Below are 261,199 nucleotides of genomic sequence, written 5' to 3' on the forward strand. Positions count from 1 at the left end.
TTACAGAGCATAGATGCTCTTTCTATTATGTTGAATGGTGCCTCTGGAAGGCTGGTTTGGACAGTAATTTTGTGGAGCAAAAGGTGCTCTGTCTCCTTGTAATGTAAAACAAATTGGGAGATCCATCTCCTTGATTATGGAGTGTATGGAGCAGTAATGTTTGTAAATTGGGAGCTTGAAGCCCAGACTGTTAACTGGCACTTTGTTGATTACTAACGAGCTAGTTCTGTAACTGAAATTTTGTTTTCAATAAGCAAAGTGTTTGTAAAATTTAACAGCTGAAAAGAAACCAAAAATAGCAGAGAATAGAAATACAGCTCTAATTTTAAAGTTTTAAATTAATCTTCTGATTGTCGTATATGGACCCATTCTTGCCCGCACCTTCTTTCACCTCAGTAATCCATGAAATCTCGGTAACAACAACAAAAGCAATAATAATAATAATAATCATCATCATCATCATCATCATCAATCCGTGTCCGGTCAGCATTTCCAAAATATAGCAACTCCAATGGCCTTGTTGTTCGCCTCGATCAGGTCCTGTGTAGTGCAGGGATGTTCTAGTAGGGGACAGATGAGCAGGTGGTTACACCACACTCGCAGGATGCGTCTCCATCAGCTGGAAGTATGGCCCATTTTTGCATGTTGGTCTTGCAAAGAGGTACGCCCACCCTAAAATGATTAAGTGATCTCCAAATAGGGTAGGGCAGGTCATTTCCTGGAGCTAGCTCTTCCTTTGCAGGAGTATCAGGCGGCAACATGCTCTTTTACCTGGTGATGCGGTTAGGCTCAGGTGTTCCTACCAGTGGTTGAGTCCCACTAATTGCTTTTACGGTTTTCGGAGACGGCGAGGGGCTGAAATTTTGTCCCGCAGGAGTTATTTTATGTGCCAGTAAATCAACCGGGCTGAGCCAGTATCGAACCTGCCAAGTTGGGGTGAGAAGCCAACACCTCAACCGTCTGAGCCACACAGCCGGACTACTACTACAGGAATCTCTGGACTTTGGGACGAACAGACCATATCCCTGGCGGAACAACGAGAACTGAGAACGTGTACATACAATGTGGAACATAAATACGACAAAGATCTACTCAATCACCACGACAGATTTTCATAAGTTTTTCAATAACAAGTCTAAGGGGTTCATTATGTTTCAAGAATGAACAAGGCAAACTCATCATGCACCAGGCTCAGTACTTCCAAAAGCTTTTAAATTGCGATCACACGCTCCTGACAGTGAACAAATCAGAGAGTTGAAAAACAACAAGGCTCCTGGGAACTCTTTTAGTGTTCAGAGTGAAAACAGCTGGAAAGACTCTTCACCCACATATGGAAAACAGAAGAGATCCCAAAGGATTGGAAAAATGTACTCATTGATTCCCTGAACAAGAAAGGAGATCAAAAGGATGTCGATGATTACATAGGAATATGTCTTTTCCGAACTGCATACAAGTTATTGTGTAAAGCACTTCGGCGTCGAGTGGAGGTCCACCTAGACAAACAGCTGGGAGAATACGAAGCAGGTTTTAGGAAAGGGTGGTCTTGTGCGGAATAACTTTGTGTCCTTGAATCGCTTATCAGAATTAGGGTAATGAGACAGAGATGATTGATCATGACTTTCAAGGATACCAAGAAAGGGTATGATTCAGTGAATCGCGAGACACTTACAAGCATTCTCAGGGAATTCGGAGTCGTCGATATGTTGCTAGCGCTAATAAAACAGACTCTCACTGACACAGAATCTGAGTTAAGTTGCTTGGCGAGCTGACGGAACCGTTTGAGATAAGAACAGGCCTGTGGCAGGAGGATAGACTTTCTCCACTCCTGTTCAATTGTGTTTTAAAAATTTGTCCGAAAGTGATCTTCAATATAGTGTGAGAGTAGGATGCACATCACCTTTACGCTGATGACGATGTGCTCCTGGAAGACAGCAGTAGAACAGGAGGACTAAATGAATGTGCTTTCGAAAGTCCGAGAAGATGGGTTCGGAGAAGACAGAATCCACTCATAGCACTAAGTTATGGGATTGTCCGGGGGACCATGAAGTGTAAATACCTTGGCCAGACAATTACTCCGAATGACAATGAAAATGAAGCACTGGGGGAGAAAGCGAGGAACATGGAATTGGCATTTAAAATGAGCCATGATAGTTACAAACCCAAATCCGTTTACCGCAAGGCTAAAGTAGACGTACTGTGACATGTGTCCTTGTCTTCCTTGGGCTAAGTAAAGTGTCGGATCTCTTCCATTTTCCCGCTGTGATAAGTGTTAATAGACGATGGTTGCCAATAATCAGCATAGCTATGAAGCGAAGTTCAACACAGTGCTGCACCCTGAAATATGGACTAATATGAAAAAACTGATTGTTAGTGACTGCTAATTAGTAAACATATCACAAAACTTAAACTCTAGTTTATAAAAAAAAAAAAAAATATATTGTAGCTACAAAGAAATCCTAGTCGTCGCTGAAAAATTGCGTAATATAATGATGTATGTATGTTGAACATTTGCCAGCGGTAACTGAAGAAGGAAATGGGATGATTCCGAGTTTGTTTGTCCCGTTTCTCTACGGGGTCGGGTATGAGGCGAGGTGAGTCTGTCGCGGCGGATTTTTATGACCGGATCCCCTTCCTGACGTCAACCTCATTACAGCAGTTAATGAGATGAAATGAAAGAAATGAAATGGCGTATGGCTTTTAGTGCCGGGAGTGTCCGAGGACATGTTCGGCTCGCCAGGTGCAGGTCTTTTGATTTGAGTCCCGTAGGCGACCTGCGCGTCATGAGGAGGATGAAATGATGATGAAGACGGCACATACACCCAGTGCCCGTGCCAGCGAAATTAACCAACGATGGTTAAAATTCCCGACCCTGCCGGGAATCGAACCCGGGACCCCTCTGACCAAAGGCCAGCACGCTATGGAGCCGGACATATGAAATGAATAACGTATATGATATTAGGAAGGGAGAGGGTGAAACCCGTTGCCGGCACATACCACCAAGGTTTAACGTCCTCATCCGACGGACGAATCACCATCAAGAACGTCATACGCCCTCAGTTCATATGCCGAGTGCGGAGTGGTTCGAAATTGAAAATCAGGCTTTTGGAACGAAATCTAGAGATTATAAATTGTATTCCAGCACCTCCCCTGCCCTGCCACGGGACTCGAACCGTTTAGAGTTGAACGCTTCAGCAGGCGGCCATTGCACATGTGCCGAATGGCTCGGGTACACTTTACACAGTTAAGGTAAAACAAATGAAATGTTCACCTCGTGAGCAAGGACAGCAGCTACAATAATCGCACCGCTTTGCATATACCGATACGCAAAACATTCAAACCTCTTAACATTTTCACTGATCCAAATAAATATTAATTTTGACAAATGATGTTTAAACATTTTTCAGTCTATTATTTTTGGAATGAAAACCATCGTGTTTAAAAGAAATAATAAAGAACGCATTTGAGGGTTAAATCCCCGGCAGTTACGGAGGCGGAGTGGTAACAAACAAACGATTAGATATCACGATGCGTCACTCCGGTAAGTGACATATCGTCGTGTACGTCCTCCACGGCCACGGTCTTTGTCAGAGTGCTTCCGACCGCCGATCAGGTAAGACCAACAACTGCAGTTATGGCATTGCACAAACATACTATTCAGAAAACAAGTGATGACTTTCTACGATCACGTCGGGATTTTAATATTCTTGTTTACATTCAACTTTAAAATTGAATAATATGGATGTAATTTTTTTTAAAAATAATATTTTGTCTAAACAGAGCTTGTATCTCCAGAATTGTGGATTTTTTTAAAAAAGAGATTAGGCCCATTTTCAAAATATTCCAGTTGCAACTTTAAAAAAAATTGGTGACATGGTTTCGTGTTAAAGGACCTAGTGAGTTGGTTGCGACATCAGCTTGCATTCGAGAAATAGTGTGTTCGAATCCTAACATTCTGTCCTACGAAATCCTCACCTGAGCCAGTGCGACGTCGAATACGTGGTGTCGTGCCGAAAGCGACGAGTGTTGACAATCAGGTTTTCATTTTAATGAGCTATATCATCATCCTAGATAAGGTAAGCTAAATCAGAACCAGAAAATGTTAGAAAAAGGGGCAAACATTTATAGCACTGGTTACCAGCTGGGGAATGAAACTGTTCTTTGTTCAGTTCAAATAGCGAACTACTATAATCGCAAGGCGGACACATTGAACTAGTCGTCGGAAATGTAGCCTATAAAGCCTTTACGGAGAACAATTCTGTGAAACGTTTATACATAATACTTAATAAGTACATTTCTATGATAGAAGTTTAAATAAAACATGCATACATTACATCTAAAACCAACAGAAAAACTCGTCGTTGAAAACTAAATCAGTGTGATGTATGATATTCTTTCCCCAGGGTCATACATGGCTCTAAAGGTTTTCATTTCTCGTTTCACTTTTTTTAAAACTGTAGTTTTTATTATGAATTTTGAATTCATGACAATTTCCCTTTGAAATGATGTTAAAATCTCAACTGCAAGTATATTTTAATTAACCTTCTCTAAAACAATACGATCATATCGTCGTTCCGCCTAGAAACCCCGCTGTGTGACAATATTTCAGCTTAGAACTCTGACCACAAAGGCCCTGTTATCTAAGATTCAGTATTATCAACGAACTTTCTTTCTAAATGATACATTTATTTATTTATTTATTTATTTATTTATTTATTTATTTATTTATTTATTTATTTATTTATAAAATGGCGAAGTTAGGGCTCTTGGTCCTCTGTTACAGTTAACCAAATACAATTTTTAGATTATACAGCTTAATTTAAAATATTATGGTAATCAATTACAGTTAATGATATAAGACGAATGAATCAGATAAGCAGTAACAATAATACAGTTAATTAAAATTACTATGGGTGGAAAGAAATAATAGGATAAATAGGGAATAGGCAATAACATAAAAGTATCAAATTAATAACTAAAGAATGTTAATTACTAGCTTAGAGTAAAAGTAATTCTCATATGAGGTAAAATGAAATGAACTGAGTATTACAATGTCACTATCTGAGTTCACTAAAAACCATGTTACTATGTTATCTATCTGTAGCAACAGTGCAGAGTCTTCAATGAGAAGAGTGAAAACGTAAGTGGGACACATACTTAAAATTCAATACGTAATTGTTGGTTTCATTGACACTTACATTCATTGAAGTCAACTGTATGTACTCTCGTGGAATTTATGGTTGGCTGTTTTAAATCGTGCTAGACGAGCAAGAGTTTTTAATATCTACCGGGATCGTATTCCATAACCTCGAAGTAGTTATTATTATTAAGTGTATGGAATGTACATAATGGACAAGTACATACAATATTATACAAAAGAAAAACCTGCAAAGAATACATGGTACTAAGTAAGGAACAATTTCACATGGATATCTAAAATATTTATCCACTGCACTAGTGACAATGAGATATCAGCAAAGTCTCGAAGTAGTGACTAGGAATGAATGGTTGCAGGTATTTGATGCGGTGCTATTCCAAGTAGTGATCCGGAACCAGTATTTAATTTCGTGGAATGAAGAAAGAAGCCTAAAATTGGATGATAGACATGTGGGAAAACTGGTAGACGTGGCTCGTTTAAACGTAACCTTCCGTAGTATGGTGTTACATACGGGTCCGTATTTCTCCCCTCAACATTGTATTCCGAGACGGAACGGTGATGCACTGAAGGTGTGACTTAAACAATCTTCCCTCGTAAATTAATTTTTTAACACATAAGGAGCATTTCTCGGCTATTTTTAAATGTAAGAACTTGGACTTCCTTTATATTGCTGTTGTGCATATGCCGAAATGGTATTTTGGTGTTTTTATCAGCCAATATCATACCGAAAAACAGACTTTTAGAATATATCACATACATCTTTTTGAATAAATAATTGCATGCAAACCAATATACTGTATTATGCGTGTATCTGTCAACGTTTTAACTCAACAACATACAACTTTTTGGTTGAAGAATGCGCCTAGGAATTTAAATTTCTGTTTTACAGCTTTGATTAAACATGCTCGAGTTAGGTATTTAAAAAGTTTGTTGCAATCAAAATTTAGCAATTTAGATTTGACTCGCGAATTTTAGCGTGCCATAGACTTTTACAAGGACGGAGAGTTTGCACAAACGCTTCGTGTTATGATGTTTCTTTTCATTTTTCACATTTACTCGTGGAATCGCTGTTCACTAGCTAACTACAGCACTCTCCGTCCTCTTATGAAGAAGAAAGGGGTTCGTCTTTCTCGAGATATATACAACTTGATTACTAGGATTAATTTCAAGAATCATATATCTGTGTTTAAGAGGAACGAGAGGTGGTTGCCTGTCGTAAGAGGCGACTAAAAGGGACCCCAGGGGCTCTTAACTAGGGAGCGCGGGTTGGTGACCACGGGGCTCTTAGCTGAGTCCTGGCATTGTTTCCACTTACTTGTGCCAGGCTCCTCACTATCCGACCTTCCTTGATCAACTCTTGCTCTTTTCCGACACCGACGGTATTAGAGCGCTCGAATTCTAGGGAGTCTCATGCCCTTCGTGGCCGTTGTCTTCATTTCTCGAAGTGACGGATCCCTCTCTGATTAGTGTTGTTGCACTTCGCCTTAAAACAGTAATGGGGCCGATGGCCTAAATGTTAGGCCCCTTTAACCTTTAAGCACACGCGCGGGGTCTTAAACACTCCAGCATTTAAAACATATTTCAAACATTGTGATAGTGATTTGAATTGCTAATTTCTATCACTACTTTATTACACAATTGATCAATGGACATCAGTACGAAGCATAATTTGATATACGCCCTTTTCCAGACGGATTTTCCTAAATTTATAGCCTACTAATTACAGAAAAATAACTGCTAAATTATTTGAGAACATCGTCTATTTTGTTTATGTTAATCAAAAGGAGTAATAAGTCATGAAAACTGTAAAGTTTCAAAACACACTTACTCGAGAAAATGTTTAGAAATAACAGCACAAAATGTGGCTTGTAAAATTCCTTCAACACAGAGAAAATAGTGAGTGATACAAGGAATGGAATGCAAAATATAAGGTTAATTGTCTGAAACACGTAGTATCAATCAGCTGTTGCACACACATAATTCACTAGGAAGTTGCGAGGGAAGTGGGAGGGGCGCACCCTTCGCAATAAGTGAAGCTCTGTTCCACAGCCAAGCATCATGAGGAGTACTCGCCTCACAGTAGCGAGATGCATGGAAACTATGTTTCTTGCCCTAGTTCTTACATTTCCTGGCGTGGGATTCTTTTTCCAAACGGTGCCATCCTTTCCTTTGTAAATGTCTAATCTATGTGCTAACGGCAAATCGTCATGTGAGTCACTTTGACCCCCCTGTTCAGTTTCCGAGTTTGCTCACTCTCATTTAAATTACCCTCTCCACCGTCGCTGAAGTCACTATCAAGAGAATCTTCATCACTGTCAACGGAATCAAATAAACATCTTATTCTGCCCTCTTCGGTGGTGAAATTATCCATTTTCTTGCGAGATGAGTTTCTCCCTATGAGAAACACAAAATGAAAATGGAAACTCATATAATATGCGTAAGCTGTGTTGAAACGAATAAGGGCAATATCTCGACAATACACTGAAACAAAGAAGGTGTCACGCAAGCACACGCGCGGGGTGTATTTCACCCCAGTCCAACTTTGAACGTGTACCCTCCTTGAGTACTGCGCGGGAACTGCCTGCACTTGGCAGAGCGTTTGGAAGGGGAGGTGCTAGAAAGAAACCTAAAAGAAGAAACAACTGAAAAACAAAATGCGCACAGCGTCAAAGTATCTGCCTCTGCTGGGCTGGATTTCACCCCGCCGCGTGTGTTTGAGGATTAAACAACAAGCAAAACAGTAATCACCACCACGTTCAGTATAGATTATTACGCCTTCAGTCTGCAAGCCTATGTCCTCTGTTTACAAGCTCTGTGACCTCGTTTAATTCCACACCTTGTAGCATTAAAACTGAGTCCAACCATCACCGCATTCTCCTTGCTGTACTTCTCTTACCCTCTATGCCTGAGTACATTATCCTCCATTCCTCTCACATGACCCCAATTCGAGTGGCCTCCTATCATTGTTCCCACCTTTCTACCAGCAATCACTGTTATTACTTCCATGTCTGATACTTCTAACTTAGGAATAAGATGTTGTAAGTCCACTCAGTCAAGTCTCTCAGAAAATTAATCGCCATCGATGATGTACATTTAGGACTGTCGCCCAGGCAGCTTTACTTGGTTTGTTCTTTTCAAAGAACTTCCAAATTTTTCGAACATTTTCCTTGATAAATTATTCCAACCTCTTACTCCTTTTCCTATAAATGAATATTTGCCCCAATCCGTTCTCTTGAATTCAAACGTTATCTTATATTATGATCTTTCCTACTTTTAAAAGCTCCACTGAAGCTTACTCTTCTACTTACGTCATTCGACGCCACCTCTCCACTGATAGCTCGAAACATAGCACTTAGTAGAGCATCTCGTCTCCTTACTTCCGAGTCTTCCCAGCCCAAAGTTTGCAACATTTTCGTAACACTACACCTTTGTCGGAAACAAATACAGTAGAGACAGGGCGCTACACTCAGCGAGATATCGAGGGACAGCTATTAGAGCTCTCTCTAGCGGAGGGACTTGAGAACTACTTATTCTGTCATAAGAGCGCGTGTATTTGTGTGTGAAATTTTTGGTGTTATTTATGCGTTTTCAGTGAGTTGATATAATTAAATAGTAGCGTGTGTCATTTCTTGATATCTCCTCTCAACATGAGGGAAAAAGTATGTGCTGTGTTTGGCTGCAGTAATTACGAAATAGAGAAAAATGCGCGGTCTTTCTTCCGTTTCCCTCGTGACAAGAACATGTAATATTGTGTTTGCATATATATTCTTCCGGTGACAAAGAGATTTTTATAGTACTTCATAATCTTCTGACCTGCTCGACCCATATTTTAACTGGCTTAAAATATAATAAGCATATTTTATTCTATAGTGCAGCAGTTAACCTTCAATACCGATGTGTTGTTGTAGGTGTGATCTGTGGGTTTTGAAATGTCACAGAAGTGATTTGGATAAGGTGTACAAGAAAGAAGGGACGTTACGCTTATATAAGAATTATAAGATCTGTTCAGATCATTTCCAGGCCAGCGACTTTAAAAATCCTGAACAAAATATGGGTGACTTAAGAAATGTACACATTTTGTTGAGGCAATATGATGATGAAAATTTGCTTTACCCTAATGTAATAGCAAGTATTGCTTATAGGAAAGTTTTAAATGTTTTTAAGGTTAATATTTTCTTTCTCTTAGCAGGCTTCATGTTAAGAGGAAAATCGTCCAGCTTTTAAATGTTAATTCATTGCATCATGTGTGTAAGGAATTTGCCGATATTTTCATTGACAAGTGTCTTAATGTGATGATAAAATGTTTTTTAAATGAGAAAAAAGACAAATCTAACCGTAAAAGTTCAGGCAGGTAGGACAAAGCAAAAAAGTAATGCATAAATGAAAGGTCAAGCAATTTCACAGCAGTCCATTTCACATCCTGTTTATACGTCTAATTTCAGTCTTTGAATAATAACCTTTTAAATGATTCTTCATTCATTTATCCAGAATTGCTTTAGCAACTTAGAAGTTAATATCTCAATAACACTTTCTTTCTAGACGTAATTTATTTATCCATTTTCGCATATGCATTTCCATTGATATTTGAATTTAGCGCTACTTTTCAGGTGAAGTCACTAGGAGCACCACCGTCGAATTGTGTCCCATTTTAAGAAGGCTAAATCTGTAAGTGTCTCGTATAGACCTCGTGCGCATGGATGTTGCTGCGCTCTGGCGGCAAGTTGCTCGAATAGTTCATGTGACTTGCTCTCGTCAGTGAAGTGAAGCAACGCGATTATCAAGCTGCGTTTGTTGAACGAAATCAAGTTTGAGATGGAAGAAAGTTCTACGAAGAGTAGAACAAACTGTTCGGTTGTTGGATGTAACTACTCCTACAGAAATTGTCCGCCTGGGACGAAATTCTTCGTATTCCCTAATAATAAGCATCACATTCATAGAAGGAACGCTTGGATTGTGGCTTTAAAACGGGACACGAGTGATGGTAAACCATGGCATCCTACAAATAATTCACGTGTTTGTAGTCGGCATTTTATAAACGGAACACCGACAAGAGATCCTGACAGTCCCGGTTACATACCGAGGCTCTACATGAAGCCATATTTATCGGAACAGCATCAACAAGGTGAGGGCGCTAGAGTAACTGCGATATACAAGAGGCTAAAAATGAGACATGAAAATGAGAGGGGTGAAGGAAGTATGATTGAACATGGATCATTCAGTGACGCGAGCACACAGACAGATGTTGTGACCGTATATAGTGACAAGACTGATGTGAATATATTGTTTTCTTCTTTGAGAAATAATTGCGAAGCAGAAGTTCAGACAAAGCTGCCTATTCCTCGTGTGAACAAACAAACAATGACTGACACTTGTTTAGAACAAGACTGGATTCTGGAGGTCAAATGGACTGTATCGCGATTGACATGTCGAAAGCATTTGATAGGGTGGATCATGGGAGACTACTGGCAAAAATGAGTGCAATTGGACTAGACAAAAGAGTGACTGAATGGGTTGCTATATTTCTAGAAAATAGATCTCAGAGAGTTAGAGTAGGTGAAGCTTTGTCTGACCCTGTAATAGTTGAGAGGGGAGTTCTTCAGGGCAGTGTTATCGGACCTTTATGTTTTCTTATATATATAAATGATTTGAGTAAAGGAGTGGAATCGGAGATAAGGCTTTTTGCGGATGATGTTATTCTCTATAGAGTGATAAATAAGTTACAAGATTGTGAGCAACTGCAACGTGACCTCGAAAATATTGTGAGATGGACAGCAGGCAATGGTATGTTGATAAACGGGGCTAAAAGTCAGGTTGTGAGTTTCACAAATAGGAAAAGTCCTCTCAGTTTTAATTACTGCATTGATGGGGTGAAAGTTCCTTTTGGGGATCATTGTAAGTATCTAGGTGTTAATATAAGGGAAGATCTTCACTGGGGTAATCACATAAATGGGATTGTAAATAAAGGGTACCGATCTCTGCACATGGTTATGAGGGTGTTTAGGGGTTGTAGTAAGGATGTAAAGGAGAGTGCATATAAGTCTCTGGTAAGACCCCAACTAGAGTATGGTTCCAGTGTATGGGACCCTCACCAGGATTACCTGATTCAAGAACTGGAAAAAATCCAAAGAAAAGCAGCTCGATTTGTTCTGGGTGATTTCCGACAAAAGAGTAGCGTTACTAAAATGTTGCAATGTTTGGGTTGGGAAGAATTGAGAGAAAGAAGAAGAGCTGCTCGACTAAGTGGTATGTTCCGAGCTGTCAGCGGAGAGATGGCGTGGATTGACATTAGTAGACGAATAGGTTTGAATGGCGTCTATAAAAGTAGGAAAGATCACAATATGAAGATAAAGTTGGAATTCAAGAGGACAAACTGGGGCAAATATTCATTTATAGGAAGGGGAGTTAGGGATTGGAATAACTTACCAAGGGAGATGTTCAATAAATTTCCAATTTCTTTGAAATCATTTCGGAAAAGGCTAGGAAAGCAACAGATAGGGAATCTGCCACCTGGGCGACTGCCCTAAATGCAGATCAGTATTGATTGATTGATTGATTGATTGATTGATTGATTGATTGATTGATTGAATGATTGATTGTGGTGTTAATGTAGACCTTGCGGATAAGACGCATTATTTTTGTGGATACCAGTCAGTGAAAGAAAACGAACCTCATGTTGCTGAAATAGCGGGTGTAAAGCTGGCAGTGTTTCGTATCTTGTTATCGCTGTTACTGTCTGTCCATCACAATTGTACACTTGACAAGGAAAATATGTTACTTCTCTTGTTAATGAAGTGCAAACTGGGTATTAGTTTTGCTGCTCTCGGCGTTATGTTTAACTGTCACAGAACTACGGCTTCTGCTGCCTTTAAATTTACACTTTATCATATTTATGAGAAGATAAAGGAACGGATTTTCTGGCCACAACGATCCACTATTAAATGTACTATGCCAAATTCCTTTAAAAGTCATTTTGAAAATTGCACTTGCATTATGGATTGTAGTGAAGTGTCCTGTGAAAGACCTCAAAGTGTTCGTCAAAGAATTTTAATGTTCTCTCATTATAAAAATTAATTCACTGTAAAATTTCTGGTTGCCATTACTCCGTCAAGTTATATTTCTTTTCTGTCTAAATGTTATGGTGGAAGAACGACTAACAGCTACATTACCGTACATTCCGGTATACGTAATCATATTCAACCAGGAGACCTTGTTATGTGTGATAAAGGGTTCCCACAGATAAAAACGTGCATTGATAATAAGAACGCAGTAATGGTAATGCCACAGTTTTCAGCTGAGGAAGTAGAAAAAACATACGATATAGCATCTGTCAGAATTCATGTTGAAAGAGCCATACACAGAATGGAGGTTTATAAAATATTGAGTAACCGAGTTAGCATGGATTTGGTACCTCATTTAGACAATATTGTTCATCTCATAGGTGTCTTAGTGAACTTCAGTCCTCCGATCATTAAAGCAGACGACTAGTACCTTTTAGGTAAGACATAAACTTAGACATGAATATACACTGACTGACAGAGCAAATGCAACACCAAGAAGGAGTGGTCAGAACTTTATGCCAATTGCAGGGTAGACTGACGTCACTGAGGTATGCTCATGATGTGAAATGCGCCGCTGTGCTGCGCACGTAGCGAACGATAAATGGGACACGGCGTTGGCGAATGGCCCACTTCGTACCGTGATTTCTCAGCCGACAGTCATTGTAGAACGAGGGGTATGGTGATCGGGCTGAGAAGGGCAGGTTGGTCGCTTCGTCAAATCGCAGCCGATACCCATAGGGATGTGTCCACGGTGCAGCGCCTGTGGCGAAGATGGTTGGTGCAGGGACATGTGGCACGTACGAGGGGTCCAGGCGCAGCCCGAGTGACGTCAGCACGCGAGGATCAGCGCATCCGCCGCCAAGCGGTGGCAGCCCCGCACGCCACGTCAACCGCCATTCTTCAGCATGTGCAAGACACCCTGGCTGTTCCAATATTGACCAGAACAATTTCCCGTCGATTGGTTGAAGAAGGCCTGCACTCCCGGCGTCCGCTCAGAAGACTACCATTGACTCCACAGCATAGACGTGCACGCCTGGCATGGTGACGGGCTAGAGCGACTTGGATGAGGGAATGGCGGAACGTCGTGTTCTCCGATGAGTCACGCTTCTGTTCTGTCAGTGGTAGTCACCGCAGACGAGTGTGGCGTCGGCGTGGAGAAAGGTCAAATCCGGCAGTAACTATGGAGCGCCCTACCGCTAGACAACGCGGCATCATGGTTTGGGGCGCTATTGCGTATGATTCCACGTCACCTCTAGTGCGTATTCAAGGCACGTTAAATGCCCACCGCTACGTGCAGCATATGCTGCGGCCGGTGGCACTCCCGTACCTTCAGGGGCTGCCCAATGCTCTGTTTCAGCAGGATAATGCCCGCCCACACACTGCTCGCATCTCCCAACAGGCTCTACGAGGTGTACAGATGCTTCCGTGGCCAGCGTACTCTCCGGATCTCTCACCAATCGAACACGTGTGGGATCTCATTGGACGCCGTTTGCAAACTCTGCCCCAGCCTCGTACGGACGACCAACTGTGGCAAATGGTTGACAGAGAATGGAGAACCATCCCTCAGGACACCATTCGCACTCTTATTGACTCTGTACCTCGACGTGTTTCTGCGTGCATCGCCGCTCGCGGTGATCCTACATCCTACTGAGTCGATGCCGTGCGCATTGTGTAACCTGCATATCGGTTTGAAATAAACATCAATTATTCGTCCATGCCGTCTCTGTTTTTTCCCCAACTTTCATCCCTTTCGAACCACTCCTTCTTGGTGTTGCATTTGCTCTGTCAGTCAGTGTATTTTCCCACCTGCAGCCGTTGAATACGTTCGTGTCTGCTTCCATTGTGGAGCAAAAGTTACACCAACCTCTCGGTAATAATTTACTGTGATTCAAGGATTGACATTACCAATGAGGACAAAGGTTCCGAGCACTACAACAAGTTACAGCAGTAATGAACAAAGCAAATGTAACACAAACGTCAAAAAGAAATACTGAGAACGTTAACACGAGGATGTGTTTGGGGACATGGAATAACCACTATTTGTTGCACTTCTTTCGTGAGGTTACTACATGTTGCCACCTTCCCCCCCCCCCCACTTTTATCTACGTTTTTAAAAGATTAGACAGAATCTGTTTCTTCTTTAACACTTCTTGGGCGAAAAACTTTCTTAAAATCGAATGCTTCATTATTATGTACCGGGCGAGTTGGCCGTGCGCTTAGGGCCGCGCAGCTGTGAACTTGCATCCGGGAGACAGTGGGTTCGAATCCCACTCTCGGCAGCCCTGAAAATGCTTTTCCGTGGTTTCCCATTTTCACACCAGGAAAATGTTGGGGCTGTACCTTAATTAACGCCACGGCCACTTCCTTCCCATTCCTAGGGCTTTTATGTCCTTCGTCGCCATAAGACCTATCTGTGTCGGCGCGACGTAAAATAAATAGCATTGTTATGTGCCCTGGACGCAATGGACGCAGAAGTCATGAAGCAGACCCAACAACAAACTTGCATGGCTACAAGTATTTGCCTGATGTGATTCATAGTTTGGAACAAGTTGATGAGTCTTAGGGAGGACTTTGATGGATTTGCTAAAGATAAATTCGAATTAAATTTGAAGAAACTCCCTTTACGAGTGCTGACAAGATATGCTCCATTGGTTTCTGTAGATGTCGAGTATACATAAGATCCTACCGAGCGCAAAAGCGCCAGCGACTTAGGCTGATGACACACGGAGCGGTTTTCGCCGAGTCGGCGCATGTTTCTATTGTATCAGATGGGATGAAACAGACAGAGCGGTGCTCGCCGACAGGCGGCAGATTTGCCGACTCGGCCTGTCGTTTAGCTGGCGGTGCAGCGAGCGTTTTGAAGACTTTGTGCGCGCTCTAGCGCCATAGATTTAATACATTCAGCTGAATCACGGCCGACTTGATGCTTCGTTCTAGTCGGGCGTGGCTGAATTTACGCGGCGATTGCATCATTGGTAGGTATTCTTGTATTAGATATCATGAAGTATCTTTGAAATTCAATAATATACACGTAAATGGACATATAGAGTAAGTAGACTTTTGGAATAAGAATAAGAACAATCCTTTATTTTTCGGTAATTTTAGCTAGCTTCCTCACCTAACGTCACGCTCACTAATGTGTTTTGTCCACTGCCTGCTCGATACACACCCGATGACTGCTTATAAGCAGTCATTTTAGATGCAGTTCGAGCAGGCAGTGGTTTCGTCACAGTCGGCAAAAACCGCTCTGTTTATCAATCACAGGCGGCGGCCGACGCGGCTGCCGACTCGGCAAAAACCGCTCCGTGTGTCATCAGCCTTACTGTAAAAAAAAACATTGAAATGTTGTGTGCAATCTAATAATACAAGTTTATTAACTATTCGAATCCAGTAAATGGGATAAGGGAAGTAAATTTAACTGGTTTAAACGTTAATAACGTGACTGATTTCATCAGCACCTTTTTGTATGCATTTTGCTATGTATTTTCAGAACTTTCTCCCCCTTTTCTGACAATACTTTCCACCTTAAAATCCTGCCCCTACTAATCAGGATACACTGAGTTCTACTGGATGTGTTACATCAGTTGGATCGATTATATGCCCGCTTTTTGTTTCTTAGTTCACATTTAACACTATATTCACCTTATTTGTTAATATATACTCCTGTATTGCTTCTGTTTGCATGCAGTATTTCCTTTGGTGGTTATCAAATCTATAATTATACATTATTCAAGAAAACATCTCTAGAATACAACATGTCTGACTCTGGGTTTCCGAAAATATTAGCCCCCATCTTAGATAGTAGTGTTGTCAGGCTTTATAAGCACTAAAACACGTACGGGTGAGGGTGCGAACTGTGTCGCGCATGAGGATTTGCTGCCGTTTTACGGCCGGATGCCGTTCGCGACGCCAACCCTATGTGGACGGATGCAATCACTATTGCGTGTTCTTGTGGTGGTTGTCTGCATCTGAGCAGGAGAGTGTTGGGACAAACACAAACACCCAGTCGCCGAGCCGGAAGAATTAATCAGACGCGACTAAAATCCCCTACCCGGGCGGGAATCGAACCCAAGGGCCTCGGGGCTGGTCATTCAGCCAAGGAGTTGGTCAGTACATTCATTTACTGTGGAAGGATTTTACGACTGACAAATCTTCAGTATTTTCAGGTAACATCGTGTTCTGCTGTCATGAATAATGTTTCAGTATTGTGAGAAAGATCACTCAGCAGCACTTTTACTATCTCTTTTCATCCAGGGTTTCGTTGCAGGACCCTATCAAACTTTTCCCTTCCCAGATGTTTGCTCAAGACTTCTTTCACAATCCTAAGGAAGGAGCACTTCTCTCCACATCTATTTACTGAAGTTGTCTTCAGGAATGTAAACTTTGATCGTACCGATGGGCATGACATGACTTTCTTGACTTCTCTTATACAGATAGCACCCTCATCGTGCATGGCCTAAAACAACAACAACTTCAGACAATAGATAAATTAATAAAAGCGACAATGAAATGTGATTGTACCGGTAGTCCACAACCACAAACAGGTAACAGGGAATTCCTTACTTCAAGCTTGGCAGAAGTTGGGACCTCCAGTGATCCACTGCTTCAGCCAGTAGAACTTGGAAGACTTTAATTTAGGCATTAATTAGGCCACTTTAAACAGCAATCCTCATCACTTCTTCAACACGATCTCAGGACAAAGCGTCTCACAATTTGCAGTGGGGTAAGGGTATATGGATGTGTTCGACGTTGATTGGTCCTCGCATATCATCTTAGGAGGTGGCTTCGTGGTCAAATTGTTCCTTGTTTGTCCTGAAGTAAATTCTCCAAGCGCTATTTTTGCATTCCCCTCATTGTTAGTGGGGAAAACAGAAACAAGAAAATAATTACTTCGAACACATCAGCTAGAATATAATGGAATGGAAGAAAATTGAATACTTCAAAAGACTGTGAAAAGGCATTAAATAACCAATTATATTCCAATTAAGCAGGAACCCCTGAAATGGGAATTCATAGGCGCAATACAACCAAGAAATTCATGCTAAATAAAAGCCTAAATTTCGTTATATAGGAATAAAAGAGATAAAATAGGCTAAATCTCATCCCTAGTTATCAGTCTGTATAGCCTCCGTAGCCCTCTATACTGTGTTTCACGAGGAGTCGTTTGTGATTTTCTACTTAGCAATGTCGTCTTCCTTTCTTGAGCCCTTGTAATTACTCGTGTTTCAACAGCATACACTCTTGTACAATCTAATCTTCATTTGGCAGCACCCCAGTCAGCTCATGGTCTGACACCGTGGTTAGCCGGTTTGGTGGAAAACATTAACCATCAGAATGTTGCCTCGCAAGGTAGGAGAGGTGGTGTCACTAGTTTGGGAGCCAAAAGTCTGGATTCGATTCCAAACCTCTCCGCACTGGTCCTATGGAGTGAGGGCATATGACGCTGCTGATGGCGATTTGTCCGTCGGATGGAGACGATAAGTCCTTGAACACACACCGTGGTATTATTCGACAGGAGTAGGCTATGTGCCGACACCGGGTTTCATCCTCTCCCTACCTCATTATAATCATCCTACCACATCTAGATGCGCAGGTCAGCCAAGGGCGTCAAATAGAGAGCTGCACCAGGTGAGCTGAACATGTCCTCGGACATTCCCGGCACTTTGTGTTCAGTCTTCCAACATTCGACTCCAAGTAGGCAACACCTCATCCTAGCTCATGTCCTCATCCCGAGGTGGTGCAGTTTATCTCAGGCACTACAACACGTAGCAGCCCTTCTGCCATTCTTAAAATATTTTCCATTGATATCTGTTCTGTAAAAATACGAAAGGTCATAACTCGAATAAAGACGCCGTAATGTTATTGTTTAAAGGTAAACCACTCAACATGGTGAACTCGAATGCTATTCGGAAGATTTCTGCATCAGCCGAGGACTACATGAAGTCCCTTCAAGCGTTCGCTCGGGAGCACAAGCAAGAATTACCACCATCTGGAGAGGTGAAAGACACCACAGGTAAGTGTAGGCACGTCTTGCTATATCAATAATTTTGGTCTTATAGAACCATAACACCATGGATATCTGTGGACGGACCTCTACACTGTTTGTTTCACCCGTGCACAAGCAGGATCGCTCGCTTGCTAGTTCAGTTTTGACATGTATAATATACATGGTCGGAATGAAAACCCCCTACTTTAACACGCATACGTTTTATCTTTTATATATTAGCCACGGTCCTCGCATTTTAAGCCTGGTAGGCACTTTTTACATTAGGAAAAGTTTTAAGTCTAGTAAAAGTCATGGAAACCATCTTCGTCACGTTAAGCTTAACGTCGCACCAGTCCTCAAAGATCTTTAAATATGCAGATGTCGAACGACTAATGTGACGTCACTTCTGTCACATATTTTGTCGCGTTATACGTCATGGCTTGCCGTGTCAAGAAAATAAGGTGAAATTCTTTACGTTTCGCAGAAAATATTATTCTCGTGGACACTCGAGATTTTCTTCTGATGACCGGGCGAGTTGGCCGTGCGCGTAGAGGCGCGCGGCTGTGAGCTTGCATCCGGGAGATAGTAGGTTCGAATCCCACTATCGGCAGCCCTGAAAATGGTTTTCCGTGGTTTCCCATTTTCACACCAGGCAAATGCTGGGGCTGTACCTTAATTAAGGCCACGGCCGCTTCCTTCCAATTCCTAGGCCTTTCATATCTCATCATCGCCATAAGACCTATCTGTGTCGGCGCGACGTAAAGCCCCTAGCAAAAAAAAAAAAAATCTGATGACGCAGAGCACAGTTCTTGACACGGCATAAGCCTATACAGTATCATGTCACGGGCCGTGAAAGCATCAATGGCAACATTAAAAAAAGCTGTCCTGAAAATCACACAAATTAAAAATAAAGTGGGAAATCCACGTTTAACTTACCATCTCTCTCAGCTTTCGAACGATGTGGCCCTCTGGAAAACGAGCAGTACACACAACAGCACTTGTTTTTCTTCGGCGTTGAATTTAGCCTGGCATTTTCCTTAGCAAAATGTTTCTTCGAGTTTCATCCACTGGAAAAGGGAATACCGGCACATATTTTCCTTTATAATCATTTCTTTTGCAGTCGGGAACACAAAAATACTATTAGGCATCTTCAGTATTCACTTAAGCAACCACAAAAGATAATTACAGATGAAGTTCAAAACAATCATCCCATTTGTTTTAAGAATCGCAAGAAGGCAGTCAATGAGGTAAAATTATATATTTACACAAATATACGTGAAAATATCACCGCTAACACTCCGCTCTATATTTCCCGCCCAACATCATCAGCTGATTTTGTTTTCCAAGTTGCTGTTGTACCTGGCGGCATGATGAAAGATCACGATGGGAATGGCTATATCACCAAGACCATGGGGTGATAATGGCAAGATTAATACGATGCGATCCAACTGGCGGTGGACAAAAGAGAGCGTCTTTTAAATGTTGTTCAACATTTTACAGCACAGTAAGCTGGCGATTTCAGGTAAAATTAAACTGATAATTATCTATTACTTTCGGAAAAAGATTACTCCAGATAACGTCGAGCAGCTGCCCGGCCTATAATTGCTCTAACAAGTTCCCTACGAGGTTGTAAATATCATCCCACAAGTGAGTATCTCTAATTAAAAATATATAATAATAATAATAATAATAATAATAATAATAATAATAATAATAATAATAATAATAAATTAATTATTTGCGTATGAACCCTGTTGGATCACGCATTACATTTATGATTCGCCTTTCTAACAGACCATATTGCTTTCATTCTTTCGCTGTGTGCCTGTTTTCTTTCTTCTGACCACTTAGTCCCCGATCTTTTAGGGACTTCATTCTCTGGCTTTACTACCCATCTATGTATCTTGTAACGGTAAATGTTTCTGTCCACTATTTCTGATGGTTCTATCTGGGCCTTTTCCAGATCATTTTTGACATCTTGTATCCATGGTACGTTCTTCAGTTTTTCGGTGTATGTCAAAATCTTGTGGGTTAGCCTTGAAGACGATAGTCTGTGAACGTGTCCATAGAATTTCAGTCTTCGTTTCCTGACGTCTGCGGCAAGGTTAGACAGTATTTCCGTAGCTTTGCGTGATTTGAGCCTATACCCTTCTTCCTTTTTATCTGGACCCAGAATTTTCCTCAAGATCTTCCTTTCCTCCTTCAAGATGTTTTCCAGATCACCTTTATTATTAAGAACCAAGATTTCACTTGCATACAGCACTTCAGGTTTAATCACCGTATTATAATGTTTGATTTTTGTATGTATGGACATGCACTTCTTGTTGTAGATGTCACGGGTTCTCCAATATGCTCTTTTGAGTTTTTGTAATCGAACTTTCTGTGCTTCCTTTTCCAACCCTGTTGGTTCTAGGATCTCACCGAGATATTTAAAGTATGGAACTAGTTTGATGTGTCCATATTTTGTTTGTAATTCCTGAATGTCGAATTTAGTGCAAATAAACTTGGTCTTCTCGAATGAGATTTTAAGTCCAGTTTTCTCAGCGCATTCCTTGAGGATTTCAATCTGTTTGATCGCTGAAATTTCACTGTCTGTTAGTATCGCTAGGTCGTCTGCGAAAGCTAAACAACTGACCTTAATGTCATCGTTCTTTCGGCCAAGTTGAATGGGTTTCCAGTGCTTCTGAACTTTTAATTCCTTCTCCCATTCCCGAATGACTTTGTCTAGAACAAGATTGAAAAGCAGTGGTGACAGTCCGTCACCCTGTCGCACGCCGGTCTTAATGGCAAAGGGCTCTGATACTTCACCCATGAATTTAACTTTTGACTTTGTGTTCGTGAGTGTTTCCTTGACGAGTCTTAATGTCTTTGGGTCAAGCCCTTGTTCTTCTAGAATGTTAAAGAGAGACTGTCGATCGACCGAATCGTACGCTTTCTTGAAGTCGACGAAACTACAAATAATCGGGGAGTTTCGGGTTGCTCTATATTTCAATATCGTCTTCAAGTTAAAAATTTGTTCAACACAGGACCGCCCAGATCGGAAACCGGCTTGATATTCTCCAATTTTGTTTTCAAGGTGTTCTTGTACTCTTTGAAGAAGACACGCGGAGAGAATCTTGTAGGTGACTTGAACGAAAGAAATCCCTCTGTAGTTATTTACATCGGTTTTGTCACCTTTCTTGTGTACCGGGTGGATAAGTGCACATTTCCATTCTTCAGGTAGCTTTTCTTTTTCCCAGATGTCCATGATTATTAGTGTGAGCTCCTCAAGCGTATTTGGGCCTATGTTCTTTAATAGTTCTGCAACTATGCCATCTTCTCCAGGCGCCCTGTTATTTTTGAGTCTGAAGACGTGTCTCTGGATTTCTTCTTTGGTAGGTGGTGGAGATTCAGGGTTTACGTGTACAGGAGTTTCTTTGGGCCATCGTAATGTTGGCTCCTGGCAATTCAGTAATTCAGAGAAATATCGAGCCAACTCCTTACAATTATCCTGGTTAGACAGCGCGAGTTTTCCGTCTTGTTTTCGGAAGCATAAATTCTGTGGGGTGTATCCACGGATTCTCCCTGCGAAAGTCCTGTAGAAGTCTCGCATATTGTGATCTTGGAAATCTTTTTCTATAGATTCCAGTTGGTCCTTCATGTATCTCCTCTTCGTTTGCCTGATTACTTTTGACGTTTCCTTCCTTGTCTGAAGATAGTGTTGTTGAGCCTCGAGTGACTTCTTACAGTTATATTTCTGAAAGGCTCTCTTCCGCTTTTCCAGTGCTTCTTCACATGCAGAGTCCCACCAAGGGTGTTTCGTATTCTTCTTCATTGGAATCGTCTCTTTAGCTCTTGTAATGATCTTGTCATGGAACTGTTGCCAGGTGTCCGCCTTTTCCTTTTCCCATTCTTCTTTTATGTTAGTTTCCTTTATCTTTTTCGTGTCGAACTTCTGAAGATGACATTTCTTATAGTGGATTCTTTTCGGGGTAAATTTCACTTTGATACGCACTAAATAATGGTCAGAATCAATATTCGCTCCTCTTCGAACTTGAACATCATGAATTTCTTTCTGTAAAGGATGTGTGATGGCTACATGGTCAATCTGATATTCTCCAAGAGATTGTAAAGGTGATCTCCAGGTCTTCTGTTTTCGAGGGTGCTTCCTCAGAGAGGTGGACATTACCTTCTAGTTGTTCTGTTGACAGAGCTCAATAAGTCTCATGCCATTCTTGCTGGTGAATTTATGAGCTGGATATTTGCCTACGGTCTTTTGGTATTCTTTTTCTCTACCAATCTGTGCATTGAAATCACCTAGCAATATCTTTGTATCTTCTCTGGGGACTGCTGCCAAGATTTTTTCGAGATTAGACCAGAATTGTTCTACTTTCTGCAAGTCCTTCTTATTTTCGATGTTCGTGGGGGCATGTACATTAATTATTGTGTATCTTTTGTTCACACATTGTACGCGCATCGTCATTACTCTATTACTTATGGGAGTGACTTCTTTGATCGAATCAACAATGCTTTTATGGACTACAAAAGCCATGCCCAAAAGAGGGGTGGCACCTCTTCCTATTCGTTTGTCTGTTTTACTTTTGAAAATACGATAATTACCATACTCTAGTGTGTTTTCATCCGTAAGGCGTGTTTCCTGAAGAGCTAGTATTTGTATCCTTTGTCGATCTAGTTCTGATGTTAAGGTGTGTAGTTTGCCTGGTTGTAGTAACGTGTTAATGTTGAAGGTCCCGATGTATGTAGGTTTCTTTGATGGTAGTTTGCCAGAGAACTCCGACTTTCTCTGTGATCGTGGTAGTCCAGGTCCCCCAGAATCCGAAGATCTGGTTGCCGTCCATTGACAGGTGGATTGGTTACCACCTGGGGTAATTCTGTAATTACTCTCACGAATCACAATTGCTTGTAATCAAGGATTAGTCCAGTGTTTCCACTGAGAGTTTAGGACCAGGGATTGCTAGTTCCTGGAACGTAATTTGTACAGCCGTACCTACTAGGTAAACAGACGCTGACCACTTTGCCGCTCGATCCAAGTCAGACGCGAAGTGGATTTCATTTTTGGTTCTTCCGCCCTCTCTGCCATTGAGACATAAGTCCTCTTCTGCCATCGAAGCCGTTGACCACAGTTCTATTCAGCTCAGTTGATCCGCGAGTGCTTATTTGACTAGGTCTTATTCGCACCTGCCCTGTATATCTACAGGAAACTTCCCCTATTAGCCATTGGGACGCGCCGTGTCGGGGTTGAGAGCCCCATCCCAGTGTTTCACGCAGGGTTATGCTTAGCTCGTACTTACACTGACTGACAGAGCAAATGCAACACCAAGAAGGAGTGGTTCGAAAGGGATGAAAGTTGGGGAAAAAACAGAGACGGCACGGACGAATAATTGATGTTTATTTCAAACCGATATGCAGGTTACACAATGCGCACGGCATCGACTCAGTAGGATGTAGGACCACCGCGAGCGGCGATGCACGCAGAAACACGTCGAGGTACAGAGTCAATAAGAGTGCGAATGGTGTCCTGAGGGATGGTTCTCCATTCTCTGTCAACCATTTGCCACAGTTGGTCGTCCGTACGAGGCTGGGGCAGAGTTTGCAAACGGCGTCCAATGAGATCCCACACGTGTTCGATTGGTGAGAGATCCGGAGAGTACGCTGGCCACGGAAGCATCTGTACACCTCGTAGAGCCTATTGGGAGATGCGAGCAGTGTGTGGGCGGGCATTATCCTGCTGAAACAGGGCATTGGGCAGCCCCTGAAGGTACGGGAGTGCCACCGGCCGCAGCACATGCTGCACGTAGCGGTGGGCATTTAACGTGCCTTGAATACGCACTAGAGGTGACGTGGAATCATACGCAATAGCGCCCCAAACCATGATGCCGCGTTGTCTAGCGGTAGGGCGCTCCACAGTTACTGCCGGATTTGACCTTTCTCCACGCCGACGCCACACTCGTCTGCGATGACTATCACTGACAGAACAGAAGCGTGACTCATCGGAGAACACGACGTTCCGCCATTCCCTCATCCAAGTCGCTCTAGCCCGGCACCATGCCAGGCGTGCACGTCTAAGCTGTGGAGTCAATGGTAGTCTTCTGAACGGACGCCGGGAGTGAGGCCTCCTTCAACCAATCGACGGGAAATTGTTCTGGTCGATATTGGAACAGCCAGGGTGTCTTGCACATGCTGAAGAATGGCGGTTGACGTGGCGTGCGGGGCTGCCACCGCTTGGCGGCGGATGCGCTGATCCTCGCGTGCTGACGTCACTCGGGCTGCGCCTGGACCCCTCGCACGTGCCACATGTCCCTGCGCCAACCATCTTCGCCACAGGCGCTGCACCGTGGACACATCCCTATGGGTATCGGCTGCGATTTGACGAAGCGACCAACCTGCCCTTCTCAGCCCGATCACCATACCCCTCGTAAAGTCGTCTGTCTGCTGGAAATGCCTCCGTTGACGGCGGCCTGGCATTCTTAGCTATACACGTGTCCTGTGGAACACGACAACACGTTCTACAATGACTGTCGGCTGAGAAATCACGGTACGAAGTGGGCCATTCGCCAACGCCGTGTCCCATTTATCGTTCGCTATGTGCGCAGCACAGCGGCGCATTTCACATCATGAGCATACCTCAGTGACGTCAGTCTACCCTACAATTGGCATAAAGTTCTGACCACTCCTTCTTGGTGTTGCATTTGCTCTGTCAGTCAGTGTAGTTCGGAACTAAACCCCCACGTGAACTGACCAGGTAATAATGTAGTATGCTATCCAGTACAGAAGTGTCGCATTGCCGGTCATAAAGATGGCTGACAATAGTGGCCGGCTGTGTGACCTAGGTAACGCCGACAATATAAAGAGTAGTGCATATCTTATTCGAGGTTTCTATGGAAATAATGACAAAGGAAACAAAAAGGGGGCAGTTAGGTCAAAAGTGCTATTCAGATATATGGAGTGCCCTCTAGATAGTGTTATCTATGAAATATTTGCCGCAATTACCAAGATGGCGGACATTTATGGCACAAAATTCATATTAAATATTACCCCAAAAACACTATTATACAAGAACAAAATCACAAGATAACACTTACACACTTTTAGCACCAAAAGTTAAACCACCATTATTCCTCGGAAGCCACAAACAAAGTACAGTTCTTCTGTATAAGCCGATACAAGACGCAGCACCATTATACATGACCTTACCCACTGGGCACGGAATAATAATAATAATAATAATAATAATAATAATAATAATAATAATAATAATAATAATAATAATAATAATAATAATAATAATAATAATAATAATAATAATAGGTTTATTGCAGCCAATGGCTAATAAATACATATACAGTTTAATTTTCTTCACTATAACTCAATGGCATTGTTGGATGCGCTTGAGAACGGTTGGCTGTTGAGAAAGCTCTTGCATTATTGTAGTGATAAAGTAGTGAAAACCTATTGAAATAGCTTAATTTTGTGTATATCTGATTCATTTAGTGCTGTTTATATAGTGGTGTTTAGTGCTTGTTGGTAGAAATTGGGAGTAGTAATAATTATTTAAATTTTGTAACAAGTAATTCAGTTGGTCTTCAGTAAATTACGTTTTCTAGGTTAAGTAGGCTAGCTAGGTGCACCTTGTTTCGAATTTAGGTTTAGGTAATACTTTAGGTGACAATATTAACTTTAAAAATATTTGTAAATATCTGTAGATTCGTTGGTTGTACTTACAAAGGCAGATTATCATAAGGAATAGTACCGTAACTTCTGCAGCAACTTCTCCGGTATTTCGTATAGATATACGTTCAAACTATCACGAAGGTAATAATTTACTACATTAAAAAACACGATACGCCTGTAAACTTCCATTTAAAAAGAAGTTAAAGAGATTACACGGTAATAATTAACAGTCGTATTGTTATTGATTATTGTCGCTCCTCATATTCAAATATTGCATTGTTGGCTACAGTCGTGAACAAAGGGTGTAGTGTAGTCAAGTAAATATAAATAAAAATCAGCTGACCTTGTATTCCATTCATTTGTACTTCTGAGTAGGTAGTTAGTATCCGTAATTTATATTTCGCTCCCTCGATCTTTCAGTATTTATGAGCGGTTAGCTAATAATAATAAAGTTCATATATCCCAGTAATTGCAGTTCAAGTCCCTGGAGTAGTAGTAGTAGTTTTGATAGAAATATTTGAGAAATTATTGTAGACAACCTCGTATTTTCCAGTAGGCCTAATTAAGGACACTTTTTTTTTTCTCCGTCCCGTGGAGTAGGGAAAATAATAGTAATCCACCAGCTGTAATAATCACATAACCACATTTCAGTAGAATTGTAGTGAAGATAAGGTATAATATATTAGATAGTATCTTGCCAGTTATATTCGTGTTTTTCTTCGTGTACAGCAATCCTTTTGATACTTAAGCATTTAACAAAACGCAGTGTAGTGTAGTGTAGATACATTGTAGTATAAATACAGCACATTTAGATAGTGCCGTATCTTGCGTGCTATATTCGTGTGTTATCTTTCGTGTATATCTATTAGACCGTAATACTAATAATAATTTGTCTAAGCATTTAGCTTCGTTGGTAATCTTTGAGTACAGTACCGGTAGTTCTTGCAAATTTCATTTCTGTTGTGCTTAGTAGTGACATACGGTACGGTACCGGTATCGTAATTAGGATACGTCTGAAAGTAGTTTAAAAATTACTGTAGTGTACTGTACAGTAGTATACGAGTAATATCCTATTAGAATATAGTGTGCTTATTTTATTATTGTAAAATATTTGTGTAGTACTGGTGTGGTAGAGATATCCGTAGAAACTCTTACTAAAATATTGTTGAAATTAGGATAGGCTTAATTGCAGTTTGGAATTGTGTAGTTCTTGTGTATTACTTTCGATATTCAGTAATTAACAGCAGCTTTTATCCTGTTAGGGGTTGTAGGATAAAAAAATTTAAAAAAATAATAGAGCACGACTAAGTAGTATTGTAGTGTAGTCGTATATTAATTACCTTATTGTTGTGTACTATCCCAGACAATATATCCCTCCATTCATTTATTTTTTTGCAAATAAGTTATTTTATTTTTTTAATTTAAAACTTTTTCCCCGTAAAGACTGGCTAAGGAGAGCGAGTGTACTTATTGTGGGTGTGGTGAGGCATTGAGGGGTATGAGGGAGGAGTTGGAAAGTTTGAGGGTGATAAATAGGATTCTCACAGAAGACGGGAAGGAAGATAGGACTCCCTCAAACAATGTACAGGTTACAGTAGGTGTACAAGAGGGAGGGGAAGGAAAGGGAGGAGTTGTAGAAGACAGGTGGTCTAATGTTCTAAGGGGAAGGAGATTGCAGGCTAAGGGCTCTATTCAGGATCAGAATTCAGGACAGGTGTCTGTGCAAAATCGGTACGAGTCACTCCAGGTAGAACAACAGAGGGAAGATGAGGGACAGGGAACTGTTGCTGAGATGCGTGGAAGTAGGAGGAAGGGAAAAGGTAGGAAAGGGAAATGTAGAGCAGAGGATAGGAAAAGACGGGTGGAACAGGGTCATGGGAAGGAGAAAAGGGAGGAGGAAGTAGCTTCTGCAGCTATCAGGAAAGATAGGGCTGACCAGGAGGGGAGGGGATCAAATGAGGTGGGTAGGGTTGAGGCTCTGGTCATGGGGGATTCCATCGTTAGACACGTGGGGAAAGTGTGTGGAGGAAAGGGAACCAGGGTAGAATGTTATCCAGGAATTAGGTTGAGGCAGATGTTGAGGAAAGTAGAAGAGAGGGAGGAGGGTAAGGAGAAGGTGGTAGTGTTTCACGTTGGTACCAACAACGTAAGGCAAGCTGATATAAGTACCAACATAGTTGGAGATGTGTGGGATCTGGTAAATGCAGCACGGGTGAAGTTTAAGAAAGAGGAGATTGTTATTAGTGGAATACTGTGTAGGAGCGATACTGACTGGAGGGTGATTGGGGATTTAAATGAGACTATGGAGTGGGTATGTGGGAAACTGGGAGTGAAATTTCTAGATCCTAATGGGTGGGTAGGAGAAAGGGATCTGCGCTCGGATGGCCTTCATTTAAACCGCAGTGGTACGTATAAGTTAGGAAATTTGTTTGGAAGGGTAATAGGGAGGTACATTCAGGGAAACGGGATGGCCTAGGGAGCGGTGATAAGGGAACAGGGAACTGGAAATCAAGTAGGGATGACATAAAATTGTTAGTGTTGAACTGTAGAAGTATTGTAAAGAAAGGAATAGAATTAAGTAATTTAATAGATATATATTTACCAGATATTGTAATAGGAGTTGAATCATGGCTGAGAAATGATATAATGGATGCAGAAATTTTCTCACGGCACTGGAGTGTGTATCGTAGAGATAGGATAGGAAAGGTGGGAGGGGGAGTTTTCATTCTGGTGAAAGAAGAATTTGTAAGCTACGAAAAAGTTAAAGATGAGACACATGAAATTTTAGGTGTAAGGCTCATTTCTAAAGATAATAGGCAACTTGATATATTTGGAGTGTACAGATCGGGAAAGGGTAGCACTGATGCGGATTCGGAATTATTTGATAGGATAGTCAGCTATGTGGGAAACGACATGGAAAGAAATGTGATTGTAGCAGGAGATCTGAATTAGCCAGATGTCAATTGGGAAGGAAATGCGAACGACAGGAAGCATGACCAACAAATGGCAAATAATTTAATATGGGAAGGACAGCTGATTCAGAAAGTGATGGAACCAACCAGAGGGAAAAATATTTTGGATGTGGTGCTGATAAAACCAGATGAGCTCTATAGGGAAACTGAAGTAATAGATGGTATTAGTGATCATGAAGCTGTTTTTGTGGTAGTTAAAAATAAATGTGATAGAAAGGAAGGTCTTAAAAGTAGGACTGTTAGGCAGTACCATATGGCTGATAAAGCAGGTATGAGGCAGTTTCTAAAAAGTAACTATGATCGGTTTAAAACAGTAAATAAAAATGTAAACAGACTCTGGGATGGGTTTAAAGAAATTGTTGAGGAATGCGAAAACAGGTTTGTACCTTTAAGGGTGGTAAGGAATGGTAAAGACCCACCTTATTATAACAGAGAAATAAAGAGACTAAGAAGGAGGTGCAGACTGGAAAGAAATAGAGTTAGAAATGGCTGTGGAAGTAAGGAGAAATTGAAGGACCTTACTAGAAAATTGAATCTAGCAAAGAAGGCAGCTAAGGATAACATGATGGCAAGCATAATTGGCAGTCATACAAATTTTAGTGAAAAATGGAAGGGTATGTATAGGTATTTTAAGGCAGAAACAGGTTTCAAGAAGGACATTCCAGGAATAATTAATGAACAAGGGGAGTGTGTATGTGAGGATCTTCAAAAGGCAGAAGTATTCAGTCAGCAGTATGTAAAGATTGATGGTTACAAGGATAATGTCGAGATAGAGGAAGAGACTAAGGCCAAAGAAGTAATAAAATTTATGTATGATAACAATGACATTTACAATAAGATACAAAAGTTGAAAACTAGAAAAGCGGCTGGAATTGATCAGATTTCTGGGGATATACTAAAGACAATGGGTTGGGATATAGTACCATATCTGAAGTACTTATTTGATTATTGTTTGGCCGAAGGAGCTATACCAGATGAATGGAGAGTTGCTATAGTAGCCCCTGTGTATAAAGGAAAGGGTGATAGACATGAAGCTGAAAATTACAGGCCAGTAAGTTTGACATGCATTGTATGTAAGCTTTGGGAAGGCATTCTTTCTGATTATATTAGACATGTTTGCGAAATTAATAACTGGTTCGATAGAAGGCAATTCGGTTTTAGGAAAGGTTATTCCACTGAAGCTCAACTTGTAGGATTCCAGCAAGATATAGCAGATATCTTGGATTCTGGAGGTCAAATGGACTGTATCGCGATTGACATGTCTAAAGCATTTGATAGGGTGGATCATGGGAGACTACTGGCAAAAATGAGTGAAATTGGACTAGACAAAAGAGTGACTGAATGGGTTGCTATATTTCAAGAAAATAGATCTCAGAGAGTTAGAGTAGGTGAAGCTTTGTCTGACCCTGTAATAGTTGAGGGGGGAGTTCCTCAGGGCAGTGTTATCGGACCTTTATGTTTTCTTATATATATAAATGATATGAGTAAAGGAATGGAATCGGAGGTAAGGCTTTTTGTAGATGATGTTATTCTCTATAGAGTGATAAATAAGTTACAAGATTGTGAGCAACTGCAACGTGACCTCGAAAATATTGTGAGATGGACAGCAGGCAATGGTATGTTGATAAACGGGGCTAAAAGTCAGGTTGTGAGTTTCACAAATAGGAAAAGTCCTCTCAGTTTTAATTACTGCGTTGATGGGGTGAAAGTTCCTTTTGGGGATCATTGTAAGTATCTAGGTGTTAATATAAGGAAAGATCTTCACTGGGGTAATCACATAAATGGGATTGTAAATAAAGGGTACCGATCTCTGCACATGGTTATGAGGGTGTTTAGGGGTTGTAGTAAGGATGTAAAGGAGAGTGCATATAAGTCTCTGGTAAGACCCCAACTAGAGTATGGTTCCAGTGTATGGGACCCTCACCAGGATTACCTGATTCAAGAACTGGAAAAAATCCAAAGAAAAGCAGCTCGATTTGTTCTGGGTGATTTCCGACAAAAGAGTAGCGTTACTAAAATGTTGCAATGTTTGGGTTGGGAAGAATTGAGAGAAAGAAGAAGAGCTGCTCGACTAAGTGGTATGTAATACCAATATAAATGGTCTGTTATTGGACATTATAAATTTTCCAGCTAGCTCATTCTTGGTTGCCAGCGTTTCGCCCTCGTGTGCTAGGGTGGGCTCATCAGTTGGTACCTAGCACACCTACCAATACGCTGGCTAGTGCATACCATGGAGGCCACTGCGTAGGCTAACTGGAGCCACCGGCAGTGCCAATGCACTAAGAGACTTTGTCTCATCACTAAAAATTGATGCCTGCTTGGCCATCAGATGATAATAGATGTTGATTCCCATAGGGAATCTGAAATATTTGTCCTGAATGAGCAAATTTATAATACCAATATAAATGGTCCGTTATTGGACATTATAAATTTTCCAGCTAGCTCATTCTTGGTTGCCAGCGTTTCGCCCTCGTGTGCTAGGGTGGGCTCATCAGTTGGTACCTAGCACACCTACCAATACGCTGGCTAGTGCATACCATGGAGGCCACTGCGTAGGCTAACTGGAGCCACCGGCAGTGCCAATGCACTAAGAGACTTTGTCTCATCACTAAAAATTGATGCCTGCTTGGCCATCAGATGATAATAGATGTTGATTCCCATAGGGAATCTGAAATATTTGTCCTGAATGAGCAAATTTATAATACCAGGCATCAATTTTTAGTGATGAGACAAAGTCTCTTAGTGCATTGGCACTGCCGGTGGCTCCAGTTAGCCTACGCAGTGGCCTCCATGGTATGCACTAGCCAGCGTATTGGTAGGTGTGCTAGGTACCAACTGATGAGCCCACCCTAGCACACGAGGGCGAAACGCTGGCAACCAAGAATGAGCTAGCTGGAAAATTTATAATGTCCAATAACGGACCATTTATATTGGTATTATAAATTTGCTCATTCAGGACAAATATTTCAGATTCCCTATGGGAATCAACATCTATTATCATCTGATGGCCAAGCAGGCATCAATTTTTAGTGATGAGACAAAGTCTCTTAGTGCATTGGCACTGCCGGTGGCTCCAGTTAGCCTACGCAGTGGCCTCCATGGTATGCACTAGCCAGCGTATTGGTAGGTGTGCTAGGTACCAACTGATGAGCCCACCCTAGCACACGAGGGCGAAACGCTGGCAACCAAGAATGAGCTAGCTGGAAAATTTATAATGTCCAATAACGGACCATTTATATTGGTATTATAAATTTGCTCATTCAGGACAAATATTTCAGATTCCCTATGGGAATCAACATCTATTATCATCTGATGGCCAAGCAGGCATCAATTTTTAGTGATGAGACAAAGTCTCTTAGTGCATTGGCACTGCCGGTGGCTCCAGTTAGCCTACGCAGTGGCCTCCATGGTATGCACTAGCCAGCGTATTGGTAGGTGTGCTAGGTACCAACTGATGAGCCCACCCTAGCACACGAGGGCGAAACGCTGGCAACCAAGAATGAGCTAGCTGGAAAATTTATAATGTCCAATAACGGACCATTTATATTGGTATTATAAATTTGCTCATTCAGGACAAATATTTCAGATTCCCTATGGGAATCAACATCTATTATCATCTGATGGCCAAGCAGGCATCAATTTTTAGTGATGAGACAAAGTCTCTTAGTGCATTGGCACTGCCGGTGGCTCCAGTTAGCCTACGCAGTGGCCTCCATGGTATGCACTAGCCAGCGTATTGGTAGGTGTGCTAGGTACCAACTGATGAGCCCACCCTAGCACACGAGGGCGAAACGCTGGCAACCAAGAATGAGCTAGCTGGAAAATTTATAATGTCCAATAACGGACCATTTATATTGGTATTATAAATTTGCTCATTCAGGACAAATATTTCAGATTCCCTATGGGAATCAACATCTATTATCATAAGTGGTATGTTCCGAGCTGTCAGCGGAGAGATGGCGTGGAATGACATTAGTAGACGAATAGGTTTGAATGGCGTCTATAAAAGTAGGAAAGATCACAATATGAAGATAAAGTTGGAATTCAAGAGGACAAACTGGGGCAAATATTCATTTATAGGAAGGGGAGTTAGGGATTGGAATAACTTACCAAGGGAGATGTTCAATAAATTCCAATTTCTTTGAAATCATTTCGGAAAAGGCTAGGAAAGCAACAGATAGGGAATCTGCCACCTGGGCGACTGCCCTAAATGCAGATCAGTATTGATTGATTGATTGATTGATTGATTGATTGATTGATTGTTCTTTTCAAGCAGGTGATGTGTCCCACATTGTTTACCACAAAGTTTACAAAAGCAGTTTAATTAATGTAAATGAAATGAAATGGGGTATGGCTTTCAGTGCTGGGAGTGTCCGAGGTATATATAGTACGCGAACCTTTTTTTGGTCCCTGAGCTCCCTAGTGCTGAATGGGAACTTGGAATCAAGAAAAGGTTTGCGTGCTATACATATCCCAGGATATGATACGCATCTGTAAAGAAATACGAATGTATTGCTTACCATGTAAACTCAGTTGTTGCTTTTCTTCCCCCTTTCATCCATTTCATACTTTATGCATAGCAATACAGAATTAAGTAACCTATAATATTACAGCCTTACAATTTTTAGGATTACGGTATTTAAGCGGCTATGGTTATTAGGGTAGTGATTTTCGAGAATTTTGAATGTCGAGTTAGCTATATTATGGTGATTCAGAAGTAGGCCTATGGTGTAATCATTTGAAATTGTAACTAGGAGAGATTGCCCAGAACATGAAATAAAGAATCATCAAGGTATTTTCTGTGTAGTGAGAGAGATCCTGCTAGCACTACATTAAGGAAGTTGGCTGTCACACACGGGAATCGAAACACAGATGGACAAATAGGATTTATTTCCCTTTGTAATGTTCAAATTATCGCAGCCATAGGCCTATTGATTGGCAGTTTAGTAAAATATCAGAGGCATTAGCCTAAACATATCTTTTGTGATCAACCTTGTGTGCCTGATGTCTAGAAATTGCTTGCTAGGCCATGTTACTCTAGGACAATTAGTAATGTGAATGTTATTGGTTTGTACGTCCCACTAACTACTTTTACGGTTTTCGGAGATGCCAAGGTGCCGGAATTTAGTCCCACAAGAGTTCATTCACGCACCAGTAAATCTACCAACATGAGGCTGACGTATTTGAGCACCTTCAAATACCACCAGACTGAGCCAGAATCGAACCTGCCAAGTTTTGGGATCAGAAGGCCAATGCCTCAACCATCTGAGCCACTCAGCCTGGCAAGACCGATCAATCAATCAATCAATCAATCAATCAATCAATCAATCAATCAATCAATCAATCAATCAATCAATCAATCAATCAATCAATCAATCAACCAATCAATCAATCAATCAATCAATCAATCTTCTGTCATTAAGTTAAGCATAGAATATACTGTAGACATTTAACATATCTGTTGTATGTTGACAATAATATGGTATCACAATTATCATTTAATGCCGAGTCTTACCTATTTTTCTTCTGCTAATTGTGCAGTACCTATTTTTAATTAGGCCTACATAAAAAATTGTGATGAAAGCAGTGTAGATCCTTCATTACAGCAGGCCTAAAAGGCCATGGAATTAAAATGGAGGCTAAGAATTCTTATAATAATGTATTAATAACAAGCTTAATTTAAATACACTAATCTTATGTCATAATTAATATGAGGAATATAGGCTAATCACATATAAGTTACTGGTACTGCAATTTTGTTTACATTTCCCAGATCACTGTTTTACATCTCACTAGCTGCTTTTACAGCGGAGGTGGCAGAATTTTAGCCTGCAGGATTCTTTTAAGTGCTAACAAATCTATGAACACAAGGTTAACGTATCTGAGCATGTTCAAATACCACCAGACTGATCTGAGATCGAATTTGCCAACTTAAACTCAAAAGCCAACCCTGTACCCTCCTGAATCACCCCCTTTTCATTTTAGTAGGCCTATATAATTTTCATTGCTGTTGCCAGTTCTTTTAGCCTATGTTACTAATGTTTTCAATCTAATTAAAAATATTTTTGCATGAAAATGTTGATCAGTTCACTGAAGTTATTAATGTGAATATGTGAACATTTTTCCTCCTCTGCGAACCATGTGACCTTGCCGCGGTTGGGAGGCTTGCGTGTCCCAATGATGCAGATAGCCGAGCCGCAGGTGCAACCATATCGGATGGGTATCTGTTGAGAGACCAGACTAACGAATGGTTCATCGAAAGGGGGGTAGCAGCCTTTCGGTAGTTGCAAGGGCGGCAGTCTAGATGATTGACTGATACGGCCTTGTAATAATACTCAACATGGCTTAGCTGTGTTGATACTGCTACACGGCTGAAAGCAACGGGAAACTACAGCCGTAACTAACTCCCGAGGACATGCAGCTCTCTCTGTATGAATGATGTACTGATGATGGCTTCCTCCCGGGTAAAATATTCCGGAGGTAAACTAGTCCCCCATTCGGATCTCCGGGTAGGGACTACACGAGAGGGGGCGATCACCAGGAAGGTGGATACTGACATTCTGCGAGTCGGAGCGTGGAATGTTAGAAGTTTGAATCGTTGTGGTAGGTTAGAGAATCTGAAAAGGGAGATGGATAGGCTAAAGTTAGATGTAGTTGGTATAAGTGAAGTACGTTGGCAGGAAGAACAAGATTTTTGGTCAGGCGACTACCGAATTATCAACACAAAATCAAACAGGGGAAATGCAGGAGTTGGTTTAATAATTAATAAGAAAATAGGGCAGCGGGTAAGCTACTACGACCAGCATAGTGAAAGAATTATTGTAGTCAAGATAGACACCAAACCAATGCCCACCACAATAGTGCAGGTCTATATGCCTACTAGTTCAGCGGATGATGAAGAAATCGAAAGAATATATGAGGAGATAGAAGATATAATACAATATGTAAAAGGTGATGAGAATCTAATTGTGATGGGAGACTGGAATGCAGTGGTAGGCCAAGGAAGAGAAGGTAGTACAGTAGGAGAATATGGATTGGGACAAAGGAACGAAAGAGGAACTCGGCTGGTTGAATTCTGCACTGATCCTAATTTAGTCCTTGCCAATACTTGGTTCAAACACCACAAACGACGGCTGTATACGTGGACGAGACCTGGAGACACTGGAAGGTATCAAATAGACTTCATTATGATTAGGCAGAGATTCAGAAACCAGGTGTTGGATTGCAAAACTTTCCCCGGAGCAGACGTGGACTCTGACCACAACTTGTTGGTCATGAAATGCCATCTGAAGATGAAGAAATTGAAGAAAGGAAAGAATGCAAAAAGATGGGATCTAGACAAGTTGAAAGAAAAGAGTGTGAGGGATTGTTTCAAAAAATATGTTGCACAAGGACTAAATGAAAAGGCTGAAGGAAACACTACAGAGGAAGAGTGGAGAGTCATGAAAAATGAAGTCAGTAGGGCTGCTGAAGAAATGTTAGGAAGGAAGAAAAGATCAACTAAGAATCAGTGGATAACTCAGGAGATACTAGACCTGACTGATGAACGACGAAAATACAAGAATGCTAGAAATGAAGAGGGCAGAAAAGAATACAGGCGATTAAAGAATCAAGTGGATAGAAAGTGCAAGGTAGCTAAGGAAGAATGGCTGAAGGAGAAGTGCAAGGATGTCGAAGGCTGTATGGTCCTGGGAAAGGTAGATGCTGCATACAGGAAAATCATGGAAACCTTTGGAGAAAGGAAATCTAGGTGTATGAATATTAAGAGCTCAGATGGAAAGCCACTTCTAGGGAAAGAAGACAAAGCAGAAAGATGGCTGGAGCATATCCAACAGTTGTATGAAGGTAAAGATGTAGATAATTTGGTTCTGGAACATGAATAGGCTGTTGATGCTGATGAAATGGGAGACCCAATTTTGAGGTCAGAGTTTGACAGAGCTGTGAGTGACCTAAATAGGAACAAGGCACCTGGAATTGATGATATTCCCTCTGAATTACTGACTGCCTTAGGAGAAACCAGCATGGTAAGGTTATTTCATTTAGTGTGCAAGATGTATGAGACAGGAGAAGTCCCATCCGATTTTCGGCAGAATGTTGTTATACCTATTCCTAAGAAAGCCGGTGCTGACAGGTGTGAAAACTACCGCACTCTTAGTTTAGTATCTCATGCCTGCAAAATTTTAACACGTATTATTTACAGAAGAATGGAAAAACAAGTTGAAGCTGAGTTGGGAGAAGATCAATTTGGCTTCAGAAGAAATGTAGGAACACGTGAAGCAATTCTGACTTTACGTCTGATCTTAGAGGATCGAATCAAGAAGGACAAGCCCACATATATGGCATTCGTAGATCTAGAAAAGGCATTCGATAATGTTGATTGGACCAAGCTATTTATGATTCTGAAGATGATAGGGATCAGATACCGAGAACGAAGAATTATCTACAATCTGTATAAATATCAGTCTGCAGTGATAAGAATCGAGGGCTTTGAAAAAGAAGCAGCAATCCAGAAAGGAGTGAGGCAAGGCTGCAGTTTGTTCCCTCTCCTTTTCAATGTTTACATAGAACAGGCAGTAAAAGAAATCAAGGAGAAATTTGGAAAGGGAATCACAGTCCAAGGAGAGGAAATCAAAACCTTGAGATTTGCCAATGATATTGTTATTTTATCTGAGACTCCAGAAGATCTCGAGAAGTTGCTGAATGGTATGGATGAAGTCTTGGGTAAGGAGTACAAGATGAAAATAAATAAGTCCAAAACAAAAGTAATGGAGTGCAGTCGAACGAAGGCAGGTGATGCAGGAAATATTAGATTAGGAAATGAAGTCTTAAAGGAAGTAGATGAATATTGTTACTTGGGTAGTAAAATAACTAACGATGGCAGAAGTAAGGAGGACATAAAATGCACACTAGCACAAGCAAGGAAGAGCTTTCCTAAGAAAAGAAATTTGCTCACTTCATTGATATAGGAATTAGAAAGATGTTTTTGAAGACTTTCGTGTGGAGCGCGGCATTGTATGGAAGTGAAACATGGACGATAACTAGCTCAGAAAGAAAGAGAATAGAAGCTTTTGAAATGTGGTGTTACAGAAGAATGCTGAAGGTGAGATGGATAGATCGAATCACGAATGAAGAGATACTGAATCGAATTGGTGAGAGGAGATCGATTTGGCTAAATTTGACGAGAAGAAGAGATAGAATGATAGGACACATCTTAAGACACCCAGGACTTGTTCAGTTGGTTTTGGAAGGAAGTGTAGGTGGTAAGAACGGTAGGGGTAGACCAAGGTATGAATATGACAAGCAGATTAGAGCAGATGTAGGATGCAATAGTTACGTAGAAATGAAAAGGTTAGCACAAGATAGGGTGGCATGGAGGGCTGCATCAAACCAGTCTATGGACTGATGACTCAAACAACAACATGTGAACATTTATTTCTAATTGCAGTCGTCTTCAAGTTCATAATGTGAGAACATTATTGCAACAAAGACTTTGAAACTCTAGGTATTTCATCTCAAACAAAAGCTAAGCTAACTGAATTGAGAAAATTTGCTATTCCATTCCATATTTCTTAAGGCAAGTGTCAACTTGTCCTCATTACTTACAATATTCCATAAATCCTTCACTGTTATTCATACAATTCATTTAACTGTATAATGATACATATAAAGATGTTTTTTTGTTACCAGGTTAGTATTAGGTGCTCTTAAATGCTATTGGAGTGAAAGAAAGACACAATCAGATTTACTATGAACACATTAAAACCGGTTGGATAATACTGAAACAACAGCTAACAGAGCTTCTGAATAAATGTCTTTGAGAAGGAAGTATGCTATGCAGATGTAGATATTCTGAACTGAAAATACTCTATAAAGGGAAGGGAGATGTAAATGATCCAAATTCTTATCACAGAATCACATTAGAAAGCAGACTATTAAAGATTTTAACAAAGCTAGTATCAAACAGGTTGGAAAAACTCTTAGCACATTGTATCCCTCAAGAACAATTTGGGTTCAGAACTGGAAGATCGACCGTTCATGCAGTGAAACTGAAGAAGCTCTGAGAGAGCTAAAAAGGAAGTTATATGCTATATTCATTGGCTTTTCGAAAGCCTTTGACACAGTCAATGGGAATATTGTATTGAATAAGTTAGAAAGTATCCTCGGAGACAACCACATCTTAAGACTCCTTAGAAGCATATTATCTGAAGACCATGTCAGTGTGTGTGTAATAATTCATCAGTGTCAGAGCCTGTATTGCAGACTGTGGATCACTCCATCAGTCAGTACACTATTGTTTAATATAGGAATACATGATGTAGTACAGGCCAGTGTCTCAGACCCTGTTAAATATCAACAAAAATAAGACTGTAGCTATTCTATTAGGAACGGAGGCAGAATTTCAAGCAGAGACATTTTCATGCATGATGACACAAAATCAACATAGTTAATAAATATAAATACTTGGGAATGACCTTGCAGATTTGAGGCAGAGGGGTACAAGCTGGTGCGTTCATGCCTCTTTTCGCCATACATGAGTTTCACTACAAAATTTGTCAAAATAAGAAGTGCTGGACTTAAATTCCAAGTGCAGATGGTGTAACAAGCTAAGTGATAAGTACCATGCCCTTCAGTGCAAGTCAAGGAGTTATCTTTAACTGAACTCAATAATGTACCATGCCCATTGTGCAAACCTCCCTCCTAGTTAAATATGTCAATGAGGTATTATTAACCTTTATTTATTTATATCTGCGGCCATTGGCTGCAATAAAGCTTATTAATTAAATGATACTAGATACAGGGTTGCCAAAACCAGGATATTGTTGCAATTTGAGATTTCAAAACCAAGACATAATTTACTTATTAGTACAGTTGATACGGTATAAGGAAGTATTAACCCTAAGAAAATTATGTTAATATGTTTGTATCAACTTCATTTAAAATAATGAGTATTACCAAACTGCATACTTACAATACAACTTCTCAGAGCTAAGAAGAAATGAAAGGAACTTGGTCTGATTTTTATTTCAACTGACATGTTCCATGTTTGTTGTACTTTTAGCATTGCATTTCCAGGCCATTGTACAGACATAAGAGAAAAAAACACTCACATTATTCCCAGGAACAGAGAAGTATTTTCCTACAATTTTGAGGACTGTTCCCAAGAAACACAATAATGGAAAGTAACTACCCATTTCTTGTTGGACTTGGTATTCTCAAATTTTTTAACCTTTGTGTCTGCCAAAAAAAAAATCCAAATTTACAAGCTGGTCAAAGAGAAGACCCTCATCCAATATGCTGCCTCAGCAGCTAAGTGGTAGTGTATCCAACTCCTGGCTGACATTCTTATTGGTGATCTCTGGTGGCACACTCAGTCTATCCGGTTAGTAAAAATCTGTTTTCTTTGGTAGAGAACAGCACAACTCAGTACATGAGGCCATTTCATAGTTTATCATCATCATCAATTTTATTAAACATATTGGGCTCTTTTTCTCCTGTATTTGTCCCATGTTCTTCATCTTCTTTCACCTGTGTATACCTCTCCCTCTTCTTGTACAGTATATTTATCTAGTTTTTCCTTTTCCACCGCTTCTCATCTCAAGAAACAAGAATTCTCGAAAATGAAAATCTTCAGAGAGAAGTGCTCATTCTTCACCCGTCCCAGTTCTTCCACATCCATTTCTTCTCAGCCCCTAACGAGCTTGTTTCTGCTCCCCAGCTGCATCAGGAGGACAGACTTGAGATGAATAATTTGTTGCTCCATATTCCAGATGTGCTGAAGGTGCGCTATGTGTTTGGTGTGATGGGCCTGCTGGGTATTGCCATCCTGTATGCTCTCAGAGTGAACCTCTCGGTGGCGATAGTGACCATGGTGAACATCACAGCTCTGAGCACAGGGCTGGAAGACCAGAGCAACAACTACTCTAACGTTGACATGTGTCCTGGAAAAGCGTCAGAGTCATCAACCAGATATGTAAGTACTTTAGCCATGCTTCCAATCTTCTGTGGATACGACTATGGAAAGAAGTAAGTCTAAGTAACCCCCCTCCCCCAGTGATAAGAGGTGTCTAAAAGGGGGGCCCTAAACTGTGGGTTGGCAACTACAAAATCCCTAGCTGAGTCTGACATTTCTTCTCCTTTCTGGTGCCAGTCAACTTTTGTTCTCTTCTGATCATGACATTATTGAGTTTGTGGTACCTAGTGAGTCCTTCAGTTTCATGCCCTTCCCTTCCTTTTTCCGATTCCTTGATTATTCGAAAGATTGTCTCTCTTCCTCATTCTCTTCTGATTAGTGTTAATAAAGGTTGGTTTCCAGTTGCACAATAATCACCACTACCAGCTCATCTCCCTCTTTTAATCATAACAGTGTTAGGTTCCGGAAGCTACTTCCTCCCATGCTAAATAGCATATCGATCAACGAGATTTCCTCAGCCTACTTACCTGCCACTAGGTTTTCTGCCTTTCCCAATGGATATTTATCTCTGATAGGTCCTTTGTAAATGGTCAGCGCCAGGTTTTGCATGGCTTTCCTCTTCCTCAGTGTCCACCTGAAGGCATCCACATCACTGTACTTTTGGGGATACTTTCGTATCCATCCATATTGCAGTCTTCTTTCAGTAATTATTTTGTCAATTTACGCAGACCACTTCATTCATAGTGTGGTTGTAATACCTTGTCTTTAGAATTCGTCTGAGGCACTGTTGATGAAAAGATATTGTGCTTGTGAGCTGCCTTTGCTCACGTCTTCAAGTTTAACATGCATTCTGAGCCATCCACACCATAATAGGTGTGTACAACTGTAACTTTACTGTTGTGGAAAGTGAAATTGATAGCCATATGCAGCTCATTTGTAGGAAGACTGTGATGGCTTTTCCATTATTCTGCTGTTGAATTCAGTATAGGCACCACACATACAATTTGAATGAGAAAAAAACATGGACAAATAGAACTAACAAAATGAAAAAAAGCTCAATTTCTAATCTGGTCAACGTATAATAAGAAATGCCTGTCAATTGACACTAAGATCCAATACTATAAAACTGTAACTCTCCTGGAAGCCACTTACATTTGTGAAATCCTGTTCCAAATTAAAACGGAAGGAGGAACTCCTCAAAACTGAAAGAAGAATTATCAGAACTTGCATAAATTAAAAAAGACCAGGTCGAAGGAGTCTGGAGAATCCTTTCTAATGAAACTATCTATCGAGAGATTTACCCAATCACCAGCACAATGAAGAACAAAAGAATCTCATATTTCCTTCAAATCATTTGATGCTGGAAATTGGCTGTTATGACAACTAGTGATTAGAAATCTTGGAAAGAAGACATTAGGACAATGTATCCACAAAATTCAGCAAGATCTCAAAGCAGCTGGACTCGAGGTAGCAGATGCAGGGAACAAAAATACAATTAACACCCTTTTTAAGACTCACAAATTTTCAGTAGAAATGACACACAGAAGGGCCAAAGCAATTTCAAACGACTTGAGGAAATAGACTGTCAGAACGAATGCAGTACAACCTTCAAAGAGAAAGTGAATGTGGAACGACTCAAGTGGTCCAATATGGTCAATAAAGTTAATAATAAAACGTAAACAAGCCTTCTCGGAAAGAATGAAAACCTCTTGGAAAAACAAGAAGAACCCACAGAAGAATTGATTGAGTAATTTTCTTAATGTCTTCCAATATTGGGAGAATTCGCTGTTGCTGCTGCTGCTGCTGCTACTACTACTACTACTACTGTAAGAAGTTCATTAGTGATTTGCAATGTATGCTATCAAGTACCTTTTTGAAGTTGGTGAAATTAAGGTACATTGGATGGTTAATTTTGACGCATTATTCAAATACCAAAAAATTGCTCTGAGCATGATGAAAGCCAGCCTGTTCCTCTCGTAGACAGTGGTCCGCTGAAGCTTGATTTTTTAGGAGAATGAAGTACAAGATTCTGCCTGGTACCTCACCAGTTTGTGGCAAGAGTCTGTACATGCTTCTGTGCTTCTCTTTCATTAGCTTAGACCATCAGTCTTTGAAGGGTCAGAATACTCATTTTATCTACAGAATAGGGGCTAACATTCCCATTATTTTGTCCCTGGAAACTACAGTCACCACCAGATGTGATTTAATTTCAATCATGTGAAGGTCTTGATAGCAACAGTCCCTGCACTGCCTTAACAAGTTGCCTCCACCTCTTCCAGTCTTTTGAGATACCTTAACAATTCAAGCTCATTTCACCATCACTGCTCTGGGCAGTGTTTCTTTCAGAAAAAAATCTGTGTGGGAGTACTTTTTAAATCTTACTGTGTGTGTGATGGAGGTGGGGGGAGATTGAGGAGGAAAAATCAGTAATTCGGCTACACAGGAAGAGACAATTTAAAATCTAACAATTACAATTGTAGGTTTTTTATTAATCTATCTGACCCACACTTGTGTTTGCCTACACGACACAGAATAACATGAATATGTCTTAATACAATATTTGCTACATGGTTACAACATAAAATAATAGCAATAAAATGAAAAAAATAAAATATGTATAATAACAAAGAAAACAACAATTACATAATTACCTGTAGGCAATCTCTTTCAATAGAAATCCTCATGCAATGATCCAGTGAACTACCTCCAAGTCAATTTCTCAGTGGAGTCAATAATCTATTCACAACATTGAGGGACCTTTCAACAGGGGCTGTTGATATTTGTACAGTCAATATTTTTACACTTGTATTTTCCATTTCCTCATAACCAAGACTGAAGAACAAATTTTAAAGCTAAAAATTTAAAAGATCTTGATCTATACCATGTAAATACATACTGGCGAAGTTCGTTAACATCTGACTGTTATGTGCTGAATTTGGAGAAATGTTTCAAAAAATGAACATGCTGAAATCCACAGCTTGCCTAACGTTTTGTCCATTTTATATATTACATTTTTTTTGTAAATTTAACTAGTGTCTGCAAACATATTTTGTAATCAGAGTCATCTATTTTTATTGTTCAGATGCGAGACAGCTTCTCTTTCAATTCATTGTATGTTGTGCAGTAAAATAACTATGTTCCTGTTTGTCTGCTTTCTGAACATCTTCAGATATTAATTTTGAGTCTGCAAATGTACTTGAAATTATTAACTTGGGCCGAACTGCCAACTGACAGTTCTTTTGCAAACATTTGCTTACATTAGAAACAGCTCCCAGTACCTCCACTAACAGGCAAAGTATTAACATGAAAGTAGACTTTTTCATTTCGAGAGGTACTCCTCCAGCCAATGAAGCTAGATCCTTATGGAAATGTTCACACGTCAACATGAATGATCCATAACGTTTCTTAATTACATTTATTGTGTTATAATGACTGAGACAGTGCACAACTGTTGCCTCTGGAATTATTAGTATCAGGTCTTGTAAAATTTTCTGAATGTAATGGAGAGCTGTTTCTTGTTTTGCAGACTGGTGGAAGAGCTTATAGATGTCTCTGACTTCATTAAAAAATATTTTCACATGGGGAAACTGATTCTTTGCACAATACATGAGCCATACAATGTATATAGAGAGCAGTCGTTCCTGCTTTTTCTGAAATCTTTTTGTGGACCCCTAAGATACAGACAGAAAATGAGACATCTGTGCAAGCATCAGAGTTTGCCTTTTTTTGTAGACTTAAAATGTGACAAGTTGCCACTTGTACACATTTGTTTAGTGCAGCATAAAAAAATTAAAACTATAACATACCCAGCTTACATGATGAGTTGCAAGGGTTTTCTGTTATCGTATTTTAAATCTTTGAAAAAAGTAAAGCCTGATAATCGTATTGAATACATTGATCCCAATAACACAAACTAATTTAGATGCAGAATGAAGAATTCATATCCATTTAGAAGAAACACAGTAGCAAACAATTATACACATACAAGAGACATTACTCCGATCTCTTTGTTGCTACAATGCTTGTTTTTAAGTTTTCATGAAATGGCATCAAACACTCAGCGAGCCGAAACGTTCCGAGCGGGAAACAGTTATACAGCGTCACCAACATTGAAGTCCAGCTCCATGGCTAAATGGTTAGCCTGCTGGTCTTTGGTCACAGGGGTCCCGGGTTCGATTCCTGGCAGGGTCGGGAATTTAAACCATAATGGGTTAATTTCCCTGGGACGGGGACTGAGTGTATGTGCCGTCTTCATCATCATATCATCCTCATCATGACGGGCAGGTCGCCTACGGGCGTCAAATCTAAAAGACCTACACCTGGCCTCTCTGGAGGCCACATGCCATTATTATTATCACCAACATTGAAGATCTCTATACTGAGTTTCTCATTCTTGTATATTTGTATGTTATATTTTCAGCTATAAAAGAACAATATATTAATTTATTGGTATATTGGTATACAATTTAATTACAGGGTAATTAGGTTTTCCTAGGGGGGGAGTTGTATTTTATACATTCCCCTGACTAATCTGACCCTGCCAGGAATCGAACTGGGACCCTTGTGACCAAAGGCCAGCATGCCAACCATTTAGCCATGAAGCCAGACAATTTCCCAGTAGACAGTGTCAATTTGACAATTTTTTTTTTTTTCCAGATTACATTTCAAAACATCCTCATATTGTTTTAGCTGACCCCCCCCCCCACAATTATGCAGGTCATTCTTTAGTTGGGAATACAGGATTTGCTTTGGGAGGCATGTTTCTGGCATGCAAACGAAGGTCCAGACCAGCGTGGTTGATTCTAGTGTTGGATTTCTCAAGGAGCTGTCTGTATAAAATTATACCATTCAGTATATTACATTCACGTACTTTAATAATAGTTTGTTTGACATTGAGTTTGCTGCTCTTTGCAGTTATACCAAATCCTAAGGAACTTTCACAGGGCCTTGTAACAGACCAGATTTTATAAACTTGGCAAAAATCTGTGTCAAAACCTGTTTTTACCTGAATTTTTCATCAAATGATTAAAAGCTCAGGCAAAATAGTTATGGTAAGTTTCCATTTTTAGACTTACATTATTTCTCTGTTACACTTCACAAATGACATCCAGGAAATCTATTTGATAGTTGTTCTACTTGATGTGGTGAATGCTACTTCATTCAGACTTGAGTATTTGCACGGTGCTTGAGAGAGTACGTTACCCTACACCCATCTCATAACTGACAGTGTCTTTTGTTTCTGTAGAGTGGAGAATTCCTATGGGATGAAGAACAGCAAGGCCTCATCCTGGCAGGCTTCTTCTACGGCTACGCTATAGGACAGCTACCGGGAGGCATGTTGGCCGAGCGCTACGGTGGCAAGCTGGTGTTTGGACTGGGGACCGTACTGACAGCTGCACTTACTGTCATTAGCCCATTCAGTCTGTGGGCTCACGAGATGCTCTTCTTCACCGTCCGTTTTCTCGAAGGTCTAGCTGAGGTACTTGCCTAACAAGTTTTATTCATTTTCTTATGAGTTCAAATTTTTCTACTATTTAAGAGTTTTGATTTAGCATTTGGTAGCAAAATTAATATAAAATAAGGATTTTGTTTAACATTAAATAAGGAAGCATAGCCTGGCAGGAGGATTTCAGCCAGCCAAAGTTTCACAGACTCAATTCATGTTTTTCATTTTAAAAGAAAGCAAAACATTAAAAGACATGGACAAACAAGAAAACACTTCAGGACGAGGACAATCCCCACATAATTACCTACTTTGGACCTATCCCTCATAAATTCCAGTTCTTCTACATCAGTTTCTTCTCGGCCTGTGTCAATCTCGTTTCTGATTCCCCAGCTTCATAAGGACGGCGGATAGCAACACTCATTGACAGATCTTCAGTTTAAACCTAAGTTTTCATATTATTATTATTATTTTTATTCTTCCTTTATTCATGGGGTCTCTTTAAAAAAGTTCCTTTTAGCATCGACCTCGAAGATCTTTTGCTACCATGTGTTTTCCTTCATCCCCACCTACTTATACCTGCTCCCTTCAAAATGTTGCAGATCCTCATTATTGGGTCTTCTCGGATGTTTCTTCTCTCTTCACCAGGTAATCCTAGTGTGGAGATTCTGATTCTTCTCAGCACCTCACATTCAAAGAGTATGTGTTAAGCTGATTCTTCTGCATTGTTGCATTTCCTACAGACATTGTCTCTTGTTACTGCAATTCTGTAAGGGTGCTTTTTAAGATGGCAGTGTCCAGTCAGCAGCCCTACTACCCTTCTTATATTTTCTCTGCTGAGTTTCAGCAGTTCCTTAGTATGCTTCTTGTGGGATCTTTATTAGTTCTTTCACAAGCCTGAACCTGGAGTATTTTTCCAGTTTTCCATTTGCTTCTTTTGTACCCATTTACCTATGTACAGTCAGACTTGTCCATAAGAGATCCCACATACTGGTTCTGGGCCCACAAAAGGTGTTTCTGACCCTTTTCTTGCCAGTTTATCTGCTTTTTCATTACCTTCTATGCCTGCATGCTCAGGTATCCATATTATTTTTGCAACATTGTACTCTGAGAGCTTCAGGAGAAGTGTATGACAACACCAAACAATTTTGGATGTAACCCGCACAGCTTCAAGTGCCTTAATGGCTGGTTGGCTATCTGTAAATATGAAAATATTCTTATCTCTGTAGTTCATTTTCAGATTTTCCTCAAGGCATATAATGATGGCTATCACTTCAGTTTGGAAAACTGTAGTGTGTCTGCCTAGACTCATTTGGATTGATCTCTCAGGTTTTTTCCCCGTTGATCCCTCCTCTTGTTCCCTTCTCAGTCCTTGAGCCATCAATATCTTCCCTACCAGTTTTCCATCTGTTAATGTCCCAGTCTTCCCTTTTAGTTACCTGGGACTCAAATGGTTTCTCAAAGATATACTTTGGAATCATATGATCAGCTGGCATGTGTCTGTTAATTTTACAGTGTCCAAGATTGGGCCTTCAAACCTTCCAGCATCAATTTTGCTACAATCGATATGAGCTCATTCCAGCTTGTCCCTCTATAAAGTTACTTAATGAAGGGAGATCTACTAAGGTATTCAGGCCTTCTGTCGGCATAGTTTTCATTGCCCCAGTTATGGCTATACATGCCATTCTCTGAAGGCTAATTTAGTTTGCTACTGACTTTTCCTCGACTTGCTTTCATCCCCCAAATGATTGCTGCAAAGGTCATCAGTGGTCTAATGATCATTGTGTATATCCACATCACCATTGCCAGCTTTAGACCCCATGTTGTCCCAACTACCCTCCTGAATGCATACAAAAGGCCCTTAGCTCGGGTTATGTTTCTTTCTATGTGTGGATTCCAGGTTAACTTTTTGTCTAATATTACACCTAAATGTAACACTTGTTTTTCCATATAGATTTCTTGCCCAAAGAACTTCAGTGTTCCTGTCCCCTCTAATTTCTTCTTGTGAAAGGGACCAGTGTTATCTTGCTCTGGTTGACTGTGAGTTGTTCTTCTTGACACTAGTTCTCCACAAGGTTAAATGATCTTTGCATGAGGTCTTGGATGACACTCATCACCTTACCTCTTCCCACAACAACTAGATCATCTGCATACCCTTGTGTGTAAAATCCCTGATCATTGAGGATGGCTATGATTTTGTTCATGGCAAGGTTAGACAGAAGAGGCGAAAGAACTCCTCCCTGCACACAATCTCGAATAGTTCTAACTGTTAGCGTCTCTTCAAACAGAGTTGCCTTTATTTTCCTCCCATCTAACATGGATCTAAGTCCATTTTACAGCAGTCTTCCTCACCCTACTCTCTTCAACAACTTTAATCATCGACTTGTAGGTTGTATTACTGAAGGCCCCTTGTATGTCTAGAAATGCCGCCAGAGCAATTTATTTGTATTCTAGGCTTTCCTCTAGTTTGCAAACCAAATGATGGAGTGCTGTCTCAGTGGATCTGCCAGGTCTGTATGCAAACTGATTTTCATGTAAGGGTGAGTTCAGTTGCACCGTTTTCTGGATATATTTATCCAGTACTGACTTTGCTACTGACTTTTCCTTGACTTGCTTTCATCCACCAAATGATTGCTGCATAGGTCATCAGTGGTCTAATGATTATTGTGTATATCCACAACACCATTGCCAGCTTCAGACCCCATGTTGTCCCAACTACCCTCTTGCATGCATACAATGATGTCCCAGTCTTCCTTTTTAGTTATCTGGGTCTCAAATGGTTTCTCAAAGATATACTTTGGAATCATATGATCACCTGGCATGTGTAAAACTTCCCCTGTTATTACTCTGTTAATTTTACAGTGTCCAAGATTGGGCCTTTGAACCTTACAGCATCGACATTTTAGTTGAGAATTGTAGTGTAGACACAGTATATTTAGATAGCACAGTATCTTACATGCTATATTTGTGTGTATCTATTAGAGCATAGTACTAATAACAATCTGTCTAAGCATTTAGCTTTGTTGATAATCTTTGAGTACAGTAGTTCGTGCAAATTTCAAACTTGCAGTTTTCATTTCTGTTTGTGCTTAGTAGTGACAAGTGGTACCGTTATGATACGTCTGAATGTAGTTTAAAATTATTGTAGTGTACTGTACAGCAGTATACAAGTATTATCTTATTAGAAATTAGCATGCTTATTTTATTATTGTAAAATATTTGTTTGATATAGTAGAGGTATCTGTAGAAACTCTTACTAAAATTCTGTTGTTGTGATTAGGATAGGCTTAACTGCAGCATAGAATTGTGTAATTCTTGTGTATTCCTTTTGGTATTCAGTAATTAACAGCAGTTTATATCTGTTAGGGTGTTGTAGGATAACAATAGAGTACGACTAACTAGTATTGTAGTGTAATAGTATATTAATTACCTTATTGTCGTGTAATCTTTGAGTACTATCCCACACAATATTTCTTTCTTGTCTTTTTTTTTTTTGCACAGAACAAGTTTTTTTCTTTTCTTTTTATTTTTTCCATAAAGAATGGCTAAGGAGTGCAAGTGTAGGAACTGTGGGTGTGGCGAGGCACTGAGGAGTATGAGGGAGGAGTTGGAGAGTTTGAGGGAGATAATTAGCTTTCTCACAGAAGACGGCAAGGAAGATAGGCCTCCCTTAAACAATGTATAGGTTACAGCAGGTTTAAAAGAGGGTAACTGTAGAAGACAGGTGGTCTAATGTTCTAATGGGAAGGACATTGCAGGCTAAGGGCTCTATTCAGGATCAGAATTCAAGACAGGTGTCTGTGAGAAATCGGTATGAGCCACTCCAGGTAGAACAACAGAGGGAAGATGAGGAACAGGGAACTGTTGCTGAGATGTGTGGAAGTAGGAGGAAGGGAAAAGGTACGAAAGGGAAATGTAGGGTAGAGGATAGGGAAAGACAGATGAAACAGGATCATGGGAGGGAGAAAAGGGAGGAGGAAGTAGCTTCTACAGCTATCAGGAAAGATAGGGCTGACCAGGAGGGGATGGGATCAAATGAGGTGGGTAGGGTTTAAGCTCTGGTCATGGGGGATTTATCATTAGACATGTGGGGAAAGTGTGTGGAGGAAAGGGAAACAGGGTAGAATGTTATCCAGGAATTAGGTTGAGGCAGATGTTGAGAAAAGTAGAAGAGAAAGAGGAGGGAAAGGAGATGGTGGTAGTGTTTCACGTTGGTACTAACAACGTAAGGCAACCTGGTATAAGTACCAACATAGTTGGGGATGTGTGGGATCTGGTAAATGCAGCATGGGTGAAGTTTAAGGAAGCGGAGATTGTTATCAGTGGAATACTGTGTAGGAGGGATACTGACTGGAGGGTGATTGGGGATTTAAATGAGACTATGGAGTGGGTATGTGGGAAACTGGGAGTGAAATTTCTAGATCCTAATGGGTGGGTAGGAGATAGGGATCTGCGCTCAGATGGCCTTCACTTAAACCGCAGTGGTACGTATAAATTAGGAAATTTGTTTGGAAGGGTAATAGGGAGGTACATTCAGGGAATCAGGGTTGTCTAGGGAGCACTGATAAGGGTACAGAGATCTGGAAGTCAAGTAGGGATGGCATAAAAATGTTAGTGTTGAACTGTAGAGGTATTGTAAAGAAAGGAATAGAATTAATTTAATAGATATATATTTACCAGATATTGTAATAGGAGTTGAATCACAGCTGAGAAATAATATAATGGATGCAGAAATTTTCTTATGGAACTGGAGCATGAATTGTAGAGATAGAATAGCAATGGTGGGAGGGGGAGTATTAATTCTGGTGAAAGAAGAATTTGTAAGCTACAAAAAAGTTAAAGATGACAAACATGAAATTCTAGGTGTAAGGCTCATTTCTAAAGATAATAGGCAACTTGATGTCTTTAGAGTGTACAGACCAGGAAAGAGTAGCGCTGACATGGATTCATAATTATTTGATAGGATGATCAGCTATGTGGGAAACTACATGGAAAGGAATGTGATTGTAGCGGGAGACCTGAATTTACTAAATGTCAATTGGGAAGGAAATGTGAACGACAGGAAGCATGACCAACAGATGGCAAATAAGCTAATATGGGAAGGACACCTGATTCAGAAAGTGACGGAACCAACTAGAGGGAAAAATATCCTGGACGTGGTGCTGATAAAACCAGATGAGCTCTATACAGAAACTGAAGTAATAGATGGTATTAGTGATCATGAAGCTGTTTTTGTCATAGTTAAAAATAAATGTGATAGAAAGGAAGGTCTTAAAAGTAGGACTATTAGGCTGATAAATCAGGCATGAGGGAGTTTTTAACACACTAATGACGGGCTGTGTTAATCAACGTAGTTTCGTATTGGTGCGCGGGCGACCGACTACCCCAGCGATAGTAGTGACAGTGAGGCTGATGGATGGAAAAATAAGGATGAAAACACAGTCCTAGGACCATTTACAAATTTTAGATGTATTTATATTTCACCGTACTTCTCATGCCAGGTGTGCTTATGTTGCCGGTCCACAGGAAAGAATGGAGTAGCGCGCGTCCCGACAACAATGTGTTAAAAAGTTAATATGATCGGTAAATAAGAATGTAAACAGACTCTGGGATGGGTTTAAAGCAATTGTTGAAGAATGTGAAAACAAGTTTGTACCTTTAAAGGTGGTAAGGAATGGTAAAGACCCACCTTATTATAATAGAGAAATAAAGAAACTAAGAAGGAGGTGCACATTAGAAAGAAATAGAGTTAGAAATGGCTGTGGAAGTAAGGAGAAATTGATGGAACTTATTACGAAATTGAATCTAGGAAAGACGTCAGGTAAGGATAACATGATGGCAAGCATAATTGGCAGTCATGCAAATTTTAGTGAAGAATGGAAGGGTAGGCCTATGTATAGGTACTATAAGGGAGAAACAGGTTCCAAGAAGGATATTCCGGGAAATGAACAAGGGGAGTGTGTATGTGAGGATCTTCAAAAAACAGAGTATTCAGTCAGCAGTATGTAAAGATTGTTGGTTACAAGGATAATGTCCAGATAGAGGAGGTGACTAATGCCAAAGAAGTATTAAAATTCACATATGATAACAGTGACATTTACAATAAGATACTGAAATTGAAAACTAGAAAAGCAGCTGGAATTGATAAGGTTTCGAGGGATATATTAAAGACAATGGGTTGGGATATAGTACCATATCTGAAGTACTTATTTGATTATTGTTTGGTTGAAGGAACTATACCAAATGAATGGAGAGTTGCTGTAGTAGCCCCTGTGTATAAAGGAAAGGGTGATAGACATAAAGCTGGAAATTACAGGCCAGTAAGTTTAACATGCATTGCATGTAAGCTTTGGGAAGGCATTCTTTCTGATTACATTAGACATGTTTGAAAAATTAATAACTGGTTTGATAGAAGACAGTTTGGGTTTAGGAAAGGTTGTTCCACTGAAGCTCAACTTGTAGGATTCCAGCAAGATATAGCAGATATCTTAGATTCAGGAGGCCAAATGGACTGTATCGCGATTGACCTGTCTAAAGCATTTGATAGGATGGATCATGGGAGACTACTGGCAGAAATGAGTGCAATTGGACTTGAAAAAGAGTGACTGAATGGGTGGCTATAATTCTAGAAAATAGATCTCAGAGAATTAGAGTAGGTGAAGCTTTATCTGACCCTGTAATAATTAAGAGGTGAATTCCTCAAGGTAGTATTATTGGACCTTTATGTTTTCTTATATTTATCAATGATATGAGTAAAAGACTGGAATCAGAGGTAAGTAAGGCTTTTTGCAGATGATGTTGCTCTGTATAGAGTAATAAATAAGTTACAAGATTGTGAGCAACTGCAAAATGACCTCGATAGTGTTGTGAGATGGACAGTAGTCAATGGTATGTTGATAAACGGGGTTAAAAGTCAGGTTGTGAGTTTCACAAATAGGAAAAGTCCTCTCAGTTTTAATTACTGCGTTGATGGAGTGAAAGTTTCATTTGGGGATCATTGTAAGTATCTGGGTGTTAATATAAGGAAAGATCTTCATTGGGGTAATCACATAAATGGGATTGTAAATAAAGGGTACTGATCTCTGCACATGATTATGAGGGTGTTTAGGGGTTGTAGTAAGGATGTAAAGGAGATGGCATATAAGTCTCTGGTAAGACCCCAACTAGTGTATGGTTCCAGTGTATCACTGTCGGCAGCCCTGAAAATGGTTTTCCGTGGTTTCCCATTTTCACACCAGGCAAATGCTGGGGCTGTACCTTAATTAACGCCACGACCGCTTCCTTCCCACTCCTAGCCCTTTCATATCCCATCGTCGCCATAAGACCTATCTGTATTGGTGCGACGTAAAGCAACTAGCAAAAAAAAAGTTCCAGTGTATTGGACCCCCCACCAGAATTACTTGATTCAAGAACTGGATGAAATCCAAAGAAAAGCAGCTTGATTTGTTCTGGATGATTTCTGACAAAAGAGTAGCATTACAAAAATTTTGCAAAGTTTGGGCTGGGAAGAACTGGGAGAGAGAAGACAAGTTGCTCGACTAAGTGGTATGTTACATGTTATAAACCTCATTTTTGGTCCGTATTGAAAATTCACAGTTCAAAAATAATGAAGGTGTTCATTAACCCACCTATTCAATATTTTATTTCCAGTTATAGTGGTTACATAAACACAATAACACTTATTTGAGACATGTTACGCCCTCAATTTAGGGCATCTTCAGCCTAACATAATCTTCAAAAGTACATATAATATCACAAACAGAAGCTGAAAGATTAGCTAGTTATTAAAATTTGGTACATATAACAAGCTAATCTTTTAGTTTGCATTTGTAATATTATATGTAATTTTGAAGATTATGTTAGGCTTAAGATGGCCTGAAGTGAGGGCGAAACATGTCTCAAATAAGTGTTATTGTGTTTATGTAACCACTATAACTGGAAATAAAATACTGAATACGTGGATTAATGAACACCTTGTCCGACTCTTTGGCTGAATGGTCAGCGTACTGGACTTTGGTTCAGAGGGTCCCGGGTACGATTCCTGGCTGGGTCGGGGATTTTAACCTTGATTGGTTAATTCCAATGGACCGGGGACTGGGTGTTTGTGCTGTCCCCAACATCCCTGCAACACACACACCACACATAACACTATCCTCCACCACAATAACACGCAGTTACCTACACATGGCAGATGCCGCCCACCCTTATCGGAGGGTCTGCCTTACAAAGGCTGCACTCGGCTAGAAATAGCCACACAAAATTATTATTATTATTAATTAACACCTTCATTATTTTTTAACTTTAAGTGGTATGTTCCGAGCTGTCAGCGAAGAGATGGCATGGAATGACATTAGTAGCCGAATAAGTTTGAGTGGTGTGTTTAAAAGTAGGAAAGATCACAATATGAAGGTAAAGTTGGAATTTAAGAGGACAAATTGTGGCAAATATTCATTTATAGGAAGGGGAGTTAGGGATTGGAATAACTCACTAAGGGAGATGTTCAATAAATTTCCAATCTCATTGCAATCATTTAAGAAAAGGCTAGGAGTACAACAGATAGGGAATCTGCCACCTGGGTGACTGCCCTAATTGTAGATCAGTATTGATTGATTTTGATTTTATTTTCTCCATTGCTTTTAGCATGAAGGAGTTTAAGCATAATGGTCTATAGGCTTTAGCTTGCGCATAGTTTGCCCTTCCAGACTTCGGTATAAATACTGTTTTAGCTTTTGACCATCATTTCAGCATGTACCCCAGAGCTAGGCTTGCTCTAAAAAGGTCTGTCAGGGCCTTGATGATTATCTCCCATCTTTCCTGCAGGAGTATCAGGAGTATCTCATCTGGTCCCGGAGCCTTTATGGGCTGAAACGTGTTGATTACCCACCTCACATGGTTAGGCTTAATTAATCGGTTGGCACAGTTCCAATCCGCTCTTCGTGATCTGGCCTCTGTTTCAACCATTTCTTCCCCTTCTACTTCCTCATCCTTAGGAAAATGAAAAGCTAGCAACACCTCCAGCGTCTCCTTTCCCGTCTGAGTGTATGCTCCATCGGGTTTTTCCAGTGCACCCATTTTATTTATATGTATCGTTTTAAGAACCTTCTGGAGCTATTCTGCTTCAGTGTTTGATTCCACTTTCTCGCAAAACAGTCTCCAAGAGTTTCTTTTTGCTCTTCATATTTCTAGGTTATACTCTGTGAGTTTCCTATGATATACGTTCCACATGCCATCTCTTGATGGTTTTTTATACAACGCTCTAACCTCTTTCTTCATTTTGGCAGGTTTCTTTTCTCTAAGGGGACAGTTATCATTGTATGATGCTAAAATGGCCTCTTCTAATTGTTCCACTGTCTCATCCAATTCCTTCTGTCCCCTTACATTCGTTTGGATCTTTTGTACAGCCTGCCCTAGAACTTCTCTATATCTATCCCAGTTCGTTCTTTCAGGACCTCTGTAAAGTTTTCATATTACTTTACCTTTTCATTGCAGATACCCTCCTGCCATTGTTTTTTCCAGCAGTCAGTTCATGAAACTTCCTTGCTTGTTGCATCCATCTAATGTATATGATATTGCTAATCCACCCAACTTTCAATCCTGAACAGTAAAGTTGGCTATAGTTCTCATCTGCAAATTCAGTTCATTGTTATCACTATCATTGCTACACCTTGCTTCAATTTCACTTACTATACCACCATCCTCGAAGAACACACACCCAAAGTGTGAAATGATCTGACATTCAATCATATCAGTTTGGTCTTGGAAATGCCTGCCTTTGTAGCTAAACGTTTAGCACTATGTTTGATACCGGTACTGCCAGAGATTAAAGAATGGCAGGAGGGCTGGTATGTGAATAAAAGTGTACACGCATCTCACCTCCATTGGGGGTGTGCCTGAAAAGAGCTGCAGCACCTCGGAACAAGGACACAAGTTTACTGGTGACGGAAATGCTTATTTTCATATTATACTTGCTCATCTCTTTCCAATTCCAAGACATTAGACTGCAGGCTTTCAGCATAGTCTGCTATTAAAACTAAGTCGCCAGCATAGGTCAAACTGCTCAGGCACTGTAGCGAGTCCTTTCAGTAAGCTGATTCTGCACTCCCTTGTACTTGGCTGACCTTGCATTCTGAGCTTATTGTTAGTGAGCGGATGAGCTGTGTAAGGCCAACATTTCAAAAGAAGGGGTAGCCTTGATCTTCATGTTGATGCATTTCAGTAAGTGAACCATGTGTCTACTTTCAACCAAGAACTTTCTACCATTAATTCACACTGCAACTAGATTTTGACTTTAAAATCCTGAGAATATTTGGGCAAGCTCAACATAAACTTAATAGCCTGTAAATGATTGTTTTGAGCACCAAGGTGGTAAGCAGGTAACAGCTTACAATTTTGAGTTTTACTTTTTGAATTCCCAGACATATTCCTGTCATAGACCAAAGGGGAAGACAACGAGAAGGGAATTGAGATATATGTGTGTGAGGACTGTGACGTAGCTCTGTGTATATTCTGGGCCTCAATACATACCATATGGCAGCAAACATTTGAAAGTGATTTATTACAGAAAATATCTTATTTTTCACTTTAAATGTTTAGCAGTCATCGACAAATTTTAAAGGTGGTAGTTTACAAAATATCACTGATGAATGCATTTCACAGAACTTACCTTTGTTTTTACAACAACAAATATTTTGGAGGCTTTAATGTAGATTCTTTTAATCAATATGGGAATAATTTTGGAAACTGAAGATTACAATTCTCCATAATATATCTTAATAATAAATATTACATTTCAGCAATTACAAAATTTGAAGTTTCTGGACCATATTTATAACAAAATTGTTATGTTTGGGGATTAACATGAATATTTTATTTTTGTTCTATGTAACCTCATGTTCACTATTGTCTTGTTTTGTGATCCAGTCCCTTGTGCCTGTTCCAGGGAGTGACATTTCCAGCTATGCAATCCATGATCTCCAAGTGGTCACCGCCCAATGAGAGGAGTCGTTTCTCCATTATATTCTCTGGTATGTAAACAGCCATGATCTTGTGGACAAAAGATTTTAGTTCAATTCAAACTTGCATACCAAACTGAGCTTTGGATAATTAAAAAGCCTGTCACATGTATAAGGCACTGTTTTTAAGTACAAATGAGTATCAGTCAATTTTATATGAAAGGTCAACTTTTTGTCACAACCAAGTTAGCGATAATATACTGGGCATCTTGATTTATGAATTTCATTTTCCGTATTGACATTTACCAATCTTCATAAAAGGAAAGAAAAATTCCACCTAATCAATACATTTATTTTCTTGTAAACTATTACAATCTAGGACCGGTTTCAACCCTTCATAGGTCATCCTCAGCTATATCAGAATCACATTTGCATTTCTATCTTATACCTCTGAAAGACCTTCATGATGTATTGTTTCATAATTTTTCAGTGAAAACTTATCTAAAAACTGAGAGTAAATTACCTAGATCTAACGGTTACTAGACACGAAAAACATCTCACCTTCAAAATTTACCGGAAACCTACACATACAATAAACACCATAAAAATAGATTCTAATCACCCTAATCCACATAAAAAAGCAGCATATCAAAGTATGATTTATAGAGCGTTTAATATACCGATGTCAAAAACAGATCTCAAAGATGAACTACAACTAATTCACGAAATAGCTCAAAAAAATGGTTATAGAAAAGAAATGGTTAATTCCATCATTCGTAAGTTCAAATCACGACCCAACACCACTTTGACGAAAACAAATCAACCCAGAAAAAATTACGCAACTTTCACTTTCAATAATACGGGCGTATATTCACTAACCAATGTTCTGAGGAAGCATAACATTAAAATAGCATTTAAGACTATACAAAATAATAGGCATGTCATATATAATAGCAAATCAGTAAATAGTAGTAACAAATATCTTCAATCAGGGGTCTACCGAATGGAATGTAACAACTGTTTAACAAGTTATGTGGGGCGTACAGGCAGGAATTTCACGACTAGATATAATGAGCACGTAAACGCAATTAGGCATAATCATTTCTCGGCAATAGGGCAACATATGCATGAATATAAGCACAATTTTACGGACATAAATAACGATTTAAAAATATTAAATGTAGAACCTAAAGGTCCTTTGCTTAATATAAGTGAAGAATTATATATAACACTAGATCAGTATGCAAATCCTAATTATAACATAAATGAGTTATCTGAAAAAACTAATATTTTGTTCAATAAAATCGTTCCTATCTTAAAAAACGACTACGTCAAAATAGTCAACAGACGACGTCATACACAAGCTACGGCGCAGACAGCGAACCTCAGTGACTCCGCCCATACACACGTAACAACCTCCCCTACTTATCCCTCCGCCCCTCTCACAACAGACAACACTAGAACCATCAGTACGAGGTACATTACTCGTCAAACGGCCAAGAAACTTGCATTTCAAACATCCAGCAGTAAGTAAATTAATTCAGGCTTTACAAATTCACACAATATTACACTTCTATTGAAATCTAACTCACTTCATTCATTTTGGCTTACAGACTTTACCAGCCTTAAAAAAAAAAAAGGGAAAGGAACCACCACAGTCTTACGACATTTGATGGGAGAAAACTCCAGAAGTTAGGCCAGAACTGAATCATACATATATTCCATAATTTAACACGTATCAAGCTTATATTGATCCATTTCACAGTTATACAAATGGAACCTATAAAGTTCAACATTCGACATATATAGGAAAAGGCAAATTATGGAAATATAACGCAAGAATCAAGGCCAACACATTTCAGTGTCACTAAACACACTGACTATATTACTAGACATTCAAGTGTTTTTTAAAACTTCTGTAGTAAATGATAAGCATTCAATTTAATAGACATTTATGTTTTATACAATGCATAATCAACATAATATGAAACTTGTAATTTTATGCAAGAAGGAACTGACATTTAATCATTAGGTTTAAAAGCCAACCATACACGGCATATTCAAACATTATCAATATCTGATGTTATACAAGACAAATTGTTATAATATTTTACCACATAACAACGCAAGATTCAAGCAATAAGTATTTTAGACTTTAAAGTACATTAGTGTGTTTATGTAAAAATATTTTATAGAGGTTAACACGCATTTATATTTTGCCTAAAATAATATCACTCCAGCAATAAGGTATAAAGATGTAACATGATATTTTATTATAATTATCACGCAAGCTTTATTTATCAAATTTTACTGATAGTCTATTCACGATTGTACATAAGTATAAAAGGGTTTTGATTCAACAGAATAAGCAATACTTAAGATATGTGCTTAATCAACCCAAGGATGCATTCTGTCAGCCCAAGGGCATGTATATAATAGACAAAGTTTTGTAATTTTAATTTTTAATTTTAACACAACGCTTAGAAATTTGTAAGTTTTTAGATAAGTTTTCACTGAAAAATTATGAAACAATACATCATGAAGGTCTTTCAGAGGTATAAGATAGAAATGCAAATGTGATTCTGATATAGCTGAGGATGACCTATGAAGGGTCGAAACCGGTCCTAGATTGTAATAGTTTACAAGAAAATAAATGTATTGATTAGGTCGAATTTTTCTTTCCTTTTATGAAGAATATACTGGGCATTCAATTTACTACATTTTGAATTTCAGTTATTCAAAGTATATGATTTTGTAACTTTTTATTTGTTTATCTGGTAATGTTTTGAAATTAAAATGTTGTGTTTCTGAATTCTGAAGGAAGTTGACCTACCTATTCGTTCCCCTGACCCTTCATATATAGAAAGATAATGGCTCAGTGTGGTCAGGAGAATAGGACAGTCTATCCCAGATCATCTCCTCAGCCCCTGATGAGCTTCATCACTCACTGAGGGGCACCTTGACGATTTTGTTCCTTTCGTATATTGTCCTACATTCCTAGCCTTTTCCTTATGTATACATTTTCATTGTATGTTTCTTCCCCTTTCGTGCATTTATCCACACTTGCCCTATCATGACTGAAGATCTGTCATGATGGCCCTCAAGGACTATTGATGTCTGCCGTCCTGAAGATGATCAGGTGCTGGGAACAAGTGAGATTGATGATGAGAGTGTCCACGTATGTGAAGATTGTCCTCTTCTCCTGACCACACTGTTTATCTGATCCTTTTCCTCTTCCTATCTTTCTATACCTGTCTTGAAAGTTTAAACTGAATGTTGTCAAGTGTGGTAAAGAAGAGAATTTTCCCATGCAAATGGACATGTGTTGAAGAGAATGATGTTTCTTGATGTTTCAGGGAGCTATCTGGGAACTGTCATCTGCATGCCGCTGTCAGGATTCCTGAGCGACCTGCCACTGGCCGGTGGCTGGCCTCTTGTGTTCTACGTGTTTGGAGCTCTGGGAGTTGTCTGGTATATTCCCTGGCTGTTCCTTGTCTACGACTCTCCCGAACAACATCCCAGGATCACCGAAGAAGAGAAGATCTACATTCAGTCCTCCATAGGAGCCACTGAGAAGAAGGTACACGGACATACATTTTTATTATAAATGGTTTTCCACAGCTGCATGGGAAGTATAGCTGGTGGCACCCTGTGCTGAACATTGTAGAAATTTGAAACATTTCATACTCAACTCCATAAAGAAACCGGACAAGGCTTGATCATACATACACTGTCAGACATTATGCTGCTAAGTCAGCACAAAATCTAAATGACAGGTGATTCTATACAGGATTAGAGGAAGTGCACAGGTTTGCAGCACATTTTCGTCATTTGAATAAGTTCTGTAGTTAAAAGAAAGAAATTAAGAAAGAAAAATTATAAAAATTATACACTGTTGGCAGTGTTCAGTAAGCTTTCTGATGATCATAACATTAATTGTGAAATGGTCATAGTTATTTACCTATGGGAGAAAATACTTAGGAAAACTGAACTGCTACTTCTGCCAGAGGAATATATGTTTTCCAAAGTTCATAGCAGGGACTGGCATGTTTCTTACTGGAAGCATGCTGTTAAATTGCTTATGAAGTCAAGAAAGGACTTTAAAATCTCTGACAAACTATTTTCATTAATTCAAAATCAGTTAGTTCCTTGCCAAACTATTCCAAACAATATATTACATTACTAGAGAGAGGTGCTCTGTGTAACAAAGTAAAGAAGGAGAAGCTTGGTGTAAGTGACACATTTTATAACAAGGTACGTATTTCTCATACCCGTGGTACTGAGTTCTCCATATCCTAGTAACTAGCAATATGCTATATTCTTACTTCTAGTTCTACTTTACTGCATTACTGGTATTTATATTTTTCTTAATAAATGGTGCAATCTATTCAAAAAATATAATAAATTATTCTGAAAGGTCATTATGGCAATAAAAACGTTTTTTATCCATTTGAAATGTTCAAATTGTGAATATATCGCTTCTTGTGTTATGAAAGAATATGAAGCTGTTTTTCTCTTTAATACAGTGCAGTAGTAAAAAAAGGTTTAATGTGAAAATTATTTAAATCCTGCTCATGTGATTCCTTTTTACGTCGCACTGACACAGATAGGTCTTATGGCGACGATGGGTAGGAAAGGGCTAGGACTGGGAAGGAAACAGCCGTGGCCTTAATTAAAGTACAGCCCCAGCATTTGCCTGGTGTGAAAATAGGAAACCACAGAAAACCATTCTCAGGGCTGCCGACATTGGGGTTCGAACCCACTATCTCCTGGATGCAAGCTCACAGCTACGTGTCCCTAACTGCACGGCCAATTCGCCCAGTCATGTGATTCCAGTTCCACTAATCACATCACTGAGTTTTTCCCCACGCATATTTAAATTACCAATAAATGAAAGAAGCAGTATTCCAACTTTACAACTTATTTATAATTTCTCTTTTGTAAAAGTTATGATTTCACGAGACAAGTCACTCTGGAGCCCTTCAATTATGGGCGAATAAAAGTACATTGTAGTACGAGGATATTTTCAAGCCTGAAATATTCAAAAGTATGACAAAAATTTGAAAGACGAAATTTGGACGCAATTCTTTTTGACGTATCCTAATACACATCACGTCGTAAATAGCTGTCAAATTCGGTTATTCAGGTAAGAAAGGTAGCGGGAACAAATATATGTTCTGTTGTGAATAAAATCCTTATGGTTTAATAAATAAAGACTATTTCCAAACCCAAAAGCCATGAGATAAGAATGAACACAAATGTTCACTGCTCTTTTTGTATGGCGTTGAAATAGAGACTCTGACAGATGTAATTAGGGTATCATGGACATGCAAACACCTAAATTCCATGAAGAATAAAAATAAAGAGGAAGCTTCAGCATCTTTCTATACAGTACAGAATATGGTTAATCACTTGTTTGTTTGCTCCTTTCCACTGCTTATATTGCCCTGTGTTCCTAGTCTGTTACCATCTTCTGTCTCTATCCAACTTTCTCCTGAAGATGTCAAAGACTGTCCTCTTGATGAAGCTGATCAGGCTTGAGGAGAACTGGGTGTTCCTCTGCTGATGGACTGTACTTATCTTTCAGAAGAACCTCCCTATCCCCTGGAAGGCTGTGCTCTCCACGCCTGGACTCTGGGCTTGTGCGATCATGCACCTGGGTATTGGATGGAATTTTTTTGGCCAGATCACTTACCTGCCATCGTACATGGCCAACATTCTGCATTACAAGATCGAGAATGTAAGTTTAAAGTGCACCACACTTGTTCACAGTAGGACTGTTTAATTTAGCTGCAACATCAGACCCACAAGGAATCAGAACAACCCACGATGATGGCAAAGAGCTGTTGTGAGAGATGAACTGTCAACATTGATTTACCAACTTGTTTCAGTATCTTCAGTTAGTCACCACTAAATCTGCTAACAGATAACATGACATTCTGAGGCCCTTCAAGTGTAAGAAAGACATTACTGAGTTGATAACTGCACTTGACGAGCTTTAGGCAATTTAGCTCTGTTAGCATAATGAGTGTAATTTATATTTCATTTAGTGTATGTAATTCATTTCAACTTTTGAATTAATGAAATCCTAGCAAGGACATTGAAGCTGATCCCAAAACACACAAGTACTGTTGATGACACTGTACAGTATACTGTCTGCTACATCAACCTGACACCCTTCACTGCTGCTGGCTGAAAAATTCATCAAAGAAAATAAGCCTGGAATGTGAACCTTGGATAAAGAATGAACTTCAAAGGCCCCCAACCCTACACGGCTCCTGCCCAGATTTCACCTTGTGTGGATTGCATGGGTTTTTTTTTTAAACAGAATGCGCACTGGGCACAGTAGAAGTGCCTCTGTACTGCAATCCTGGCACCCACAGTCTTCTCCAAGCTGCAACTACATGGAAGAATTCCAGACAGTGGGACACATCACCTTCAGGTGCCCACACAGAAGTGCGACTAGCTACAACAATTGGATACCCTAGCTGAGTTCATGTCTTCATTATTTTTTTTTGTACTTTTCTTGCTCTTTTTTTATTGTTCACATCTCTCTCCATCTCTACATGTCCGGCTCCATGGCTAAATGGTTTGCGTGCTGGCCTTTGGTCACAGGGGTCCCGGGTTCGATTCCTGGCAGGGTTGGGAATTTTAACCATCCTTGGTTAATTTCCCCAGCATGGGGACTGGGTGTATGTGTCGTCTTTATTATCATTTCATCCTCATCACGACGCGCAGGTCGCCTACGGGTGTCAAATCAAAAGACCTGCACCTGGCGAGCTGAACATGTCCTCGGACACTCCCGGCACTAAAAGCCATACGCCACTTCATTTTTAATTTCCATCTCCACATTGTGTGTTTACTCTGTTTTATACGTTATTAATTAATTGTATTTTCATTATGTTCTTTTTTTTTCACAATATGTATGTGGGGCATAAAGTAGTGATAATCCCAAAGTTGCCACTAACATGTCTACTAGAACCATATCACACTTCTTTCTTATCCAATTTAAAATGTTATATATACTATCTTCATTATCAACAAGCCACTAGCTTTAGGGTGATGACATAGCTTAATAGCAAACAAATATTTAACCATGTAATTTCCTTACAAAATGGTTACCTGTAGAGAGTTTAACATCCTATCAATCAATACTGATCTGCATTTAGGGCAGTCGCCCACATGGCAGATTCCCTATCTATTGTTTCCTAGCCTTTTCTTAAATGATTGCAAAGAAATTGGAAATTTATTGAACATCTCCCTTGATGACATAGCTTAATAGCAAACAAATATTTAACCATGTAATTTCCTTACAAAATGGTTACCTGTAGAGAGTTTAACATCCTATCAATCAATACTGATCTGCATTTAGGGCAGTCGCCCACGTGGCAGATTCCCTATCTATTGTTTCCTAGCCTTTTCTTAAATGATTATAAAGAAATTGGAAATTTATTGAACATCTCCCTTGGTAAGTTATTCCAATCCCTAACACACCTTCCTATAAATGAATATTTGCCCCAACTTGTCCTCTTGAATTCCATACTGTGATCTCTCCTACCTTTAAAGACACCACTCAAACTTATTCGTCTACTAATGTCATTCCCCGCCATCTCTCTGCTGGCAGTTCGTAACATACCACTTATTAAGTTAAAACAAATCAAGTTTTTTATATGGTCAACCTTCTCAATACATTACATTCATAAGAATGCTTAACATTTATACATTACAATCAATTGGGACATGTTTCGCCCTTATTGTGGGCATCCTCTGCCAAATCCTTTTCCCCAAAATTGCAGATCGATTAGATGTTGTCAGACAACTAGTATTTTAGATTCCACCTGATTAATTTATATCTAAATTATGCATTTTCCTATGATTATACGTAAGTGCCCTTACGTGTTTTTTTGTGCATACAAGTGTTTTGTGTTTCTTATCTACGAACATTGTCTTAAAAAGACAGAACAGTAGGTACCTAACTATAAGAAAAATGACTGTTTCAGGAGCAGCATCACTTAATTTTAATAATTTGCTTTGACTGTTAGTATAGTTTTGACTAAGATGTATTTGTTGCTTGCTGCTTGTTTAAAGGGGCCTAACATCGAAGGTCGTCGGCCCAAAATGTATTTGTTAACACACAGTATTCTTACAATCAAGTGTTAAGATAAATTATTATGAGAATATCAGGATCCCGACGATCTCTGATTTCGGGAAAAAGGATTTGGCGGAGGATGCCCACAATAAGGGCGAAACATGTCCCAATTGATTGTAATGTATAAATTTTAAGTATTCTTATACTTGATTTGTTTTAACTTAATATATAAACATTCAATAAGGACCAAACATGAAATTTATTACATGTAACATACCGTTTCGTCGAGCAGCTCATCTCCCTACTCCCAAGTCTTCCCAGCCCATACTTCACAATATTTTTGTAACGCTACTCTTTTGTTGGAAATCACACAGAACAAATCGAGCTGTTTTTCTTTGGATTTTTTCCAGTTCATGAATCAAGTAATCCTGGTGAGGGTCCCATACAATGGAACCATACCCTAGTTGGGGTCTTACCAGAGACTTATATGCCCTCTCCCGTACATCCTTACTACAACCCCTAAATACCCTCATAACCGTGTGCAGAGATCTGTACCCATTATTTACAACCATATTTATGTGATTACCCCAATGAAGATCTTTCCTTATATTAACACCTAGATACTTACTATGAACCCCAAAAGAACTTTCGCCCCATCAACACAGTAATTAAAACAGAGAGGACTTTTCCTATTTGTGAAACTCACAACCTGACTTTTAACCCCATTTATCATCATACCATTGCCTACTGTCCATCCCACAGCATTATCCAGGTCATTTTGCAGTTGCTCACAATCTTTTAACTTATTTATTACTCTATACAGAATAACATGGCATGGAAAGCATGGAAAACATCGAAGACTGAAGAAAGTAGAAGACCGGGCGAGTTGGCCGTGCGCGTAGAGGCGCGTGGCTGTTAGGTTGCATCCGGGAGATAGGGGGTTCGAATCCCACTGTCGGCAGCCCTGAAGATGGTTTTCCGTGGTTTCCCATTTTCACACCAGGCAAATGCTGGGGCTGTACCTTAATTAAGGCCACGGCCGCTTCCTTCCAACTCCTAGGCCATTCCTATCCCATCGTCGCCATAAGACCTATCTGTGTCGGTACGACGTAAAGCCCCTAGCAAAAAAAAAAAAAAAGAAAAGAAAAGAAAGTAGAAGAAAATATGTGGAGGCAAAAAATTTGGCCAAGAAAGTAGTGGAGGAAGAAAAGAGGAAAAGCTGGGCCTTATTCACACAGAAATTACTGTATGGTATCTTAAGAAACAGAAAGAGAGATCAAGTAAACACCAGATTTGTGAAGGATGAAGGTGGCATAATTTTAACAAAGCCAGAAGAAATAAGAAATAGATGGAGAGAGTATTTTCAGAAGCTGCTGAACATAAAAACGGATGACAGTCATTGAATGGACGACCAGGAAAGACAATTAGTTGATGAAGAAATGGATAAAGAAATTACAATGAATGAAATTGAAATGGCAGTAAGAAAGATGAAGAATGGAAAAACTGCTGGAATAAATGAAATTTCAGTGGAGATGATAAAGGCATCTGGAGCTGTAGGCCTGCAGTGGTCATATCGGGTTCTCAGGAATGTCTGGGGGAATAAGGAGGTCCCTGAGGATTGGCCAAAAGGAATAATCATCCCAATTTTCAAGAAAGGTGATAAGAAAGTTTTGAAGAGCTACAGGGGAATTACTCTAATATCCCATGTTGCTAAGATAATGGAAAGGATACTGGAAAGTAGAATAAGGTTGAGGGTTGAGAATCAGATACAGGAAAATCAGTTTGGTTTCAGAAGTGGAAGGTCAACAATAGAGCCCATTTTCATTATGAGACAACTAATGGAAAAGCATTGGGAGTACGGGAATGATATGGTGATGACATTCATTGACATTGAAAAGGCATATGACAGTGTCCCCAGGACGAAAGTTTGGGACAGTCTGGTGCAAAAAGGAATTGGACAGGGATTAATAAAAATGATCATGGCATTGTATAAGGAATGTTGTAGTTGCGTGCAAACACAAGTTGGCAGGACAAGTTGGTTCAAAATAACTAGTGGGCTGAGACAGGGAAGTGTTCTATCACCAATCCTGTTTACAATAGTAATGGATGACATCATGAGAACAGCAAAAGCAGCATATGGAGGAAGAGAAATGAACATGATGTTATTTGCAGATTATATTGTGATTTGGGGAGAAGACGACAGGAAGGTTCAAGAACAGCTGAATGTGGTGAATGGGAAGATTGAAGAATGTGGATTGAAAATAAGTGTAGAAAAGAGTAAAACTCTTGTTATGACTAGAGGGGAGAAAGAAGGGAAAGGTCAGATTAGACTTGCAGACAAGCACCTGGAAGTAGTGGAAACGTTTAAATACCTGGGGAGTGAATTAATGGAGAATGCTCGACTGGATGCTGAGATTAGTAAAAGGAATCAACCTGGAAGTTGTTTCTATCATAGTGTAAGAAACATGTTATGGGACAAAGATGTGCCAACAGAAGCAAAGGATACTATGTACAAGATGTATTACGTACCCATAACAACTTACAGAGCAGAAACTTGGACAATGACAAAGAAGGATGAGAGTCGAATACAGGCAGCCGAAATGAAGTTCTTGAGGAGTACGATACAGAAGAGTAGAAGAGACAAAATAAGGAATGAGAAAATCCGGGAAGAAATTGGAGTGGAAAAAATGAATGATAGAATAGAGAAGAGCCGACTAAGATGGTTTGGGCATATAAAGCGAATGAGCGACGAAAGAATGCCAAAAAAGGTGATGGAAATCCAAATCCAAGGAAGGAGAGGCCGTGGACGACCACGATTGAGATGGAAGGATACCATCCAATGCAGCATTATAGAAAGAAACCTGGACTGGGACACAGTGTTGGAGGAGGAGTGGTGGAAAGACCGAAGAAAGTGGAGAGGAACCATATTTGCCCCTACCCGGCTACAGCTGGATAAAGGGAAGTGGTGGTGGTGATGATGATGATGATGATGATGATGATGATGATGATGATGATGACAGAATAACATCATCTGCAAAAAGCCTTACCTCTGATTCCACTCCTTTACTCATATCCTTTATATATATATAAGAAAACATAACGGTCCAGTAATACTCCCTTGAGGAATTACCCTCTTAATTATTACAGGGACAGATAAAGCCTTGCCTACTCTAATTATCTGAGATCTTTCTAGAAACATAGCCACCCAATCAGTCATTCTTTTGTCAGGTCCAATTGCACTCATTTTTGCCAGTAGTCTCCCATGATCTACCTTAACAGATGCCTTAGACAGGTCAGTCGCGATACAGTCCATTGGACCTCCTGAATCTAAGATATCTGCTATATATTGCCGGAATCCTACAAGCTGAGCTTCAGTGGAATAACCTTTCCTAAACCCAAACTGCCTTCTAACAAACCAGTTATTAATTTTGCAAACATGTCTAATATAATCAGAAAGAATGCTTTCCCAAATCTTACATGCAATGCATGTCAAACTGACTGGCCTGTAATTTTCAGCTTTATAATCTATCACCCTTTCCTTTGTACACAGGGGCTACTATAGCAACTCTCCATTCATTTGGTATACCTCCTTCATGCAAACAATAATCAAATAGGTACTTCAGATATGGTCTTTAGTATATCGCCTGAAGCGTTATTAATTCCAGCTGCTTTTCTAGTTTTTAACTTTTGTATCTTACGGTAAATGTCATTGTTGTCATAGGTAAATTTTAATACTTCTTTAGTATTAGTAACCTCCTCTGCTTCTGCCTTAAAGTACCTATACATACCCTTCCATTTTTCACCAAAATTTTTATGACTGCCAATAATGTTTGCCATCATGTTATCCTTAGCTGACTTCTTTGCTAGATTCAATTTCCTAGTAAGTTCCTTCAATTTCTCCTTACTTCCACAGCCATTTCTATTTCTTTCCAATCTCCACCTCCTTCTTAGTCTCTTTACTTCCCTGTTATAATATAGTGGATCTTTACCATTCCTTACCACGCTTAAAGGTACAAACCTTTTTTCACATTCCTTAACAATTGCTTTAAACCCATCCCACAGTCTGTTTACATTTTTAATCACCGTTTTCAACCGATCATTGTTACTTTTTAAAAACTCCCCTATGCCTGCTTTATCAGCCCAGCCATATGGTACAGCATAATAGTCCTACATTAAGGCCTTGCTTTCTATCACATTTATTTTTAACTACGACAAAAACAGCTCATGATCACTAATAACAATCTATTACTTTGGTTACTCTATAGGGCTCAACTGGTTTTATCAGCACCACATCCAGTATATTATTCCCTCTAGTTGGCTGCATCACTTTCCTAATTCTAGAGTTAAATTATCTTAAATCCTGACTGCTGATGATGGGCAACTTATCAAAGAATTAATTGTGCTGGGATAAAATAATGAAGAATGGTATCACTTGTGATTGCTGGAGGAAAAGTCACCTGAAATATGAAGACCTGTTATGAAGCATTGTGGAAACAAAGATGCTAAGAAAGTTTGTCACTGTCAATAGATTGGACTGAGTTTTCAACAATATCACTTTCTGCTCATCCAGGAGAAAATGCACAAACACTGACTCCAATGGGTTGTGCTGCAAGCACATACAGATGAGGTACAAGCTGGAAGTCCCAAGGGACCAACAGTTATTAGTCGGGTCAAGCACTATGATCTTGTCCACTGTTGTGATGAGCTGCTTTTCCACTTCTCCATTCTGAAGATCATCTGTTCCACTCATGAAACCTTTCCTCAACTTCAAATGTTCTGTAATGGCCTGCTAGTCATGCACTGGGTGTTGTTCAGATGTCACTGCCATCTAGACGAGTTGCAGAGCAACTTTAACTAGTTTGACATGCAGTGAAGGGCTCGCATATCCTCAAACTGGATAGCAAAGAAACCAAGCCATGGTGTTAATGGTTTTCACTGAAGACCCCCAAGAACTGGAAGTGCAAGATAAAAACCTGTAGTGTCTGGAGGGAGAGGAGGGAGGACACTGAACACTACAAAGCTCAATGAACATAATCATAGTTAAATAATTGAGGTGTAACTTCAGACATCTTGACACAGGCCAGGGCTGTGACATATGTGGATGATAGGAAAGGTGCTACTGATACAGCCGTTGTGCTGTATCATGCCTCACCTCATTAGTTTCTCTGTAACTGCATAACATTCGAGGATCCAACCACCTTCCAGTCTTAAGAGACAGAACTCCAGTGTTTTAGTGAAAATGGAACAAATGTCTATAAAACCTCATCTCGTGATTTATTCTCATGGTCTTTAGCTTCTGACAAGAAGACATTGATCACCTCTTCTGATGTGCTTGCCGTACGAAAGGACTCCTCCACTGAACTCCCCGTTGAGGACTTCATCGAAACTAGCAGGGGCCATACGAGGTCCTACCAGCTGGACCAAGGTTTTACAAACAGGTGTTAATCTTGTAACCCTTTACTTTTGTCCCATCTTGGAACTGTTCATTATGAAATATGTACACTGACTGACAGAGCAAATGCAACACCAAGAAGGAGTGGTTCGAAAGGGATGAAAGTTGGGGAAAAAACAGAGACGGCACGGACGAATAATTGATGTTTATTTCAAACCGATATGCAGGTTACACAATGCGCACGGCATCGACTCAGTAGGATGTAGGACCACCGCGAGCGGTGATGCACGCAGAAACACGTCGAGGTAGAGAGTCAATAAGAGTGCAGATGGTGTCCTGAGGGATGGTTCTCCATTCTCTGTCAACCATTTGCCACAGTTGGTCATCCGTACGAGGCTGGGGCAGAGTTTGTAAACGGCGTCCAATGAGATCCCACACGTATTCGATTGGTGAGAGATCCGGAGAGTACGCTGGCCATGGAAGCATCTGTACACCTCGTAGAGCCTGTTGGGAGATGCGAGCAGTGTGTGGGCGGGCATTATCCTGCTGAAACAGAGCATTGGGCAGCCCCTGAAGGTACGGGAGTGCCACCGGCCGCAGCACATGCTGCACGTAGCGGTGGACATTTAACGTGCCTTGAATACGCACTAGAGGTGACGTGGAATCATACGCAATAGCGCCCCAAACCATGATGCCGCGTTGTCTAGCGGTAGGGCGCTCCACAGTTACTGCCGGATTTGACCTTTCTCCCCGCCGAAGCCACACTCGTCTGCGGTGACTATCACTGACAGAACAGAAGCGTGACTCATCGGAGAACACGACGTTCCGCCATTCCCTCATCCAAGTCGCTCTAGCCCGGCACCATGCCAGGCGTGCACGTCTATGCTATGGAGTCAATGGTAGTCTTCTGAGCGGACGCCGGGAGTGCAGGCCTCCTTCAACCAATCGACGGGAAATTGTTCTGGTCGATATTGGAACAGCCAGGATGTCTTGCACATGCTGAAGAATGGCGGTTGACGTGGCGTGCGGGGCTGCCACCGCTTGGCAGCGGATGCGCCGATCCTCGCGTGCTGACGTCACTCGGGCTGCGCCTGGACCCCTCGCACGTGCCACATGTCCCTGCGCCAACCATCTTCGCCACAGGCGCTGCACCGTGGACACATCCCTATGGGTATCGGCTGCGATTTGACGAAGCGACCAACCTGCCCTTCTCAGCCCGATCACCATACCCCTCGTAAAGTCGTCTGTCTGCTGGAAATGCCTCCGCTGACGGCGGCCTGGTATTCTTAGCTATACACGTGTCCTGTGGCACACGACAACATGTTCTACAATGACTGTCGGCTGAGAAATCACGGTACGAAGTGGTCATTCGCCAACGCCGTGTCCCATTTATCGTTCGCTACGTGCGCAGCACAGCGGCGAATTTCACATCATGAGCATACCTCAGTGACGTCAGTCTACCCTGCAATTGGCATAAAGTTCTGACCACTCCTTCTTGGTGTTGCATTTGCTCTGTCAGTCAGTGTATTACAAGTCAGATGAAGTAATTACAAATACATTACTTTGCCAGAATGGCATGGCAATGATGTCAATGATTATGTAATCAGTGTGATGTACAAACATTGGCCGATACAGCCTGTAATGACTCTGCTCACCCTGAATGAGGAGGGAGCTAAAAAGGATGCTCTGAAAATAGACATAGTCAGCCGACTGGACATGAGAGTACACTCTATGCAGTTGAAACTCAACTTTACTACATGGAACGTGCAAATGATGTCAAACGGCAATTACGGCTCGGGAAGTGAAAAGATATGCCATTGACATTCCTGTTCTGGAGAGAGTCCGTAGCCTGCTTGTGGTTCTAGAATTGGCATCTACAAGCCTACAATGTTAAACAATCTTCCAGATGTTGCTTAAGGATTTGTGCCAAGTGTTTTGATGTATGGTCTCCAGTGGTTTGTTACCACGTAAGTGGTAGTTGATGTCTCTTGGACCGTGACCATGGACTGGGATATTACAAATAAATTAATCAGGTATCCATTGCTGTAATATCATATGTAAAGGAACGAATAACCTCACAACAGCCCTCAGGCAAAACAAGCACACTTTCAGCATGTGTTCAAGATCTGTTCTGTTACTATATGTACTGTACAACAGCTGTTCAAACTGTTGACGGCTCTGATAACGACACACTGTCCTGGAGTAGCATCCCAGCAGATCGGCTGCAACAATCCTAGCAACCAGGTCCATCAGAGTGTTGGCAGGAGTCTTGCATTGGTTTCACAATAACTAGGGTTCAGATCTTTCATCCATCCATTATCTAAAGGCTAAGCCACATCCCACGGTCTTCAGCAGTCCTTTTCATCGTGACATAGGAAGCAAAACCCAGCTGAGTGATTATGTTCCTGAGGTATGAGAGACATGGTCTTCCTCTCGACTTCTTCCCTAGGACCTTTCCTTCGAAGACATTTTGGAGAAAGGTGTCATATCATAGGACCTGTCCAAGAAATTTAGCTTTCTTTCCTTTGCTCCACTGAATAAATTAAGGTCTGTTTCTCATTAACTTCATTCAAGATTTAGATATTGGTCTTTTTTTCTGTCCAACTTGTCCCTGTCAGTCTTCTCCAGAAGCACATTTCAGCAGCTTCTAGTGTTGATTGTGCTTGTTTTCCCAAAGTCCAGGTCTCACAACCATAAGTTAGCACACTCCAAAGAAAGGTTTTAACAAATTTCTTCCTGGTTTCAGTTCCTATGTGCTTATTTAACAATAGATTTTTCTTGTTTTGAAACACTTGCTTTGCCATAGCAATTCTTCTTTTGACTTCTGTTAGCCACTGATTATCATTGGTAATAACACTACCCAGATAACAAAATTCTTTAACCTGATCTATTTTTCGACAGCCTAATTTAATGTTTGTTTTCAATCCCAGTCCATGGTCACAGTCCAAGAGACCTAAAAATTGTCCAAAAATGCTCTTAAAAAGCTACATAGGACCAAAAACATGGAAAATATGTATTTCCAACGAATGAAGGAGCAGTCACCAGTGAGTACCATGCACGTACGCAGTAATGTGCCACTAGAGACCATGGATTCCTTATATAAAACACTTGGCAAAAATCACTGAAGCACCTCTGAAAGTTTGTCAGTAGAGTTCAAATCCATCCTGAATTTGATGGTGAGCAGTTGCTGACACAGCAGTCTGAAGCTTGTAACTGCAGGCAAAAGGAACTATGAATGAACATCATTGTCTTTTTATCCTTTCTGAAGTTAAAAACTTAACAACTCTGTTGCTGATGTTGCAGAATGCAGCTCTGTCAGCAGTCCCATACATTGTGGGTGGTATAGCCAGTGTCATCAGTAGCCTTTCACTGGACTGGATTATAACGCGGAAGTTTGTGACTCCTCTCACCGGCTTCAAGATCTTCAATGGAATCAGTGAGTACAATTACTAACTCTCCTATCAGTTTTGTGTGGTTAATACTCATATTCCTCGTCACTTATTTCATAATAACTACGGTTTGGATCTTTAGGACCTAAAAATTGTCCAAAAATGCTCTTAAAAATAGCTAAATAGAACCCAAACAATGGAAAATATGTACTTCCAATGAATGAGTTTTGCCACTGGTTCTTTTATCATCATCAATGTCCCATTCCAGTCGCCCGGCTGTAGTTTAGTTCTATATATTCAAGATATAATTCACTATGGAATATTACTGCACTCCTTCAAATAATTTCGTTACCAATTAGTAACCGGTCTTGAGGTATTCTCAACAGATGACCATAGAAAGATATTCTCTTCTTTCTTATGAAATCTGTTATAGGTTCTATTTCCTGATATACTGCTGCATACGTGCATTTCATCCTACAAAGGTAGCTTTTGTGCGGAATGCATGTCATATTTGCAACTAGAACTTATCCATGAACTCATGATACTCACTGGTGATTGCACAGAGAAATTCTGCTTCTTCTCCTCCTCCTCCTCCTCCTCTGCTAAGCATGTACTGGTAGACAGGTCCAATAACAAAACTTTGAAAAAAAGAAAGGGCCAAAAATGTGTGTTGTACTCATTCCAGGCCAGTCCAGTTCTTCCAAAAAAAAACATGGGTTTTCCTTGGGCCGCAAGGTAAACAAGTGTTCCACTAGTTACAATTCTCACCTGTGACGAGGATGTTACTGCGGGAATGTTGAGAATGGAATGCTGCAAAAAGCACATCCGTAGCAGTAATACTCAATTCAGTTTATCTGCTTCATCAACTTTGAACAAAGCTCTGGATCTCAATAGCCTGCCACTTCACTGATCTCCGCTCTAATCGTATGGCTTTTAGTGTTGGAAAAGTACCTGGTGCAGACCTTCTGCATTTGGATGTGGTAGGGAGAGTGTCAGCACATAGATTACTCCTGCGAATAAACATCCCCATCCAATGCCCTCTCTCCATAGGAACACTACAGAGAGGTTTAGTACTGAATCCAGGCTTTTGTCACACAATCTAGTGATAATAAATTGTAGAACACCAACCTCTCGTACCCCGCTGGTGAGGTGTTAGACCAGATAGAGCAGGTGGTGGCCAAGAGTAGGCTATTCTATGATCTGCCTTCGTATAATCTACTTGGTTACCAACACTTGAACACAAATTGCATATTGCATAGGAGCAGACAGTATGGCACATCAGCTTCATTGTGTTGCTGTCTTGAAGGGCTGGTACCATCATAATTATCATATATTTTACTAAGAATATGTAAAATGATTTAAATTCTGAAGGTCAAAATAGGACATCTGTTCTCAAAACCATGCTACCATGGCAACAACTTCAGTCACTTTCTAAAATATTGTATTGAATCAAAGGAGCCTCCATAGCTCAGGCGGCAGCTCGTCGGCCTCTCACTGCTGGATTCCTTGGTTCAAATCCCGGTCACTCCATATGAGATTTGTGCTGGACAAAGCGGAGGTGAGACGGGTTTTTCTCCGGGTATTCCCTGTTATATTTCATTCCAGCAACACTCTCGACTATCATTTCATTTCATCTGTCATTCATTAATCATTGCCCCAGAGGAGTGCGACAGGCTTCGGCAGCCGGCACAGTTCTTATCTTCGCTCCTAGATGGGGGCTTCATTCATTCAATTCCTGACTTGGTCGAATGAGTGGAAACAGGCTGTGAATTTCTATTTTCATTCAAATTACAAACTACTAAAGGTTTCAATTAGTTATAATTAGAGACATCTGTTTTACAAAGAGCAATATCATGAAATTTTTGCAAAATTTTACAAATTTGGTTGCAAGATTATTTATCTTTAACCAAAACTGCAAACTAATCGATAAAATTATGTGTAATCACTCTTCGGTCCAAGAAGCATAATGAAAAATTGATTTAAAAAATGCTGCAGTCTCTCATCTAATAAAGCAAATCCATCGTACGAGAACACCAGAATATCATGTTGATGTGATTACTCTGAAATGAGAATACAGTATACAGGCAGTAATGTTGACTAGGTCCTACTTGTTAAACTGGCAGGATAAACATTTTCAAAATATCCATGTGTTTTCAGCTGGTTTCTTGTACATAAGTGAAAATAAAGTATATTTTGCAAATATGCTATCAATCATCTTTTGGTTTAGCTTGTATTGCTGAAAACAGAACTTATAAAAAAATTTATTGACAAAATGAAATAAATACAGTTAAAAAATACCTAAATAACTTTTTTTTTTTAATGATGAAATTAGGCAAAACATTTTCACCAAACATAGGTGCCTCTAGTTATGACTTACAAAACTAAGATTAAGTCAACATTTTAGTCACTTTTCTGCAGTATTCACATGATTTCCAGTTTAATAACATTCAATTAATCACTTAAGAGTTCACTCAAATCAATATTATTTTTCTCAGTAGGCAGAAAATCTATTAAAGTAAAAATTGCTATAATGAAGTAGAAATGTTCTCTACCTTGTAAATCATAACTCAAAAAGTAATCAAGATACAGTAAAACCTCGATAATTCGAAATCGGTTAATTCAAAATCCCGCCTAATTCGAAGAAGCTCTCGTTCCCGGAAACATGAGATACAGTTTTGTATGTTATTTCAATTGTTTAATTCGAAATACGGATAATTCGTAATTCGAAGTACAATGTCGGCCCCATTACCGAAATTCAGACTTTTAATTTGAAACTGCCTTTACATTTTAAAACAATAGTATGTTACAGAGTAATTTCAACTCGAGATGTATCCGCTCCGCGTCATAATAGAACGCGCGTTCCGGAACGTGGAGGGGTAGCTTTCCGCACTTATAAAAAAGTAAATGCCACGTAAGGAAATACCCCAGAATGTAAATATCGCCGCCCGATGCTCTTCTTTTCTCTTTTTTGTAATGGCTGATCACTGCTGCCAACTGCCTGGTTACATATTAAAATCATCAGACATAACCATAACAAACTAACCTCAATGTAAACACCGACAATGAATGTTTCCCTACCCTAGTAAATGATAAAAGATAAGATGAAATAAATCAAGATAATTATGAATATCTCCTCAATGAGGAATTAAGGAAATAAACACACTTTCTCACTTAAATTATCTGTCTTTATTTTGATATACAGTAGGCGTACTATAACCATATTCTTGAAAAGAGGGGCGTGTTAAACGATGCAATTTATTTAATAAGACTTTGCAGTGTGATTTTCGAAAGTTCCAGACATCCAATGACTTCCCTTTTTTTTGCGCGAATATTTCCTTCTCTCTTCAATACCGGTAACCAGTAGGCCTAAGGAGAGAGATTATTGGGCATATTTTCAGCCTGCAGGCTGGTTATATCTTCAAGCTTATCAGGAAACATATAGGAATACTAATGTGCCAAGCTCCGTGAACGGAATTTAGGTCAGCTTTCAAGTTCACTGCGGATTTGAAAATAATAATGTTATAAGTTCTACTGCCAAAATTTCGTCCCGCAAGAGTTATTTCATGTACCGGTAGATCTAGACATGTGACTGACGTATTTGAGCACTTTCATCATTTCACACAAACTATGTTATTAAATGCATTATCCGAACATGCCACAATCCTACTTACCTGGTATTAGCCAAATAGATTTACAATCCCACAGAAAAAGAAAATATGCTTTAAATATTCTCGCAAATGTATCACTAGTGACTTTAACGGCGATGCGGTGGCAACACGCACTTCACGCTAGAGCAGTGATTGAACGTTGCCAACGTGCCAGATTAACGGTAAATGTACGACGTCGTATCGGCAAGTAGGGTCCCTAAACTGTATGGTTACCGACACTGAAAAAGACCCAACAGCAAGAAAAGTAACCATAAATCAATATCTTAATATTACAGGGGAGAAAGGGTAAGGTTGCACCCTTAGGGTACGTCCTTACACGGAGAGGACTCACTTCGGTGGGTCTACAGTGCGCTTCATGATTGCTAAGTTGAATGAAACCGGAATTATTTTGTGTTCAATCTTTTAAGGAACGCGGTAATATCACGCAACATACAGTGTGCGGGAAAACAGAATCCGCGAACACTGGCGATGCCGACAGTTGACGAAAAAACGTGGCAAATATAATAAATTCGAAGGCACCGAACAAAATTGACATTGCCGGTGAAACTGCATTGTTTTATTTTAATGCGAGCCCAAACGGTCTAATGGTTTTAAAGGAGAAATTGCCAGCCGGGAAATCGTAGTGTGAGGGATGGGGGTCATAGTAGTGCGTTGCAATGCACATGGAAGCGAGATACTTTATCCCCTCGTCATAGGAAACTTCGATAAGCCACAATGTTTTAAGAGCGTCGGGCACTTTCCATGCCAGTACAAAGCATGTATAATAAAAATGCAAAAAGTACAGAAAACCAAAAAATAATGCATTTGCACAGGGGAACCGGCATAATTTATCCTCGTCTTTGGATTGTGCGATTTTTTTTCTTTCGTTGCGTGAGGTTATGTTTTTCAGTGATTTATCCAAGTGCATTATTTGAACATTGTAAATGCACCTTGTTGGATAGATTTCGGAAATAGTTTTTACCATGGCATTAGAAAGGTTTAAACTGTGAATCGAGGTGATTGCATGTATTAATGGGTCTTAGAATACTTCGTGACGCGGCAAGTGTTTACATTTCTGAAGTACGAGAGAAGTGCCACGGCGGGAAATCGTACAAGGATAGAGTCATAGGAAAGTTCGATTTTAAGGGCATCGGGTACTTTCTGTGTAAATACAAGGCATCTAAAATGCATACAGTATAGTAATCCAATCAATAAAGCACTTGCACATGGAAGCGTGCATAGATTTCTCCTCGTCTTCGAATCGTACTTTTTTTCTTTCTTTCGTTGCGTGAGGTTTACCAGTGAGATATCCGAGTGTATTATTTGAATACTGTAAATGCACCTTCTTGGATACATTTTGGAAATAGTTCTTTTTTCATGGCATTTGAAAGGTATAAACTGTGAATCAAGGTTAAATGCATGCAGTAACGGGCCTTAGAATATTTTATAACGCGGCAAAGGTTGGTACTTCTGAATTGCGGATTGGCGGTTAATTCGAAATCACGTAATTCGAAGTCCGATTTTTGAGTCCCAACGACTTCGAATTAACGAGGTTTTACTGTATCTGGAAAAAATGTAATATAACTGAAATAAAGTAAAAAGTTGGAGCTTAATAAAACAACTCATTTCTTCTCACTTCTCAATGAGTTTACTTATATAAAAGGTCATTAGACTTCACATTACCATCTGCTATCAAACTATTGTAAAATAATATACCTAGGTATATTTTTTATTCGTAAAAGTGTTTGGAAAATGGATAGAACGGGCAAGACAACATAAATTAAGGGCATGATGTTTGGTCAGCCTACTTCTAAGTCACACACATCCTTCAACCTTTAAGGACATCAGGAGATCCTGACAAAACTTTACTGTATTTCATCAATACATATTTCTCTATTCCAGCTGGACTTGGAGCTGCCTTGACCTTAGTGCTCATTCCCCGTGCAGGATGCAGCACTATCTGGATCAACTTGCTTCTAGCACTCAACGGGCTCAGCCTGGGGGCACAGTATGCGGGTAATGGCATGAACCTGCTCGTGTTGGCCCCCAACTTCGCCGGCACTCTGTACGGTATCTCCAACACGATGGCCAATGCCGCTGGGATACTGGCACCGTATGCTGTGGGCTTTCTCACCAACGGCAGGGTCAGTAAATCAGCCACTATGTCTCCTTGACTGTTTGCGTGATGAACTTAAAATGTCCACATGTTTATTTGGGACTGTTTAATAAATCATGTTGTTATTACTAATTACAATAGTAGCAGTGCCTGCAGCTCTGCCCCCAATGCAGTCAGAATTAGGAATCAGACATGAACACTCTTGGTAACGATAGTGAACTTCACCTCTATCACATTTTATCTCTTTTCTCAGCTCAGACAGGGAACACTACTTCTGCTTTAGGCATTGTATTCTCTTTTAACAGTCCCAAACGTACATTTCCTTTCCTCCGCTCCACATTTTCTATCATTGCCCTGCGTTTCAGCCAAAGAAAGTTCCTATGAATAATGATTTTCACCTTACTCTGCCCAGCTGTACTCCATGTGATGAGCTCAAAATGTTCCTTTAGCATTTTCTGCTAACTGTTCACAAAGTGCATAATACGGCCTTTTGTGGAGGGAATGTAATTTTAAATAGTCCATGGATACTCTTTTTTTGGATAAGTAGTTTACTTCCTTTACTGTTCGTTCCAAAGATGCCAGCCACATTAGTAATAGCAAGTAGGACCTCTGTTTGCTCCTATTATAGCATTTAATCTTCACTGAAGGCTTTATACCAAGTTCTGATACACTGAATGTGGGATTTGTTTTCATTCTTCCTGAAGCATGGTGAACAGTTGTTGGGCAAATTGATCTGGCATGCAACAGACGCTCTAGTTCATCCCAATAGTGTTCGATGGGGTTCATGTCAGTCCAACACTTCTATCTGATTTTCTTTGAACCATGATGCAATGGTCCTTGTCTTGTAGACAGGAGCACTGTCATGCTGATAGAGAAAAGATCTCATTCGAAACTGTTGCCACACTGTATGAAGCATGCTATTCTCTAAAATGTTCTGACAAATGCCTGCGGTTTCATTGTGCCATCGACCGGAACTAATGGTTCAAGCCCAAACCAGGAAAAAACAGCTCCAAACCATCAAAGCACCTCCACCAAATTTCACTGTCGTCACAACACATTTAGGTAAATACCGCTCGCCAGGCATCAGCACATTCTATACACACCCATCTGAGTGCTACAGCATATACCATGACTCATCACTCCATAAAACCTTCAACCAATGACGGTATTGTTTGCTCTGTGTCGGTGCGACGTAAAGCAAAAAAAAAGTATTGTTTGCACCACTCTAAGGTATCAGTTAATTTCTTAGGCCTACCAGAGCAATGACTGGGTTCAGTGCCTGCCTGATGTCTCTACTTTACAATAACATCGCACATGAAACTCCCACTCAATTCTCTACGCTGACTCATTCCGACAGAAAGCACGTATGATGATATTGCACAGCTGGACTTCAGTGGGGTGTCTGGAGACTTTTGGCTACATAGTGTATTTACTATTTAGGTTTTTAGCGGACAATGCATGTTCCAAAACACTGGAAAACTGTTAGAATTACTCTCAGATAAGCTAGTGGTTCCCAAGGTTACGCTCCTACATACAAACAAACTTGATTTCTTTATAATATTACCTAGTATAGATCAATTGCAGGTAACACCAATACACTCCTTCAATCTCCATCCCATAGCACTTGGCGCATACAGTCAGTTTACCATACTGCACACATTCCTGTAGATGTAGAGCAGATAACCACACAAATAATTCTACTCCGGAGGAGCTTAACATCTAAAAACAGATGATTCTCCAGTTTTTTGACCACAGAGTCCAACATGGAGAGGAGAGGGTGTGGATGTGATCTGACACAATAGAGCAATCGACTGAGACATCCTTCGCAACGATTTTGCATCTGGCTCAGAACCAGAAATGATGAGTGGTCTCTGTAGAATCACAATCTTCAGTTCTGAGGAAATGATTAGTGAGAACAGATAAAATCTGTTTTATATTTTCTAACGTCAATGATCTTGTAAGGTTCTGTGGCATATGCATTTTCTCCAGATATTCCATAACACAAGAACACACAGGCAAGTTTCTGCTCCAATCTACTGCCTTGTCCAAATATCTTCTAACTTGAAAGTGGACCATCATCATCCAGCTCCAGCCAGTCTCGCTATCAACCACTAGTCCTTGTTCTTCTTCGCTCTTCTACGTCCAAACTATTCTGTTCATTCTGTCGGAAAACTTTTCTACTCAGATTTCCTTCCTGACATCCTCATTCCTTCATCTGTCTTTCCTACCATACTTTATCTCAGAAGTCTGTCAGGGTCCAGGCCTCTCAGTACGCTTCACCGAAAGTGATGATAGAAGAGGCCTGAACATCAGTACCCAAATGTATTCTCCTAGGATGCTAGTAGAGTAAGTGAAACTGAATCAAGGTGCAGTGAGTTTGCAGTTGTCATCAATGTAAATATCCAACTATCCCCAAATGATGAAAATGCCCTATAAAAGCTTTATCATGGACCGTAATGAAGTCTTGAGTTTCTACAAGTTTGGACAGTGAAATAGATGCTCAAGATCTGGAATTGCTCCACAGTTGTTCCTTCTGTTGGCCATTTCCAATCTGATAGTGCAGACACATCCTGCCAGTATTGATTCTTAAGAACACTTGCTGTGGCTAGACCTGTGCGACCGACCGACCACTACTGATCTGCATTTAGGGCAGTTGCCCAGGTGGCAGATTTCCTATCTGTTGTTTTCCTAGCCTTTTCTTAAAAGATTGCAATGAAATTGGAAATTTATTGAACATCTCCCTTGGTAAGTTATTTCAATCCCTAACTCCCTTCCTATAAATTAGTATTTGCACCAATTTGTCCTCTTGAATTCCAACTTTATCTTCATCTTCATCTTTATCTTGTAAAGACACCAGTCAAACTTATTCATCTACTAATGTCATTCCACACCATCTCTCCGCTGACAGCTCGGAACATACCGCTTAGTTTTAAAATGTTACAAAAGTTTATTGAGATCAACCCATTCAATACAGTCGGGTTCTTAAAAGTTAAGATTTACATTTTGTTAGACTAATTTGACGGGACATGTCTCACCCATTGTATGGGCATCATCAGCCGTACTCTCGTGCTTAAAAGATAAAGATCAGGATCCTGATTACTTTGGTCAAAATGTTACATAGAGAAATGTGAGTATTATCAAAATATGTGAAATTGTTGCGAGTTCTTAAATGACAATTTACACAATTAAAACTTGTTTAAAAATGTCTGCGAGAAAAACTAATAATATTGGTGCAATTTTACACTGATAATTTAAAAACATTTTATAAAAATAGTCAACTAGGCTTAAGTTGAGATCTTAGGTTACAGTATCAAAGTAAGAGTGGAATCTAGTTAAAGGCAACCTAATTTGAAGTTGTAGAAAAGGTTAAAATGAACCTTAAGTAGTTTAATTATTTAACATGACATTGAGACTTTCTTGTGGGAAGCTCGTAGTGTTAACATATAATATGACGCTGTGTGTGTGATAGAGTTGTTGGAACCATTAAACTCGTATTTTGTGAAGTGAGTCCACAGTCTTCTTATTTTTGTTGAAGAAGTAATGAAAGGTTCACAACTGAGTGTTGCCGTGTAAGTCTCTGCTAGCTAAAGTGATTATTTTCTCTTGTATTGATAGTCAAATGGGAAAGTTCTTGCTTGTTGTTGGCTGTAGCTTATGTATAGAAATAATTGAGGGAATTTTTGTGAAAATCTGTAAGGAAAAGAGAGTAGAAAGATTTAAAGTTTAGAGGAAAGACGGCAGTGTTTGATAGAAATGTTATCTATTCATTCACTTACCCTCTCGATTTTTGTGGTGTGAACTGGTTGCCTTTGTGGTGTCAGAACAAGTGACATTTGCATTTCTTGTATTGTATCTGTGTGGAATTGAGGGAGGGGGCGGGGGGGTGATGGAGGACAGGAGATAGGCGGAGCGTTAAGCTTACGCACTGTTGGCTGTGGAAGATTAGTAGGGGCGGGCACGGAGGGAGTTACCTTTAGGGGGAAGGTGGGAAATTTTTTTGAGATTAGTTTAAGATTCTTAAGAATTTTGTTTAGATTTAAATTTAAAGATTGTAATAAATTGGGTAAAATTTTGTATAAGGGATTTTTTACTTCAACTGGATAATTGAGATTTAAGTTTTTGTTGTAGTATTGATCTAGATATATGTAAATATTTTCTAAGTCATTCAGTAATTTCCCTTTGCCCACTATTTTAATTATTATAAGGTCTTGTTTGATAGTTGTAAAATGATGACCTGTATCTTTCATATGAGAACTCATGGCTGAGTACTTGTTGTGTCTATTGGCATTATAGTGCTCCTGATATCTAGTAAAGAAGCTACGGCCTGTTTGCCCAATGTACGGGATTTCACATTGCGTGCATGTATATATGCCTGAACTTGAGTAGATGCTACTGTTTGAGTTGAGTATGTTGTGATTGAAAAACAGGTTACGGTTGGGGTTTGTTGTCTTAAAGGCAATGTTGATATTTTGTTTTCTTAGGGGGTTTGTTACTTGGTAAATGCCTGGATTATTGTAGGTGAAAGTGGCAAACTTAGATTTTTTGGGTTTTTCTGGGACAAGGTTTGTTGCTAGTTTGTATTTGAACTTGTTAATTATTCGGTTAACTATTTCTGTTTTGAACCTGTTGAATTTTGCTTAATTCTTAATATAATTGATTTCTGTTTTTAGGTTCTTAGGTGATAAAGGGATTTTTAGGGCTCTGTAAATTAAACTGTTGAAAGTGGCCTGTTTGTGGGAGTTAGGGTGTAATGATGAATTTTTAACTGTTAGTGGGGTGTGGGTAGGTTCTCTGAAAATTTGGAAATCAAATGTGTTCTTATCGCATGTTACAGTAATGTCTAAAAAGTTGATGGATCCTTTGACCTCGTCCTCCTTGGTGAACTTAATGTTTTCTATCCCCCACCACTATAACATGCAGTTACCTACACATGCCAGATGCCACCCACCCTCATCGGAGGGTCTGCCTTACAAGGGCTGCACTCGGCTAGAAATAGTCACACAAAATTCTTCTTATTATTAACTTAATGTTTTGATCGAGGGTGTTTCCATGTATATGTCAGCCGAGATGCCTGACAAAGGTCTTGGTGATAAATTTTGCCGTTGAAAGTGAAATAATTGTTCTTTAATACAAAGTTCAGAATCTTGATAAATTCATCTATTTCCAGAGTGCTAAGATTAATATGTCTGGAAAGGTTGTCCTTAATAATTCTTACTGTTTCTTTTGTCGGCACGTTAGAATACATGTTTGTAATATCATAGGAGCACATAATGTGGTTAGGAAGTAGGGTCAATTTCTTTAAAATATCACAAAAATCAACTGAGTTCTTTAAAGGGGATTTGTTGTTAAAACTATAGTGTCTTTTGAGAAAATGGTGAATGTATTTTGAAGTCTTATAAGCCAAGCTATTTCTGCAATTAATTATGGGATGCATGGGTGTGTCTTTCTTGTGTAGCTTAGGTAAAGCTCTCACTGTGGGGATGTTAGGGTTCGTATTGAATAGCTTTCGCTGCTCTTGTTCATTGGGTAAAAAAAGTTGAATTCTTTATTAGTGTTTTCAAATTTCATTGAATTCTAGTAGTAGGGTCTTTATTAACTATTTAAAACGTCCCATGTGTGAAAAAGCTTTCTGTTTTTGTGATATATATCGATCCTGTCTAATAATATGGTGGTCCCTCCTTTGTCTGCTTTAGTTACTATGATGTTGTTGACATTAATTTTGGTTTTTAATTTTTTAATTAGATTTGCGTGATTGGAATCAGAAGTTTTAGTTAATTCCTTGGTCACAGTTGGTAATTTCCTTTTTATTTCGTATGTGGTATCGTTCTGTAATTATAAAGGTAGTTTGGAAATATTGGACTCAATCTCTGCTATAGTGTTGATCACATAATTTTCTTTTCGTTTGCTTGGCCAATTATGTTTTAAGCCTTTGCTTAACAGGTCAATTTCTTTTTCTGAGAAGTTTGTATTTGTTGTGCTGACTACGGCTGGTGAGTTGTTAAAAGGTGAGATGCTTTTTATTTTTTCTACGTTCTTTTTGGGTAATTGCAGTTGAGTTTCTTTTAAGTAAGCAAGCTTATTGTCCAAAGTCGTTTGTTTCCTACTTAGGGTATCATTTAATTTGTAATCTACATGTAACTGAAACGAACTCCATTCTATTGGGGATACATGTTGATATACTGATAAGTGTATCTTGTATAACTATAAATTTAAAAGCGACTTTTTTCTATAGAATGTTTTGATTTTGTCCTTAAGCCAGATTTCATTGGTTCTATTTTGAGTTTTGGTTAAATTAGATGTAGATAAGCCTTATCTCTGAACATGTCTCAAAAATCTAGGGACCAACTTTAGTCTTAGACATTTTTTAAAATAAGCTATATCTTTACCTATTTTACAGATCCTTACCTTTAGGTTGAGGTATTTGTTTAAGTTATAATGAGCCTGGTTGGCTTTGACATTACATGTTATAAATTTCATGATTGGTCCGTATTCAAATGTACATTAGTTTTAAAATGTTACAAAAGTTTATTGAGATCAACCTATTCAATACAGTTGGGTTCTTAAAAGTTAAGATTTATATCTTGTTGCATTAATTTGACGGGACATGTTTCGCTCATTGTATGAGCATCATCAGCCATACTCTCATGCTTAAAAGATACAGATCAGGATCTTGATTGCTTTGGTCAAAATGTTACCATTGCCCCTAATGTCCATCTCACAACATTATCAAGGTCATTTTGCAGTTGCTCACAATCTTGTAACATTTATTACTCTGTACAGAATAACCTCAAGTCTCTTAATACTGTTGAAAAGAGTGGCGATCAACAATATTCTGTAAGAAACAAGTGAATTAGGTGGACTTAGGACATCTTATTCATAAGTGGGAAGTAATGAGAATGATGGCTGGTACAAGCATCAATGGCAGGAGGTTACTCGATATGAGGAGATAAAGCCTTAGTTAGGAATGAACACGATGAAGCTGTGCGTATGAACCAACTTTGGTGGTGGGGTTGTGAGAGGCGAATTTAAATTATTTATTTATTTAACGTATGGCATTACACATGAAATAAAATGTTGAAAGTATAGGGTAATAAAAACAAACTACTGTATTAGAATTTAAATGTGGATTGCTCAGTCCACTGAAGTGCAGATGGAGGAGCCAACAAAAAGTTGTTTATAACTCCAGGAAACAAACGTTGAGGGCATTTAGTCACTATGTGCTGTTGCCATTAAAGTGTACTTTTAAGTTCTTATTTGTAAGTCGGTTGTTCAAATGGCAACACGCTGTCTCTGTTTTGGATAAGTGAGGTTTCACTCGACACTTGCAGAACTATTGATAAACTTAACCATAATAGGCATTATCTTTGATCCTGTATTGACTTGTATGAATCTAACACAGAACTATTTAAAATAGTTTTACTTGAGTCTGCCTTGTCTTTGTACCTTATAGCCAAACTTCTTCCAGACTGTCCTATGTATCGTTTACAAAGAACATGTTAATGCAGTCAAACATAAAAGATGGGAGAACTTATGGTTGAAAAGAATCATACATTTACAGACATTTCTAATGACATGGAATTAATACATTCAGCCAAAAAGGGAAAATTCATGAATGTTTTGGAAAGGTTAGAAATTTATCTTGCACAAAAAAATGATTTTGAATCAAGTTTAAATGAGAGAAGTACAGAAGATTATCCATTGTATAAACTAGAATTTGATAATTTAAGGAACAAAAAGAAGAAGAAAAGAAAAACTTGAAAATCTTAAATTTATATGGGTACTAGCTGATGTACCCATGCTTCGCTACGGAATTCTCAGAAAGACTGACTTTGTGGTTTTCCTAACTGAAGCCAACATAGGTCATTACAAAAACGTCAGTAGGAATGTAGTGATTAAAAGCAATGTTATCGCATAAAATACTCGATCAAATGAAAAACTACACATTTTCTCACTTTTAACGAACAGTACTACGGTGTCGATCTAACAATTCAAAGTTCCAGAGCTGGAATGACCAATCCGCAGACAGCCGTGAACACTTCTCTGCCATTATTCCGTTAAATATGCACACTACTCATTCCAATCAGTGCCTCAGAGTAGAGATTGAATAGCTCGAATGCTATGATGAACCAGTGTGTTATGTACCAGTAGTATCGGAAAATTTATGAAACAGAGGAATGGCATGCTAAAGAAGAAAGTTATCTAACTCCCCAGCTACTTCCCGCCAGTATTTAGGCAGACTGCTGCACTTGTACAACTGGGCGAGTTGGCCGTGTGGTTACTGGCGCGTAGCTGTGAACTTGCATCCGGGAGATAGTGGATTCGAACCCCACTATCGGCAGCCCTGAAGATGTTATTCCATGGATTCCCATTTTCACACCAGGGAAATGCTGGGGCTGTATCTTAATTAAGGCCAAGGCCACTTCCTTCACACTCATAGCCCTTTCCTATTGCATCATCATCATAAGACCTAACTGTGTTGCTGCAACGTAAGGCAAATGTTAAAAAAAAGTACTCGGTATGCAGCAGTAATCCTATCTATCGGAAATGAAATGGCGTATGGCTTTTAGTGCCGGGGGTGTCCGAGGACATGTTCGGTTCGCCAGGTGCACGTCTTTTGACTTGACACCCATAGGCGACCTGCGCATGGTGATGAGGATGAAATGATGATGAAGACGATACATATACCCAGCCCCCGTGCCAGAGAAATTAACCAATGATGGTTAAAATTCCCAACCCTGCCGGGAATCGAACCCAGGACCCCTGTGGCCAAAGGCCAGCACACTAACCATATAGCCATGGCGCCGGACAACATCTATCGAAGATGAGTGGCAACAGAAGACAAAGCACATCACAACAAACAATGGTCAATGTAATGTTATTGTTGATCAATTTTATGAGCTTTCTACATTATAGTTCTTTGCATTTAGTTTTCTTTAGACTCTATGATATTAGGGCGTCTTATAAAATTATTTATAGCGAAGACTGTAGTTACTTATTCTCCGACTTTACATACCGATTTTCATTAAATCCTCTTTACCCAGTTTATCGTGACTTGGCGCTGATAAGGACTTAGTAACAAAAATCCAAATTCTTGAATATCTCTTATCATAGCCGGTATGATAACAATGTATAAGACATAAATAATCGGAAGTAGAATACTACAAAACTTCTGTAGTATTTATCGATACGACCACTAATAACATAATTATTTGGGAATTAAATTTTATTCCTACCCCTAAACTATCATTTCATTCAGTATGAATAAATTACGACCTAGATTATAGGCCGACTTTGCATACCGATTTTCGTTGAGATAGGACCACTAATAACGTAAGTATTTGAGAATTCCACTGTAGGCCTTCCCCTAAACTACCATTTCACTCAGCGTGAGTAAAATTATTTATAGCCTAGGTTATAGCGACTAACTACCCGACTTTCTATACCGATTTTGATTAAATTCTCTTCAGTCGTTTTCTCGTGATGCGTGTACAGACAGACAAACAGACAGGAATTACGGAAAAGTAAAAAGTGCATTTCTGTGTTACTGTGGGCACGAATGATACATAAATACCATCTTTTTGAAATTCTGAGCAATGTACAGACAAAACTCTTATTTTATATATAGATTACATTTCAGACCTTCCCCTAAACTACCATTTCACTCAGTGCGAATAACATTATTGATAGCCTAGATTATAGCGACCTATTCCCCGACTTCGCATACCAAATTTCGTGAAGATACGACCACTAATCAAATAAATATTTGACTATTAAATTTTAGGCCTTCGCCTGAACTACCATTTTTCTCAGTGTGTATAGCCTATATTGTAGCGACTTATTTCCCATCTTTGTCTAGCGATTTTTATTAAGACATGACAACTAATAACATAAATATTTGAGAATTAAATTTCAGGCCTTCCCCTAAACTACCATTTCACTCAGCATGATTAAAATAATTTATAGCCTAGATTGTAGCGGATTATCACCCGACTTTACATTCCGATTTTCATTAAATTCTCTTCAGCCGTTTTCTCGTGATGCGTGTACATACATACATACATACATACATACATACATACATACATACATACATACATGCATACAGACAGACAGACAGACAGACAGACAGACAGACAGAAATTACGGAAAAGTAGAAAATGCATTTTCTTGTTACTGTGGACATGACCAATACAGAAATACCATTCTTTTCAAATTCTGAGCAATGTACAGACAAAACTCTTATTTTATATATATAGATTCTCATTCAATTCAACAAAATGTTATGTAATGATCATTTTCATAATATTTCATTAGTTTCTTTATTCATTGATATGGTGAATTAGGACACAATACTCATTTAAATTGTAAAAAACAAAAAATAGTGGTGTATTGTTTTATTCTTTGAACTGACATCACTGATGAAGGGAGTGGATGATTTTCCCGAAACATGTATGGTAAAAAATAAATAGTTTTCTATCATTATAAGGTGTATTGACAAGACAGACTCAAGGAAAACTATTTTAAATAGTTCTGTGGTAGACTTGAAGAACTAGTTGCCTAGACAGGAGAGGTCATCTGATAGGTACTTTTCATTTTGTTCTATCAACTTGTGTATAGTTGCCAAAGCAAGGTCAACATATACATAAACTTCTGTGCTTCTTTTTTTTTTGCTAGGGGCTTTACGTCGCTCCGACACAGATAGGTCTTATGGCGACGATGGGATGGGAAAGGCCAAGGAGTTGGAAGGAAGCGGTCATGGCCTTAATTAAGGTACAGCCCCAGCATTTCCCTGGTGTGAAAATGGGAAACCACGGAAAACCATCTCCAGGGCTGCCAATAGTGGAATTCGAACCTACTATCTCCCGGATGCAAGCTCACAGCCGCGCGCCTCAACGCGCACGGCCAACTCGCCCGGTGCTTCTATTTTAGGCAAGTTGATGTATACAAGGTGAATAAAAGGGGAGTAAGAACTGAACGTTGTGAAAAGCTATTTACCAGTTTTCTTGGTCGGCTGATGTCATTGTCAAGCACAACTTGGACTATTCTGTTACTTAGCATGTTATTTACAAGACTGACAATTGTTCTGCACTGAACTGTGTGAAGAAGGTTAGAGATTAGTCATTGCTTCCATAGTATTGTATGCAGATGTGAAGTCCACAAATACTGTAGAGATTTTTAAGCCTTTTTCCTTCAGTATACGTAGTCAGGGCAAAAACTTGGTCAGTGCAGCTACACTAAGGTCTGAAGCCACGGGGACTTGTTCAAAAATTTTAGGTCCAATTCTGTTACACAGAGTCTTTCCAGAAGTTCGTAACATACACTTAACATTGCAACATGGTGGTAGCTTTCTGGCCTGTTACTGAGCTTTCCTGGTTTCAGGAAGGCAATAACCTTGGCTTTCTCAAATTCAGATGGAAGTTTACCTGTGATGAGGATGTCAATGGAAAACCATGCCAGCCAACTCTAGTGTTCTTCCCACGGTGGAGTAAAAACTCTGGAGCTGTACTGTTGCAGCCAGTAGCTTTACCTGCCTTGAGGTCTTTTATGGCAATATAAACGTGTGCATTGGTAAATGATAAAGCAATTGGAGCTGTTGTCTTTAACTGTTTTATATTGTCTTTGATTACTTTTGCATGATGTTTATCAGCTGATACCCTTGAAACAGACATAATGTGAGAGGCAAGTTGATTAGCAGTACCTGCAGGTTGTTCGTGTACTGCTGGAGCACTCAATCCAAGTTTGCGTAAAAGACTCCATGCTTTTCGACTGGAGTGCTGAAGTACATATTTTCCATTGTTTTATTCCATTTCTTCCTTCTGGACCAATCTAGACTCAGAAGTGTTTTTGAGCATGCTTCTGGACTCCCACTCTCAAGGAATTCCTTATAAAGTGTTTCTGTTTCAGGACTCCATGCTGAAACACATTCTTTTTCATAGCCTATTGGAATGTGCTGTTTTTGCTGTTGAAAGAATTGCACCAAGAAACCTTTTGTAGTTGGAACTTACTCGTGGAATCCTTCTGATGACATTGTGTACTTCAGTGGAGAACGATTCCCAGTCAGCCTTAGCAAAGTTCCACCTAGGGATGCTACTAGAGGAATCTACATACCAGTTTCTAGAAGGGTTGGTCTGTGATGGGTGTGAGGAAGTCTGGCAGAACTCTTTTTATTGCAGAGAGCAGATCTCCATTGTCATCTTCTCTTACGAAGCAGAGATCTGGATTGTAATTTCTTTTCCAAACTACAGATTTGAAAGTCCCATTTTCCTTAGCATTGAAAACTAGATGTACATTGTGTTGATCTGTCCATTCAACAAGGTGCATGGTGACTGTTTAAGTTCCTCTGCATAGATTGCAGTTCAAAACTGAGGTAGGCTAAGGAACTAATGGTGGTTTATAGATGTTTGTAATTCTGATATTGGTGACCCACCTATATACTGTCATCAGCAGAAACATTGACAAGTCTGCAGTTTTTCACTTCATTTAGAACATACACACAATGGTACACTGCACCAACACAAATATGTACTGAGATTTTTCCTCTGGAATGTTGCTGGCTTTCATCTGCAGTACAGTATGCGTTTCTTGAAGCAGAACAACATTCATTAATTTATCTCTTAAGAATTTTCGAGAGGAGTTAATATTTTTAAGAACTATTACCCTCAACATTAAATTGGCTAATACAAAGGTTGACTAGGAGAATAATGGACTTGGCCATGAAGGGCAAGAGAAGCAGAGGTTGAGGAAGTGCTTAGTTAATTCACAGAGGCCTGGAGAATAAAGCCAGAAAGACATAGTTTCTTATAATGAGGATTTATCAAGCTATACATTTTTTACTGACCCTGTACAGTTTTACCTCAGAGAGTCATTTCTGATAAAAGGTATGTAATAATGCATGCAGTATGAGATATTCTCACCAGATGACTTTACATTTAGAATAATACAAATTGTAAAGTGTCATTCTATTTTCTTGTTATAAACATTAGTCACCTAACAGGCAACTGAGAGGTGTCTAATGATTCTTCTTGAGCTGTATCTTTCCAGCCCTATAACCCTCTTGCAAAATCACAAAACAAGATTTTTTCACAGAGAATTCTTCTTTTCTAAAGCAAAACCGTCACCAGTGGAATATCATGTTCTACATTTCCTCTGCCATTGGTCTTGGGACGTACGTCCTCTACCTGCTGCTGTGCACTGACAAGGAGCAACCTTGGAACACTCCACAGGAAGGTAAATATCCTTATATATAATTCCATAAGGAACCCACAAATATGGGAGGTGCTGATTCTTCAGATCATAATCGCACAAATCATTGTTCCTCTAAGGGTGGTGTGCACCTACTAAGACTAAGTTCTACTTCCGTAGTAAAATACTCTTGAAGTCAGCGTTCGGCGACTTCCATACGACAGTAAATTACTTCCAAAGTATTTTAGACTAAATTACTACAAGAGTAAAATGTTGAAGAGCACCATCTTGTAGTACATTACTAAAGAAGTAAACAACGCAAAAATATAGGTTAGAATTTACTCTCATGGCGTGCATGGAGTAAGATAGGTTTAGACTTGTTGACTAATGATAATATCATGTCATATACGAGAGGAAGACATTTCAAACGTGTTTATTTAGATTATATTGACGATCGTGATGCAGAAAACAACGGGAAATGTAATAGTGCATACAGTGCATGAAAGGCGAGAGCAGTATGATGTGTACACGGAGAGAGTTTAAGGAACGTTTGGTCTTAGGAAAGAACCCTTTACTTTCCTTCTAAATCTACTTGGAGATCACTTACAGCTGAATTCCTGTTTTAATTTTGTTGTATCTCCCAAATTTGAATTGTTGTTGCCCTACGAGTGTTTCGTACCAGAATATTTCAGTTAGTTGCCGGTGATCTAATTAACGTTTACCACAGGACTGTCGGCCATACTTTCATCGCATGGTTAAAACACTAGTGAGGTTAAGAGGGAGGTACGCCTGCAAATGATGATGACTGTTCGGAAAATAAATGGAAATTCTTCACATTGGCAGGTTCCTACACATCGTGGATGCAATTGACTGCACGCATATTCCAACTCCCCCCCTCGCGGTGACAACAGTGAACTTTCCAGAAATCGGAAGGGGTATTTTTATATATATTTTACAATTTGCTTAACGTCGCACTGACACAGATAAGTCTTATGGCGATGATAGGGTAGGAATGGCCTAGGAGTAGGAAGGAAGTGGCCTTAATTAATGTACAGACTCAGCATCTGCCTGGTGTGAAAATGGGAAACAATTTCACTGTGGATGTAGGCAATCTGTATGAAGAAAATACTGTCAGTTTTAATTTTTCCTGTGTGTCCATTACTTTTGATTTTCTTTAGGCTTTACTTTTGAGTCCTTCTGTGGAATTTTAACTTGTTTTTCACTGTGTTTTCTGTCACTCGAAGCATTGAATTCTTCTGTCACGGCTTTCCATGAATTTCTTTTCTTATCCAGAATCTTTATGTTGTATTTCTTACACTCGAGAGGCCTATTATTTGCATAGATCATTATCTTTACTAGCCTAACAAGCATTTATCTTTTTCACTTATGTTTTTCCCCCATTTCCTAGCACACATAACCTTATCTACTTAGATTTATTTAAAGAAAACACCCAAACACTACACTCCACCAGTAACGAACGCTACTTCTATAGTAGTAATTAAAAGAATACATTGTACTTAAACTCTGCGATGTTACTTCCGGAGTAAATAACTGCCGTAGCAATTTACTTCTGTAGCATGGACTTCTTCAGTAAATGCTACTTCCAGAGTAATTTACTCTAAGATGGTGCACGCCACCCTAAGTATCGTGTTACAATTGTGCAATAACCAATGAACAGATTTTCAATGTTGTCTAACCCGGTGTTGGTTCACAGCCTACCCCTGTCCACTCAAGGCTTGAAGTCCCCATCCAATGAAAGAATCACCATCAGTGGCATCATATAAGCACTGCAGAGTGGTTTGACATAGAAGCCAGGCTTTTAGCAGTGATTATTGTCATCTCTCTTACCCTACCGATCAACATTCTGATGAGAGCATTTTTGTTTTCCACGAATAGGACTCAAACCGGTTAACCACAGTGTCAGACCACACAGACTTGTTGCTTTAACGATCATGCTCGCCAGGTGAACTAAATTCAAAAATTATTTTTAAAACTCAAGTACTGAGTTAAAGTTCCTTGTAATTTTCAGTTCAACGGTTAGGCAGAGGCCTCGACGTTGTATAGCGAGATAGTTGGCAGGCTCAAATCAGGGCAGCTGCTTTGGAGCTTCCAGCATATTCAAAAGGAGTTAGCTTGCATCTACATTACTGTCATGCGATGTTACGAATTAGGAGTGTACAGGGAAAAAAACTTGCTTCAATATTTGTAGAGGACAAGCAATGACGTAGTAAGGTTCATTGACAGTCTGGGACCAATGAGAGGTCAGTGGAAGGAATAAGAAGAACAATGATGACAGTGTATTCTTTCTACTTCCTCAAACCACAGCTTAGAATGAAACAATCATCGTGAATAACCCCACTCGGTATCAGCGCTGGAATGAAGACCGAGTGAGTGCGCCAGGTATTTATACCACCACAGAAAGTTTGAGAAAGAAGCACACAAAACATCGAGAAGCATCAGACAGTGACGCAGCAGGTGAGCTGTCCAGCAGGAAGGACGCAAGGCGAGACAGCAGCAAGAGTACAACGCCGGTTAGATGAGTGTTAATAGCAGCGAGTAGAGAAAGACAAGTGGAGTTCATGTTGACAGCAGCCGTAATTAGGTGAGTGACCGTTACAGCGAGGACGAGTGACAAAATGCGGCATGATTTTCATAGTGAATCTGTGTGTCCAAATTTCATGCACATACATAAAACATTATATTGTTATAGAACAATGCAACCACCCAAACTGCTTTCTTCACTTTACTCAAGACTAAGTCTTCAAATTGGTTTTCTTACCTTGAAATATGTATATATTCCTCAATAAACTGGGGCTAATCTGTGTATAAACCTGCGGCCACTGAATTAGATGGGTGAGAAAAACTGCATTGTTGTCAGATATGGGAACGGCAAAGCGACAGATGGTCGAGAGTCGCTTACAATTAAGCACAGACTGGCAGCGCTAACTGTGCAGTGCTGTCCAGAGAAAGACAGTCTGCGCCAGGTCCATGTAGCCTATTCTTTAAAGTAGATAGTTCTCTTTTCTATACTACACAGTCCGATATATAGTATTCAATTACTTAAAGTTATATTGTGAACCATATACAAATTAAAATATTTTAATAAAACTGATACTGATTAATGCGTAATCCAAAAGTACTTACGGTGACCCGTGTCCTGCACTGGCGCGCGTGACCCGAACGACATCTAGTATATGGCCACTTTTTGGGCTATTTTCCAGGAAAACTAAAAGATGCATAGATACATGATCCAGGTAAAAAAAGTTAGACAATTTTCTACATTTTTTCGCAGACAACATTTTATTGGCCTAAGAAATAGAAACGTGGACGCTTACTGAAAATTTCAATACAGAATTTTACAGATTTAAATTTACTTGTTCAAGTTTTTCATCTTAATAACTATTTTAATTGGTTTATGTGGAAAATAATTATACCGCTGAAATCAGCCGTCTTTCTTGAAGGTTGAGGTACAATTTCTTTTGCAGCATTTTAGGAGGTAACATCAAGAGTGTGGGAGAGAACAAACTGCCTCACGCTCCAAAATAATGTATTGAATTAGGCTTTTGTTTGCCAGTTGCTACATAACCTTGGCAACAGTGTAATTTGATGGCTGCGACTATAGGGTGTCAATGAAGGTATCCACAGGTGCATATTCTCAGCTGCTGCTAACTGAGGCCCTCCTTTCGACATCTACAGCATGAGGTCCGATGGCATTGCAGTTGGTATTAACAATCTATAAAACGCTCATGTCACACTGATAATAGACAAAGGCAAACAGAGACTAGAAGACTGGGGGAGAGTGCATGGACTTGAAATTAACATTCAAAGACCCAAGTCAGTCGTCATTAACACTGGTGAGTTTGAATCTGAAATCTCCACATGCATCGGAGTGGTGGCAAACTTTACAGCAATGCTAACTCGCATCTGCAAGAATACAACCATCACAGTGAAGACTCTCATCGCTGTAAGAATGACCACTATTTTATTAAACAGGTAGGAACAAAGGCAGGAGGGTATTTGGAACAAGGAGATAAAAACTAAGTTACCGAGCTCGATAGCTGCAGTCGCTTAAGTGTGGCCGGTATCCAGTAATCGGGAGATGGTGGGTTCGAACCCCACTGTTGGCAGCCCCGAAGATGGTTTTCCGTGGTTTCCCATTTTCACACCAGACAAATGCTGGGGCTGTACCTTAATTAAGGCCATGGCCGCTTTCTATCTGTGTCAGTGCAACGTAAAGCAAATAGCAAAAAAAAAAAGCTAAGTTAGGAATGAACTCTATGGATGAAGTCGTACGCTTAAATCAGCTTTGGTGGTGGGTTACCTAGCAGAATAATGGACTTGGTCATGGAGAGTAAGAGAAGTAGATGGAGATCAAGACGATAATGGCTGGAGGACTGAGTTTGTAATGGCCACAGAGCTAGTTACAAACAGAAAATCGTCGAGGTGTTTAGTAAATTCACAGAGGCGTGCAGACTGAACACTGACAGGCATAACTATCTATACCATTATGTATGCAGGCGGCTAATGCGAATGCCATGAACAGCACACATCATGATGTCACCACCTCTATGTACAGTTAGAACATGATAAAGGGGACTAATGTCTTAACAAGCAACTTATAGAAGAGGCCAATAGTTTCACAGTTAGTTTTGTGGAAGCGCGCAGTGTTTTGCATATCCAGTGCCAAGATACCTGTCTGAGAGTTACAGGAGACCTGTAGTTAAATAATCATAATGTCCCCAGACTCCCCAACCAAACAAATTGCATATCATCCTGGTCTCCATAAAATCAATCACATTTGTACCCTTTGGAGTCCAATTATATACCCACTCACATCCCTTGCAGGTTTAAATTAAAATCAGTTGAATTTGGGAAAAAAATACACTGATATTTATTTTCTACAATTAACACTTTGAATGTAAATCTGTAAAAGAAAAATGTTATATTGCCAATCAGTAAACAACACTCATAATGACATATTCTCACCATATGGTACTTTCCAGAAGCACTTGCTGGGATGGAGTCCTACGTTCCTTGGACAGCTTTCACAGAAAAATTACTTCTGCTTTGAACCACACCAACATCCAGCCCCTTCTAGCTCCTTCCTCTGCCATCTACACTATCTTCCTGTCCCCATTCTCACCATATTTGATCAAACTGTTTCACAGTTCTATTACATGAGTTATTTTTCATGTTTGTTTGGTGACATAAAAAGTTCAACTTGCATTCAGTGTCTTAGATTTGCCAACATTTCTTAACTGGATCTAATTCCTTAACATTTGTGATGTGGTTTGCCATAATAGAATTAATCCTCCTAAATAGTACTAACTTGCTGATAGAAGGTTAACATTGTGTTTGTCATGCTCCACATGTTCTGTTCTAAATCTAATGATTTTCTGTTACAGATGTCAAATCTACGGAGAATGAAGAAAAAGGAACAATTGGAAACATTTCATACATTAACGAAGCTTACGAGAGGGATATTGCTATTACACCAAGAAAATGGGAAAGGAAGATATCAGCAGAGATCTTCTGATTAGTGGCTCCTCCTGCAACGTCGAGTCAAACCCTCTTGTGCTGCATATTAAGTCATTGAGTTATTCAGCAGTGTTTAGCACATGCTGGTGTCTGTTCATGTCCTAAGACATTTTGGCATAAATGACCAATGACTTTGTTGTGGCAGGTCAAAGTCTGGAACAATTCAGTATTTACAAACATCACTGAGGGAACGTGGCAATCATTGTCCTTGGAGCTGCTGCTTAATGGTATGCAGGTCATTTGAACCCTTAATGTCGCGTGATACTCTCCATATCTCTTGCTTAGCTCCCTCTGTGGGTCACTGGTAGTGTCTGTCTACGGATTCCAAGATTACAGGCGGCAAAGGTGGATGGATTTTTGAAGGGCAACAAAGTTCCATTTGGCACTTCATGTCGTATGATGTTGGCCTGTAAAAGATCTCTGGTGAAACATTTGGTGTTCCACCAACAAAATTAAAACAGCCATCTAGCAGAGTAACACGGAATGCATGCAGGCAGCCTAAATGGCATCAAATTAAAATACTGTACAGTAGCTGAGGCCATGAAATACCAGCATTTAAACTCATTCACATGGAAAATATAACATAATCACAGAAACTTACAAACAGTTTAAGTGTAGTCATAGACTAAACATACAGGCTTGTAAGCTCCAATCGTCTGCTGCAACATAATCGAGCACCAATCAAAACGCAGTACTCTTCAATTAATGAATTTTAAATCAACTATTCATTTGTCATTGGTTAATACCTGTGTTTCTGTTTTCCATGTGAATGGTTCAATCACGCTAATGTAAGTTTGATATTAAAAGTTTCATTGTGAATACCCATTAGTTTTTGAGATTCTAGTTCTAGCTCCCGTCTTTTATATGTCTATGTGATCATAATCTTCCTTGTTTTAGTCTTGTGGTGTATTTGTAGTCAATTTACAGTCAGAAAAACTGCTACGTTGATGCACCTTCGCAGACTACCAAAACATGTGACTGAGAATTATCTAAAATCTCTCTTCATGCTACATTAACTCCTATGGTATGGCAGTGTCAACATTTCCACACTAGCCAGTATGATAGCAAGCTCCATGCTATAGTAACTAAGTTGACAGGATGTGCCCAGACAATGGCGTGTACCGAGAATTTCAGGGAACATATCAGTATCACCCAAGTTAAGTCGGGCGTTATTGTATTGGCCCAAATATAAGACTATCTTTTTATGTTAAAATGTACTTATCGCCTAACATTATAAAGACTCGTATTAGTGAAGTCTGTTTGCATCATTCCTCAGAAGTACCGACTTCTGCAGTAGTAGTTCACCATGTGTGTTGCAGATGAGCTCAAGGTCACAAAATCAACCGAAATTTCTCGAGCTTTCACAACCTTTTCTAATTTGTGGCTTGTGATTTCTTGTTGCTTGGATTGGCATCATTCCGTTTTGGTTACTATTCCAGTCGTGGCAAAGAGAGTCTTCAACCAAATACTGACTGCAAAAAAAATTATTAGTTGTTCCGAGTGCAACATCAACGGCAGAAATATGAGGAAATATTTAAGAATTCTGGCACATTACAAAAAGTATTTAGAGAATCAAAGACAGGATTTATAGGCAAGATTTGTGCAGGAAAACAATAAGTCGTGAAGTTGTTACAGCAAATGCACTGGAGTTGGCAAGGATTTAAAAGTTCTGGTAACTGAATTTAAGACAATCCTGGGGTGTGGTAAACAAATGATGCAGTACCTAGCAACAGATTACATTAATAAATTTTTTATCAGAATAACACTTTTGTTCCTAGATTTACTTTAGGACTTATTAAATTAGTTATAGAAGAGCTTGAACATGTTGTAATCACATTCAATATTTAATTTTTCTCATAAATATCTTCATGGTAGTCTTATATTTGGCCCAATATGGTAAAACCCACACCCCAAAGAATACGCGTGTTACAACTGGCAATCAAGTGCTCGAAAATGTTGAAGAGGACATAACTAGGGAGGGACAACCAGCTCTTGGTAGGCTTGGCCCCTTCAAGACAAAAGTCATTCTACCGGTCACGACACAGAGAACCACACAAACCGCTACCGAGTCTGCCAGAGAGCGATGGAGTTCTCTATGGAACAAGTGGAGGGCTCAGGGCTCTGACAGAGTGAAGGGGTGACATCCAACTGTATTCTCAGCAGAGGTCGATATGGTTAGCTGTGGAAACTGACAGACTAGGAAAGAAAAAGAATACTGCCAATTATGGATCATTGCTGATAGATCCTGTGGAATGGAGACAATTCCTGAGTGGCCCACCCTCTTTGCTCCAGCTGGTATTGAGCTTCCAAGGAGAACACTCACCAGGATATGACTGTAGAGCAGAGTTCCAGACCACACATGAAAAGACCTTGTGGGTACAGTGGCTGAAAGACTTTGACATGCAAATCTAGATCAGTGTTCTCTCTATATTCATTGGTTATTACTAGACCTGGGATTTTAAGGCAAATGCCTACTTCGTTCCTTACGAAATAACATGATTTTTTTTAAATATGTTGACGTTTCATGATGAATACCTTACATTAACAGAGTTTTATAGTGCCCTAAAATGCCTATTTGGACCTTTAGAGCCTATTTTACTATTTTAGTGCCTAAAAATGCCTATTTTCTACATTTAAAATAAAATTCAACTTCTATAATTTTTACAATCACACAATGGACATCCTGGAACAAGCAGAACAGGAGAGGGTGGGTTTTTCACAGAAATGTGCTCTTCCCAGACAACTGTCACCAAAGGAATTCTGAGTGGAGGTGGAGGATTAGCTCAGAAGAACAACGAGCAGGTAGTAAAGGACGTACTGTGTCGAGTGACGGGGTGAGGGGGGGGGGGGGGTAGTTTATCTAGGAAGAACAAGGAGCAGGTAGTAAGAAGGGACATTCTGTGTCAAGTCTCCAGTGAAAGAACATTTGTTTAAGTGAATATAGTTCATCATGCCTAAAACAAAATCATCTAAGAGTGCACTTATACAACAATGGCTTGTACAATTTCCAGGGATGACTTTTGATGGCAAGATTATTTTCTGCCAGTACTGCAATAAACAGGTATGTGCACATATCGTAAATTTCATATTAATCTAAAACTAAGGTTTTGATATTGGCTCCTCTAATTAATTGTAGAGACCTAGTCCAGACGACCTGGGTTCGATTTCTAGTATCGGCAGCAATTTAGAAATCTATGAGGTCTGGAACGGTGTTGACCCAGCATCGTGAGGACAATTGAGAAGCTACAGTGGGCAGGGGTCACGGAGGCAAGGCAATACGGCTGAGGACTGTATCGTGCTGACCACACTCCACCCATTATCTGCAGGCCATGAGCTGGGCAGCAACCGTTATTGAAAGCCAAGGCCCTTCGGGGACTGTAGTGTTCTTGTTCTTAATTAACTTTAGAGTAATAATGGCTTAATTTAAATAGTACAAAATTACAAATTTTATTCAATAGCTCACCTTTTCTATTTCTCATCTTAGTCTCTAATTGACATCACTTTATTGTGTTTTAGATTTCACATGAGAAAAAATGCCACCTTCAGCAGCATGCAGATACTGCCAGTCACAAAGCAAAAGCAGCCATGAAAAGTAACATTAGACAGACTCTGCTCACACAAACTATATCTCCTACAACCCATAATGGTTTCTATGCTGATATGTGTAGAGCCCTAGTTGCAGCAAATATCCCCTGGAGTGCTGTGCATAATCCGGTTTTCAGAGATTTTTTATAGAAATACACCAAGCAGCACATCCCATCAGCATCTACATTAAAGAAGAACTACTTAGATATTTGTTACAATGAGGTCATTTTGTCAATCAGGAAGGATATTGGGGAGTCTTGCATATGGTTGTGTGTGGACGAAACCACCGACTCTGTGGGCAGGTACATTGCTAACCTTATAGTAGGAAAACTGGAACCCAATCAGGCATCTACTGCTCACCTTCTTTGCTCTAAACAGCTTGAGAAAGTCAATAGTCAAAGCATTGCATACTTCATCAACAAGGGGTTGCAATTGTTGTATCCTGGGAGTGTTGATGATTCTAAAGTCCTTCTCCTTGTCTCCGATGCTGCTTCCTACATGATTGCCACTGCACCTCTCCTCAAAACTTTCTATCCTTCTTTAATTCATGTTACTTGCATGGCCCATGCCTTGCATAGACTCGCAGAAACAGTTAGGGCCGAGTTTCCTGCAGTAAATACTCTCATTTCAACAATGAAGAAAGTGTTCTGTAAGGCTCCATCAAGAATAGCCATCTTTCGAGAGAAACTCCCCTCTATTCCCCTTCCACCAAAGCCAATCATCACCCGTTGGGGCTCCTGGATGGAAGCTGCCCTGTATTATGCAGAACATCTTGAGGAAATCAAGACTGTGATAGACAATTTGCCTTTAACGGACAACTCTGCATATGTGTCGTCTGTCAAAGAGCTGTTAAATGATTGTTCCAGTGTTCAGAGAGACATTGCGTATATTCAGGCAAATTTTTCATTTCTTCCAGTCACCATTACAAAAATGGAGGAAAAAGGAAACAGTCTCAAACAGCAATTTTCTGTAATTGAGGAAGCTGAGAATAACATACAAAGTGCTAGGGGCAAGGTAGGGGACAAAATAAGAGACAAGTGGTCTAGTGTACTGCAGAAGAACTCAGGTTATTCAGTGCTGAAAAGGGTACATCAGGTAATGGATGGGGAAAAGGTAGACTTACCAAGTGAAATTGAATTGAAAAATGTAGATAAATTTTCCTATGCCCCTCTAATATCTGTGAGTGTGGAGCGCACTTTTTCTGCTTTCAAAATGATTTTAACAGACAAAAGACACAGCCTGGCTGTGGAAAATTTGGAGAAGATTATTGTTATGTACTGTAAAGCAAACTACGAATGAAAGTACTGTAGGAATGTTCCTCACAAATAATAAACACATACTCCATTCGCGTTTATGCCGTTATTGGATGCCTACAGTGCTGTAATTGTGTACAGTGATTTTAGTATTAAGGTTTTAGATCAGTACTGATAATGGTATATCATATAATCCATAACTTTTTTTGTCACATTACTTTTTATATTGTTTTTGATAAATGTCTTTTTTTATTATATCTTAATTTTGCAGTTATTTCGGTTAAGAATAGGGATACCACGTTAGTTAAAGTAAAAAATTATCACGTTACAGTTTAAGTGTATATTGTAATATTTTAAACTCTATTTCCTGCCTATCCACACATTTTTAAAACATATTTTAAATGCCTGTTTTCTCTTTTAAAAGCCTATTTACTTGTTTTAAAAGCCTATTTTAGGCGCCTAAAACTATTTTTTTTAGAGCCTACAATCCCAGGTATAGTTATTACACATAATAAATGTCATTGTGATTCTGTATTGACATTTACTATAATATAATTATTGTAATTTATTTGTCCACCTGGTCATTATTATACGTTACAAATAAAAAATTGAAACACTCGTTACAAATTGTTCATGTAAGACAACATGTTTCGGTCAATCAATCAATCAATCAATCAATCAATCAATCAATCAATCAATCATTCAATCAATCAATCACTACTGATCCGCATTTAGGGCAGTCACCCAGATGGCAGATCCCCTATGTTGTTTTCCTAGTCTTTTCTTAAATGATTTTAAAGAAATTGGAAATTTATTGAACATCTGGGAAGTTATTCCAATCCCTAATGCCCCTTCCTATAAATGAATATTTTCCCAAATTTGTCCTCTTGAATTCCAACTTTATCTTCATATTGTGAACTTTCCTACTTTTAAAACACCACTCAAACTTATTCGTCTACTAATGTCATTCCTCGCCATCTCTCCCCTGACAGCTCAGAACATACCACTAAGTCACACAGCTCGTCTTCTTTCTCCCAAGTCTTCCCAGCCCAAACTTTGCAACATTTTTATAATGCTACTGTTTTGTTGGAAATCAACCAGAACAAAACGAGCTACTTTTCTTTGGATTTCTTCCAGTTCTTGAATCAAGTAGTCCTGGTGAGGGTCCCATACACTGGAACCATACTCTAGTTGGGGTCTTACCAGAGACTTATATGCCCTCTCCTTTACATCCTTACTACAACCCCTAAATACCCTCATAACCATGTGACCGAGCTCGATAGCTGCAGTCGCTTAAGTGTGGCCAGTATCCAGTATTCGGGAGATAGTGGGTTCGAACCCCACTGTCGGCAGCCCTGAAGATGGTTTTCTGTGGTTTCCCATTTTCACACCAGGCAAATGCTGGGGCTGTACCTTAATTAGGGTCACGGCCGCTTCCTTCCCAATCCTAGCCCATTCCTGTCCCATCGTCGCCATAACAGCTGTCTGTGTCAGTGCGACGTAAAGCCAATAGCATAACCATGTGCAGAGATCAGTACCCTTTATTTACAATTCCATTTATGTGATTACCCCAAATGAAGATCTTTCCTTATATTAACACCTAGATATTAAATGATCCCCATAAAGATGTTTCACCCCATCAACGCAGTAATTAAAACTGAGAGGAATTCTCCTATTTGTGAAACTCACAACCTGACTTTTAACCCCGTTTATCGTCATACAATTGCCTATGTCCATCTCAAATTATCAATGTCATTTTGCAGTTGCTCACAGTCTTGTAACTTATTTATTACTCTACACATAATAACATCATCCGCAAAAAGCCTTATCTCTGATTCCACTTCTTCACTCATATCATTTATATGTATAATATAAGAAAACATAAAAGTCCAATAATACTGCCTTGAGGAATTCCCTCTTTAACTATTATAGGGTCAGATAAAGCTTCACATACTCTAATTCTGTGAGTTCTATTTTCTAGAAACATAGCCACCCATTCAGTCACTCTTTTGTCAAGCCCTTTTGCACTCATTTTTACCAGTAGTCTCCTATGGTCCACCCTATCAAATGCCTTATACAGGTCAATTGTGATACAGTCCAATTGACCGCCTGAATCCAAGATACCTGCTATATCTTGCTGGAATCCTACAAGTTGAGCTTCAGTTGAATAACCCTTCCTAAACCCGAAATGCCTTCTATCGAACCAGTTATTAATTTCGCAAACTTGTCTAATATAATCAGAAATAATGTTTTCCCAAAGCTTACATTCAATGCATGTCCATTGGATTATCCTCAGCTACACAAGTTACAGAATTATATACGGTACTTGAATTCAATAGAAGATAAAATTCGTGTCCCATTCAATGATTTGTTAAAAAGTTTATTCAATGTAGTAAACATATGTTAACATGTTCTGTATAAAACTTCTTGAAAGTCATTTGGGGAACATTATAAGAATAATAGATAGGCTACATCTTAAAAGTGATGGACTTTTAAAAATCTTCTTTGAGGAAGAGCTTGATCTAGATACAAAAATGTTGCATGAAGATAACATGGAGACAGTGAAAGATTTATTATTTTAAGTAAATTTGAAGGAAGTTTCCCATTAGCCTCTAACTACTATATGCTGCCTGCCAGTAGATCCAACACTGGCTATTGGCTGCTCGTTAGATGTCCACAATAAAAATACCACCTAATGTCAAGTTACCTGTGGCATGTAACTGTGCTATTTTCAACTATGTGAAAAGTAATCTGAAATGAAAGTCTTAATGTATCTTGTCAAGAATAAATCATACACAAGGTGAACAGTTGCACCATCCCCTAGCTGGATGCGACATTTTACTGAGAAAAAAAACACGCATCTTACTCAAATAATACCTGTGCAATGGAAATACCTACAGTGAAGCATCCACAATCAAGTGTCCCTCTTCAAACTCAGTGTCTTCTGCTTATTCCCTACAACAAAATGATGAAGATCAGTCACTTCATTGAATAAAGGTATTTTCAAATAAACACTTAAAATAAATCCAGCATAACTTCGTCAGCTGCCAACACACATTGCTGTCGTAAATGACCACTTCCTGAAAATTCAGCTGAAGTACTCCAGTGTCTCGAAGTTTTTGAAGCACCATAACAAAAGTCCAATGGGAGCCTTTGACTTGGAAATCCTTCTCAGTAAAGCCTCATCATATGAGAAGCCTTCCATTTAAAATGTTTATTGTTTATGTACCTAACCTTAAGTAGTCTAAAGGCGACATTGCAGGCATGGGAAAACGTTTCACAAAACTAATTCAAAAGAAATATATTAGAACGAATGTAGTTATAGTCTCACAGTCCAGTTTTGACACATCGGCTGTTTCCACTTTTTATATGACTCCTTTATCTTCCTCCTCATTTTTGGCAGATGGATAGCACCGTTTCCTCTTCCACATGGGGCATGCTTTTCAATATCAATATTTTTGTTCAGTTCTTCATTTTCTAGAATGGTCAGTATGCTGTCATCCTCGAGTGGAGTACTTTGCCTTGAATTTCCATTCATATTCATGAAGCTTCATGGACTTGACAGGTCACAAAACCTCAGAAGTTCATATTTACAGCAATAAAACAAAATCAATGTATGAACAGAATAAGATACATGCTTGGTGTGGTACAGTTTAAAATGACCATCTCATGCTATCAAGAACCCTGTGTGAGAGAAAGCGAACGGGTAAGCAGCTACTAGAAACTTGTATAAAATGTCTTTCATTATTGACATGCTCTAGGTATCTTACAGTAAAACATTAAGTTATTATGTAAAGACACATGTTTTCATTACAAAAACATATTCCTATTTCCTCATTTCATTTCAGAAATTGAGACGAAGCTCCCTTCCCAAAAATTGACCAGCAATCAGCTTCAAAGTTCCGCATTAGACTCAATTTAGGGCACCTTAAGCAAGCTCATAATAAACAATAAATACCTGGAAGGAGGGAAAGAAAAAACATTCAACAACATTTTGAACAGTGTCATGAAGCCAATCATTTTTAAAACCTTTTAACCGGAAGACAAACAGACATTTTTAATGTAACAAACTGAAACTTTTAACAACTATTCCAATGAATAGATATAGTTTTTAAGCTGACCAACTATGTAATCATCCAGTATCATTTCATTAACCCATTAACCCCACATTGTTTTAACATCATTTTAATTTAATTTGTATTCTAGTAGTCTTTAAGAGAATCAATGTACTTGCAAATAACGCGTTCAGAAACTTAGCGATTCACCTAAGCTTAACAACAGCTGAAGATGTTCCCAAGTGAGAATGAAACATGTACTGTTTACAAATAAATATTTGCTAACAAGCAAATAAAAAGTATCACAAAGGTGGAAGATTTTCAATTATTGTAACACTTCACACTTGGCGGTAACATCCAACAGGAGCTCCGTTCTCAATGGCTGCCAAGCCAAGACTGAGAGCCTCAGTGCGGCGTGCGCATGTTTATATGCGAGCGCGGGAAACACTCTTCACAATATTGTGACCAACAACCACACGAACAGAATTCTGTATTTATAAAAAAAAAAAATAGGAGACCTTATTTTTGGGATTACCTTGTATTTCGTTCCAGTTCATTTCAAGACTGCTTGTAACTAATGGGGTTGTTATATGGAAGAGCCTCATTGCAACGTCAGTTCACTCTGATGGCTGCCACTGTTCTCTCCTGTATGTATTCTCTGGATCAGGATTGATAGTCCAAGGTATTTTAATTGCTTATCTTTCAGCATCAGCCTGGTATTCGTTGGTATCCTTGCATTTTTTTTCTGAAAACCACCTGGACTGTGTTGGCATCGTCTATTAGACTGCATCGGAAGGCAGTCTGAAGCTCGTTTTGCTGTGGCAGTTAAATCTTCTTTGATAGAGATTGAGGTCGAGTTCACAGGAATGTCGAAAAATTAAACACCTGCACAGTGGTGTTTAAAAATGGTGGAATTTAAAAAACAAAAGTTTTTTCTGGTAGAGGTCACAGTCAAGTATTTTTTCATACAGAAAATCTGAAATTAATTTTTTGCTTGAAAATGATGAAATTTCACTGTAGTCGACCCTGAATTGTCCTGTTGATGTAAACAATAAATCTTACGTCCAAAGTAAGTTCTGTCAACATTTTCTCCCCTAACGTTTGCACCATGGGGTTTGTTTTGTTTGTTGTATTGGTCACGGGCCAGTTATTCCATTCCATATATTGTCACTGACAACACATACGTTACTTCAACACTGAGATGTGCTTCAGCAGCCTGCACACTGACCGACAGTAGGCTCCAACGACTGAAATACGGTCCCTGAGAAGCATTGCTGGAAAAACTGGAGGAGACAGGGTGGGCCATGATGTTATAAGACAGAGATTGCAGGACAGGAATTGAGGGAAGATGGACTGGTTAGAGCACATATTAAGAATGACTGAAGAAAGAACGAATGCTGGCAGGGAAGAGGACTATGGGTTGGTTCAGACCAAGAATGATACCCCAAGAGAGTGCGCTAAGGACAGAGACGAACGTGTTAGGGACGCAACGGCTACTCTAGATGTACTTAATAATATTGACCCACAGATAAAATTTACTTTGGAATCAGAAAGTAATAAATCAATTAATATTCTAGACTTAAAAATCAACAGATGGGATTCCTCTTTTGCTTATAGTATTTTTAGAAAGCCTACACAAACTGCAGTTACTATTAGACAAGACTCAGAGTACCCACAGAGTCAAAAAACCTCTACGTACAATAGTTTAGTAGAACGGGCTTTTAGGATCCCCATGACAAGAGCTAATTTGAATAAAGAACTTAACATAATCCGTTCAATGGCTAAGGCTAATGGTTTTAGTGAATGCCTTATTGAATGTATCAACAAGTTCAGGTACCGTTTACAAACCACATTGCTCAAAGACAAACCTAATCAAAAGGTGTTCGCAATATTTCCTTATAATAAGAATATATATAAGTTTACTAATATTTTCAAGAAGCATAATGTCAGGGTTTCGTTTCGTACCAATGATGATGATGATGATGATGATGATGATGATGATGATGATAATAATAATAATAATAATAATAATAATAATAATAATAATACAGTTGTATTGCATAATTCAGCCTTAGTCAATAGATCGAACCCATACTCCGATTCGGGTGTGTATAGATTTAAATGTAACGGCTGTGGGTGCACATATCTAGGTCAAACAGGACGAAACTTTAAAATTAGATATACAGAACATACTTGACTTACTTGACTTATTTCCTGTTGCTCCTCCTGGAGCATAGGGCTTCCGTGAAACACTTCCATCTGTTCCTTTGTTGGCTAACCTCTTCACTTCGTTCCAAGTTTTCCCCACTGTTAGACATTCCTCTTCGATCGTCTTTTTCCAGGTATTCTTCGGACATCCGCGCTTTCTAGCGCCTTGGAGTTTCCAGTCGAGCGCTGTCTTTTCAATGGCTCCAGCGGGCTTTCTTAAAGTATGTCCTATACAGAACATACAAATGCCATAAAATATAATAGGTTTTCCACGGTAGGCCAGCATATACATGATCTAAAGCATAAATTCACATCTATAGAACAGGACATTGAGGTCTTGGAGAACTTAGGAAAAGGAAGTTTGCTGGATGTTATGGAGGGTTGCTATATACACCTGGAACAGTATTTTAATCCAAACCTTAATTTAAACGAGATTTCAAAAAAAACGAAAAATCAAATATTCTATTTGATTTTCTTATTGCGTTTTTTAAAAACGTACATATCTCGGCACATAGGTCGGTGTTTCATATTATGCGTAATAGCTTTGCTAGTTGCTTCTTACGACGATGCCCTCCAGAGCTCCAACAGTTTGCCCTTTCTCAGTTGCTCCTCCTACTTTACCCTAATTTCCCTCTTCGGTCACGTCCAAGCTTGGGCACTTGATTAGTATCACAACACTGCTTGCTGTGCTTCATTGCGCTTCGCATTGACGGCAATCTTTTAAGGTGAGTCACGTAACAACAGTTACGTTATAAGACGTAATTTTATATCTTGCCTCTTCAGTGAAGTGATAGTAATTACATTCTATTATTACAGGTCTGCATTGAACTGGGAACGTTGTCCTTAATAACATCTCAAAGGACTTATGGCTCGTTTCCACCTCACTAGGATTGCTCCATTAAAGGAACACTGTAGAGTTTTTACTGATTCATTTCTTCTACGATTTTACGTCAAGTTTTAACAAGCATGATGAAATAAGCACAAAGTTACTTCAAGACTATTTCTTTTTAAGTTGTTGTTCTTTTAAATCCATGTTATTTCATAAGTGAGCAAACCGGTTTGCATATGATTTTATCAGTTTATGGCTTAAGACTCGCAAGTCTTGGACTTGTAGAAAATATAGTATAATTTTAACATAGTTTCAGTTTGTTAATATGGTTTTAAATTGTGAACAATTTGAAGTAGATAGACTTATATGATTGTCGATTTTTCCACAAACTTATATCAGCTGATGATGATGCAGAAGGGCATCGAAACTAGTTCTGATTGAAATATATGTTGTAATTACATCTAAGCAAGAATTTTTATGTATTGAATAAGGTGGACCCAAATTATAATAAATGTTGTAAGGACAGAGGGATTGAAGAGGAACAGTGGAAGGATAAGGTGGAGGCCATCAAAACACTATCCTCCCCAGAGAGAATCTGGTACAGGCAATGGATGATAATGGTATCGTCACTGGATGTACAAGAGTTCCGTAGATATTTTTTCTTCAAGTGAAATGGGATTTTATCGTTGCACGAAGTATCTATAACTTGCGTTCAATTTAACCACGTTGCTTTGATCCGCACTGAAACATCACTGCTGATTCCAAGCCCCCCCCCATGCTACAGATATGATCCCAGGTATCTGGACAAGTTAGCTTTCCACAGATTACACTTTAATTCAGATGGAACAATCAGCGGACTCAATTTCTGCAGTGTTAAGATGAAGCCCAAACTGCAAGAGGTAATCTGTCTATGGCTGTACTTGTCGCCAGAGCTCTTCTCTAGTTGTAACTAGCTCCTTGTTTAAGAAACTCAATTACTCCATATAGGAACAGCTTATTAGATGACAGAGAAATTTCAGTAAGAAATCATCAAAAAACACACACATAATCAAATACTGTTTCCGCTTTCATAAATTTGAACAACTGTACTGCATAAAACTAAAATAAATTCCAGATGTTGTGTCCTGCACTGATCATGAATTTCAGTTCGAAAATGACAAACATTTTCTCCAAGATTTGTATGTTAAAGCAATCTTTTTGCTGGTGAGGATGATTTTGTTGACAAGAGAAATGGAATTGGAAAGAGCAATTATGTTGCTAATATTTTATGAATGTAAATGTATTTCCTTTGAACTGTTCCTAATAGTAAAATCACAGCTGGACTATTTAAGACATAATGATAATATTACTTAAGTTTAATAAAAGCACTTCAAATCCAAAAACTGTAATATTCTTGCAACTATGAAACTGAAATACCTTGTATTTTAAAATGAATAGTTCATTATTGAAACTATAGCCTATCATAAATTTAAAAGGAAAGTTTCTACAAGAGTGCTTAATCTTTTATTAAAAAATCACACATCCTTAGGAAAAGCTATTTTTAAAGTTCCAAATATTTAAAAAAATGCCATTTCTTTTAGCAATTAAATCATTCTTTCAACGTCTTTTAGTTTTTCTCTTTCAATTTGCAACTTCTCTCTCTGGATCTTGAGATACCCACTGTAGTATTCCTTCCTGTCCTGTCTCATTCGCTCCAAAGTGAAACTCCTCAAAAGAAGCTTCCTCTTTTTTCGAGTCATGGCATCCAAACTCATTGAAGGTGCCGACACATTTTCCTCTGGAGTTTCTCCTGGTAAATTTTTAATAGATGTGGTAGGCGGTGTTGTTTCTGGAGTGTCAGGAGCCAACAAATCAGGATGAGGGTTTCTTTTATTTTTGAATATCTCATCCAGTTCTTCCTCATATTCAAAAGCTCTGCGTCCTCTGCCACTAGGGCTACTATTATCTTTATCTCTAACATTCTTGTAATTTCTTTCTAAAACTCTCAACTTATTTGCACACTGAGCAGGTGTAAAATGTTAGTTATGACTGTCATTAATCTGTAACAAATAATTTCCCACAATGTCTTCATGCTTCTCACCTCTTTGTTCCCAACTTTATACCTGTAGGTTTTGTACAGGTCAATCAATCAACATAAGAATGCTTTCATCACTCCAGTTGGGCGGTTCACTGGCAACTGGTGGAGACTCCCCAGGTTCACTCACGGTATTGGATTTTTGCGAATCTGTGGAAATGCATTATCGTTACTCTATCATGTTCCATACTTCGTACCTCTAATGTCGTTAAGGGTAGACTACAGTGAAATTTCATCATTTCCAAGCAAAATATTGATTTCAGATTTTTGGTATGAAAAATATTTGACTGTGACCTCTACCAGAAAATACTTTTTTTTTTTTTAATTCCACCATTTTTAAACACCACTGTGCAGGTATTTAATTTTTTGACATTCCTGTGAATTCAACCTCAATCTCTATCAAAGAAGATTTAACTGCCATGGCAAAACGAGCTCCAGACTGCCTTCTGATGCAGTCTAATAGACAATGCCAACACAGTCCAGGTGTTCAGAAAAAAGTGGAAGGATACCAACGAATACCAGGCTGATGCTGAAAGATGATCCACTAAAAACAATGAACAGTTAAAATACCTTGGACTATCTTTCATCATCCAGAGAATACACACAGGAGAGAATAGTGGCAGCAATCAGAGCGAACTGACATTACTTAGTCTAGCAGTGGCAATGAGGCTCTTTCATACAACCAGCCCAGTAGTTACGAACAGGCTTGAAATAAACTGGAAAAAAATAAACAGGGAAGATTGAGATTGTCAAGTCTAGGTTTATGAAGAAGCAATTAAATGGACTGGTATATCTAACGGCCATGTGCTCTCCGGGAACTCCAATTGCAATAGGAATACGAGGAAGGCCTCGTCTATAACACCAGGAAAACTCCACGTGGATTTTTGTAAATTTGAGGAAATGTCTCTCTATTTGCACATTCACTCCAGACTAATAGCCCTTTCAATGATATTGTGCGAACAATTTCATTCTTTCAAAAAATGTTGCAACATATGGACAATAAATGCATAAGCCTGTCAGAAGTTGCAAGGGTGGCAGTCTCTGAAAAGGGAGATGGATAGACTAAAGTTCAATGTAGTTGGTGTAAGTGAAGTACGTTGGCAGGAAGAACAGGATTTTTGGTCAGGCGACTACCGAATCATCAACACAAAATTTGATTTGAGTCTCGTCACCCTCTCACTAGCGGCGCAGTGCACGCAAGATGCAGGCTTAGTGATAGCAGCAGTGCACGGGGTCGAGCATGAGGCGTGTTTTACGGCCTGATGCCCTTCCTGTGGTCAACGCCATGAAGATGAAATTAATGATCGTGAGGAGGTAGGAGAAATCGGCTGTGGTCTATGAATAGGAACTGTTGCGGCATTTGTCTGGAAGAGAAAATGGGAAACCACGGAAAACTGTTGTCAGGACAGCCGACGGTCGGGTTCGTCTCCAGAACGCAGAGCTCAGATCCATAGTTGTACCGCTATTGAGAGGCTGCATTAGATGTGAGATGAAGCGCCTAAGTCTTCCGGAGAGGGGCTCATTGCTCCTGACAGTGGTTTTCCATTCTTCTAGCATTGGCCACCTCACCTTCATCTTCACGGAAGGAATAAAAACAATTTTCCAGTAGTAACACAGTCTTCTGGGAAGGTGACACGCAGCTGACTGAACAACAGAGAACTGTGTGCGCCTTGCTTTCAGACGCTCTCTTCACTTCTATTGCATTTATTGCAATTTTCCTCCCTGCCTTCAGTCTGGACCATGATCTTCTAGGATGAAACCTATGTCTGAATAATAATAATAACAATAATAATAATAATAATAATAATAGTTGTACCCTCCTCGTTCATTCAAATGAAGCGCCTGGAAGAATGCCATCTACAACTAAAACGCTACAAGTTTGGACATTTTCCTTACAGATGTCTCTACTATACATTTGTTATGCCCTCTGGTGTGAAGATTGACTACTAAAATTAAGTAATTTTGTATCACTAAGTTTCCTAAACTGAGTTGATTATTCTTTGTTTTTCGTGTGTTAAAGTTTACAACACTTCGATCTCTTCCCGCCAACTAAAGATGTTGGCCAATACAAAATTTTGTATATTTATTTTTCAGCCAATCAAACTATGTTTAGTATTTAATTACCCATGAAGAATTGGAGGGGTGGTGTCGGGCCTTAGCCCAGAGCTCTCTACAACCTCCCTCTTGGGTATAAAAGCTGGCACATTTTCGACCACCGGGCGAGTTGGCCGTGCAGTTAGTTTCGCGCGGCTGTGAGCTTGCATCCGGGAGATAGTGGGTTCGAATCCGACTGTCGGCAGCCCTGAAGATGGTTTTCCGTGGTTTCCCATTTTCAAACGAGGCAAATGCTGGGGCTGTACCTTAATTAAGGCCACGACCGCTTCCTTCCAACTCCTAGGCCTTTCCTACCCCATCGTCCCATAAGATCTATCTGTGTCGGTGCGACGTAAAGCCACTAGAAAAAAATTTGACCAGGTCGCCTTATTCATCGGTCCAGTCTAGTGTGTGTGTTGGCGAAGGGAGGAGGGGGAGCCTAGTCCATCAGCTTAAGGTAATGACAGTCCTGGTTTAACTAAGTGATAGCTGTCGGCAGCTAGCTCAAGGGGAAGGTTCCCAGTCTTTAATAATGTAACTTCAATTGTCTAAAATATAAAATTTCAAGCTTCTAATGCAAATTTCAAAACCAGCCAAAGGAACTTATACATAATCAGGGAATAGAGAGTGTGCTACCCTCTCGGGTTGAGGTGATTATGACTTTGTAACCGTTTCTCTTTGTAACCTAGTAACTTAAATATTTTCTCCACCTAGTCACCTCAGTAGCATAGGATTAGTCTCTGTAACTTCCGACCACAAGCCCAAGTAGGGTTAAGCTTTTCATTGCAAAATCCAAGGAGCGCAAGTGTCCGCCTCCACACAATTTTGATTTTGGGGCCAGTAACTTTAATGTATTGTTTTTAACAAAGGCCCGGTAGAATGGGTTTTCAATACCCCTGTGCAATTTGATTTCATTCCTCTTATGTTAAGCATACAAGACAGTAAATGCTGCTCGAAATTGTAAAATGTAGCTTGCGCCTTTGATAGGCCTAGACGTTAATTGTAGAGCATAGATGCTCTTTCTATTATGTTGAATGGTGCCTCTGGAAGGCTGGTTTGGACAGTAATTTTGTGGAGCAAAAGGTGCTCTGTCTCCTTGTAATGTAAAACAAATTGGGAGATCCATCTCCTTGATTATGGAGTGTATGGAGCAGTAATGTTTGTAAATTGGGAGCTTGAAGCCCAGACTGTTAACTGGCACTTTGTTGATTACTAACGAGCTAGTTCTGTAACTGAAATTTTGTTTTCGATAAGCAAAGTGTTTGTAAAATTTAACAGCTGAAAAGAAACCAAAAATAGCAGAGAATAGAAATACAGCTCTAATTTTAAAGTTTTAAATTAATCTTCTGATTGTCGTATATGGACCCATTCTTGCCCGCACCTTCTTTCACCTCAGTAATCCACGAAATCGCGGTAACAACAACAAAAGCAATAATAATAATAATCATCATCATCATCATTCCGTGTCCGGTCAGCATTTCCAAAATAATGTAGCAACTCCAATGGCCTTGTTGTTCGCCTCGATCACGTCCTGTGTAGTGCAGGGATGTTCTAGTAGGGGACAGATGAGCAGGTGGTTACACCACACTCGCAGGATGCGTCTCCATCAGCTGGAAGTATGGCCCATTTTTGCATGTTGGTCTTGCAAAGAGGTACGCCCACCCTAAAACGATTAAGTGATCTCCAAATAGGGTAGGGCAGGTCATTTCCTGGAGCTAGCTCTTCCTTTGCAGGAGTATCAGGCGGCAACATGCTCTTTTACCTGGTGATGCGGTTAGGCTCAGGTGTTCCTACAAGTGGTTGAGTCCCACTAACTGCTTTTACGGTTTTCGGAGACGGCGAGGGGCTGAAATTTTGTCCCGCAGGAGTTATTTTATGTGCCAGTAAATCAACCGGGCTGAGCCAGTATCGAACCTGCCAAGTTGGGGTGAGAAGCCAACACCTCAACCGTCTGAGCCACACAGCCCGACTACTACTACAGGAATCTCTGGACTTTGGGACGAACAGACCATATCCCTGGCGGAACAACGAGAACTGAGAACGCGTACATACAATGTAGAACATAAATACGACAAAGATCTACTGAATCACCACGACAGATTTTCATAAGTTTTTCAAGAACAAGAGTAAGGGAACATATGTTTCAAGAATGAACAAGGCAAACTCATCATGCACCAGGCTCAGTACTTCCAAAAGCTTTTAAATTGCGATCACACGCTCCTGACAGTGAACAAATCAGAGAGTTGAAAAACAACAAGGCTCCTGGGAACTCTTTAAGTGTTCGGAGTGAAAACAGCTGGAAAGACTCTTCACCCACATATGGAAAACAGAAGAGATCCCAAAGGATTGGAAAAATGTACTTATTGATTCCCTGAACAAGAAAGGAGCTCAAAAGGATGTCAATGATTACATAGGAATATGTCTTTTCCGAACTGCATACAAGTTATTGTGTAAAGCACTTCGGCGTCGAGTGGAGGTCCACCTAGACAAACAGCTGGGAGAATACCAAGCAGGTTTTAGGAAGGGGTGGTCTTGTGCGGAATAACTTTGTGTCCTTGAATCGCTTATCAGAATTAGGGTAATGAGACAGAGGTGATTGATCATGACTTTCGAGGATACCAAGAAAGGGTACGATTCAGTGAATCGCGAGACACTTACAAGCATTCTCAGGGAATTCGGAGTCGTCGATATGTTGCTAGCGCTAATAAAACAGACTCTCACTGACACAGAATCTGAGTTAAGTTGCTTGGCGAGCTGACGGAACCGTTTGAGATAAGAACAGGCCTGTGGCAGGAGGATAGACTTTCTCCACTCCTGTTCAATTATGTTTTAAAAATTTGTCCGAAAGTGATCTTCAATATAGTGTGAGAGTAGGATGCACACCACCTTTTCGCTGATGACGATGTGCTCCAGGAAGACAGCAGTAGAACAGGAGGACTAAATGAATGTGCTTTCGAAAGTCCGAGAAGATGGGTTCGGAGAAGACAGAATCCACTCATAGCACTAAGTTATGGGATTGTCCGGGGGACCATGAAGTGTAAATACCTTGGCCAGACAATTACTCTGAATGACAATGAAAATGAAGCACTGGGGGAGAAAGCGAGGAACATGGAATTGGCATTTAAAATGAGCCATGATAGTTACAAACCCAAATCCATTTACCGCAAGGCTAAAGTAGACGTACTGTGACATGTGTCCTTGTCTTCCTTGGGCTAAGTAAAGTGTCGGATCTCTTCCATTTTCCCGCTGTCATAAGTGTTAATAGACGATGGTTGCCAATAATCAGCATAGCTATGAAGCGAAGTTCAACACAGTGCTGCACCCTGAAATATGGACTAATATGAAAAAACTGATTGTTAGTGACTGCTAATTAGTAAACATATCACAAAACTTAAACTCTAGTTTATAAAAAAGAGCAAATATTGTAGCTACAAAGAAATCCTAGTCGTCGCTGAAAAATTGCGTAATGTAATGATGTATGTATGTTGAACATTTGCCAGCGGTAACTGAAGAAGGAAATGGGATAATCCCGAGTTTGTTTGTCCCGTTTCTCTACGGGGTCGGGTATGAGGCGAGATGAGTCTGTCGCGGCGGATTTTTATGACCGGATCCCCTTCCTGACGTCAACCTCATTACAGCAGTTAATGAGATGAAATGAAAGAAATTAAATGGCGTATGGCTTTTAGTGTCGGGAGTGTCCGAGGACATGTTCGGCTCGCCAGGTGCAGGTCTTTTGATTTGACTCCCGTAGGCGACCTGCGCGTCATGAGGAGGATGAAATGATGATGAAGACGGCACATACACCCAGTCCCCGTGCCAGCGAAATTAACCAACGATGGTTAAAATTCCCGACCCTGCCGGGAATCGAACCCGGGACCCCTCTGACCAAAGGCCAGCACGCTATGGAGCCGGACATATGAAATGAATAACGTCATATATGATATTAGGAAGGTGAAACCCGTTGCCGGCACATACCACCAAGGTTTAACGTCCTCATCCGACGGACGAATCACCATCAAGAACGTCATACGCCCTCAGTTCATATGCCGAGTGCGGAGTGGTTCGAAATTGAAAATCAGGCTTTTGGAACGAAATCTAGAGATTATAAATTGTATTCCAGCACCTCCCCTGCCCTGCCACGGGACTCGAACCGTTTAGAGTTGAACGCTTCAGCAGGCGGCCATTGCACATGTGCCGAATGGCTCGGGTACACTTTACACAGTTAAGGTAAAACAAATGAAATGTTGTTCACCTCGTGAGCAAGGACAGCAGCTACAATAATCGCACCGCTTTGCATATACCGATACGCAAAACATTCAAACCTCTTAACATTTTCACTGATCCAAATAAATATTAATTTTGACAAATGATGTTTAAACATTTTTCAGGTAACAGTCTATTATTTTTGGAATGAAAACCATCGTGTTTAAAAGAAATAATAAAGAACGCATTTGAGGGTTAAATCCCCGGCAGTTACGGAGGCGGAGTGGTAACAAACAAACGATTAGATATCACGATGCGTCACTCCGGTAAGTGACATATCGTCGTGTACGTCCTCCACGGCCACGGTCTTTGTCAGAGTGCTTCCGACCGCCGACCAGGTAAGACCAACAACTGCAGTTATGGCATTGCACAAACATACAATTCAGAAAACAAGTGATGACTTTTTACGATCACGTCGGGATTTTAATATTCTTGTTTACATTCAACTTTAACATTGAATAATATGGATGTAATTTTTTTAAAAAAAATAATATTTTGTCTAAACAGAGCTTGTATCTCCAGAATTGTGGATTTTTTAAAAAAAGAGATTAGGTCCATTTTCAAAATATTCCAGTTGCAACTTTAAAAAAAAATTGGTGACATGGTTTCGTGTTAAAGGACCTAGTGAGTTGGTTGCGACATCAGCTTGCATTCGAGAAATAGTGTGTTCGAATCCTAACATTCTGTCCTACGAAGTCCTCACCTGAGCCAGTGCGACGTCGAATACGTGGTGTCGTGCCGAAAGCGACGAGTGTTGACAATCAGGTTTTCATTTTAATGAGCTATATCATCATCCTAGATAAGGTAAGCTAAATCAGAACCAGAAAATGTTAGAAAAAGGGGCAAACATTTATAGCACTGGTTACCAGCTGGGGAATGAAACTGTTCTTTGTTCAGTTCAAATAGCGAACTACTATAATCGCAAGGCGGACACATTGAACTAGTCGTCGGAAATGTAGCCTATAAAGCCTTTACGGAGAACAATTCTGTGAAACGTTTATACATAATACTTAATAAGTACATTTCTATGATAGAAGTTTAAATAAAACATGCATACATTACATCTAAAACCAACAGAAAAACTCGTCGTTGAAAACTAAATCAGTGTGATGTATGATATTCTTTCCCCAGGGTCATACATGGCTCTAAAGGTTTTCATTTCTCGTTTCACTTTTTAAAAAACTGTAGTTTTTATTATGAATTTTGAATTCATGACAATTTCCCTTTGAAATGATGTTAAAATCTCAACTGCAAGTATATTTTAATTAACCTTCTCTAAAACAATACGATCATATCGTCGTTCCGCCTAGAAACCCCGCTGTGTGACAATATCTCAGCTTAGAACTCTGACCACAAAGGCCCTGTTATCTAAGATTCAGTATTATCAACGAACTTTTTTTCTAAATGATACATTTATTTATTTATTTATTTATTTATTTATTTATTTATTTATTTATAAAATGGCGAAGTTAGGGCTCTTGTTCCTCTGTTACAGTTAACCAAATACAATTTTTAGATTATACAGCTTAATTTAAAATATTATGGTAATCAATTACAGTTAATGAGATAAGACGAATGAATCAGATAAGCAGTAACAATAATACAGTTAATTAAGATTACCATGGGTGGAAAGAAATAATAGGATAAATAGGGAATAGGCAATAACATAAAAGTATCAAATTAATAACTAAAGAATGTTACTAACTAGCTTAGAGTAAAAGTAATTCTCATATGAGGTAAAATGAAATGAACTGAGTATTACAATGTCACTATCTGAGTTCACTAAAAACCATGTTACTATGTTATCTATTTGTAGCAACCAAGGCCCCACACCGCTGGCTGCGCAGTAGCGTGTGACTGGGGAAGACATGTCCATGCGCGTACCGCCATGTTGCGGGCGCTCCTCAGCTTGACACGGAGATCGTATGGAATACGTGCTTTTTAAATTTCGCACACATGAAAACATCCACCCTACAAAATTAATGACAGCCTACACCGACTACCGTGTACACACGAAATAAATATACGTAGTATGAATCCATAATAAAAATTTAAGCCTCCCCCCTCCGCTGGGTGGGGGAGTTTGTGGACTACGGTAATATTATAATATATTTCTCTATAAAAACGGAACAATCTACACAAATCCTTTGGATAGCCCATAGGTGGCTCAACTAAAAAATTTAAAAAATAAGACAATAAGACTGGAAAATACACTAGCAGTACCTCGAAAATTATCACGTCGCTCACTTCAATACTGTATAAGGGTCATGCTTGTAACTAATTTGTTCGAACATTGTACGTATCGCAAGAAGGCCAGACTCACAAGGACGAGGATCTCGTGACAATATTCTGTCTCTTGAGAAACCTAGGATCCACAATTTAGCTTTATTGAAAATAAGAAGACATGTTCCAAAAGCAGTCTACAACTTAAGTATGATTACATATCGTGAGATAAAAATTGTCTGTCACTCAGCAGACTGCAGAACACACAAATATTTATAAACTCCTGTACCGATAATAATAATCTTCAATATCAACAAAAAAGGAAACCTGTAAAATAAAATCTTTATATGAAAGGTAAACATAGCTTACGATTCCTCTCTGATAAGTTTTTTTTTTTTTTTTTTTTTTTTTTTTTTTTTTTTTTTTTTTTTTTTTGCTATGGGCTTTACGTCGCACCGACACAGATAGGTCTTATGGCGACGATGGGATAGGAAAGACCTAGGAGTTGGAAGGAAGCGGCCGTGGCCTTAATTAAGGTACAGCCCCAGCATTTGCCTGGTGTGAAAATGGGAAACCACGGAAAACCATTTTCAGGGCTGCCGATAGTGGGATTCGAACCTACTATCTCCCGGAGCAAGGCCTACAGCAAATTATACTCAATTCTCTGAATACGTTGTTTAAAAAGTACATGACTGCAGAAATAGCTGCCTCTGTGGATCAGTGGTAGGGTGTCGGCCTCCGGATCCCAAGATAGCGGGTTCAAACCCGACAGAGGTAGTCGGATTTTTGAAGGGCGGAAAAAAGTCCATTCGACACTCCATGTCGTACGATATCGGCATGTAAAAGATCTCTGGTGACACATTTGGTGTTTACCCGACAAAATTAATTAAATCTCAGCCATAGACGCCCAAGAGAGTTTCGGTTTACTTGGTCTGCCATCTAGTGGGCCTAGAGTAAAACGGAACGTCGAAATTGACGAGCAGACAGCCAGATGGCGTCAAATTGAAATGTCTGCACACGGTAGCTGAGGCCATACGATTATTATTATTACCTATTATTATTATTATTATTATTATTATTATTATTATTATTATTATTACTGCAGAAATCATTCTAAATCAATCAGATACATGTTGAATCATTTTCTGAATATGAAACGCCGGCTCTGCGGTGTAGGGGTAGCGTGTCTTCTTCTTACCCGGAGGCTCCGGGTTCAATCCCCGGCCAGGTCAGAGATTTGTACCTGGATCTGAGTGCTGGTCCAAGGTCCGCTCAGCCTACGTGATTACAATTACGGAGATATCTGACGGTGAGATAACGGCCGAAAGGATTCGCCGTGCTGATCACATGACACCTCGTAATCTGCAGGCCTTCAGGCTGAGCAGCGGTCCCTTGGTAGGCCATGGCCTTTCGGGCCTTTTGTGCTATGGGATTTGGTTTGGATATGAGATAACGTAACTGGATGAGCAGAAGCTAAGTTACTGTATCATTATTGTGTGATTTGGATTTAGGTAAATGCTGCCTGACATTTTTTACACTAGTGCTAGTCTTCTGTTGTGTATTTCTTAAAATGAAATGAATGTCTAGGGTTAGTTTGAGTTTCTCTGCGTGGTTTAGGGTTAAGTTTTATTTTTACCAATTTGCTTTACGTCGCACCGACACAGGTAGGTTTTATGGCGACGATGGGATAGGAAAGGCTTAGGAATGAGGAGGAAGAGCCCGTGGCTTTAATTAAAGTCAGCCCCAGCATTTGCCTGGTGTGAAAATGGGAAACCACGGAAAACCATCTTCAGGGCTGCCGACAGTGGGGTTCGAACCCACTATATCCCAGATGCAAGCTCACAGCTGCGCGGTCCTAACCGCACGGCCAACTTGCCCGATTAGGCTTAAGTAAGAATGGTATCATTTAAGATGTAAAACCTTCCTCATAATATTATCTTCTTGTATATTACTGCTTTTACAAACTCATTCTGAATTAACATTATCTGAGCACATAAAAATTGAAAGTGCGTTCTAATTTTTCTCTAATATGAGCACCATGATTTACACCAGAATGAAAATAGGTGAAACTGAAAGTAAAGCACTTGCAAACAAAAAGATTAATACCGTATTATAGCGAACAGTTATTTTGATTAGCGTTTTCTACTGCAGACTAGGACTGACAAGACTGTAATGAGCTTTATTTAGACTTTATATTGTCAGATCTTTCTGGAATAGCGTATTAACAATTGTATTCCTTTATTATAAAGCAAATGGGAAAAATTGGAGAAATGAAGACATACGATACTAATAAATCATTTTTCAGATAACTGATAATTTGAAGCAATACCGGTACCTTACCCTAATATTAACAGGTTTTATCAAGTTGTATCAATCATATCTTACGGATTCTAGGCCCAGCTTTGTCAAATTTGTAATACCGCAACAAAGTTTATGTGAAAAAATGTTGCCTTTTTCAGAACAGCTGTTTAGTTCTAAACAATTATCTCCGATGAATTGGAAAAAGGCAAACAAAAAAGAAGAAGGAGCCTAAATATTCTAACTGTCATGTCCATGCGTTCTTTGAATCGATCACCCTATAACCTGTTTAGTTCTCGATTATGGTAAATTAAAGTTATTTTATTACAGTTCTATTTCTACTCACATGTGAAAAGAAATACCAGATCCCTTCCGATAGCAACCTGTACAAATGAAGGCTGCACACGAATTCACCCTCGTGAATATCTTTCCATTCTACAGGTAAGGCCTAACTTTAGGCCTAACATTGCCGAAACTACTGTAATATATCAGCTCCCACGTTCCTTGAAAATATTTGAAAATATATTAACACTCCGTCACATATAATACTAAAACAGATCCACTAACAGCCATGATTCAAATGAAATCGAAAAAATGCAAGGGTCTGTAAACATTACAACGTGCTATTCATGCATTCGAAGCTGAAGCGCCCGCAACATGGCGATGCGCGAAAGTGTTCAATATTCCGCCTAGCATCAGCGCGCTCTGTGAGTCTAGATAAGTAATATTAAAGTCTTTGGTAGCAACAGTGCAGAGTCTTCAATGAGAAGAGTGAAAACGTAAGTGGGACACATACTATACTTAAAATTCAATACGTAATTGTTGGTTTCATTGACACTTACATTCATTGAAGTCAACTGTTTGTACTCTCGAGCGTTATATATTGGTGTTCTGTGCTCTCGAGGAATTTACGGTTGGCTGTTTTAAATCGTGCTAGACGAGCAAGAGTTTTTAATATCTACCGGGATCGTATTCCATAACCTCGAAGTAGTTATTATTATTAAGTGTAAGGAATGTACATAATGGACAAGTACATACAATATTATACAAAAGAAAAACCTGCAAAGAATACATGGTACTAAGTAAGGAACAATTTCACATGGATATCTAAATTATTTATCCACTGCACTAGGGACAATGAGATATCAGCAAAGTCTCGAAGTAGTGACTAGGAATGAATGGTTGCAGGTATTTGATGCGGTGCTATTCCAAGTAGTGATCCGGAACCAGTATTTAATTTCGTGGAATGAAGAAAGAAGCCTAAAATTGGATGATAGACATGTGGGAAATCTCGTAGACGTGGCTCGTTTAAACGTAACCTTCCGTAGTATGGTGTCACATACGGGTCCGTATTTCTCCCCTCAACATTGTATTTCGAGACGGAACGGTGATACGCTCTATGATGCACTGAAGGTGTGACTTAAACAATCTTCCCTCGTAAATTAATTTTTTAACACATAAGGAGCATTTCTCGGCTATTTATATATGTAAGAACTTGGACTTCCTTTATATTGCTGTAGTGCATATGCCGAAATGGTATTTTGGTGAATTAATCAGCCGACATCATACCGAAAAACAGAATTTTAGAATATATCACATACAACTTTTTGAATAAATAATTGCATGCAAACCAATATACTGTATTATGCGTGTATCTGTCAACGTTTTAACTCAACAACATACAACTTTTTGGTTGAAGAATGCGCCTAGGAATTTAAATTTCTGTTTTACAGCTTTGATTAAACATGCTCGAGTTAGGTATTTAAAAAGTTTGTTGCAATCAAAATTTAGCAATTTAGATTTGACTCGCGAATTTTAGCGTGCCATAGACTTTTACAAGGACGGAGAGTTTGCACAAACGCTTCGTGTTATGATGTTTCTTTTCATTTTTCACATTTACTCGTGGAATCGCTGTTCACTAGCTAACTACAGCACTCTCCGTCCTCTTATGAAGAAGAAAGGGGTTCGTCTTTCTCGAGATATATACAACTTGATTACTAGGATTAATTTCAAGAATCATATATCTGTGTTTAAGAGGAACGAGAGGCGGTATCCCCTGCCTGTCGTAAGAGGCGACTAAAAGGGACCCCAGGGGCTCTTAACTAGGGAGCGCGGGTTGGTGACCACGGGGCTCTTAGCTGAGTCCTGGCATTGTTTCCACTTACTTGTGCCAGGCTCCTCACTATCCGACCTTCCTTGATCAACTCTTGCTCTTTTCCGACCCCGACGGTATTAGAGCGCTCGAATTCTAGGGAGTCTCATGCCCTTCGTCGCCGTTGTCTTCATTTCTCGAAGTGACGGATCCCTCTCTGATTAGTGTTGTTGCACTTCGCCTTAAAACAGTAATGGGGCCGATGGCCTAAATGTTAGGCCCCTTTAACCTTTAAGCACACGCGCGGGGTCTTAAACACCCCAGCATTTATAACATATTTCAAACATTGTGATAGTGATTTGAATTGCTAATTTCTATCACTACTTTATTACACAATTGATCAATGGACATCAGTACGAAGCATAATTTGATATACGCCCTTTTCCAGACGGATTTTCCTAAATTTATAGCCTACTAATTACAGAAAAATAACTGCTAAATTATTTGAGAACATCGTCTATTTTGTTTATGTTAATCAAAAGGAGTAATAAGTCATGAAAACTGTAATGTTTCAAAACACACTTATCGAGAAAATGTTTAGCAGCACAAAACGTGGCTTGTAAAATTCCTTCAACACAGAGAAAATAGGAATGGAATGCAAAATACACGGTTAATTGTCTGAAACACGTAGTATCAATCAGCTGTTGCACACACATAATTCACTAGGAAGTTGCGAGGGAAGTGGGAGGAGCGCACCCTTCGCAATAAGTGAAGCTCTGTTCCATAGCCAAGCATCATGAGGAGTACTCGCCTCACAGTAGCGAGATGCATGGAAACTATGTTTCTTGCCCTAGTTCTTACATTTCCTGGCGTGGGATTCTTTTTCCAAACGGTGCCATCCTTTCCTTTGTAAATGTCTAATTTATGTGCTAACGGCAAATCGTCATCTGAGTCACTTTGACCCTCCTGTTCAGTTTCCGAGTTTGCTCACTCTCATTTAAATTATCCTCTTCACCGTCGCTGAAGTCACTATCAAGAGAATCTTCATCACTGTCAACGGAATCAAATAAACATCTTATTCTGCCCTCTTCGGTGGTGAAATTATCCATTTTCTTGCGAGATAAGTTTCTCCCTATGAGAAACACAAAATGAAAATGGAAACTCGTACAATATGCGTAACACAGCTGTGTTGAAACGAATAAGGGCAATATCTCGACAATACACTGAAACAAAGAAGTTGTCACGCAAGCACACGCGCGGGGTGTATTTCACCCCAGTCCAACTTTGAACGTGTACCCTCCTTGAGTACTGCGCGGGAACTGCCTGCACTTGGCAGAGCGTTTGGAAGGGGAGGTGCTAGAAAGAAACCTAAAAGAAGAAACAACTGAAAAACAAATTGCGCACTGCGTCAAAGTATCTGCCTCTGCTGGGCTGGATTTACCCCCGCCGCGTGTGTTTGAGGATTAAACAACAAGCAAAACAGTAATCACCACCACGTTCAGTATAGATTATTACGCCTTCAGTCTGCAAGCCTATGTCCTCTGTTTACAAGCTCTGTGACCTCGTTTAATTCCACACCTTGTAGCATTAAAAACTGAGTCCAACCATCACCGCATTCTCCTTGCTGTACTTCTCTTACCCTCTATGCCTGAGTACATTATCCTCCATTCCTCTCACATGACCCCACTTCGAGTGGCCTCCTCTCATTATTCCCACCTTTCTACCAGCAATCACTGTCATTACTTCCATGTCTGATACTTCTAACTTAGGAATAAGATGTTGTAAGTCCACTCAGTCAAGTCTCTCAGAAAATTAATCGCCATCGATGATGTACATTTAGGACTGTCGCCCAGGCAGCTTTACTTGGCTTGTTCTTTTCAAAGAACTTCCAAATTTTTCGAACATTTTCCTTGATAAATTATTCCAATCTCTTACTCCTTTTCCTATAAATGAATATTTGCCCCAATCCGTTCTCTTGAATTCAAACTTTATCTTATATTATGATATTTCCTACTTTTTAAAGCTCCACTGAAGCTTACCCTTCTACTTACGTCATTCGACGCCACCTCTCCACTGATAGCTCGAAACATAGCACTTAGTAGAGCATCTCGTCTCCTTACTTCCGAGTCTTCCCAGCCCAAAGTTTGCAACATTTTCGTAACACTACACCTTTGTCGGAAACAAATACAATAGAGACAGGGCGCGACACTCAGCGAGATATCGAGGGACAGCTATTAGAGCTCTCTCTAGCGGATGGACCTGAGAACTACTGATTCTGTCATAAGAGCACGTGTATTTGTGTGTGAAGTTTTTGGTGTTATTTATGCGTTTTCAGTGAGTTGACATAATTAAATAGTAGCGTGTGTCATTTCTTGATATCTCCTCTCAACATGCGGGGAAAAGTATGTGCTGTGTTTGGCTGCAGTAATTACGAAATAGAGAAAAATGCGCGGTCTTTCTTCCGTTTCCCTCGTGACAAGAACATGTAATATTGTGTTTGCATATATATTCTTCCGGTGACAAAGAGATTTTTATAGTACTTCATAATCTTCTGACCTGCTCGACCCATATTTTAACTGGCTTAAAATATAATACGCATATTTTATTGTATAGTGCAGCAGTTAACCTTCAATACCGATGTGTTGTTGTAGGTGTGATCTGTGGGTTTTGAAATGTCACAGAAGTGATTTGGATCAGGTGTACAAGAAAGAAGGGACATTACGCTTATATAAGAATTATAAGATCTGTTCAGATCATTTCCAGGCCAGCGACTTTAAAAATCCTGAACAAAATATGGGTGACTTAAGAAATGTACACATTTTGTTGAGGCAATATGATGATGCAAATTTGCTTTACCCTAATGTAATAGCAAGTATTGCTTATAGGGAAGTTTTAAATGTTTTTAAGGTTAATATTTTCTTTCTCTTAGTAGGCTTCATGTTAAGAGGAAAATCGTCCAGCTTTTAAATGTTAATTCATTGCATCATGTGTGTAAGGAATGTGCCGATATTTTTATTGACAAGTGTCTTAATGTGATGATAAAATGTTTTTTAAATGAGAAAAAAGACAAATCTAACCGTAAAAGTTCAGGCAGGTAGGACAAAGCAAAAAAGTAATGCATAAATGAAAGGTCAAGCAATTTCACAGCAGTCCATTTCACATCCTGTTTATACGTCTAATTTCAGTCTTTGAATAATAACCTTTTAAATGATTCTTCATTCATTTATCCAGAATTGCTTTAGCAACTTAGAAGTTAATATCTCAATAACACTTTCTTTCTAGAGGTAATTTATTTATTCATTTTCGCATATGCATTTCCATTGATATTTGAATTTAGCGCTACTTTTCAGGTCAAGTCACTAGGAGCGCCACCGTCGAATTGTGTCCCATTTTAACAAGGCTAAATCTGTAAGTGTCGCGTATAGACCTCGTGCGCATGGATATTGCTGCGCTCTGGCGGCAAGTTGCTCGAATAGTTCATGTGACTTGCTCTCGTCAGTGCTCGTCAGTGCTCTCGTCAAGCTGCGTTTGTTGAACGAAATCAAGTTTGAGATGGAAGAAAGTTCTACGAAGAGTAGAACAAACTGTTCGGTTGTTGGATGTAACTACTCCTATAGAAATTGTCCGCCTGGGACGAAATTCTTCGTATTCCCTAATAATAAGCAACACATTCATAGAAGGAACGCTTGGATTGTGGCTTTAAAACGGGACACGAGTGATGGTAAACCATGGCCTCCTACAAAGAATTCACGTGTTTGTAGTCGGCATTTTATAAATGGAACACCGACAAGAGATCCTGACAGTCCCGGTTACATACCGAGGCTCTACATGAAGCCATATTTATCGGAACAGCATCAACAAGGTGAGGGCGCTAGAGTAACTGCGAGATACAAGAGGCTAAAAATGAGACATGAAAATGAGAGGGGTGAAGGAAGTATGATTGGACATGGATCATTCAGTGACGCGAGCACACAGACAGATGTTGTGACCGTATATAGTGACAAGACTGATGTGAATATATTGTTTTCTTCTTTGAGAAATAATTGCGAAGCAGAAGTCCAGACAAAGCTGCCTATTCCTCGTGTGAACAAACAAACAATGACTGACACTTGTTTAAAACAAGACTGTGGTGTTAATGAAGACCTTGCGGATAAGACGCATTATTTTTGTGGATAGCAGTCAGTGAAAGAAAACGAACATCATGTTGCTGAAATAGCGGGTGTAAAGCTGGCAGTGTTTCGTATCGTGTTATCGCTGTTACTGTCTGTCCATCACAATTGTACACTTGACAAGGAAAATATGTTACTTCTCTTGTTAATGAAGCGCAAACTGGGTATTAGTTTTGCTGCTCTCGGCGTTATGTTTAACTGTCACAGAACTACGGCTTCTGCTGCTTTTAAATTTATACTCTATCATATTTATGAGAAGACAAAGGAACGGATTTTCTGGCCACAACGATCCACTATTAAATGTACTATGCCAAATTCCTTTAAAAGTCATTTTGAAAATTGCACTTGCATTATAGATTGTAGTGAAGTGTCCTGTGAAAGACCTCAAAGTTTCGTCAAAGAATTTTAATGTTTTCTCATTATAAAAATTAATTCACTGTAAAATTTCTGGTTGCCATTACTCCGTCAAGTTATATTTCTTTTCTGTCTAAATGTTATGGTGGAAGAACGACTAATAGCTACATTACCGTACATTCCGGTATACGTAATCATATTCAACCAGGAGACCTTGTATGTGTGATAAAGGGTTTCCACAGATAAAAACGTGCATTGATAATAAAAACGCAGTAATGGTAATGCCACAGTTTTCAGCTGAGGAAGTAGAAAAAACATACGATATAGCATCTGTCAGAATTCATGTTGAAAGAGCCATACACAGAATGGAGGTTTTTAAAATATTGAGTAACCGAGTTAGCATGGATTTGGTACCTCATTTAGACAATATTGTTCATCTCATAGGTGTCTTAGTGAACTTCAGTCCTCCGATCATTAAAGCAGACGACTGGTACCTTTTAGGTAAGACCTAAACTTAGACATGAATATATAATTATTGAACAGTACATAATTACACCAATTTAGTTCACTATTCTTTAAATGTTTTTAATTCTAACTCGAGTAGAAATTATATCATGTTTCAAATGTCTGAATAGTGGTAAAATCTATGCATGAGAATGGTAACAATGTAACACTATGTATAACGCTTGAAAATTAGCGGAAGGTAATGTTCGAAATAATACCTCTCTTCTGTGGGAATAATATTTGAAAGGAATTCTTCATTTCTTTAGACACCCACTTTCACACTTTTCTTTTGAGAATATACAAAAAAGTCACAGTAGTTGAGGTTCAAAATATACAATGATGCCTGTACCTGGGTGTAATAAACGTGAGATTCCTTTAACTTGATATCACCATCAATGTCAATATACAAATATGGAACATTACACATGTCGTCATCAATCACGGGCCTTTCCCGACACGAGTAAGGGCACTTAATCTCCAAAAGAGAGAGACAGTCCTGACCTAGCACTATCCCATCCGGGCTACAGCAGAGCCAGGGTTGCTCTTCTTTGATTAACAAACCCAGCTGTGACACGCAACATTGGGACGATAAACAGAACTCCTGAAGTGCCCTCTGCTCATTATCTCTGCCGTACCTCACTGCATGACTGTTTATGTCTTTAGAAATAAGGAGATGAGTTGCCAGTTTATTAAAATCTCCACTCTGCAGTGTCATGATCTTGTGTACACTCTGGCTGGCAGATATGCGTAATTTTCTTTGCTGGAACCACGCAGGATTTTTAGACCGAGCCCTAGTCTCAGTCGCAATAGCATATGTCTGCGATTTTGTGACTTTTACGTTGTCATAATAAAATTTCAGGACGTCACTTGGCAACGAGCACTCATAATCTTTTGGCACTAATGATATCTTGCCACTTGGCAAGTAATTTATTCCGTAACATCTAAACAGTTTATTATCGTTTTGAAGGTCTAATTGCTGAAGACACTGACGTAAAAGTCTTGTTTCGCTCTGTTCTACAGCATCATCCACGATAGCTTCAACAATGGAATCGGAGATAATTAAGGATTCACCTTCACACTCGGCCTTCAAAATTCTTGTAAAAGTACAGTCTATAATTTTAATTTTCACATATAGTTCAGTTTTGCTGAATGTTTCAAATCCTTCACTTTCCAATACGCTAAAAACTGGCCGCTTACTTAATCTGTCCTTGAACATTTCTCCTAAATGTTCACCTTTGGAATATTCCGTGGCAACATACTTTGGTTTTTCCCATTGCTGCAGGAAGGAAACCTTCGAAGAATCTCTTTCTGTATTAATATAAATGCAAAGCGCAGCAATGTGCCTACAGCGTTTATAAAGGCCTGCTTTGCATTCACACTCGGCTGACTGAACATTCCTGTTGCAATCGATCTGTTAAACATTAAAACAAGACTAGCATTAATTAATGAAAAAATAATTTACAACGGCAATGGACACGAAAATATGTACTGTATAATAAAGTTATGTTTAAAATTAATAGTCTATGTATACATATGATTTATGGTGCAAAAAGAAAGGTAACTAATACCTTAAGTTTAACTGCATAAGGCGGTTGATTAATGCTCGTTTCTCTCAAACAGAAGCTAGATATTTCTTCTCCCAATCGTTCTTTCACCTGGAATATGTGATTACTTTCATTGAGCAGTCTGCCTTTCTTTAGCGTAGAAGCTCTGAAAATACGACTTACCCCACCGAATATTCAGAAAGCCCACACAAATCTCTATGAACGACGACATTTCAACTTTAAATAGCTCCCTTCATTGTCAAACTTGATTCTCCCGCACAAGCTACTACACACATTCGTCACATGGGTGTTCTGCGCGAGTTGCCGCTAGGAGCGCCATTCGCACGAGGTCTATAATTGTCTCTACTGTATTTGTCGGAAATCACCAGAACAAACCGCGCTGCTTTTCTTTCAGTTGTTTCTATTTCTCGTATAAAGTGAGGGTCCCATACTCTAACTACCGTCTTACCGTTTACTTTACATCCTTACTGCAACCCCTAAAAGGAGTATAATACAGGGATTCTGCGGCCGCCTCCGCCTCAGGGCTCCCAGGGGCCCCTCCGCCTCACGCGGGAAATTTGAATTTTGGCGGGAAATTTGAATTTTGGCGGGAGATTTGAATTTGTAAACAAATCCACGTGTTTTTTTTGACAGCCACGTGCTTTTTGACAGACAACAACGCATCGCTATCCTCACTGCTGCCATCTTGACGGGCCTAAACCCCAGTAGTGCTAACTTAACCTAACTAGCGCGAGGTAAACAAAGCCACGTGTTTTTGACAGCCACGTGCTTTTTGACAGACAACAACGCATCGCTAACCTCAGTGCTGCCATCTTGACGGACCTAAACCTTAGTGGTACCAACTTAACCTCACTAGCGCGAGGTAAACAAATCCACGTGCTTTTTTGACAGCTGTCATCCGCCATCTTTAAACTACAGAGCACCGTGCTGCCCTCTTTATCGCAGTAGCTGCAAATTCGTCACCTATCATCGGCAGTGCTGCCATCTTGGCGGGCCTAAACCTTAGTGCCGCCGGGCTGAGTGGCTCAGACGGTTAAGGCGCTGGCCTTCTGACCCCAACTTGGCAGGTTCGATCCTGGCTCAGTCCGGTGGTATTTGAAGGTACTCAAATACGTCCGCCTCGTGTCGGTAGATTTACTGGCACGTAAAAGAACTCCTGCGGGACTAAATTCCGGCACCTCGGCGTCTCCGAAAACCGTAAAAGAGTCGTTAGTGGGACGTAAAACAAATAACATTATTATTAACCTTAGTGCTACCAACTTAACCTCACTAGCGCTAGATAAACAAATCCACGTGCAGCTGCCATCCGCCATCTTTAATCCATAGAGCATAGTGCTGCCCTCTTTAGCTACTTACCTTTGAAATGTGGTACGTCACAGCTGTCATCCGCCATCTTGTATCGCAAACCTCAGTGCTGCATTCTTTAGCTAGATACCTTCGAAATGTAGTGGCGGCAATCTGAAAAATTCTTTATGCTCTTGTTTGGAAACAAAGCCACGTGCTTTTTTGACAGCTGTCATCCGCCATCTTTAATCCAGAGAGCACCGTGCTGCCCTCTTTAGCTACTTACCTTTGAAATGTGGTACGTCACAGCTGTCATCCGCCAACTTGCATCGCAAACCTCAGTGCTGCACTCTTTAGCATGATACCTTTGAAATGTAGTGGCGGCAATTTGAAAAATTCTTTATGCTCTTGTTTGGAAACAAACCTATGCGCTTTTTTGACAGCTATCATCAGCCATCTTTAATCCAGAGAGCACCGTGCTGCCCTCTTTAGCTACTTACCTTTGAAATGTGGGGGTGGTAAATTCTACGCGCTCTTGTTTGGAAACAAACCCGTGTGCTTTTCTGACAGCTGTCAACCGCCAGAGAGCACCGTGCTGCCCTCTTTGTGCCGGTGGCAGATTCCACGTGCTTTACAAACTCACGTGCTTTTTGACAGCTGTCACCCGCCATCTTGCATCACAAACCTCAGTGCTGTACTCTTTAGCTAGATACCTTTGAAATGTGGTGGCGGCAAATTCCACGTGCTCTTGTTTGGAAACAAAGCCACGTGCTTTTTTGACCGCTGTAATCCGCCATCTTTAATCAATAGAGCACTGTGCTGCTATCATGCGGGTAATTTCGTCAGCTGTCATCCGCCATCTTTAATCCACAGAGCACCGTGCTGCTCTCTGTAGTAGCGGGCAATTTGAAAAGTTCTGTTAGCTGTCATCCGCCATCTTTAATCAAGAGAGCACCGTGCTGCCATCTTTAGCTAGATACCTTTGAAATGTGGTGGTGGCAAATTGAAAAAATCCACGTGCTCTTGTTTAGTAAACAAACTCACGCGCTTTTTGTCAGCTGTCATCCGCCATCTTACATCGCAAACCTCAGTGCTACACTCTTTAGTTGAAAAATGGTGGCGGATAATTTAAAAAGAAAAATTCTACAGCAGCCATCTCTCGACGCTAATTGCACAAGATGGTGGCTATACATGACTCCCTAAAGGTGCTTATGCAAGATGATCGCTATACATAGGTTCTTATGAGTCTCCCTTGGGATGCTTGCGCAAGATGGCGGTTATACAAGGCTCCTTATGAGACACCCTAGGGATGCTTGCGCAAGATGGTGGTTGCTCTTATGAGGCGGCTTAAGGATCCTTGCACAAGATGGCTAGAGACGTCCCCTAAGGATGCTTGCGCAAGATGTCGGACGCAAGATGGCGGCTATACATAGCTCCTTATGAGACAGCCTAGGGGGTGCTCGCACAAGATGGCGGCTACTCTTATGAAGAAAGCTAGCTTAGAGGCTACTGCGCAAGATAACGGTTGCTGTTATGCATGCGGTGGAGAGCAAATTGAAATTCTATGTGCTTAATCAACAGAGCACCCTGCTGCCCTCTTTAGCTGAAATGTGGTGGTGGATAATTTGAAAAATTATTTTGACAGGTGTCATCTTTAAACAATGACGACTATACATAGGCTGTTAAGACCTTATCATTCTCCTCCTCCTCCTTCTCTACCTCCTCCTCCTCCTCCGCCTCTTATGTCAAGGCATAGCTTTATATCGAACAAGTTTAAACCTGCATCGCGAAGGCAAGCGTGTGCAGCGATAACATTATTGTACATGTTTAGACTTGCGAAACATAAGAAGAGTAGAATCAAACGCTGTACTCGATACAACATGTGATCAGAACATTGATTGATGTGTTCAGAACACAAAATAAGTGATCAAGACTAGAATCGAACACTGTACTCGATGTCGTTAACTTCAACATGTGATTAAAACATTGTTTGGTGTGTTCAGAACACTACATAAGTAGAATCGAACGCTGTACTTAATACAACATGTTAGGGGATACCTTTGTTCTAAGAAGATCAGATTGAAACATAACAAGACTAGAACTGAACACTGCACTCGATGTCGTTAACTTCAGCATGTGATCAGAACATTGATTGATGTGTTCAGATCACTAAACAAGTAGAACCGAACACTGTACTCGATACAACATGTTAGGGGATACTTTTGTTCTAAGAAAATTAGATTGAAACATAACAAGACTAGAATCGAACACTGCACTCGATGTCGTTAACCTTAACATGTGATCAGAACATTGATTGATGTGTTCAGATCACTAAACAAGTAGAACCGAACACTGTACAACATGTCAGGGGATACCTTTGTTCTAAGAAAATTAGATTGAAACATAACAAGACTAGAATCGAACACTACACTCGATGTCGTTAACCTTAACATGTGATCCGATACAACATGTTAGGGGATACCTTTGTTCTGAGAACATTAGATTGAAACATAGCAAGACTAGAATCGAACACTGTACTCGATACAGCATGTGATTAGAACATTGTTTGATGTGTTCAGAGCAAAAGTACAACTTCAATGATTTACCTAGTGTAAAAATCAAAAACACACACTGTGTACATATCGCATAGCTATCTCGCCTATCACTTGCCTAGTACGAAAATCAAAAACACACTGTGCACATATCGCATAGCTAACTCGGCAACACTTCAAATGATTTGCTTAGTGCGAAAAAATCTATACCGCGTAGCTAACTCGTTCACCGCACTGCTAAGACGCTTAGTAATTGCAAATACACTGATATATGTCATGCGAAAATCAAGAAAGCACACTGCGTAGCCAACTCGCTCGGTCACTCGCTTAGTAATTGCAACACGACTAGAACACTGATACACGTTACTCTTTTTTTCTCGAAACACACACACACGGATAAGAATGTTGTGAGATACTACATACTTTTTAAAAAATAGAGGGGATGAAAGATCATAAATTATATGTACACATGTTGTCTCCTCCAAGTTGTAAGACGAAATAGACGCAGTACTGCGAGTTTCCGCTATAGCTGGCGAACGGAAGTAGCATGATATCTCAGCAAAAAAAATACGCGTGAGCTTGCATACACGCAAGTCAGACACAATGATGGATACCGCAATTCAAATCCTGGCAACTTATGCCGTCAGGAAGGGCATCCGGCTAGATCATGTAATTACACGTTATGACGATCGCGCAGGTCCCTCACCTAGCATTTGCTATTTTTTACGGCTTCCGACAGTAGGAGTTCTAACCCGCTATATCCCGAAGTAGCGAGAATGATTGCGGGTACAAGAGTGTTGAGGATGATTCATTTGTCGGATAGGGGCGATCCTACTGTTGCATATTACATTCTCAGGTAGTTTCGAGGGCGTGCAAAAAGCCAGCATTAAGTAAGGGCTGTTGATGGGGACGTTAAACCTTGTGCAGACTCCTTCGAAAATGATTGTGAGTACAATATCTTGATAGTGATTCATCTGTCGGATGGAGGCGATAAGCTGTGTGCAGGCTGAGCGCGTGCAAAAAGCCAGCATTAAGTAAGGGCTGTTGATGGGGACGTTAAACCTTGTGCAGACTCCTTCGAAAATTATTGTGAGTATAAGATGTTGATGGTGATTCATCTGTCGGATGGAGGCGTTAAGCCTTGTGCAGGCTTCTTCGGTAGGAGTAGGCTATGTGCCGGCACCGAGTTTTACCCTCTCCCTACTGTAGTATATTACATTCTTAGGTAGATTCGAGGGCGTGCAAAAAAGCCAGCATTAAGTAAGGGCTGTTGATGGGGGTGTTAAACCTTGTACAGGCTCCTTCAACAGGAGTAGTCTATATGCCGGCACCGTGCAGGCTCTTTCGATAGGGGTAGGCTATGTTCTGCCACTGTGTTTTAACCTCTCCGTACAATCATAATATTTTATGTTAGGAACTTACACGAGCTAAATGCTACGCGGCTAAGAAAACGTTCCGTGAGTTATAAGTGGCTTATTAGCACGCAGTGTCCTCGTTCAAGGTTACTACAGCCGGAAGATGAGTGTACAATTTCAGTCAACACATGCATTCCGCACTTCGCTCTGACTAACTGCGCCGATACAACTTCAAAGATAGTGTTCTATGCGGTAGAACAAAAAATGTAACCCTTAGCCCGTTCCTAAAGCTTAAAACTGTAAATGTTTGGAGCTCCTGTTTTTACAGCTAGATGTGGTTCCTAACGTAACAGGGCCAGGATTAAAAATATATTTTACAGCCGAGTGCCCCCTTCCATAACATGAGATTTTAAATAGCAAGTATCTGTTTTACGGCCGGTTGCCTTTCCTGACGCGAGATTTTAAATCACAAGGATCTGTTTTACAACTGGATGCCATTCTAGGATTTAAGAAAACAGTATCTAGCCTCTTACATCACACACTATTGTTTTACGGTCGGTTGCCCTTCCTGACGTGATATTTTAAATCACAAGAATCTGTTTTACAACTGGATGCCCTTCTAGGATTTTAAATAGCAGTATCTAGCCTCTTACATCATACACTATTGTTTTACAGTCGGTCGCCCTTCCTGACGTCAAAGAACTGGGATTAAGAATCTGTTTTACAACTAGATGCTCTTTTTAACACGAGAATCGGGGTTTTACAGCTAGATGCTCTTCTTAGAATTTTAAAAAGCAGTATCTAGCCTCTTACATCATTCACTATTGTTTTACGGTACGGCCGGTTGCCCTTCCTGACGTGAGATTTTAAATCACAAGAATCTGTTTTACGACTGGTTGCCCTTCCTGACGCAAAACTGGTAGTATCTAGCCTCTTACATCATACACTATTGTTTTCAACCGGTTGCCCTTCCTGACGTCAAAGAACTGGGATTAAGAATCTGTTTTACAACTAGTTGCCCTTTTTAACACGAGAATCGGGGTTTTACAGTTAGATGCACTTCTTAGATTTTAAATCGCAGTATCTAGCCTCTTACATCATACACTATTGTTTTACGGTACGGCCGGTTGCCCTTCCTGATGCGAGATTTTAAATCGCAAGTATCTCTTTTACAGCCGGTTGCCCTTCCTGACGCGAGATTTTAAATCACAAGAATCTGTTTTACAACTGGATGCCCTTCTAGGATTTAAAAAAGCAGTATCTAGCCTCTTACATCACACACTATTGTTTTACGGTCGGTTGCCCTTCCTGACGTGAGATTTTAAATCACAAGAATCTGTTTTACAACTGGATGCCCTTCTAGGATTTTAAATAGCAGTATCTAGCCTCTTACATCATACACTATTGTTTTACAGTCGGTCGCCCTTCCTGACGTCAAAGAACTGGGATTAAGAATCTGTTTTACAACTAGTTGCCCTTTCTAACACGAGAATCGGGGATTTACAGCTAGATGCTCTTCTTAGTGCAGGAACTAAGATTTTAAATCGCTGTATCATGAACTATTGTTTTACAGCCGGATGCCCTTCCTGACGCAAAACTAAGATTTTAAATCGCAAGAATTTGTTTTAAGACTAGTTACCCTTCGTGATGCAAGAAGTAGGATTTTAAATCACAAGAATTAATTTTACAGCCGGGTGTTATTTTTGATGAGAGAAACAGGATTTTAAATTGTGTCCCACACCACAAACTACTGTTTAATAGCTACATGCCCTTCTTGACTCATAAACTATTAGTATCTAGCATCTTACATCATACACTATTGTTTTACGGTCGGTTGCCCTTCCTGACGTCAAAGAACTGGGATTAAGAATCTGTTTTACAACTAGATGCTCTTTTTAACACGAGAATCGGGGTTTTACAGCTAGATGCACTTCTTAGATTTTAAATCGCAGTATCTAGTGTTACACTTCACAAGAATCTGTTTTACGACTGGTTACCCTTCCTGACACAAAACTAGCAGTATCTAGCCTCTTACATCATACATTATTGTTTTCGACCGGTTGCCCTTCCTGACATCAAAGAGCTGGGAATAAGAATCTGTTTTACAACTAGTTGCCCTTTCTAACACGAGAATGGGGGTTTTACAACTAGATGTTCTTCTTGGTGCAGGAACTAAGATTTTAAATAGCTGTATCACGAACTATTGTTTTACGGCCGGATGCCGTTCCTGACGCAAAACTAAGATTTTAAATCGCAAGAATTTGTTTTTAAGAGTAGTTACCCTTCGTGATGCAAGAAATAAGATTTTAAATTACAGTATCTAGCCTCTTACATCATACACCATAGTTTTACGGCTATTTACCCTCCTTGACGCGAGAACTAAGATTTTAACTCGCGATAATCTGTTTTACTGCTAGATACCTTTCCTAACGCAAGAACTAAGATTTTAAATCACAAGATTTAATTTTACAGCCGGGTGTTATTTTTGATGAGAGAAACAAGATTTTAAATTGTATCCCACACCACAAACTATTGTTTAATAGCTACATGCCCTTCTTGACACATAAACTATTAGTATTTAGCCTCTTATATCATACACTATTGTTTTACGGTCGGTTGCCCATCCTGACGTCAAAGAACTGGGATTAAGAATCTGTTTTACGACTAGATGCTCTTTTTAACACGAGAATCGGGGTTTTACAGCTAGATGCTCTTCTTGGTGCAGGAACTAAGATTTTAAATCGCTGTATCACGAACTGTTGTTTTACGGCCGGATGCCCTTCCTGACGCGAGATTTTAAATCGCAAGAATTTGTTTTAAGAGTAGTTACCCTTCGTGACGCAAGAAATAAGATTTTAAATGACAGTATCTAGCCTCTTACATCATACACCGTAGTTTTACGGCTATTTACCCTCCTTGACGCGAGGACTAAGATTTTTACTCGCGATAATCTGTTTTACTCCTAGATACCCTTCTTAACGCGAGAACTAAGATTTTAAATCGCAAGAATTAATTTTACAGCCGGGTGTTACTTTTGATGAGAGAAACAAGATTGTAAATTGTGACCCACACCACAAACTGTTGTTTAATAGCTAGATGCCCTTCTTGACGCATAAACTATTAGTATCTAGCCTCTTACATCATACACTATTGTTTTACGGTCGGTTGCCCTTCCTGACGTTAAAGGACTAGGATTTTAAATCGCAGTATACGCGACAAATCTGTTGTAGCGGGTTTTATAACTAGATGGCCCGGTACCGGCACATAGCCTACTCCTACCGAAGAAGCCTGCACAAGGCTTATCACCTCCATCCGACAAATGAATCACCCTCAACACTCTTGTACCCGCAATCATTCTCGCTACTTCGGGAGATAGCGGGTTAGAACTCCTACTGTCGGAAGCCGTAAAAAATAGCAAATGCTAGGTGAGGGACCTGCGCGATCGTCATAACGTGTAATTACATGATATAGCCGGATGCCCTTCCTGACGGCATAAGTTGCCAGGATTTGAATCGCGGTATCCATCATTGTGTCTGACTTGCGTGTATGCAAGCTCACGCGTATTTTTTTGCTGAGATATCATGCTACTTCCGTTCGCCAGCTATAGCGGAAACTCGCAGTACTGCGTCTATTTCGTCTTACAACTTCTAGGAGACAACATGTGTACATATAATTTATGATCTTTCATCCCCTCTATTTTTTAAAAAAGTATGTAGTATCTCACAACATTCTTATCCGTGTGTGTGTGTGTTTCGAGAAAAAAAGGGTAACGTGTATCAGTGTTCTAGTCGTGTTGCAATTACTAAGCGAGTGACCGAGCGAGTTGGCTACGCAGTGTGCTTTCTTGATTTTCGCATGACATATATCAGTGTATTTGCAATTACTAAGCGTCTTAGCAGTGCGGTGAACGAGTTAGCTACGCGGTATAGATTTTTTTCGCACTAAGCAAATCATTTGAAGTGTTGCCGAGTTAGCTATGCGATATGTGCACAGTGTGTTTTTGATTTTCGTACTAGGCAAGTGATAGGCGAGATAGCTATGCGATATGTGCACAGTGTGTGTTTTTGATATTTACACTAGGTAAATCATTGAAGTTGTACTTTTGCTCTGAACACATCAAACAATGTTCTAATCACATGCTGTATCGAGTACAGTGTTCGATTCTAGTCTTGCTATGTTTCAATCTAATGTTCTCAGAACAAAGGTATCCCCTAACATGTTGTATCGGATCACATGTTAAGGTCAACGACATCGAGTGTAGTGTTCGATTCTAGTCTTGTTATGTTTCAATCTAATTTTCTTAGAACAAAGGTATCCCCTGACATGTTGTACAGTGTTCGGTTCTACTTGTTTAGTGATCTGAACACATCAATCAATGTTCTGATCACATGTTAAGGTTAACGACATTGAGTGCAGTGTTCGATTCTAGTCTTGTTATGTTTCAATCTAATTTTCTTAGAACAAAGGTATCCCCTAACATGTTGCATCGAGTACAGTGTTCGGTTCTAGTCTTGTTATGTTTCAATCTAATTTTCTTAGAACAAAGGTATCCCCTGACATGTTGTACAGTGTTCGGTTCTACTTGTTTAGTGATCTGAACACATCAATCAATGTTCTGATCACATGTTAAGGTTAACGACATCGAGTGCAGTGTTCGATTCTAGTCTTGTTATGTTTCAATCTAATTTTCTTAGAACAAAGGTATCCCCTAACATGTTGTATCGAGTACAGTGTTCGGTTCTACTTGTTTAGTGATCTGAACACATCAATCAATGTTCTGATCACATGTTGAAGTTAACGACATCGAGTGCAGTGTTCAATTCTAGTCTTGTTATGTTTCAATCTGATCTTCTTAGAACAAAGGTATCCCCTAACATGTTGTATTAAGTACAGCGTTCGATTCTACTTATGTAGTGTTCTGAACACACCAAACAATGTTTTAATCACATGTTGAAGTTAACGACATCGAGTACAGTGTTCGATTCTAGTCCTGATCACTTATTTTGTGTTCTGAACACATCAATCAATGTTCTGATCACATGTTGTATCGAGTACAGCGTTTGATTCTACTCTTCTTATGTTTCGCAAGCCTAAACATGTACAATAATGTTATCGCTGCACACGCTTGCCTTCGCGATGCAGGTTTAAACTTGTTCGATTTAAAGCTATGCCTTGACATAAGAGGCGGAGGAGGAGGGGGAGGTAGAGAAGGAGGAGGAGGAGGAGAATGATAAGGTCTTAACAGCCTATGTATAGTCGTCATTGTTTAAAGATGACACCTGTCAAAATAATTTTTCAAATTATCCACCACCACATTTCAGCTAAAGAGGGCAGCAGGGTGCTCTGTTGATTAAGCACATAGAATTTCAATTTGCTCTCCACCGCATGCATAACAGCAACCGTTATCTTGCGCAGTAGCCTCTAAGCTAGCTTTCTTCATAAGAGTAGCCGCCATCTTGTGCGAGCACCCCCTAGGCTGTCTCATAAGGAGCTATGTATAGCCGCCATCTTGCGTCCGACATCTTGCGCAAGCATCCTTAGGGGACGTCTCTAGCCATCTTGTGCAAGGATCCTTAAGCCGCCTCATAAGAGCAACCACCATCTTGCGCAAGCATCCCTAGGGTGTCTCATAAGGAGCCTTGTATAACCGCCATCTTGCGCAAGCATCCCAAGGGAGACTCATAAGAACCTATGTATAGCGATCATCTTGCATAAGCACCTTTAGGGAGTCATGTATAGCCACCATCTTGTGCAATTAGCGTCGAGAGATGGCTGCTGTAGAATTTTTCTTTTTAAATTATCCGCCACCATTTTTCAACTAAAGAGTGTAGCACTGAGGTTTGCGATGTAAGATGGCGGATGACAGCTGACAAAAAGCGCGTGAGTTTGTTTACTAAACAAGAGCACGTGGATTTTTCAATTTGCCACCACCACATTTCAAAGGTATCTAGCTAAAGATGGCAGCACGGTGCTCTCTTGATTAAAGATGGCGGATGACAGCTAACAGAACTTTTCAAATTGCCCGCTACTACAGAGAGCAGCACGGTGCTCTGTGGATTAAAGATGGAGGATGACAGCTGACGAAATTACCCGCATCATAGCAACACAGTGCTCTATTGATTAAAGATGGCGGATTACAGCGGTCAAAAAAGCACGTGGCTTTGTTTCCAAACAAGAGCACGTGGAATTTGCCACCACCACATTTCAAAGGTATCTAGCTAAAGAGTACAGCACTGAGGTTTGTGATGCAAGATGGCGGATGACAGCTGTCAAAAAGCACGTGAGTTTGTAAAGCACGTGGAATTTGCCACCGGCACAAAGAGGGCAGCACGGTGCTCTCTGGCGGTTGACAGCTGTCAGAAAAGCACATGGGTTTGTTTCCAAACAAGAGCGCGTAGAATTTACCACCCCCACATTTCAAAGGTAAGTAGCTAAAGAGGGCAGCACGGTGCTCTCTGGATTAAAGATGGCTGATGATAGCTGTCAAAAAAGCGCATAGGTTTGTTTCCAAACAAGAGCATAAAGAATTTTTCAAATTGCCGCCACTACATTTCAAAGGTATCATGCTAAAGAGTGCAGCACTGAGGTTTGCGATGCAAGTTGGCGGATGACAGCTGTGACGTACCACATTTCAAAGGTAAGTAGCTAAAGAGGGCAGCACGGTGCTCTCTGGATTAAAGATGGCGGATGACAGCTGTCCAAAAAGCACGTGGCTTTGTTTCCAAACAAGAGCATAAAGAATTTTTCAAATTGCCGCCACTACATTTCAAAGGTATCTAGCTAAAGAATGCAGCACTGAGGTTTGCGATACAAGATGGCGGATGACAGCTGTGACGTGCCACATTTCAAAGGTAAGTAGCTAAAGAGGGCAGCACTATGCTCTATGGATTAAAGATGGCGGATGGCAGCTGCACGTGGATTTGTTTATCTCGCGCTAGTGAGGTTAAGTTGGTAGCACTAAGGTTTAGGCCCGCCAAGATGGCAGCACTGCCGATGACAGGTGACGAATTTGCAGCTACTGCGATAAAGAGGGCAGCACGGTGCTCTGTAGTTTAAAGATGGCGGATGACAGCTGTCAAAAAAGCACGTGGATTTGTTTATCTCGCGCTAGTGAGGTTAAGTTGGTACCACTAAGGTTTAGGTCCGTCAAGATGGCAGCACTGAGGTTAGCGATGCGTTGTTGTCTGTCAAAGAGCACGTGGCTGTCAAAAAACACGTGGCTTTGTTTACTTCGCGCTAGTTAGGTTAAGTTAGCTCTACTGAGGTTTAGGCCCGTCAAGATGGCAGCAGTGAGGTTAGCGATGCGTTGTTGTCTGTCAAAAAGCACGTGGCTGTCAAAAAACACGTGGATTTGTTTACAAATTCAAATCTCCCGCCAAAATTCAAATTTCCCGCGTGAGGCGGAGGGGTCCCTGGGAGCCCTGAGGCGGAGGCGGCCGCAGAATCCCTGTATTATACTCCTAAATACTCTTATAACCACCAAAGAGATCTGTAACCTTTCTTAACGGCATCGTCGATATAATTACCCCAATTACTATCATTCCGTATACTAACACCTAGAACCTACACTGTTCCCCATGAGGTACTATCACCCCATGAACACTTGTTAAAACTGAGAGGACTTGGTGAAACTTACAACTTGACTTTTCATCCCATGTACATTCTGCTGTCCATCTCACTACATTGTTCAAGTCCCCCTGCAGCCGCTCGAAACAGACAAATATGAACATGTTTTCTATAGTTCGAGAACTTGCTTTTTTCTTAGGGAATACCATTGATTTCACTGCATTAGCTTTGCTACAGCTGGATACTTGTTAGGTGTCAGCTCATTGGTGGTGAAGAAGACACGTATGTCACGAACTGTCAGCTTGAAATTTATAGGACAAGTCACAACTGAAATAAACGTTCAGCTACCGGAGTTGTCGGTGACACACACCTTGGTGATAAGGATAAAGCTATATTTATTTTCCCACCTGCAGCCGTTGAATACGTTCGTGTCTCCTTCCATTGTGGAGCAAAAGTTACACCAACCTCTCGGTAATAATTTACTGTGATTCAAGGATTGACATTACCAATGAGGACAAAGGTTCCGAGCACTACAACAAGTTACAGCAGTAATGAACAAAGCAAATGCAACACAAACGTCAAAAAGAAATACTGAGTATGTTAACACGAGGATGAGTGGAGCGCCTATGTGTTTGGGGACATGGAATAACCACTATTTGTTGCACTTCTTTCGTGAGGTTACTACATGTTGCCATTTTTTCCTTCTATTTCATGCTTCAACACCTCCCCCCCCCCCCCCACACTTTTATCTACGTTTTTAAAAGATTAGACAGAATCTGTTTCTTCTTTAACACTTCTTGGGCGTAAACTTTCATAAAATCGAATGCTTCATTATTATGTACCGGGCGAGTTGGCCGTGCGCTTAGGGCCGCGCAGCTGTGAACTTGCATCCGGGAGATAGTGGGTTCGAATCCCACTGTCGGCAGCCCTGAAGATGCTTTTCCGTGGTTTCCCATTTTCACACCAGGAAAATGCTGGGGCTGTACCTTAATTAACGCCACGGCCGCTTCCTTCCCATTCCTAGGGCTTTTATGTCCTTCGTCGCCATAAGACCTATCTGTGTCGGCGCGACGTAAAATAAATAGCATCGTTATGTGCCCTGGACGCAATGGACGCAGAAGTCTTGAAGCAGACCCAACAACAAACTTGCATGGCTACATGTATTTGCCTGATGTGATTCATAGTTTGGAACAAGTTGATGAGTCTTAGGGAGGACTTTGATGGATTTGCTAAAGATAAATTCGAATTAAATTTGAAGAAACTCCCTTTACGAGTGCTGACAAGATATGCTCCATTGGTTTCTGTAGATGTCGAGTATACATAAGATCCTACCGAGCGCAAAAGCGCCAGCGACTTAGGCTGATGACACACGGAGCGGTTTTCGCCGAGTCGGCGCATGTTTCTATTGTATCAGATGGGATGAAACAGACAGAGCGGTGCTCGCAGATTTGCCGACTCGGCCTGTCGTTTAGCTGGCGGTGCAGCGAGCGTTTTGAAGACTTTGTGCGCGCTCTAGCGCCATAGATTTAATACATTCGGCTGAATCACGGCCGACTTGATGCTTCGCTCTAGTCGGGCGTGGCTGAATTTATGCGGCGATTGCATCATTGGTAGGTATTCTTGTATTAGATATCATGAAGTATCTTTGAAATTCAATAATATACACGTAAAAGAACATGTAGAGTAAGTAGACTTTTGGAATAAGAATAAGAACAATCCTTTATTTTTCGGTAATTTTAGCTAGCTTCCTCACCTAACGTTACGCTCACTAATGTGTTTTGTCCACTGCCTGCTCGATACGCACACGATGACTGCTTATAAGCAGTCATTTTAGATGCAGTTCGAGCAGGCAGTGGTTTCGTCACAGTCGGCAAAACCCGCTCTGTTTATCAATCACAGGCGGCGGCCGACGCGGCAAAAACCGCTCCGTGTGTCATCAGCCTTACTGTAAAAAAAACATTGAAATGTTGTGTGCAATCTAATAATACAAGTTTATTAACTATTCGAATCCAGTAAATGGGATAAGGGAAGTTCATTTAACTGGTTTAAACGTTAATAACGTGACTGATTTCATCAGCACCTTTTTGTATGCATTTTGCTATGTATTTTCAGAACTTTCTCCCCCTTTTCTGACAATAGCCTACTTTCCACCTTAAAATCCTGCCCCTACTAATCAGGATACACTGAGTTCTACTGGATGTGTTACATCAGTTGGATCGATTATATGCCCGCTTTTTGTTTCTTAGTTCACATTTAACACTATATTCACCTTATTTGTTAATATATACTCCTGTATTGCTTCTGTTTGCATGCAGTATTTCCTTTGGTGGTTATCAAATCTATAATTATACATTATTCAAGAAAACATCTCTAGAATACAACATGTCTGACTTTGGGTTTTAGAAAATATTAGCCCCCATCTTAGATAGTAGTGTTGTCAGGCTTTATAAGCACTAAAACACGTACGGGTGAGGGTGCGAACTGTGTCGCGCATAAGGATTTGCTGCCGTTTTACGGCCGGATGCCGTTCGCGACGCCAACCCTATGTGGACGGGTGCAATCACTATTGCGTGTTCTTGTGGTGGTTGTCTGCATCTGAGCAGGAGAGTGTTGGGACAAACACAAACACCCAGTCGCCGAGCCGGAAGAATTAATCAGACGCGATTAAAATACCCTACCCGGGCGGGAATCGAACCCAAGGGCCTCGGGGCTGGTCATTCAGCCAAGGAGTTGGTCAGTACATTCAATTACTGTGGAAGGATTTTACGACTGACAAATCTTCAGTATTTTCAGGTAACAGTCGTGTTCTGCAGTCATGAATAATGTTTCAGTATTGTGAGAAAGATCACTCAGCAGCACTTTTACTATCTCTTTTCATCCAGGGTTTCGTTGCAGGACCCTATCAAACTTTTCCCTTCCCAGATGTTTGCTCAAGACTTCTTTCACAATCCTAAGGAAGGAGCACTTCTCTCCACATCTGTTTACTGAAGTTGTCTTCAGGAATGTAAACTTTGATTGTACCGATGGGCATGACATGACTTTCTTGACTTCTCTTATACATATAGCATCCTCATCGTCCATGGCCTAAAACAACAACAACTTCAGACAATAGATAAATTAATAAAAGCGACAACGAAATGTGATGGTACCGGTAGTCAACAACCACAAACAGGTAACAGGGAATTCCTTACTTCAAGCTTGGCAGAAGCTGGGACCTCCAGTGATCCACTGCTTCAGCCAGTAGAACTTGGAAGACTTTAATTTAGGCATTAATTAGGCCACTTTAAACAGCAATCCTCATCACTTCTTCAACACGATCTCAGGACAAAGCGTCTCACAATTTGCAGTGGGGTAAGGGTATATGGATGTGTTCGACGTTGATTGGTCCTCGCATATCATCTTAGGAGGTGGCTTCGTGGTCAAATTGTTCCTTGTTTGTCCTAAAGTAAATTCCCCAAGCGCTATTTTTGCATTCCCCTAATTGTTAGTGGGGAAAACAGAAACAAGAAAATAATTTCTTCGAACACATCAGCTAGAATATAATGGAATGGAAGAAAATTGGTTACTTCAAAAGACTGTCAAAAGGCATTAAATAACCAATTATATTCCAATTAGGCAGGAACCCCTGAAATGGGAATTCATAGGCGCAATACAACCAAGAAATTCATGCTAAATAAAAGCCTAAAATTCGTTATATAGGAATAAAAGAGATAAAATAGGCAAAATCTCATCCCTAGTTATCAGTCTGTATAGCCTCCGTAGCTCTCTATACTGTGTTTCACGAGGAGTCGTTTGTGATTTTCTACTTAGCACTGTCGTCTTCCTTTCTTGAGCCCTTGTAATTACTCGTGTTTCAACAGCATACACTCTTGTACAATCTAACCTTCATTTGGCAGCATCCCAGTCAGCTCATGGTCTGACACCGTGGTTAGCCGGTTTGGTGGAAAACATTAACCATCAGAATGTTGCCTCGCAAGGTAGGAGAGGTGGTGTCACTAGTTTGGGAGCCAAAAGCCTGGATTCGATTCCAAACCTCTCCGCACTGGTCCTATGGAGTGAGGGCATATGACGCTGCTGATGGCGATTCGTCCGTCGGATGGAGATGATAAGTCCTTGAACACACACCGTGGTATTATTCGACAGGAGTAGGCTATGTGCCGACACCGGGTTTCATCCTCTCCCTACCTCATTATAATCATCATACCACATCTAGATGTGCAGGTCAGCCAAGGGCGTCAAATTGAGAGAGCTGCACCAGGTGAGCTGAACATGTCCTCGGACATTCCCGACACTTTGTGTTCAGTCCTCCAACATTCGACTCCAAGTAGGCAACACCTCATCCTAGCTCATGTCCTCATCCCGAGGTGGTGCAGTTCTTCTCAGGCACTACAACACGTACCAGCCCTCCTGCCGTTCTTAAAATATTTTCCATTGATATCTGTTCTGTAAAAATACGAAAGGTCATAACTCGAATAAAGACGCCGTAATGTTATTGTTTAAAGGTAAACCACTCAACATGGTGAACTCGAATGCTATTCGGAAGATTTCTGCATCAGCCGAGGACTACATCAAGTCCCTTCAAGCGTTCGCTCGGGAGCAGAAGCAAGAATTACCACCATCTGGAGAGGTGAAGGACACCACAGGTAAGTGTAGGCACGGCTTGCTATATCAATAATTTTGGTCTTATAGAACCATAACACCATGGGTATCTGTGGACGGACCTCTACACTGTTTGTTTCACCCGTGCACAAGCAGGATCGCTCGCTTGCTAGTTCAGTTTTGACATGTATAAAATACATGGTCGGAATGAAAAACCCCTACCTTAACACGCATACGTTTTATCTTTTGTATATTAGCCACGGTCCTCGCATTTTAAGCCTGGTAGGCACTTTTTACATTAGGAAAAGTTTTAAGTCTAGTAAAAGTCATGGTAACCATCTTCGTCACGTTAACCTTAACGTCGCACCAGTCCTCAAAGATCTTTAAATATGCAGATGTCGAACGACTAATGTGACGTCACTTCTGTCACACATTTTGTCGCGTTATACGTCATGGCTTGCCGTGTCAAGAAAATAAGGTGAAATTCTTTACGTTTCGCAGAAAATATTATTCTCGTGGACACTCGAGATTTTCTTCTGATGACCGGGCGAGATGGCCGTGCGCGTAGAGGCGCGCGGCCGTGAGCTTGCATCCGGGAGATAGTAGGTTCGAATCCCACTATCGGCAGCCCTGAAAATGGTTTTCCGTGGTTTCCCATTTTCACACCAGGCAAATGCTGGGGCTGTACCTTAATTAAGGCCACGGCCGCTTCCTTCCAATTCCTAGGCCTTTCATATCTCATCATCGCCATAAGACCTATCTGTGCTGGCGCGACGTAAAGCCCCTAGCAAAAAAAAAAAAAAAAAATTCTGATGACGCAGAGCACAGTTCTTGACACGGCATAAGCCTATACAGTATCATGTCACGGACCGTGAAAGCATCAATGGCAACATTAAAAAAAGCTGTCCTGAAAATCACACAAATTAAAAATAAAGTGGGAAATTCGCGTTTAACTTACCATCTCTCTCAGTTTTCGAACGATGTGGCCCTCTGGAAAACGAGCAGTACACACAACAGCACTTGTTTTTCTTCGGCGTTGAATTTAGCCTGGCATTTTCCTTAGCAAAATATTTCTTCGAGTTTCATCCACTGGAAAAGGGAATACCGGCTCATATTTTCCTTTATAATCATTTCTTTTGCAGTCGGGAACACAAAAATACTATTAGGCATCTTCAGTATTCACTTAAGCAACCACAAAAGATAACTACAGATGAAGTTCAAAACAATCATCCCATTTGTTTTAAGAATCGCAAGAAGGCAGTCAATGAGGTAAAATTATATATTTACAAAAATATACGTGAAAATATCACCGCTAACACTCCGCTCTATATTTCCCGCCCAACATCATCAGCTGATTTTGTTTTCCAAGTTGCTGTTGTACCTGGCAGCACAATGAAAGATCACGATGGGAGTGGCTATATCAGCAAGACCATGGGGTGATAATGGCAAGATTAATACGATGCGATCCAACTGGCGGTGGACAAAAGAGAGCGTCTTTCAAATGTTGTTCAACATTTTACAGCACAGTAAGCTGGCGATTTCAGGTAAAATTAAAGTGATAATTATCTATTACTTTCGGAAAAAGATTACTCCAGATAACGTTGAGCAGCTGCCCGGCCTATAATTGCTCTAACAAGTTCCGTACGAGGTTGTAAATATCATCCCACAAGTGAGTATCTCTAATTAAAAATATATAATAATAATAATAATAATAATAATAATAATAATAATAATAATAATAATAATAATAATAAATTAATTATTTGCGTATGAACCCTGTTGGATCACGCATTACATTTATGATTCGCCTTTCTAACAGACCATATTGCTTTCATTCTTTCGCTGTGTGCCTGTTTTCTTTCTTCTGACCACTTAGTCCCCGATCTTTTAGGGACTTCATTCTCTGGCTTTACTACCCATCTATGTATCTTGTAACGGTAAATGTTTCTGTCCACTATTTCTGATGGTTCTATCTGGGCCTTTTCCAGATCATTTTTGACATCTTGTATCCATGGTACGTTCTTCAGTTTTTCGGTGTATGTCAAAATCTTGTGGGTTAGCCTTGAAGACGATAGTCTGTGAACGTGTCCATAGAATTTCAGTCTTCGTTTCCTGACGTCTGCGGCAAGGTTAGACAGTCTTTCCGTAGCTTTGCGTGATTTGAGCCTATACCCTTCTTCCTTTTTATCTGGACCCAGAATTTTCCTCAAGATCTTCCTTTCCTCCTTCAAGATGTTTTCCAGATCACCTTTATTATTAAGAACCAAGATTTCACTTGCATACAGCACTTCAGGTTTAATCACCGTATTATAATGTTTGATTTTTGTATGTATGGACATGCACTTCTTGAGTTTTTGTAATCGAACTTTCTGTGCTTCCTTTTCCAACCCTGTTGGTTCTAGGATCTCACCGAGATATTTAAAGTATGGAACTAGTTTGATGTGTCCATATTTTGTTTGTAATTCCTGAATGTCGAATTTAGTGCAAATAAACTTGGTCTTCTCGAATGAGATTTTAAGTCCAGTTTTCTCAGCGCATTCCTTGAGGATTTCAATCTGTTTGATCGCTTGATGAGACAAAGTCTCAGTGCATTGGCACTGCCGGTGGCTCCAGTTAGCCTACGCAGTGGCCTCCACGGTATGCACTAGCCAGCGTATTGGTAGGTGTGCTAGGTACCAACTGATGAGCCCACCCTAGCACACGAGGGCGAAACGCTGGCAACCAAGAATGAGCTAGCTGGAAAAAAATTTATAATGTCCAATAACGGACCATTTATATTGGTATTATAAATTTGCTCATTCAGGACAAATATTTCAGATTCCCTATGGGAATCAACATCTATATCATCTGATGGCCAAGCAGGCATCAATTTTTAGTGATGAGACAAAGTCTCAGTGCATTGGCACTGCCGGTAGCTCCAGTTAGCCTACGCAGTGGCCTCCACGGCATGCACTAGCCAGCGTATTGGTAGGTGTGCTAGGTACCAACTGATGAGCCCACCCTAGCACACGAGGGCGAAACGCTGGCAACCAAGAATGAGCTAGCTGGAAAAATTTATAATGTCCAATAACGGACCATTTATATTGGTATTATAAATTTGCTCATTCAGGACAAATATTTCAGATTCCCTATGGGAATCAACATCTATATCATCATGTGACCTTGCCGCGGTTGGGAGGCTTGCGTGTCCCAATGATGCAGATAGCCGAGCCGCAGGTGCAACCATATCGGATGGGTATCTGTTGAGAGACCAGACTAACGAATGGTTCATCGAAACGGAGGTAGCAGCCTTTCGGTAGTTGCAAGGGCGGCAGTCTAGATGATTGACTGATACGGCCTTGTAATAATACTCAACATGGCTTAGCTGTGTTGATACTGCTACACGGCTGAAAGCAACGGGAAACTACAGCCGTAACTAACTCCCGAGGACATGCAGCTCTCTCTGTATGAATGATGTACTGATGATGGCTTCCTCCCGGGTAAAATATTCCGGAGGTAAACTAGTCCCCCATTCGGATCTCCGGGTAGGGACTACACGAGAGGGGGCGATCATCAGGAAGGTGGATACTGACATTCTGCGAGTCGGAGCGTGGAATGTTAGAAGTTTGAATCGTTGTGGTAGGTTAGAGAATCTGAAAAGGGAGATGGATAGGCTAAAGTTAGATGTAGTTGGTATAAGTGAAGTACGTTGGCAGGAAGAACAAGATTTTTGCTCAGGCAACTACCGAATTATCAACACAAAATCAAACAGGGGAAATGCAGGAGTTGGTTTAAATTAATAAGAAAATAGGGCAGCGGGTAAGCTACTACGACCAGCATAGTGAAAGAATTATTGTAGTCAAGATAGACACCAAACCAATGCCCACCACAATAGTGCAGGTCTATATGCCTACTAGTTCAGCGGATGATGAAGAAATCGAAAGAATATATGAGGAGATAGAAGATATAATACAATATGTAAAAGGTGACGAGAATCTAATTGTGATGGGAGACTGGAATGCAGTGGTAGGCCAAGGAAGAGAAGGTAGTACAGTAGGAGAATATGGATTGGGACAAAGGAACGAAAGAGGAACTCGGCTGGTTGAATTCTGCACTGATCCTAATTTAGTCCTTGCCAATACTTGGTTCAAACACCACAAACGACGGCTGTATACGTGGACGAGACCTGGAGACACTGGAAGGTATCAAATAGACTTCATTATGATTAGGCAGAGATTCAGAAACCAGGTGTTGGATTGCAAAACTTTCCCCGGAGCAGACGTGGACTCTGACCACAACTTGTTGGTCATGAAATGCCATCTGAAGATGAAGAAATTGAAGAAAGAAAAGAATGCAAAAAGATGGGATCTAGACAAGTTGAAAGAAAAGAGTGTGAGGGATTGTTTCAAAAAATATGTTGCACAAGGACTAAATGAAAAGGCTGAAGGAAACACTACAGAGGAAGAGTGGAGAGTCATGAAAAATGAAGTCAGTAGGGCTGCTGAAGAAATGTTAGGAAGGAAGAAAAGATCAACTAAGAATCAGTGGATAACTCAGGAGATACTAGACCTGATTGATGAACGACGAAAATACAAGAATGCTAGAAATGAAGAGGGCAGAAAAGAATACAGGCGATTAAAGAATCAAGTGGATAGAAAGTGCAAGTTAGCTAAGGAAGAATGGCTGAAGGAGAAGTGCAAGGATGTCGAAGGCTGTATGGTCCTGGGAAAGGTAGATGCTGCATACAGGAAAATCATGGAAACCTTTGGAGAAAGGAAATCTAGGTGTATGAATATTAAGAGCTCAGATGGAAAGCCACTTCTAGGGAAAGAAGACAAAGCAGAAAGATGGCAGGAGCATATCCAACAGTTGTATGAAGGTAAAGATGTAGATAATTTGGTTCTGGAACATGAAGAGGCTGTTGATGCTGATGAAATGGGAGACCCAATTTTGAGGTCAGAGTTTGACAGAGCTGTGAGTGACCTCAATAGGAACAAGGCACCTGGAATTGATGACATTCCCTCTGAATTACTGACTGCCTTAGCAGAAACCAGCATGGCAAGGTTATTTCATTTAGTGTGCAAGATGTATGAGACAGGAGAAGTCCCATCCGATTTTCGGAAGAATGTTGTTATACCTATTCCCAAGAAAGCCGGTGCTGACAGGTTTGAAAACTACCGCACCATTAGTTTAGTATCTCATGCCTGCAAAACTTTAACACGTATTATTTACAGAAGAATGGAAAAACAAGTTGAAGCTGAGTTGGGAGAAGATCAATTTGGCTTCAGAAGAAATGTAGGAACACGTGAAGCAATTCTGACTTTACGTCTGATCTTAGAGGATCGAATCAAGAAGGATAAGCCCACATATATGGCATTCGTAGATCTAGAAAAGGCATTCGATAATGTTGATTGGACCAAGCTATTTATGATTCTGAAGATGATAGGGATCAGATACCGAGAACGAAGAATTATCTACAATCTGTATAAATATCAGTCTGCAGTGATAAGAATCGAGGGCTTTGAAAAAGAAGCAGCAATCCAGAAAGGAGTGAGGCAAGGCTGCAGTTTGTTCCCTCTCCTTTTCAATGTTTACATAGAACAGGCAGTAAAAGAAATCAAGGAGAAATTTGGAAAGGGAATCATAGTCCAAGGAGAGGAAATCAAAACCTTGAGATTTGCGATGATATTGTTATTTTATCTGAGACTCCAGAAGATCTCGAGAAGTTGCTGAATGGTATGGATGAAGTCTTGGGTAAGGAGTACAAGATGAAAATACATAAGTCCAAAACAAAAGTAATGGAGTGCAGTCGAACGAAGGCAGGTGATGCAGGAAATATTAGATTAGGAAATGAAGTCTTAAAGGAAGTAGATGAATATTGTTACTTGGGTAGTAAAATAACTAACGATGGCAGAAGTAAGGAGGACATAAAATGCACACTAGCACAAGCAAGGAAGAGCTTTCTTAAGAAAAGAAATTTGCTCACTTCAAACATTGATATAGGAATTAGAAAGATGTTTTTGAAGACTTTCGTGTGGAGCGCGGCATTGTATGGAAGTGAAACATGGACGATAACTAGCTCAGAAAGAAAGAGAATAGAAGCTTTTGAAATGTGGTGTTACAGAAGAATGCTGAAGGTGAGATGGATAGATCGAATCACGAATGAAGAGATACTGAATCGAATTGGTGAGAGGAGATCGATTTGGCAAAATTTGACGAGAAGAAGAGATAGAATGATAGGACACATCTTAAGACACTCAGGACTTGTTCAGTTGGTTTTGGAAGGAAGTGTAGGTGGTAAGAACGGTAGGGGTAGACCAAGGTATGAATATGACAAGCAGATTAGAGCAGATGTAGGATGCAATAGTTACGTAGAAATGAAAAGGTTAGCACAAGATAGGGTGGCATGGAGAGCTGCATCAAACCAGTCTATGGACTGATGACTCAAACAACAACATGTGAACATTTATTTCTAATTGCAGTCGTCTTCAAATTCATAATGTGAGAACATTATTGCAACAAAGACTTTGAAACTCTAGGTATTTCATCTCAAACAAAAGCTAAGCTAACTGAATTGAGAAAATTTGCCATTCCATTCCATATTTCTTAAGGCAAGTGTCAACTTGTCCTCATTACTTACAATATTCCATAAATCCTTCACTGTTATTCATACAATTCATTTATCTGTATAATGATACATATAAAGATGTTTTTTGTTACCAGGTTAGTAATAGGTGCTCTTAAATGCTATTGGAGTGAAAGAAAGACACAATCAGATTTACTATGAACATATTAAAACCGGTTGGATAATACTGAAACAACAGCTAACAGAGCTTCTGAATAAATGTCTTTGAGAAGGAAGTATGCTATGCAGATGTAGATATTCTGGACTGAAAATACTCTATAATGGGAAGGGAGATGTAAATGATCCAAATTCTTATCACAGAATCACATTAGAAAGCGGACTATTAAAGATTTTAACAAAGCTAGTATCAAACAGGTTGGAAAAACTCTTAGCACATTGTATCCCTCAAGAACAATTTGGGTTCAGTACTGGAAGATCGACCGTTCATGCAGTGAAACTGAAGAAGCTCTGAGAGTGCTAAAAAGGAAGTTATATGCTATATTCATTGGCTTTTCGAAAGCCTTTGACACAGTCAATGGGAATATTGTATTGAATAAGTTAGAAAGTATCCTCGGAGACAACCACATCTTAAGACTCCTTAGAAGCATATTATCTGAAGACCATGTCAGTGTGTGTGTAATAATTCATCAGTGTCAGAGTCTGTATTGCAGACTGTGGATCACTCCATCAGTCAGTACACTATTGTTTAATATAGGAATACATGATGTAGTACAGGCCAGTGTCTCAGACCCTGTTAAATATCAACAAAAATAAGACTGTAGCTATTCTATTAGGAACGGAGGCAGAATTTCAAGCAGAGACATTTTCATGCATGATGACACAAAATCAACATAGTTAATAAATATAAATACTTGGGAATGACCTTGCAGATTTGAGGCAGAGGGGTACAAGCTGGTGCGTTCATGCCTCTTTTCACCATACATGAGTTTCACTACAAAATTTGTCAAAATAAGAAGTGCTGGACTTAAATTCCAAGTGCAGATGGTGTAACAAGCTAAGTGATAAGTACCATGCCCTTCAGTGCAGGTCAAGGAGTTATCTTTAACTGAACTCAATAATGTACCATGCCCATTGTGCAAAACTCCCTCCTAGTTAAATATGTCAATGAGGTATTATTAACCTTTATTTATTTATATCTGCGGCCATTGGCTGCAATAAAGCTTATTAATTAAATGATACTAGATACAGGGTTGCCAAAACCAGGATATTGTTGCAATTTGAGATTTCAAAACCAAGACATAATTTACTTATTAGTACAGTTGATACGGTATAAGGAAGTATTAACCATAAGAAAATTATGTTAATATGTTTTATCAACTTCATTTAAAATAATGAGTATTACCAAACTGCATACTTACAATACAACTTCTCAGAGCTAAGACGAAATGAAAGGAACTTGGTCTGATTTTTATTTCAACTGACATGTTCCATGTTTGTTGTACTTTTAGCATTGCATTTCCAGGCCATTGTACAGACATAAGAGAAAAAAACACTCACATTATTCCCAGGAACAGAGAAGTATTTTCCTACAATTTTGAGGACTGTTCCCAAGAAACACAATAATGGAAAGTAACTACCCATTTCTTGTTGGACTTGGTATTCTCAAATTTTTAAACCTTTGTGTCTGCCAAAAAAAAAAATCCAAATTTACAAGCTGGTCAAAGAGAAGACCCTCATCCAATATCCTGCCTCAGCAGCTAAGTGGTAGTGTATCCAACTCCTGGCTGACATTCTTATTGGTGATCTCTGGTGGCACACTCAGTCTATCCGGTTAGTAAAAATCTGCTTTCTTTGGTAGAGAACAGCACAACTTAGTACATGAGGCCATTTCATAGTTTATCATCATCATCAATTTTATTAAACATATTGGGCTCTTTTTCTCCTGTATTTGTCCCATGTTCTTCATCTTCTTTCACCTGTGTATACCTCTCCCTCTTCTTGTACAGTATATTTATCTAGTTTTTCCTTTTCCACCGCTTCTCATATCAAGAAACAAGAATTCTCGAGAATGAAAATCTTCAGAGAGATGTGCTCATTCTTCACCAGTCCCAGTTCTTCCACATCCATTTCTTCTCAGCCCCTAACGAGCTTGTTTCTGCTCCCCAGCTGCATCAGGAGGGCAGACTTGATATGAATAATTTGTTGCTCCATATTCCAGATGTGCTGAAGGTGCGCTATGTGTTTGGTGTGATGGGCCTGCTGGGTATTGCCATCCTGTATGCTCTCAGAGTGAACCTCTCGGTGGCAATAGTGACCATGGTGAACATCACAGCTCTGAGCACAGGGCTGGAAGACCAGAGCAACAACTACTCTAACGTTGACATGTGTCCTGGAAAAGCGTCAGAGTCATCAACCAGATATGTAAGTACTTTAGCCATGCTTCCAATCTTCTGTGGATACGACTATGGAAAGAAGTAAGTCTAAGTAACCCCCCTCCCCCAGTGATAAGAGGTGTCTAAAAGGGGGGCCCTAAACTGTGGGTTGGCAACCACAAAATCCCTAGCTGAGTCTGACATTTCTTCTCCTTTCTGGTGCCAGTCAACTTTTGTTCTCTTCTGATCATGACATTATTGAGTTTGTGGTACCTAGTGAGTCCTTCAGTTTCATGCCCTTCCCTTCCTTTTTCCGATTCCTTGATTATTCGAAGGATTGTCTCTCTTCCTCATTATCTTCTGATTAGTGTTAATAAAGGTTGGTTTCCAGTTGCACAATAATCACCACTACCAGCTCATCTCCCTCTTTTAATCATAACAGTGTTAGGTTCCGGAAGCTACTTCCTCCCATGCTAAATAGCATATCGAGTCAATGAGATTTCCTCAGCCTACTTACCTGCCACTAGGTTTTCTGCCTTTCCCAATGGAAATAAAGTTAGGTAATCATCAGACTGAATGGAAACCGATCAGCAGAGGTGTGAGACAAGGTTGTGGACTTTCTCCTTTGCTGTTCATAATCTATATGAACAACATAATACAGGAATGGAGGCATGAAAGGCATGGATCAATCCCAGTCAGCAGATATCTCACACATCTAGATGCCATACTCTTTGCTGATGATGTTGCAATGGTAGCATCATCAGAAGATGATCTTCAGTGGTCAGTATTTAATCTACAGAAAGTCTCTTCAAAATTCGACATGATCATTTCACCACAAAAGAGCAAAATAATGGCCTTTAAGGGGAAGGACCCTATCCCGAGTAAAATCTGTTTAGATAATAAAATTTTGGAAAGAGTCAACGAATTCAATTATCTGGGATACAATTTATCTTACCAAGGAGAAATTGATATCTCTGCAAAAATAACCAAATTTACCAGAACAACAGGAATCATAAATCATATCATGAAGCCATCTCTTGTCCAGAAACACACTCGCTTACGTCTTTATAACACTTTAGCCAGACCAACCCTTTGCTACGGCAGTGAGGCATGGACAATAAGAACTCAAGACATTTCCAGAATTACAGCACGTGAAATGACATTCATGCGCAGAACAGCAGGCTATACGAAATGGGATCGTATAAGAAATGAAGATGTGCTTAAGGGACTGAATGTGAAATCAGTAATCAATTACATCTATGATTACCAAGAAAACTGGAAACGTCATGTTCAAAGGATGGAATCTGGAAGACTACCAAAGGAGATCCTACGCTATCAGCCAAGAGGACAGAGATCTATAGGACGTCCAATGAAGCGATGGAAAGAAAATGCAAGACCGTAACGGGCCACATGGCCCAGTACTTGGAAGGATGATGATGATGATTATGACATAACCTCTCCTGCCCAAAGGCCAACCTCACCTTCCCGAGATGAAAACCTGTTCCCAGCCCTGTTGACAGAGTCACGGCGGTATAACCGTTACATCCATTATGGAGGAAATGCTGTGATTTCAGCTAGTCCATTAGCTGAGAGGTGGCAGCCCCACCAATGGTCTTACTTCCTTCAGGCTAGCAACCCGTCGGAAGGACATTTGACTGCTTTCAAGTCTTGCAAAAAGTAAAATGCAAGACCGTAACGGGTCACATGGCCCAATACTTGGAAGGAAGATGATGATAATGACCCAATGGATATTTATCTCTGATAGGTCCTTTGTAAATGATCAGCGCCAGGTTTTGCATGGCTTTCCTTTTCCTCAGTGTCCACCTGAAGGCATCCACATCACTGTACTTTTGGGGATACTTTCGTATCCATCCATATTGCAGTCTTCTTTCAGTAATTATTTTGTCAATTTACGCAGACCACCTCATTCATAGTGTGGTTGTAATACCTTGTCTTTAGAATTCGTCTGAGGCACTGTTGATGAAAAGATATTGTGCTTGTGAGCTACCTTTGCTCACGTCTTCAAGTTTAACATGTATTCTGAGCCATCCACACCATAATAGGTGTGTACAACTGTAACTTTACTGTTGTGGAAAGTGAAATTGATAGCCATATGCAGCTCATTTGTAGGAAGACTGTGATGGCTTTTCCATTATTCTGCTGTTGAATTCAGTATAGGCACCACACATACAATTTGAATGAGAAAAAAACATGGACAAATAGAACTAACAAAATGAAAAAAAGCTCAATTTCTAATCTGGTCAACGTATAATAAGAAATGCCTGTCAATTGACACTAAGATCCAATATTATAAAACTGTAACTCTCCTGGAAGCCACTTACTTTTGTGAAATCCTGTTCCAAATTAAAACGGAAGGAGGAACTCCTCAAAACTGAAAGAAGAATTATCAGAACTTGCATAAATTAAAAAAGACCAGATCGAAGGAGTCTGGAGAATCCTTTCTAATGAAACTATCTATCGAGAGATTTACCCAATCACCAGCACAATGAAGAACAAAAGAATCTCATATTTCCTTCAAATCATTTGATGCTGGAAATTGGCTGTTATGACAACTAGTGATTAGAAATCTTGGAAAGAAGACAGGGGGACAATGTATCCACAAAATTCAGCAAGATCTCGAAGCAGCTGGACTCGAGGTAGCAGATGCAGGGAACAAAAATAAAATTAACACCCTTTTTAAGACTCACAAATTTTCAGTAGAAATGACACACAGAAGGGCCAAAGCAATTTCAAATGAATTGAGGAAATAGACTGTCAGAACGAATGCAGTACAACCTTCAAAGAGAAAGTGAATGTGGAACGACTCAAGTGGTCCAATGTGGTCAATAAAGTTAATAATAAAACGTAAACAAGCCTTCTCGGAAAGAATGAAAACCTCTTGGAAAAACAAGAAGAACCCACAGAAGAATTGATTGAGTAATTTTCTTAATGTCTTCCAATATTGGGAGAATTCGCTGTTGCTGCTGGTGCTGCTACTACTACTACTACTACTGTAAGAAGTTCATTAGTGATTTGCAATGTATGCTATCAAGTACCTTTTTGAAGTTGGTGAAATTAAGGTACATTGGATGGTTAAACTTGACGCATTATTCAAATACCAAAAAATTGCTCTGAGCATGATGAAAGCCAGCCTGTTCCTCTCGTAGACAGTGGTCCGCTGAAGCTTGATTTTTTAGGAGAATGAAGTACAAGATTCTGCCTGGTACCTCACCAGTTTGTGGCAAGAGTCTGTACATGCTTCTGTGCTTCTCTTTCATTAGCTTAGACCATCAGTCTTTGAAGGGTCAGAATACTCATTTTATCTACAGAATAGGGGCTAACATTCCCATTATTTTGTCCCTGGAAACTACAGTCACCACCAGATGTGATTTAATTTCAATCATGTGAAGGTCTTGATAGCAACAGTCCCTGCACTGCCTTAACAAGTTGCCTCCACCTCTTCCAGTCTTTTGAGATACCTTAACAATTCAAGCTCATTTCACCATCACTGCTCTGGGCAGTGTTTCTTTCAGAAAAAATCTGTGTGGGAGTACTTTTTAAATCTTACTGTGTGTGTGATGGAGGTGGGGGGAGATTGAGGAGGAAAAATCAGTAATTCGGCTACACAGGAAGAGACAATTTAAAATCTAACAATTACAATTGTAGGTTTTTTATTAATCTATCTGACCCATACTTGTGTTTGCTTACACGACACAGAATAACATGAATATGTCTTAATACAATATTTGCTACATGGTTACAACATAAATAATAGCAATAAAATGAAAAAAATAAAATATGTATAATAACAAAGAAAACAACAATTACATAATTACCTGTAGGCAATCTCTTTCAATAGAAATCCTCATGCAATGATCCAGTGAACTACCTCCAAGTCAATTTCTCAGTGGAGTCATTAATCTATTCACAACATTGAGGGACCTTTCAACAGGGGCTGTTGATATTTGTACAGTCAATATTTTTACACTTGTATTTTCCATTTCCTCATAACCAAGACTGAAGAACAAATTTTAAAGCTAAAAATTTAAAAGATCTTGATCTATACCATGTAAATACATACTGGCGAAGTTCGTTAACATCTGACTGTTACGTGCTGAATTTGGAGAAATGTTTCAAAAAATGAACATGCTGAAATCCACAGCTTGCCTAATGTTTTGTCCATTTTATATATTACATTTTTTTTGTAAATTTAACTAGTGTCTGCAAACATATTTTGTAATCAGATTCATCTATTTTTATTGTTCGGATGCGAGACAGCTTCTCTTTCAATTCATTATATGTTGTGCAATAAAATAACTATGTTCCTGTTTGTCTGCTTTCTGAACATCTTCAGATATTAATTTTGAGTCTGCAAATGTACTTGAAATTATTAACTTGGGCCGAACTGCCAACTGACAGTTCTTTTGCAAACATTTGCTTACATTAGAAACAGCTCCCAGTACCTCCACTAACAGGCAAAGTATTAACATGAAAGTAGACTTTTTCATTTCGAGAGGTACTCCTCCAGCCAATGAAGCTAGATCCTTATGGAAATGTTCACACGTCAACATGAATGATCCATAACGTTTCTTAATTACATTTATTGTGTTATAATGACTGAGACAGTGCACAACTGTTGCCTCTGGAATTATTAGTATCAGGTCTTGTAAAATTTTCTGAATGTAATGGAGAGCTGTTTCTTGTTTTGCAGACTGGTGGAAGAGCTTATAGATGTCTCTGACTTCATTAAAAAATATTTTCACATGGGGAAACTGATTCTTTGCACAATACATGAGCCATACAATGTATATAGAGAGCAGTCGTTCCTGCTTTTTCTGAAATCTTTTTGTGGACCCCTAAGATACAGACAGAAAATGAGACATCTGTGCAAGCATCAGCGTTCGCCTTTTTTTGTAGACTTAAAATGTGACAAGTTGCCACTTGTACACATTTGTTTAGTGCAGCATAAAAAAATTAAAACTATAACATACCCGGCTTACATGATGAGTTACAAGTGTTTTCTGTTATCGTATTTTAAGTCTTTGAAAAAAGTAAAGCCTGATAATCGTATTGAATACATTGATCCCAATAACACAAACTAATTTAGATGCAGAATGAAAAATTCATATCCATTTAGAAGAAACACAGTAGCAAACAATTATACACATACAAGAGACATTACTCCAATCTCTTTGTTGCTACAATGCTTGTTTTTAAGTTTTCAAGAATTGGCGTATGTCACTTGTCAAACACTCAGGGAGCCGAAACGTTCCGAGCGGGAAACAGTTATACAGCGTCACCAACATTGAAATCCGGCTCCATGGCTAAATGGTTAGCCAGCTGGTTTTTAGTCACAGGGGTCCCAGGTTCGATTCCTGGCAGGGTCGGGAATTTAAACCATAATGGGTTAATTTCCCTGGGACGGGGACTGAGTGTATGTGCCATCTTCATCATCATATCATCCTCATCATGACGGGCAGGTCGCCTTGGGAGTCAAATCTAAAAGACCTACACCTGGCCTCTCTGGAGGCCACATGCCATTATTATTCTCACCAACATTGAAGATCTCTATACTGAGTTTCTCATTCTTCTATATTTGTATGTTATATTTTCAGCTATAAAAGAACAATATATTAATTTATTGGTATATTGGTATACAATTTAATTACAGGGTAATTATGTTTTCCTAGGGGGGGAGTTGTATTTTATACATTCCCCTAACTAACCTAACCCTGCCAGGAATTGAACTGGGACCCTTGTGACCAAAGGCCAGCATGCTAACCATTTAGCCATGAAGCCAGACAATTTCCCAGTAGACAGTGTCAAATTGACAATTTTTTTTTTTTTTTTTCAGATTACATTTCAAAACATCCTCATATTGTTTTAGCTCACTCCCCCACAATTATTCAGGCCATTCTTTAGTTGGGAATACAGGATTTGCTTTGGGAGGCATGTTTCTGGCATGCAAACGAAGGTCCAGACCAGCGTGGTTGATTCCTGATTATCTTTGCCTCCATGCTTGTAGTGTTGGATTTCTCAAGGAGCTGTCTGTATAAGATTATACCATTCAGTATATTACATTCACGTACTTTAATAATAGTTTGTTTAACACTGAGTTTGCTGCTCTTTGCAGTTATACCATATCCTCAGGAACTTTCACAGGGCCTTGTAACAGACCAGATTTTATAAACTTGGCACAAATCTGTGTCAAAACCTGTTTTGACCTGAATTTTTCATCAAATGATTAAAAGCTCAGGCAAAATAGTTATGGTAAGTTTCCATTTTTAGACTTACATCATTTCTCAGTTACGCTTCACAAATGACATCCAGGAAATCTATTTGATAGCTGTTCTGCTTGATGTTGTGAATGCTACTTTGTTCAGACTTGAGTATTTGCACGGTGCTTGAGAGATAACAATTACGCCGTGTTGTATGCTGGGCAATGTACATTACAGTACAGTTGTATGATTAACACAGTGTCTTTTGTTTCTGTAGAGTGGAGAATTCCTATGGGATGAAGAACAGCAAGGCCTCATCCTGGCAGGCTTCTTCTACGGCTACGCTATAGGACAGCTACCGGGAGGCATGTTGGCCGAGCGCTACGGTGGCAAGCTGGTGTTTGGACTGGGGACCGTACTGACAGCTGCACTTACTGTCATTAGCCCATTCAGTCTGTGGGCTCACGAGATGCTCTTCTTCACCGTCCGCTTTCTCGAGGGTCTAGCTGCGGTACTTGCCTAACAAGTTTTATTCATTTTCTTATGAGTTCAAATATCTACTATTTTAGAGTTTTGATTTAGCATTTGGTAGCAAAATTAATATAAAATAAGGATGGAAGAATGCTAATACACAAACCATTCAGAATTTACATAAATACCTCATAGACATTTGGAATACTGAAAAAATGCCCGAAGAGTGGAATATGGCGATAATACACCCTTTACATAAAAAAGGTGATAGATCAGATCCCAACAATTATCGAGGGATATCATTGCTGGATAACACTTACAAAAAATTTTCAAAGTTATTATACATGAGAATTCAAGAACAACTTGACTGTGAACTTGGAGAATACCAAGGAGGCTTTCGTCCAGGAAGAAGTTTATCAGTTTAAAGTGGATTATGAAGCATCATAGGGTTAGAAACAAAAAGTTAGTTATCACTTTTGTTGATTTTAAAAAGGCGTATGATAGTATCCATCGTGAGTCATTATTGAATATCCTAAAAGAATTTGGTTTACATCCAAAACTTATTTGCCTTATTGGAATTACCCTTAAGAACACTAAATCTACAGTCAGATTTAGAAATGAACTCTCAAAGCCATTTGACATTAATAATGGACTTCGGCCGGGAGATGGACTCTCACCATTATTGTTTAATAGTGTGTTGGAAAAAATCATGCGGGAATGGAATAAGATGTGTCAACCTAACATCAAGATTGGCAGAAAAATAAGACTCAATTGTTTAGCATTCACTGATGATCTTGCACTACTTGCTAATGGTATGGAAGAAGCTAAATTGCAAATAGAAGAACTTGATAACATAGCAAGAAAAGTTGGATTGCAAATTTCATATGAAAAAACAGAAATAATGCCAACCTTCCCTGTTACAGCACCAATCATTACCTTAGCCAATACCAAGCAAATTAAAATTGTGAATAAGTTTAAATATCTTGGTGAAATTATAACTTGGAACACCAATAAAAAATCATCAATAGAAAGCAGAACATTTAAGTTAAAAAAAAAACACAATGAATTACATGGCCAACGTACAAGAAAAAATCTCTTTCAATAAATGCTAAACTTCAACATTACTGTTCCGTCATTAAACCTGAAGCGACTTATGCTAGTGAAACTCTATTTAAATTGAACACCTACGCAACAACTGATACACTGCAAAAGGTTGACAGAAGGATACTCAGAACAAGCATTAATAAAAAACATCAGGTAGATGGACAATGGAGATTATTGCCTAATGCAGTGGTTTATAGGGAAAGTGAATCTATAATAGATACGATGAGAAAAAGAAGAATTGCCTTTTTCTGTCATCTTTCTAGACTAAATGATAATAGGGTAATAAAACAACTATTTAATTACTTTTGAAAAAGTAAAACAAAAAATAATTGGTTTAAAGAAGTTCAGAATGATTTAGGAGAGCTGAATATTACAATGAAGCAAATTGAAAATAGAGAAGAAAAAAGGATTCTCAAGAACAAACAAATAAGATTGTCATTAAAAACTGTACGACACAAACAATATGTCATATCTGATGAAGAAAGGGCAGCCAGGTCTGGGAAAGGAAGAAGATGATGCAAGCTAAACCTTCAGTTAATTCTTTGTTAACGTAAATGTATTTGGGTTTGATTTAGGTGCTCCAATGTGGGCGTAAACTATGTAAAAAGATAAATAAAAATAAGGATTTTGTTTAACATTAAATAAGGAAGCATAGCCTGGCAGGAGGATTTCAGCCAGCCAAAGTTGCACAGACTCAATTCATGTTGTTCATTTTAAAAGAACGCAAAACATTAAAAGACATGAAAACGCTTCAGGACAAGGACAATCCCCACATAATTACCTACTTTGGACTTTTCCCTCATAAATTCCAGTTCTTCTACATCAGTTTCTTCTCGGCCTATGTCAATCCCGTTTCTGATTCCCCAGCTTCATAAGGACAGCGGATAGCAACACTCATTGACAGATCTTCAGTTTAAACCTAAGTATTCATATTCTTCTTCTTCTTCTTCTTCTTCTTGCTTTATTCATGGGGTCTCTTTAAAAGTTCCTTTTAGCATCGACCTCGAAGATCTTTTGCTACCATGTGTTTTCCTTCATCCCCACCTACTTATACCTGCTCCCTTCAAAATGTTGCAGGTCCTCATTATTGGGTCTTCTCGGATGTTTCTTCTCTCTTCACCAGGTAATCCTAGTGTGGAGATTCTGATTCTTCCCAGCGCCTCACATTTAAAGAGTATGTGTTCAGCTGATTCTTCTGCATTGTTGCATTTCCTACAGATATTGTCTCTTGTTACTCCAGTTCTGTGAAGGTGCTTTTTAAGATGGCAGTGTCCAGTGGCGGCCGGTCAATATGTGCTACCGGGCTCCAGCACGTAGCTTAGAACTGTAAGGAATATTATTTATGTACAGTACAATTATCCTGGTGCCTTTTTGTTGTTTGAGTGCGATATGAATTTGTGTTTTGTGAAAATCAGGACGAGATCTATGAACACCTAGCGCCGTTCTCCCGGGGAACAAGGCTCGTGCTCATGTGAAGTGAGCCCTTGCCTGTAGCCTGAAGGAAGCAATACGCAGGCGCAGCCAAGCTTGCAACACTCCCCCTAGCCGGCGGAGTATACCGTAAACCGGGATCAACTTTCACTGATCCCGTTTATAGTTACTTCCTCTCCCGCAAGGGGGTAGAATTACTCGATGTCTCCTGCTACCCTTATGTTCACGGCCGACTTGATGCGTTGCTCTAAATAGCTCCTTGGAGCGCAGCGAGGGATCCAGTCGGCCGTGCTTATGTTGAACGTGGTAAGCGAATCTGCCACTAGAGAGTAGCATCGTCTGGGCTCGAAAGTAAAGCGTAAGTGGAGGCAATCTATCTCACACATGCTTATTAAAATATCCATCTTCCTTTTGTGTCAAAAATAAGAAATTCGTAGGTGAGTCAAAGAATCTTTGACTGACCCTAAATGTTATCCCGCATTACAATGTAATTTACTCTGGTGAAATGAAATAGCGTATGGCTTTTAGTGCCGGAAGTATCCGAGGACATGTTCGACTCGCCAGATGCTGATCTTTTGATTTGACTCCCGTAGGCGACCTGCGAGTAGTGATGAGGATGAAATGATGATGAAAACAACACGTACACCCAATGATGGTTAAAATTCCAGACCCTGCCGGGAATCGAACCCGGGATCCCTGTGACCAAAGGCCAGCGCGCTAACCATTTAGCCATGGAGCCGGACATTTACTCTGGTAATAGGGGAGGTCTCAATGAATCAGTTGGCAGCTCTTTCAGTTGCTTTGTGCGGTTTTGGTTCCTGATATATGAATACAGCTTTTTCCATTTCCCTTTGTGGTCATTACCCTCTTGAAGTATGCCATTCATATAATTCTCTTTTGCTTCCTTTTTCACTCTATTCAGTTCCGTCATTAGCTGTTTTCTCACGGTTATATTACTGGTGGGTGTTTTTTCTGTCATTGTGTTAGTGCTAAAGTTTATACGAAGATTTATCAAATTATTTATCCACTGCAGTGTATATAAAGTGAAATTAAATTAGTGTTCTTAGTGGGGATCTATATTTCCACGATTCTATTTGCACTGATGTAAGTTGTGCCATTAGGTTAGTAAAAACAATATTTCTCCAATGAACTATTTATCTCGTAGACAGTTGTCGAAGAATTCATCTGCTTCCAAATTAATGTTGTTTTTGTTTGTTCTGAGTTATAAATTGTGAGAAAAGTTTTATTATTATTATTATTATTATTATTATTACCAAGTTTGAAGTATGCGTTGTTCATCATGGCAATATGGATATTTAAAGCAACGTATTTAGCTTGTTTTTTGTAGCACGTAGGACGATTTTTTCACGAGCCGCCACTGGCAGTGTCCAGTCAGCAGTCCTACTACCCATCTTATATTTTCTCTGCTGAGTTTCAGCAGTTCCTTAGTATGCTTCTTGTGGGATCTTTATTAGTTCTTTCACAAGCCTGCAACCTGGAGCATTTTTCCAGTTTTCCATTTGCTTCTTTTGTACCCATTTACCTATGTACAGTCAGATTTGTCCATAAGAGATCCCACATATGGTTCTGGGCCCACAAAAGGTGTTTCTGACCCTTTTCTTGCCAGTTTATCTGCTTTTTCATTACCTTCTATGCCTGCATGCTCAGGTATCCATATTATTTTTGCAACATTGTACTCTGAGAGCTTCAGGAGAAGTGTATGACAACACCAAACAATTTTGGATGTAATCCGCACAGCTTCAAGTGCCTTAATGGCTGGTTGGCTATCTGTAAATATGAAAATATTCTTATCTCTGTAGTTAATTTTCAGATTTTCCTCAAGGCATGTAATGATGGCTATCACTTCAGCTTGGAAAACTGTAGTGTGTCTGCCTAGACTCATTTGGATTGATCTCTCAGGTTTTTTCCCCGTTGATCCCTCCTCCTGTTCCCTTCTCAGTCCTTGAGCCATCAATATCTTCCCTACCAGTTTTCCATCTGTTAATGTCCCAGTCTTCCGTTTTTAGTTACCTGGGTCTCAAATGGTTTCTCAAAGATATACTTTGGAATCATATGATCAGCTGGCATGTGTCTGTTAATTTTACAGTGTCCAAGATTGGGCCTTCAAACCTTCCAGCATCAATTTTGCTCCAATCGATATCCCTCTATAAAGTTACTTAATGAAGGGAGATCTACTAAGGTATTCAAGCCTTCTGTCGGCATAGTTAGTTTTCATTGCCCCAGTTATGGCTATACATGCCATTCTCTGAAGGCTATTTTAGTTCGCTACTGACTTTTCCTCAACTTGCTTTCATCCTCCAAATGATTGCTGCATAGGTCATCAGTGGTCTAATGATCATTGTGTATATCCACATCACCATTGCCAGCTTTAGACCCCATGTTGTCCCAACTACCCTCCTGAATGCATACAAAAGGCCCTTAGCTCGGGTTATGTTTCTTTCTATGTGTGGATTCCAGGTTAACTTTTTGTCTAATATTACACCTAAATGTAACACTTGTTTTTCCATATAGATTTCTTGCCCAAAGAACTTCAGTGTTCCTGTCCCCTCTAATTTCTTCTTGTGAAAGGGACCAGTGTTATCTTGCTCTGGTTGACTGTGAGTTGTTCTTCTTGACACTAGTTCTCCTCAAGGTTAAATGATCTTTGCATGAGGTCTTGGATGACACTCATCACCTTACCTCTTACCACAACAACTAGATCATCTGCATACCCTTGTGTGTAAAATCCCTGTTCTTTGAGGATGGCTATGATTTTGTTCATGGCAAGGTTAGACAGAAGAGGAGAAAGAACTCCTCCCTGCACACAACCTCGAATAGCTCTAACTGTTAGCGTCTCTTCAAACAGAGTTGCCTTTATTTTCCTCCCATCTAACATGGATCTAAGTGCATTTTACAGCAGTCTTCCTCACCCTACTCTCTTCAACAACTTTAATCATCGACTTGTAGGTTGTATTACTGAAGGCCCCTTGTATGTCTAGAAATGCCGCCAGAGCAATTTGTTTGTATTCTAGGCTTTCCTCTAGTTTGCAAACCAAATGATGGAGTGCTGTCTCAGTGGATCTGCCAGGTCTGTATGCAAACTGATTTTCATGTAAGGGTGAGTTCAGTTGCACCGTTTTCTGGATATATTTACCCAGTACTGACTTTGCTACTGACTTTTCCTTGACTTGCTTTCATCCACCAAATGATTGCTGCATAGGTCATCAGTGGTCTAATGATTATTGTGTATATCCACAACACCATTGCCAGCTTCAGACCCCATGTTGTCCCAACTATCCTCTTGCATGCATACAATGATGTCCCAGTCTTCGTTTTTAGTTATCTGGGTCTCAAATGGTTTCTCAAAGATATACTTTGGAATCATATGATCACCTGGCATGTGTAAAACTTCCCCTGTTATTACTCTGTTAATTTTACAGTGTCCAAGATTGGGCCTTTAAACCTTCCAGCATCGACATTTTAGTTGAGAATTGTAGTGTAGACACAGTATATTTAGATAGCACAGTATCTTATGTGCTATATTTGTGTGTATCTATTAGAGCATAGTACTAATAACAATCTGTCTAAGCATTTAGCTTTGTTGATAATCTTTGAGTACAGTAGTTCGTGCAAATTTCAAACTTGCAGTTTTCATTTCTGTTTGTGCTTAGTAGTGACATACGGTACCGTTATGATACGTCTGAACGTAGTTTAAAATTATTGTAGTGTACTGTACAGCAGTATACAAGTATTATCTTATTAGAAATTAGCATGCTTATTTTAATATTGTAAAATATTTGTTTGATATAGTAGAGGTATCTGTAGAAATTCTCTTACTAAAATTCTGTTGTTGTGATTAGGATAGGCTTAACTGCACCATAGAATTGTGTAATTCTTGTGTATTCCTTTTTTGTATTCAGTAATTAACAGCAGTTTTTATCTGTTACGGTGTTGTAGGATAACAATAGATTACGACTAACTAGTATTGTAGTGTAATAGTATATTAATTACCTTATTGTCGTGTAATATTTGAGTACTGTCCCACACAATATTTCTTTCTGGTCTTTTTTTTTTTTTTTTGCATAAAACAATTTTTTTTCCTTTTCTTTTCATTTTTTCCATAAAGAATGGCTAAGGAGTGCAAGTGTAGGAACTGTGGGTGTGGCGAGACATTGAGGAGTATGAGGGAGGAGTTGGAAAGTTTGAGGGAGATAATTAGCTTTCTCACAGAAGACAGCAAGGAAGGTAGGCCTCCCTTAAACAATGTACAGGTTACAGCAGGTTTAAAAGAGGGATGGGAAGGAAAGGGAGGGAATTGTAGAAGACAGGAGGTCTAATGTTCTAAGGGGAAGAAGATTGCAGACTAAGGGCTCTATTCAGGATCAGACTTCAGGACAGGTGTCTGTGAGTATTCGGTACGAGCCACTCCAGGTAGAACAACAGAGGGAAGATGAGGAACAGGGAACTGTTGCTGAGATGTGTGGAAGTAGGAGGAAGGGAAAAGGTAGGAAAGGGAAATGTAGAGTAGAGGATAGGGAAGGACAGATGGAACAGGGTCATGGGAGGGAGAAAAGGGAGGAGGAAGTAGCTTCTACAGCTATCAGGAAAGATAGGGCTGACCAGGAGGGGATGGGATCAAATGAGGTGGGTAGGGTTTAAGCTCTGGTTATGGGGGATTCCATCATTAGACATGAGGGGAAAGTGTGTGGAGGAAAGGGAAACAGGGTAGAGTGTTATCCAGGAATTAGGCTGAGGCAGATGTTGAGAAAAGTAGAAGAGAAAGAGGAGGGAAAGGAGATGGTGGTAGTGTTTCACGTTGGTACTAACAACATAAGGCAACCTGGTATAAGTACCAACATAGTTGGGGATGTGTGGGATCTGGTAAATGCAGCATAGGTGAAGTTTAAGGAAGCGGAGATTGTTATCAGTGGAATACTGTGTAGGAGGGATACTGACTGGAGGGTGATTGGGGATTTAAATGAGACTATGGAGTGGGTATGTGGGAAACTGGGATTGAAATTTCTTGATCCTAATGGGTGGGTAGGAGATAGGGATCTGCGCTCAGATGGCCTTCATTTAAACCGCAGTGGTACGTATAAATTAGGAGATTTGTTTGGAAGGGTAATAGGGAGATACATTCTGGGAAACAGGGTTGCCTAGGGAGTGGTGATTAGGGCACAGAGATCTGGAAGTCAAGTAGGGATGACATAAAAATGTTAGTGTTGAACTGTAGAAGTACTGTAAAGAAAGGAATAGAATTAAGTAATTTAATAGATATATATATTTACCAGATATTGTAATAGGAGTAGAATCACAGCTGAAAAATAATATAATGGATGCAGAAATTTTCTTATGGAACTGGAGCGTGTATTGTAGAGATAGGATAGCAATGGTGGGAGGGGGAGTATTAATTCTGGTGAAAGAAGAATTTGTAAGCTACAAAAAAGTTAAAGATGACAAACATGAAATTCTAGGTGTAAGGCTCATTTCTAAAGATAACAGGCAACTTGATGTCTTTAGAGTGTATGGACCAGGAAAGAGTAGCGCTGACATGGATTCATAATTATTTGATAGGATGATCAGCTATGTGGGAAACTACATGGAAAGGAATGTGATTGTAGCGGGAGACCTGAATTTACTAAATGTCAATTGGGAAGGAAATGCGAACGACAGGAAGCAAGACCAACAGATGGCAAATAAGCTAATATGGGAAGGACAGCTGATTCAGAAAGTGACGGAACCAACTAGAGGGAAAAATATCCTGGACGTGGTGCTGATAAAACCAGATGAGCTCTATACAGAAACTGAAGTAATAGATGGTATTAGTGATCATGAAGCTGTTTTTGTCATAGTTAAAAATAAATGTGATAGAAAGGAAGGTCTTAAAAGTAGGACTATTAGGCTGATAAATCAGGCATGAGGGAGTTTTTAACACACTAATGACGGGCTGTGTTAATCAACGTAGTTTCGTATTGGTGCGCGGGCGACCGACTACCCCAGCGATAGTAGTGACAGTGAGGCTGATGGATGGAAAAATAAGGATGAAAACACAGTCCTAGGACCATTTACAAATTTTAGATGTATTTATATTTCACCGTACTTCTCATGCCAGGTGTGCTTATGTTGCCGGTCCACAGGAAAGAATGGAGTAGCGCGCGTCCCGACAACAATGTGTTAAAAAGTTAATATGATCGGTGGAAAATGGTAAATAAGAATGTAAACAGACTCTGGGATGGGTTTAAAGCAATTGTTGAAGAATGTGAAAACAAGTTTGTACCTTTAAAGGTGGTAAGGAATGGTAAAGACCCACCTTATTATAATAGAGAAATAAAGAAACTAAGAAGGAGGTGCACATTAGAAAGAAATAGAGTTAGTTATGGCTGTGGAAGTAAGGAGAAATTGATGGAACTTATTAGGAAATTGAATCTAGGAAAGAAGTCAGCTAAGGATAACGTGATGGCAAGCATAATTGGCAGTCATGCAAATTTTAGTGAAGAGTGGAAGGGTAGGCCTATGTATAGGTACTATAAGGGAGAAACAGGTTCCAAGAAGGACATTCCGGGAAATGAACAAGGGGAGTGTGTATGTGAGGATCTTCAAAAAACAGAAGTATTCAGTCAGCAGTATGTAAAGATTATTGGTTACAAGGATAATGTCCAGATAGAGGAGGTGACTAATGCCAAAGAAGTATTAAAATTTACATATGATAACAGTGACATTTACAATAAGATACTGAAATTGAAAACTAGAAAAGCAGCTGGAATTGATAAGGTTTTGGGGGATATAGTACCATATCTGAAGTACTTATTTGATTATTGTTTGGTTGAAGGAACCATACCAAATGAATGGAGAGTTGCTATGGTAGCCCCTGTGTATAAAGGAAAGGGTAATAAACATAAAGCTCGAAATTACAGGCCAGTCAGTTTGACATGCATTGCATGTAAGCTTTGGGAAGGCATTCTTTCTGATTACATTAGACATGTTTGCAAAATTAATAACTGGTTTGATAGAAGGCAGTTCAGGTTTAGGAAAGGTTGTTCCACTGAAGCTCAACTTGTAGGATTCCACCAAGATATAGCAGATATCTTAGATTCAGGAGGCCAAATGGACTGTATCGCGACTGACCTGTCTAAAGCATTTGATTGGGTGGATCATGGGAGACTACTGGCAAAAATGAGTGCAATTCGACTTGAAAAAGAGTGACTGAATGGGTGGCTATATTTCTAGAAAATAGATCTCAGAAAATTAGAGTAGGTGAAGCTTTATCTGACGCTGTAATAATTAAGAGATGAATTCCTCAAGACAGTATTATTGGACCTTAATGTTTTCTTATATATATATAAATGATATGAGTAAAAGAGTGGAATCAGAGGTAAGGCTTTTTGCGGATGATGTTGCTCTGTATAGAGTAATAAATAAGTTACAAGATTGTGAGCAACTGCAAAATGACCTCGATAGTGTTGTGAGATGAATAGCAGTCAATGGTATGTTGATAAACAGGGTTAAAAGTCAGGTTGTGAGTTTCACGAATAGGAAGTCAGGTTGTGAGTTTCACAAATAGGAAAAGTCCTCTCAGTTTTAATTACTGCGTTGATGAGTTGAAGGTTCCTTTTGGGGATCACTGTAAGTATCTGGGTGTTAATATAAGGAAAGATCTTCATTGGGGTAATCACATAAATGGGATTGTAAATAAACAGTACTGATCTCTGCACATGATTATGAGGGTGTTTAGGGGTTGTAGTAAGGATGTAAAGGAGATGGCATATAAGTCTCTGGTAAGACCCCAACTAGAGTATGGTTCCAGTGTATCAATGTCGGCAGCCCTGAAAATGGTTTTGCGTGGTTTCCCATTTTCACACCAGGCAAATGCTGGGGCTGTACCTTAATTAAGGCCACTGCCGCTTCCTTCCCACTCCTAGCCCTGTCATATCCCATCATCGCCATAAGACCTACTTGTGTCATGCGACGTAAAGCAACTAGCAAATAATTTTTAAAAAAGTTCCAGTGTATAGGACCCTCACCAGAATTACTTGATTCAAGAACTGGAAGAAATCCAAAGAAAAACAGCTTGATTTGTTCTCCGTGATTTCTGACAAAAGAGTAGCATTACAAAAATTTTGCAAAGTTTGGGCTGGGAAGAACTGGGAGAAAGAAGACAAGTTGCTCGACTAAGTAGTATGTTACATGTTATAAACCTCATTTTTGGTCCATATTGAAAATTTACAGTTCAAAAATAATGATGGTGTTCATTAATCCACCTATTCAATATTTTATTTCCAGTTATAGTGGTTACATAAACACAATAACACTTATTTGAGACATATTTTGCCCTCAATTTAGGGCATCTTCAGCCTAACATAATCTTCAAAAGTACATATAATATCACAAATAGAAGCTGAAAGATTAGCTAGTTATTAAAATTTGGTACATAAAAAAAGCTAATCTTTTAGTTTCCATTTGTAATATTATATGTAATTTTGAAGATTATGTTAGGCTTAAGATGGCCTGAATTGAGGGCGAAACATGTCTCAAATAAGTGTTATTGTGTTTATGTAACCACTATAACTGGAAATAAAATATTGAATACATGGATTAATGAACACCTTGTCCGACTCATTGGCTGAATGGTCAGTGTACTGGACTTTGGTTCAGAGGGTCCCGGGTTCGATTCCCGGCTGGGTCTGGGATTTTAACCTTGATTGGTTAATTCCAATGGACCGGGGACTGGGTGTTTGTGCTGTCCCCAACATCCCTGCAACTCACACACTGCACATAACACTATCCTCCACCACAATAACGCGCAGTTACTTACACATGCCAGATGCCGCCCACCCTCATCGGAGGTTCTGCCTTACAAACGCTGCACTCGGCTAGAAATAGCCACACAAAATTATTATTATTAATGAACACCTTCATTATTTTTTAACTTTAAGTGGTATGTTCCGAGCTGTCAGCGAAGAGATGGCATAGAATGACATTAGTAGATGAATAAGTTTGAGTGGTGTGTTTAAAAGTAGGAAAGATCACAATATGAAGGTAAAGTCGGAATTTAAGAGGACAAATTGGGGCAAATATTCATTTATAGGAAGGGGAGTTAGGGACTGGAATAACTTACTAAGGGAGATGTTGAATAAATTTCCAATCTCATTGCAATCATTTAAGAAAAGGCTAGGAGTACAACAGATAGGGAATCTGCCACCTGGGTGACTGCCCTAATTGCAGATCAGTATTGATTGATTTTGATTTTATTTTCTCCATTGCTTTTAGCATGAAGGAGTTTAAGCATAATGGTCTATAGGCTTTAGCTTGGGCATAGTTTGCCCTTCCAGGTTTCGGTATAAATACCGCTTTAGCTTTAGACCATGATTTCGGCATATACTCCAGAGCTAGGCTTGCTCTAAAAAGGTCTGTCAGGGGCTTGATGATTATCTCCCGTCCTTCCTGAAGGAGTATCGGGAGTATCGGTAGTATCTCATCTGGCCTCGGAGCTTTTATGGGCTGAAACGTGTTGATTACCCATCTCACATGGTTAGGCTTAATTAATCGGTTGGCACAGTGATCTTCGTGATCTGGCCTCTGTTTCAACCATTTCTTCCCCTTCTACTTCATCTTTAAGAAAATGAAAAGCTAGCAACACCTCCTTTCTCATCTGAGTGTATGCTCCATTGGGTTTTTCCAGTGCACCCATTTTATTTATACGTACCGTTTTAAGAACCTTCTGGAGCTTTGCTGCTTCAGTGTTTGATTCGACTTTCTCACAAAACAGCCTCCATATTTCTAGGTTATACTCTGTGAGTTTCCTATGATATACGTCCTATACATGCCATCTCTTGATGGTTTTTTATACAATGCTCTAACCTCTTTCTTCATTTTGACAGGTTTCTTTTCTCTAAGGGGACAGTTGTCATTGTATGATGCTAAAATGGCCTCTTCTAATTGTTCCACTGCCTCATCTAATTTCTTCCATCCCCTTACGTTCGTTTGGATCTTTTGTACTGCCTGCCCTAGAACTTCTCTATATCTATCCCAGTTCGTTCTTTCAGGACCTCTGTAAAGTTTTCATATTACTTTACCTTTTCATTGCAGATACCCTCCTGCCATTGTTTTTTCCAGCAGTCAGTTCATGAAACTTCCTTGCTTGTTGCATCCATCTTATGTATATGATATTGCTAATCCACCCAACTTTCAATCCTGAAAAGTAAAGTTGGCTATAGTTCTCATCTGCAAATTCAGTTCATTGTTATCACTATCATTGCTACACCTTGGTTCAATTTCACTTACTATACCACCATCCTCGAAGAACACACACCCAAAGTGTGAAATGATCTGACATTCAATCATATCAGTTTGGTCTTGGAAATGCCTGCCTTTGTAGCTAAACGTTTAGCACTATTCCTGGGAGGGCCATATTTGATACCGGTACTGCCAGAGATTAAAGAATGGCAGGAGGGCTGGTATGTGAATAAAAGTGTACATGCATCTCACCTCCATTGGGGGTGTGCCTGAAAAGAGCTGCAGCACCTCAGAACAAGGACACAAGTTTACTGGTAACGGAAATGCTTATTTTCATATTATACTTGCTCATCTCTTTCCAATTCCAAGACATTAGACTGCAGGCTTTCAGCATAGTCTGCTATTAAAACTAAGTCACCAGCATAGGTCAAACTGCTCAGGCACTGTAGCGAGTCCTTTCAGTAAGCTGATTCTGCACTATCTTGTACTTGGCTGACCTTGCATTCTGAGCTTATTGTTAGTGAGCGGATGAGCTGTGTAAGGCCAACATTTCAAAAGAAGGGGTAGCCTTGATCTTCATGTTGATGCATTTCAGTAAGTGAACCATGTGTCTACTTTCAACCAAGAACTTTCTACCATTAATTCACACTGCAACTAGATTTTGACTTTAAAATCCTGAGAATATTTGGGCAAGCTCAACATAAACTTAATAGCCTGTAAATGATTGTTTTGAGCACCAAGGTGGTAAGCAGGTAACAGCTTACAATTTTGAGTTTTACTTTTTGAATTCCCAGACATATTCCTGTCATAGACCAAAGGGGAAGACAACGAGAAGGGAATTGAGATATATGTGTGTGAGGACTGTGACGTTGCTCTGTGTATATTCTGGGCCTCAATACATACCATATGGCAGCAAACATTTGAAAGTGATTTATTACAGAAAATATCTTATTTTTCACTTTAAATGTTTAGCAGTCATCGACAAATTTTAAAGGTGGTAGTTTACAAAATATCACTGATGAATGCATTTCACAGAACTTACCTTTGTTTTTACAACAACAAATATTTTGGAGGCTTTAATGTAGATTCTTTTAATCAATATGGGAATAATTTTGAAAATTGAAGATTACAATTCTCCATAATATATCTTAATAATAAATATTACATTTCAGCAATTACAAAATTTGAAGTTTCTGGACCATATTTATAACAAAATTGTTATGTTTGGGGATTAACATGAATATTTTATTTTTGTTCTATGTAACCTCATGTTCACTATTGTCTTGTTTTGTGATCAAGTCCCTTGTGCCTGTTCCAGGGTGTGACATTTCCAGCCATGCAGTCCATGATCTCCAAGTGGTCACCGCCCAACGAGAGGAGTCGTTTCTCCATTATATTCTCTGGTATGTAAACAGCCATGATCTTGTGGACAAAAGATTTTAGTTCAATTCAAACTTGCATACCAAATTGAGCTTTGGATAATTAAAAAGCCTGTCACATGTATAAGGCACTGTTTTTAAGTACAAATGAGTATCAGTCAATTTTAAGTGAAAGGTCAACTTTTTGCCGCAACCAAGTTAGCGATAATATACTGGGCATTCAATTTACTACATTTTGAATTTCAGTTATTCAAAGTATATGATTTTGTAACTTTTTATTTGTTTATCTGGTAATGTTTTGAAATTAAAATGTTGTGTTTCTGAATTCTGAAGGAAGTTGACCTACCTATTCGTTCCCCTGACCCTTCATATATAGAAAGATAATGGCTCAGTGTGGTCAGGAGAATAGGACAGTCTATCCCAGATCATCTCCTCAGCCCCTGATGAGCTTCATCACTCACTGAGGGGCACCTTGACGATTTTGTTCCTTTCGTATATTGTCCTACATTCCTAGCCTTTTCCTCATGTATACATTTTCATTGTATGTTTCTTCCCTTTTCGTGCATTTATCCACACTTGCCCTATCATGACTGAAGATCTGTCATGATGGCCCTCAAGGACTATTGATGTCTGCCGTCCTGGAGATGATCAGGTGTTGGGAACAAGTGAGATTGATGATGAGAGTGTCCATGTATGTGAAGATTGTCCTCTTCTCCTGACCACACTGTTTATCTGATCCTTTTCCTCTTCCTATCTTTCTATACCTGTCTTGAAAGTTTAAACTGAATGTTGTCAAGTGTGGTAAAGAAGATAATTTTCCCATGCAAATGGACATGTGTTGAAGAGAATGATGTTTCTTGATGTTTCAGGGAGCTATCTGGGAACTGTCATCTGCATGCCGCTGTCAGGATTCCTGAGCGACCTGCCACTGGCTGGTGGCTGGCCTCTTGTGTTCTACGTGTTTGGAGTTCTGGGAGTCGTCTGGTATATTCTCTGGCTGTTCCTTGTCTACGACTCTCCCGAACAACATCCCAGGATCACCGAAGAAGAGAAGATCTACATTCAGTCCTCCATCGGAGCCACTGAGAAGAAGGTACACGGACATACATTTTTATTATAAATGGTTTTCCACAGCTGCATGGGAAGTATAGCTGTGGGCACCCTGTGCTGAACATTGTAGAAATTTGAAAAATTTCATACTCAACTCCATAAAGAAACAGGACAAGGCTTGATCATACATACACTGTCAGACATTATGCTGCTAAGTCAGCACAAAATCTAAATGACAGGTGTTTCTATACAGGATTAGAGGAAGTGCACAGGTTTGCAGCACATTTTTGTCATTTGAATAAGTTCTGTAGTTAAAAGAAAGAAATTAAGAAAGAAAAATTATAAAAATTATACACTGTTAGCAGTGTTCAGTAAGCTTTCTGATGATCATAATATTAATTGTGAAATGGTCACAGTTATTTACCTATGGGAGAAAATACTTAGGAAAACTGAACTGCTACTTCTGCCAGAGGAATATATGTTTTCCAAAGTTCATAGCAGGGACTGGCATGTTTCTTACTGGAAGCATGCTGTTAAATTGCTTATGAAGTCAAGAAAGGACTTTAAAATCTCTGAAAAACTATTTTCATTAATTCAAAATCAGTTAGTTCCTTGCCAAACTATTCCAAACAATATATTACATTACTAGAGGGAGATGCTCTGTGTAACAAAGTAAAGAAAGAGAAGCTTGGTGTAAGTGACACATTTTATAACAAGGTACGTATTTCTCATACCCGTGGTACTGAGTTCTCCATATCCTAGTAACTAGCAATATGCTATATTCTTACTTCTAGTTCTACTTTACTGCATTACTGGTATTTATATTTTTCTTAATAAATGGTGCAATCTATTTAAAAAATATAATAAATTATTCTGAAAGTTCATTATGGCAATGAAAACGTTTTTTATCCATTTGAAATGTTCAAATTGTGAATATATCACTTGTTGTGTTATGAAGGAATATGAAGCTGTTTTTCTCTTTAATACAGTGCAGTAGTAAAAAAAGGTTTAATGTGAAAATTATTTAAATCCTGCTCATGTGATTCCTTTTTACGTCGCACTGACACAGATAGGTCTTATGGCGACGATGGGTAGGAAAGAGCTAGGACTGGGAAGGAAACGGCCGTGGCCTTAATTAAAGTACAGCCCCAGCATTTGCCTGGTGTGAAAATGGGAAACCACGGAAAACCATTCTCAGGGTTGCCGACATTGGGGTTCGAACCCACTATCTCCTGGATGCAAGCTCACAGCTACGTGCCCCTAACCGCACGGCCAATTCTCCCAGTCATGTGATTCCAGTTCCACTAATCACATCACTGAGTTTTTCCCCACACATATTTAAATTTCCAGTAAATGAAAGAAGCAGTATTCCAACTTTACAACTTATTTATAATTTGTTTTTTGTAAAAGTTATGATTTCACGAGACAAGTCACTCTGGAAATAAGCCTTTCAATTATGGGTGAATAAAAGTACATTGTAGTACGAGGATGTTTTTAAGCCTGAAATATTCAAAAGTATGACAAAAATTTGAAAGAGGAAATTTGGATGCAATTCTTTTTGACATATCCTAATACACATCACGTCGTAAATAGCTGTCAAATTCGGTTATTCGGGTAAGAAAGGTAGCGGGAACAAATATATGTTCTGTTGTGAATAAAATCCTTATGGTTTAATAAATAAAGACTATTTCCAAACCCAAAAGCCATGAGATAAGAATGAACACAAATGTTCACTGCTCTTTTTGTATGGCGTTGAAATAGAGACTCTGACAGATGTAATTAGGGTATCATGGACATGCAAACACCTAAATTCCATGAAGAATAAAAATAAAGAGGAAGCTTCAGCATCTTTCTATACAGTACAGAATATGGTTAATCACTTGTTTGTTTGCTCCTTTCCACTGCTTATATTGCCCTGTGTTCCTAGTCTGTTACCATCTTCTGTCTCTATCCAACTTTCTCCTGAAGATGTCAAAGACTGTCCTCTTGATGAAGCTGATCAGGCTTGAGGAGAACTGGGTGTTCCTCTGCTGATGGACTGTACTTATCTTTCAGAAGAACCTCCCTATCCCCTGGAAGGCTGTGCTCTCCACGCCTGGACTCTGGGCTTGTGCGATCATGCACCTGGGTATGGGATGGAATTTTTTTAGCCAGATCACTTACCTGCCGTCGTACATGGCCAACATTCTGCATTACAAGATCGAGAATGTAAGTTTAAAGTGCACCACACTTGTTCACAGTAGGACTGTTTAATTTAGCTGCAACATCAGACCCACAAGGAATCAGAACAACCCACGATGATGGCAAAGAGCTGTTGTGAGAGATGAACTGTCAACATTGATTTACCAACTTGTTTCAGTATCTTCAGTTAGTCACCACTACATCTGCTAACAGATAACATGACATTCTGAGGCCCTTCAAGTGTAAGAAAGACATTACTGAGTTGATAACTGCACTTGACGAGCTTTAGGCAATTTAGCTCTGTTAGCATAATGAGTGTAATTTATATTTCATTTAGTGTATGTAATTCATCTCAAATTTTGAATTAATAAAATCCTAGCAAGGACATTGAAGCTGATCCCAAAACACACAAGTACTGTTGATGACACTGTACAGTATACTGTCTGCTACATCAACCTGACACCCTTCACTGCTGCTGGCTGAAAAATTCATCAAAGAAAATAAGCCTAGAATGTGAACCTTGGATAAAGAATGAACTTCAAAGGCCCCCAACCCTACACGGCTCCTGCCCAGATTTCACCTTGTGTGGATTGCATGGGTTTTTTTTAACAGAATGTGCACTGGGCACTGTAGAAGTGCCTCTGTACTGCAATCCTGGCACCCACAGTCTTCTCCAAGCTGCAACTACATGGAAGAATTCCAGACAGTGGGACACATCACCTTCAGGTGCCCACACAGAAGTGCGACTAGCTACAACAATTGGATACCCTAGCTGAGTTCATGTCTTCATTACTTTTTTTGTACTTTTCTTGCTCTTTTTTTTTATTGTTCACATCTCTCTCCATCTCTACATGTCCGACTCCATGGCTAAATGGTTAGCGTGCTGGCATTTGGTCACAGGGGTCCCGGGTTCGATTCCCGGCAGAGTCGGAAATTTTTACCATCATTGGTTAATTTCCCCGGCATGGGGACTGGGTGTATGTGTCGTCTTCATTATCATTTCATCCCCATCATGACGTGCAGGTCGCCTAAGGGTGTCAAATCAAAAGACCTGCACCAGGTGAGCCGAACATGTCCTCGGACACTCCCGGCACTAAAAGCCATACGCCACTTCATTTTTTATTTCTATCTCCACACTGTGTGTTTACTCTGTTTTATACGTTATTAATTAATTGTATTTTCATTTTTTTTTTCACAATATCTATGTGGGGCATAAAGTAGTGATAATCCCAAAGTTGCCACTAACGTGTGTACTAGAACCATATCACACTTCTTTCTTATCCAATTTAAAATGTTATATATACTATCTTCATTATCAACAAGCCACTAGCTTTAGGGTGATGACATAACTTAATAGCAAACAAATATTTAACCATGTAATTTCCTTACAAAATGGTTACCTGTAGAGAGTTTAACATCCTATCAATCAACACTGATCTGCATTTAGGGCAGTCGCCCACGTGGCAGATTCCCTATTGTTTCCTAGCCTTTTCTTAAATGATTATAAAGAAATTGGAAATTTACTGAACATCTCCCTTGGTAAGTTATTCCAATCCCTAACACACCTTCCAATAAATGAATATTTGCCCCAACTTGTCCTCTTGAATTCCATACTGTGATCTCTCCTACCTTTAAAGACACCACTCAAACTTATTCGTCTACTAATGTCGTTCCACGCCATCTCTCCGCTGGCAGTTCATAACATACCACTTATTAAGTTAAAACAAATCGAGTTTATTATATGGTCAACCTTCTCAATACATTACATTCATAAGAATGCTTAACATTTATACATTACAATCAATTGGGACATGTTTCGCCCTTATTGTGGGCATCCTCTGCCAAATCCTTTTCCCCAAAATCGCAGATCGATTCGATGTTGTCAGACAACTAGTATTTTAGATTACATCTGATTAATTTATATCTAAATTATGCATTCTCCTATGATTATACGTAAGTGCCCTTACGTGTTTTTTTGTGTATACAAGTGTTTTGTGTTTGTTATCTACGAACATTGTCTTAAAAAGACAGAACAGTACCTAACTATAAGAAAAATTTTGATAGATGTCAAAAAGACATTCAATGAACAATTTTATGACTGTTTCAGGAGCAGCATAACTTAATTTTAATAATTTGCTTTGACTGTTAGTATAGTTTTGACTAAGATGTATTTGTTGCTTGCTTCTTGTTTAAATGGGCCTAACATCGAAGGTCGTCGGCCCAAAATGTATTTGTTAACACATAGTATTCTTACAATCAAGTGTTAATATAAATTATTATGAGAATATCAGGATCCCGACGATCTCTGATTTCGGGGAAAAGGATTTGGCGGAGGATGCCCACAATAAGGGCGAAACATGTCCCAATTGATTGTAATGTATAAATTTTAAGTATTCTTATACTTGATTTGTTTTAACTTAATATATAAACATTCAATTAGGACCAAACATGAAATTTATTACACGTAACATACCATTTAGTCGAGCAGCTCATCTCCCTACTCCCAAGTCTTCCCAGCCCATACTTCACAATATTTTTGTAACGCTACTCTTTTGTTGGAAATCACACAGAACAAATCGAGCTGCTTTTCTTTGGATTTTTTCCAGTTCATGAATCAAGTAATCCTGTTGAGGGTCCCATACAATGGAACCATACCCTAGTTGGGGTCTTACCAGAGACTTACATGCCCTCTCCTTTACATCCTTACTACAACCCCTAAATACCCTCATAACCGTGTGCAGAGATCTGTACCCATTATTTACAATCATATTTATGTGATTACCCCAATGAAGATCTTTCCTTATATTAACACCTAGATACTTACCATGAACCCCAAAAGGAACTTTCACCCCATCAACACAGTAATTAAAACAGAGAGGACTTTTCCTATTTGTGAAACGCACAACCTGACTTTTAACCCTGTTTATCATCATACCATTGCCTACTGTCCATCCCAGAGCATTATCCAGGTCATTTTGCAGTTGCTCACAATCTTTTGACTTATTTATTACTCTATACAGAATAACATCATCTGCAAAAAGCCTTACTTCTGATTCCACTCCTTTACTCATATCATTTATATATATATATATTAGAAAACATAAAGGTCCAATAATACTCCCTTGAGGAATTCCCCTCTTAATTATTACAGGGACAGATAAAGCCTTGCCTACTCTAATTATCTGATATCTTTCTAGAAACATAGCCACCCAATCAGTCACTCTTTTGTCAAGTCCAATTGCACTCATTTTTGCCAGTAGTCTCCCATGATCTACCTTAACAGATGCCTTAGACAGGTCAGTCGTGATACAGTCCATTGGACCTCCTGAACTAAGATATCTGCTATATATTGCTGGAATCCTACAAGCTGAGCTTCAGTGGAATAACATTTCCTAAACCCATACTGCCTTCTATCAAACCAATTATTAATTTTTCAAACATGTCTAATATAATCAGAAAGAATGCTTTCCCAAATCTTACATGCAATGCATGTCAAACTGACTGGCCTGTAATTTTCAGTTTTATAATCTATCACCCTTTCCTTTGTACACAGGGGCTACTATAGCAACTCTCCATTCATTTGGTATACTTCCTTCATGCAAACAATAATCAAATAGGTACTTCAGATATGGTCTTTAGTATATCGCCTGAAGCGTTATTAATTCCAGCTGCTTTTCTAGTTTTTAACTTTTGTATCTTACTGTAAAATGTCATTGTTGTCATAGGTAAATTTTAATACTTCTTTAGTATTAGTAACCTCCTCTGCTTTTGCCTTAAAGTACCCATACCTACCCTTCCATTTTTCACTAAAATTTTTATGACTGCCATTATGTTTGCCATCATGTTATCCTTAGCTGACTTCTTTGCTAGATTCAATTTCCTAGTAAGTTCCTTCAATTTCTCCTTACTTCCACAGCCATTTCTATTTCTTTCCAATCTCCACCTCCTTCTTAGTCTCTTTACTTCCCTGTTATAATATAGTGGATCTTGACCATTCCTTACCACCCTTAAAGGAACAAACCTTTTTTCACATTCCTCAACAATTGCTTTAAACCCATCCCACAGTCTGTTTACATTTTTAATCACCGTTTTCCACCGTTCATTGTTACTTTTTAAAAACTCCCCCATGCCTGCTTTATCAGCCCAGCCATATGGTACTGCATAATAGTCCTACATTAAGGCCTTGCTTTCTATCACATTTATTTTTAACTACGACCAAAACAGCTTCATGATCACTAATACCAATCTATTACTTTGGTTACTCTATAGAGCTCATCTGGCTTTATCAGCACCACATCCAGTATATTATTCCCTCTAGTTGGCTGCATCACTTTCCTAATTCTAGAGTTACATTATCTTAAATCTCTGACTGCTGATGATGGGCAACTTATCAAAGAATTAATTGTGTTGGGATAAAATAATGAAGAATGGTATCACTTGTGATTGCTGGAGGAAAAGTCACCTGAAATATGAAGACCTGTTATGAAGCATTGTGGAAACAAAGATGCTAAGAAAGTTAGTCACTGTCAGTAGATTGGACTGAGTTTTCAACAATTTGACTTTCTGCTCATCCAGGAGAAAATGCACAAACACTGACTCCAATGGGTTGTGCTGCAAGCACATACAGATGAGGTACAAGCTGGAAGTCCTAAGGGACCAACTGTTATTAGTCGGGTCAAGCACTATGATCTTGTCCACTGTTGTAATGAGCTGCTTTTCCACATCTCCATTCTGAAGATCATCTGTTCCACTCATGAAACCTTTCCTCAACTTCAAATGTTCTGTAATGTGCTGCTAGTCATGCACTGGGTGTTGTTCAGATGTCACTGCCATCTTGACGAGTTGCAGAGCAACTTTAACTAGTTTGACACGCAGTGAAGGGCTCGCATATCCTCAAACTGGATAGCAAAGCAACCAAGCCATGGTGTTAATGGTTTTCACTGAAGACCCCCAAGAACTGGAAGTGCAAGATAAAAACCTGTAGTGTCTGGAGGGAGAGGAGGGAGGACACTGAACACTACAAAGCTTAATGAACATAACCATGGTTAAATAATTGAGGTGTAACTTCAGACATCTTGACACAGGCCAGGGCTGTGACATATGTGGATGATAGGAAAGGTGCTACTGATACAGCCGTTGTGCTGTATCATGCCTCACCTCATTAGTTTCTCTGTAACTGCATAACATTCGAGGATCCAACCACCTTCCAGTCTTAAGAGACAGAACTCCAAAGAACGCTGTATATTATGTTTTAGTGAAAATGGAACAAATGTCTATAAAACCTCATCTCGTGATTTATTCTCATGGTCTTTAGCTTCTGACAAGAAGACATTGATCACCTCTTCTGATGTGTTTGCCGTACGAAAGGACTCCTCCATTGAACTCCCCGTTGAGGACTTCATCGAAACTAGCAGGGTCCTTACAAGGTCCTACCAGCTGGACAAAGGTTTTACAAACAGGTGTTACTCTTGTAACCCTTTACTTTTGTCCCAACTTGGAACTGTTCATTATGAAATACACTGACTGACAGAGCAAATGCAACACCAAGAAGGAGTGGTCAGAACTTTATGCCAATTGCAGGGTAGACTGACGTCACTGAGGTATGCTCATGATGTGAAATGCGCCGCTGTGCTGCGCACGTAGTGAACGATAAATGGGATACGGTGTTGGCGAATGGCCCACTTCGTACCGTGATTTCTCAGCTGACAGTCATTGTAGAACGTGTTGCCGTGTGCCACAGGACACGTGTATAGCTAAGAATGCCAGGCCGCCGTCAACGGAGGCATTTCCAGCAGACAGACGACTTTACGAGGGGTATGGTGACCGGGCTGAGAAGGGCAGGTTGGTCGCTTCGTCAAATCGCAGCCGATACCCATAGGGATGTGTCCACGGTGCAGCGCCTGTGGCGAAGATGGTTGGCGCAGGTACATGTGGGACGTGCGAGCGGTCCAGGCGCAGCCCGAGTGACGTCAGCACGCGAGGATCGGCGCATCCGCCGCCAAGCGGTGGCAGCCCCGCACGCCACGTCAACCGCCATTCTTCAGCATGTGCAAGACACCCTGGCTGTTCCAATATCGACCAGAACAATTTCCCGTCGATTGGCTGAAGGAGGCCTGCACTCCCGGCGTCCGCTCAGAAGACTACCATTGACTCCACAGCATAGACGTGCACGCCTGGCATGGTGCCGGGCTAGATCGACTTGGATGAGGGAATGGCGGAACGTCGTGTTCTCCGATGAGTCACGCTTCTGTTCTGTCAGTGATAGTCACCGCAGACGAGTGTGGCGTCGGCGTGGAGAAAGGTCAAATCCGGCAGTAACTGTGGAGCGCCCTACCGCTAGACAACGCGGCATCATGGTTTGGGGCGCTATTGCGTATGATTCCACATCACCTCTAGTGCGTATTCAAGGCACGTTAAATGCCCACCGCTACGTGCAGCATGTGCTGTGGCCGGTGGCACTCCCGTACCTTCAGGGGCTGCCCAATGCTCTGTTTCAGCAGGATAATGCCCGCCCACACACTGCTCGCATCTCCCAACAGGCTCTACGAGGTGTACAGATGCTTCCGTGGCCAGCGTACTCTCCGGATCTCTCACCAATCGAAAACGTGTGGGATCTCATTGGAAACCGTTTGCAAACTCTGCCCCAGCCTCGTACGGACGACCAACTGTGGCAAATGGTTGACAGAGAATGGAGAACCATCCCTCAGGACACCATCCGCACTCTTATTGACTCTGTACCTTGACGTGTTTGTGCGTGCATCGCCGCTCGCGGTGGTCCTACATCCTACTGAGTCGATGCCGTGCGCATTGTGTAACCTGCATATCGGTTTGAAATAAACATTAATTATTCGTCCGTGCCGTCTCTGTTTTTTCCCCAACTTTCATCCCTTTCGAACCACTCCTTCTTGGTGTTGCATTTGGTCTGTCAGTCAGTGTATGTATTACAAGTCAGATGAAGTAATTACAAATACATTACTTTGCCACAATGTCATGGCAATCATGCCAATGATTATGTAATCAGTGTGATGTACAAACATTGGCCGATACAGCCTGTAATGACTCTGCTCGCCCTGAATGAGGAGGGAGCTAAAAAAGATGCTCTGTAAATAGACATAGTCAGCCGACTGGACATGAGAGTACACTCAATGCAGTTGAAACTCAACTTTACTACATGGAACGTGCAAATGACGTCAAACGGCAATTACGGCTCGGGAAGTGAAAAGATATGCCATTGACATTCCTGTTCTGGAGAGAGTCCGTTGCCTGCCTGCTTGTGGTTCCAGAATTGGCATCTACAAGCCTACAATGTTAAACAAACTTCCAGATGTTGCTTAAGGATTTGTGCTGAGTATTCTGATGTAAGGTCTCCAGTGGTTTGTCACCACGTAAGTGGTAGTTGATGTCTCTTGGACCGTGACCATGGACTGGGATATTACAAATAAATTAATCAGGTATCCATTGCTGTAATATCATATGTAAAGGAATGAATAACCTCACAACGGCCCTCAGGCAAAACAAGCACACTTTCAGCATGTGTTCAAGATCTGTTCTGTTACTATATGTACTGTACAACAGCTGTTCAAAATGTTGACGGCTCTGATAACGACACACTGTCCTGGAGTAGCATCCCAGCAGATCGGCTGCAACAATCCTAGCAACCAGGTCCATTGGAGTGTTGGCAGGAGTCTTGCATTGGTTTCACAATAACTAGGGTTCAGATCTTTCATCCATCCATTATCTAAAGGCTAAGACACATCGCACGGTCTTCAGCAGTCCTTTTCATCGTGACATAGGAAGCAAAACCCAGCTGAGTGATTATGTTCCTAACGTATGAGAGACGTGGTCTTCCTCTCGACTTCTTCCCTAGGACCTTTCCTTCGAAGACATTTTGGAGAAAGGTGTCATATCGTAGGACGTGTCCAAGAAATTTAGCTTCCTTTCCTTTGCTCTATTGAATAAAGGTACGTTTCTCATTAACTTCATTCAAGATTTGGATATTGGTCTTTTTTTCTGTCCAGCTTGTCCCTGTCAGTCTTCTCCAGAAGCACATTTCAGCAGCTTCCAGTGTTGATTGTGCTTGTTTTCCCAAAGTCCAGGTCTCACAACCATAAGTTAACACACTCCAAACAAAAGTTTTAACAAATTTCTTCCTGGTTTCAATTCCTATGTGCTTATTTAACATTAGATTTTTCTTGTTTTGAAACACTTGCTTTGCCATAGCAATTCTTCTTTTGAATTCTGTTAGCCACTGATTATCATTGGTAATAACACTACCCAGATAACAAAATTCTTTAACCTGATCTATTTTTTGACAGCCTAATTTAATGTTTGTTTTCAAACCCAGTCCATGGTCACAGTCCAAGAGACCTAAAAATTATCCTAAAATTGTCCAAAAATGCTCTTAAAAAGCTACATAGGACCAAAAACATGGAAAATATATATTTCCAACGAATGAAGGAGCCGTCACCAGGGAGTACCATGCACGTACGCAGTAATGTGCCACTAGAGACCATGGATTCCTTATATAAAACACTTGGCAAAAATCACTGAAGCACCTCTGAAAGTTTGTCAGTAGAGTTCAAATCCATCCTGAATTTGATGGTGAGCAGTTGCTGACACAGCAGTCTGAAGCTTGTAACTGCAGGCAAAAGGAACTATGAATGAACATCATTGTCTTTTTATCCTTTCTGAAGTTAAAAACTTAACAACTCTGTTGCTGATGTTGCAGAATGCAGCTCTGTCAGCAGTCCCATACATTGTGGGTGGTATAGCCAGTGTCATCAGTAGCCTTTCACTGGACTGGATTATAACGTGGAAGTTAGTGACTCCTCTCACCGGCTTTAAGATCTTCAATGGAATAAGTGAGTACAGTTACTAACTCTCCTATCAATTTTGTGTGGTTAATTCTCATATTCCTTGTCACTGATTTCATAATAACTAGGGTTTGGATCTTTAGGACCTAAAAATTGTCCAAAAATGCTCTTAAAAATAGCTAAATAGAACCCAAACAATGGAAAATATGTACTTCCAATGAATGAGTTTTGCCACTAGTTCTTTTATTATCATCAATGTCCCATTCCAGTCGCCCGGCTGTAGTTTACTTCTATATATTCAAGATATAATTCACTATGGAATCTTACTGCACTCCTTCAAATAATTTCGTTACCAATTAGTAACCGGTCTTGAGGCATTCTCAACAGATGACCATAGAAATATATTCTCTTCTTTCTTACGAAATCTGTTATAGGTTCTATTTCCTGATATACTGCTGCATAACTGCGTTTCATCCTACAAAGGTAGCTTTTATGCAGAATGCATGTCATATTTGCAACTCCATTAACTCATGATACTCACTGGTGACTGCACAGAGAAATTCTGCTTCTTCTCCTCCTCCTCTGCTAAGCATGTACTGGTAGATAGGTCCAATAACAAAACTTTGAAAAAAAGAAAGGGCCAAACATGTGTGTTGTACTCATTCCGGGCCACTCCAGTTCTAAAAACCATGGGTTTTCCTTGGGCTGCAAAGTAAACAAGTGTTCCACTATTTACAATTCTCACCTGTGACTGCAGGAATGTTGAGAATGGAACGCTGCAAAAAGCACATCCGTAGCAGTAATGCTCAATTCAGTTCATATGCTTCATCATCTTTGAACAAAGCTCTGGATCTCAATAGCCTGCCACTTCACTGATCTCCGCTCTAATCGTATGGCTTTTAGTGTCGGAAAAGTACCTGGTGCAGACCTTCTGCGTTCCGATGTGGTAGGGAGAGTGTCAGCACATAGACTACTCCTGCGAATAAACATCCCCATCCAATGCCCTCTCTCCATAGGAACACTACAGAGAGGTTTAGTACTGAATCCAGGCTTTTGTCACACAATCTAGTGATAATAAATTGTAGAACACTAACCTCTCGTACCCCACTGGCGAGGTGTTAGCCCAGATAGAGCAGGTGGTGGCGAAGAGTAGGCTATTCTATGATCTGCCTTCGTATAATCTACTTGGTTACCAACACTTGAACACAAATTGCATATTGCACAGGAGCAGACAGTATGGCACATCAGCTTCATTGTGTTACTGTCTTGAAGGGCTGGTACCATCATAATTATCATATATTTTACTAAGAACATGCAAAATGATTTAAATTCTGAAGGTCAAAATAAGACATCTGTTCTCAAAACCATGCTACCATGGCAACAACAGTCACTTTCTAAAATATTGCATTGAATCAAAGGAGCCTCCATAGCTCAGGAGGCAGCGCGTTGGCCTCTCACTGCTGGATTCCGTGGTTCAAATCCCGGTCACTCCATGTGAGATTTGTGCTGGACAAAGCGGAGGTGAGACAGGTTTTTATCCGGGTACTCCCATTTTCCCTGTTATATTTCATTCCAGCGACACTCTCGACTATAATTTCATTTCATCTGTCATTCATTAATCATTGCCCCAGAGGAGTGCGACAGGCTTCGGCAGCCGGCACAGTTCTTATCCTCGCTCCTAGATGGGGGCTTCATTCATTCAATTCCTGACTTAATCGAATGAGTGGAAACAGGCTGTGAATTTCTATTTTCATTCAAACTACAAACTACTAAAGGTTTCAATTAGTTATAATTAGAGACATCTGTTTTACAAATAACAATATCATGACATTTTTGCAAAATTTTACAAATTTGGTTGCAAGATTATTTATCTTTAACCAAAACTGCAAACTAATCGATAAAATTATGTGTAATCACTCTTCGGTCCAAGAAGCATAATGAAAAATTGATTTAGAATATGCTGCAGTCTCTCATCTAATAAAGCAAATCCATCGTACGAGAACACCAGAATATCATGTTGATGTGATTACTCTGAAATGAGAATACAGTATACAGGCAGTAATGTAGACTAGGCCCTACTTGTTAAACTGGCAGGATAAACATTTTCAAAATATCCATGTGTTTTCAGCTGGTTTCTTGTACATAAGTGAAAATAAAGTATATTTTACTGCAAATATGCTATCAATCATCTTTTGGTTTAGTTTGTATTGCTGAAAACTGGAAACAGAACTTATAAAAAAAGTTATTGACAAAATGAAATAAATACAGTGAAAAAATACCTAAATAACTTTTTTTTAAATGATGAAATTAGGCAAAACATTTTCACCAAATATAGGTGCCTCTAGTTATGACTTACAAAACTAAGATTAAGTCAACATTTTAGTCACTTTTCTGCAGTATTCACATGATTTCCAGTTTAATAACATTCAATTAATCACTTAAGAGTTCACTCAAATCAATATTATTTTTCTCAGTAGGCAGAAAATCTATTAAAGTAAAAATTGCTATAATGAAGTAGAAATGTTCTCTACCTTGTAAATCATAACTCAAAAAGTAATCAAGATATCTGGAAAAAATGTTATATAACTGAAATAAAGCAAAAAGTTGGAGCTTAATAAAACAACTCATTTCTTCTCACTTCTCAATGAGTTTACTTATATAAAAGGTCATTAGACTTCACATTACCATCTGCTATCAAATTATTGTAAAATAATATACCTAGGTATATTTTTTATTTGTAAAAGTGTTTGGAAAATGGATAAAACGGGCAAGACAACATAAATTAAGGGCATGATGTTTCGTCACCCTACTTCTAAGTCACACACATCCTTCAACCTTTAAGGACATCAGGAGATCCTGACAAAACTTTACTGTATTTCATCAATACATATTTCTCTATTCCAGCTGGACTTGGAGCTGCCTTGACCTTAGTGCTCATTCCCAGTGCAGGATGCAGCACTATCTGGATCAACTTGCTTCTAGCACTCAACGGGCTCAGCCTGGGGGCACAGTATGCGGGTAATGGCATGAACCTGCTCGTGTTGGCCCCCAACTTCGCCGGCACTCTGTACGGTATCTCCAACACGATGTCCAATGCCGCTGGGATACTGGCACCGTATGCTGTGGGCTTTCTCACCAACGGCAGGGTCAGTAAATCAGCCACTATGTCTCCTTGACTGTTTGCGTGATGAACTTAAAATGTCCACATGTTTATTTGGGACTGTTTAATAAATCATGTTGTTATTACTAATTACAATAGTAGCAGTGCCTGCGGCTCTGCCCCCAATGCAGTCAGAATTAGGAATCAGACATGAACACTCTTGGTAACGATAGTGAACTTCACCTCTATCACATTTAATCTCTTTTCTCAGCTGGAGACAGGGAACACTACTTCTGCTTTAGGCACTGTATTCTCTTTTAACAGTCCCAAAGGTACATTTCTATAAGGAAATGGAACAAGGTAAAATTATTTTGTTTTTATAGCGTACGGTAGTATGCGATACACTTCTCATTAGTGTAAAAGCATTTTAAAAAGAAATGCAAGTATAGTTATAAAATGGTAGCTAAAATAACGAATCTCCATATGAAATTGAGCTCTGAACCGCGCTTTTCCTAAACTTGTTTTAAGTCAAGATCGTGTTCAAATTAGAAGCAAACTATACCATAGGGAAGTTTATTTTTTTCTCTAAGCGGCTACTTTAACATACTTCAAAATTAGGGATTCTTTATATATTTAATTGTGATTTTAATAAAGCTCTGCTTATTGACTTCCGAGTGTCGGCCGAATTCTAGTGCTGGTAGTTCAGCCAGTTTCCGTCAGATGCCGCAGCGTCACAAAGCCTTGTCCTTGAAGAGGGATGATGACAGATTAGCTCTTACCCATGCAGGGATGTGGTGAGTGAGATCTTCAGCTGCTATCAGTTGCTTCCTCACCCTTGCTTCATAACAAGTGCCAGTGGACACGCTGACAATACTTCGTTACTCGCTAGTTGTGGTATGACCTTTCAATAGCACGTTATATTTTTTACCGAGTGCAATGGAATGGCAAAATGCTCGATTTGTAATAAGACATTAAACTTTATTAAAAATTTTAACACTGGGCGAGTTGGCCATGCGGCTGTGAGCTTGCACCCGGGAGATAGTGGGTTCGAATCCCACTGTCGGCAGCCCTGAAGATGGTTTTACGTGGTTTTCCATTTTCACACCAGGCAAATGCTGTGGCTGTACCTTAATTAAGGCCGCGGCCGCTTCCTTCCAACTCCTAGGCCTTTCCTATCCCATCGTCGCCATAAGACCTATCTGTGTCGGTGCGACGTAAAACCACTAGCAAAAAATATTAACATTCATCGACATTACTCTTTAAAACACGCCGAAGAATATGACAAATATGTTGGTGAAGAACACCATGAAATTGCGAATGAACTTAAAACAGCTGCCTTATCTGAGGTAGATGTTACCTGACTTTAATGAATTGTCTTTGTTATATTAGTGACGCAATGATGCTTACTATTCAAAATAAGACAATTAACTTATTTTTATTGGTAATTGTAGGTCGGAGGTGAATCGTCAGTTTGAATAAGCTACAACATATCTTACTAAAAGAATGGCTAAATGGGGTAACGTTACAGAAAAAGATGCAGTAATGGTTGAGAATCCGCATACTGAATAAGTTAGTAGTTGCTAGTAGAATAAGAATAAATTGCTATAAATATACGTTGTTCCTCTTTCAGTTGTAGCCTATTACAATATGGGCAGTGGCGGTTCTAGATACTTAAAAACCGAGCTGGATAGCTGCAGTCGCTTAAGTGCGGCCAGTATTCAGTATTTAAAGATAAAAATTTCATTGTTCCGTATTGAAATTATTGATGTTAAAAATTAAATAACTGGAAAGGAGGTTCAACCTATTCAATACTCAAAAGAAAGAAACGTAGCAATCACATTTCTATTTAAATGGGACCGGTTTCGACCTTAGTCTAGGTCATCATCAGCCATAAAAAACATGTAAAATGTTTATGAATGTTGGAGGTCAGTTTCACTCTCTGTTAGGCACAAAGACACGACACCACATTCTGTCCTGCACAAAGTCACAACACTACCAATCAACATGCGAAGATCAAAAAGGCTTGAATTCGCAGATGAACAGATCTGTAGTAGAAAGCCGCCAGCTCCCGGTGACCAGCGCGGCACACTCAAGGTCACGCGCTGCGGCCAAACACCAAAGTAGAGTGGAGAACGTTTCGAAGGTCCAGAACCTGTCACGGCTGCGGGAAGCCAAGTACGTATATAAAAATATACGACGCCAATTAGTACAAACGAATGAGCACCCGTACTCCAGTTAAGTTCTTGGTAAACAGTTGACTTGAAATCCAACCAAATTTTTCTCTCCATTCTTTTGACATTGTCAACATGTACCCTAGTATTCCAATTCCAAAATTATTCCCCATTATAAACAACAACCTAAACAAATTCAGTAACCTAAGTAAACTTGAAATTCAAGACTTCATGTCTATTTTAAAATTAGTTCTCAACAATAATTATTTTACCTTTGACAACACCATTTATCAACAAGATGGCTTGGCTATGGGCTCACCTGCTTCTGGCATTCTTGCTGAAATTTACCTCGACTTCTTAGAAAACACAAGAATTAATAATAATAATAATTTCTCCAACATCCTCTTTTGGGCGAGATATGTCGACGACACATTGGTAATATTAAATGAGGAATCAACCAACGCAGCCTCTACACTTCTTCATATCAACAACTTAGACTCTAACATTAAATTCACCCTCGAATCAGAACACAACCAAACTCTTAATTTTCTAGACCTAACCATTACTAGACATCCTTCTTCTTTATCTTACAAAATTTTCAGAAAACCAACCCAAACAGCAACTACAATAAGACAAGATTCTTCGCACCCCCAAGCTCATAAACGTGCTACTTATAACAGCTTAATTTTTCGTGCCTTCAACACCCCTATGTCCAAAAAAGATTTAAATAATGAATTAAACACCATCCGCAACATTGCTAAATTTAATGGCTTTAACAACTCCTTCATTAACCGCATCATCAACAAATTCAAACACCGTCCAAAAACCACTTTATCTAAAGACACAATAAAACCAACTGCTTTTTCCACCTTCACTTTTACTCAAGATGCTTATAAAATAACTAATATCTTTAAAAAACATAATATGAAAATTTCTTTTAGAACTAACAATAGAAGTCTTGATATCTTACACAACTCTAAATCTCTAAATAAGTCTAATGCTTTTTCTAAATCTGGTGTATACAGATTTAAATGCAACAACTGCAGTTCCTCCTACGTCGGACAAACTGGCCGCAACTTCAATATCAGGTACTCTGAACATGTCAACGCCATTAAATACGACAGATTCTCTGCCATAGGACAGCACATACAAGACTCCAAACATAGTTTCACCAGTATTGACAATGACATAAACATACTTAAAATCATTAACAAAGGCCCCCTCTTAAACATTACTGAAAATTACTTTATCCACCTTGACCAGTACTTCAACCCTAATTTCAATTTAAACGACATTTCTGAAAAACCCAATATCCTTTTTGACTTCCTAATTCTTCTTCTCAAAAATTCCAAATTCCAAAACTCCAATTCTATTTTCCATGTCTTACAAAGTTCCCACCCACATTTTCTACCTCCAATAACCCACCCTCCTAACCCACCTTAAACTACCCCTCCTTCATTTCCCTATCTTATCTTTCCTCATTACCATCTAACTTCAATTTCTTTTATTCTTTCTCTTATTTCACTATCACTCTTCCTCGTTTAATTTATTCTCCTCTTTCAAAAATTTTTGTCTTGCGCCAACTTCGACTACTTCAATCATAACCTAAAAATTTTTTCTTTTTAAAAATAGCGCACTGTGCATATAAGTTTTCATTTGTTTTCCGATATTGCGCTTTTTACTACATTTTTTTCTTCTCTCTACAATTGTTTTTTCAAGTCAACTGTTTACCAAGAACTTAACTGGAGAACGGGTGCTCATTCGTTTGTACTAATTGGTGTCGTATATTTTTATATACGTACTTGGCTTCCCGCAGCCGTGACAGGTTCTGGACCTTCGAAACGTTCTCCACTCTACTTTGGTGTTTGGCCGCAGCGCGTGACCTTGAGTGTGCCGCGCTGGTCACCGGGAGCTGGCGGCTTTCTACTACAGATCTGTTCATCTGCGAATTCAAGCCTTTTTGATCTTCGCATGTTGATTGGTAGTGTTGTGACTTTGTGCAGGACAGAATGTGGTGTCGTGTCTTTGTGCCTAACAGAGAGTGAAACTGACCTCCAACATTCATAAACATTTTACATGTTTTTATGGCTGATGATGACCTAGACTAAGGTCGAAACCGGTCCCATTTAAATAGAAATGTGATTGCTACGTTTCTTTCTTTTGAGTATTGAATAGGTTGAACCTCCTTTCCAGTTATTTAATTTTTAACAGTATTCAGTATTCGGGATATAGTAGGTTTGAACCCCACTGTCGGCAGCCCTGAAGATGGTTTTCCGTGGTTTCCTATTTTCACACCAGGCAAATGCCGGGGCTGAACCTTAATTAAGGCCACGGCTGCTTCCTTCCTACTCCTAGCCCTTCCCTCTCCCATCGTGTCGGTGCGACGTAAAGCAACTAGCAAAAAATAAAATAAATAAATAAATGGGGTGGGGGGCTGTTTGGAATTGAAAGTCTTGGTAATGGAATTCAAAAGAAAAGTAACCATGTTTATGAAAATACAATGGGCAACATTAGCACAACCATTAACATGTTTATTTCAAATACGTTATACCTGTAAATTATCAATTTCTTTATTAATCAAGGAATTTTAAAATAATTAATTCACTAAAACTGAGCCCCCAGCCCCGCCAGGGCTAGAATCGCCACTGGATATGGGTTTAAATCTACGTTTGTTACTAGTGTGCACGGAAACTCACCGCTGCACTGCTTACCTTGCTCTCGATACGAGGCTTGCAGGCGGACCTCCCCTGTTTCTGCATTACAACCCTCCTTGAGGCTCCGTGCATGTGTCACTGTTTGTAATACCCATTAAAGCTGGGACAGATAGAACGCAACCGTTTCGGGAACACAACCGTTGTTGAATGAAACAATTACAAGAATATAACGGTTTTTCAGTTGCAGTGCGGTGGTGGTGATTATTGTTTGGTTTTTTGCTAGGGGCTTTACGTCGCGATTATTGTTTTAAGAGGAAGTACAACTAGGCAACCATCCACTATATAACTCTAATCAGAGAAAAAAAATGGAAGGGATCCGACACTTCGAAAAATGAAGGTATCGGCCTAGGAAAGACAAGGGCCACGAAAGGCGTGAAAATGAAAAACTCCATAGGCCTCCTTACGTAATACCGTCGGGGTCAGAAAAGAACAAGAGTTGACTAAATGTGGTTGGATAGGATAGATGAGAGAAGAGAATATCGTCTACTGCAGCTGGTTATTCAAGGGAAGATACAAGGCAAAAGATGACCAGGAAGAAGGCGCATTCCTTAGATTGATAATTTGAAAACTTGGTTCAACTGTTCCACTACTGAGCAACAAGAATCTCTATGATGGTAGCCGATCTTCTGAAAGAAGATGAACCGAGCTCGATAGCTGCAGTCGCGTACGAGCGGCCAGTATCCAGTATTCGGGAGACAGTAGGTTCGAACCCCAGTGTTGCCCCCTGTGGGTGGGGGTGGTAGAACAACACCCACGGTATCCCCTGCCTGTCGTAAGAGGCGACTAATAGGGGGCCCAGTGGCTCTGTACTTCGGAGCATGGGCTGGCGACCATGGGGCCCTTAGCTGAGTCCTGGCATTGCTTCCACTTACTTGTGCCAGGCTCCTCATGTTCATCTATCCTATCCGACCTCCCTTGGTCTACTCTTGTTCTCTTCCGACCCTGACGCTATTAGATATGTGAGGGCTAGGGAGTCCATTTTCGCGCCCTTCGTGGCCCTTGTCTTCCTTTGACCGATATCTTCATTTTTCGAAGTGTCGGATCCCTTCAATTTTTTCTCTCTGATTAGTGTTAATAGAGGATGGTTGCCTAGTTGTACTTCCTCTTAAAACAATAATCACCACCACCCCACTGTCGGCAGCCCTGAAAATGGTTTTCCGTGGTTTCCCATTTCACACCAGGCAAATGCTGGGGCTGTACCTTAATTGAATCGATTATTTCAGAAACTAGTCAAGCGCCAAGTCTGTTATTTTTGGGAAAATGAAAAAAAATGTCTAGCATCAGACAAAATGTTATGGTAGGGGTTTTAATATTTTAGCACGAAAGTATTATATCTCTTAATAATTTCTATCTAAGGAAAAATATTTTGCGCTTATTAACTTTGCTATAAAAAACCGGAAAATATGTCCACTTAACTGGTTTCTGAAATAAACGAGTGTCGCAAGCATATTTTTATGGGATAATTCTTGAGTTTTGAAGGGATTTTGTCATAAACCCCATATTTGTTTTAAAAAAAACATATTTTAATAGGTTTAGACTGTATTGCTGAAACAAAAGGATGAAATCATCAATGCCTGCTCATCATGACAAGAGGTAATCAGTCCTCATAAACAAACTCCACAGCACATTCTGTCTCTGTATTAGGCCATTGTAAAATGCTGTCATAAAAGTGTTTATATTCCATCAGGTAAGGTTTTAAGGCATTTAATTCACGCATCGTCTTGATATTGATGGGCACCTAAAACAAACAGTAACAAAGAATAATGTAGGGCTCAGACCAGGTACTTCCTTGTCTGAGTAAGAAATATAACCTTCTCCTTTTACCCTTGCATTCCGAATAATATTACGCGTGTGAGTTTGTTTGTCTACCACTCCTCGTTTCCTTTTTAGATCCAGGTTCGTCTTCTGATTTTTTTTTTGCTAGTGGCTTTACGTCGCACCGACACAGATAGGTCTTATGGCGATGACGGGATAGGAAAGGCCTAGGAGTTGGAAGGAAGCGTCCGTGGCCTTAATTAAGTTACAGCCCCAGCATTTGCCTGGTGTGAAAATGGGAAACCACGGAAAACCATCTTCAGGGCTGCCGACAGTGGGATTCGAACCCGTTTCTGAATTTTCAAACATATCACTAAGAATATAAAAAACAAAAGAAACATTTTTTGAATCAGTTGTTCACAAAACTAGGAACATGCGATTCCAGAAACACAACAATGACAACAAAAACAGATGAACAGCTGGTTATTCTGGATTCAGAACAGCAGCGTCAACCGGAAAGGTACCAGCAGTTTACCGCAGAAACCAACCAAGCGGTGTCACTTAACTGGTTTCTGAATTAAATACGAAATTCAACGTAATGCCTGACCATTATAGGACAACGTTTCTTGACTGGTTTCAGCACCAAAATGTGTGTATACCCTCTTAGTAACATATTCTGCCATTAACTCATTTTTCCATTTTTTGGCACTTGACTGCTTTCTGAAATAATCGATTCTATTAAGGCCACGGCCGCTTCCTTCCCACTCCTAGCCCTTTCCTGTCCCATCGTCACCATAAGACCTATCTGTGTCGGTGCGACGTAAAGCAACTAGCAAAAAAAAAAAAATGACACTTGATGAAGAGGGATATATCAAAGTGAGGAGCCCGGCACAAGTAAGTGGAAATAAAGCTAGGACTCAGCTAAGGGCACCGTGGTCGCCAACCCAGACTCCCAAGTTCAGAGCCCATGGGGCCCGCTTTAGTCGCCTCTTACGACAGGCAGGAGATACTGTGGGTGTTATTTTACTACCCCCACCTACAGAGGGAAGTTCCAGTGCCCCTCAGCTGTGGCGTTCTTTACCAGCACCATTTCAGAGTTTCATAACGGGTAGGTATACAAAACCGTCATTTACAATCCTTGTATTTCATGGAAATGGGGTTTTCCAACGTAACTAGAAAAACTCACATGTCAGATAGGTCATTCCGGTGAGCAGCGTTGCTATTGGCTAAAGCGCCTAACGTCACCGAAAGCGAGAATGAAGTGGTATTCTTTTGAGCTTAGTAGTTACTCTAATTACACTCCACTCAAGTCATGAAATACAGAACTAATGGATATTTAGATGCTGTAACATTTATTATTTAAAACTTATACGAAAACATACGACTTCAAATCCGTCTTTGTAAAGACAAAGAGACTTTCACAACGGCTCGAAGGTTGGAACGCAGGCCTTCTGCCCCTTGGCAGGTTCGATCCTGGCTCAGTGCGGTGGTATTGGAAGGTCGACACGTTAAAGAACTTTTGCGGGACAACATTCCGCCACCTTTGCGTCTCCGAAAACAAGTTATTTTATCAAATTCAAATTTTAACACAATATGCAATGGGATGTTTTATACATTGTTTATATATTTCAGAACTGTTTGTTTCCAAGGGAAAAAAATGTTATAAATTTGTATGGCTTTTTTTTTTACTCAGGGTTGTTGGAAAATTCCGTTCTTGGTCGCTTTACAATCTTTATCGTATGTCCAAAGTATCACTGTGTGACTAAAAAATTTGTAAATGAATTCTTCTGTTATATCAGTTTGTATTTTCATGGGATAGAATTATATTATGTATCACTTACTGGCCGGTACAGTGAAAGACGTGAGGCAGGGACGGGGTTGATGCACTACTTCATTTCAACATCGGAAACAGTGTCCGGCGTGCTGGCCATTGGTCACAAGGGTCCCGGGTTCGATTCCCGGCAGGGTCGGGAATTTTAACCATAATTGGTCAATTTCTCTGGCATGGGGGCGGGGTGTATGTGTCGTCTCCATCATCATTTCATCCTCATCACGACGCGCAGGTCGTCGCCTACGGGAGTTAAATCAAAAGACCTGAATCTGGCGAGCCGAACTTGTCTTCGGACACTCCCGGCACTAAAAGCCATACGTCATTTCATTTATTTTTGTCGGAAACAGTACCTTATTTTGACTGCTTTGCTCAGCACTAACCGATGTTCAATAATTTCCTGGAATGTTTCACATTCCGTACAAATGTCAACACCATCAACTCCGTGCAAGTACTGTATCACAACTTCCTGGTGACAGACTATGTGACGCTGAAGGGTGAGAGGGGAATCGCTCTTTCGGCTTTGGCCTTTCTTACTGCCATCTATGCACCCGCGATGTAACTATCAGTGGAGTTAGTTGTCGACATCAACGAGACTAGTGGCGATATTTTGAAATAAAAGATGGATCTTGAGCTGACTACGGCCGCCTCTTAAAAGATAAAGATCAGGATCCTAATTGCTTTGGTCAAAATGTTACCATTGCCCCTAATATCCATCTCACAACATTATTGAGGTCATTTTGCAGTTGCTCACAATCTTGTAACTTATTTATTACTCTGTACAGAATAACCTCAAGTCTCTTAATACTGTTGAAATGAGTGGCGATCAACAATATTCTGTAAGAAACAAGTGAATTAGGTGGACTTAGGACATCTTATTCATAAGTGGGAAGTAATGAGAATGATGGCTGGTACAAGCATCAATGGCAGGAGGTTACTCGATATGAGGAGATAAAGCCTTAGTTAGGAATGAACACGATGAAGCTGTGCGTATGAACCAACTTTGGTGGTGGGGTTGTGAGAGGCGAATTTAAATTATTTATTTATTTAACGTATGGCATTACACATGAAATAAAATGTTGAAAGTATAGGGTAATAAAAACAAACTACTGTATTAGAATTTAAATGTGGATTGCTCAGTCCACTGAAGTGCAGATGGAAGAGCCAACAAAAAGTTGTTTATAACTCCAGGAAACAAACGTTGAGGGCATTTAGTCACTATGTGCTGTTGCCATTAAAGTATACTTTTAAGTTCTTATTTGTAAGTCGGTTGTTCAAATGGCAACACGCTGTCTCTGTTTTGGATAAGTGAGGTTTCACTCGACACTTGCAGAACTATTGATAAACTTAACCATAATAGGCATTATCTTTGATCCTGTATTGACTTGTCTGAATCTAACACAGAACTATTTAAAATAGTTTTACTTGAGTCCGCCTTGTCTTTGTACCTTATAGCCAAACTTCTTCCAGACTGTCCTATGTATCATTTACAAAGAACATGTTAATGCAGTAAACATAAAAGATGGGAGAACTTATGGTTGAAAAGAATCATACATTTACAGACATTTCCAATGACATGGAATTAATACATTCAGCCAAAAAGGGAAAATTCATGAATGTTTTGGAAAGTTTAGAAATTTATCTTGCACAAAAAAATGATTTTGAATCAAGTTTAAATGAGAGAAGTACAGAAGATTATCCATTGTATAAACTAGAATTTGATAATTTAAGGAACAAGGGACTTGTTCAAGAATTGTAGGTCCAATTCTGTTACACAGAGTCTTTCCACAAGTTCGTAACATACACTTAACACTGCAACATGGTGGTAGCTTTCTGGCCTGTTACTGAGCTTTCCTGGTTTCAGGAAGGCAATAACCTTGGCTTTCTCAAATTCAGATGGAAGTTTACCTGTGATGAGGATGTCAATGGAAAACCATGCCAGCCAACTCTAGTGTTCTTCCCACGGTGGAGTAAAAACTCTGGATCTGTACTGTTGCAGCCAGTAGCTTTACCTGCCTTGAGGTCTTTTATGGCAATATAAACGTGTGCATTGGTAAATGATAAAGCAATTGGAGCTGTTGTCTTTAACTGTTTTATATTGTCTTTGATTACTATTGCATGATGTTTATCAGCTGATACCCTTGAAACAGACATAATGTGAGAGGCAAGTTGATTAGCAGTACCTGCAGGTTGTTCGTGTACTGCTGGAGCCTCAATCCAAGTTTGCGTAAAAGACTCCATGCTTTTCGACAGGAGTGCTGAAGTACATATTTTCCGTTGTTTTATTCCATTTCTTCCTTCTGGACCAATCTAGACTCAGAAGTGTTTTTGAGCATACTTCTGGACTCCCACTCTCAAGGAATTCCTTATAAAGTGTTTCTGTTTCAGGACTCCATGCTGAAACACATTCTTTTTGATAGCCTATTGGAATGTGCTGTTTTTGCTGTTGAAAGAATTGCACCAAGAAACCTTTTGTAGTTGGAACTTACTCGTGGAGTCCTTCTGATGACCTTGTGTACTTCAGTGGAGAACGATTCCCAGTCAGCCTTAGCAAAGTTCCACCAAGGGATGCTACTAGAGGAATCTACATACCAGTTTCTAGAAGGGTTGGTCTGCGATGGGTGTGAGGGAAGTCTGGCAGAACTCTTTTTATTGCAGAGAGCAGATCTCCATTGTCATCTTCTCTTATGAAGCAGAGATCTGGATTGTAATTTCTTTTCCAAACTACAGATTTGAAAGTCCCATTTTCCTTAGCATTGAAAACTAGATATACATTGTGTTCATCTGTCCATTCAACAAGGTGCATGGTGACTGTTTAAGTTCCTCTGCATAGATTGCAGTTCAAAACTGAGGTAGGCCAAGGAACTAATGGTGGTTTATAGATGTTTGTAATTCTGATATTGGTGACCCACCTATATACTGTCATCAGCAGAAACATTGACAAGTCTGCAGTTTTTCACTTCATTTAGAACATACACACAATGGTACACTGCACCAACACAAATATGTACTGAGATTTTTCCTCTGGAATGTTGCTGGCTTTCATCTGCCGTACGGTATGCGTTTCTTGAAGCAGAACAACATTCATTAATTTATCTCTTAAGAATTTTCAAGAGGAGTTAATATTTTTAAGAACTATTACCCTCAACATTAAATTGGTGAATGCAAAGGTTGACTAGGAGAATAATGGACTTGGCCATGAAGGGCAAGAGAAGCAGAGGTTGAGGAAGTGCTTAGTTAATTCACAGAGGTCTGGAGACTGAAGGCAGAAAGACATAGTTTCCTACAATGAGGATTTATCAAGCTATACATTTTTTACTGACCCTGTACAGTTTTACCTCAGACAGTCATTTCTGATAAAAGGTACGTAATAATGCATGCAGTATGAGATATTCTCACCAGATGACTTTACATTTAGAATAATACAAATTGGAAAGTGTCATTCTATTTTCTTGTTATAAACATTAGTCACCTAACAGGCAACTGAGAGGTATCAAATGTTTCTTCTTGAGCTGTATCTTTCCAGCCCTATAACCCTCCTGCAAAATCACAAAACAAGACTTTTTCACAGAGAATTCTTCTTTTCTAAAGCAAAACCGTCACTCGTGGAATATCATGTTCTACATTTCCTCTGCCATTGGTCTTGGGACGTACATCTTCTACCTGCTGCTGTGCACTGACAAGGAGCAACCTTGGAACACTCCACAGGAAGGTAAATATCCTTATATATAATTCCATAAGGAACCCACAAATATGGGAGGTGCTGATTCTTGAGATCATAATCGCAGCAGATCATTGTTCCTCTAAGGGTGGTGTGCACCTACTAAGACTAAGTTCTACTTCCGTAGTAAAATACTCTTGAAGTCAGCATTCGGCGACTTCCATACGACAGTAAATTACTTCCAAAGTACACTGACTGACAGAGCAAATGCAACACCAAGAAGGAGTGGTTCGAAAGGGATGAAAGTTGGGGAAAAAACAGAGACGGCACGGACGAATAATTGATGTTTATTTCAAACCGATATGCAGGTTACACAATGCGCACGGCATCGACTCAGTAGGATGTAGGACCACCGCGAGCGGCGATGCACGCAGAAACACGTCGAGGTACAGAGTCAATAAGAGTGTGGATGGTGTCCTGAGGGATGGTTCTCCATTCTCTGTGAACTATTTGCCACAGTTGGTCGTCCGTACGAGGCTGGGGCAGAGTTTGCAAACGGCGTCCAATGAGATCCCACACGTGTTCGATTGGTGAGAGATCCGGAGAGTACGCTGGCCACGGAAGCATCTGTACACCTCGTAGAGCCTGTTGAGAGATGCGAGCAGTGTGTGGGCGGGCATTATCCTGCTGAAACAGAGCACTGGGCAGCCCCTGAAGGTACGGGAGTGCCACCGGCCGCAGCACATGCTGCACGTAGCGGTGGGCATTTAACGTGCCTTGAATACGCACTAGTGGTGATGTGGAATCATACGCAATAGTGCCACAAACCATGATGCCGCGTTGTCTAGCGGTAGGGCGCTCCACAGTTACTGCCGGATTTGACCGTTCTCCACGCCGACGCCACACTCGTCTGCGGTGACTATCACTGACAGAACAGAAGCGTGACTCATCGGAGTACACGACGTTCCGCCATTCCCACATCCAAGTCGATCTAGCCCGGCACCATGCCAGGCGTGCACGTCTATGCTGTGGAGTCAATGGTAGTCTTCTGAGCGAACGCCGGGAGTGCAGGCCTCCTTCAACCAATCGACGGGAAATTGTTCTGGTCGATATTGGAACAGCCAGGGTGTCTTGCACATGCTGAAGAATGGCGGTTGACGTGGTGTGCGGGGCTGCCACCGCTTGGCGGCGGATGCGCCGATCCTCGCGTGCTGACATCACTCGGGCTGCGCCTGGACCCCTCGCACGTGCCACATGTCCCTGCGCCAACCATCTTTGCCACAGGTGCTGCACCGTGGACACATCCCTATGGGTATCGGCTGCAATTTGACGAAGCGACCAACCTGCCCTTCTCAGCCCGATCACCATACCCCTCGTAAAGTCGTCTGTCTGCTGGAAATGCCTCCGTTGACGGCGGCCTGGCATTCTTAGCTATACACGTGTCCTGTGGCACACGACAACACGTACTACAATGACTGTCGGCTGAGAAATCACGGTACGAAGTGGGCCATTCGCCAACGCCGTATCCCATTTATCGTTCGCTACGTGTGCAGCACAGCGGCGCATTTCACATCATGAGCATACCTCAGTGACGTCAGTCTACCCTGCAATTGGTATAAAGTTCTGACCACTCCTTCTTGGTGTTGCATTTGCTCTGACAGTCAGTGTATTTTAGACTAAATTACTACAAGAGTAAAATGTTGAAGAGCACCATCTTGTAGTACATTACTAAAGAAGTAAACAACGCAAAAATATAGGTTAGAATTTACTCTCATGGCGTGCGTGGAGTAAGATAGGTTTAGACTTGTTGACTAATGGTAATATCATGTCGTATACGAGAGGAAGATGTTTCAAACGTGTTTACTTAGATTATATTGACGATCTCGATGCAGAAAACAACGGGGAATTTAATAGTGCATACAGTACGTGAAAGGCGAGAGCAGTATGATGTGTACACGGAGAGAGTTTAAGGAACGTTTGGTCTTAGGAAGGAACCCTTTACTTTCCTTCTAAATCTACTTGGAAATCAATTACAGCTGAATTCCTGTTTTAATTTTTTGTATCTCCCAAATTTGAATTGTTGTTGCCCTACGAGTGTTTCATACCAGAATATTTCAGTTAGTTGCCGGTGATCTAATTAACGTTTACCACAGGACTGTTGGCCATACTTTCATCGCATGGTTAAAACACTAGTGAGGTTAAGAGGGAGGTACGCCTGCAAATGATGATGACTGTTCGGAAAATAAAAGGAAATTCTTCACATTGGCAGGTTCCTACACATCGTGGATGCAATTGACTGCACGCATATTCCCACTCCCCCCCCTCTCACAGTGACAACGGTGAACTTTCCAGAAATCGGAAGGGGTATTTTTATATATATTTTACAATTTGCTTAACGTCGCACTGACACAGATAAGTCTTATGACGATGATAGGGTAGGAATGGCCTAGGAGTGGGAAGGAAGCGGCCGTGGCCTTAATTAATGTACAGACTCAGCATCTGCCTGGTGTGAAAAAGGGAAACAATTTCGCTGTGGATGTAGGCAATCTGTATGAAGAAAATACTATCAGTTTTAATTTTTCCTGTGTGTCGATGACTTTCAATTTTCTTTAGCCTTCGCTTTTGAGTCCTTCTGTGGAATTTTAACTTGCTCTTCACTGTGTTTTCTGTCGAAGCATTGTATTCTTCTGTCACGGCTTTCCATGAATTTCTTTTCTTATCCAGAATCTTTATGTTGTGTTTCTTACACTCGAGAGGCCTAACAAGCATTTATCTTTTTCACTTATGTTTTTCCCCCATTTCCTATCACACATAACCTTATCTACTTAGATTTCTTTAAAGAAAACTCGTGAACACCACACTCCACGAGTAACGAACGCTACTTATATAATAGTAATGAAAAGAATACATTGTACTTAAACTCTCTGATGTTACTTCTGGAGTAAATAACTGCCGCAGCATGGACTTGTTCAGTAAACGCTACTTCCAGAGTAATTTACTCTAAGATGGTGCATGCCACCCTAAGTATCGTGTTACAATTGTGCAATAACCACTGAACAGATTTTCAATGTTGTCTAACCCGGTGTTGGTTCACAGCCTACCCCTGTCCGCTCAAGGCTTGAAGTCCCCATCCAATGAACGAATCACCATCAGTGGCATCATATAAGCACTGCAGAGTGGTTTGACATAGAAGCCAGGCTTTTAGCAGTGATTACTGTCATCTCTCTTACCCTACCGATCAACATTCTGATGAGAGCATTTTTTTTCCACGAATAGGACTCAAACTGGTTAACCACAGTGTCAGACCACACAGACTTGTTGCTTTAACGATCATGCTCGCCAGGTGGACTAAATTCAAAAATTATTTTATAAACTCAAGTACTGAGTTAAAGTTCCTTCTAATTTTCAGTTCAACGGTTAGGCAGAGGTCTCGAGGTTGCATAGTGAGATAGTTGGCAGGCTCAAATCAGCGCAGCTGCTTTGGAGCTTCCAGCATATTCAAAAGGAGTTAGCTTGTTATGCGATGTTACGAATTAGGAGTGTACAGGGAAACAAACTTGTTTCAATATTCGTAGAGGACAAGCAATGACGTAGTAAGGTTCATTGACAGGCTATCCAAAGAGAAAAGGGCTGGCACCAATGAGAGGTCAGTGGAAGGAATAAGAAGAACGTCCTCAAACCACAGCTACTATGATACATTAAGCTGGGGCTGTACCTTAATTAAGGCCACGGCCGATTCCTTCCAACTCCTAGGCCTTTCCTATCCCATCGTCGCCATAAGACCTATCTGTGTCGGTGCGACGTAAAGCCCCTAGCAAAAAAAAAAAAAAGATACATTAATAACCCCACTCGGTATCAGCGCTGAGTGGGCAACCACAGAAAGTTCGAGAAAGAAGCATCAGACAGTGACGCAGCGGGTGAGCCAGTATGCAGTGAGCTGTTCAGCTGGACGGACACAATGCGAGACAGCAGCGAGAGTACAAGGCCGGTTAGATGAGAGTTAATAGCAGCGAGTAGAGAAAGACAAGTGGAGTTCATGTTGACAGCAGCCGTAATTAGGTGAGTGGCCATTACAGCGAGGACGAGTGACAAAATGCGGCATGATTTTCATAATGAATCTGTGTGTCCAAATTTCATGCACATACATAAAACATTATACTGTTATAGAACAATGCAACCACCCAAACTGCTTTCTTCACTTTACTCAAGTCTAAGTCTTCAAATTGGTTTCTTACCTTGAAATATGTATATATTCCGCAATAAACTGGGGCTAATCTGTGTATAAACCTGCGGCCACTGAATTAGATGGGTGAGAAAAACTGCATTGTTGTCAGATATGGGAACGGCAAAGCGACAGATGGTCGAGAGTCGCTTACAATTAAGCGCAGACTGGCAGCGCTAACTGTGCAGTGCTGTCCAGAGAAAGACAGTCTGCGCCAGGTCCATGTAGCCTATTCTTTAAAGTAGATAGTTTTCTTTTCTATACTACACAGTCCGATATATAGTATTCAATTATTTAAAGTTATATTGTGAACCATATACAAATTAAAATATTTTAATAAAACTGATACTGATTAATGCGTAATCCAAAAGTACTTACCGTGACCCGTGTCCTGCACTGGCGCACGTGACCCGAACGACATCTGGTATATGGCCACTTTATGGACTATTTTCCAAGAAAACTAAAAGATGCATGGATACATGATCCAGGTAAAAAAAGTTAGACAATTTTCTACATTTTTTCGCAGACGACATTTTATTGGCCTAAGAAATAGAAATGTGGACGCTTACTGAAAATTTCAATACAGAATTTTACAGATTTAAATTTACTTGTTCAAGTTTTTCATCTTAATAACTATTTTAATTGGTTTATGTGGAAAATAACTATATCGCTGAAATCAGCCGTCTTTCTTGAAGGTTGAGGTACAATTTCTTTTGCAGCATTTTAGGAGATAACATCAAGAGTGTGGGAGAGAACAAACTGCCTCATGCTCCAAAATAATGTATTGAATTAGGCTTTTGTTTGCCAGTTGCTACATAACCTTGGCAACAGTGTAATTTGATGGCCACCACTATAGGGTGTCAATGAAGGTATCCACAGGTGCATATTCTCAACTGCTGCTAACTGAGGCCCTCCTTTCGACATCTACAGCATGAGGTCCGATGGCATCGCAGTTGGTATTAACAATCTATAAAATGCTCATGTCACACTGATAATAGACAAAGGCAAACAGAGACTAGAAGACTGGAGGAGAGTGCATGGACTTGAAATTAACAATTCAAAGACCCAAGTCAGTCCCAATGATACAAGAATTACTGTCATTCGCTTTGAATACCTGTGATCTGTCGTCATTAACACTGGTGAGTTTGAATCTGAAATCTCCACGTGCATCGGAGTGGTGAAAAACTTTACAGCAATGCTAACTCGCATCTGCAAGAATACAACCATCACAGTGAAGACTCTCATCGCTGTAAGAATGACCACTATTTTATTAAACAGGTAGGAACAAAGGCAGGAGGGTATTTGGAACAAGGAGATAAAAACTAAGTTACCGAGCTCGATAGCTGCAGTCGCTTAAGTGTGGCCGGTATCCAGTAATCGGGAGATAGTGGGTTCAAACCCCACTGTTGGCAGCCCCGAAGATGGTTTTCCGTGATTTCCCCATTTTCACACCAGGCAAATGCTGGGACTGTACCTTAATTAAGGCCATGGCCACTTCCTATCTGTGTCGGTGCAACGTAAAGCAAATAGCAAAAAAAAAAAAAGCTAAGTTAGGAATGAACTCTATGGATGAAGTCGTACGCTTAAACCAGCTTTGGTGGTGGGTTACCTAGCAGAATAATGGACTTGGTCATGGAGAGTAAGAGAAGTAGATGGAGATCAAGACGATGATGGCTGGAGGACTGAGTTTGTAAAGGCCACAGAGCTAGTTACAAACAGAAAATCGTCGAGGTGTTTAGTAAATTCACAGAGGCGTGCAGACTGAACACTGACAGGCATAACTATCTATACCGTTATGTATGCAGGCGGCTATTGCGAATGCCATGAACAGCACACATCATGATGTCACCACCTCTATGTACAGTTAGAACATGATAAAGGGGACTAATGTCTTAACAAGCAACTCATAGAAGAGGCCAATAGTTTCACAGTTAGTTTTGTGGAAGCGCGCAGTGTTTTGCATATCCAGTGCCAAGATACCTGTCTGAGAGTTACAGGAGAACTGTAGTTAAATAATCATAATGTCCCCAGACTCCCCAACCAAACAAATTGCATATCATCCTGGTCTCCATAAAATCAATCATATTTGTACCCTTTGGAGTCCAATTATATACCCACTCACATCCCCTGCAGGTTTAAATTAAAATCAGTTGAATTTGGGAAAAAAATACACTGATATTTATTTTCTACAATTAACACTTTGAATGTAAATCTGTAAAAGAAAAATGTTATATTGCCAATCAGTAAACAACACTCATAATGACATATTCTCACCATATGGTACTTTCCAGAAGCACTTGCTGGGATGGAGTCCTACGTTCCTTGGACAGCTTTCACAGAAAAATTACTTCTGCTTTGAACCACACCAACATCCAGCCCCTTCTAGCTCCTTCCTCTGCCATCTACACTATCTTCCTGTCCCCATTCTCACCATATTTGATCAAACTGTTTCACAGTTCTATTACACGAGTTATTTTTCATGTTTGTTTGGTGACATAAAAAGTTCAACTTGCATTCAGTGTCTTAGATTTGCCAACATTTCTTAACTGGATCTAATTCCTTAACATTTGTATGTGATGTGGTTTGCCATAATAGAATTAATCCTCCTAAATAGTACTAACTTGCTGACAGAAGGTTAACATTGTGTTTGTCATGCTCCACATGTTCTGTTCTAAATCTAATGATTTTCTGTTACAGATGTCAAATCTACGGAGAATGAAGAAAAAGGAACAATTGGAAACATTTCATACATTAACGAAGCTTACGAGAGGGATATTACACCAAGGAAATGGGAAAGGAAGATATCAGCAGAGATCTTCTGATTAGTGGCTCCTCCTGCAATGTCGAGTCAAACCCTCTTGTGCTGCATATTAAGTCATTGAGTTATTCAGCAGTGTTTAGCACATGCTGGTGTCTGTTCATGTCCTAAGACATTTCGGCATAAATGACCAATGACTTTGTTGCGGCAGGTCAAAGTCTGGAACAATTCAGTATTTTCAAACATCACTGAGGGAACGTGCCAATTATTGTCCTTGGAGCTGCTGCTTAACCCATTAGTGCATGAAGTTTCCTGGTCGCATTTTAGTTAGTTTTTTGTGTTTCCCTAACCATATGTAAGTACATTAAATATATATTGTGCATAGAACACGGGATATTGCTTACTTTGGTAGGGAGGTGCAATCCGAAAAATCGGATCACATGCAAGCATAAAATACACTGAGGAAGAGGGAGAGGATGAGAAGACTCAATAATAGAAGACCTTTACAACACAACGATAGTTTCTTTTTTGTTGATTTTGTCAGAATATCAGTTAGAAATACACTCACATACAAGAAACATGCTCTAATGTTGATACAAACCATTTTTTGCTCAAAATTCTGTACTTCTATCACACTTCTGTAGAGTTCTTCAAAGAAACTGCCTAAGGCATAATACCACCACTGTTTTCCTAGTATGAATGGTAGGCCGTGAAACATTTCGGGTGCAGGCCTACATCACATTTGTCGCACATGAATTTTGCTTTACCTGAACACTGGCGACATTTCTTTTCCGTGCTCACGGAAATAATCCAGTGGTTCCTTCCGTCGAAGCGACTATCTATGTTGGGATCACACGGTTGTTTTCCCCTTCTAGAAATAGTTCCATGCGTCTTCAGCAAACTAACGCATACATCCCTTTGATACTTTTGGAGACTTTGCCATTTATCATCATCCGGCAAAACTTTGCGCATTATCAGCCATGCATTGACAATACAAACGTCCAGTAAGTAAACAGCAAAGATTGGCCAGTGCCGTTTTTTTTTAATGTATTCTGGTTCTGTATGTCCCCATTAACTGGTCCATTAGATCTACACCCCCCATTCCTTTATTATAGGAGCCAAAAAGTGTAGGCTGCTTGATTGTCACCTTTCCTTTCTTTTCCTTGGACCATCTAGAGCAGGTTCCCTCTCTATTTTCACCGTGGTTTGTTGCTATGGTAACAACATTGTTATCCTTCCACCTGACAGCAAGTATTTCACCCGAAGAGCGGAAATCGCTGGATCCACGCGGCAGTTTCTTCATTTCTGCTGTGCTGATGAGAGGGCATTTCTCAGTACGGCCTTCTCGAATAGTTCCCATTGCACAGTAACCTTCATCAGGCAGGTGTTTGAGCAATTTTATTGACGTGAAACAGTTATCAAAGTACAGCTTGAACCCTTTGTGTGGGGGGTACATCTGCAGATTTTATTAGTGAGATAACTGTATCACCACCTAAGCCAAACTCCTTCTCATAATTTTCTTCCTTCCCTCATAAATTTTGAAGGACACCATATAACCAGATGAAAAACAAAGTGCCCAGTTCTTGAATCCAAATCTTATTGGTTTACCTCTTATATATTGCTTAGCATAATGTTTCCCATAGTATGGAATCATACTTTCGTCTGTAGACAAGTGCTCTTCAAGTCCACCATGGCTCCTGAAATTTTCGTTCAGTATATCGATGATAGGTCTTGTACAGACGATCGTTCTGGTCAATGTTGTCATTATCATTGAAATGCAGGTAGTGCAAAATACTACAGCGGATGCTGTTGACTAAAAGCTTGGGAACATCTTCATCTGCTGACCAGTACATCCTTCTGTTGGGATATTTAGAATACCCTGATAAAAGCAGGCCTCCTATCAGCACCCAAAATTCCAGCTCTGTTAGGCCGAGAATAAAATTTTTCTGAGCTGCATATTTATTGCTTTCTTCTACAATTTACTGTACCAAGTTCTTTGAAAAAAAACAACTGAAAAAACTGCAATGGTGTTTGGCATGTTTCTGCAGTCTCAGACGCAGGTATTGGTTCGCACTGAGTTTTGAAGACAGGATGAGGATCTGAATTCCTCCACGTAAAATTTTGTTTTTTCCTCACGGTAACACATTTCTTCTTTCATGGGAGTCCACCATTTTCATCTGCTTCAGATACCTGAACCACTTTTGAACCAGACGCAATAGGTTCTGGTGTAAGTTCGAGAGAATTTTCGGTTTCTTCAAAGTCTGTGTCATTAGTCTGTATTTCACACGAGCTAATCATCATCCTCCAACAAAGGTGGTTAAGGTTACCCTCATGTTCGTCATCTGTTTTATCACTGTCAATGTCTGTCTCCCTACTCTCTGCTGGAACTGCAGCATATATTACAATCTCAGTGTCATCATTGTCTTCCTCGTCCTCTTCCTCAAGCATTTCAATTATCTTGGTCACAGGGAGGCTGAGACGAAATGAGAAACAAATATTGTACTCATTATATTGAGATCAGAAACATCCCACAACGATTACAACATTTAGTTGGTAGTGTATAAGGAGAACAATGTAAGACTGCTTTGCATGTGATCCGATTTTTCGGATCCACGAAAATAAATCACGTTATTTCCAAAACGTATGAACTTACTTGTCTAAAATACATATCAAAGAAAAGCATAGATTCTCAACAATACTTCTACAACAAATAAGAGATCAGATATGTTATAAATAAGTGAAATTTTTGCAAAATACTTACCTCATGCTGTGAACAGTGCTCCTCTGAGATGCCATGTTGTCTTCTAATGAATGCTGTATCAGTGTGGCCAACTGCACGTACTAACTAATGGTACTGACTTGTTCAGAAGGAATTACTGAACAGATATGAAAGTGGAAAGAAAAGAAAATCACACAATTATGAAATTTAAAGCCTGAAATACCAAGATCCGATTTTTCGGATCATATTCAATAATGGGTTAATGGTATGCAGGTCATTTGAACCCTCAACGTCGCGTGATTCTCTCCATATCTCTTGCTTAGCTCCCTCTGTGGGTCACTGGTAGTGTCTGTCTACGGATTCCAAGATTACAGGCGGCAAAGGTGGATGGATTTTTGAAGGGCAACAAAGTTCCATTTGGCACTTCATGTCGTATGATGTTGGCCTGTAAAGGATCTCTGGTGAAACATTTGGTGTTCAACCAACAAAATTAAAACAGCCATCTAGCAGAGTAACACGGAATGCATGCAGGCAGCCTAAATGGCATCAAATTAAAATACTGTACAGTAGCTGAGGCCATGAAATACCAGCATTTAAAACTCATTCACATGGAAATTATAACATAAGCACAGAAACTTACAAACAGTTTAAGTGTAGTCATAGACTAAACATACAGGCTTGTAAGCTCCAATCGTCTGCTGCAACATAATCGAGCACCAATCAAAACGCAGTACTCTTCAATTAATGAATTTTAAATCAACTATTCATTTGTCATTGGTTATTACCTGTGTTTCTGTTTTCCATGTTAATGGTTCAATCATGCTAATGTAAGTTTGATATTAAAAGTTTCATTGTGAATACCCATTAGTTTTTGAGATTCTAGTTCTAGCTCCCGTCTTTTATATGTCTATGTGATCATAATCTTCCTTGTTTTAGTCTTGTGGTGTATTTGTAGTCAATTTACAGTCAGAAAAACTACTACATTGATGCACCTTCGCAGACTACCAAAACATGTGACTGAGAATTATCTAAAATCTCTCTTCATGCTACATTAACTCCTATGGTATGGCAGTGTCAACATTTCCACACTAGCCAGTATGATAGCAAGCTCCATGCTATAGTAACTAAGTTGACAGGATGTGCCCAGACAATGGCGTGTACCGAGAATTTCAGGGAACAGATCAGTATCACCCAAGTTAAGTTGGGCGTTATTGTATTGGCCCATATATAAGACTATCTTTTTATGTTAAAATGTACTTATCGCCTAACATTATAAAGACTCGTATTAGTGAAGTCCGTTTGCATCATTCCTCAGAAGTACCGACTTCTGCAGTAGTAGTTCACCATGTGTGTTGCAGATGAGCTCAAGGTCACAAAATCAACCGAAATTTCTCGAGCTTTCACAACCTTTTCTAATTTGTGGCTTGTGATTTCTTGTTGCTTGGATTGGCACCATTCCGTTTTGGTTACTATTCGAGTTGTGGCAAAGAGAGTCTTTAACCAGATACTGACTGCAAAAAAAATTATTAGTTGTTCCGAGTGCAACATCAACGGCAGAAATATGAGGAAATATTTAAGAATTCTGGCACATTACAAAAAGTATTTAGAGAATCAAAGACAGGATTTATAGGCAAGATTTGTGCAGGAAAACAATAAGTCGTGAAGTTGTTACAGCAAATGCACTGGAGTTGGCAAGGATTTAAAAGTTCTGGTAACTGAATTTAAGACAATCCTGGGGTGTGGTAAACAAATGATGCAGTACCTAGCAACAGATTACATTAATAAATTTTTTATCAGAATAACACTTTTGTTCCTAGATTTACTTTAGGACTTATTAAATTAGTTATAGAAGAGCTTGAACATGTTGTAATCACATTCAATATTTAATTTTTCTCATAAATATCTTCATGGTATTAAAAATTAAATAACTGGAAAGGAGGTTCAACCTATTCAGTACTCAAAAGAAAGAAACGTAGCAATCACATTTCTATTTAAATGGGACCGGTTTCGACCTTAGTCTAGGTCATCATCAGCCATAAAAAACATGTAAAATGTTTATGAATGTTGGAGGTCAGTTTCACACTCTGTTAGGCACAAAGACACGACACTACATTCTGTCCTGCACAAAGTCACAACACTACCAATCAACATGCGAAGATCAAAAAGGCTTGAATTTGCAGACGAACAGATCTGTAGTAGAAAGCCGCCAGCTCCCGGTGACCAGCGCGGCACACTCAAGGTCACGCGCTGCGGCCAAACACCAAAGTAGAGTGGAGAACGTTTCGAAGGTCCAGAACCTGTCACGGCTGCGGGAAGCCAAGTACGTATATAAAAATATACGACGCCAATTAGTACAACCAAATGAGCACCCGTACTCCAGTTTTTTGTTCAACTGTTCTAAATACTCAGGCTATATCAAACTATAACTGAGTTAGTTAAGCCTAATGAGATGTAACATTCACAAAACCATCCTTAAAAATGTACAATAACATAATTTACTATATAATGAAAGACAGGAAGCCATGTAGGCTACAACTCACCAAAACAGCTGCAGCCAGTTAATACACAAATGTATGATAGAACACAGGAAACAAATATTTACATGTAAGTTATTCACCATTCTTCTCCAGGCTGAAGATCAGTTATGTTTTGAAAACCAGAGAACTGTATGTCTTCACAATAGTGTCCTAAATCACTGATGATTGAACAATATGTACTTGTTTAATACACTTCTTACTTTCTTTCTGTCTCTTTCCTCATCTACCTTAGCACATTCATGTCGCATTCTAGAATTGACATAACACTTCACAGTTAACTTAACCAAGTCCATTTCATGGCTCTGCGATGGTTCTTGCTAAAGTAAATGGTCCTTCATACAATAAAACAAGGTTCCATTCACTGACCTCAACAAACTTCTTTGCTCCTTAGTACATTGATATTTCTGAGTGCACTTTCAGTCAACGTACACAACACTATCACATCTTAGGAGGGCACGATTAATCTCTCATCTCCAGAGTACACCTTCTCTTTGATTAAAGTGTAGTCTGTGTAGTTCTCTCTGGCACTCCTCAGAGCACTCAAGCATACTGCACATTTGATAAGGCATTCCACCTTCCTCACCACAAATCCAGCAATATATGTCTCAACATCACTCACAAATGGGGACAAACCAGGCTTTTTCTATGCAATTTTAATGTGTTACAAACATAAAAAACACGTATTTTTGTTTATGTGATAAGTTACTTGAATCTGCTCCTTTTACCTCATGTTGAACCAGTAATCTTTTGTATGCAGCTTTAAACTGAGCAGCAGTAGGGTTATTGTTATTATCACCACCTCTCCTAATGACAGAGAACAATACGGTACCTCCAAGTAGTCCTGACTGAATTTGTACAATAACAAGTATTTCAGTTTATGCTGCTCACTGAGTAGGCCTACTAAATACTTATAGAGGCCAAGGCAACTTCTTATGCACACCAAAAATCCAAGAAATCCAATCTTCTTTCTTGAGTGGAGAATAGCTGCATGATTATGATTCTGCCTTGCTGAGGAAATCCTTTATAAAAACCTCTGTTGAGGGAGAGAATGTGCACTTATATCCCTTTTGTTCAAACTGTCAAATATGTTATTAAAAATTTCTACAAATTCATCTGTAGCTTCACAATCTTTAAATAAATCATACCCTGAATTTTTCAAACACCTGAGTGCCTGAGCCACACTGTTACTCAAAGTTGGGGCTGCTAATCTGACTTTCACCTTTTCCGATTCCCAATTAATATGCCACTTATGAATCTTAGTAGCAAGCGTTAATCCCTCTTCTAGTTGTATGTCCACTAGTTTTCCTACATATGCCCATTATATGGCACTACCTTCACTGTTAAAAATTGTGCCCAAAGAAGCCAAAGAATTTCTCACCAATTTCAGCATGTGGCACACATCTAGAAAAATAAACACTGGCTCTTTCATCACTGGGTGCTGAAATGAGGTTTTCTCATTGGCTTGGTGAATATCCAGGCCCAGAAATTTTACCATTTACAAGTTGCTGGCTGCCCCATCAAACTTTAAACTGACTACATGAATACCAGTGTCATGCAATATGGTCAGAGCAGTGGTTAGTAAATTTGCCTTATCTTCTCCTGACAAGCTATCAATTAAAAAATAAGCTATGGGAACCTTCCAATGGTCATTGATGGCATTTACCAGAAACACAAGGGCCTCCTTTGCTTCTGGGAGTGAACCATCATCAACATCAGCCCCCATGTCCACATAACCACATGTGGCCTTTCCATCCCATTCTATCTTTTCCTGATGGACATTTCATCAGTGATAAGGCTACAAAGGACAGGTTTACCTGTGGCATTACCTTCTTCCACTTTAAGTATTAGAGCTTCTTTTTTACCGAGCTCGATAGCTGCAGTCACTTAAGTGCGGCCAGTATCCAATATTCGGGAGATAGTGGATTCGAACCCCACTGTCGGCAGCCCTGAAGATGGTTTTCCGTGGTTTCCCATTTTCATACCAGGCAAGATGAAGTGCAAGGGCTGTTTCGACTTTTAGATGGCTTACGATGCCTGGAATATTTGTTCAGGTGTCTTGGAAATTCAAAAACAGTCGGAACTGATCCTTTCAGAGGAACTGGATGGCTAAACCTCTCTTTGTCGAAGCAGTTCGGGTCGAAATGTTTTGAGCAAAGTTTACTAAATTTTGATGGCTGAAAACCCTCTCCATATTTATGGCCCATTTCTTCAGCAATTTGGGATCCGAAGGGAAACTTAAGTAAGTGAATAACATAATCAGTTATGCTTAGAGGGTGATATCCACCAATTGATCCCACAATAACCCATTGTTAACCCCCTCCTCCAACATTTATATCTTACATTAAATAAATTATGATGTTACTTCATTTGAGCGGCTTGGGACATATTGACCATCATCCCCTTATGCTCAGGTGTTTGTTGAATTTGTCTGGTAACCTTGTGTATGTAACTAGTTTTTAAGGTCTAGGATCCAAGTAGGGGAGGGGGGTTGCTTAAAACAAGGTACCATCCCGGCATTTTCCTGGAAGGAGTATTGGAAAACCCGGACATCCGGCTCAGCCGCGTGGTCATGGTGCGCGACTTACGGCTGTGCTGTGAGGTCCAGAAATAAATTTATGCTACCAGGAAAAACGAGTATGTCAAAAAAGTTCCAAGTAAGATAAGTCCACGATGTAGTTATAAGTCAGAACTAAACTATATGCAGGCCTACTTAGGCCTAATATTTCATTTGGTCCCAACGGTACAAGTAAACATGTTAATAACATCTATGCGAAAAGAGTACAAGTCATTTTCTGCCTTATACTCGTTTTCCTTGACAGCCTAGATACTGTATGAAATCAAGGCAGTGTATTTTGAGTTACAGATTTTAATCCTTGCCCGTGAAAAGATATCTTACTCCCCTTTTCAAATCTCTGACTGCAATGGTAAGCAGAGCAAGATATGACAATTTTTGCTATATTCTTTCAGACTGGTGTACTTCACTTATCACATAAACGAAAATACGTGTTTTTTATGTTTGTAACACATTAAAATTGCATAGAAAGCCTGGTTTGCCGACAATGAATCCTTGAAAGCGCTCCGCTTACGCCGATGGCCCGCGCAATATACGATAGGTGCCCAACATCAGCTGATTTGTATCTTGGCGCCACGTTCTGCTGGCAGCGCCCCCTCTATCTATTTATATGCTCGAAGCGCTCGCGGCTTACTCGGAAAGGATGTTCTCCAGCAATGCTCGTACTGCCAACCTCTGTACTTAGGAACTATGCTTGCTTGCCGTGGACAAGACCATTGGTCCGGACGGTTAGAAGCCGCGAAGCGGCAAAAATGAAATGAAATGGCGTATGGCTTTTAGTGCCGGGAGTGTCCGAGGACATGTTCTGCTCGCCAGGTGCAGGTCTTTTGATGAGGATGAAATGATGATGAAGATGACACATACACCCAGCCCCCGTGCCAGCGAAATTAACCAATCATGGTTAAAATTCCCGACCCTGCCGGGAATCGAACCCGGAACCCCTGTGGCCAAAGGCCAACATGCTAATCATTTAGCCATGGAGCCGGACCGCGAAGCGGCGTTACGTCCCTAGTTTCGTGAGGAAAGACGATTGGTCTGGACGGTTAGGATTCTTGCCGTGGACAAGACCATTGGTCTGGATAGTTAGGATTCTTGCCGTGGATAAGACCATTGGTCTGGATAGTAAGCAGGCCCCGATTTACAAATGGGCGGACTGGGTATTTGCCCAGGGCGCCAGTTTTTGAGGGGCGGCGGCCGGCGGATCGAGTAATTATGGCCTGTGTGAATTACGTCTTAAATTCATTACACTCAAATTACTTTTACTTTCCACAGATTATTTCAATTATTTTATTAACCTATATAAACAATTTAAACTATACTAACTTTAAAACCGAAATTTAATCTATATATTTCAATTTTATGATGAAAGGTAACCCTGTTAGTCTAGACAGCCCTGTCTGTCATTGGCTCGTGACGGTTCGTATGCGTATTGTTGTTTACATCCGCTCACCATCAACCAGATAACCTCACCTAGCCAACTTATTGTCTCGTGTAATTCTTACATGTTTTTCAGTATTTAACCACGAGTAAAAAGTTAAGTGGTGCTGAATACAAAAAAAAAAAAAAAAAAAAAAAAAAAAAAAAAAAAAAAAAAAAAAAAAACCGCGCTGATAAAAAGCAGTGACGAACTTGAAGTACTTAAGAAAGTGCCTAAAATGGAAAAATTCCTTACTTAAACTCGTTCAACTCCAACCTCGGAATCGGAATGCCAAGATGACTTAACAAAACCTTCGACTCCGTCATCGGCACCATTTAACTTTACACAAGAAGATTTACAAGGGTCCGCCTCTGTGGTGTAGTGGTTAGTGTGATTAGCTGCCACCCCTGGAGGCCCGGGTTACAGAAATTTGAAATTTGAAAAGTGCTACGAGGGCTGTAAAGGGGTCCACTCAGCCTCGGGAGGACAACTGAGTAGAGGTGGGTTCGATTCCCACCTCAACCATTCTGGAAGTGGTTTTCCGTGGTTTCCCCACTTCTCCTCCAGGCAAATGCTGGGATGGTACCTAACTTAAGGCCACGGCTTTCTTCCCCTTTCTTGTCTATCGCTTCCAATGTCCCCATCCCCCCCGCAAAGCCCATGTTCAGCAGCAGGTGAGGCCGCTTGGGCGAGGTACTGGTACTGGTCATCCTCTCCAGTTGTATCCCGCGACCCAGGGTTTGAAGCTCCAGGACACTGCCCTTGAGGCGGTAGAGGTGGGATCCCTCGCTTAGTCCGAGGGAAAACCAACCCTGGAGGGTAAGCAGATTAAGAAAGAAAGAAAGAAAGATAGGTTTACAAGGCCTAGGTATACAGACTGAACAGTCCTTTGTTAGTATTAAATTAACGATCAGCCTGAAGTTGTCCAGCAGCCGTTTGGAACTTTTTCACAATCACAACCTGAGGTAACCTTACCTAATTCATCTTCTATAGATGATCCTGCTACTTGGAATGTCAAGTTAAATTCAGTAGTTGAGAATATTATTAAACAATGTCCAAAACAAAAACGTAATGATGGATTTTTCGAAATCTCTGCGAACTTACAATGATGGTAAAATAACATTGTCTCAAAACATGTTTAAGAGTACTCTTCCTAATGGAGACGTTATTTTAAGAGATTTGTTATTGTATTCACAGTCAACTTGGAAAGTATTCTGTATGGAAATTTTTTCAAATCATTTTATGTAAATTAACTGATTAATGTTTATAGCCAAGAACAATGTAGTTTAAATCAGTGTGCGAAGTAGTGTTAGTTACATAATGTTTCCTTTGATATTGTTTTAAAACTCGTAATCTTGAAAACTGTCATCTTTAATTTGTAAACAATTATTTTTTAGAGTAACAGGAAAGCGAGAGGGGGGGGGGGGAGCTAAAGATTGTTTGCCCAGGGCGCTAACTACTTGAAATCGGGGCCTGATAGTAAGGATTCTTGCCGTGGACAAGACCATTGGTCTGGACGGTTAGAAGCTGCGAAGCGGCCCTAGGCTTCTAGTTTTGTGAGCGCTTTTTTTTTTTTTTTTTTTTTTGCATTGAAATGGAGAGTCCCAGGGCGAAAACTATGCCCTTTTACTCATCTGTTTCCAAGGAGTAGCCGATGAGTCGGAAAATCGCAATCATGCACTGGCGGGGGGAAAGCGATCTGTCTTGTAGGCCTTAAGCCTACAAGTCAGAGGAGAAAACCCCCTCTTCGCTACGTAATTGTTGTCAAATTAATTAATTTATTAATGTTAGCGGAGAAGAAGAAGGAGCATTCTTAAGAAACGGCGCTTTTCAGGGTGTGATTTCTAGGTATTTAATGAGAGGGTGGTATTATAATTTAAAGGCCGAAATGGTTTACTTATGACCGGTCATAGAGGAGCCAAGGGCCGCGATACTTGTAACGAGTATTCGCGGCCACTTGCGCTTTTATTGTCCTGCGGTTGGTAGCGCATTATGATTAAAGCCGAGTTTACACGAGGACAATTTGCAAGACAGGACAATACTGTTTTGTCCTGATATTGTCCTGTGCTCCGTGAACAGTTCCCTTGCGCAGGACAATACAATATCAAGTCGTCCGCTTTCCATCGTCCAAATGGATCCATGACGCCGTGCTCTTCAAGGAAAATTAAGAAAATTGATTCATATCTTATACGAAGAAGTGTTAGATATAGTTGAAGACGATATAACTAAAAATAAAAAGAGAATATGGTTACGGAAATGGTTGTCACGCAGATCTTCGTTAGGATCGTCTGTTTTATTATTAAAAGAATTAGAAGAAGAAGACCCTCAAGAATATAAAATGTGCATGAGGATGTCAACTGAATGTTTTGAAGACCTGAAGAAGGTCTCGCCGATGATACAACGTATCGATACATTGATGAGAGAAGCAATACCCGCCAGAGAAAAACTGCAAATTACTCTAACATACTTATCAACAGGTGTCAGCTTTAGATGGTTACAGAATACATTTAGAGTGTCAAAACCAAGTATATCAAAAATAATACCTGAAGTTTGTGAAGCGATCTACGAGGGATTGAAAGAACACATTAAGGTATGTGTTTTTAATATATATTTCTAATAATCAGTTATTGAAAGCAAGCTTGCAGCAATTATTAATAAAGTAGGCCTACAGTATACTTAAAAATTCTTCTTCCATTTTAATCATTAGTTTCATTAAAGGATAGTTCATAAGCAGCTTCTAGAATGTTGGTTTTTGGTGGAACTGTTTTTCCGGTAGACGTACACGGCCTTTGAAAAGGTGATGTTCGCAGAAAAGCAGTAGGTGCGTGTGATTTAACATGATGCAGTAGGTTCCAATCTTGAGAATCTGAATTAGGTGATGATGTTTCCAGTCGACAGTCGTGAGCATCATTGGTTAAATTATGGGAGGTGGTGTCGGAAAGCTTATAATAGCAGCTTCTGCTTCTGAATTTGGTGCTTGTGATGCTACAGAGGTGTGCAATGTCACTTGATGTAGTAAGTTGCTGGGTACGATGCGCATTGGTATCACCCAAATATCACTGTAAAATGATTCTCCAAAAATCAAATATTTCTTAATTTGCCAGGGATTTTTGACTTGATATGTGTAAAAGCAATTATTATGTTCCATTTGTGACAAATTTTATAGTGATATTTGGGTGATACCACTGCGCACTATACCCATAGAGGCCTAAAGCCGCGAAAGTAATAATAATAAGAAAAATGGAGGTTAGAAGCCGCGCCACTTACGATTTAATATTATTGTAGGTGAGCAGTGATTACGATTCCAAACACTACAAATCATAGACAGCGCCACTTACGATTTAATATTTTTGTAGGTGAGCAGTAATTACGATTCCAAACACTACAAATCATAGACAGCGCTACTTACGATTTAATATTAATAAGAAATAGAGGCCTAAAGCCGCTTCGCGGCTTCTAACGTTTGCTTGTTCACAGATCAATGATTTTGTCACTACCGGGAGCTAACCTAGCCAGATGATTTAGTAATAATAATAATAAGAAGAAATGGAGGTTAGAGCAATGATTTTGTCATTAGCCGGACCTAACGTATCAAGAGCAATGTAGGGAGACAGTTATTACGGAATTGCACACTTTAATGCATAGATTGGGCTGTTCTTACTGACTGCAATAGTGGAACTCATGATTCGTTATCAGTAAGAAACACAAATAATGGCATGTTTAAATCTTAAATCAGTGTGATCATCGTGGCTACAAGTCTGACGAAGAAAGTGAGTTACAGAGTGAATCAACGTGGTAAAACAGGTTTAATCAGGTAGACTAAGCTTCAGGGATATATTGAAATCTCTACTTACTACTAGAATAGAGAATACTGAGATAAAATTGAAATTTTAGTGTCGAAATTTTCTTGTTGTGAGAAGCCATCTTGTCAAAGATTTTAAACACACTAAGGTCGCACTCCACATTAGGAGTACATTGAGTGATCTAAGCGCTAACGCGTGGCGGAGAGTAAAGATAGTCAGTCCGCCATCTTGAATCCAAAAGAGAAGAGAGAGGCATAGAAACACAATCATATCAACCTCAATAATAAATCTCCCGGAGAAGATAATTGGAAGTTCATATCCGGTAATATTTTAAATCAACATTTTAAATTAAACAGTATATAGTGAGTATCTTATATAGAGCCCACCATGCCTTCCAACAACACTTCAGGAATGTCAAACGAAGAACTACTTCATAAATGTCCACAATGCGATAATACCTTTGATGGTTATAGTGGCGCTGTCGGCTGCGATGGAAACTGCAAAAGATGGTTCCATAAAGACTACACTTCGTTCACAACTACAGAGTTCAACGCCCTCAAAAGCAAGAAAGGGAACTTGCTATGGATGTGTAACATATGCAGGAACCTCCTAGAAACATATGGCATAAACACATCCTCGCAAGAAGAAAAAGAGGTCGGGAAAGAAATAAAGAAAGCCGTAAAAGAGAATAAAAAGACCTGCGACGAACTAAAGGATAAGATAGAAGATATGGGGAACACACTCTTGAAGAAGATGGCCCTCATACTTGAGGCACAATTACAGCAAGCAGAGTGTCTAGTAAATAATAAAACATCATACAGTTATGCCACAGCAACGTGCCAGAATATAGAAAAATGTCATGAGTTGGACAGTACACAGATAAATCTTCCAACAGACAGCCTTCAACCTCAGGAAACAATAATCATGACGGGAAGAAGGGGAAGTACAAACGAACAAGTTAAACCTACTCTAATACAAACGAATAAGACGCAAGACCATCAATTTGTAAACACTAGAGTACAAAGAAATGGAGTAACCGTCATAAGATGAACAAAGACTGTCGGAAGTGAAGAACTCCAGTCAGGGTCAGCCTGGCTATACGTTGGAGGCCTGTACCACAACAGTGAAGCAGTGAAGCTAACGAAATACCTAAAGGACAACGGAATAGTGGGTAACACACAAGTAGAACAGCTGCCATCAAGAGGCACGAATAGCGCCTTCAAGGTTGGCATACCACTCGCAGAACTGGAAAAGGTGAAACAGTCAGATTTCTGGCCACAAGGGGTAACGGTCAGAAGATTCAATCTAAATTTTCGTCGCCAGAGGAACACGGGCGTGGAACTCTAGGATCCCGATCACAAGAAACCCACATGAAATCAAATTATCTGAACCAGACAATAAACGACCCATAAATAACAAGGTTAGTGTACTCCTATGGAATGTGGAAGATCTAAGAGGTGTGATAAATAATTCCCCAAACGATTTATTTAGAGATTTTGATATATGCCTTTTGACAGAGACATTTGCTACTCCAGAAAACAGAACCGATGTCCCGGGATACTATAACATACATGCTTTAGCAAAGAAAGATGTCAGAGGAAGACCATCTGGGGGGGTGGCCTGTCTGATTAAACCAAATTTGGCCCCATTCCAAGTATTGATGACAGAAGAAGACTTACTAGTGGTCCGTGCAAATATTGGTATAATCATATGTGTATATTTCCGCCCTGACTGCAGTCCAATAGACATACTTGACAGCCTGCAAAGTGCCTTCAACATAATCCCGCAAGGGGAAAGCATTATCCTTGCAGGAGATCTAAACTGCCCAATCAATAGAGCGAGTAGGAAAGCAGAATTAATACTGAACTACCTAAATGAAGAGGGTATGACCCTAGTGAATGATCGAAATATGCAGACATACCTATGTCACAATGGTGGAAGTGCAATTTATTTAGTGCTAATACGAGGATTTGAAGTAAAGGCACAATACTTACTAACGTATACAGACGGCTCGGTAATGTGGAAACATATACCAGTGATTACAGAATTAAGATGTAAAAACTTAAAGACGATACAGAATGAACAAAAAGGGGCTAAGAGAACAATCGACGCCAATATCTTGGAGGATAACATAGGAGTAATACAAGATATACTGAGGGAAATCAGAGAAGGAGAAATAGATGCGGCATTATCCCTAATAGAGAACTACATCAAAGGAGCGACAGTGAATGCAACAATCACAGGTAGTGCGAAAAAATGGTTTGACAGAGATTGTTACCAAACAAGACAGCTAACTTTGGAGAAACTAAGAAAAGCAAGACAGACTAAGGAGATAACTGACCTAGCAGATTATCAGAATGTTAGAAAGGAATATATATTTCTAATAAAACAAAAAAGAGTTGAATACGAGGAAAGGCAAAATCTTGAACTAATAAAGCAAATTGAAGAAGATCCGTATAAAGCTCTCCGTACAAGACAATCGCGCTTTCCAACGGACATACCGATGGAGGTTTGGGAAGCACACTTGGAACAAACACTACGCTACAATAACACAACACCCACAACCATTACAGATGACGAAATAGAGCAGTGCACGCCCTTCTCAATAGCTGAAGTAAAGAAGGTTATTGAGGCCACGAGGAACCATAGAGCTGCAGGTCCGGATGGGATTTTCAATGAACATCTGAAAGCCTCAGCACCATACCTATTGCTAGTATGGACAGAGCTGCTGAACAAATGTCTAGAGACAGGGAAGATTCCATCATCTTGGAGGAAGTCAACCATAAAAATGCTCTATAAAGGAAAAGGAGAGGTGAATAGACCTGAGTCCTACAGAGGAATTGCACTGGAACAAGTAGGTTTTAAACTGCTTACGAGATTGCTGACCCAATGCATAGGCACAACAGTAGATCCGCTTTTGCCGGAAGAACAGTATGGCTTTAGATCAGGCAGATCAACTTTGATGGCAGCTGGAAATCTACTTCAAGACATCCACCGAGCAATTGCCGAACATCGAGGGAAGATGTTTGTAGTTTTCATTGACTATACCAAGGCCTTTGACAGAGTAAACAGGACAAAGATGCTGAAGAAACTGGAAGCTTTAATTGGAAGAACATGGCTGACAAGACTAGCAGTAAATATATTAACAGAACATTTCGTACAAATAAATGACAACCTTTGCACATCCAAATGGATCAGCCAAACGATTGGAGTGCTTCAGGGCGACCCATTGAGTCCATTACTATTCAATGTCCTAACGCATGATGTGACAGCTAAGATCAAGAGATCCACTAAGAGTGTAAACGCATACATATATGCCGATGACATGGCATTGGCCTCAGAGAATAGAGATGAATTACAGAGTGCGATGGATCTCATCACAGAATGGGCAGATGAGAATGAAATGGCGCTAAATATAAACAAAACTGAGCTAGTAGTATTCAGAAAAGGTGGTAAATTAGCAAAACAGGATTTTATACAATGCAAAGGACAGAGGCTCAGGAATAGCAATGCCTACAAATACCTCGGAATCACAATTCAAGTAACTGGAACGTCTTTCTCGATACACCTGAGGGAAAGAATAGCCGCAGCAATTGGGAACATCAACGACATCAAGCAACTACCACGCCTGTCCCTAGAGACAGCCATGCGACTTTTCGTAATCAAGGTTATGCCTGTAGCCACATATGATCTGGAGTTAATATGGGAATTCCTCTCGAAGAAACAACTGCAAGAATTGGAAAGTCTGAAAGCGAGGTTCCTCAAGCGAGTTCTAAGCGTCTCGAAATACACTCCACCTCGACTAGTCTATGTATTGGCGAGGGAAACGTTTTTAGTGGAGGATGTAAGACTTCACCTACTGCTACCATCCACAACAAGTTATCGAGAACTCTTACAAGAACTAAAAGAAAAAAGAGCAGATATCGGGATGGATTTCTACGGGACAGACGCCATGATCAACCGTGAATGGACACGCATAGGATATGACTTACGGCATACAGTTACGAGGTTTGCCATATATGGGTGTCATCATAAAGTATGCCAGACCTTGAATTATCATGAACCAGGCCCGGATTGCGTGTGTAGACTCTGTGACCAACACTGTGAGAAGTATCACGCTTTACAGTGCAAGCGTAGGCAACAAACGATCACCCAACTTGCTAATGAATAGTGGAAATGACAATTAGAAGTGCAAAAAAAAAAAAAACCATTGTGACAATAAGTGGAAAGATATATTTTTTTATTTCTTAAAATGGCCATTGGCTGCAATAAAATTCTTATTAAATGCTTCAGAGATAGCGGTACACTGTGGTCCAGGTAAAAAATACACACACATAACGAAGGACATAGAAAACATTTATGGTGACATTGAACGTACCTTAATGGAGAGGAGGGTAGAGATCAGCACTTCAGAGATAGCGGTACACTGTGGTCCAGGGAAAAAATACACACACATAAAGTATTTGACCTCGCGCTCAATGAGTGCCCAAGAAGAAGAAAGGAAAAGAATAATTAAACATCGCAATCAGTGCCCTCACCTTTATCGCCCGGCCAAGTTGGTACTTCGTGCTACGTAGTATTAGGAACTAACACAGAGTTTACACGAGGACAGTATACTGGACAATACAGTGGGCCAAGACAATATTGTCCTCGTGTGAACGAACTATCCGAAGACAGGACAATGAATAAGCTACTGTCTTACGAGTTAGCCTCGTTTCCTATCTATCGGGACAATGTCTTACCCCCACCATCGCTCTTATTGTCCTGTCCAAGTCCTGTCTTCGTGTGAAAGCGCACGGGACAAGACAGTAAGGAAGTAAAGGCGGGATCAGAAGAATACGTATTCGTAACAATGTCGCGAAAGTGGGATTCTGAATGAAGTTCCAAATTTATTAGCGTTTACAGAGAGCACGAATGCTTGTGGAGAACTGACTCTACTAAATATAGAGATAAACAATGCCGCGACAACGCGATCGCAAAAATCATTAAAACCATGGCTATACCAGATTTGGACGAAAAAGAGGTGAAGAAAAGAATCAAAAGCCTCAGATCGACATACTTGATAGAAGTAAAAAAATACAGGATTCTGTACGATCCGGCCCTGGTGCTGACAGTGTGTATAGGCCAAAAATACCTTGGTTCCATCAAATGGATTGGTACAACTCCCGTAAAGGTTGACCAGCGCAGAATCCCTGTTTAATGTTCATTTGTCATTGGGGATGTAGGTCAGTTCAATTACTTCAAATCAAAAATCAAAATCTCTTTATTTGCAAATGAGGTGTCTACCTCGGTGGCAAATGGTACACTAAAATACATTATTGTCAAGCACTACTCAAGATAAATGTACGGAAGACGCAGATAATGATATGTAGGAAGAGGAAAGCCAAAAAAGAAAAGAAATTCTGGACAGTCGAGCAGCAAGAAATCAGACCAGAAAAAAATGGAGTATTTAGGAGTTATAATTAGTAGTAACGGCACGTGGGAAAATCAGATTAGAAGAGCCAGATATAAAGGGAGGGGAGCACTGGCAGTAGTGGGGATATTAGAAAATAAATTTCCGGATATAAAGTACAAAATACAGAGATTGGTGTTCCAATCAATGGTCAAAGGAAACATGTTATATGGGGTAGAAATATGGGGATTAGAGGAAAATAGAAAAGAACTAAACCAGGTGGTGGCGAAATTTAGTAAGATGATCATGGGAGTCCCAAACTGTACTGCAAATGTGGGGGCTAGATTAGTATGTAAAGAATCGATAGACACTACTATATCCAAGAGGGTGATGAAGTATTGGATGAGATTGGAAGAAGGGAAGGGAGGGGATTTAGTACAAGACACATATAGGTTCCAGAAAAATATGGAGAACGAGAGGTATTGGGTAAATAAGTGCAAAAATAAATTTCGAAACTGGGGTTAGGAGATATAGGATATGAGAGGTGGAGAGAAAAGAAAGAATGGGTATGGAGAAGGGTTATAAGGAGAGTTGCCGATATAGAGAGACAGAGTTTAATAATGGAATGTAGAGAAAGAGCCTCACTATCAGTATTTAATAAATTGTTAGAAATCATGAACCCGATAATCGAAGTGGAGGACCGGAAGGGCAAGAGAGGTCTATACTGGTGGATTTTTGGAACTCCTACAAACAGAGGGTGGATAGGTACAGAAAATGCAGGTAGATGTATTCTGTGTGGAGAAAAATGGTCGGACCTACATATATTCATCGAATGTAGGGAGTTAGAAGAGTTGAAAAAGAAAGTGTTGAGTAAAAAAGAGATAGAAAAAGTAGAAAAAATTGAAAAGATGACGGTTCGGCTGGCCAGAGAATGGGGAAGAGGAACAAATATTTCGAAATATTTAAATATGGTTAGAATGAGATTTATAAAGAAATTAAGAGAATAAGGGGTAAAAGAGGGTTACAGAGGAAGGAGAGGAAGGAGGTAGACGAAACTGCTAGGTTATATAAAAATTGAAGACAATAAGAGGAGTTTGAAGTACAATCTGATTGTATGATGAAAAGAAGATTTGTATATATTTGGAGAGGATTGCATGTGTGAGAGAACGGAGGTGGTATTAATGTTAGAAAAAAAAAAGAATAATAAAGCAACGAGGGATGTGAGTAAGAGGAACTGTTGGACTGTTTAGAAACGGAAATAAGCGGAAGAAAGAGAAGGAATAAGGGAAAGCCAGGTTTGATTGTTGGCAATTCGATGGTTTAAGATTTAAGTTCAAAAAAAAATTTAAAAAAATTAGAGAGTAGTATTTTAGTTTTAGTCTAAGACTCGTAGGAGCTATAGAATTGTCAACAAATACATTTGTAAACAGTGTTAGAATATGAATGATAGGGTTAGTGGACAAGAAAAGGTGTTTGGATAACATAATAGTAGATAATTTTAAACTCTGGCTTAAAAATTTTAAGAAGTAATGAGTGGTCGTAAGGAAGAGGAACTGTTGGACTGTTTAGAGATGGAAAGGATTGATAAGTGATGTGAGGAAACAAGGAAAAGACAGATTTGTTCTGTGGCAATTCCGTGGTTTAATATGTAAGTTAAACTATTTAAAAAAATGCAATTAGGAAGTAGCTTTAGTTTAAGAGACGCAAGAATAAGAAAGAAAAGCGATGAGCAAGGAAATGGAAATTGTCAACAAGTGCGTTTGTATATAGTGTATAAATATTAACTATACGGTATAGTGGAAAGTAGTTAGTAGTTAGCGAATAAGTATTATAAGAGAGATGGACAGAGGCTAGGAAGAGTAAGAGGGGAAGATTGGGGATGCAAGGGGGGAGGGGTATAAGAGACAGACGGGTGGGATGGTACAGTCCCATCCCTAGGTGAAAGAGGAAACATGTCCGCTCACAGAATAACAAGTGAATCAAGATGGTGGCAGTAAGACGACACGATTATAAGCGGAGCAGTAGATAAATGCGTGACGGATCGTATGATGGACCGGAAACCGCCTCTACGATTCGCCACGTAAGATGAGGAGAGAAGTACGAGTTATAGGTGGGGGTAATATCTAACCCGGGAGGAGTGGCTGAAGCGGCCAGGGTGGGATGGCTCTCTCCTCACAGGGAATGCCGCATGCAGCCGAGGTTTTTTATTTTATTTTTTTATGTATAGTTAGCTTAGAGAGTAGATAGGGGATGCCCTTACATGCGGAGGAGTTCCTCGCATACCAGAGGCATCTCAATAGTTTTAGACAAGTTGGTGCAGTGTTAGGCTGGATTCCGCCGACATTGACACCACTAAATAAGTAGAGTAGATAGTAATTGTATTGTTTGGTTTATATTATTTTATGCGGTTTTTTTTGGGTTCTTAGTTAATAGTTTTAGTGTAGATAGTTAGAGCTTTATATTATATATAATAGTATGTTAGTTTATATTGTTTTGTTTTGTTTGGTTTATATTGTTTTGTTTGGTTTTTTTGGGTTCATGTGTATTTTATGCTCTTTATTGTCTGTAACCGATGGTGCAAACTAGGGTGGCAATAAAGAGTTATCTATCTATCTATCTATCTATTGTCAAGCACTAAATTTTAAATTAACAGGAGACGAAGAGAATTTTCCTAGAATACAATATTATACAATTTACGCTAATGATTTTTTCTATTAAACACAAACATCATCCTTAATAAATTTATATTGTTTACAAAATTCTACTTATAATATCTTACAAACATAGTCAACTCATATACAGTACGGTATGTGAAATTACTTCTAATAATACTATACAACTGGTATAAGATTAAAATTAACATTGAATTTATTTACATATTTATATTTTACCCATTTTGGAACCTAAGTAGCATAACGACCTGCTGCATCTTAACCAGAGCCCCTTTTGCCACCACTTTTCAGAGTTCCTGAAGGGCCTTCACAGCTACCGTAGCGGTCCCAGGGCCCTCGAAGTCCCCACTGTACTTCACCCCTACAGGCAGTCCCCTACTTGGGCTGTCCAAACTCCTTAGACCAGGGGATGGAATTAATTTAATCACACACATTTTTTATTTAAAATATCCTGCACTGGTCAAATGCCCTCTAACATTTCATTTATTATCTCTGTTGTTGTTTATTCTCTTCTTGAATATCTGTACGGATTTTGGAAAAGGATCAAACAATACCCCTGGTAAACTGTTCCACTCCTTCACGCCCTTCCCAATGAATGAAAATTTACCCCAATCGCTTCTGCTAACATTAAGACAATAAAAAGGAAGAAAAGACATTAAAAGTACATCCAAAAGTGTTTTTAGACTTCACGACTTCCCGAGTCGAAACTACTTTTAACAAAGTCTACTGGATAATATTAGACTTAACTAGTCGATACTAGAATACTCCACGTTTGTTAGATAGGCAGTGGAATTACGACGAAGGAAGTGAAAAGGATGGTAAATAAATTCGTTTAAAAAGTAGCGGGAATAGGTTAAATTAGACCTGAAACGGATAAATATAGCGGAAAGGCAGCGATGTAAGTCCGCTCTGATTGAACAAAAGCAGTAATTAGGCTACACAGCAAGGGAACGGAAATAATTGCAACAGCTATGGAGGTATTTCTTTAATCAGCATGCCAGGCTAGATGCCCACAGACATTTTCGAAACGAGAGTCCGATCAACGGAACATAGTAAATTGGGTTGCAGATCACAGATCACGCCCTTCCCAATGAATGAAAATTTACTCCAATCGCTTCTGCTAAAATTCCTTCTAATTTTGTACTTGTGGTCAGTTCTACCAATATAATAATTTTCCAACTGAAGCCTCTCAAGGATATCTCTCCATGCTTCTTCTCCTGTATACGCTCTATATAATCCTATAAGTCTAGTTTTCTCCCTTCTCTTACTTAAAGTTTCCCACCCAAGTTCCTTTAACATTTCTGATACACTACTCTTTCTCCTGAAATCCCCTGTTACAAACCTTGCTGCTTTCCTCTGCACACCATCTAGTTCTTTTATTAGGTATTCTTGGTGAGGATCCCAAACACTGTTTGCATATTCCAATAATGGAGGAACCATACTTAAGTAACTTTTTTCTTTTAATTCTTTGTTGCATCCTTTAAATAGCCTCATTATGACATGTAACGATCTGTATGCTTTCCCAACAATGTCATCAACATGACCCTTCCAGTGCAAATTACTTTCAAATCTCACACCTAAGTATTTGCACTTGCCATCTTTTGGGATAACTACGGTACCTCATCCAAAGTATATTCAAATTCAGTTTTAAAGCTCCTGTTTGTAAATGTTGTAACAGTTGATTTGCCTCCATTAATCTTCATATTATTTTCTTCAACCCATTCTTGGATACACTCAAGATCCCTTTGTAATTCTGAACAATCCTCAATGTTATTTATTTCCCTATAAACAATTATGTCATCTGCATACAATCTTATTTTCGATGTTATATTGTTCCCTAAATTATTTGCGTATATTAAGAAAAGTAACGGACCGATTATACTACCCTGTGCAATTCCCTTCCAAACTTTCTCTTCCTGTGATATATTATTTCCTACTTTGACTTTCTGAACCCTTGAATTTAGAAATGTTCTTATTCAACGTATAACCCTTACGTCCAATCCTATTCCCTCCAATTTCTTTAATAATATTCCCCGTTCCACTCTATCAAAGGCTTTGGAAAGATCTATGGCTACGCAATCTAACTGGCCTCCTGAATCTAACTGATCTGATATGTCCTGCTGAAATCCCACCAGTTGTGCCTCGCAAGAAAATTTCTTTCTAAATCCATACTGGCTCCTCATGAACCAGTTTTTATCATCACATATCCCTCTGATGTACTTTGCTATTAAACTCTCCAGTATTTTACAAACTATACTGGTCAGGCTGATTGGTCTGTAGTTCTCTGGTTTCCTTTTATCACCCTTTCCTTTATAAATTTGTATTATTATAGATTCCTTCCATTCCTTTGGTATTACACTATTATTTATGACATAGTCAAAGATAAATTTTAAATAAGGCACTATATACCACCCCATTGTCTTTAATACCTCCCCAGTAATTTGATCACTTCCTGCTGCTTTTCCTTTCTGAAGCAGTTGGATTTCTCTGAAAATATCTTCATTCGTGAATGAGAAGCTTCTTGTTTCCCTATGTGTCTCTCCCTCTCTATCTTCTGTTACGGTTTCCAAGTCCTGACAATCTTCTACTGAATCTCTGAATTCCCTACTAAATAGGTTTGCTTTCTCAGTATCTGTTAAATAGTGTTCACCCCCTTCTCCCACCACTGTAGGAATTTGGATTCCTTTTCCTTTTTGATTCCTAATATATGAATACAGCTTTTTCCATTTCCCTTTGTGGCCATTACCCTCTTGAAGAATGCCATTCATATAATTCTCATTTGCTTCCTTTTTCACTCTATTCAGTTCCCTCATTAGCTGTTTTCTAGTTTCTCTATTCTCCCTACCTTCTTTGATTTTCCTGTTTACTATTCTAAATTTTCTTTTTAATTTTCTTATTTCGCTTGTATAATAAACAGGGTCTGAGGTCATTTTACCCTTCTTAACAGGTACAAATCTCTTCTCTCCTTCCCAAATGATTCCTTTAAATTTAGCCCAAAGTGTATCCACATTATTCCCTTCACTTATCCAACAACTGAATTGTGATTTAAGGTAAGTCCCAAATTCATCAACTTTAGTTTTTCTGTATAATTTCTTGTCTTTTGTGACCCTCTTATTAAGCATTTTTGGTACGAGTCCTACATCCATTATTACAGTCTTATGGTCACCTATTCCTTCAATTACCTCAGTTTTATCAACAATTTCCCATGGTTTAACCAAGAATACATCTAGCAAGTTATTGAGACGAGTTGGTTCTTGTACTACTTGTGTAAATCCTCCCTCCCAAATTAACTTATTTGCCAGTTTCTGTTCATGGGCTTCACTTGCAGCTCCATTCCATTCAACTTCAGGCAAGTTTAGATCTCCCCCAATTATTACCGTATCATTATTGTTTTTATGAGTATAATCTATTATTTTCTCAAATATTTCCATGTCTCTTTCCTCTCTTCCAGGCCTATATGTTCCTATAATTCCCACCTCCTTCATATTATCACAAACTAATTTTATCCCTAATATTTCATCCCTTTCATCAGTAAACCATTCACGTGAACAATAAGTTTCCTTCACCAGAATAAATACCCCTCCTTCCTTTTTATCTCCTCGGTCTCTACGATAGACTGTATACCCTTCTGGAAATACTTCTGTATTACCCACCCCTTCTCTCAACCACGATTCCACTCCTATCACCACATCCGTCTCATAAGAAGCTACTTATTCTCTTTGCCAGTCAGCACAAAACAAGTCGACTGAATTCAGTCGCACTCCCGTCACAGCGACGCGGAAGCGAATGGAACTATCGGTTTATGGTCACATCGGATATGTAATAATTATATAATGTTAACTTTATATGTACCTACTTAATAATGGCGATTTTCTCTTGTCGTTTATGTGCTCTTTATTTCGTTACATATTTGTTTATATTAATTACGTTATTCGAAAATAAGGCATAACTATAAAATAATCTGCATAACTATAATAATCTAGTAGTGCGTTTGGCTATTCTCATATATATCTTGATTGTGTACTACAGCAACAAGTTGTACATATTATTATTGTTAGCATTGTTCGGGAATAGAGCCTCGTTGCCGTCTTTCTACGTTTCACTGTCCATTTAGCACCAAGAAAGGCCATTCGTATTATGTTGGTTCGTATTAAGGGCATCTCTTTATTTATTAGCCCCGTGTACGGACGAGTGCGTAAATCAGATTTTAACCTGCGCAACTGTGAATTCCTCGATAGTGTGATTATATAATCCGGGATTGGGGTATACGCCCAAGGTACAGTACTATTGTGGCATTTGCGAGGAATGAATGTAGAAAACCCCATGGAAAACTGCATTAGGGATATGGTATCCGCCGTCAGTGAATGGAATACGAACCTGGGATATCCAGGTGGTGCAGCTTCTTATTCCTAATGTGGAGCGGAGTGGACTCCTCGGTTACGAACGTGAATAAATTTGTAAGTCACTCATAATAACATTAATTTTGTTCTAATGGGTGTCTATACAAGTGATATCTAATTATTGGTAAATTGCGTTAAAATGAGTCGAAATCTTAAAAGTACGACTCTCCTCTTTTGATACGGAAAGTTTCGACTGGAAACATTCGAATGTTTTTCATGGACTGACGTTATATGAATACTTTCATTCGACTGAAATCATTCGAATGCCCAGTCTTCTCTTGTGTTGGTTATTTAATGGGCTTCGCTTGGGAGCGGTATACCCAGCCACGTATCCTAAAAACAAAGCCAAACGATGGAGGATGCTGAAACTTTAATGCTAAAGGCAAGTGTAAGTATAGAAAGAAACTACAAACCCTACACACAGGAAAAAAACACGGGGACACAAGGTACTAGGCTTCACGCCAAAGAGATCGATACTTGGCGACTTCTAAAATCACGTACAGAACCGGGTCCACACCTAAGGAGTAGGGGAAAGGACAGAAACTACAGGAATATTTTGTTGTCAAAAAGGAAATTGGATAGGGCAGCTACCGAATATGGAGTGGGATCTAGTATCCAACACGTCAATTTCGTGGGTAACGCGAATTGTTTCCGAAAACCATTTACGCCTACTAACTTCTAATAACGGACACTGAAATAAAATATGATTAATAGTAGCCCCTCCTCTGCGAACCATGTGACCTTGCCGCGGTGGGAAGGCTTGCGTGTCCCAATGATGCAGATAGCCGTGCCGCAGGTGCAACCATATCGGATGGATATGTGTTGAGAGACCAGACTAATGAATGGTTCATCGAAACGGGGGTAGCAGCCTTTCGGTGTTGCAAGGACGGCAGTCTAGATGAATGACTGATTCGGCCGTGTAATAATACTCAACATGGGTTAGCTGTGTTGATACTGCTACACGGCTGAAAGCAACGGGAAACTACAGCCGTAACTACGTCCCGAGGACATGCAGCTCTCTCTGTATGAATGATGTACTGATGATGGCTTCCTCCCGGGTAAAATATTCCGGAGGCAAACTAGTCCCCCATTCGGATCTCCGGGTGGGGACTACACGAGAGGGGACGATCATCAGGAAGATGGATACTGACATTCTGCGAGTCGGAGCGTGGAATGTTAGAAGTTTGAATCGTTGTGGTAGGTTAGAGAATCTGAAAAGGGAGATGGATTGGTTGAAGTTAGATGTAGTTGGTATAAGTGAAGTACGTTGGCAGGAAGAACAAGATTTTTGGTCAGGCGACTACCGAATTATCAACACAAAATCAAACAGGGGAAATGCAGGAGTTGGTTTAATAATGAATAAGAAAATAGGGCAGCGGGTAAGCTACTACGACCAGCATAGTGAAAGAATTATTGTTGTCAAGATAGATACCAAACCAATGCCCACCACAATAGTGCAGGTCTATATGCCTACTAATTCAGCGGATGATGAAGAAATCGAAAGAATATATGAAGAGATAGAAGATTTAATACAATGTAAAAGGTGACGAGAATCTAATTGTGATGGGAGACTGGAATGCAGTGGTAGGCCAAGGAAGAGAAGGAAGTACAGTAGGAGAATTTGGATTGGGACAATGAAACAAAAGAGGAAGTCGGCTGGTTGAATTCTGCACTGATCATAATTTAGTCCTTGCCAATACTTGGTTCAAACACCACAAACGATGGCTGCATACGTGGACGAGACCTGGAGACACTGGAAGGTATCAAATAGACTTCATTATGATTAGGCAGAGATTCAGAAACCAGGTGTTGGATTGCAAAACATTCCCAGGAGCAGACGTGGACTCTGACCACAACTTGTTGGTCATGAAATGCCATCTGAAGTTGAAGAAATTGAAGAAAGGAAAGAATGCAAAAAGATGGGATCTAGACAAGTTGAAAGAAAAGAGTGTGAGGGATTGTTTCAAGGAACATGTTGCACAAGGACTAAATGAAAAGGCTGAAGGAAACACTATAGAGGAAGAGTGGAGAGTCATGAAAAATGAAGTTAGTAGGGCTGCTGAAGGAATGTTAGGAAGGAAGAAAAGATCAACTAAGAATCAGTGGATAACTCAGGAGATACTAGACCTGATTGATGAACGACGAAAATACAAGAATGCTAGAAATGAAAAGGGCAGAAAAGAATACAGGCGATTAAAGAATGAAGTAGATAGAAAGTGCAAGGTAGCTAAGGAAGAATGGCTGCAGGAGAAGTGCAAGGATGTCGAAGGCTGTATGGTCCTGGGAAAGGTAGATGCTGCATACAGGAAAATCAAGGAAACCTTTGGAGAAAGGAAATCTAGGTGTATGAATATTAAGAGCTCAGATGGAAAGCCACTTCTAGGGAAAGGAGACAAAGCAGAAAGATGGCAGGAGCATATCCAACAGTTGTATCAAGGTAAAGATGTAGATAATTTGGTTCTGGAACATGAAGAGGCTGTTGATGCTGATGAAATGGGAGACCCAATTTTGAGGTCAGAGTTTGGAAGAGCTGTGAGTGACCTCAATAGGAACAAGGCACCTGGAATTGATGACATTCCCTCTGAATTACTGACTGCCTTAGGAGAAACCAGCATGGCAAGGTTATTTCATTTATTGTGCAAGATGTATGAGACAGGAGAAGTCCCATCCGATTTTCGGAAGAATGTTGTTATACCTATTCCCAAGAAAGCCGGTGCTGACAGGTGTGAAAACTACCGCACCATTAGTTTAGTATCTCATGCCTGCAAAATTTTAACACGTATTATTTGCAGAAGAATGGAAAAACAAGTTGAAGCTGAGTTGGGAGAAGATCAATTTGGCTTCAGAAGAAATGTAGGAACACGTGAAGCAATTCCTACTTTACGTCTGATCTTAGAGGATCGAATCAAGAAGGACAAGCCCACGTACATGGCATTCGTAGATCCAGAAAAGGCATTCGATAATGTTGATTGGACCAAGCTATTTATGATTCTGAAGGTGATAGGGATCAGATACCGAGAACGAAGAATTACCTACAATCTGTATAAAAATCAGTCTGCAGTGATAAGAATCGAGGGCTTTGAAAAAGAAGCAGCAATCCAGAAAAGAGTGAGGCAAGGCTGCAGTTTGTCCCCTCTCCTTCTCAATGTTTACATAGAACAGGGAGTAAAGGAAATCAAAGAGAAATTTGGAAAGGGAATCACAGTCCAAGGAGAGGAAATCAAAACCTTGAGATTTGCCGATGATATTGTTATTTTATCTGAGACTGCAGAAGATCTCGAGAAGTTGCTGAATGGTATGGATGAAGTCTTGGGTAAGGAGTACAAGATGAAAATAAATAAGTCCAAAACAAAAGTAATGGAGTGCAGTCGAACGAAGGCAGGTGGTGTAGGAAATATTAGATTAGGAAATGAAGTCTTAAAGGAAGTAGATGAATATTGTTACTTGGGTAGTAAAATAACTAACGATGGCAGAAGTAAGGACGACATAAAATGCAGATTAGCTCAAGCAAGGAAGAGCTTTCTTAAGAAAAGGAATTTGCTCACTTCAAACATTGATATCGGAATTAGAAAGATGTTTTTGAAGACTTTCGTGTGGAGCGTGGCATTGTATGGAAGTGAAACATGGACGATAACTAGCTCAGAAAGAAAGAGAATAGAAGCTTTTGAAATGTGGTGTTACAGAAGAATGCTGAAGGTGAGATGGATAGATCGAATCACGAATGAAGAGATACTGAATCGAATTGGTGAGAGGAGATCGATTTGGCTAAATTTGACGAGAAGAAGAGATAGAATGATAGGACACATCTTAAGACACCCAGGACTTGTTCAGTTGGTTTTTGAAGGAAGTGTAGGTGGTAAGAACGGTAGGGGCAGACCAAGGTATGAATATGACAAGCAGATTAGAGCAGATGTAGGATGCAGTAGTTACGTAGAAATGAAAAGGTTAGCACAGGATAGGGTGGCAAGGAGAGCTGCATCAAACCAGTCTATGGACTGATGACTCAAACAACAACAATAGTAGCCACCGACGTACGTCATGTGCAGAGGTTAGACTCCACCAATTTCATGCGGAATAAGTAATCCGGTGTACACATATGGTTAAGTCGCATACGAATAATAGTTGTAATCTGACGCGTAGTATAGGGGTGTTTCAGAAACCACGGAGAGCGCGGGACATTCCGAAGTATCGAATACAAGTGGCGACCTGTACGACAAGCGGGATCACTCCATTCAGTCTGCCAAAGCAGGCGTATGTGTGAGAGACAACTACTCCAAAATTCCATGAACGGCAACATCAAATGATACGCCACTCTCTGACCGTGCGTAGCTGCCTGAGCTAAGCGGTCCGCCAGTTCATTACCTGCTATGTTTGAATGTCCCGGAATCCAGATTAAGATAACCCGTTTGTCTCGTAGATGAAGATCGAAACATAGTTTACGAATATTTTGAACGTACCAATGTGATCGGGACCGGGGATTATGTAAGGCGCGTAGCACACTCAATGAGTCAGAAGCAATAATTGCTGCAGTTAGCTGAGAATATTTAACGTACAGTAGAGCTTGACGGATAGCGAACGCTTCCGCCATAAATATAGAAGACTCCTGGGGAATGACAAATTGTTTAGAAATATTTAAATCCGGGGAGCAGAAAGCCGTTCCCACCCCAGGGGGTGGGAAATTTTGGATCCATCAGTATAGAAGATTGGAGCTAATGAATGAACGTCTGGAGACAGACTCCGATGTATATATTTCCTAGCACTTTGTGTCCGGGCCGGGCCAACAGTTGGGTCACTACCAGATGTAGGCAATATCATATCAGGGACGTGATAGTTAGCCTGGAAAGGGAGAATGTAATGCGCTGTGGACGGGCTACGCAAAACAGAAGTAGGAAGAAAACTAAATTGACAATAGGCCCATGCTAACGCTGGGTAACGGTGTAGAGGAGTGCCTTTCTCTTGAAAGTAGCGAACTAGTAAATCTAATTTAGGTAGCAGAGGGTGTGAGTTTCGAGAGAACTTCCGTAGCAGAAACTTAATAATAATGTTATTTGTTTTACGTCCCACTAACTACTCTTTTACGGTTTTCGGAGACGCCGAGGTGCCGGAATTTAGTCCCGCAGGAGTTCTTTTACGTGCCAGTAAATCTACCGACACGAGGCTGACGTATTTGAGCACCTTCAAATACCACCAGACTGAGCCAGGATCGAACCTGCCAAGTTGGGGCCAGAAGGCCAGCGCCTTAACCGTCTGAGCCACTCAGCCCGGCAGGCGGAAACTTGGTGGTGATAAATTTTCTCCGCAATGTCAATGGAAATTCCGCAGCCTCAACCAGAGTTGCATTGTTTGGTGATGCTGGTAATGCCCCCAAAACACAGTTTAATAAACTGGACCTGAATCGAATCTAACTGGCTAAGTTTTTGCTTAGCCGCCATATCGAGAAACCCCGAGCCATACTCCAATAAGGAACGAATGATATTACGATATAAGAGAAGCATCATAGCGGGATCAGCTCCCCAAGACCGCTGTCATAATGCAAAAAAACAGTATTTTTTGGGGCAGTAACTTGCCCACTAGGTAGTTAACCTGGGCGTGCCAGAGTAATTTTCTGTCAAGGTAAATACCTAGGTATTTAGTAGACTGTACTATGGGTATCGTGAAGCCTTGGAATCGGATTCGTGGATGATCCGTGCGCCGAGCCCCGGAGAAAATCACCGCACGGCATTTATCTAAGGATACTTCAAAATTGTGAGCCATAAGCCAATTACCAAATTCTTTAAGTGTAAGATTTAATGACGAATAAATTTCGTCAAGTGATGGGAGGCTGAAATAGATTACCAGATCGTCTGCAAATTGGATCATACGGGTCCTGCGCGTAATAATTCTTTCTAGTGACATGGAATATATTGTGAATAAAATAGGACTTAGGATATCCCCCTGAGGGAACCCGGCAGAAGTCGTACGTGCGGGTATTTGTGGGAAATGTTTCAGTTGAAGGGATCGATGCAGCAGCATGTTCAATAGCAAGTTAATGAAGTGGGGAGGAAATTTATAATTGAGCAATTTTTGGCAAATTAGGTTGAGATCCACATGATCATAAGCTCCACGGATATTTAAAAAAAAATGGCCAGCAACGGTTCCTTCCGACATCGTGCCAACACGATATCGGTAACCAAAAGGTTGATAGCATCTGATGCAGAACGGTCTGGAAGGAAGACAAATTAAAATTTTGGCCACAAATTATAAAAATCGAGAGACCATTTAAGGCGTTCCAGAAGGATTTTTTGGAAATTTTTTCTCAGGCATTGCCCCAGGTAAATTCCCCTGTAACTGTCAGGTAGCACAGGGTTCCTACCTGGTTTCAACAAAGGGACGAGGTAAAATGCATTCCAGGTGTCAGGGGTTCGAGCAGTCTCGAGGCAATTATTGAAAATCGTTAGTAAATGCTGACGAGCAGACAGGGGGAAGTTGTTGTAAAATGGAGTACGAGATCTCATCCTGTCCTGGTGTCGAATTATGGGATGTTTGAATTACCAGATTTAATTCTTGAATATCAATGGGGTTCGTGAGCGACGCAAATTGGTTAGAGCTACCGGGAACAGTGAAGCTATATTGTGGGGTCACAAAGTCTGGCGTGAGTTGATGGAAAAATTGTTCCAAGGCCTCCATATTGTAGTGGATATTAGATGGAGTATTAAAGAGACGGTTTGATAGGCCTGCAATTGCTCGCCATATTTTTTTGGACGGCGACTGGCGATTGAACGAGCCAATGAAAGTTTTCCAAACTAGGCGGCGTTTTGCGTTGAATACCTTGTTGGATTGCGCTACCAATACCGGTACTTTATAATGTATATACGTCGAAAGGAACGTAGAGCCGTTTTCCTACGCGAAATTAAATCTGCACATTCCGCGTCCCACCAGCGTGCATAGGTAATTGATTTGGGCCGGAAATGCGGTTGTAGCGGGTGGTAGAGATTTAAATATTCAATCTCCGAAGACCAAAAATTAGTTAGTGGGACGTAAAACAAATAACATTATTATTATTATTATTATTATTATTATTATTATTATTATTATTATTGTAAATATTCAGTGATAGTTTCTGTAAAATATGTATAAGACACCTGTTGATCGTTTAAAACCGAAAATTTTTGAGTTAGAAACTGTTGAAAATGGGAAGTATTGAACGGGCGCATTCGTCTGCTCGATTTTACCGGGAGAAGTGTTGCTGTCAGGCTATCAGCCAAGCCAATAGGGATGTATCACGCAAAACTTGTCCGCTAGGCAGCGTAATGGTAGTACCCGGTATGCGCTTTCCGCTGCTCGATTGTTTTACATGAGACTTATATGGAGTATTCCTACATTTGTGATCATCGAAACGAAACTTTTGCTTTAAATGCATTAAAATGGAGTTACCATATTCTGTTAATGTTTTCAACGAGACGGGAAATGGTATAGGTGCAATAACGATTGCGGATTTGGAAGTAGAATTGAAGAAAAGGGTCGTAACAATATGAGAAAAAATGCAAGAGGTGATTGAAAGGTACCAGTAAGGAATAAATGCAGCAACTCCTTCTTTTAGCGTTTTTGTTAAGACTGAATTCTTAACCCTGGAACCGGCAAGCAGTTCACCTTCAAGCGGCAAGCATTTAGGCGAGTTTTGCAAGCAACTTTTTAAAAATTCATACAAATGTTGTTTTTCAATTTATTTTTACGTACAACATGTCATTTTATTCAGAAAAGGACGAAGAATACTATAGTAGGAAATTAAACTTACCAATTTTGTATCCTGAAGCAGTATGGACGAAGTATCCAACACACACTAAGTATTCCAAAATAATCCGAAAGTTATGGGCAACGTGTACGTAAAAAGTAATATTATGTGACAATTTTACTATATACAAAATTTGCACAATTTTATGCTGATTAAAAATATGTGCAAAAGGTTTCACTACATTGAAGTATTGTAAAGTAAAATAGAACTGAAGTAACACAGGCACATCGCACCAAGACGTGAGTCTACTCAGATTCATCCTCGCTACCTTCGAAGTGGCTCATCTTTCTTCCTGCTTTCATAGGCCTCCAAAAATGTTCTAATTTATGGTAGTACTGTTGATGGACATTACAATTACATCCTGGGCACAAGAAGTGGGTGCTTGACTGTTTTTCTGCAGTCGAACAGACAGGGCACAACCGCAGTTTCTTTCCTGGGAGGCGTACCAGCTGATGTCCCTTTTCTCCTGAAGGTCCAGGTGGAAGGTTTTGAAGAGTTTCTTCATCTACAAGACCTTCGACAATACTAACCATAAATTCCTCCTGTTCAAGGGGTTTGTCGGTGTTCGAACTATAGAGTTTTTAGGCATCAAAAATTACCATTACCAACAGGTTATAGAATATTTCCAGTCGAAACGTTTTAGTGACATGACGTTAGAAAAAAATAGAAATAAGTTATTTGCGATTTTGAAGTGTACCACTGTTTTTCAATGTTGTTATTAGGGTTCAGACCCATATTTATAACTAGAGAAATGATTTTTTTCATTTCTTATACTGTAACGTCAATCCATCTTTGCAGACGTGAATACGGACCCTATTTCCGGAATTCGTTTTATTTCGTATAATTTCCTGTGCGTATGTATTTATTAGTTTCAGTCACTAAAAGATTCCGGATAGCATTGGAGAAAACAAATAGAAATATGTTAGAGGAGGACTGCTCCTGGGAGGGCAATTTCATATACCTGCATTTCTAACCTTGAACTTCTCTTCCACTTTTATTTCTGGCTCTGGAGGATAAACTCTTGTCCACTTCGGTTCTGTTTTGTCAACTGCATTACCGTCATTATCATTATTATCATCAGTGGCTGGTTCATTGTGTTCCACATCATCGTCAATAACAGTGTCGAAATCACTTAGCCCAGGCTCATATAACTTGCCACTACCTGACGAATTATTGTCAACATCATCCTCAATTCATTCTAAAAGTACGTCACTATCACCTTCGCCGTCCAGATCAAACAAACAATTACGAATTTCACTACTTCCCTGAAAATTCATTCATTTTGCGCCACGAAAGCTAATGCACATCGGACAATCACAGCAAGCACAACAGAATGACCGTCTGCAAAGCGTTCTCGTTTTTCCACGTGTATACCGCACACTCTGTCACACTAAACTACTTTAGAGTGTGGTGTATTTATAGAGTAGAGTTTCCTCTTCAATATTATGCAAGATATGTCATAAAGATGTTGAGTTTCAAGGCGCTATCTCAAAATTAGTCAGTGCTGGCGTAATGCATCTCGATAGCGACTCTGCCGGTTGAGTAACAGGGAAATGAGTCGCGATCGCGACGATTGCCGGTTCCAGGGTTAAAGTACAAATAGCATTTTGAAAACATTCCTAATACGGTATTTTTTTTCTTTTCTTTGCCGGTTATAGGCGTACATTAGACACGACATTGGTGTGACAGCAGTACCTGGGGCTACATCCAGTACGACTGAACTTCATTTCCGTGTAGCGCACGAGTTTCAGGATTATTGTTTCGGACCATAAGACAAATACCGGTATAAGAATTTAAAATTTGGAAGTAATATTCAGGAAGTCCGAAATTGATGGCTCCAGTGGGTGATTCAGGGTACCGTACCGCACACGGTGTTATGGCTGTTTTTCTATTTCTGTATCTTCTTGCTCTCGGAGTTATTTCCAAGGTACCGGTGCCATACCATGACAGTATTGAAGGTACAGCGTTCTCGTTAAGTCTTAGTCTTTCGCCTAAAATTATTGAAATACGTCATATTAACTTTTCAGAATGTACTACCTTATTATAAAATTATTTCTTAATTAGTACTAATTTGCTTACTTACCAGTTTCAGTAATGACATAGTCTTCAACTGTAAAATGTTTCGAGCAGACTTTGATATTAGGAGTCATATATTTATTTCGTAGGTCCTGCCTACGAATCGCATGCAACCACTTTTTACGGAAAGCATCTTGCTTAGGAAATTGATGGTATGAATACGGTCGACCTTGATTTTGGGACATTGCGACACAGCAATAGTCAGACATCACAATTTTCTTGTCATCTTTGTTGTCGTAACGGTATATTAAATCTTTAACTTCAGCATGTAACTCGGTAACTTCCATTAAAAACACATACAAACAAATGACGATCGACAAGCGCATACCGGGTACTACACGTGAGACATCTATCGGTAGTGTTTCAGTACATCCCTATTAGAATAGGGAAATGGTCACTGGCGTGCGTGTCTTTTATGACCTCCCAGTCCATGCGGTGTGCCAAAGTACTCGAACACAGAGTTAAATCAACCGCACTCTTATTTGTTGATAATAATAATTAATGTTATTTGTTTTACGTCCCACTAACTACTTTTACGGTCTTCGGAGACGCCGAGGTGCCGGAATTTAGTCCCGCAGGAGTTCTTTTTACGTGCCAGTAAATCTACCGACACGAGGCTGTCGTATTTGAGCACCTTCAAATACCACCGGACTGAGCCAGGATCGAACCTGCCAAGTTGCGGTTAGAAGGCCAGCGCCTTAACCGCCTGAGCCACTCAGCCCGGCCTCTTATTTGTTAGAGGGGCGGTAACCCTAGTAGGGGTGCCGTCATTCAAAATACGTAAATGGAGTAAGGACGCTATTTTAGCCATTTTATTGCCTTTGGGGCACGAAACTTCGCATCCCCAACTTTGGTGGTGCCCGTTGAAGTCTCCTCCTAGGATAAAGGTTTGGGGGAGCTGCGAAAAAAAGGTAGGCCTAGACCAATTATCATATGTGCCTTGGATACGTGGGGGACAATATATGGAAATAAAATATATGTTTTCTACGACTACCGCGACCACCTGTGTACCAGGTATGCTATAAGGTACAACTACCGTCGAGAATTGTAAGGTGTTTGACACTAAAATACAAGCTCCAGCATAACCAAAATTGTCATGACGCAGACATGTATAATGGGGTATAGTAAAACGTTTGTTCGACGCTAACCATGTTTCACTCAGGAAAACGATGTGAGGGTGATAAGAATCAATTAGTAAAAATAATTCGTGTCTTTTGGGGATGACACTATGTGCGTTCCATTGAAGAATTCTCATTGAGGGAAACAGATGAAGTGAAGGGATTGAAGATAGCCAGGAATTCCTCCTGCAGGGTGAGGAGCATTTTGGACCATTTGGCATCGTTAGTGGCTGCACTTGCATACGCTGATAGTTTGTCAGACATAGCGGAAATGGCTTCCGCGAACTTGTTCGAATCCCGGGAGAGCCCTTGTTTCGAGGTCCCAGCCAAATCAACCTGTCTGGTAGGATCCGGTACCTCCTTCCCGGATACTGAGGATAGAGGTGAAGGGGCTGTTGTGCCCGAGGGAGGCATTTTAAGGATTGAACGATATCATTGTAGATCGTAGCCAGGCGACCGATCGTGCCGAGGGGGGCGAGGAAACTACTGCCGTAAATTTACGTTTTCGGGGCAGTGGAGGTTGCATAGCCTGAGGAGCACTCGGAAGAGGAGGGAAGTGTTGTAGAGACAAAAGTGGGAGGAATCTATTGTTGTCCGGCGTGAAAAAGGAATCTGAGGAGAAAGTCACTCCTTCCAAGGCCTGCGTTTTTTTTTCATTTCCTGTTGTCTCTTATGTTCCGGACATTGCAGCGATCCTACTGAATGATCCCCTGAACAGTTGAGACAAAGTCTGGTCGAGTTCTGACAATCGGTGGATTCATGCTCGTGGGTGCAATTGGCGCAGCGCGGGTTTTCAGCCCTACAGTTTTTCTAGTGCAGCCATATCTTTGACAGCGGTTGAAAAACAAATGGTTCCACCTGAGTACGCACTCGATATATTGAAATGAAAGCGGGTAGAGTCTGACTTTGAAACGTTAGTTTAATGGTGCCCGTGGGAATATAAAGAACCTTCCCATCCTGAGCTGAGCGACGTTTCATGCGCTGAGCTCCCACAATGGGGGCGGTCGATTCAGCTACCTTACATATTTCCTCCACTGACAAATCCTTATCAACACCACGGATCACGCCTATCTTATATAAAGCCGCTGAAGGGATAAATGCTTTCAGCTGTTTTTCTTTTAGGACCGAGTTGGTGAGGAATTGATTAGCTTTTTGTCTATTCTGGAATTCAATCTGTATCCTCTGTCGACCACGCCTAGCTATTTGAGTAACACCCTCAAATTTTCTATCATAAAAAAGTTTTCCTAACACCATGGGATGTATGCTTCCCAATTTTTTACTGGCATTCAGTGCCTCCACGAATACCACAAAGGGGCCTGTATGTGTATGACCATATATCTGTGTTTCAGGTTTACGGGAAAATAAATCAACATTGTTAGATGGAGCACTGTTACTATTAGGTTGGGTGGGTGCTGGAAGCACCAATGTGTTTTCCATTGAGAATTCTCTGCTATCCACTTCAATGTCTTCCTCCTCCATACCGAGACCCCCACTCGACTCCACCATGAGGTCCGGAGGGAGGTGAGAAATTAACAAATAGGATACTCACAACCTCTCACCGCTCCCAATGCAGCACCGAGACAACACAAGTCAAGACACACACCAAACTGAGCCTATTTGCGTACTACACTGAGAATAACGCTAGAGACGGTAGCCACACGTCCACTCGCCACCGGTCACCAGCACGGAATCTCAGTCTTCTCGACAGGAGGCAATGAATACTTTTGTTCGACTGAAAACATTAGACTATTCAGTCGATAGTGGTCTTCAGCCAATAGTGCCCATCTCTAGTTGAGCATGTCATAATTATTTTCTTATTTTTCCAATGAAATACTCAGCGGAGCTTCCTGAACAAAATATTTCAACTCAAACCTGTTTAAATTTGAATTTTAATATGTAGTTGCAGTTTACATTTCATTTTCATCTTGTACTAGAGTTTTACATTAAAAAACACAAATTTCCCTTTCGGAAAATTAAATGATCAAAAATCATGTCTTTCAATAAAATGTGTGATGCTGTGTTACCTAACAACTGTGCAGGTTCTGATGTGAAGTATTGATAGATGGCCATGACTTGTAGAGCTCTCAAGGTACTGTTGGTAGGTAACATCAGCCTCACATTTTGTTACACAAATTTTCGGATGAGACCCAGGTCTTAAGATATTTATGTCAAAATCACCGATAGAAAAGTATTTTGAGTACTGGTAACAAGTCTGTAAACAGTTCTTTCTTCAAAACATCTAATTCGCAGTAGGGTGGCCCTTCTGCACCTGGTGGATGTACTTAGGAAAGAGAGAGATCATTCACATGCAGTTGGTTTATAATTCTTCTCATTTCCTCAATATCAGAGGCATCTGTCTGGCTGTCTTCTTCCATGGCTAAATGGTTGGCGTGCTGGCCTTTTCAGCACATAAATCCTCATATCCTCAAAGATGCACAGGTTGCCGATAAGGCATCAGCTCGAGAAACCTGCACCGTGCCTTTCCAGGGACAGTCATGGTGGATGTATGGCTTACTATGTCTTACCGCTACACCAGTACGTGCCTTATTGGATGTTGAACAGCTTGTATCTGGATTTTGAAAATTATAAGCAGCTTCAACTCTCTTGTGTTTCTTGGGTGAGAAGGTGGTGCAGTTTTGGTAATTTTTTTTTTTTTTTTTTTTTTTAGTCTCCCTATTTTTCCTACAGATGAATAACCATCTTCTTTGAAATGAAGTCTACAGAGAACAGAAGAAGCAGAATTACTGTTTGGGACTAAGTTATCGTGAGAAATTGCTTTGAGCCGATTATTATACTTGTCCTCATCCGCAGGAAATTTGTGAAACTAGTCCCTTTGATTTTTCTGCTGTTTGAAGTACAAAAAGGCACACATTCAAAGGTTTTTTGTAAATACAATTTTTTAAAATGAAATCTCTTTGCTGCACAATAAAAGAACAAAAAAACAAAGTAGTACACAACTATCACTTCTCAATAAGAACCCATTACTTATGGTACTTGCTTACTTGCTGGTTGGCGCTACAGTCCATGTAGGTCCTTGGCCTCCTTAATCACCTGCCTCCTTTCATTTCGGTCCTTGGCTTTCCTTCTCCAGCATTTAACTCCCATCTTTCTAAGGTCATCCTCAACATCATCAATCCATCCCTTCCTGGGCCTTCCTCTTCTCCTTCTTCCTTCCGGTTTTCCTATAAAGACATTTTTGACAGTACTTGTTTCTGCCATTCTCTGAACATGACCTGCCAACCTATTTCTTCCCTGCTTAATTTTAACAACAATATCTGGCTGGTCAAACAATCCTTGCAGCTCTGCATTTGTCCTCATTCTCCATCCATCCTGATCTCTCCAAATACCTTTCTCATTATCTATCTTTCTCACCGTAACAGCCACTGTTCTTCTCTTGTAGTCGTCACCCAGCATTCTCAGCCGTACATCACTATAGGTCTCAGTACTGTTGTGTATATTTTTATTTTCATATTCCTACTGACATTCCTGGATTTAAAAATATTTTGCAAGGCGTAAAAGCACCGGTTCCCACTTGTTATCCTTTCCTGTATTTCCGCAGAGGTTTTATTGTCTGCAGTTATTATTGAGCCTAGATGTTTGAAAATTGTAACTCTTTGAAATTCCTTCCCATGTATTTTCACTGTGGTCCTTCCTCTTGCTCCCTCTCCATCTTCATATACTTTGTTTTATTTATATTCACTTCTAGCCCTAAGTCCCGTGCTTTCTCTTCTAACAAAGCATAGTTCTCTTCAAGACCTCTTTCGTTTTGTGCAAGAATTGCCACATCAGCATATGCTATCACTTGTACTACTGTAATCTGTTCAGGATGGTTCCCTCTGGGTTGATGAGTAGTTGGTGTATTACTTTTTCCAGTGCTAAATTGAATAGGAGTGTGGAGAGAACATCCCCCTGTCTCAGCACCTTTTCAACTAAAAACGCCTCTGACAGATCCTGTTCCACTCTCACCTTGCATACTGTTGTTTACAAGGTTATTTCTCTCAACGTAAGCAATTTCCTCGGGATTCCAAACTCTCTCATAATTTTTTAAATTTTGCCTCTATCTAGACTGTCGTATGCCTGTTTAAAATCAACATACAGCTGGTGCAGCTGCTTGTCATACTCCTAAAACTTCTTCAGTAATTGTCGCAATATAAAAATCTGATCCAGTGTAGAGCAATTTTTACTAAAACCTGTTTGGTAATCCCGTAGTATCCTTTCCATCCATGGTTCCAGTCTTGAGGCTAATATCTTACTGAAACCTTGTACGTTCCATCCAGCAAAGTAATCCTTTGGTAATTTCCGCATAATGCCTTATCTCCTTTCTTATGTATTGGACGTATTATGCCCACTGTCCAATCCTTGGGCATTTCCTCCCTCATCAAAACTTAATTTATCAACTCATGAACAGCCTTCTCTACTACTCCTCCCTCATATCTCAACAGTTCTGTCTCCATCCCATCTTTACCTGGGGCTTTGTTGTTCTTTAATGCTTTAATTGCTATCCTGAACTTTCCTAAATCTGGCTGCTCTATTAACTCTTCAATCAATTATCTTTCTTCCCCATCATCACTGATGTTTTCCTCTTCTCTATCATTCTCGTTATTTCCATTGAGTACCTTGTAAACGTACTCCTGCCATCTTTTGAGCACTCTGCTTTTGTCGCCAATGAAGTTTCCATCCTCGTCCTTAAAGAAAACAGCTCTTGGTTGAAATCCTCTCATAAGATCTTTTGTTCTCTAATAAAACTTTCGAACCTCATTTGTATCTTTCATTTCATCCAGTTCTTCGATTCTCTTTCTCTCAAAAGCTCTTTTTTTTGGGATATACATATCTTATTGGCTCTTCTCCGCTTCTCTCTGTACCATTCCACTGCTTGCATTGTCCTCCTTTGAAGCATTCTTTTGCAAGCTTCATTTTTCTCTTGAATTAGGGTTAAGCATTCTTCATCAAACGATTCTGCTCTCTTTACATGTTCCTTCTTTCCCAAAGTATCATCTGCAACTTCACTGATAGTTGTTCTCAGTATCTCCCACTTACTTTCCATGTGCACACTAACATCAAGGGATTGTAGTAGGATTCAAGCCTGTGAAATGAAATTTCTGAGAATTGCCCTCCAAAAGACACGACTTGATCACGTGAAAAATGATGAGATCCGATCTAACCTAGGTCTAAATGAATCGATGGAGGAGAGACTTAGGTCATCTAAACTTAAATGGTTTGGGGATGTTAAATGATGAATAGAACAAGGTTACCATGTGCTTATTTGGAAAAGAGAATAACAGGTAGAAGACCAGCTGGAAGACCAAGAAGAAGATGGATAGACCAACTGATGGAAGATGTGGAGAGAAGAGGATGGAATTGGGAATCTGTCATGGACAACAAAATCTTTTTCAATAGACAACTTTGGAAGACGCTCTTTTCTAAACACCCTACCCGACTCGCTGGAAGGGCAAACTGATGATGACTTTCCACTTCTCCTTTCTTATTTTCAAATATTCTGCTATTTTCTTGTATTTCTATTGCAATTCCTCACTTTTAAGACCCTCTACATTGTGCTTTGTCTTTCTTCTTACTTTTTCCATCCTCGCCTAGTGTTATTTTTTGTCTGTATTTTATTCTTACAAGATAATGGTCTGAATCAGCATCAGGACCTCCACAAATTCTAACATCCATGATGTCTGATGCATGCCGCTTGTTACTCCATCCGCTCTCCTTCTTCATGTTTTTCCACAGATGCCAAGTACTTCTGATTATCATCTGCTTCCCAGTCGCAAAGTCAATCAGTCTCAACCATTATTATTACTGACTCCATGCAAGCTTTCTTTTCCTACTATGTGTTTATACACCTCTTCTCTTCCAATTTTTGCATTTTGTAGATTTCCAAGGATAATTTTCACGTCATGTCTTTGAACTTTGTTAATTTCTTCCTTCAATTTGGTGTAAAATGCATCTTTTTCCTCCTCTTCTGCCTCCTCTGGAGGGGCATACACACAAAACATTGTAACATTGAAGGATTTTGCTCGAAGTCTCAAAGAGCACATCCTATCGTTGATTGCAGTAAAGTTTATCATGCTTTGCTTTACAGACTTTTGTATGAGGAATCCTGTGTCATTACTGCCTTCTTCTCCACCAATGTACATCAGGATATGTTGAACAGACATTATCATCCCGTGCCCCTTCCATCTTAGTTCCTGCAATGCTGCTATCTTCACTTCATACTTATCCAGTTCATTCCTTAATTCCTTCAACTTGCCAGGTCTCTTTAATGTCCTTATATTCCACGTTGATACTATGATATAATTTTTCCTTCTGTTAAGCCGTTTTTCTTGCCAGGTCATCGCCAAGTTATCTACTTTTCCTGTAGTATGGTATCCGTAACATTTTATTACGAGGTCGGGGAGTTAACCCCCATACTGGAGGACCAGGTTATCTGGCTTGGATGATGCTACCAGGAGCATGTGCTCCCGCCGGCATAGCTCTAAGGAAGGATCATTTGAACATGCAAGCCTGTCAAGGTGGAGGCAATAAGAACCCGTTAGCAACACTAACAACAACAACAAAACAATACTTCTGGAACTGAAAATACGATAATTATGGTACACAGCTGCCTGATGTCAGTTCTTGATGGATACAGTACTCTTGGCACAGGCCAGAGCAAAGTCCCAGTTTCATCCGTAAAAGCTGCTGGAGTGTCGGTTGTGCTACAGTAGCACTTTCTGGGCCAGTGAGGAAAGCAATGGCAAACTACCTCACTCATCTCGTTTTGGTGCTGCCATTGGTTTTTGTGGTTTTCCTCTAGCTGCATAGCCTTTGGTGGTGCTATTTGAGGAACCAACCAGACTTTGGGATGAAGACCTAACAGACAGACAAGGTGTGTATTGTGGCCTGCCAGCGTTCCAGAGGCTCTATGGAGAAACTTTTCAATCACAGCCTTCACAAGTGATTGTCAAGGCCAGTAAAGGAGCTAGCTACAGCGACGCATCAAGTCAGTCACAATGAATCATATAGAAATGCAAAATTACGGGTAGGCCTAATGAAATAAAAGAGAACTTGTGCCTTAAATTTTATAATTTAAGTTATCTGATATAAAAATAACAGTTAAATCTACTCATATTGTCACTGGTATGCGTAATTGTTATGTAGGCTATTTTTTTTGTTTTACGTCGCACCGACACAGATAGGTCTTATGGCGACGATGAGGCAGGAAGGGGCTAGGAGTGGGAAGGAAGCGGCCGTGGCCTGAATTAAGGTACAGCCCCGGCATTTGCTTGGTGTGAAAATGGGAAACCACGGAAAACCATCTTCAGGGCTGCCGACAGTGGGGTTCGAACCCACGATCTCCCGAATACTGGATACTGGCCGCACTTAAGCGACTACAGCTATCGAGTTCGGTAGGCTATTTTAATATGTGCTATTTTTTAATTGAGTTCTGGAGTTCTTTTAGATGAATTGCAAGAATTGGCATATACATATTGAACAAAATATTTTAGATAGTAAACAGTGTACAGCAATTGCCTTGAGAGGTTAACAATAAAACTTCAGATCGTGATAGGCAACACTAAATTCATTTTAAACAACACTGTTTTAATAATGTATAAAAAAAACTACATTTTGAATGTGAAGGAATCTCTCCCTCTAAACTTACAATAATTATGCTTGACATATCAAAATGATTAAGTGTTAAGAAACTAAGATTACATTACACCGAGTAAAGTAGGCTTTACTAGCCCTGCTGCTGTACATCTGGGAGATGAGGTGCTGGTCTCCACTGTTGACTGTCCTCAGACCAGTCTCCTGTACCAAGGACACTCCATCAGATCAAAAATTGGATGTATGGCTTTTCAGGCGTTTGCTCTATTAACCAGCATTCCGTCTTAGGTCTGACACTAGACTTGTCAGAGTGGGATGTGTCAGACCCTACCCAATGATGCTGGGGTGTATGCAGGTGAGCATCATCATCATCATCACAAGGTTGGTTCACTCCTTCCCAGATGGGAAGCAGCTCTTCGGCCTTCGGTAAGGAAAAAAATTTTTGAGAAAGTAGGTCACAGTGGAGTATGTACCGTACATACAATATAAAGAGAAGTTACGGAAGAGGCGCGGGGATACCACAACCAACAAGGCGGAACCCAGGGAGGACCCGCACGGCCCCCGCCCAAACGAACCCCAGCAACACCAGAAACGAAAACTTTATTGACACTGCTAGGCATCTCGGGTGCGCATTACAGAAGTGGAAAGTAGCACAGAGAAGATACAAAATATTTACAGATGCTGTTGAGGAAGAGGGAGGGGGTGTGAAAAGTAGGCATAAGGGGAAGGATTTGGGTAGTAGTGAAGAAGGAGATAGTACAGATTAGTCGTGACATTGGTAATGGAAGTGGCCAGGAGACGGAGAATTTCTAGGATAGAGAGTGGCGGTAGACTGAATGGAGGCTGGGATACGGGGGGATGGATGGTGTGTAGCGGTGGGGTGGGTGGCGGCGTGGGACGCGAGCGAGGACGGGGAGGAGAGCTTATGTCACGAGGTGGGGAACGGGAAGGTTCCACGCGATAGGTTCGCCGATGGAGTCGAACGCCAGTGGTGAGCAAACGGTTAACTTCGTCGAAGGTCGAAAACTGAAGGCGAACCATGAACGTCGGTCCGTTGGCGTTAAAGATGCGAAAAGCTCGCCGAACTGGAACTCCTGCCTGGCGAAGATCGTGCAGTAGGTCTTGTTCTGCGATGGCAGGATCAACACCACGAAGTACACAACTGAAGGTTGTAGGCAGGGGAGAAGCCGTGGAAGCACCAGACGCCTGGATGGAGACTGGCGGAGTAGTATTGAGAGAGTCGGCAGGGGGTAGCGGGGAACTCGGGACCGTGGTAATGAGAGAGATGGGAGGAGTGGAAGGTAACGGAGAAGGATGACTGGACGTCAAAAGAGGCGTAGAAAGGGAGGGAGAACTAAGAGCGACAGTAGTGGATGTGGTGGTAGTGGCAGTAGTGGCAGTAGTGACGGTGGTTGTAGTTACGGGAGAGGGAATGGAGCAAGAGTGTAAGTCGTTAAGGCGAATAGGGAAAGCAGGATCAGCGGCCAGCGTGCGTAAAATATGGTTAGGTGTAGGGAGGACTACATGGGAGCGACGAAAGAGGGAGATCTCGCCGTCAGCAATGACGGCTGCGGCAGTGGCAGCAGAACGGAAGAAGACCACAACGTCCGGAGAGGGTTGACCGGATAGGGCATCTTGAAGACGAAGAACCAGGCGGGTGTAGACACCATCTTGATACAACCAGGTGCTGATATTGTCCGGAGAGAAGGCATTGTCCACATTCTTGATCAGACAAGAGGAAGCAGCCATGATGAGGGGAGGCGACAGCCAACGAGGCGTCTGCCCAGTTCGTGTTGTTTGGGCCGGTTGAGAGAGCAAAAATCGGCGATGAGAGGAGCACCACCCAATTGAAAAAATATGTGGACGCAGGTGAGCTTATCAGAAGCCTCTTATGTGGCACAGTCTGATAACTGCATACGGGAGATAAAACTCCACAATGGAATTAATGCCCGCCTAACAATTCCAAATGGTAATACTAAATTCCCATGAAGGGAATTAGATATTTTCCCACCAATAGAGCATATCAAAAATCAGATCAAAAATTGGATGTATGGCTTTTCAGGCGTTTGCTCTATTAACCAGCATTTCGTCTTAGGTCTGACACTAGACTCGTCAGAGTGGGATGTGTCAGACCCTACCCACTGATGCTGGGGTGTATGCAGGTGAGCATCATCATCATCATCATCACAAGGTTGGTTCACTCCTTCCCAGATGGGAAGGCGGTAAGGAAAAAAATTTGAGAAAGTAGGCACAGTGGAGTATGTACCGTACATACAATAGAAAGAGAAGTTACGGAAGAGGCGCAGGGACACCACAACCAACAAGGCGGAACCCAGGGAGGACCCGCACGGCCCCCGCCCAAACGATCCCCAGCAATACCAGAAACGAAAACTTTATTGACACTGCTAGGCATCTCGGGCGCGCATTACAGAAGTGGAAAGTAGCACGACACAAACCCCCAGGCCAGGGATATTAATCATTTACAATTAAAAACCCCTGACCCAGCCAGGAATCGAACCCGTTGCCGCCGGGTGACAGGCGTTGCCCCCTACACCGCGGGGCCGGACTAATAAAGTAATTACTTCAAAACTACACACACACATCGCTTCACTATGTCCACTGCCTCCATGACTTCTGCACCATGGGAACTGACCCGTCATCACTTTCTTCCTGCACTGAAGCTTTTTCTATAATCTGTTCTTCAAGTATTTCATCTACTCTCATAGTTTCACACGCTGGAACATGTCATCAACGTTGGCGTATGTTGAAAAAGTGACCTCCCCTGCTATTTGGCGCCATTCTCCACTCTCAGAAAAATCAACTAATGTGACATCATCGGTGCGAACACGACAAAAGCCGGCTACCTCGAAGCAGTTCCGAATAGTGTTTAGCTTCACAGACTCCCAGGCAGCCTTAATGAAATACATCGCGATTTTGCTCGTCGTCGATTTCACTGCAGCCAATCTTCTCTGTACCAGCCTCTTATGATACTTCTGCTTCCTGCACCATATTATGCCTTGGTCTAACGGCTGTAGCTTACCTGCGTAGTTTGCTCGGAGGAAAATGATCTTTATGTTTCTCAAATTAGAAACATTTGGGCGATGAGCAGGGCACTGATCAATGAAGAGTGCAATTTTCCTGTTTCTTACGCCAAGCCTTGCATGCCATGCACACAAGAAATTTTCGAATCTACGCTTTCATGTTAAAAGTGTACTTGCATGGAAAAGATTGCCAATTCTTGAAATATCACAGATTGCGTGCTTTTACAATAACCAGTGGTACCAACTTCTCGGTTCCACTTTCATTACAGCATAGGAGAACTGTAAGCCCTTCTTTGTTACGTTTGCCAGTGTGACACTTTTCGCCCTCAAAATCCAGGGTTTTATCTGGAAAAAGATGAAAAAGCAGCCCTGTTTTATCTGCATTAAAAGTAACGTCAGGAATATAGTCTTTCAAAATTGCAGGAAGCGTTGTACTGTAGTTTTTCATGTTTCAGTAGTTCCGCACAGTGTAGCGTCATCATGCAGGGCAGCAGCTTTGCCTCGCACACACCTATAAACTAGGTTGTGTCGATTCTTGAATCGGTCACTCCAGCCTTAAGATACGTTAAAATCATCAAGTCCCATCTGCTATGCAATAAGTGTTGCCTGAGCTTGAACCACAGGACTGACTACCGGCACTTG

The 261,199-nt window shown here is 40.0% G+C and overlaps 2 protein-coding genes across 4 annotated transcripts; both read left to right on the forward strand.

Annotated features, from left to right (window-relative positions):
- Positions 1-4,001: 4,001 nt before the first annotated feature.
- Positions 4,002-99,325, forward strand: LOC137502797 (putative inorganic phosphate cotransporter). Its single transcript, XM_068229773.1, has 11 exons — positions 4,002-4,073; positions 18,086-18,226; positions 40,611-40,813; positions 45,999-46,232; positions 57,136-57,220; positions 60,505-60,728; positions 62,736-62,888; positions 73,933-74,065; positions 79,568-79,809; positions 92,888-93,008; positions 98,369-99,325. Exons 2-11 carry the CDS (start codon positions 18,100-18,102, stop codon positions 98,497-98,499), a joined length of 1,653 nt encoding a protein of 550 aa, XP_068085874.1. The 5' UTR covers positions 4,002-4,073; positions 18,086-18,099; the 3' UTR covers positions 98,500-99,325.
- Positions 99,326-119,192: 19,867 nt separating this feature from the next.
- Positions 119,193-217,040, forward strand: LOC136884567 (putative inorganic phosphate cotransporter). 3 transcript variants are annotated; one of them, XM_067156826.2, is made up of 11 exons: positions 119,193-119,200; positions 149,327-149,467; positions 158,207-158,409; positions 164,856-165,089; positions 179,136-179,220; positions 180,066-180,289; positions 182,302-182,454; positions 191,156-191,288; positions 194,145-194,386; positions 206,400-206,520; positions 213,389-217,040. In XM_067156826.2, exons 2-11 carry the CDS (start codon positions 149,341-149,343, stop codon positions 213,511-213,513), a joined length of 1,647 nt encoding a protein of 548 aa, XP_067012927.2. In that variant the 5' UTR covers positions 119,193-119,200; positions 149,327-149,340; the 3' UTR covers positions 213,514-217,040. The 3 variants fall into 3 exon arrangements, with proteins under 3 accessions (XP_067012927.2, XP_068085882.1, XP_067012926.2); XM_068229781.1 differs by having other exon boundaries at positions 182,305-182,454; XM_067156825.2 differs by lacking the exon at positions 119,193-119,200 and adding an exon at positions 119,561-119,666.
- Positions 217,041-261,199: the final 44,159 nt, after the last annotated feature.

Source organism: Anabrus simplex, chromosome 12, assembly GCF_040414725.1.
Source record: "Anabrus simplex isolate iqAnaSimp1 chromosome 12, ASM4041472v1, whole genome shotgun sequence".
Classification (NCBI taxonomy): Eukaryota; Metazoa; Arthropoda; class Insecta; order Orthoptera; family Tettigoniidae; genus Anabrus; species Anabrus simplex.

What these genes read in the sequence shown, in the direction of transcription:
- LOC137502797 (XM_068229773.1), top strand. Translation starts at nt 18,100, where the DNA reads ATGGTGAACTCGAATGCTATTCGGAAGATTTCTGCATCAGCCGAGGAC. An exon ending in CAAGATCTTCAATGGAATCA is followed by an intron (nt 74,066 to 79,567) that starts GTGAGTACAATT and finishes TCTCTATTCCAG; the next exon opens with CTGGACTTGGAGCTGCCTTG. An exon ending in TTGGAACACTCCACAGGAAG is followed by an intron (nt 93,009 to 98,368) that starts GTAAATATCCTT and finishes TTTCTGTTACAG; the next exon opens with ATGTCAAATCTACGGAGAAT.
- LOC136884567 (XM_067156826.2), top strand. Translation starts at nt 149,341, where the DNA reads ATGGTGAACTCGAATGCTATTCGGAAGATTTCTGCATCAGCCGAGGAC. An exon ending in TGCATTACAAGATCGAGAAT is followed by an intron (nt 182,455 to 191,155) that starts GTAAGTTTAAAG and finishes CTGATGTTGCAG; the next exon opens with AATGCAGCTCTGTCAGCAGT. An exon ending in GCTTTCTCACCAACGGCAGG is followed by an intron (nt 194,387 to 206,399) that starts GTCAGTAAATCA and finishes TCTTTTCTAAAG; the next exon opens with CAAAACCGTCACTCGTGGAA.